Below are 288,358 nucleotides of genomic sequence, written 5' to 3' on the forward strand. Positions count from 1 at the left end.
GGGTTTTGAAGGTGAGGACAAGTTTAAATTTGATCTGATCAATCCTGGAAAGGGGGAAGAAGTACTAGAATGCAGTTCTCAAGCTGTGGATAAGGACCCCAAAGTGGGTCGCAACCCCATTTTAATGGGGTCGCCAGGGCTGGCTAAGACTTGCTGGGGTTCAGGAGCTGAAGCTGAAGCCCAAGCTCCACTGTCCAGGGCCAAAGCTGAAGCCCAGGGCCAAAGCCAAAACTCGGGGGGGGGGGCTCAGGTTATAGGCCCACTGCCTGGGCTGAATCCCTAGGGCTTTGGTGCCCCCACCCAAGGCGGTGGGACTTGGGCAGGTTCAGGGTTTGGTCCCCCTTCCAGGGGTCGTGTAGTCATATTTGTTGTCAGAAGGGGGTCACAGTGCAATGAAGTTTGAGAACCCCTGTACTAGAGCATAGAGGGAAAGCTGGAAATTACACCTCTTAACATTGTACCCAACCAGAGTGTCATAGTGTGTATATCAAGAGAGGGGGAGTAAATATGGGAGGGGGGGTGGCTGTTAGGAGGCGGGAGAAGAGGAAATGTGCAAATCATGAGACACAGCACTTTAACTTTTAAATATACATAAAATGATTTTGCCTTTCATGAACTATATTGAAAATGATTAACAGTAAAAGTAATGTTTAAATATGTTGGAACAGCTTAATCTCTCTCTGATTTTGTTGTCTTTTTTTCCTCCTCTTCCATTTTATACATACATTTTTCTTCAGTATTTTTTCTAAAATGCTTAGCTTTTCAATGTCTTTGTTTATTTTTCTTTAGTTCCCATCTTCTCTTCTCTTACTGATTATAGATTTGTTCTGTCTGTGATTCTGTTTTTCCCTTGTATTTATTTTGTTCCTCATCCTCCTCTGTCAGTGTCCTTAAGTATTTTTCCTTTAGCTCTTTTAAGATTTGTTCTCCTTTATAATTCTGTTCAGTCTTTTAGCTAATTTCGCCTCGTCCCCCTTTCAATATGCTCACCACTCTTTTCTTCTCTGTCATTCTACCTCCATTCATTTTCCCTTGCAATAAGTATAACTTGCTGGTATCTGTGTTTTCTTAACCACTTTTGCTCTTACTCAAACTTTCCTTCTACCCATCTCTCTTGCCAGCTTCCAGATTTTACCTTCCACTTTGCCCAGGTTCAGCCCCTAGTACACCTGCTTTCTCCAGCCAGCCAGGCCTGATGCCTCTACTGCTTCCTTGTGTTGTTTTCTCCTTCCTTGGGACTGTGCTGTATATGGGTCTTTCTGCAGGTCAGCTGTTCCCATGAATACAAAAGGCAGCCCTGCAGAGAGCTGTGTGGCATAGCAGAGCATGTGAAGAAGGTTGGGGTTAATCAGAAACAGCTAAGCACCAATTCCCCTGCTAAAGTTGAGGCTGAGGAAATGTCTGAAAGTCGGGCAATTAGTTGATTGGCTGTGATAGGTGAGGGCTATGCTGGAAAGCTGTTAAGGACTGTACTTTCCATGGGGAGACTGCGGGAGGCGCGTGGGACTGGAACTGAGTCAAAACGCTGTATAGGAGACAGGGCTGTATAGGACTGTCAGTCCTGTACTCCTAACCCTCCATTAGCTCACAGTCTCTCCTTCAGGATTATTAGGCACTCTGCACATATGATGCGTGAACTCGGTGGGTAGAAACAAGAGACAAAATTACAAATTCAAATGAGTTCCCTCTGCCTGGCAAACTATGCAGCTATGTTTTATCTCCCCAGTGGCTGTTACCCATGTATGCATTCGGGAGACAACAGTACTAGCAGGCTGTAGCTCCTGAAGGAATAGGGCAGTGGGACAAAAGTGATGATGGTAAAGAAAGTACTCTAATCTCTAAGAGAGAAGATACATCCCATTTTTCCTTGGCCATAGACATTGCTAGTAACCTTGGGTGCAGCTCGTGTGATAGTATATCAGCAGATTACGTTTTTTGTGCCAATCACAATTATAGGCACCTTGACCTACTTTAACACTCCAGCTAGGGGGAAGAGCAGTTTGGCACTGTCAGCCATTGCTGTGATTTAACCTTGTAATGGCTCACTTCTCGTGATACCGCTTTTGAAGTCAGCTTTAAAACAAACTAGATATTTCTAGCTATATGCACTTACTTATTTTTAAAAATATTCTTTGCTAATAGATATTTGACTCCCTCAATCTGTATTTTTTCTTTCATTGTAGGGTTCAAGTCTGTTTTAACACCAGCAAGCATCACTGACTTCAATGGGATTCTTGTCTGGGTAAGGATGCAAGATCAAGCTCTTCATGGATGTTTCACTTTTATCTAGTGAAACAGCCTGCATTGTTGCTCTTGATATTAGATTTGACTACAACTGTGCATTTTTTAGTTCATATTTTACCTGTTGGTTGATTGCACACTGACAAAAAACCTACATATTCCGACAATGACAACTTGCCCCGAATCAGGGTGGTATACAAATACGTTTGTTTTTTTTAATTTGAAGAATGTGTTTATTCTGTTTAGGATAGCTAATGTAGCTATATACAGGACTGGAGATACAATAAATTCGTCTGTACATTTATGTAGAAACAGAAAATGTAAAAGCCAAACAGTGACACTTGGTGGCCAGTTATGTAATTTACAGCCTCCTCTTCCCCCACCCCCACCAGAATATATTTGAAAAGGTTTAAAGACTAGATGAAAAATTATCTATTTCCCAGCCTTGCTATCACATTTGGTAACTTGGTTGATGTTAATTACAATGCTATGCACTTCTCTGGCATTTTTCCAAAAACTGAAAGCCACACTACATATATAATTAAGTAAGCCTCACAACATCATGTGAGGTAGATGTCATGGATGCACATGCTAGAGATTAACGAGTTGATTTACCTAAATTCAAGTAGTGAATCATTGGTAGAGTTGTGAATAGGTTAAGAATCCTGATTCCCAATACCTGCTTTAACCACTAGACAACATTGTCCCTCCTGGTCTTCCATATGTTCTCTGAATTTGCCCTGGCAGATAAAATCCAACTTCCCTTTGAACCAAACTCTGCCTAAATTGGAAGCTTTGATATTGTCATCATTAAAAAGGCAATGTCTTGTTTTGGCCCCAAATTTGACCTACTTTGAAGTTCTTATAATCAGATGAAGACTGTTTTGCATAGCTGAATTCTTTCTGTCTTTATTTCTACAAACTTATTCCACCACTGAAGACAAATATGTAATTATTCTAGTGTGAAGGCATGTCATTTGACTGGGGCCAGGAACTAATTTCCAGTCTTTTACCAGACATCCTACAGGGATCTCTTTCTTAGCTGTTTGGTGTGGCAGCAAGGGATCCCAGAATCTGCAGTCCGTTTGTACTCAGCATTGCCTTGTGTGTGTGTTGGGTAGCATGAGGAGTGGTCTTGTGATTAGGACTCTGCTTACTTGACTAAGACCAGACTCAGTGAGAGAAGCACCAAACACATCCACAGCAGCTGCAGGAGTTGCATATGTTGTCTGCCACTTGTTGAGTATCACTGTTCTAAACAGCAGCTGGAGAGTGGTTCATTTTATTTTTGCTTTCAAGCCATAGCTTGGCACTTTTTTGCTATAATATAGCAGTTCCCAAACTCTGGGCTGCTGGAGGTTCATGAAACATTTGGTGGTGATCTGAAGATAGCAGTTGGTCATGTGGTACTGGGTCTCCTACTTGCTTCCAGCTGAGAAAACAGATGGGAAAGATGAAATACAAATCAAGAGAAGATGGCCTAGATATCTTCACTTATGTGAACCCCACCTCCCCTCAACATAGTATAGTACCATCTTTAATGTATGTAGCTACACAACACCCCTGTGAGGTAGGGAAGTACAGTTAATACCATTTTACAGATGGGGGAATGAGATAAGACTAAGTGACTTGCCTGAGACAACAAAGGAAGTCTATGGCAGAGCAGGGAATTGAACACAGGTCTCTCAAGTCCTGGGCTAGTAGGCAAACCTGGAGACCATCCTTTCCCTCCCATTAACAACATCACAAACTTCTTTTTTTCAAAAAGAACACAACACATATTGCATTAAAGACAAGAATAAATGCATGAAATTCTTTCCCAATATTTCTCTCCCTCAGGTAAGCACCCAAGGGTGTATGTGATTTTGAATGGGAGTAGAGGTAATTTGTGAAATTGGAATAGAAGGGATGGTAGATAAAGTTACCATTACCTTACATGGGCATTCCTTGCAGATTGGGAAGGATAAATGTAGCAGACGAAACAGTTATCCCTTGCCCTCCTCCCTGTCTAACTCCCACAGGCCACTCAGGAAGGGGCTTCTACAATGTTGGGGAAAGGAAGAGATAATGCCACAGAGCCAAAATTCCCCCCATCCCTCTAGACCCCTAAGACAGATGTGCCAAATTTGTGTTCCCTCCACGGAGAGAGGTAAAGGGGAACAATCTGTCTCACACATAGGAACCTTACTAAATAAAAGGCTGCTTCCACCCAGAATGTTCCGACTACATCTTTGTGCTTGTACCTTTTTGGCCTGTGGGAGGTACAGCAGCAAAATAAATTATTAACTTTTTCAGGAAATGATCAACATGGATCAGCTGAATGAAGCACGGCCTGATCCAAACAAGTGTTAAGAGATCCATCTGGGAGCACTGCAGTAACTTTACAATTATAAAATATTTACACCTGTACCATATTTCAACATGCTATTTCCCCTTCCCCCCTTCACCCCCCCAACCCCCGGCCTTCTGACTGTAGCCTTCCCTTCTGTTCCTTCCCCTCTTTTGGTCTGCTTGTTCCCCTCAAATGGCTTGTCAATGCTCATATCTACGCTTTTCTATTTCTGGCTTTTTATTTACTTTCTTGTTGATATCTCTGCTTCTATTTTGGTGCTCATTCCTTCCGTATCTTTTTTTCTGTGTCTGAGGTCACGAATGAAAAAGAATTTGATAGTTTCAGCCTTGTCCCTAGCTGATGTTAGTTGACTTCACAGAACTGCTTACATAACGTAGGACTACAGTCACTATTTTTAATCTTTCCTATGCACTAAAATTTGATCATTTGCGTCAGTGACAAAAACCCCATCCTCTGGGCACCAGCCTGATCTGTGCAAGTGCTGGTAAATTATTCTGCATGACACACAATGGTCTTTTAGTGAGATTCAAAGGGGGCATAGAGACAAACAAACAAATCTAAGTTCCCAATTTCAAATCGAGACATGTTTATGTACTGGCAACAACATTCAGCACTTTGTCCCTGATCCTGCAAAAGTTTATGCACATTGTTAACTTTATGCACTGTGTAGAACCAATTTCCATTTAAATCAATGGGACTACTCAGTGCATAAAGTTAAGTCCAAGAGGGTTGATTCCAGTCTTTGGTGGAACAGAATAGATTCCAGAGCAACACACATTTCATAAAAATGGTTTTTACTTTGGCTCTAGAAAGTTTGGAGATATTCCTATTGTTGTATACCACCTTCCTACTTACTGGAAAAGAATAACTCTAAAAGGACAGACACTTCCTTTCAGGAAATGAAGTTTTGCAATGTTACCTTTTAACAAACTCATAGCTCATACTAGATTGGGACATAGAAGATGGCATCATTTACATAATGAATACATAAAATTGGCATATTTCTGCCAATTTGGGTTCAAGATTTCATCACTCTTGCACACCAATGTCTTCATCTTTTATTCTTTTTAAATATTGTGTCATGAGTTTCCTCAAGCATTTTGACCATATTTTTATCAATGCTTGAAGGTTCCCTTGATATAGCCTATTCCAGGGAGTGAAATAGCTAACTTACCAGCTGCAAGAGAGGTCGCTGTGGGGATCTATTCTAGTTATTTATTCAAATCTATTGTATCAATATTTCTAACAAAAAATGTTTGTGGAAATGTATTATTTTCATGGCAAAGGCTCCAGTTGCTTAGATTTTACCAGCAGGCTGGTATGTTGCAAATTAAATGGATACTTTTCTTGCTTGCAACATCCACTTCCACTGACAGCTGGTACGTCATGTTTTGCTCTTGCATGAAAACCAGGTTAATAGCTGCCCTAATAGCTAAGATTTTGCTTTCAAGCAAAATACTGTAAGGCCTGCCTGTGTACATAGCAGTCAGCACTCTCCACTCTCATTTCCCAGAATGGAACTAGGTCACATCTTGGACACATGAGAGGCTCTTTAATACAAAACTCCATCTCCAACATAAAACCTGTTGGTTGCCATTGCGCTGACCTCGACCCAAAGAATTACCAGGACAAGTTATTCCACATTATTACACTTTTTGACCCTAGTTTTGTTACCTAGGATCTTATTTAAAAACCCTGATGTAGAAAAGTAGGAACTAAGGTCTTGATATTGCCTGTGAGTGACTTTACTCATGTGAGCAGTCCTGTTTGTTTCAAGTGCCTTGGTTTACTCAAGTGAGTAAAATAACTCAGGCACATAGGTTTCTGTAGGCTCAAACCATAAGGTAAAAAACAAGAAGTCCATCACTGTTATCACTAGTTTCTTTTGTTTGTATCTTGGTGGTGCTTAGAGGCCCTAATCAAGCATCATCAGGACCTTTTTGTGCTGGCTGCTGTACAAACCTGTAATGAAAAAGGTAGACTGTGCCCTAAAGAGCTCACCATCTAGATTTGTGCCAAGACACACCAGGTTAACAAAATAAATAGGAGGGCTGGGAAACTGGAGGATGAAGCAATAATAAAACAAGCATGTTTTTGCATAATGTCCCCGCTTGCTACCCACCTAGTGGTTATCAGCTGGCAGTCATGTTTTAACTGTTGATTTGGTTTTAATATACATACCACTTTACAGGGTTTTCCTGTCCCTAATCTATGTATTCAGAGTACATTCTGTAGTAATGAGAATGAAGGTTTGCTTGCCTCTAACTATACCCTAGTGGAAGGATGGTATTTTATTCTAAACCGGCAGCTAAGCAATGAAGTGAAAATGTAAGAGGGAAAATTGAAACCAGGAATTCCATTCTAATATTATCAATTCCAAGTGTCTGCTGGGATCAAAAAAGGGGGAAAAGCAAATCTTTCTGCCCAAAGAAATAATGAGGAATTTATCATTCCTGTTCCTAAGCCTGTGAGGTGTTAGCTATGGCATTAGCAGTTACAAACCACTCACTCAGCCCTTGCAACTTTCAATTAATGTCGCTCGCAGAAAAGTCTGTTTTTTCTCACATACTCTCTTTTAAGATTTTTATTTTATTTTATTTTACATTTTGTTTGTTTAACGAGAGGCAGCCTTTCTTCTTTACGTTCAAATTAGTTCAGATCCAGCTCAGGTTACTGGCAATCAAATGTGACCACAGTTTGTGACCCAACTAAAATGGCTTTGATCGTTTTTGTCCAGTTCCCATGTGGATAGGCATCCACATCTCAGAAACACGATCACAACCAGTAACAACTGACAGCCTTGCTGCCAATCTTAGCACAGAGCCCACTGCTTGAGCAGACATTTGAGGGGCTGGGAGCATGAACTACGGGTGATGGGTGAACTGGGAGCATGATTCCTACGGGTGAACTGGGAGCATGATTCCTACGGGTGATGGTATCTTTATGTCAGAGTTGAGGCATATTGGGAGAGGAGCAGGGGGGAAGCTTGCATAGCCATTGTCTGTGCAGTGTCTGTTCCATAGATAAACAGACTTCAGCCTCCACAGCTGTCAGTCTGGCACCTTTCAAAAATAATTAACTCACATTATATATCTTATACACACAGCTATGAATAACAAACTATAGATATATACATTATACACAGACTGACACAGGTATGTGTAGATGTGCACAGCCACACACAGGTATGTAATTTGTCATCATTATATTTATAATGTTCAAAGTGGAGGGCATTCCTAGAGATTAATAACTAACAAGGAGTGCTGCGTATTGCACTAATCCCATCTGGTCATAGGGAAGTGCTTTGTTTGCCACATCAAAACTGTTGTAAGGAATGTCACTCACAAGAACAATTCAAAATACCATTTTTTGCTGTGAGTGCCATTATACTGTTACATTGCTGACATTTTTCCCCATAAGTGTCAGGGGGGCTACTCAAGGGCTGAAAAATCAAGCATGTGTTTAAATGCTTTGCTGGATTAACGCCAGAGGGCTCAGCACTATGCAGGATTGAGCCCTTAATAGAGCTTCTTATTAATTTTTCTGCTTTGCTCATTAAATTGTAAAAGAACCTTACAGGAATTAAAATGTACTCTTAGACTAGCTAGACCTTTTCCTGAGGGGCATGTACAAGAAAAAGGGACAAATCCCCTATGAAGATTACAGGTCTATCAGTTAAAATTCTTCGGGGTAATTATTTCTTCTGCTGTAGACCAAAAAAACCCAAATCACATGATTAATTGGACTGTGTGCTGCACAATCCATTTAAATAGTTATGCAATATTAAGCTATCACAAGTGTCTGGCAAGTATTAAGCCTGTTTCACCGCAGTACTCTAGCTAATCTCATATCTACACACTAGATAGGCTACTACTGTATCATATGATCATAATACTAGTGCATGACCTTGATCAAGTTAATATTTGAAGATAGTAATGCAATATTGCAGTTACATTTGTGTATCTTTTTAATCATGTTAAAAAAAACCGTTAAAATTCTAGGGGACCCTTGGGGGATTGAAAAAAGAGCTAAGTTGCTTTATTTGAAAAGAGGTTTCTTTCCTTAGTGGAATTTAGACAACCTAACACAACCTTGACATTAGGCAACCCAGTTAATAATTTACTAAGCTGAAGCCTGCCTTAATGAATTGTGTGTGATGACCCCACATCATAACACTTCTCTGTCAGCTGGCAGAAGAGAGAAGACGACTGACTAGCTATTAAAGCCCTTCACACAACTATAAAAGTAGGAATGCTAAGCCATACTTTATGCAGACCTTCGGAACCAAGGTAAGAAGAGTGCATAAGAATGATTATTGTGGTCTTTTATAGTAGAGTAAATGTTCCAGGTAAAAAAGATCCGTAGCATTTTAACTATCGGAAACCCAAACTTAAATCTGTTTTTGAAAAGGGGGAACTTTGGAACCAACCACCTCCTCCTTCCTTGCAGGATGTCGAATACTTTAATTTGCTTGTGGCCAGGTGTAATATGTACTGTGAAATAGTGATTGTGTCCAATTGCTGAAACTTATGGTTCTGTTTGCAGCACAGTACAATCAGCTTTTGCAGTGTATTATTTATGTGCATCCCTAGCTGCTGGTTTAAAAGCACTGTACTTTAAACACAGCCACAGCTCATGTATCACAGGGGTTTAACCCTGAGATAATGTGGTACCATAAATTTGAGCAAGTTTAAACTTCAGAGGTCTAATGTTAATTCTGAATAATGTCAGATGCTCCTAACAAAAAGCACTAATAACAGTTAACACTTTTCATCTACACAGTGCTTGTCAAACTTTAATTAATGCCTTTAAACACCCCTGTGAGTTGAACAAGTATTGCATGCTTCAAATTAAATAAAAATTGCATATGTGAAACTCAGAGGTTAAGTGACCTTCCCGAGAGCACTGAGGCAGAGAAAGGATTAGCTTTTTGGGCTCCCCATTCAATGCTCTAACAACTAGTTCACACAATTCCTGTGTGCACTCTTCTTAACCATATGCAAGGCACAATAACAGCTAAACGCTATGGGTCAGATTTTCAGAAATAGTTCAGCACACACAGTTAAGGCTAGTTTTTTTCCCCAAAGAGCTCTGCTTGCATTTAGACCCCAAAATATGAGGCCAGATTGTAAAATAGCTCAGCTCTCTCGAAAATCTGACCCTAAGTGTCCTATTGGGAGCTGCTGGGGACTGAACACCTTTGAAAATCTGGTCCTTATTTAGGTGCTTAAATGGGAGCAGAATTCGTTTGAAAATCTGGCCTTTAAGGACATGACATTGGTCTCTGAGAAAAGTATATAAACATAAGGATCTGATTTCAGAAAGGGAGACCTTCCAAACAATTTTTGAAAAGGAACAACTAAACCAACCCATATACACCTGTAGCAAATGTAAGATTTGACATCAAGCACTATATATCAACATCCAGTACAATTTTTGTATTTTTAATATAATAGTCTTCAAAGGCTGTCACAAGCACATGTAGCATAAAGAAGGAGTTCTAGCTCTTCTCCAGTTGGGAAAAGTTTTACTTAGATAGTGAGACTATCATCTCTTTTTCCCATTAAAAGGGATATGGTCTGATTAAGAATCATGGCCCAAATTTTCTCACTTAGGTTTGTAAAGTTCAGCACTTAAGTCTGTAGGTAGGTACCTAAACAGCTGTGGTCTGATTTGCAGTAATGCTGAGCACTCGCAATTCCCAGTGAAGTCAAGGTGAATTGTAGAACAACACTGAAAAATCAGACCATGCTTTTTAGGACCTGAATGCACATTCTGATGCCAAACTTTAGGCACATAGATTTGAAATTTTTGGCTGATATTTTTAAAGAATCAGATTTCATGTCCAGGCTGTAAATAACACTTGAAGTTAATAAAACTAACATTTTAACCCTCTAATTTATTGTCACACTGGTTATCTTGTTTCTGGTCAGATTATAGTCAATTTCGCTTTTAAATTCTACCATAAACTTGAAATACTTGGGCTGCAAACACTGCAGTGTAGGACAATATTTTAATTTAGTTAAAATTAATCTCTGATATGAAACTATGCTACCACCAAGAGGTGCTAAGAGTGGCACATCTTATTCTCTCTTCAGCAATAAGGATAAATTCTGCTCTCGGATCTTGACTCTAATAATCTCCTCTTTTACCATCCCCCTTTACCCCGCCCCACTAACACAATGGAACTTCTGGAGTTATAAGGTGGGCAGAATATTTGAGTTACCACCTTTGAGTTACTATGTAGTCTTGAGAATAGAATGCTTTCAGCCCTAACCAGGTGGGGTAACATGAAACATGAGAGCACTTTAGAACTTGGTTTCCATGTGTGACAGTTTGATACATTTAACTAGTGACAAGTCTAAGCCTTGAATATCTACAACCAAGGCAAATCCACAACTTCCTTTGCAAGCTTGTTCTCTTGCCAGACTATTCTTATAAAATGATTCCTAACCAACCTAAATTTTCCCATTTGCAGCTGGAAAATATAGATAGGAACCACGATAGTGTGCAAACTCACTTTACATAGCATCTGGACTAAGTAGGCTATCATTATGTGGTCTAAAATATCTGTTTTAAAATGCAGATACCTGTAATAAAGAGAACATTTTAAACAGGACACAAATAACTGAGAACACTTCAAGCCATTTAAAAATAATGGTGCTGACTATGGGATGTGATTAACTCTTTCAGAAATATTTTTCATCATGTGATGAGTCTAATTCTGATCTCATACCAGCATTATATCTATTGACATCAGTGGGGTTATTCCTGATTTATGACAGCATAAACGAGATCAGAATCAGGCCCAATGTATTAAATAAATGCACATATCAGATACATTTTCCCCACAGAATAATAAACTCTAAGAAAATAGTTTACTGTAAGACAGATCCTCAGCTGGTACAAACTGTCAAAGCTCTACTGATGCCCACATGGAGCTCTCCTATTCACACCAACTGAGGCTCTGTCACTGTATATTTGCCACTAATGGTCACTAAACAATTTACTGCTCTGCATCTTGTTCTACTGTGGTAGTTCTTCACAGAAGGCCATACAAAATATCCTGGGCCTGATTCTGATCTCAGATACACCAGTATAAATTAGGGAGTAACCCCTGTGAAGTTAATGAAGTTACACCAGAGTCAGAGGAGGATCAGGCCCTGTGTTTTGGCAATTTCTGGGAGAAGACTTAGCATTCATCTGCAACCCATATGAGAGGCCTTGGATTGTCTTGTTCCGCCTCTAATGTTTACCCCCAAATGGGTGGCTGACTCTGGTTTCCTGGTAATTTTCAGCAATGAAAAGACAATCATTACCAGTTTTTCACATGTTAAAAATAAATTAATCTTAGATTAAGAATATAATTATCATTTCCCCCTGATTTTTTTTTAAATTAAACTTTCTAGTGGGATAGAAATAATTAAATAGAATAAACATTTCAAGACCAAATGGGCCAGCAGCAATATGGGGTTAGCAAATAGAAGAATTAACCTGCAAGGTTTGGGCATTAACTGTTAATGGGTATATTACGATTCAGTTTGTAGATTAGTTTGATAAACCTGGGGGACTGCAGTAACAAGGACATGCGCATCTCAGTGACAGACTATTTCCCTTGCGGCATTCCAACTCTTTTCCCTTTGCTGGGATCTATTTTAGATGTTGGATTTAGTTCAAGTTAAACAGATGGCAGCTGTGTTTCTTTTTTTAAACCAATGGTTTAAATTACAAATGGGAGACTCAGGTCAGAGATAAGGATGCCTCTTATCTCCACTCACTTTTTATGGGAGTAGTCTGGCCCCATTATCCACAGCCCTTTGCACTGCTGAAACCTACCCAATTCTGGGATCACATTTCCATTTTGAAGAGAGATCACTACAGCAATCCAACCAGCTTCTAGAAGATGCTTCTCTTTAACCTGCTAAAACACTTAGACTAGAATTAAACCTCCAAGCGCAGAGCTCTAGTTACAGTACAATAATGTATTATCTTTATGGTGCCCCAGGCACTTCCACCAGCACAGCAGCTTGCAGACTCCACCTTAGCCCATGGCTGGCATAATCGACCCCTTAGTGAGTGGTTTCAAATATCACCCTGCATAAAGCCAGCCCAGATCCTGCAAACACATATGAGGTGCTTTTCTCACGTGAGCAGAGCCACTTCAGTGGGACAACTCACCTGAGTAAGGCTATCCATGCCCGTCAGTGTTTCCAGGAGCAGAGTCCAAACATCTCACAGGACCACTGAGGTGAGCAATAATAATCAACGTAAATTGACGTTTTTAAAATGACTTTTCACCTGGTTGCAGTTAATACCTCTACGATAAGGAAGCTATTTGATATTCTTGTATTGAATACTAATATTGAACCTTGCCTCTGCATCAAACATATTTTGCATCATTCACGGGGGCATAGTGGATTTTTGTGACGTTAATGAAAAAGAGCACATCTTGAATACTAAATACTGACTAAAGTCATCTTTCCATGCACTGCACACAAGTGACTTATCAAGACTGTCCCTGGTTTCCTTTGGGCTACAAAAGCAGCAGAAAATTATCTATTGATTAAAAAGGGTTCATTCTTAACTATGACAATGAAAGGTAACAAAAGAGGAAGAGGAGCCACCGGAAGGGTGAGATGAGTTAAGTTACTGATTTCCTTTCCCAGTGATGACAGTTTAATTTCTATATTAATGGGTAGTGCACTGGGCACAGATTCCTCCGTTTGGAAAGGGTGTGCTTTTAGTTGCCCTTGCATAAAGGCGGCGTACCTGAATGCTGCTCACATACTACACCATACCTGGGATATGTTCCTCCTTCCACTGAAGTCAACTGGAGTTTTGCTGACATTGACTTCAATGGGAGCAAGAACAGGCCTACGCCTGTCTATTTTTCAAAAAGGAATTTTGTTTCCCATTGGGGCAGATCAGTGAGCAGCCCATTGCTCAATGACAACAAAAATAGTTCTTCCTCCTTTCTCACAGTGATAGATATCCCCTTTGGTTTCTAAGATCCATTCTAGAAACCCCAGTCCATTTTTATATAAATAGAACTAGACTGAACATTGGAAGTTTGTAGAAATATCACTGCGAAAGGAACTGTGAAACGGCAGCAATCAGCCTCTTTTCTTACCTAGAATGTATTGTCTGAGGATGATCACAAGATCACAACGCTTAGAGGTAGATAAGTCTTATTAGATCACAGACTCCACTATTTTGAAAGGGAAGTATATAGTCTTACAATATCTCATGTAGACATATACGAGAAAATTTATATAGGAAAAAGTGCTTTTATACCCATGTATTAAATAGATTATTTTTTTTAAAAACCCATCTTTTGACTATAAGTGGTACTTTTCAGTCTGTCCCTGTCAGTATCTAGTCATCTTGTGTAAATAATTACGCCATGTACAACTCTGGCAGTACAGAACCCCAGTGTGACAAGATAAAATTCATTACCTGCTTGGCAATCAGGCTGAGACCTTTTTTTCCCACCTGCCTTAGGGATATGGGATGTATAATTGTAATTAATTGTAATGGGAACGAAGTGTCTAAATCTCTTACCCGGCTTTGGAACTCACCACTTTATCACTCAAAAATTACAAAATCTATCCCTCCTGGAGCACTTGTGGTACCTTGGAGAAAGCTTAGGCTCAAATAAAGTGGTTAGTCTCTGAGGTGCCACAAGTCCTCCTTTTCTTTTCGCGGATACAGACGAACACGGCTACTACTCTGAAACCTATCCCTCCTGGCTGACCCAAACACTTCTCTTTGTAGCCACTGAATAGGAGATTTCTCTTGTTTCACTCTCTAGAAAGCCCCCAGCCTTCTTTCCCAGAATGTAGGTGCAAACGTTTCTGTGGAGGATCAGAAATGCACCCTTTGGGGATGGATTCTGACATCTTTACACCAGTATAAACCTGGAGACGTTCCACTGGCAGCTTCAGAACCTGGCCCTCAGTCTTTGACTCTGCCAGGAAAAAGTCAAAGCCGTTGTAGCTGTGGTCAGAGTGGTCCTCCTCTGGGTAATTTTGTACAATCTGAAGAATTCCAAAAGGCAGGGCAGGGCAGGGAAGCAATGAAAGCTCTTCAGATGTACTTTTAGTTTATTTAAAATGTGCTAATTTCTATGGACCTAGTCCCCAAGTCAAAAGAAAAAGACAATCTAGGGGGTTGAATAAGCCACTCTAATAAGGATTACTAAAAGCCTACACATACCCACTTTCACCCACCTCCCCAAAGGGCATGGCTGGCCTTTTCTAAGATGCATATCCATGGAAAGATATTAGATTTTGTTTCTACTGCAGGAAAGCTGTTTTTATAGCTAATGGAGATTATTACAATATACGGCTAAATCTTGCAAGCCCTCCGCATTCTGAGTAACCAGTAATTTCAATTAGGACTTTTATCTCAGTAAAGCTACTGCCATTCTAGTCTGGCCTTTTCTTTTGATGTGAAATTTGTCATACTGGATGAAATACACAATGAAACAAAATAAGATCTTAATCTTGCAATTGTCCCAGTGTGGGTAGGTGCCTGAACCGTATGGAGCCGCTTTGAAATCAAGAGGCCTGTATAGGTGCAGGGATGTGCCTGTGAAGAACAACTTGCAGGCTCAGGACCAAGAAAGTTAACACATTAATCTTATTGTGGCGAGATCAGATTGCAGGAGTTAGAGAATTTTCCATCTCACTTCATTCAATAGGTAAATATCACAAGAAGATAAATAACTGCTTGCTTGGTAGCACTATATTTAAATTCCTTTGCTTTATTTGCATATTCTTGGGGTGTCATAATGAGGGGATCATTATCAGATTGTCATCTGACTTTCTGATTTTTAAAAAAATGTGATTCCCATGATGACTTGAGTACAGTGGCTAGTATTTTCAGTGTCTAAACATGATATTACACTTAATGGCAGCTCCTACTAGAAAAAAGCTTATCACTTGATGAGTTTATGCACCCATTTGTGCAATGACTCAACTCAGGAATCAGGACTAATATTGCATGACAACACAGTAATATCAACGTCGACCATTTTCTCAATGGCATAAACTCTGTTTTTCACAGGTTTGCTAATTTAAGTCAGCAGAAGATGAGTCATCTGGGAAAAGACTATAAACATTTGTCCCAGAGGAATCCTATCGTAAGTTCATTATTTTAAAACATATTTCAATATAAAATACCAAAGCAGTTTATACTTGTTGAGGTTCCAGAGGTCAGGTGAGCTTTTCAGAATTTCCATCAGTTACGGTCTGGGAATGCTGGGTTTCCCTTGACTCCATAGCTCAGTTACATAATTATAAACACATTTACTCTCTGTTTTTGTATGAGACAAAGCTTAAAAAAGTGAGTGCCCTATTACTTTTCAAACTGAAGGCTGATACATAATCCAATTAGGTAAAATATGCAACATGTGTAAACAAAGGCTATGGTCTCTGGGGCAGATCCTCAGCTGTCATCGTTCCATCAATGGAGCTGTGACAATTTACGTCAGCTGAGGATCTGCCCCTTTATGTCTAACTTTGATGAGATAAGAACTTACAAATATCCCCCATGAACCACGTTGGGAGCTGGGATATGTTAATGTGCTGTGCCACGTGTTTTTTAAGTCACATTGAGTTAAAATCTGTTTACCATGAGGTCATTTTTTCAGGGCTGCTGCAGTTGTTTGTCGTTCCATTTCCCCTACCTTAGGCTTCTGTGTTGTCAGTATCTCAGCAGCTAAGCAGGGTGCAACCTGGTCAGTGCTTCGATAGGAGATCTTTAAGGGAAACCCAGATTGCTCCATGAAGTGGGGATGGATTTTCATCAGGTGATAGTCTTCCTTCTAGATACTGCTGAACTAGCATCATTCCAGAACGTTAAGGTGGTCTATACTTCTGGAGAGGTCTGCTCTGATGAGAGGTGAAACTGAGAGCCTCACCACTTAAAACACCCATAGTAATTTTTTCAAGAGAACAGTTGTTCCCAGTGACTTGGACAAATTCCAGTGGGGTAATCAACATTCTATCTTAAATTATTTTGTCACTTAAATGACTGTGGTACATGAGACTTCGTTATGTTGCTGTGTGCGGTTATCCCTCTCCAGAGGTGGCTGCATTTCAGTGGTGGGTGCAGCAATTCATATCTCACACAAAGCATGTACAAGAAAGATGCTGTGCACATTTACAACAGCATGACTACAGAAGGAAGAGAATTTTGTCAATAGTTTTGTTATTTTATTTTTTTTAAATGTATTCTTCTTAGTTACAGATCTTTGTCATGCAAAGAAAAGAGTTAATTTAGATGGTGCTGATTTCAAACATATTAACTCAATGAACTGATAATTTTAGACTGTACTGTGGCATGAATACCTGGATTCATGCTCAGTTGTTTTGCAGATATACATGTTGGGCCTGGCTCTTTTTTCTTGGAAGAGATAAATTAATAAAAATTAACCCTATGCCTGATTTTTAGGTATGCATACACCCTAATCAGTTCATTCCAATATATTTAGGGCATTGCTGAGGAAGATGGAGGAGAATAATAGTGGCAGTGGAGGGCCAAAGAAATATTTGGACTACTGAGGCAGAATTTAGGGCTTTGAGTTGGCGATAATGATGAGCTACCAGGAAAGAGGCATGATCTGCTGGTCTGATCACATGACTGGAGGCCAGGAACCCCTGATTTCTAATTCTACCTCTGACACTGATCCCATCTCTGGCAGTGGACAAGTCACTTAACTTCTGCGTGCCTCATTTTCCCCATCTGTTGTGTGGAGATGATTCCTCACATGGCTTCTTGTGTAGTGAATGTTTATGAAGCTGTTTGAAGATGAAATGTGCTATTAATAATTATTAATAAACTGAATATGTCAATGAAAATATGCATCTACTAGAAATGTTTGATTTTTTTTCTCCTTTAGGAAGCTCTCAGACATTGGCAACCTCCTTATCACAGTGATTTAAGCTGCCCAATCTGCCTCCATACAGCTACTTTCCCAGTAGAAACCAATTGTGGACATATGTTTTGTGGTAAGTTTTCCAGATTAGCATGCACAGTGCTTGTGTAAATGAGTATGTACACCACAAACATTACTGAAATCTCAGGATGTGTGTGTACTTGTGGGCCCAAGCGTGAGCCCACTGAATCCATGGCAGTTCTGCCACTGGGAGTAGGATCATGCCCATCTTTGTTAATTTGAAATCACTAGAAAAATCAGCAATAACATTTGCCCACTGCCTTTACATGTATGAGGCGGTGAAAAGGTTTGAAATACCCATAAAGTCTTGAGGCAATAAACAGGCAACAGATACCTCTGTAGCCAGTCTTATATTGATCAGTTCCAGTGGAGTCCATGGGATGCACAAAAGGGTAGTAAATACAGATTGTAATATTTATGCAAAAACAAAGAGTACAAATACCGCATTCCTATAATGTTAAGGTTATGACTTTAAACATGAAGAAGCTAAGAAATGTAAAGATCAACTGATAATGTTAATTTATAATGTCACATACATTGCACATATGGGGTCCAATTTTGATCTCAGATCCATCTATACAGCTCCCATGGAAGTCAGCTTGAATTACACCCATATATCTAAGAGAACAATTGGTCTCTCTATGGGTATACTTTTAAAATCCACAAATCTCAATGGGATTGTTCTGGTCACATTTACACTGGTATAAAATTGGAGTAAGAGAGATCAGAATCCGGCCTAATATGTGCCATGAGGCGAGTTAAGATTACTAGGAGAGCCTTAACTTCTGGATGTCTTGACTTAGGAGTGTGTAAAATGGTAACCTTAATGTTACATAACTACAAGCTTTTATATTTTCCTATTTTTTTTTAAAGTAGAGGGGGAAAAAAGTTTAAATACCAGGGTAATTCCTCGGTGCTTAACTGAATTTTTATGCTGATGTAAAAATTGACATCAAAGGAGTGATGCTGGTATAAACTGGAACCATCTATGAACTGATTTCATGATGTACTTCCACTTTTGCACAGGCAAAAAACATTGTGCAACTATTCTGCTCTGGCTGTGTAAAAGGGTCTTAAAGCAGATGCAAAGTACATTTAAATTACAAGATTTAAGCTCCTTTGACAGAACCAGAACAGTATAGAGAGACTTTAGTGTAAATGAGAATAAAAGCATCAGACACTAATGCTTTGGCAGGGGTTTGGGGGGAGGAAGGACACACCATAAGCATATGCTGAAGAGACTTGTGGGACCATCTTCTCCTAGGACATCATCACATCCACTACTATGTGCTTAGGAAAGAAAACAGATCTCAGCAGTAGATGTGGGTAGGTGCATGGAAATGTGCTGGAAGATTTATTTTCTATTTGGTTATGGAACGTATCATTGTTCTATAGATCACCCTGCACAGCTTGTTCAAGAACACTACCTCCATCTTCACAATAAAAAGCACAGTGCAAAAAAATAATTTATAAAAATCAGGGAGCACTTCCTAGGAACCAGCCACTATACAAGAGTCTGCATGGGAATACTTCAGGAGTCTCCTTTTGTGGGTTGGGCTGGTGTACATGCATTGCTTTATAAAACGCACATGCACACAGAAAAAGATCTTGAATTTAATCCAAGCCAGAATAAATGTGAAGAAAATATATGGCCCCAAACCATGTTTCAAATAGTATCAGACAAGCTGCATTATACAGATTTTTCAAACGAGGAGAAAGACATAGCAATGAAGAATAATATTATCGTCTTTTCCTCTTCCCCAGACTTATTTCCCTTTCTTTCCTTAGACTTTGTTTTCCTCCAACTGTATAATCGTTTATTCTTCAAAACCATGATCCCACCCCAGTGTCATGCACATATTGTAAAATACCTGTATTTCTATAGAATCGGCCCCTGCACAATGTCTGCTTTTCATGTCTTAAATGAATACAACTTTAGGGTGGGACTATCAAAAAAGTGCATCATAGGCCTAAATCTGCCCTGACTGAAGTCAATGGTGAAATGCCTCGTGGTTTCCATCAGAACAGGATTAGGTCAATGCTGAGCACCTTTGATGAATCCCACTCTTACACAAAGTTTTATTTTTTTTTAAATATGGCCATCCCCTAGTTTTTCAAGCAGATTAACTGGAGATTTACAGAAAAGTCTGAATTTATTAGTATTGGTAATTCATACAGTTCGTCCCCAAGTTTTCATTTTGAACCATATGTTCAGGAAGTCAGGAGGAAACCTGATCTTGAACCAATATTTTTTTTTCTAATTACCAATAACCACAGAGTATTTCAATGAAGCCCCATGAACTCCCTCAAAAACAAGTGTAGCAAACTTGATTAAAACAGGATTTGCTCTAATTTATGAAAACACACGGACACACAAATACCTGAACTTCAGAGGGGTCTTTCCCTTCCTGAGATCCTTTACAAAGGGTTCAACAGGTAACATTTTTAATTGCCATGGGTTGCTTTTTTAAAAGCCATTGGAAAGCTAAGGTTTGATCATGCATTGAGATCCGATTGTCTTCAGGGGGGCTTGGCATGAGTAAAGCCATCTGCCCACCTAGATCCTAGTGCAGGGTAAGGGCCAAAGCAGCTTCTGCATCCAACATGAAGTTTTTTCTATCTGAGCTTTGCACACATGAAAGCTTGGAGCTGGGTGCCAGGCTGCCTATATATGTACAACATGGGGATTTAGCTATAGATGCTGTCCATTTTCAAAACTGAGCGTTTGCACAGGCCAACAAGAAATAAGGGCTGTAAGAAAACAAACTGCACTCAAACAAAAACAAATGTTAAACATTGCAGCCATTGTTTCAGAAATTGGGGTGAGGCTCCCTTACAAAAAACAAACAAACAAACCCCTAACTTTTGGGCCAAATTTAATATCCCTAATAGCATTTCTGTTATATAACATCCCTAATAGCTATAGACTTGATTTCATATGCACCACTTAAAACATTATTTCTCAGATAGCCACCCTTCTGAAGCATGATCCTAAAAAAGAAAGTATGATTACTGATTTTTCCTAAATTATGGGCTCCCAAAGACTTGATATTATAGGGTTGCTCATGAGTGCCCACCGGCTGGTACAGGTTATTTTTAAGAATAAAGAGAATGAAAGTGCAGTTCAGCTCTATAAAATGAGAATCAAAAATGGCATTTTGGGGTTCCACAGTTATTTTCACTGCTGTTCATATCAAATCTGATCAGTTTACAAGTTAAAAGATTTTTTTCTTACGGTCAGGCTGGCAAGCAGAGCCTGGGATCTGAAAGTCAAGCTGGGCTCTTTCTGGGTTTCGGGCTGTTATATCAAATACTGCCCTCGGCAGCGCTTGTGCAATTGCTCTATCATCAAACTGTGGCCTGAGTTATACCTGTGCAACCCTTTGTCTTCAGTGAAGTTGTGTAGGTGAAACTGAGGATATAGTATAAGGACAGAAGAGTTGCCTCGATGGGCATGCAATTGGAACTTACCCATTCTGTTGACGAAGAGGACAGAGACGAATCCAGCAGTTCCACAGAGATGACAGCAATAAAGAGTAGTAAAAAAAATTTTAGTCACTAAGAGGCAGTTTCTCATCCCCTTATTCACGGTGATGAGCACCTTATTCCAAACGTGGCCCTGTGGAGGTCAATGGGGCTCCTTTTGGAGTCAGGTCCTATTCTACTTCAGAGTCTCACCTGAAAGAAGCAGATATGTCTCTGAATACACAGAAGGAGCAGTGCCATTTCTACACCATCACTTTTCAGAGTGGCGTCTAGGCAGATATAATGGGAGGAAAAGGGGCTATTAACTTAGATGGCCTCCCTGTAAATCTGCTTTACCTAAATATTCTCCAGATCATGCGTCTTAATATAACAATTTTGCTTTTTGTAGGTTCCTGTCTAATTACATACTGGAAACATGGCTCCTGGTTAGGAGCAATAAACTGTCCTCTCTGCAGACAAAAAGTAAGAGTAATTTCTATTCGATACATCTGCTTTTTGACAGTTAGTGAATTAAGAGCAGAGATATCAAGGGTAATATTTGTACAGCCTCTTATTTTCTAGCATCTCAAAACCCATTTAGGCTGGAATAGCACTACAGTCATTTGCCTCTGTCATCTGAAGCCTGTCCGATCAGAGTACGCTGTAAAATATGAAATGTGCCTGCCTCCCACCCCCACATAGTTGTTGAATCTCTGGCATAAATATTTCATAAACCCAAGACAGAACTTCTTATCCTCATCTGACCCTTGCCAGAGGCTGCACATTAAATTGAGAGAACATACCCTCCTTTCAGAAGGAGAGGATTTGCATGTAGGAAATGGAGCCACTGACATGAAACTTGGAGCCAGGCAAAGGTCATTGTGACAGAAATATTGACAGGCATAATAAATTGCAGAAGAGTATTTTTCTTACTGCTCCAAGACCCGCATTGCTTTGCATTCAGCTGTATAGTTCTAACGCTCATTTTTGTTTTCCCTGGGAAGGTGATTCTTCTGTATAATGCCTCTGGTGAAAACCAACAAGATAACCCAAGCAAGTGCATTGTACGTGACATCAGAGATTACAACAAGCGTTTCTCGGGACAACCTCGACCTGTAAGTGCGGATATTTCTACATATGCTTAATTAGCCCCATACCAAGCTGCAGTGGGTTGAAAGAGACTGAGCAATGTGAAAAGAGACTGAGCAAACTAATTTGTCAGTATAGGAGTTCCATCTTTGGGTTTTCACACTGTTTGTAGCTTTGTAAGGAAGTAGTGCCAGTTACAGCAAGGCTCAACGTTCCCATTAGCCAGGTGCCCCGCGGCAGGTGCTTTTGACCAGCGTGCTTAGGTCCCTGCTCAGTCATTCTGGAAGGGAGGGGAAAACAAGTGGGGAGATTAGGCAAGGGAGAAGAAACTGAACTAGAGATGTGCCAGACTGGAATATGTGGCTCAACTTTGAACCCCAAGATCTTAGCTTGCCTATAGGGGTTCATTTCTAAGTCAGATCTAAACCAGAAAGGAGTTATCATCTTTCTGTTTGGATGTGGCCAAACTCTCAGGGGTGAAGCCAGCATGGCTGTTCACATCGCCTAGGGTGTAAACTATCCACTGAGCCCAAAATCCCAGCAGGTCTGGAGGCTCAATGCGCAATGGGACAGCTGGATAAGATGAAGGCTAGATGTACATGTATTCCATAAGTCATGCTCATTTCTTGCTAGACAACATATGTTGCCTGCCCTAGGCAGCTCTTCCTTTCCTCCTGGTGGAGGGCCTGCTAAGGGCTACAGATCCTACTTTAGCCTCTGGGCTGGAGGTTATTTCTTCAGGTTAATAGTTTTCCTTACTTTGTTAAACCATTCCAATGACCAAGGGAAAATCCAGATATTATATTTCCTCTTGTATATTTATTCCAGGCATGGATCAGTACATAGTTTATCAATTTAATATATTAAAAGGGCAACAGAGTGGAGCAGGAGCTAGCGGTTGCCTGTACCGTATGGAAAAACTGGTTATCTTAAAGGGTCACTGGGTATCTTGGTATCATAGTACCTGCTATTGCCAGTAGGGTCTCAGTCCTATGGTCCCTCTTTATATTTACCTCCCCATGCCTGGAGTTTTGCCTGAGAAAAGACTGCTGGATTGGGCTGCCAGAACCAGATTTTCAAAACAGCATACAGTCACATGTTGAAGCACTTAGCACCCACATTTTCAAAAGAGATCAGCAGTCAATACAGCAGTTATGGTTGGATTTTCAAAGGGCACAATACCACACATAATGCATTGTTTTGAAAGTCTAGTCTTTTATTTTGGTATCTGAGTGGGAGCTGAGCTCTTTTGAGAAGATCTGTCTCTGAATCCTGGAAAATAAGTGAATAATGTAGCTGGACTTGGACATTAGAGGTAAATCTTGCAATTAAGAAATTTTAGACTAAAAACATTGATTAGAAGCTTATCTGGTAACCAAAAAAGCTCCATGTAGAGAAAATAATATCACTTCATAACCTAATGCAACTGAATATTTAGTTTGCAGATTACCTTTATGACATGCCGCTACTCCTAAATCTTGCCTTAAGAGGAATCTTCACCCTGGGCGGTCTCGTTTGGATCTTCTTCCTAAGAATTGTTGTTTGCTCCTTTGGGACCATCATGTGCTTAACTTCCCGATTTGACGTGATGCATGAACCTCTTTGTGGAATCCTTGCAGCAGCTGATGACCTAGTTGTCATTTTCCTCCTTTTAATTTGCATGTTTAACATTTGCCAGCAAATGGAATCAGAAGGTATAAATATGGCAAGTTCTACAACTCAGAGCATGCTGTCGGAATCCTGATAAACTCAAACTTCTACTTCTTTGTGAGTGTTCATCATACTGCGTCAGGCTTCTCCATGACTCTGGGGGCAGCATGGGATGGATTGATTTTTGAAGAACATTCTAATGTTGACCTATAGTGGAGTAAGACTCAGTACACTTGCCATGGCCAAGTGATAAATTTGTGCAAATGCTCACAAGGCTGTTTTTAATACAGCTACGTATTTACTAGGTTCCTGCAAGGTGAAGCAGCCTTTTATGTGACTTCCCTTAACATACAAGACCTGAAATGACAGAGTCCAGGAGCTATGTGTAACCCACACACCTCCTGGGTGTGGTGTTCTGTCCTATGTAGTGGCACCAAGACCACTTAGAGAGAGATTAATGAGTTTGCTCTACAGCCTTAGCTAAGAGGCATATGGCTTTTAGCTCATACACTAGTGGCTCATGCACTAAGCTCCAGAGGTCCCAGGTTCGAGCGAGCCCACTGACGACTGGGGTCTGTTGGCATTACATATGCACAAAGCCTAAAATTGCACAGCCGGTCACTTTATACCTAAACATTTTTTAGGAAACCACTTTACATCTAAGGAGTTACATCTCAGTTCTGATTTACCAAATTTTATCTTGAGAACAAGATAGTCTTATTACTATAGAACTTGCTAAGATACCACGAGTGTAGCACGGGGAATAAAATGTCAACTACGTGGTTACTCTAAGAGGTTGTCTGTAGGTGTTTTGTGCCACCAGAGTTTATTACAATGAGCTCATCCATCAGATTACGAACTTTCCCAGGTACCTGTTTAATTGTAATCTTGATGTTAAAACAGACAATGTGAATAAGTTCATAATATTAGCTTGAGTCAAAATACAAAATGAAATAAAAGTACTCTGAGGAGAGTGAAATAAAAAGGGATTGGAAGGCTTATGCAAGGAATCTGAATAAATCTTTATCCAACTCTCAAATATATGACCACAAGGTACAATTTTTAGCCGCTTCCTTAAGCTCTGTGCACCTGAGTTTTAACAAAGTCAGCATTGTTACTCGTTTCCTGTGAACTTTGTATGCTCCCTGGAGTTTCCTTGTAAATCCCTGTACTAGTTCAGCAAAAACTATCAAGGCCAAATTGATGATGATATAAATAGTAGGAAGCCCATGACAGACTTGTTGGGGGGTTTTTTTGTGCAAGTAGTTAAAATGATTGGGATACTGCAAGAAAACACTGCATTCTGTCCATATATAATCTGTGATATGTATTGAAAGTAACAAACTACACTTCACATGTTACTTGTAGATAAATGTATATATAAAAATAAATATATGAATATTTATTGTTTACAATATACTGGTCTCGAACAGTCATGTTTGTGGGATTTTTTTGGGTGACATATTTTCAATTGACATAACTTTTAACATCCTCTTGAAGTTCATGCTATGATATACCAATATTGAACCCCACTTTTCCCCGTTATTTACTGTGTTATGTTCCCCCACTTTATACCCTTCAACTCTCATTGTTTTTAATTATGAACTCAGAAAGCATATATAGAGAAATCTTTCCTCAGACTAGGTACTATATGGAGGGCAGCAATTGCTTTTCCATGAGCGCCAAGGCAGGAAATATATTGTGTCTTTTCTTTAAAAAAAAGTGGCCAGATGTTTTTGAGTACGGATTACGAACATTAATTTTTGTAAAGAAACTGGGTTTTATTTTTAAAAGTACCCTGAGTATAATTTTGTCATCACGTAACTCCTGTTTGCACTTAGCGTGGAGTTACGGTGTATGCTATCACTAAAGAATGGAATTTCTGTTAAGCCAAGGGCATAAAGTTGTACTCTTGTTATTGCGGTTGTATAGTAAGGGCTCAGTGTGAGAGTGGCCAAACAATAAGCTGTGAGTTTAGGCGTTGAAAATGTTGTCACTGGTGATCTAGAATAGGGTCACAATTAGTTTGCATGGTCTGTTGTGTGCTTTTTAAGGCTGCTAAGATACCTCTCTCTATAACTCCACCTTTGTTCCCCTTTCATGGTGAATGCTGTCTCCTTTGCTTTTTAAACAGGGTTAAAGCCCTAACTTGCTGGGCACTGGTGTTCAAATAATAACAAATACACTAATCACGGATAAGTAACAGGAGGTTTCTCCTGTGAGACTCTTAGTGAAGCCATTGGGGGTGCTCAGATTCTTGCAGGATTGGGCCCTCATATCTCACAAGGGAGCCCTGTTTATCTTTGGTTTGCAATACACAGCATGGGAAGTTTTTTGTGCAGGCATAAATGCAGGACTGGGGGAAGCTGACCTGTGCCTCTCCTGCACTTACGCTATATTGGAGCTCCACGCTCAACACTCTCAGTTTCATGCCTCCTGTGTCATCTGACACAGGCCCTGTCTGTGATGTGGGGATGGACACAGATTCACCTGGACAGCTTCACTGGTGGCTATATGAGAAGCAGCCAGCAGGACGTTTTATTAGCATCCATGAGTCACAGAAAGGCACCTGCATTATATCTCACAGCCAAGTGTCTGACGTGGCAAGGAGGGGGAAATCACCCAAATAAAAACGAAGGCCAATCACACTTTTTCCCCTGAAATTACTTTTGAAATTTGTGGTGTGTCAGAGAAAAAAACACAAATTCCAGGTCACAAGCATGTTTCCAAAATATCAGCACCCAGGCAGAAATGCTATCATCAAATTTTACCCCCCAGACAGTAGGAGTTGACCATGAAAATTCAATGTCAATCTTAACTGTACCAGGTGAGTGGTACTAAAATGAAACGGAGCAGTAGGCCTGCATTGCTAGTCATCTTATGAAACAGTACAGCAGAATCCATGTTAAAAATGCATGCATTTCTATCCTAGCCATTAGCGGTTTGCCTTAGTGAGTTAATTAATTGACGCCTTCTGCTTTTCCAGCTCACGATCATTACCTGATTGTTGGCACTGGCAGCATGTCTGTTTTTTTAACTGGAGTCCATGATCAACTAGAGCAGTGGTTCTCAACCAGGGGCCCAGGGGACCCTGGCGGGCCATGGGCAGGTTTCAGGGGGTCCGCCAAGCATAGCTGCTATTGGACTCGCTAGGGCCCAGGGCAGAAAGTCAAAGCCTCGCCATGCAGGATTGCAGCCCAGGGCCCCAGGCCCCATCACCCGGGGCTGAAGCCAAAGATTGAACAACTTAGCTTCGCAGTACCCCTTGTAGTGTGGGGCCCTGAACAATTGCCCTGCTTGTACCCTTCAATGCTGGCTCTGGCTTTTATATGCAGAAAAACAGTTGTGGCCCAGCTGGGCCATGGAGTTTTTATAGCATGTTAGCGGGGCCTCAGAAAGAAAAAAGTTGAGAACCCCAATCTATAGTTCAAAGGCGAGCAGTGGCTTGAAAGATTACTCAGTGCAGCAGCATGCAGTGAAAGTACTAGATTTTTAAATTAAAATTAGAAAGAACATTTTTGTTTTAAATTGAATGACACACTGAGACAAAATTCGTATGAATTTTTAATTGTAAACCTCTGGGAAATCTGCGCTCCCTGTAGATCCCAGACTATATGACTGTTGGTTATATGCCTTGCATGATGGCTTTATACTCTCTCTGATGTTCAACAAGTTTCAAAAACACTTCATACTTCTTGTCATAAAATCTGTGTAAAAAAAATTAAACAAATTTAAAGTTCCGAGGCAATTTAAACACCCCACAATAGGCATGTTTACTCTAGCCAGGGAAGCACCAGAAGTGGTTTTGACTCAGTTATAAATGACAATTTTATTGGCAGTAGAGTGCTGTGTTTTGCCAGAGCTGACTTTTTACCCAGACAAGTGATTTCAAGTTATAATTATACCTTTTGCTTACCCTAAACCTAGCTTTGATTTTCAGCCACCCTCTCCTATGCAGAATTCTCTGCTGGTGTAAAAGAAGGCAAGTCCATTGACTTTAATGGCATATTGCCCATTTACACCCACCAACAGAGAGAACTTAACCCCAAGGGCCTAATCCTTTTCAAATATGACTAATGCCTCCCCTACATTTAGTCAAATCCTCCCTGCTCTTTGTGCTGTCTCATGCTAAGAGATACTGGTAACTCCTTGTTCCCCAGCTGCCAATGAAGGTGAGAGAAAGCAAGATTTTCACCCTACAAGCCTGGAGAAAATGAAAGCAGTGGCTGCATCACATACAATAATTTATAATTTCCCTCTAACTGAAAAATGTTTTGCTCTCTCTGACTGTTCTTAAAATCTTGATCTGTGCTGCATTTTACCACAAACCTTTTCCGTTTCCCCTCAGCAACAGAGGGACATACACTTATTTCACTTGCTAAGCTGTATGAAAAATCAAACTTTGGATAGTACATGGACCCGAGTAGCTCCAAAGTGGGACAGTCTATTAATTTATTTGTAGATGTTCTAATTGGCCAGCAGGTGGTGCTCACACACTTCTACTGCACATTCATCGACTGCTCTACAGAATCTGCTGTCCAGTTTAAGGCTACTGCTACCACGGTTCAGATTTAACCAGAACACAGTTTTAAGGGTTAGGCATTTTTACTCAATGGAATAGGTCAGAGCCTTCATGCTATGGTGAGGGATGCCTTAGAAATACATAGCTGGAATGGAGCTATTCCGGTATAACATATACAGCACCATAATGCAGGTCCTTAACTAATTCAGCATCTCCAAAATGTGAGTGTCCTTGTCTTTCACCTCAAGACGGTTGTAGTATATGGAGATTATAATGCTAGTTTGTTAATCATGGGTAAAATTTTCAAGGAGCCTACATCAGTTCTGAAAATGGGGCCTAGACTCCTGAATCATTTAGGCACTTTTGAAAATTTTACCCCACGCCTTTTTACGCTTCGTTTGTGACATTTCCCTGCTAACATACAATGTAAATAGGGACACAGATGTTACTGCACTCAAACAGGGCTAGAAGCAGACAGGCATTTACTTTGGTTGAAGTGATTGCTTCACTCTCATAAATGGATACTTAAAAATCAAGATTACCTTTTATCCCTGTGGTTTGGTAGCACGATTTTCCCGATTTTTCCCATTCTCTCCATGGCCTCCTGTTAAAAGATAAATACAAGCTGGAAATGCCTCCTTTAATTTAAAATACTTTTTGACAAGAACAAAGTTTTTCAAAAAACCTATCAGAACATTATTAATGTATTTTGTTTCAGGTTAACAGAACAGATGTCTTAAAATATGTTCAATCCCATTATAAAGTAGTCATGCGAACAAAGTACAGTACTATAGACTCTTCAATGAGGCAAAAATCGGTTCTTTTTTCTTACTAAGAGTCTGGGGAAGAGCGGACTATCTTCTATTATTTATGGTAACTGGAGGAAATGATACACACATCCCTGGGGAGCTGATTTCTCTAATAAAGTGGTATTTTAGAAGAGATCTCTTAATCCCTTTTCCGAAGTATCAATTCCCTGAAGCGAGGCAGGCCAAAGTGTGCTCCAGAAGCCAAATGTAACTCGTGAAGTTCTGCAATGTAGCTCACGGCTGCCCTCATCTTCTCATACTGAGCGGCAGCAGGCAGAGCTCCATCCTGATCTGGGTGAGGTCAAAGCAAAGCCAGGTTTGGAGACTCCTGAGTTCCTGAAAAGGGATCCTTGTGCGCAGTCATACTGCAGTCAATAGGACTCCCTGCAGGTGTCAGGGTATGCATGGAAGAATCCAGTCAGTATTTTAAAAAAATATGGGTTGCTCCTCTGGAAATGATCCAAGCTTTACCGATAAATATTTATGTAGACGGGTTTTAGTTTTAAGCTGTTATTCACCTAGTTATGGAGCTTTTCTGGTTTATTGGAGAGAACACCCACCCATCCACAGAAACCATCGTGAATTAACAGGGTTTTTTAAACTTTGTACTGAGCTGCATCACTGCCTGTCACCTTCCTTTACTGTGTGTTGTTTGTTTGGGCCTAGACCCTACATGAGCACCCTTTCGTGTGACCCTATTTTAAATGGGACTCAGCACTGGCGCCAGGATCATGCTTGCAGATCCCAACACAGGATAGAGCTTTAGACTGTAAGCACTTTGCAGCAGGCATGGGTTTTCCCACCTCTGTAAAGAGCCCACGCACACTTTGAGGCAACATGGGCTCATTCCAGCTCTCACTGAAGTCAGGGGGAGTCTTTCCATCGAGTTCACTATGAGCTGGATTGGGCCCTGTGTGAGAAAGTAACTCATACTAATGTGCAAATCTCAGACAGATTGGGATAAACACCCTAAAGTTACAATCCTTCTCCAAAGTTTGAGGTCTCCCTTTTTCCTCAGAATTGAGTTTCCCTCTTCCCTTCCCATGACTTCCCCTATTTTTAAATATGCCAGTTTCAGCCTGAGGAGCGCTGGAAGCTTCTCCAAAGGGGCTGGAACAATTTGTATAGGGGGGGTGCTGAGAGCCATTGAATTAAACTGTAAACCCGGCATATAATGGAAACCACTTCAAGCCAGGGGGTGCGGGAGCACCACCAGTTCCAGCACCTATGGGCATCTCTGCTGCTTTCTGAGCATAAGTAGCTTTAAATGGAGCGTGTGGCTGTATGATCCCTTTGGGCTTGGGTGGGGAGGGTACGATTATAATGGGAGTCAGAGAGCAGGATGGAGTCCTTATTGAAGAAACCTGAAAACAGGCTCTGGCTGCAGTTTAGTTTTCTGAACTGATTCACCCACCCTGACAATACATTTCTTATGTTTTGAAAAACACAAAGGAAGCTGGCACCCAAGCTATCTTTTGAGTCTATCGGGCAAATACTTTTGTATTTTTAAATACATCAGAGTCACATTAACCAATATTTAGGTCTGTTAGAGATTTATATATAGCGTGAACTGATCATGGTCATTGTGACAACATAGCAAAGAGAGTTAAAAATGGGTCAGCAATTTTCAAATAACAATTTACCCATTTTAGGGTGCTCAAAATATCCCAAGTGATTACTTACTATAATTTCTTTTTCTCTCTCTCTTTTTGTATTTCAATGATTTTTTTGTTTAAAGTCAGCTTGGCCATTGTTAATTTGACAAAAAACTTTACTCCCAGAAGAGATGTAATTCAGCAATTTTGGAAAAAAAGAAAAAAAGAAAAAAAAACACTGAAAATATGAATTTATAATGAAAACAGAAACAAAGGAAGATTAGAATTGCCCTACTGAATTAATTAAATGGTCAATCTAGTCCAGTATCCTGTCTCCAACACAGCCTTAAATATAGTAAATTCATAGTACTGCTGTTCAGAAATAGTTTATTTGAGGTTTACATCCAAATCCATAATGCCAGTCACCAAGAATTGTGCGTTCTTAATTTGAATGATGATATAACTTCTTTGTTTGCCAGTCTAGACTGTACAATGAATACAGTGATTTAAACACAATGAATTCTCTCTTAAAACAAAATATTTTGTAAAATTGCTTTTTAATCATTTCTTTCTTTCCATAAAAGCTACACTATAAATAAACCATGAAAGTTCACATTTGATCATTATTTCTAAAGGCTGGGCAAGAGGCAAGTGAAGGGTTTTTGCAGAAAAAAATAGAGGCACTGTGGTGCATAAATAAAAGAATGCATTCATGATTACTAACCTTTTGTTATAGTGTCAAAGCTGAGACAGATACAAGCCAGTAAACACCCTGCTTACCAATGAGAAATGTAGCAGAATGGGAATACCCACTTCTGTATGTGGATAGGAGATAAACAGGGCTAGTGAACACAATTCTCTAAACTCCAGTAATGTTTCACAGGAGGACACGGAACTACAGTTCTCACAGAGAACTGTTATTCCAAAAACAGGTAGTTTTAGGCACTGACTAGACAGCTGCCACCTAGGGCCCAACATTTCAGAGGGGGCACCCATGACCCTGGGAGAAGTTCCACTTCAAGAAGAAGTCATCTAGCTCAAAGATCCCAAACTCTGGGAGCTCATCCTCAGAGTACAGGATGCACAAGGAGGCTGCTGGGTAGGAAGACAAGTTTCCCTGTCCTGATGAGGGGAAGGGGAAAACAAGTTCCCCTTGGGGGAGGGATAGCTCAGTGGTTTGAGCATTGGCCTGCTAAACACAGGGTTGTGAGTTCAATCCTTGAGGGGGCCATTTAGGGATCTGGGGCAAAAATTGGGGATTGGTCCTGCTTTGAGCAGGGGGTTGGACTAGATGGTCTCCTGAGGTCCCTTCCAACCCTGATATTCTATGATCTACAGTGTTGTGTTGAATAATACCAGTAATGCCCATTTGTATTCAGCGGTCTAAAAGTGTATCTAGCAATACTATTTCTAGAGCAAACTCATTCTGTAGTGACTAATGATTGAGCTGAATTTCTTCTCTAAGCATGGTCCATCAGCAGAGTTATACATTTAGGACTACATACTGCCCTCAATACACAGCAGATCACCCCATAATGTCAATGTGAGGTTTGCTGGGTGCATGAAACCAGCCTTCTTCCAAATTATCCATCACTGAAGTATCTAAATGATAAACCATTTGTAGAAGTGATTTACACAAACAAGGGCATATATTATTCAAACTGCTTATTTTGAACCTGGCCAAGGACTTGAAAACCTACAGGTGGAGCAGAATTGTCCATTGGTCCCATAACACCAATTTCCAGAGAAAACACTATTTTAATATAATAGATAAAACATGAAGCAAATTCCAACCTCTGCCCATTTAAAAATGGAAGGAAAGCGAAAAAAAAAATCTTTTCAAATCTAAGATGTAATAGGATGTAACTCAGCAAGGCTCTATACACGCTGGGTAACATTTTGAAAAACACCTAAGTGAGTGAGGAGCCTAAGTCTAAATTTTCAAAGCTGACTTAGGTTACATCTAGACTGCGATAAAAGACCTACTGGTTTGGACCAGCTAACTCAGGTCAGCCACGGGACTTTTGCTGGAGTGTAGACATACCCTTAGGCACTATGGGCTAGATCCACAGAGGGATTTAACTGCCACTTTAAATGCCTAAGTCCAAAATTTAAAATGCTTGCTCAGCTGCTGCCTCACCTGGTAGGCACCTAAATTCCCATGGCGTCTAACTTTTCACTAGTAAAGTCCCCTACGTTTCTGCTACTGGGCATGCACAAGGCCACCTAAGTCCTGATGCTGCCAACCTTCTCAAAGTCTAAGCACCAGCAGGATCCACAAAGGTGGATTTCCCCTGCCTCTCTTGCCTGCTGGACCAGATCTGTTAGGTGTTCTCAGGGTTGACCTAAGAGTATACCTATCAGATCAGACTCCACATAAAGCAAGAGTGGTGGGTCGGCCCCCTTACACCCTACAGTCCAGTGTTTAGAGCACTCAGCCAGGATGTGGGGATACATCAGAGCAGGGACTGGAACATGGGTCTCCCAGGGGAGTGCCCTAATTGTTGAGCCGGAGAGTCATACGAACACAGCCACAATGGGTCTCCAACAGTGGCCTGTACCAGAGCTTCAGGGAGAGTCTACAGAACAGAGCAGTTTGAGGTACCCACCCCTGTCTTCTGGCAATTGGAGGTTTAGGGTCACCTCGAGAATGGGGTTGCATCTGTGACTATGTCGGCATCTGTGACTATGTTGGCTAACAGCCATTGGTGGACCTATCCTCCATGAACTTATCTAGCTCTTTTTTTAACTCAGTTATAATTTTGGCCTTCACAGCATGCCACAGCAATGAGTTCCACAGGTTGCCTGTGCATTGTGTGAATAAATACTTCCTGTTGTTTGTAATAAACCTGCACCATAGTCTCTGCACACACTCCCTGAAGAAACATTTATTGAGGGGAAAGAGTAATTTTGTAATGCTGATGGTTAGGAACTACTTTAAAATTGTCCTTGTAAGAATTCTAAGCAACCTGCTTTTGTTTAGGGATCAGTTTGTTTGACAGATTAGTGATCCAGACTGTATTATCTGTGCTTATAGGACTCAAATAAACTTATTTATGTAACACTTCCTTATCCGAGCATTGCTTCCTGGTGGCATATGACTACATAAAGAAAGTATGTGATGGACTGTCCACTATATCAGCGCTAGTCTCCTTTTTTCTCAAAGTTGTTTGGGTTATAGGGGCAGATCTTGCAGAGTATATAAAGCCTAAAGTCCAGAACTCAATTCCCTGTGGCATTTGGATTGTAGCAAGCCAAGTTTCAAATCATGTTGTGTATAAATATTAGAGCTACACCAAAATTTCAAACTTAAGACCAAAGTGTGAAATTTGGCTTTTTATTGGTTTAGTGGAAAGCTGGAAATTTTCACACAGTCCCCTTGTTCTATTGTGTGTTTGTAACCCTAAGACCTCAGGAATCTTTGGTTGTGAACGTGTGTGCTTGCAAGTAAGAGTCAGAGGAGGCAATGGGTAGATAGGGGAATAGATCTAAAGGATGGGTAGTTAAGTGGTTAAGGAACTAGCCTTCAGAGACTTTTCATGTCTCTGCTCTGCCACAGATTTCCTGTGTGAACTTGGGCAAGTCACTTAGCCTCTTTGTGCCTTGGTTCCCCAACCCCCAATGTGGACAATAGCACTTCCTTACCTCAGAGGGATATTGGGAGGAGAAATGCATTGAAAACTGTGAGACAAGGTGGGTGAGGTAATATCTCTTATTGGACCAACTTCTGTTGGTGAGAAAGACAAGCTTTCGAGCTGCACACAGCTCTTCTTCAGGTCTGGGAAAGGTATTCAGGGTGTCATAGCTAAATACGAGGTCGAACAGATACTTTGGTACAAGTAGTTAGCATATATTCTAAGGGACCATTCAAAGTGAAGTCCGGGACCGACACAGCTACAACAACGCTGCATACATCAATTAAAGATTGTGACACACTGTGGTGATGGGGGCCATATAATAGGTTAGATAGAGGAGTAAAAGATTTTCTCAGCTGTTAGGAAAGAAGGAAACATGAGCCAAAAAGTATTATACCATTAAAAAAACCAACCAAGTTTGCTTGGGAAGGGTGATATTAGGAGTTAAGTGGGGCCTGGTTCATAGACCTCATATGGGCCTGCCATACCAAGGAAGGATGGTTTTGTGCTTAAGACACTGGACTGGGATACATGAGAACTGCCATGGACTGCTTGTGTGACCTTCGGTATGTAATTTAATCTTTCTGTGCCTTAGTTGCCCATCTGTAAAATAGACAGCCGGGGCACAGAACCTTTTCTTTCCCCCTAACCCTCGTTTGTCTTGTCTAGGGCAGTGGCTCTCAACCTTTCCAGACGACTGTACCCCTTTCAGGAGTCTGATTTGTCTTGCGTACCCCCAAGTTTTACCTCACTTAAAAACTACTTGCTTACAAATCAGACATCAAAGTGTAACAACACGCTCTTACTGAAAAATTGCTGACTTTCTCATTTTTACCTTATAATTATAAAATAAATCAACTGGAATATAAACAGTGTACTTACATTTCCTTGTGTAGTATTCAGAGCAGTATAAGCAAGCCATTATCTGTATAGAATTTTAGTTTGTACTGACTTCACTGGTGCTTTTTATGTAGCCTGTTGTAAAACTAGCCAAATATCTAGATCAGTTGATGTACCCCTTGGAAGCCTTCTGCATACCTCCAGGGGTATGTGTACCCCTGATTGAGAATCACTAGTCTAGTGTATGTCTACACTGCAATTAAAAACCTGCGGTTGGCCCTTGCCAGCTGACTCGGGCTAAGGGGCTTTAGTTGTGGTGCAGATATTTGGGCTTGGGCTGGAGCCCAAGCTCTAGTAACCTGCAGGGTGGGAGGGTCCCAGAGCTCAGGCTGCAACCCAAGATGGAATGTCTACACTGCAACTAAATGGCCCCATATCCATAGATACCAATTCCATGGGTGCTCCAGGGCACCCATCGGTAGCCCCCTTATCAGCTTCCTCCCACCCCCCGGTAGCTCCCGCCCACCAGCAGGCCCGCGGATCAGTATCTCCCGCCTGCCGCAATCAGCTGTTTTGTGGCATGCAGGAGGCTGGGAGGGAGGAGTGAGGACATGGCACGCTAGGGGGAGAGGGGCAGAACTGGGTAGGAAGAGGTGGAGTGGGGGTGGAGCAGGGGCGGGAAGAGGTGGGGGGTGGGGCCTTGGGGAAAGGAGTGGAATGGGGGTGGGGCCTGGGGCAGAGCTGGGGGTTGAGCACCCCTCAGCATATTGGAAAGTCGGCGCCTGGGCCCATATCCTGAGCAACCACAAGCCTGAGTCAGCTGGCATGGGCCAGCCGTGGATTTTTAATTGTGGTGTAGACGTACACTTAGCCTGTAAACTCTTCAGGGCAGGGACTGTCTCTCCCTATGTGTTTGTACCAGGCCTGGCCCAATGAGGCCTCGATCTTAGCTGGAGCCTCAAAGCATTACAATAATACAAATAAATATTACACTATACGTGGGTGAATTTCACCCTAAACAAGAAGAGGCAAGAACAGATGTACAAATGGTACCGGGTAGCAGCAAAGGCAAATGCAGAAATGGCCATCGTACTAATCAACTCCTCTTCCTAAGCACTTCGCTACCCCCTGACTCAATGACTAGCACCAATGCGACCTACCCACCGTTGCGCAGCCTCCCAAGGAACCTGCTCTTTCCCCAGACGGGGCGAGTAGATGGACAAAGCCAGAAGAGGAGCAGCCATGGCAGTGCAGCTGTCTGATTTCGTGCAGGCTCTGATGTTAATCACTTATTCAGGAGGTCAAATTTAGAATGGGATTGAGGGTCGACACTCATTGTCACATCATCTATCAGCTGGGAAATACGTTAGGGTCTAAGTACTGGCCACACTGTTACTAATTTTAGGTTGTTTTCTTGTTGATTCAACTCTGTGCATTTCTGTGACCCCTTAAGTTGCCTGTGACTAAGAAATCATTAAGCAGCTGGCTTTGTGGGAGCTTTATAGCTGGCACCTCACCATGCCCACAGCAGGTCAGATGCCAGTTTGACCGTTTAGGGGTGGTTTCAGTTTACACAGGCAGTGGGAGCAGCCCAACAGTCAAGCTCTTGTTTCAGTTTCAAGGATTGTTGGCATTGGGTGCAGTGACTCAGTTGTCTGTGAGCAGTGCATCAGCAGTCCTTACCCCTACGCTAGGGTTCAGCAGTCCTTGCCCTGGCATGAGTGTGTATAGCTATCCATATACACATGCGTATGGAGTAATTGTGTCACCCACCGCTGAAATGTAGCTGCTTCTGGGGTGGAACAAAGCAGCTATGTAACAGCACACAACAGCACTACCGGAATATTTTAGGGGAGAAAGTGAAGAATACTGTATTTAACCAAAACCGCAGAGGAATATATGCGAACGTGTCCCAGACTTGAATGTCTTGTGTTGTTTGGCAATATAGTCGAATGGCAAGGGCACCAGCCTCGAAGTCAAGCAACCAAGTGCTAGTCCAGGCTCTGCCACTAACCAGTTGTGTGACCTTGGTCAATTCACTTAATCTCTGGGCTTCTCTCACCCAAAAAAGGTAGGCCCTGTGGAGCAGGTGTGTCGGATTGGGACCTCTGGATTCTAGACTAACATTTTGTATATATAGGAGGAACGAAGCTAAGGAGAGAGCAGCAGGCATCTTCTGGGGAAGACAGAATATGGGGTGGGAGAAAGAGATTAAGAAATTGGCACCACCTCACGTGGCTATGGATTTGATACAGTATTTTGCCACTGCAGGGAAGGTGCAGGATGCAGGTTTATTCAATTGATTTCTTGTCATGTTCATGCTGCGCATACAGCTTTCCTCACCTTTAGTTCAAACTTTTATTTGCCACCTGGCAACTGTAGTTTTTAATTTTATTTTTGCATCTGTATGTGCTTTATGAGCAGGACAGGGTTTGGTCAATTCATTCCATATGTTCGTTTACTCTTATAACATTTTTTGGCTCTAGCCAATCTATAGACATGCCTCCCTTAACTCAATCCCCACACAGTGTCTTCCAACCACGGTCCTGGGGTATCCAGCTGGGATTTAGTCACGAGAACAATTTCTGAAGCCACTTTGCTTCACCATTATTGCATTAAGAAAACTGTCACATTCTCAATAGTTCCTAGTTCTCTGTGTAAATGCAACCAATTATTCATTCACATCTTTCCAACACCAGCTCAGTGGACTTGACTTTACCTCCTCCCATTTCAAGTACATTCTTCACTATACTCCAGCGGCTACATGGAGGTTAATGTGTGAAATCCCAGTTGTAAGTTTTGATTTGTGATTTTTTCTTTTCTAGTTACAGTTGCTTGAGAAATGCCAGAAAGCACGTGAGAGTATCCAAGGAACAAGATCACCATCTATACAGACTGGGTTGTATTAAGGGAAGTAAGCTGGATAGTTGCTCATATAAAAACTAGAGGCTTTTAAAATGTCTTCTGTTATTATAAATAAGGATAAGAGTGAGAGGTCAAAACTGAGAGAGTAGGCCTGCATGAAAGTATCAACAGATCTCTGTGTGGCAATCCTACCGACATCTTTGTAAATGAAAAAAGTCAAAGCTCACTTAATATCAACTTTAGCTAGCATAGCGTCATCAGGTGAAGTGCGCTGCTTTTTGAGGGTGCTAGAGGTAGAACCCCGAAGAGTTATAGTCTGGAAAATCAGTTAGTTTGGAACTTAGACCTGGGATGCAGGACTATCTTATCCTTGTGAAGCGCAGCAGAAGGAAGTCAACCACCCAGGTCTGTAGCTCACTCAATTTTCTTGCTGATGTTATAATCACGATAAAGACAGTTCTTTGGGGATAGAAGGAGTACTCCCCCACTTCTGTAAACACTGAATTCTGGTTCCCAGATGGAGCCTATTCTCAAAATGAGGAACATACACAAGTAAGATATTTTAGAAACCTTTTGACTGCTGAATGACTGATGAAGCTTCAGCTGGCAGATGGAAGGGTGATACTGCTGCCCAAATGCACTCTGATGGAGGCAACAGAGAATCCTGTCCTTTTAAAGGTAAGTACAGAGACCAGAACATTGTGATTCATGTTGACCAAGGTGACAAATAAGTAGCCAGAGAGCACACTGACCTCTTCCACACAGAGTAACACTGCCTCTTTGACACCATGCAAAACTGCTACAGCATGTCCTTTGGAGAAAGGCTGCTCTATGCCTCGTGACCAAATAAGCCAGTGAATGGAGCCCTTGTGCCTGTTCACAAACTAGGGTCAAATAGATTTTGATTTTTGACAAGTTTATTCATTATTTGTAATTATCCAAATATCTAATACAACTATATTCAGCATACGCCTGTTTCACAGACTATCTTGCTTTGACTGTTAGTGTTATTAGTTAGACTGCATTGGGCCCAAAATGTGCTAGGTTCTTTCCAAACACAGAAAAAAAAAGAGCATACCATCTAACCTTACATTTAAGCTCATGGGTAGCCCCATTGACATAAGCACAAACTTAAATGCTTTGCTAACTTGGGGACTCATCCCGCAAGTGCAAGGGAGAGACTGTCTTCTCCAGCCCATCTCATCTGAGTGTCGTTACAACCCTCCCTGCTGGCATGCCACTCCCTCCCTTGACATAAATAGGTAGCTCACTCAGTAATTAAACCAATAACTGAAGGCGAGATTGGGACTTAATGATCCGCCTGCAGTAGGGGGCAGAATACTGATGTGCTGCCTCTGAAGCAGTCTGGGAGGGAGACTGTGCCTTGCAGTTGCAATCTCCCTTCTGGTCTCCCTGCTGCTACAGGGAAGGAGTAGACACTACACTAGGTCTGTACCGGGCACCGTGTTTGCTGTGATGCACTAGCACAGCTGTGTTGCTGGAGGGTTAGGTTGAAGCAAAGGCTGGGTGTGTGCACCACCCACTTGCCCAGGAAGGGACCATAGTGGCTTCGTGGAGCCTGTTCTCCCTCCTGTGTTGCTATGTAAAGTGGGCAGATGGAGCAGAGGTGTCGGGGGCATCCCCTTATGTCCCTGCACCAGCTACGTCACAATTTGTTAGTTTCTTGTAGACTTACTGGAAGATCTGGGTCTTCAGGAGGGAGGACATTGTCATAGCCAAGTGGACCACCGCAGGAAGGAGATTCCACTGCAGTGGGGGAGTCTGGGAAAAAAGCACATAATGCTTAAGGGAGATGCAGCCACAAAGCACCTCAAAGCTGGTGGTGCAAAGGGGAGCAAGTATGACACAGTCAGAGTTATGTAGAGCCTCTTCTGACCTCCTTCTCAGGCTTTTCTACTAAGGAAGCAGGTGCTCCTCAGTGGGATACACCCTTATTCCTACTGTTAATTCTCTTGCCACCTCCTTCCTCTCACTGACAAGGGCTCCTCGGAATCTGGAAGGCTGCAGGTTTGTGATGTGCCTTTGGGCTGTGACAAGGCTGTTGTCTCTCTGTTTCTGCATGTCACTGATCTGCTTCCCTTTCATCTTTGCTCACCCTGATTGTCTATTGGACAAGTTCCCCCTTGCTCACAGGGCAGCCCGCCATGCTGACCCGTTTATGTTATTTACATGGGGAAAGGCTCGGCTTGTATTCAGAAATGCAGCACGAGGAGCTTTGCAGGTGCTGCTGGGGTAAGGAGAATACATCATGCACATTCCAAAGATTGTCGAACTGAATCCAGCCATTCTGAAATGAGAATAAAATTTAAGGAAACTCCTTATGGTCTACTGCTCTTTCAAGATGTGAACGTGTCCAGTTCTGCTCCCCTGACTATTATAAATGCTGGCTTGTATCTCTTAGAGAGAGCCTGCCAAAGGGAAATATAGCTCTCTCTGTTATTAAAACCTCTGTGTAGCTTACAGTGTCTTTTTGTATTTCAATAGTCTTTCATGCTGCAGAAAAAGAATGTGGCAAGTCAACTTTTTGGATCATATTTGGAAGAAGCTAGCCATCCTTCTCAAAAAATGTCAAAACCTCCCATGCCCTTTACCTTAGCTGTCAATCAGGCTTGACATTTTCTTATATATGAAACAAAACTGATGACTATTAATCTCCACCTGTCCTAGAGCCACAAAAGAGTCTTTGATTTTGGTAATATTACATAACCTGTCTTACTAGCAAACTTAAACGTGCCGCATGGTTTTGCCCGTCAGAATTTTAAAAGGTATGAGGTATCTCCTTCCTAACGAGACCTTTAAGGGTATGTCTATATTGCAATAAAACAGCTGACCGTAGTGTGGGCCTGGGTCAGCTGACTAAGACTCACAGGGCTCGGGTTGCAGAGCTATAAAACTGCAGTGTAGATATTTGGGCTCAGGCTGAAGTGTGGCTGTGGGAGCCTCCCCCTGCTTGTAGGGTCTCAGACCCAGGCTCCAGCCTGAGCCCAAATGTTTACACTGAAATTTTATAACCCCTCCAGCCTGAGCACCATGAGTCTGAGTCAGTCTAGCCGGGCCAGCCGTGGGTGTAGATATGCCTTGAGAGCGCATTAGTTTTAATTTGGTAAAGAGAGAAAGAGCAGATTTTGTAACGGACTGTGTCCAAAACAATACACAGTTCTGTCTGAAAACATACACGTCAGAATTAAAAGTGCAGTTAGCGTGTAAGTGAGTCATCAAGTGGTTGCAGGATTTGGCTGGTTTGCGGCTGAGATCTAATATAGCACCATCCTGGCTCAGGGGTTATCTTTAAAGTTTAAACCCTGCAGAAGGAAGATCAGTAGGCAGGACCCTTCAATTCGGGCTGGGTTTGTATTTTTTGAAGTTGTTCCCTTAACGCTGGGCAGAGGTGAACCATTTCCTATCTCTCCCCAACCCCCAGATCTGTCCATAGAGGTAATTTCCTTCACTGAAAATCCAGGCTACTCTCCTTTCCTCTTTTTATAGGGTCCTTTACTGTCCCAGCCACTTCCTGTTTTGCTAAGGGCACATAATTAGCCTGGTCTCCATGCTGGCAGCTAGAGTATTACTTATGGGCTGAAGCCTATTCCATTCTTTCAATCTAGTAAAAAGAAAAGGAGTACTTGTGGCACCTTAGAGACTAACCAATTTATTTGAGCATAAACTTTCGTGAGCTACAGCTCACTTCATCGGATGAATCTAGTAAGGCATTTTAACCCTGTTCTGTCAAATCACAAGTCAGGCATATAAAACTCTTCATAGAGCAGTTCTAGTGAACTAAGGATGGGAGTAGGTGACACCAACTCCTGAGTTCTAATCCTGCCTGTGCTAGTTACACCCTTTGTGGCCCTGGATAAATCATTTCAGCTGTCTGTGCCTCGGTTTCCCCTTGTGTAAAAGGGGAATTAAAACACTCACCTCACTTTGGTATTAAGGGAATTAATTCCTTGTAGGGAGATTTGATGCTCAGTGAGAGTCAGCACAAATACAGCATCAGGCACAAAGCTAGAGCGACTGAAGAAAAAACAGATCCTGCCTTAAACTTCAACTGATTCTAAGAGGGGAATTATACTGCAGCTGAGTATGTTGTTCCTGGTCTGTGGATAAACAGTGTAATTCAGGCCCCAATCCTGCAAAGACTTGCACACGTACTTAACCATATATGTTAATGGACCATTGAAACCAAAAGAACTGCTCATGGGAGTAAAGATAAACATATGTGTAGATGATAGCAGGATCATAGTTCTCCTCTGTATGGAATTCACCTTTAGAAATGATTGAAAATGAACATCATCATCTTGCTGAGATATAAGCAGAGATTGGTGTAAAAATCCATATTGCTTACAGCAGTCCAAAGCGAGTGTTACTCAAAATGAGTCTAACAGGTGCCAAAGGTATGTCAATGCTTAGCACTTCAAGTACTAACATATTTACAGTTTTCAATCTCCTCCTTAATGCTTATTTGTCATTTCAGGATTAATACTTTTTTTATAAGACTAGTCAATTGAACAAATACTGCACTGGCTCTAAATCCCAGATTTGTTTCGATTTCCCATTAGCAGCTATTTTGTACTGTAGAAATTGTTTAATGCAGTGAATCTAAAAAAATAGCTAGCTTTAATTCAAAGATATTTCTGAGGCTCTGCCAAGATTGGAATGCGGGAGGGAAATTTACACAGCCCTCTTTGAGGAAAGCTTTCCTGCTTGATAATTTTTCCAAAAATATGTTCCTCTTATTCTAACTTTGTTCTTTTTTCTTGGTCTTTGCGTTATTTTGAGCAGATTTATATAAAAATTTGGTTAGATTAATAATTATTGCAACTAAGCTGTTCAATCTTTTCCCTTGTATGTCAAAAACATGGTAGAACCGCCCCTTCTTCCCCCTCCAGACACACACACACCCTACAACTGGAACTACTAGGGGCATGTGAACGTGAAAATTGTCAGTCGTTTCTTTTTACAGGAGTAGAAGGAATGCAGGCCCTTCGACAGTCTAGTAATTTAATTTAAACACAAATACAACCCAGACATGCAAGAGGAAGGATACAGTGAGAACAAGGCATTCTGGTCATCCAGCTGTACGTTTTATGGTTCTTTCATCTAGTTGCTGGGATGTCATAAAACAGCTTCAGATACGAACCCAAAAGGCTCAGTGCTTCTAGGTATAACTGCTGCAGCAGTGCTGGTTGTTCTGACTGTGCCAAATACTGGACCCATTGTAGTCAGTGGGAGGTTCTGATCTGATTTTCAGAGGTCACTTCTCAATGATGTCCAATGGAATTCTGAGTGCTCAGCACTTTGGAAAAATGAGGCCTCTTATTTTAGTGCCTAAATGTGGCTTTAGGTGCCTAATCTTAGGTACCCAAGTTTGAAAATCTTGGCTTAGGCATGGCCTTTGGAGTTCTGGGGAATGGCCAGTGCAGCCATCAGCTGGACACTCTGCTTTAAAGCTAAGGTTTGATGTCTCTATACTCTCCCCTAATCAACAGGGACACTGCATATTGTGCAAATATTTCACTATTACACTGTAGTCCATTTCACTGTAAATACATTCTGAAGTGTTTAAAAATGTTGTAAATATAAACATTAAAATATGCACAAACATCTGAGCCATGCTTGCACTGTTGATGTATGTGAGCCATCTTTCAGAGCTGCTTATAATGGAATCAAAATCAGCATGCACAGTAGATTGTATACAGTTTTAAAATTTGCTTGTTTTCACATGTTGGAAAACTGAGACTGTTGATTTTCCAAATATGCATAACCAGACTGCCTGTGAGTTCAGCTTATTGCCCCTGACTTCACCAGACAAATGTAATAAATAATACCGTACAATTACATAGCCCCTTTCATTTAATTGCCTTTAATTGTTAGATCTGTTTTACAAATGAGTTGGGTGAGGAATAGAGCAGTTGAATGACTACTCAAAGCCACGAAGAGAGTCAGTAGTAGAGCCGGGAACAGATCCCGAGAGCTCTAATGCCCCAAGTCCCCCAGGTAGCATATATCTTCTCAATGGCAAAATCCTGCCCTGTTTTTCTGGAGTAAATTCAGAATAACCTCATGGCTCGCAGTGGATTTATGCTGGATGTATAGAAGTGCCTTGCCTACACTTATGAGAGTGAGTAGCGTACAAGCACTACACACGTAGCTACACGCCACAGTGAAAGGCAAGCTGTGTTCACACTTGTCGCTGCAGTGTGTGGCTTCATGTGGCAGTGAAAGGCTCCAGTAGCGGAGAAAGCAGGGAGCTGCAGAAGCCTTTCCCGCTGCCTCCCTGTTGCCAGAGCTTTTCCCTGGTGCTATGTCTGTAGAGAGCCAAATAGGGTATATACTTCAGGGGTTCAGGCAGGTAGGGCACTCTACTCTGCTTGCCTAAGGCGTGCCTGCCTGTCTACACGGATATTTATATGTCTGTACTCAGCATGCTGCCGTAAGTGTACACATACTTTACAACAATTGGGAGTAGAACCTGGTCCAGTATGTATGCACTATCTCCTATTACTATTCTGCTATTCTCTATTAGTCAGAGGAACACAGGCAAATATACCCCTATGTATCCTATTCCAGTGAAAGCTACCAATCCTTTGAACCACTACATTACAGGAGAGATTTTGGTTTTTTGTTCCTTAAAGCCGAAGTGCAAATCTGATCTCAGGGACATCCATGCAGCCTGACTGAGCAGAGGGCCCTTTCCATTTCGGGTGTTCATTTTTGTTCATATTTGATGAGAAGTTACAGTGAGAATGGAGACATTTATAAGCAAAATAAAACTTTGCTTTCTTACTGCTAAGGCCTCAGTAGAAATCAACTACACAGTTACAAAATATATGCAATTGTCTCTCCCATACCTGAAGTCCTACTGCATTGTACTTATGTAATCTCATTACAAAAATAAGTATATTCCTTAACAACTTTTTCTGCTTGTTGAAACTATAATCAAAACGATGGCAAATATCACAGGTTTAGAAGAAACTGAAAAAATACTATTATGAATTTGGATAGGGAAAAACTAGGCAGAAATGTTCAAATGCAGCCACATAAAATGTGCAGGTGAAATATGCACCTTGGAATTAACCACAAGGGGAGGACTAGAGTCATGCTGCATAATTAAGGGGAGATTGCTTTTAGCAGTGAGCTCTAAGACACAATCACTCTCTAACAGCAGCATGGCTTAGTGGAGAGGGCACCAGCTTAGGATTCATGAGTTTAGGGTTCTAGTCTCACTCCTAGCCTGCTGGGTGGCCTTTGACAAATAACTGCACCACTCTGTACCTCAGTTTCCCCATCTGAAAAATGGGGATCATGAGGTTGACCTCCATTGTAAAGCACACCAAAATCTACCGAAGAAAAGCGCTACCTAATAATAATATTATTATTATTATTATTAATGGAGCTGAATGCTGGACCTTTTGCTCTGTATGCTTTCAAATGGGATACTTTTTCTGACCGTAGGCAGTCGCACTTTTGCTTCTCCAATTTTTATAGCCCGTGGCCACAAGTAGTTAATTGGATTTGCAAATTATGCCTTTGGGTTTCTCCATATAGATTTTCCACATGCATGTACCCAGTTAGACCTTTAGGTGCCTGGTGAAAATCTGACAACTTTGAGGTGGGTGGACAGTAAGGAAAGGAAAATATAAATAGGCAGAAATTGTCTTACCTGTCAACAGCCATACAGGTCTGGATTGTGTCAGCCCCTACCTACGGCACAGTGGAGTAAGGCCCTTCACTCTTACTCGGACCTGCTGCAATTACAACTCCAGCTCCATGGGGGATATAGAAGCTGCTAGCCTGATATTCCCCTCTGCAAGTAGGGTGGGTAGGGAGGGGATGGAGAGGACCAGGGAGTGGAAGGAGCCCTAGCCACACCCACAGTTACTGACCAAAGCAGCTGGCCGAGTGCTGCTGCCTGGAACAGGGTGAAGTAACTTCCTCCTCCCTTAGAGTAAGTGGGTAGGAATTGTGACTCCTTCTCTGCTCTGGAAAAATGCAGCTCTGTGCTGCCCCATATACAGAGCACTGCGTAAAGTTACAATTTAGCCCATGAGGAGCAGTTCTATCAACAAACGTGAAACTTCCCTCCTTCTCCTGCTCCCTCACTCCATTCGGTTTTATGTTCTCCTTTTTCAAGGTGGCTGATGCTGCCTCAGCTGCTCAGAGGAATAATGGGTGCATAAAGTAGAGGTCTCTCACAGACCGGTCTCTCTGCTACTCATGGAGCTACTTGATGGCACGGCTGCGACTGAGTCACACACAAACAGAATCCTTTCCATCATCATAAAAACAACAAATAAATAATAGCTACAGCCTGTAAACACAACTCTCAAATTAAAGGGAGGTTGTGAGTGGTACATTGTATAATCCACTCAAATTAACATCAACCAAGCTAAAGAGTATCAGATGTTCTTCTGGCCTTAGAAGTTCTGAGACATAAACTGTGCATGCAGGAGAAAGAAGTCAAATGACTCATGACAAAGTTTGTTTTAACATAAATTACTTTTCCTGGCTCCTTGCTTTAGCAGACTGGCCCTTTTTGGAGCTCTCACAGCCACCCCAGGCAGTTGGTCTTGCTAGCCAATGTCCTACATTTTGCTTACAAAATGTTGGCCTCTACAAGCTTGCATTCATTAGATTAAGGACAGCCAATTTATTTTAGCATTGTGATCAACGCAAACATAAATCGCTCCTCTTCTCTGTAATGAATCCAGCGTCCAGGCGCCCTGACAGTACCCAGGCAGCAGCACTGTGGTGTGAATGCTTCATAATAACAATGTCACATCTAAAAAGAAGTCTATATGAGCATTGACCAAAGTGCTACAGCCCAGGGACTAGACCTGGCCTGTTAACATGGGGCCTGTACAATGAAGGGGCCACAAACGGAACCTTCATCTCCCTCTCTGTTGAGCTAGAGTACCTGGGGAAGGACAAGAGATAGGGAGAGAACAGATACTGTTTTGGGTTATGGTTCGAGATCTTCCAGGACCCAGACAGCAAGAAACACCAATGATCCTGATTCAACCATGAAGACTCACGGATTCCAACAAAGTCCAAAGCCTGCTAAAGAACAGCAGCACTGCACCCACAGGATAAGGAGTAGAGGACCTGGTGAATCATTATAATTGTACGTCAGCCCCTTCCTTCCCATCATGCACACAGATCTCCATAGTTTTCTGACACCCTGTGATGCATGAATAGAGAGGAGTGGATACACAAGGGCGAACTGTGGAAAAAAGAGGCTGATACAGACAGGATGAAACATAATGAATTCCCCCAAGCCTGTGTATTCTGTGAATTCCCCCAGAGAGTGTATTACAGGCCAAGAGGCCGTTCCTGTCAGACTCCATTGAGGCTGTCAAATTCTCCCCATTTGCTAACCAGGGTAGTAAACAGCTTCATCAAGCCTGAAAGCCTAAACCAGCACCAGAGCAGAGCCCCAAACACTGAGAGGAACTATCATCCTATTTTGCATATTCAGGATGCCTTCTCGAACAGCATGGATCTACTCTACCTGCACCCACCAACCAACAACCCACCTGCATTCCCCGAGTTCAGTACATTCACTCACCAAGAAGCTCTGTACACCCTAAAGGAGTTCTGACCCAAGACATGTGACTCCAAACCTTGCCCTATCTGGCTGGTGAAAGAGAGTCATAAGCAACTGGTGCCAGTCCTGAATGAAACAGCCAAAGCCTCATTCAGAGAGGGAATCTTCTTTTATTACTTCAACACATAGGGGTCTCACCAGCCATGAAGAAACTCATGGTAGATACATCAGGTTTAGCCAAACTACCACAAAGTATCAAACCTCTTAATCCTGAGCAAGCTCACACAATAGATAGCCAAAGGTCAACTACAAACTCATCTAACTGAAGTGAACATTCAAGACCTGGCACAATTTGGATTCAGGCCAGGACACAGAACTGAAACAGCTTTAATGGCACTGATCTGTGATTTCATCCTGTTAATGCAAGGAGGGCAGACATCCATTTACATTCTTCTGGACCTCTCTGCAGCATTCAACACTGTTGATCATAAGATACTGTTGTCTCACCTAAGAGAGATGGCAAGGCTCCATGATAATGTGCTAGGATGTTTTGACTCTTTTCTGAATAGCTGCACCTAATAAGTAATGATGGGAAACTGCACCTGCATCACAAAATCTCTCACTTAGGGAGTCCCACAGGGATCAATTCTCTCTCCAGTCCTTTTCAACATCGACATGCAGCCGCGAGGTGAACTGATCAGAAGACATGGACTCAAGTGCCAGCACTATGCAGATGATATGCAGCTCTACCTAACCTCCACCACATATTACCACACCTCTGTCACCAACACGGTCCAATGCTTAGACCAGGTCAGCTCAAGAACAACTGGCTGAAGCTGAAGTTGAACTTGAGCAAGACGGAGGAGACGCTGATGGGCAAAGAAAAGCATTTTGAAACTTTGCAGCTGCATGGCAGCCTCCTTTGGCTGGAGGCACACACCCACAAGTGGCCAAGTTGCCGCACAGTTTAGGAATACTCTTGGGTTCCCCACTGACACTAAGTGCTCATGTAGCAGCATCTACAAGGAATGCTTTCTGTCATCTTCAGTTGTGCAGGAGACTTTATCCCACCCTGATGGTTGATGAGCTGGACTCAGTTAATCTCACCTCTGTCACTTCTCAGTTCTCAGCAATGTGATACACATGGGCATAAAGCCTTCAGTACTTAGGAAACGCCAGCTAACACAAAATGCTGCAGCGGGTCACCTCAGTAGCATAGGCTACCATGAGCACATCAGACCTGCCCTCCATTCTGTATACTGGTTTCCAATAGAATATCAAATCAAGTTCAGTGTCTCAGTCCTTATTTTCAAGGTGCTCCATGGCCCAGATACCTAGAGGACAGCCTAAAGCTCTAGGATGAAGATCTTGGTGGATAATTCTGTTCCTCTGGCACAATGAAACTTTCTGCAATAAGGGTAAAGCTTTTGTGGGAGACAGAACTTTGTCAGGAGCTGGTCTCAAACTGTGGAATGAACTCCTCCAAGAACGAAGAACCATCACAAACCTCACCTCTTTGACCTTGCCTTATCTAACAATAGGGTTGCCAACCATCCAGGATTGTCCTGGAGTCTCCAGGAATTAAAGGTTGACCTTTAATTAAAGATTATTGCATGCGATGAAACCTCCAGGAATATATCCAACCAAAATTGGCAACCCCATCTAACAAATACATAGCATCATAAAAACACCAACAACAACAAAAAGCAAAGCAAGACACTTCCCAGCACACAATTCTCCCTCTGCTGACAAGATGATAGAACAGATGTTAGTCACAGTGGTTAATGCACTACTGGGAAGCACTCAGGTATTGATGATGATGAGTGCAGTATGAGAACCTATATAGATCAGCCCAGGAAGAGAAGAAAAGAGGAAGAGAAGGATCAAAGGGAGGGAGACAGAAAGGATAAATGAGACAGAAGAAAGGTGAGAGGAGGGTGATAGACTTAATGACAGAAGAAAATTAAAAAGCAAAAGTATATTAGAGAAATAGCCAGATGACACGGGGAAGATATTAGTGTCTGGAGTGGCGTTTCATGAAAAAGAAAAAGGGGACATTCTGGACAGCCTCTGTCATCCCTTTCTTCTTCTGTCTCATGCCTCTTGTATGCTCTTTCCACCTCCTCTCTGTCTCTCTTCAGAGGGAAATAGGATATGACCCTCCCCCACCCCCAGGAAGCAAATCCAAAAAGCCAAAATTCTGACAATGTTTTGCCTCTTGTGGGAAAAGTCTTGGCTGCTCCAAAACCTCTGCCTCCAAGGACACACAGACAAAAAAAGGAAGCAGAGAACATGAACGCTAACTGAGAAGAGCTAGCTTAGCCTCCTCTTGTTCAGCGCAGTACAAGAAATACCCCCTAGGTGGGACTATTGCAAAATTAAACAGACTGTGTTACTGCCATTACCAGCACATAATGAGTAATGGGCTGCTTCTACATACAAAGCTTTTATACAAAATATTAAAAAAGTGAGAACAGCTCATCCCCCAAAGACCCCATTTATTACAAGAGCTTCAAACAACTTAGCATCTATAAGGCAATTATTCATCTCTTTCACCTAAGCTATGAACCAGCTCCCAAACCAGAGGCGAACACACAACTAATTTATCAGCTGTAAGATGTTCAAACACAGCTTCCCTCCAGTCCAAAGATACAGGGTTCAATGTCTAATCTATGCAAAATGAATAGAGATAACACAGTATTTCATGCCAACATAAAGGAAGTAACTTGTCAGGGAAAACAAGTCCTGAAAGGTTAAATAAGAGCAAAGTGAGTTAAATGAGTTGGCTGGACACAGCAGCCACATGTTATAAATATCCTAGGTGCTTAGCTATGCACTGGGGAGGGGGTAGAAAGGTGGCCTGGGCAGGACAGAGGAAATGGGCATCATCCCCCAACCCCACACACATCCCAGTCCGACAGAAATCCCCCAGAGGAGACAATATGGCTCAGAACTGTTTCATCTTTTCTGACCCGTGGGGGTCAATTGGCAACAGTCTCTGGTAGTGAAGCTCCAATGGACCCCCACTGCTAGGCAGATGGGGATTCACCACCCCGCTGCCTATTTGGTGGCGCGGAGGAGCGGATACCCTCCCCATATCCTAGATGGGATGATGTGGAATGGAGGCCACATATCACCTCACAGGATTGCTCAGCATCTCGCAGATGGGTCAGTATGTATTATATATTGAAGGCTAATAACTGCAATAAATGCAGCCCATAAGAGGATTACACATTATTAATTTCATACCATTCTCAACTGAAAACAGTGCTGGTGAAAGGTGCCAGGACAACTTGCATTCTCTATCTATCCACAAATCAGGAACTGCACAAGTTAAGGGCAGTCCAAGCTTCTCTACCAATAGTCTCCCAGTGTGTCTCAATCCTGATCTAGAGGAACAACCCCAGGAATAAGGTAGTAGCCAAGTCTCGATGCCCACTGTGTCACTGGCCTTTCTGCTGAGTCTCCCCACAACAGTACCAGTTACTGTAGTGCCAATCATCATAAGGTTACCTGTCCATGTGAAAATGAATTGAAACCATCAGCCAGTTTCACACAGGCTCTCTTTATCCGCCACTGCCCTGCTTCTGAAGCCAAACCATGCATCACAACGCCAGCTCATTACATAGGTAACAACTCATGCAAGAGCAGTAAGGGAGCCAAGGACTTGGAATTTTGCGCTCCTGGAATTTTGGGTGATGACGACATAGCTGTGTCTGACAATTAGATACCAAGGAGGTGAAATACAAGAGGTAGATCAACAGGTAGGAGAGAAGGAGAAATGCATTTGAAGTCTGAGGATGAAGAAAATCAATATGCAAAATAAAATCAACTTTTTTTAAATGGTGATAAAAGTGTTAACGATTTTGGACTCTCCCTCTGTTATTTATAAAAGGTAACAAAGAAGTCTCCATTCATATTTAGCCATGCAAGGGAATCTAAAAAATGCCCAGGCACCATGGTGAATGGAGCTGTGTTAATTAGCCAGATATGGCAGAATTATCCTTGTTCCCATAAAATTAAATTCTATAGTTACCTTCGGGACAAAAGCCAAAAGACGTACATGCGAGGTAGCAATACTTCTTAAGATCTAGGGTGATGAAAGCATGTCCTGGTGTTTCAAACCACTGGTGTCAAATCCCCAGACTAAGTAATCAGAATGTCCTTTGAGAAATGCATTTTAAAACCCCCAGGCATTTCAGACAGCTAGCACTGTGACTTCACATGCCTGTGCTTCCTCACAGAACAGTCTGATCCTCTGTACTGACACAGCAAGAGTTCAAATCCCAGATGGAAAATTAATCTCACAATGTGGCCTGATTGAGTTTCAGTTCTCTAGTGCATAGCTTGAAGGTTGTTCTGCTTGGCTATGGAAGAGGCGAGGGCAGGGAGACTTAATTTGTCTGACATCCTGTACATCATTAAGCAAGGCACACGCTGAAAAGGACACCACTGGCTATTACAGCTATAAAGAATCTATAGTTCTCCCACATATTCATCTTTCCCTAAAAATGTTATCATTACACTTTTTTCCTACATAGCCCAAAGAGTCGGTCCAAGGACCACATGACTTCAGTGGGGTTGCACCTGTGTATCTGTGTGTAGAATTAGGTCCCAAAGTAGGAGGGAGATAGATAGTTCTTAAAATGTATAGCTATCTCAAAGCTATAAAGGCACATTTACAGTTTCCTTACAAATATATCAAGAGAAAACACTGCCATGGGTTATAATAAGCATAAGGTAGCCCTATTATTGCACAATTTATTGTAAAAGCTGGTATTGAATCTTAACCTGCTTACAAAAAATCGATTTACTCCAGCATGGGATCTTCCTGACTGATTTAATATACTTTTCCGCATGTATCCATTTTTTTACCAGTTGGCTGTATATGTCCCATTTGAACTCTACACTGGACAGTCAGACCTTTGGTTTGTCATGAAAAGACCCAGCAGTGGAGACTAAACTCTTCTAACCAGTGTATTTCCTCCTGCTTCCCACCTCTCAGACTTGCTGACAGATGACATAAATAATCTCACTTGGTTGATCCAACACAAATTGTATTCTATGCCAAGGTGTCAGCTGATAGGAGGTTTCTAAAAGTTATTAGGTGGAAAATCACAGTTTCTTACTATAGATCACCAGGATCACAAACATAGATATCAAACCTACTGACAACAGAGTTGTTACATGTTTACCAAAGGTTCCTTCTGAGAGTATCTATCTATGAAAGGGCCTGCTCAAAAGGCCACTAAAGGTAATGGGAATCTTTCCATTGCCTGCAATGAGCTTTGGATAAGGTCCATGAAGAGAATATTAAAGTTCTCAAAATACTGTGGGCCAAATCTTGAGTGAGTGTAAAATGGCAGAGCTCAATTGAAGTCAATTGATTTATACCAGCTAAGGATTTGGCCCTCTCTAACTGGCCACATCTTCTACATGAAGACACAATAAAAGAGTAGGTTTCTTGGATCATTTTAGTGTTCCTGAAGGAATTAACTGCCTTTTCAATTCGCTCTCATAAATGTAAGTGATAAGTAATAAAATCTTTATCACTGCTCTCAGACAGATAATAAACAGATAAGTCAAGCTGATTTCCCAACAAACGGTAACACATATCCTTTCACTGACATCTAAATAGAACATAATGTTTCATTTCATTTTATGAGTGTGGTATTTTATTAATCATTTACTTTGAAGAACATAGTATGGCCATATTTTTAAGTATGGCTAAGACAGTGGCCTCCAGCTGTGAGAATTCTGGGCCAGACACCCAGACATTGTATATCGGCATGACTCCATGGCAGTCAATGGTGTTACACCAATTTATACCATCTGAGGATCTGGCTTTCTTTGTCTATTACATAACTACAGAGAAATTACAAATTTGAATCCCAATCTCATGCTGGATGACATTTAAAACAGAGTGCACTTAATTTCTGGATAGCAACAATAATAAAGAAATGCTATACCTTTGTATCCTATCACCTATCATATCCCACCACAGCTTGTTGAATGGGTATTATTGTGAGCCAACAGCAGAAGCCATAATAATCCTCATCACTTCAAGATGTATCATCTACAAGTGAATTAGGGGCCAGATCTTCAGCTGAGCCCTGATCCAGCAAAGCACTAATTTAGCATGTGGGTAGTCCCACTGTCTTTAATGGGACTTTTGCACACTTAAAGTTAAGCATGTGCTTAAGTGTTTGGATAGATCAAGGCTCTGATGTAAACTGGTGTCACTCTAATGAAATCAATAGAGCTATGGTGATTTACACTCGTTGGAAATCTAGCCCTGTATTGCAGTCCAGGATCATCTGTCACTTTAATAGTTAGGAACAATCTCTGACATTCTCTAAAACAAGTTTTTACCTGTAACAATTTCTAGTGATATGAAATTACTACAAATCTTCTAACGTGACAATGAATGAAACATGACTGTTCAACATGTACTGATCTGATAATACATCAAACAGATGACAGCATATAACATGAGACACAGCATGGCTGGAAATATTTAAGAGTGGTGGGGTTCTTAGATAGTTTTCTTTCAATATTCAGCTCTAAAGTAAAGATGTGTAGGCCAGATGATGATGCCAAGCCTAGCAAACGATGAGTGCTCTGCTTGTTATATAATGATTGTGGGGACTCTGAGGGGATTTTTGTATCAGTGAATTTCCGCAGCATGGCAACGTGAAAATATTAAAGTGAGCAAAGCAAGCTCTCATCAAGCAAGAAGGTGTCAACCGGTATCACATATCAATAAACAGTAATAGCGTAGGAGGCTACTGATCTTCGGGCTTTCATGAAAACATGCCGGTTATTGTTGACTGCCACATCCCAAGTGTTTGGATCTTTAAATGGTGGGGGTGATGGTTCCCCTGGATTAAACTACCATCAGGGGATGCGATTCAACCATATGTAAACATACATGTCACTTAAAATAAAAAGAGAACGCTTCTGCAGACCTAGTGCGGTTTTAAAAAAGTGAATTCAATGCTCATGAAAAGTACCGGGCTGACGGAAAACTCAATCCCTCTATTAAGTGGTACAGCAAGCTCCCCACACCTGTGTGCCTCAGTCTTAATCTAGAGTGATCATCTTTAGGGGGGAGAGAGTAGTTGTGTCTCCATTCAGTCCTCGTCCTCCCTGCTGAGAGTGCTGATGGGGTGCCAATATATTCAATGTGAACCAACATCAGTCCACAAGGAACTGGACGGAGGCCATCAAATCTTTGCCTTTTAATTTTTCTCCCTCATCTTTATTTCTCTAAAGAAATTTGGTACGTACAAAGGCTGGAGCCATGGCCAGTCTTTTGGTGGTTTCATACACGCCAAAGGGAACACATACTACAGCTAACTTCTTTATGCGCAATGGATTTTCGCATAGGCAGAGATTCATTTTCATTTCAGAAATGGGGACTAAGAAACTGGTAACAGGATACAAACCCTTTCATCACTAAGTCATTGCTTTGGATCCGGTCCTGGCAAACGGTTACTACCATTTGTTACCATCTGATACTTTATTAGCCTAGGCTAAGAACCGATTCCTGCAGGACTCCACTGGAAACACACACCTCAATGACAAATTCCCCACGTGCAGTTACTTTTTGAGATCTAGCAGTTAGCCAGTTTTTAATCTATTTAATGTGTGCCATGTTAATTTTATACAATTCTAGCTTTTGAATCAAAATCTTGTGTGGTACCAAGTGGGTGGAAGAGTCCTCATCATAAACTATCCATGACTCTACATACTATCTTTGTTGGCAGTCAAAGCAGAGAGGTTAAAAATTGAATGCGTTATGGAAATTCAAGTGTTTTCTCCTCTAACACGGTACACCCAGTGAAGGGTACATAATTTGCATACTGAAACTTGAACTAATTTTTCCTATACGATATCGGTCCTGTGGATAAATGGATGACTTCCACTTGTGGGGAGGCATCTTTCACAAGAACTAAATTTACGTAAGTAATACAAATCAGAAGCAGACCCTTTAAGAAAAAGCAATCACCTGCCCCTGTCCAGGAACCACATCAGATGATCTTCACTGAACTGTGAACTCAAATTTCAAGCATAAGAATTTATCGCAAATCCTTTGGAGTTGTTGAAGAACAAAACCACAAGATCAGACCACCCAAGCCCATTTCCTCCTGTACTTCTTAGTGTCTCAGAATAGCCACCTGAGCCTTCTTTTGCCTATCAAAAATGCTTTGATTAAAGGAGTAGAGAATAAAAAACATCCCGACACCACAGGAAGACCCTTAGTAAAAGGTACATTAATAGGGTAAAAGCAAGCCAAAAAATGATTAATTTGCTTCTCTGTTTCCATACTCTGTTTACACAAGTTGATTAGAGCACTTAATTACTAATTTACCCTGCTTAAAAACAAGAGTGCTTTTCATTTTTAATGAGATGAGGAAAGGAGACTTGCCTGACAACAAGGAGAAGTAATTTTATTTCCTCTGATGATTTTGTCTACCCAGTTATTAACGTTTCTAAAGGAAAGAATGATTGCTCCCCAATTTTCCTCTGGTTTCTCTCATTAAAGACATAGTCGCAGATACAGATTTCTTCTCACATCAGTCCTTCACCTAACTGGCAATGGTTGGAAGAGAAATATAGGATCAGATCTTCAGCTGGTGTAAATCAGTGTAGCTATACTGAAAAAAACCAGAGCTATGCCAAATTATACCAGCTGAAGATCTGGTCCAAAAACTCAAACAACATGATCTGTAGCTATGGTCCTTTCTGGGTGAACCAGTATGAACCTCCCAAGTCCAGGTAATAATCACTGGTACTCTTACAATACATGTTACATGATTCCACTATATTTAGAAGATCCAAGCAGTGCATAAATAAAAGAATTTAAAGTTCTTGTAACTGGGAGTTGTAAACTAATCATTTCAAACATGTCATCATCATTTCAAACCCTAGCATGAAGCACATCCCTTTAATACTTATGGACTTTACTCACATGTCCATCATTTTTAAAGGAATGTCAGGATGCCCTATGTCCATATGGCTAATGGTGCTGCTTCAGGGGATGTTCAACTGACGTCAACAGGTAGTTCAGCTGCTCAATTACACTGGCTGTTTAAATGAGGCAACCAATCCATCTTAGTTAATTACACAGTGCCAGTCACTACAGTATCTAGTTGTCTTTCTCCTTAGCTCTCATAGGCAATAGAGGGGGGGAAATTCCCAATGATTTCAGACATTATTTTCATACCTGGAAAATCTCACATACATCCTAGTTAAAAATGAAATCTATTCACTTTTCATGTGTTGTTAATGGGTTGGGGTTTTTTTGGTTCCTTTCATACAAATCAAAGATTTCTGCCCATATCTGTCTCATAATTGAACTGCAGACATCACAGTCATTTCCATGGCAACACACAGATGTCAAATACTAAACTATGATCTCACTACTGGATCAAACAGAATGTGAGGTTGAGAAGTGGGGGGCAAATGATCTCTGTCAGGCACACACAAAAAATGGATTGCAGATGTAAGCATAACTATGAGGGGAAATGAGCAGGGGACTTTCTCCCTCAAATTTGAGTGTGCGGTGGAGGAGAGGTGAAGGGGGGAGGGAAGTGCAGGCCATTTCCAGATCCGAAAGTGCTGCTGTGGGGCAGCAGGCTCAATGCTTCCTCTTCTGTGGGGACGCCCAGTAGCTGATAAGTAGAGATGAGAGCTCGGAGCACCATCTACTGGACAGAGGCAACATCAGACTCAGTCTGCAGGAGGAGCTAGAAGCAAGAGTCCAGATTCACTCTAGTAGCCCAACTCAGAGGAAGCGGGAAGCACATTCCCCTCCCCACAGACTTGGAGCAGGTTCAGGACACCCAATGTCCTCTTTCCAAAGTGGGGAGCAATGTACTACTGGGAGGGGGGACACTTAACTTATTGGGGGAGTCTGGCTCCAAGGGGTTGAGGACACAGAGGAAGTGGGGCACACAGAATACTGGGTGGAGGAGAGACGGAGATACAAAGCAAGAGAGAAATACAGGGAGAGAGAGAGAGACACACACACGGTCATACACCCACATGTGTAGATGCACATGTAACCCACTGGTCAAACTTGCTGTGATATTTATATCTTATTATTTCTTTGCAGTCACTCTCACTATGTGCTAGATGCTTTCCAAGCACTCCTGAGAGTTACAATGGTATAAATGTTCAACATGGGTCTGTGGAGATCAAGCCCAAACCAAACCTTTATCGCCCCCTCAATATTTATGTCAAAATGACTCCACTGGTTACAGAAAATTACTGGTCAAACACATTGCATTGCTCTGTATAAAGTTTCTTTTCTTTAATCTTTTCCTCATGGAGAAGATCCCACTTTAATTTGCCAGGTCCAAACGAAAACTGGTAATTAAGTTTCCTAAAGGTAATTTTATTAATTGCTTTAATGTGCAATTAAGGAATGATCAGTGGGATTTCTGGTTTTTACAGGTCAATAATCCTGTTCCTGACTGTATGTGCTATGTCTGAATGAGTAGGCTATCCTGAAGAAATAACTGGACAATTGCCCAATCAAACAGCCCCCACACCCACTTCCAATTTTTACTTACATACAACTGAAGCTGAGTAACAATATATTTGAAACTTTGACATATATTTATTGAACACTTTTACCTAGGAGGAGTTGTTGATGTAAACTGGAAACGATCATAGAAACGATCACAAAGAAATGTGCATAGACAGTGAACCAGGATCCTGGTGCTCAATAGATAAAGACTCTAAATTGACCCATCTTGGTCAGCAATGCTAAGGCTACTTCCTTCACTGGCATCTACATTTCAAAAATCCTTCACATCATGCAATTTTATATGGCAACGAACCGCCACAGATTGTCTCCCGTATGTCAGTGCTGAGCCAGGTGGGCTGTTTTATAGCTTATAGCTACAGAAACATTAAAGAGACACAACTAACCAGCTAAAAGAAAACAGTGTATGGCCGGGGCAAATTAAAAGACAAAACTAAATAGCAAAAAGGAAAACAGAAGGTTTTTTCCCTCAGGAGATTCTGGAGACTAAATAATCAAGGATGAAATGGGAGATTATTCTGATCACCCTGAGCATTCTTTTATTGGGTAGACCAATTGTTTTAATTCCTCTTTACCACATAGGAGAAAAAACGCAGAGGGGACACATGAAGAGGAAAATAAGGAACTCAACTTTCTTTGATGGAACAACATATGGTGACCAGGCACCAGAGATGGATGTTATAAATCTTTTCTTGGTAGAATTATCTAAAGATGAAATTGTAGTTTTGAATAAAGGCTTGGGCTTTTAAACCCGCACTGGAATCTGGCAAATTAGATTGTAACATAGACTGTTACAAATTTTGCAGTAACCTTCATTTCAAACATTTCTTTGCAAGATGTGCAGGATACTGAGAACTCAGTTGTTAGTACAGATGTGGTCAATAAAGATAATGAATAAAAGGGGAATATGATACTTTAAAAGAAATCCCCTTTAATCCATGAGTCACTAATGCATGCCTTTTGACTTTCTCTTGACTGAAAGATAAGGATTTGGATACTTTATTTGGAATATTCTATCAAGAGCAAAAATCTGAAAGATTTAGAAGTTGGAATCTGACTGCTTCGGGAAAAAACTATGTATTATACTCCTTAAAGAGCAATTAGAGTATTGTTATATAAGAGAGAAGAAAGTAAGGCGATAAATTGATGCTTAGTGCCTTGTGAGAAGAAACATGCTTAGGGTTACAGTATGACTTCTTCAGGTAAGAAACCATTATTGTTGCAGTAAATATAAACAATGGGTCTGATCAAAACCCCAGGAAGGTCAACTGAGAGATTCCCATTCATTTAAACAGGCTTGTGGGTAAAATATATTGATATACAGATAATTCATCACCCAATACTACGAGTGGTGTTCATTAGAGACCTTTCTAAATCAGTGGTCACCAACCCGTCGATTGCAATTGACGGGTCAATTCCGAAGCCTCGGCTGGTCAATCGCGATCTCCGGAGCTAAAAGCTGCCTGCCTGCCATGGCCCCATGCTGTTCCCGGAAATGGCTGGCTGCTTGCACGTCTCTGCAGCCCCTGGGGGAAAGAAGAGGGGGGGTGAGGCGGCTTTGCATGCTGCCCTCTCCCCAAGTACTGTCCCCGTAGCTCACATTGGCTGGGAACGGGTCAATGGGTGCTGTGGGGGCGGCGCTTGCAGGCATGGGCAGCGCATGTAGCCCTGAGCCCGCTGTGCTGCCGACCAGGAGCCACCTGTGGTAAGTACCTCCCAGCCAGAGCCTGCACCTTGTACCCCCCACTGCACCCAAACCCCCAGCCCAAAGCTGAAGATTTTTACAACCATGTTGTTCATTCTATTTATCCATTCACATTCCTATGCATGTATCTTATTTTCATGGTCGGACATGTCCAGTATTTTTAATTAGAATTTAACATTGAGTATAAACATTATATTTTGTAAGAAAAAAGGCAGAGAAATAGGCAAAAAAAGCCACCCAAACAATAAAACCAGTAAGTACACAGCTTTCATCTAATCCTGAAAACTGCACCCACCCTGCCAGTTTAATCCACAAAGCTTGCAGCTCATATGGAATTGCAATTTTTGTCATCTTCTCAAAAGCTAAGGTCCTCCAAATTAGCTTAAATATGCAATAAATACATAACCTTTTAGACGATAATTTTAAATTGTGTTCCTTAGATTGCATTGTAGTCCGAGGTGTGAGACACCTGTCCAATGCGGGCTCTTTTGATCAGTCAAGAATAGTATTAGGAATACTAAGAGTAGTCATAGTAGTAACTTCAGCCTCGTGCATGGAGGCAATGAGTTGTTTGTGTAACACTGCTAATACCTCCAGTAAGCTCCTGCCACTGACAAAACCACCTTGAATCTGCTGATTCAGTGTTTAACTTTGTTCTCTGATCTCTGCTAGTCATCAGTGTACTACAACCCTACCCCTGTGGCTATTTAAGGCTCACCATGTGTCTGGAGATGGCAACTTTCAGCGGAATCCCAGCCCTCCCCTTTAAACGCATCTGAAGGACCTGCGCCAGAGCTCCCTCCCAGACCCTGCACCCCCTCCTGTGCCCCAATCCCCTGCACCAGACTTTTCCCCAGAGCCCACACCCTCACTTTCTCCTGCACCCCAACACTCTGCACCAGCCTGGAGCCACCTCCTGCACCCAAAATCCCTCCCAGGGCTTGCATCCCTCACTCCTGTACCCCAACCCCCTGCCCCAGGCTCAGCCAATGCACACCCCACAGTTGAGAATGTTACATCGATTTGTGACAATCCCTGAAAGATTTTGGATCTATAAACCACAAATGACACTAATAAAAAGTAAAAATGATGAAATGTCCAGTGGATTCTATAGATTAGGTGCAGTGTGACCATATGATGCCTGCACCCAAACTCCCTCCCAGAGCTTGCACCTCTCACTCCTGCACCCCAACCCCCTGCCTCAGGCTCAGCCCAGAGCCCCCTCCAACACTCCAAACCCCTCGGCCCCAGCCCAGAGCCTGCACCCCGTCCCACACCCCAATCCCCTGCCCTAGCGCGGTGAAAATGAGTGAGGGTGGGGAGAGTGAATGATGGAGGGAGGGAGGAATGGAGTGAGCAGGGCAGGGCCTTGGGGAAGGGGCGGGGTACTGGGTTGATCTTAAATTCAAGAAGTGATCTTGTGAGTAAAAAGGCTGGAGACCACAGTTCTAAATGATATCACTACTGTACTTCTTTGTTCCCCCTCCCCTGGATCAAGGATCTCTCCAAGGCTGCGAGGTCTGTCTCTGCAGCACCATCCTCATGGAACGTAAAGAAGGTATGCCACATGACTGGGGATCTACACAGAGCAAGTTGTGGGCAAGAGAGGATGGCAAAGAGTCAAGTTCCAATGCCTCTCCCAGTCATGAATACAAATAGGCAAAGTTCAACTGTAATTACTATTGCTTATTACTATTATTTTATTTTAACTTTCTGCATTGCAATTCACACCTTGGTTGGCAGAGCACTACAGATCGAGGCCAAGATTTTCAAAAGTGACTAGTGATTTTGGATGGCCCAGTTTGAGAGTGACTAACTGGAGAGGCCTAATCTTCAGAGGATTGTGAGCACCCAACCTCAGAAAGTCAGACCACTTTAAGGTACCTAATGGTGGGCATTCAGAAACCAAGGCACCCAAAAATCACTTTTAAAAATGTTGCCACACTTACTGGGACAAATCCAATCAAAACTCCCACTTAAATGAATGGGCGTTCTGACTAGGTAAGGGTTGAGTAAATATCAAGCAAAGGCCTTATAACATGTTCCCTTATTGTTATACTGGACAAACAAAGAGCTCTGAACGATGCTACACTATATCACTAATAGAGTACAGTCAATAATAACATCTCCTATTGGCAAACATTATAATGAAGCTAACCATAATTTATGGGAGCAGCGCTAAGAATGGTATTGGTTGGGAAGAGTTCCGCAAGACAGTGTGCTAGAGAAAGGAGATCAATATAATGAAAATGAGATTACAACACTGGATATAAGCTTTGCATGACGGCTTTAACAAAGAGTATGGGCTTTACATGGCTTCTTATTTCTAATTGTAGTACAGTCAGTAGATGGATTCCTTGTTAAAAATTACTTTTAATTATTTCAATTGTCTACGGTGCTGTGTAACTGGTACCACTGTATGTTGCCGGTAGCCTATTTTAACCAGTGGTGTGTTCTGAAAATGTATTCAGTGGAAACACTTATGGTGTGATTTTTCCAAAGCTGCAGGAATATAACTGTGTGCTGTGACAAGATTCAAGCGCATGACCTGCTCCCCAGTGAACAGGAAGCTCAGATACCATGGTAATGAGCACGATATAAATACCTAGAGAGACAGATCAGTTTCCCCCTCTCCCATGAACAGAGGCAATAAAGAATGGCTATGGTGTTGATCCAAAGCTCATTAACGTCAATGGAAACAGTGCCATTGACTTGAACAGGCTCTGAATCAGACCCTATATGAGTGGCTGCTTGGAGGGAGGCTGCCTTTGGGAAGGTCAGGCCCCACAGCCAGGGGTCATAAGACTGGGCTGAACTTCAGACCAGGGAGGTTTCCCTTCATTCTTTTTTCTGTTATGGTTACTTATTTTGATTTCTTATACTAAACTTTTTTATTTGAAGAGGGGTAAAAAGCATTGCTGAATGTGGTTGTCTTTGTTTTTTCTGCTAAATCCTGCCACCCGTTTATATGGGCCAAATCTGTGCATAGTTACTGTGATTATTCATTCAAATCACTTGTTTTTATACTCAGAATGCCAGATATGCGTCTAATTGGCCACTGGTGTGTGAAATTGCCACGTTGCACATGCAAATGCATTAACAGCACATGTAAATTAGCAACATAATTGTGCCTAAGCCGTTTTGAACATCATACCTTTAAAGTTTAAATGAGAGCCATGCATCTTTGACTTTATAAGCTAATTCTTTTTTGCATGTGTATTTTGATCATGACGAGGTCTCCAGCCAAAAAGCATAGTTTCCAACTGATTGCTGGCCATGTGCCATCATGCAATGTCTTTATCAAAGGATCAAATGTATTATTTTGAATGTTATGCGGCAGTGAGCCACTGACTGATTCAGGAATGCAACAGCTGACTCAGATAGGCTGTCAAAATATATTGCACCAAATACTACAATATGGCACCTTCAGAAACATTTCTGAACATTTGAGGTTAATGGGAAATGTAGGTGTTCAGCACATCAGAAAAATCAGATCATTTTTATTTAGGTGTCTAAGAATGGATTAAGGTACCAAATATTTAGGTAGTCAACAATTTTAATCTCAAATTCTACAGACACTGATGGGGACAGCCCAAAAGTGCTGGTGCCTTGCCTCAAAATGTACTGTTTGAATAGTACTACCTAGGTATTAGCTTGTATACAGTGCTTTTCATCAGTAGATCTCAAAGTGCTTTACAAAGAAGGCCAGTATCAGCATGTTATATTAAATGGGGAAACAGAGGCACAGAGAGGTTAAGTGACTTGTCCAAGGTCATCCATCAGGGACTAGTGGTTTCCTAATTTAAAAGTATGTACTTAAACTTCTAGAATGAGGTCCCACTGAATGACATCATCACAATCTTTTCCTTCAAGGAAGCAAATATAATAGTTCTGTGATGTAATTGGCTGAAAGGGTCCGGTTGCAGTTTACATGAGAAAACTTTTTGAAGGAATATGCTGCATTGTAGCGTGAGACAGGGTATTTAGTCTGACTTTCTTGGATGGATTATACTTTTGAAACATTTTGGGTATGCCAGAGTGAGGAGAGATATTTAAAATAAAAAACACATAAGAGAAAAGGCAGCTGAGTCTGAGCAACTTCACAGCGTACGATTTTACTAACATTCACAAAACCAAACATAGTACTGTGAGTTTTGAAATATTAATTTACCAAGTATCAGTGTGGACAACAACTTAAACTTTAAACTAAGCACCCATGTATTTGAGGCCAGGCGGTAATCTTCAGAAGATTAATGGAATAGCAAGAATTAAATATGAAGCCCTGTCACAAGAAGCTTTTACTGAAATCAGTTGCATTTTTCAGAATGATTGAGTTCTAGCTGTAAGCACCACAATGATACAATACAGATACACTACATAACAAGATACTTAATTTGCTGCAATGGGATTCACTATACAGAGAGAAGTCTCATGAAAGGAAACTGCTATTCCCAGGTAATGCATATAATTCAGCAGAACCTTCACTCTTCCATTTCACATTTGGAAAAATTTGAAACACCGCGCCAAAGGCTCAACTAGTGTAAATCTGCGTATTGACTTCAATGGAACGATGGCAATTTATACCAGCTGAGGATCTGCCCCACTATTCCAAGGGACTGCTAGCTCAGTTTCAGTTCAAAATTTCATGTAACAATTTCTGTGCTTGCTTTAAAAAATGCAGGCCAAGGCTGTCCTGGTAAGAGAGTACGTGCACATGCATTCTAATATACAGTCTAGTGCCTATGTGTGCAACTGCAACATGAAAGCAGGCAACCCCTATTTAAATGTTTGTGACTATGTCACTCTCCAACAGCCGATCTACAAAAGATCCAAGTTCTAATACTACATCTACTACAGTGAATGAAGTTAAGGAGCTAGAGTCTGCATTTTTTGGAGCAGACATTCCTAAATTCCACCCTTAATGGAGACCCTAGAGTCACTGTGGTGGATGACGGCAATACCTACGTGGGCACGGAAGTTTTACAGTGTCGCCCATGTTTAAGATTCCCCAGTGCCAGGAAGCGGAAGCGGGGCTAACCATGAACGTGATAACTTGGGATGAAAGAGCGGATGTACTAGCAGTGGTCACAATCTTAGGGTCTGAGCCTGCATTGAACTCCATGTGGAGCTATATGCACCTAGAGCTCATTGCAGGATCAGGGCCTTACTGAACACCTTCCTTGTTCATCTGCCAAACTGCCTGGGTGAACTCTATAAGCAGTGTCTTGTGCTTGCCTCACCTCCTCACAGCGAAAAGACAAATTTCTCCAATACACAAGAGAAACACAGGTACAGCAATGGTAGGGCATGCTTCAATGGGAGGGGGGGGCGCGAGGAACCAGTAAATACATTTGAGATTGGAATCCTCCTTGCTGAGCAGAACCTACATTTTAATTCCACCTTAATTATTACCTGTGTGTGATGCCAGATATAAAAGTGCACATGAAAAGTGGAAACAGCAGGACTCGGGTTTCTCCATTAGTACATACCTGTACTGAAGCAAAATCTCCAGAAGCACAAGCTCCAAGAATAGCAGCACCAACTAAAACAGACTCCACCTCTTTGGACAGGACAATGGGCTTGCCTACACAAGAAAGTGACACCTCTGTTAGGGAGAATGAAATGGTGCAGCGCTAAAGACAGAACAAATAATTAAAGTGGGGGCGGGGGGAAGAGGTTTATTCTATTAGCCAACTACACAAACCCCATACATGGCTAAGCCATGGCACTTCTACAGTACCTATCCCAGGCTCTAGGCAAAATACAGAATTTATATAAAAATTTCAGTAAAATAGTAACACACACAGTATAGAGGACATCAGAACAAAAACCCAGACCTCTTCCCAATTGCAAGCATCTTTAAAACCAGCCATCCACACCCTCTTTATCAGTCCCCTGCTTAAAAGGTGACCTGTAGGGGGAAAATGAGATTGTGTCATATTTTTGCTTCTTTACTATGTGTTTAATAAAACAATGCTTGAGTTCTTTCCCTCCTCTCTCACAAATATGTCAGATCTCCTCTTCCCTCTTTTGTTTTCCTGGAAGACCCTAAGTGATAAACTGGGAGTTTTCCCATTCTTCAGTGAAGAGACTGAGTCCTAACAGAGAGTTTTTCTTCCAACAGGTTTCAGAGTAACAACCGTGTTAGTCTGTAGTCACAAAAAGAAAAGGAGTACTTGTGGCACCTTAGAGACTAACCAATTTATTTGAGCATAAGCTTTCGTGAGCTACAGCTCACTGCATCCGATGAAGTAAGCTGTAGCTCACAAAAGCTTATGCTCAAATAAATTGGTTAGTCTCTAAGGTGCCACAAGTACTCCTTTTCTTTCTTCCAACAGTTTGTAAGACATGTGAGTTGAACAGGCGATTTAACCCCCCCACATAATAAAATATAAAAACAAACAGCACCTTCCATCTACCTTCCTGGCACCTGTGATATCAGATACCTACTAGTTCTCTACCCTCTGCAGTCTTTTCCAGGGAAAACTAGGTAGAAAAGAGCTGAGTTTTCAGTGTTAAAAACAAGTAGAAAAAAAGTGAAAGAACAAACAAAATAAGAACCTTTCAACCTTCCTCACACCTCATAAAAAAGACAATCACCAGGTACAAATCCATGTCTTTTCCTAGCTGGAGGCTCTCTTAGTAACAGTCATTACCATTAGGCTAAACAATTATTTATTAGTCCTGCAGTACTTGGCATAGTTGTGAATTCCCTGATTATTATCGAGTTAGTTGCTTTCTGTGGCTGGATTTACATATTAAAGGCCCATACCGCAAACAATACTGGGAGAAGTGCTTCCTGCTGTGAACAGTTGCATTTAAGTCAATACAATTACTCCTGATAAGCACTACTCCTGATACTAAAATGCAGAGTTGGGTTCTAATTGCAAGGTGTTAAAGTAATCTAGGCTCTTGAACCCATTAGGTAACCTGTTACTCCTATGTAGGCCTTCCCTTGTAAGGGTGGCACAAAACTACTTATTTGCTCCTATGCCTTCTCCAATCTCTCCAGATAGCCTCTCTGTACCCCAGCAATCCTTCACTGCTGGAATGGCCTCTTTGGGCCACAGGCAGCCAGTGTTACTCAGAACATCCCTCAAGCTTCTATAAATTGTACCTAGAGGGGATCAGCCCACCATAGGTGGACGTAGGATTGGTAAGGTGATCCTATTTCCCAAAGGGAAAACGGGACACCACGTGGGGCTAGCCCTGGTCCCCCCCTTCACCACCACCCCCTGCGCAGGGCTGGCCTGAGCCACTTACCCGAGCCCTGCCCCCCCTCACCATGCACGGCTGGGGATCGCTGCTTGCCCACGCCCTACCTGCCCCCCCGCGCGAGTCTGGGGCTGATGTTGCTGCTTGCCCGAGCCCTGCCTGCCTCCCCATGGGAGGCTGGGTCTGGCATCGCTCCAGCCCTGCCTGAGCCCTGCCTTCCCCCACTACGCAGGGCTAGCATCACTGCCCTCCGACCCCCCACACGTTCCTCCACACCTGACTTTTTTTGACAAAAGCTGATAACTGATCAAGTTGGCAAGAGCAAACAGGACAAATGCCCACTTTTGTCAAAAAGTCAGGGCAGCCAGAATAAGGCTTAAAAAAGGGACTGTTCTAGCCAAAACGGGACGTACGATCACTCGAAGAATTGGTCACTTTATATTCCCCCTCCTGAGCTGCACCCACAGCTCAGAATCTGGGCCTGGACCTTTGAATACTTCCAGATACACTAGAAAGAAATGTTACTCCTAGTATTGGGGTTTGTAGAGCTTTGAAGCACTGGGCAACTTTCAGTGCGCTTTAAGACTTTACCGCATACTTTCTTAAAGTGCCCTCAGAATGAACATATTCATCTTACCAGCTGAACAACAAGAGTTTGACACTTTTTAAGCCGTCTATGAAATTATCAATTGGCAGTCTACAGGGCTGAGTAATGGCACTTGTCTCTAACAGTAACATATTCAGATTTTTTTTTTTCCTGAAAGAAAGGGGGATTGATCCAGGAATGTTAGTTATTTTATCTGATAGGCTCTAATGAGTTCAACAGAAGCAAGAGCATTTCAGTCAGATGAACTTTGACATCCCTTGTTAGTCACACATTTTACAAACGGGGGTATTCCAAGAGTGGAAAAAGGCCTTTTTGTCCTTAATTGTACTTAGCCATTAGTTATGGTCAAAGGACTCCAGTTTAAATTTTAACAAGAATACCTATTAATAGATCTTTTATTTCAGATATCAGAAAGCAGCTTTCTATTCAAAGTCTAGTTGCAGCAAAATTGACCTTTTTCTTTTGAATTAGATAAGGGAAGGTGTGGACTTGATAAAATCTTGTTTGACAAATAGAAAGCCAATGTGGCAATACCGTATATATCTAGACTAGGTCAACGACCATTGTGTCATCTGGTTCTCTGTTTCTGCTTTCATTTAATATAATTACATGATGCAGATTTTCATCTCTCTTCCTGCATCAAGGTAGGATGTCTGGTTTGATGTCAGAGTGATGCAAATCTATACACCAAATACCTCAAATCCGAGCTTTAAACTGGATCCAAAACATCTTGACCTTTCTTAATTTGAAATATGCCCTAAAATACACACAGTTCACAGATTTTCTGAAGTCTTTTCACTAAATGACCTTATTTTCCACATTTTTAAAGAAAACATATTGAACTAACTTACAGATGTTCAAAGACACCCAACCTATAAAGATGGAATGGGGATTACAAATAGACTACAAGCGTGGACTCTGCTCCTGCAAATATATCTACATATACAGGCCCTTACATCAATGTGAAACCATACCAATGTCAATGACACTCTGTGCAGGAGGCAAGCTCTGCAGGATTGGGTCCTAAATTATTTTAATAACTTGAGATACTGAAGGATTTCTGATTATGCGGGCTTTGTATAATCAAGAAAATGTTCAACGTAAGCAACAGAGGCCAGGGGAAAGTCCTATAGAATTCAAATGGGATGAACCCAACAGGGGTTTTTATAGAAACTGAAAAGGTTTTATCTAAAACTTATTCTAAAAACTTACAGGGGTAGATTTTCAGCTGAGGATCTGGTCCATTTAATTTAACAGAAGAATAATTTCTATAGAACACGTAAACCAATTTATAGAATTTTATAATAAACAAAATCCCTGCTATACAATTCTATAGGCTGGTTTAAAAAAAAATCTACAGAAAGGTTATACTTCTCCATATTCTATAACATTGTCCTATAAGGATTTCAGAGAACAAGGTCTATGAATGGGAAATCACATAGACAGTTTCTCTATGTTCTCTGTTTGCTAATAATATGGATAAGGGACCTTTGTTTACACCATGTCTTTGTGTTATTCCAGTGTCTTTAAATTTCAGGAAACCCAGTCTTTCAGGAAGTAACATTTCATTACACAGGTTTTGGCCAACCAGCAAAATAGAGTTCCATATAAAGGGCATATTTATTTTTCTAAACACCACGTTTTTAGCTACCTAAAATAATAAAATTAGTTTACTGTCTTCTTTTTCCCTGCTTCCTCTGTCTAACTTACCAGTAATGTCAGCATGCATCTCCACAAAGAGGGGGTTCTTGCTCAACCCTCCACACAGAAACAGAGTGCTTATGTGATGCCCGGCAGACTGCATAGTTTCCAAAATATGTCTTGTTCCCAACTTGAAAGACAGAAAAGGTCTGATGAACATGGAAAACTTACTCAGAAAGAAACCAGCACTAAGTGACGGCAAGGGTTAGGCCTACAAGAGAAGGGACTTGGTTTATCATCAGGTCAGTAAGGTGCATTGTATGATCCATAGTGACCTGAAACATGAAAATTCATACTGCAAGCATTAGGGATGAGGAACTAGAAATGAAAGGAACATATGAGGCCAGCAGGCTGGAAACAGCACCTTGGGAGTTGGCTGTAGGAGGAGCAGGGCCTGATAGCTGTCTGTATGTATGCACAGCTGGAGAGAGTAGGGGCTGGACATGTAAAGGGCAAGGAAAGTGGTCCGAAGCTGGCACAGAACCAGGCTGCAAAGGATCAGGAGAAAGCAAGGGGAGACACTGAGGAGTGGCTGTTTGTGACCAACAGAGCAAGTGACAGGAGAAAGCAACTAAGTAGCAGCAAGGGCGCACAGGAGACACAAACAATGTCAGATGCAGCCCACCAGAGTTAAGACATCCCCACCATCCCCTCCCATTTGCTTAGCCCTCCTGCCTCTGACAAAGCCTCGCAGCACAGATGAGCCTTGCAGCATGACCTGAAGGTCAATAAAGTTGGGATCTGTCAAACTAAGCGGAAAGCACGTCAAGGAACCATCACTTAAAATGTTTGGCCTTCAGCACCTTCCCTTTTAAACCAGGGGGCTGTTATCTCAAATGCCAGCTTGAGTTTTGGGCTGCTTCTGAAAACTGAGACCAACTGAGTAACACCAGATTTGGGATGTTTACTGTGAAACTCTGGCACAACTTTGGATAAGGCTTGAAATGTAGTTTGGTTAAAGGCAAAGTAGTTATGATGAACTGAAACGGCCACAAGGCCAGCTGATTAAATCGGTCACTTCCTATTGACACAGAGGGCTAACTTTCCAAATCATACAGTTAAGATTTTAAATGACAGAAAAATAAAACTACTCTAAAAAGAGTGGTTTCAGAGTAACAGCCGTATTAGTCTGTATTCACAAAAAGAAAAGGAGTACTTGTGGCACCTTAGAGACTAACCAATTTATTTGAGCATAAGCTTTCGTGAGCTACAGCTCACTTCATCGGATGCATACTGTGGAAAGTGTAGAAGATCTTTTTATACACACAAAGCATGAAAAAATACCTCCCGCCACCCCACTCTCCTGCTGGTAATAGCTTATCTAAAGTGATCACTCTCCTTACAATGTGTATGATAATCAAGGTGGGCCATTTCCAGCACAAATCCAGGGTTTAACAAGAACATCTGGGGGGGGGGGGTAGGAAAAAACAAGGGGAAATAGGTTACCTTGCATAATGACTTAGCCACTCCCAGTCTCTATTCAAGCCTAAGTTAATTGTATCCAATTTGCAAATGAATTCCAATGCAACAGTCTCTTGCTGGAGTCTGGTTTTGAAGTTTTTTTGTTGTAATATCGCAACTTTCATGTCTGTAATCGCGTGTCCAGAGAGATTGAAGTGTTCTCCGACTGGTTTATGAATGTTATAATTCTTGACATCTTGATAGAGCTGTCAAGCATTCTTATAACTACAATACCCACCTGCAGAAGTGAAGAAACAGATTGATAGAGACAGAAGAGTTCCCAGAAGTCACCTACTACAGGACAGGCCTAACAAAGAAAATAACAGAACACCGCTAGCCGTCAACCTCAGCCCCCAACTAAAACCCCTCCAACGTATTATTAAGGATCTACAACCTATCCTGAAGGATGACCCAACACTCTCACAAATCTTGGGAGACAGGCCAGTCCTTGTCTACAGACAGCCCCTCAACCTGAAGCAAATACTCACCAGCAACCACATACCACACAACAGAACCATTAACCCAGGAACCTATCCTTGCAACAAAGCCCATTGCCAACTGTGCCCACATATCTATTCAGGGGACACCATCACAGGGCCTAATAACATCAGCCACACTATCAGAGGCTCATTCACCTGCACCTCCACCAATGTGATATATGCCGTCATGTGCCAGCAATGCCCCTCTGCCATGTACATTGGTCAAACTGGACAGTCTCTATGTAAAAGAATAAATGGACACAAGAATTATAACATTCATAAACCAGTCGGAGAACACTTCAATCTCTCCGGTCACGCGATTACAGACATGCAAGTTGCGATATTACAACAAAAAAACTTCAAATCCAGACTCCAGCGAGAGACTGTTGAATTGGAATTCATTTGCAAATCGGATACAATTAACTTAGGCTTGAATAGAGACTGGGAGTGGCTAAGTCATTATGCAAGGTAACCTATTTCCCCTTGTTTTTTCCTACTCCCCCCGCCTGACGTTCTTGTTAAACCCTGGATTTGTGCTGGAAATGGCCCACCTTGATTATCATACGCATTGTAAGGAGAGTGGTCACTTTAGATAAGCTATTACCAGCAGGAGAGTGAGGTGGGGGGAGGTATTTTTTCATGCTTTGTGTGTATAAAAAGATCTTCTACACTTTCCACAGTATGCATCCGATGAAGTGAGCTGTAGCTCACGAAAGCTTATGCTCAAATAAATTGGTTAGTCTCTAAGGTGCCACAAGTACTCCTTTTTTTTTTTCTAAAAAGAGTCTCTCCCCTAAGTACTGGCTTTGATGACGACAGTTATATTTCTGATTATGTTCACAATAGTCTCACTGTTGTACTGAATTTTGCCACATGAGCAGCCAGAGGACAGATACTCTCTTTCACAGCTGCTGATATTCAAATTTATTAGCAAATTCCCCCAACACACACACACACACACCAAATACTTTTAAAAAGAACATGCTGTGAAAATTATTTTGTGTTGACCTGCCTGGAAAATTTTATTCAGCGACATTTACATTAAAACTAGACATTCCACTCAGGGAGGTAAGGGTGGGGAGGGGTGGGAAGGACTAATGTAATCTTAAATTAGAGAATATGCAAATTGAGGGGCTTGAAATGCAAATTTTATTTTTTTAAAAAAATCTCCCATTGTAAAGAAAACTAGAGATTAACATTCTGTGGGTATGACTTGGATTTTGACAAGGTTTGCACATTTGCTAACGTTGGGTTTAATGTCTGATGTTGCTCCGATTGAAGTCAATGAGTGGAACAGGACTCTGGCTCTAGGAAACAGGACATTTTTCCTTGTAAGGTTACATAATAAACATAAAGCTAAAATTGGGGGGAGGGGAATTTTGAAAACTAATTTTGTATTTAATAAAGATAATCAGGAAGGGCAGGGATACATTTCCCTCAATCCATTTATTATGATTGCCTACTGTTTCAATAAAAAGAAAAGGAGTACTTGTGGCACCTTAGAGACTAACCAATTTATTTGAGCATAAGCTTTCGTGAGCTACAGCTCACTTCATCGGATGCAGTGAGCTGTAGCTCACGAAAGCTTATGCTCAAATAAATTGGTTAGTCTCTAAGGTGCCACAAGTACTCCTTTTCTTTTTGCGAATACAGACCAACACGGCTGTTACTCTGAATACTGTTTCAATGGAATTTCAAAAGCAAGTGTGCAGTAATTTACCATGAAAAGAAATTTAGTGCATACCTTATCTTGGTATTCTGTATCACGGACAAAAAAAATCATTATAAAAAGATGCCTATTATAAAAAGATGCTGAACTTAATGTTAAAATGCAGTATATGAAACAAAGCAATCAGACAATAGGTGGCTTTCCCAGGATGTCCAACAGAGAATGCATTCACCTCATTAGCGTGAAACAACAACAGGGCACGTGTTTGGTACTGAAATGTTTTTGTTTTCAGCCTCTTTCACGGAGCAATATCAGGAAAACACACACATTCTTGTATTTAAATCATAGGATTGTATTAAAGCACCAAGTATACCACTATTATGTTCGGCTGAAAGGGGTCAAAAATCAGCACTAATGAATTCCAGGCTCAGATTAAATGATCGGGATTTGCTGAAGGAGTGTTAACACATCAGATATGTCATTCACAGTAAATTTCCCACAACTGCCCATGCTGCTATCCCAGACGGTGTGGTGTGACACTGGGATATCGGTCCATGTTATCCATAAACCCTTGTCCCCATTAGAAAACAATGACCAGTGTTAACCCCCAGGATGGCAATGGCAGAAAAACATGGCCATATTATCTCATAACAGCTGGAAAGATAATTAATTTAATCACTGTACGAGTCCCAGTCTTATGCACAGTGCACCTGCAGGGATGTATGTTTACACTTACGCAGTATAGTTTTGTAATGAAATAGGCAGGAATCAGTAAAGAGTTTAGGTGTGAAGACACTACAGTAATAGGCACCAGTACAAAAGACAGACACACATATAGATACACACACATATAGATACACACACATATAGATAGGTGAACCACAGGGAGTATATATCTATAAATACAGGTTGACTGACCCACTCTTGCAAAGATTTTTTTGTTACTGTTTAATCAAACAAGTTACTTGGGAAAAGTGGGACTAAACTCTAAATTTAGTCCAGTAAAATCACACCCACATACCCACACCCACACCTGCACCATATACATACATTAATGGACATCTGGGGCTGCTTGTTTAATGTGGAGGTATGGTGGTCTCTCCATCTACTTTAACATAAACTGGGGTGAGGGTTGAGAGGGGAAATAAATCATCCACATGGGTCAACATCATGCCTTCCAACGGAAAAAAGGCAGGAGGAGTGAAATGCCAGGAGAATAAGCCTGCAGAATAACTGTCTTCACACTACAGGGGTGAGGAGGGAGAGGTTTGTAGCCGCACAGGGCCCTGTCCCTACACAAGCTTCTTTTCCCACCCTAGCAGCACCACACCGTACAACCAACACCATCAGCACTGCCCCATGTTGCACAGTCTCTGACATGCACCTGGGGAAAGGATTTCCTCCACGACCCTGCAGGTTTGGTGGGGATAATATGGCATATGGCAACGACTCACACCCAGGCACATCTTCCGAACTGCACAGAGCTCCACCTTGCAGGTTTATGAAGAGTGTATCTCTAGGTTTGGGAGAGATTAAGGGCAAGTCTGCACTTCAAACGCTGCAGCTCGCCACTACAGCACTTCACTGAAGACGCTACTATACTGACAAGAGAGCTTCTACCACAAGAGGAGACAGTTATGCCGATGGGGGAAGCCCTCCTGTTTACATAGCACCGTCTACATCAGAGATTAGGTTGGTATAACTGCATTGCTCAGGGGCAGGATTCCTCTCTCCCGTCCCTTCAACCATGTAGTTATACTGATATAAATTTATAGTGTAGACCTTGCCTATGTCTCTCTCCTCCTTATAGACTTGCCATCTCCTTTTGGACTGTATTTATGCATCTTTCACCTCAGACAGAAGAGGAGGAGGCTCAATATTGGGCATACCCAGCATTCCTGCCTTGTCAGAACAATTTCAGGAAAACTCTTCTAGGGCATTTTCCTCCCTGCAAAGAGCGCCCCTCAGGGTATTTTTTCCATGGGAGGGGGCAATCCTCTCCATACATGTGATGTTTATCTTGCTCCTTTATGAACTCATTCGGTGAGTTCATTTGTAATTAGAAATCTATTTTACAGGAGGGCATGATCAATCTGCAATGTGACACAGAGTGCAACTCCTTTAAGTAAGTCTTTCATGCTTTTATAAAAAGCAGACTCTTTAAAATGGCTTACAGCAATGGCTTGAATTGTGGCCAAGTAGATAAGAGCGAGTTCATCAAGGCCCTGATACAATGTCAATCCAACAACCTGCATGGAACACAAAAAAAAAAAAAAAGTTCAAATCTAGCAGAGCTGGAATTTCATCATTTTCTGTGAAACACAAGGCATGTTTTCTTGTTGCTACATGTTTAAATGCAAATTCTAATCCTGTGAGCTGTACACATACTGTTATGTTAAACATATTTCTCCCGGTCTGGGTAAGAACCACAGAAACTTTGATTTTGCCCTTGGAAAGAAACAGTGAATAAAATATCATTTTGTATGGGATTTACGTGTTATGTTTTCACCAATACAGTTTTCCTAGGAGACCTGCATATTCCTTGGGAGTATTTAGTCTAGTACTATGAAACGAAACACAGTAAAAAAAAAATTCCCACATGCCCTTGCACTGAAAGACAATTAATAATTAGGGTTAGATTATGATTTCATTTACTCTGGCATAAATCCAAATTTCTTCTATGGAAGTCAGTGTAGTTACTCTGGACTTATATCAGAACAAGTGAGATCCTAATTTTGTCCCTAAATGTGGCAGAAAAGATGCACTATCATTGCTAGCATTTGCATAAGAGACTTAAACCAGGGGAATAAAGACTCTCCCGTAGAACATATTTCTTGTGGAAGGATCAAAATATTCATGGGTCACTCCCACAGCAAAAAATAATCAGGTGCACCTAAGAGCAGAATTTAGCCTTAATAGTTTTACTCAATTTGTGGTATAATTACAGCTCATAGCGATGCCCTTTAGAGGTATGACTTCTGAAAAACAATGTGAGTATTAGTGCCAATTGAAATGAAGTGCATATCTATATTCCTGGCACCAGTACTGAGGTGGGAACTTATTTTGTATATAACTTCACTTGCAATAAAGAAGTGTCTTAAAGTTTTTCACAGCTTTTGAAATAGGTAAATCCTTTTACGATAACAATATATTTCAGCATGTTGCTGCCTTCTCAGAACAGATGATTCAAGGTGAAATTCCTGTGTCATTAATCAGGATCAACAAATGCCATCCTTTTCAGTTCAATAGTTGAAAAAGAAAAAAGTTTTGAAACCACTAGAAAAGAACACTCAAATATTTAACCATCGCCACATTTCTCTGGTTATAAGACTTTTCACTGATATGACTGATATGACATTTAGAGATGGGCCTTACTCAACTTCCCCAGATCTTCATATCCCTGAATTTCAGGCAAGTTCGAACAGACATCCAAATTTCTGTGTCCTATTTCTAATTATTAGCTCCATCTTGCTGCGCAAGAATTTACACATCTATCCATTTGTCACCCGAATGCTCTCCAATCTCTCCCCCCAGTATACTGTATGAACCCTCCCATTTTAGTAGCAGTAATTATGGGTGAACTCCCTCCCCAAATGTTTGACGTTTCAGTTGCACGGATGCTGAGGACTGAGATGATCTGTTGGGGTTATTTGCCTTCTTTCAGGGACCATTTCAAGGTGTGTTATTACACAAACTGCCTGGAACACAAATCAGAACTATACATCATTATGATTCAAGAGATAACAGACCTTAAAGTTATAGGTAAATTATACCTTTATTCACCTGTTCAGTCATGGTTTTGTACAATAACATCCTGACATGGATCCAGCTAGCGTGCCTCCATCAGGTTCAGCTAGCAGAAGCATCCGAATGTGTGGATGTTTATGTGAGCCTCGTGAGTACACATGTGCTGAAAATCTCATCAGGAGAGGTTCTCTCATGAGCTTCCTAATTCTGCTGCTTCAGATTCTAGATTGAAATAGTGTGAAAACTGCTCTTCTCACAGTATTTCAGCCCTTCCAGAAGAAACATTTCACAACCTCAAATCAGGATCAAATTCAGCTCAGTTTTGGAAAATGAATAAAGATTCAGGAGCTATCTTGCTTATGTATTTATTTTTAAATCAGCACTTGCATGTCCATGGCTAATAATTACACAGGAGTTTTCCAGCTTCTGTTGAAAGTGGCCAATAAGCAACTGAAATAGTGTAACGCGCTATTTAGCAAAATGATTGAAAATTGGAAAATCATTCCTTGAAATATTTTATATCATTCTTAGTCTCTGAATACACCCTACCAGTTTTCGATTGAGACTCACCAATTCCACAAGGGGAATGCAAGATTAAGCAGACTGGTGAGTGCACAAAAACAATGAGTGGCGCTATTCAGTTCTCCAAAATATGATTGCCAGTAAAGATACCGGATGGAAGACATACCTCTTAGTATTTTCAGCAAGTAAATGAGGCACTAGTGATATTAGAAGTATCCTGATTGGTGGTGTACTGCAAAAACACTTACTAATTTCAACAACAACAACAAATATCAGCAAGAAATCCAAATCCTGTGGGATCGTCTGAACGACTAGGGAGGAGTATGTTTAAAATAAAAATGCTCCTTCCAATTTTTTATTAATTTTATCCCTTTGTTCTGTATTGACCTTTTTGCAAAGACAGGCTGTTTCTTACCATGCCCTTCAGTGTCAGATCTGCTAAGGGAGATCGGTTACCATGGAAATCTGGCCAAACGTGTAAATCAACAGTGAGGAAACCCACAGGCAAAGATTTCTTAATCAGATCCAGGTGACTGTTCAAATATGTATATATATTTTGAGCACTAGAAGAAAAACAAGTTGGGAAAGAACAGGGGAGGGAGGTTATTCAGTGAATGTAAAACATTTGCACTTCTAATGTCAAATACAAGAAAACCATCAAAAGGGGTCCAAAAGCCAAACTTAAAGTAAAAGAGAGAGAATCATTTCCTTGCCAGGCATATGGCAATGGAGAGTGGGGGTGGGGGTAATTAAAGCCCACTATCAGCCAGAAGAAGGTCTGAGTTCCTACACTGGGCAGGGAGGTGGGCAGACAGTGAAAGCTGAATGACCTTCAGAAGCAGTAACAGCTGCACTCCTTGTGCAATGCCTCCTGCTGGTCCGTCCTGAAACTGCAGCTGACTGGCATTATGGCGGCTTGTCCGCAACACTGAGAGGCGGGAAAGCAATGGCGCAATGACGACCGAGAGAAATAAAAGCAGAGAGGGAGTGAAGAAATAAAAAAGACTCCCAAAGAGGAATGAAAATAAAATCCCTTTACAAATGTTAGTAATTTCTGTTGTTAATCAAGAGTTCCTCGTATTAAAGTTTTCAATTTTTGAGACCAATATTCAAATATACAGTATAATTAAAACTAAGCAGTAAGGGGAGAATGGGGACAGCGAGATGATGATATGCAGGGGAGGAGCTGACTAAGGTCCCTAAATTTAGTTTTCTCTAAGTTCTTATAATGCACCCATCTCCACATTATCCACGTGCCTTTTTCCTGAGCCAGCCATGGTTGTGGGATTAATGATGAACTCTTCTGTGTTCTGGCTTGCAATGGCCTTCGTGACATTCCAGTTAAAACATGTTGCAATTATGGTGAGAATCCTTCTTTAAAAAACTCTTGTATCATCATAAACAGATTTATAATTTTATTTTTGGTCTCAACTCCTAAGAAATCAGAGTAGGGCATTTAATTTCAGGCATCTTGATCAATAATACCATCTAGCCTTAATTACAATTGATTAGCCATTGTCTCACTTACTGTAGGTCCAAAACAGTGATATTCATTTAGCCTCTACATGTATATTCAATCGTGCACTAATGAGATCCCTAAGGGAATTTGGCACATGCTTTACCACACTGACTTCTGACCTCCTAGCAGCTGTATATTTATACTTTACATTCAACTATTCAGCAGCATGTTTTTTCAATTATACCTTTCCATGTGTGTGCTATCAGAGAATATCATTCAAAACGAAGTACACTTGGAAGACATTAAAATAACTAATTCACATCATTATTCACATTCTTTTAAATGTGCTTTCTATGCCTTCCTGGAACTGAATTATGATAATTTTGAAAGTTACGATTCTTTTTTTCATATAGTGGCCTTATTTTCTGCCTCCCTAAAGATCATATTATAAACAGTACCTGCTAATAACCAGTCACTGCATTTCCAGTAGAAGCCCGGCTTTTATGGGGTGAGAAGGAAAAAGGAAGAGGGCAACTTCATTAAACATGAGGCCTATCCTACTACCCAGCTTCCATCTGGCCCTCTTGTTACTTGGATTCCCAGGGGGAGAAGCTAGTCCAGAGCACAAACCCTGTGTAGCAGAGGTTGACATTTAACCATGCCTTCTCAAGCAAGCACATATCCCTAGCACTACATGTCTCCATCCTCCTTTTCTTATAGATCTAGGCCCTACAACTCTAGGTCTGGTTAGAATGAATGGCAGAGCTCCCTCAAACACCTCCCAGTGCTACTTGTCAACCAAGCCCATTGGACAGTGTTGGGCGACTAATTTTCTGAGCCAATCCAATTTCTATTTAAGACAAGGGAAAGACATCCATTAACTTCAGCAGCAGTTGGATCGGGCATCATGTCCTGGGACCTAGGGCTTTACAAAGCCAAAGGTTATGGCTGTCATCTAGCCAGCTGTTCTTTGACCATTTCAAAATTATACAGGAGTTACGCAAATAATAATAATAGTTTATATTTGTAATGTGGGCCAGATTTCAGAAATCAATGGGAATTAGGCGCCTAGTGGGATTTTCAGAAGTGTCTATCTGCATTTTTAGGCCCCTAAATACCTCTGAAAATCTGGCCCTAAGATCCACAGATGGAAAGAACTGCCAATTATTATTATTATACATTGCTTGAAAGATCCCAAAGCACTTTACAGATATACATCACTACTGAAAAGCAGTCATCTCTATGGTGGGGGAAGAGGAGTCAAAACAGCGCACTGCTCACTAATGGAAGACAGGGAAATTCTGTCCAAAGACACCAGGGCAAAACACTGCTCTTACAAAAATCTGCCATAGGATCTTTGATGTCAAGCAGAGAGGGTCTTGTTTTTCAAGGTCTCACCACAGAGGGACCCAAACAATGTAAACTACATGGAACTTCGTATGTCCTCCATGGAAAAATGACGGGGTGACCCAACCCCAGTCAGGGTTAGAACCTGTGATTCTAGGAAGATAGGGTATTTCAGCTCTGATGCTTAGACCACAAAGTCATCTTGAGTCCACACTCTAGCCAGCATAGGTGGAGTTTTACTATCTCAATAATGTCTATATGATATTATCATACAAAACAGACCTGATTCTTCATGGCCTTGCACCCTGTATAGTCATTTACACCTATGTGAAGTGGGTTTAAAATGCCACTAGACATGTGAGTGGAGAATTCTGATGTGTTGGCATTTTATACTAACTTTACTTGCTCTGGACCAGCATAATGACAACACAAGGTGAAGAATGAGGCCCAGTATATCAGAATAGTCCCCCTAAAATACTTAAAGGAGATCTGTAGGCAAATAACTCCCCATCCCCTCCTCATCAACAACCCCCAAAACCAAAACAAAACCCTACGTTAATATTAAGAATTTGACTTAATTTGAGAAAAGACAGGAACTTCAGACCAAAACTCTGCACTAAATAATCCCCTTCCATTTGGCTGGTTCAGCTGATATAGTGCTCTGTGACGACGCCTCAGAATAGCGGGTGAAGTTTTAGGCCACATGTGCTGTAATAGCTAGGTACAAGGTGATGCCTGAAGGGTGGAATTTCAAACTGAACTGCAAAGTTCCTGGCTTCTGTCAGTTTAAGTTAGTCCCTTAATGCTACCCTTTTTCGGGGAAATGGGGAGGAAGGTGAAGTTATAAGTGGCTTGTTTACTAAATTTATAGCTATGAAAACATATCATTAGAATGGCAGTGTCTGGAAAGCATTATAAAAATACCATTGGTATATTAACCATATAAAATATTATGACCCTCTTTATCAACACTCTCCTGCACAGTTTTACTAACTGCATGAGCCTCAAATAAGAATTAAAGATACAACACGGTATCACACAGGACGGTTATATCATCTTACATTCAGTAGTCAAGGATTTTGCACTGTGTAAACTGTGTTTTCTCATTCAAGAAACTCTAGAATCTCAGACGCCTCCTGCAGACACGCTGCACGCATGCAAAACATGGCTGGTACTGGGGTGATCCATCTCTTAGTTTTAACTATCCCTTTATTCTGGGTTTGCATTCCTCTCTACACCACTGTCCCAGTCTTTTTTTCATATACTAGCTATTCTTTCATAAAGCAGATTTCTCCTAATAGTGCAACGTAAGCTAAACCTCACCATCTCTGAGGTTTGAGACATGGCAAGCCCTAGGCACCCAGGTCTGCAGCATGGACAATATACTGTGCTACCAAGAGACATATTGGGATGGATACAAAGAAGACTTTGATGTGCAAAGCAGGCCAGCCATACCATTTGGGTAAGTATTTGAACCTAAGGGTGAATATTTTAGGTTTTTAAAGCTTTGAACCCTGAATTATCATTACAGAAGCCTTTGCAAATACTTCCAATCAGTTCAGACTCAGGGGACTGAGTTCACAGCCAGCTTGGCTGATCCCCACATCCTGAAATGGGAACGTTGCAGTATAGGGATGAAGGTACAATGTCATGTCAAAATGATCTTTGCAAGGTCGATGTTTTGATAAAGAAATAAGAGTGGTGACCTGGCTGCCGCTTTTGCTTGTAACTCTGGAAAGGCAACATGGCCTCGGACTACATGATCTATCTGAAAAAGATTAAAAAGAAAAACAACCAGCTTAAAATAAATTAAATTTTAAAATTAATTCCTGGTAAAATACATTGAAACTTTGTCATTCTACATTGACAAAAGAGCTTCCAGCTTACTCATGAAGTACTAAAACCTGGTCCTACTGAAACCAATAGCAAAACTCTCATTGATTTCAGTGGGATCAGGATTTGGCTTAAAAAGTTTAACAATGACATACCAAAAATGAGCAGAATGATGAGCTTATATCTTCTCAAATAATTGATTGCCCGTTAGCTTGAAGTAGCCAACACATTTGTAATGGCGAGTGTGGAGACTCCACAAGTGTTTATTCAAGTACAAGGACATTTGTTTTTCACCATGAAAATCCATTAACTCAAGGTTAAAAAAGACTTACCCTACACAGAGTTGACATGTGAATTGGACCCTCTAGGGAAAGGTGTCTAGCGTTATAACACAAACCAATGCCTTGTTTAGGACTGTGTGGAATTTCAAGATGGCAATTTAGCAGCTTTTGTAGCCAGTCCATAATGCCTGTCAATGGCATCCGTAAAGGTAATGAGGCAAAACTATGGCTACCCAGAGTAATGCATATATAGGTGAGTGATTTGGCAAGACCTGCTGGCAGCAAGTCAGGACAGGTGTTTAATTTTGATTAGTATTCATTAGTTTGGGTGCTGGGTGTTAACAGTATAATAACATTTATTTTAACTATGCACACACATCTGTATACAGGAAAAGAACTTCATACATCTTGATTCCCTCTGGACTTTGTGTAGGAGATGAAAGAAAGCCATTTATAAAAATATAAATGGTGTTAGAAACAAAGCTGTGGGCTGGACTGAGATTGGCTGATTGAAATCTTAACATCAGAACAAGTCAACTCAGGGCTGACCCTGGTCATTATGAACTGTGCAAGTTTGCCCAGAATATGTTTGATGGGATCTAAATAAATAAAATGTGATTATGTGCTTTGTGTGTGTGTGTGTAGGTGTATGAACACATTTTACTTACAAAAAATCTCTATTAATGCAATGATAAGGTTTGCATATTTAAAAGCTCAGAAATTAAGAAATGCCGAAGTTAAGGCTGGTTGTGTAAACTTACCCGTGCTCCCTTGTGGATATGCAAAATTATGTGATTGCATCTTATTTCTCGGTTAATGCAACAGAACATAATACAATATTTTCCCCTGTTTTTTCCCTATTTATTCTGAAAATGCAGTTCAAAGGCTTAGAAATTCCTTTTTAAAAACATATTTTTTCACCAGGACAAGCAGAGTCTCCAGGCCTATTTACAAACTTTGGCAGGTTTTATGGTAGCCTCATATAGAAAAGTGTTATTAGAACTTTTTAAAGGGAATGGGATCTTTATTTCACTTTGGCTTAACTCTCAATGGGTTCAAGTGACTCTGTTCAAACTTTGCAAAAAAAAAATTTCTTCTTCATCCAGAGATCAACTACTAAAAACATAATCCCAAAATATGATTTTTCCCTCAGAAAGTGAGAAGTGTGTGAAAGCAGGATGTTATGATGGCTACTGCTTTGCATAATTATAATGGACACAACCAAGCATCCACCCTTGTGTTTATTTTACATATATACTTCCTCTCCCTATATATACACAAAACACATGGACATATAATTTGAAAAAGACCACATGAAATATTTGATGAATATCTTGATAAAGATACATGTTCCCCAATATACCAAAGGTTACTGCTAATGTTTGCTATAGGCCCTACCTAAAATATCTGTTTCCAAAGTCCTCCAAGGACCCAATCCTCTGAAGTAGCAAGTGCCTACTAGGAGCTGAGAAAACTTGGAACTTTGCAAGATCAAGCCTTTTATCTATTAACAAATTAAACTGATACGTATTGTGACAGACCCAGACCAGTGGGGTACAGGAGTCTGGTAGAAGACACATATATTGGCCACTGGATAAATAGTTTTCTGTTCCCTGAGTGACCAGCGCAGGGGCTCTGCTAGAACCAATTAAGACAGGTAGGCTAATTAAGACACCTGGAGCCAATTAAGAACATACTAGAATCAATAATGGCAGGCAGACTTATCAGGACACCTGGTTTAAAAAGGACCTCCCCTCAGTTAGTGGGGGTGTATGCAAGGAACGAGAAGGCATGCTGCGGGAGGACTGAAGAGTACAAGCTTGATCAGGCTTCAGGAGGAATATCCTGTGGTGATGATAAAGAAGGTACTGGGGGGAGGTCATGGGGGAGAAGCCCTGGAAGTTGTAGCTCTAGCTGTCATGCAGCTGTTACAGGAGATGTAGACAGCTGTTATCCACTGGGCTGGAACCCAGTGTAGAGGATGGGTCTGGGTCCCCCCCATTCCCCCAAGTCCTGATTCAACACAGGAGGAGTTGACCTGGTCTGTGAGCAACACCAGAAGGGAAGGTCTAATTTGGAAAGGGATCTGGCTTGTCCCCAACCCATATGGGACAGCAGAGACAGTGCAGCTTGTTCTCCATTTCTCCTATGCTAGCCAGCGATGAGGTTAGCTGAGTCTAGGGCAAGTTTGAGTCTCTAGCACAAGAGTCTCAAACATGTGGCCCATGGGGTTATTTTCTGTGACCTGCCAGCTCCTTGTGGCCCTCCCGCCCCCCCTCAGCATTTACCTAGAGTGTCTCTGGCCCGGTGCACACAGGGGGCAGGGCAGAGCCTGCCCACCCTGTCCCCGTGCCGCTCTGGGAAGTGGCCGGGACCTGGGGGAGGAGGGGCATAGGGGGTCTGTGTGTTGCCCTGGCCATGCCTCCAGGTACCTCCCCCGAAGCTCCTATTGGCTGCGGTTCTCTCTTCACAGCCAATGAGAGCTGCGGGGGTGGTGCCTGGAGGCATGGCCAGGGCAACACACAGACCTCTGTGGCTCCCCCCCCCCAAGGTTCCGGCTGCTTCCTGGAGCAGTGTGGGGGGAGGCAGGGCAGGCAGGTAAGTAGCCTGCCCTGCCCCTGGTGTGCGCTGGACCAGAGCCAGCCCCCTCCTGCACCCAAACCCCCTCCTGCACCTGGACCCTCTGCCCTGAGCCCCCTGCTGCACCCTGAACCCCTCCTGCAGCCCCTGGGGGCAGAGTTGGGGTGGGGATTTTGGGGAAGGGGTTGGAATTGGGGCAGGGAAGGGGTGGAGTGGGGGTGGGGCCAGGGCAGCGGGGGAGAGGTCAGTGATGCGGCCCTTGGGCCAATGTACTAGTCCTCATGTGGCCCTTGTGGTCATTTGAGTTTAAGACCCCTGCTCTAGCAGAATCAGCCAAACTGAGGGCTGCCATGAACCTCTGAGGTGAGCAAATCCGCCATAAAGTGCAGGACCCAACAAGGTAGAGGAGGAACTTTATCACACTATGTATCTGTATATCTAGCCATACTCCTTGCACTCAAGGGAGAGATTTATATGACAATATAGCAGGGACGGGCAAACTGTGGCTTGTGAGCGGCATGTGGCTCTTTTACAGTTAAAGCACATCTCTTTAAGTCCTCCATGCCCTCCCCATTCTCTTCCTATCAGACTGTTTGGGGGAGCTTGGGGCTTCTGCCCTGCAGTGGGGTGGTGGGGCTAGGAGCTTCTTAACAGACTTTAGTTACCATTCCCAAGCAGCCAAGCATGTAGTGTTGTTTGCAGCACATTTGCTTCTATGATATTACAGTGTTTGGGACCCGCCTCTCAGGTGGTGTAAATTGGAAGAGGTCTGAGTTCAGTGGTGCTATGCTGATTGACACCAGCTGAGGAACTGTCACTATATTTTAGTAAGAAGCTATTTGTGCCTTTGCAGACTCACCAGTTTTCCTGTAGCACTTTGGCCTCCCTCGTTCAACCAGAATCCAGGCACCATGGCTGAGTAATGGGGACCCCAAACACCAGGCACAAAAATGGGAGCATCGCTTATCTGAAAAGACAACAGTAAATCTAGTTATTCTAGTTGCCTTCTGTTTGACACAGTATTTCAAGGGCTAACATTTAACAGCAATTAGGAGCTGATTCTGGAAACGCTCATGGAAGTCCTCTGAAATAGTGGTTAAAGCACAAAGGGACATAAGAATCTTTAGTGCACCTGGCACATAAATATCTTGCGACACCGGCTACAACAGTGCCATGCAAACACCTGTTATCACTTTCAGGCGATACTGTTAACAAGAAGCAGGCAGCATTATCTCCTGCAAATGTGAACACACTTGTTTGTCTGAGTGATTGGCTGAAGTAGAACTGAGTGGACTTTGTTTTATTTTTGAATGCAGTTTTTTTTACATAATTCTACATTTGTAAGTTCAACTTTCATGATAAAGAGATTGCACTACAAAACTTTTTTAGGTTATTGAAAAATACCATTACTTGTTTTTTTACAGTGCAAATATAATGTGAACACTGTGCACTTTGTATTCTGTGTTGCAACTGAAATCAATATATTTGAAAATGTAGAAAATATCTATTTAAATGAATGGTATTCCATTATTTAACAGTGCAATTAATTTTTTTAATCATGCAATTAATCACGATTAATTTTTTATTCGCTTGACAGCGCCCTAGTTTCAATGAACTTTTTAATTGGATGATGTTCCCTGTGCCAGATGGTGGTCAAACACTAATCGCTGATTAAACCCACTCTAAATTTTAGTCACCTATCTCACTGGCCCGTCCTAGCATGCGCATCCTGTAAATTTTCACAGTTGAGATTCAACGTGGAACTTCATGGTCCATAGGGAATGACCCTCCACTACTTACATGGTTCATACACACAATAAATAAAAGTCACAGTCCTGCTCCCAGTAAATGCAATGCAGAATTCCCATTGAATTCAATGGGAGTGGGCTCAAAACTTTAGTAGAAGAAGATTTTGGTAAAGTTTAGGCAGCGCCCACTAGAGTAAGCTTATTGGCATGTGCACATCACACGTTTAATAAATATACCAGCAGAAAGGTTTCTGCACAAACAATAGTCTGCTCACGCTGTCATCTTAAATTACAGATGATTCTCAAGAGTAACATGAAATTAAGTAAGAAAAACAAAGAAGAGAAATTGGCTTCCCAAATATTTCTCAGCAATCCCCAACCCTGATTTCTCTGGGGAATAACACAACTGTGCGTGAGAGAATCTTACTCAAGTGTACCCACACTATCTGCCTCGATGTTTTTAAATACTTTTGTTAAAGATCTTTTGTGCTGAATGACCTTTTTGCACAACTAACTGCAGCCACATCTCATTAAAAAAAGCATGAAGAATGACTGCCCTGCCCCTGAATTCAACAAGCCATGCAGGACATCAAGCAGATGTGTCCACCAAAAAGATTGCGAAGGGTGTATGTTTTTTTAAATTTTTTTAAATACTGCAACAGGCTTAAATTGCAGAAAGGGTGGTTTAGGCTGGACATTAGGAAAAACTTCCTATCAGTGTAGTTAAGCACTGGAGTCCTGACCCACAGTTCTCTACTCTAACTCAAGACATCACAGCATCTCTAAAGAGGAGAAGGACCATGCAGAGCAGACTGGACTTGGATTTTTAAAGTCTCATCCAAAATAGTCTCAACACACCAAACTTTGTGGTAGTCAATTTACCTATCTTGAAAGGATGAAGAACCTGCAATTCTAGAAAGGCTAGCTAATCTAAGTCAGAGGCTCAGACCACTGAGCTATACTCTCCCACACATTATGGATAAGAGTGACTGCACAGACTAAGTATGCTAAATTACAAGGCCCTCTGAAAATGAGACGTTTACAGACTTACAGGAAGGTTGGAACATTGTTTTTGCTCCATTGTTCTTTCTTTTCCATATTTCCTAAAGTACTACCCCAGTATTCCGAAAACTGTCCCATATTCTGTCAGCAGTGACTAGAAGAAGCAGATTGATTAAAAGACTGAACTGCCCTTGGAGCTGGTACTGCTGGGAAGCAGGGGATTCTGAGTGGCAGCAGCCAGGCTCTGTATTTTGGAAAATACCCACAGGAATTTGCCAGGACAGGATGTTTCTGTGCTGGCTCATATCTAGTTGCACTGAGACTTTCCTATCATCTTCCTACCAAAATACCATCTGTATACATTCCAGCAAACTTTCAACACATGTATGGCACAAAATGAGACAGTAACATATCTATGCATTAGTGAATAAAGCCAATGGGGCTTGACTCTTATTTCTTCTGCAGGGTAGGATGATCAGACAGCAAGTGTGAAAAATGGGGATGTGGGCAGGGTGGTAATAGGAGCCTATATAAGAAAAAGACCCCAAAATCAGGACTGTCCCTATGAAATCGGGACATCTGGTCGCCCTACTACAGGGAGAAGCTTTCTCCTTCCTCTCCCTTTTAATTACTCTGGGACAAGGAATGTTGTGTTATCATACAGAGGATTATCTGCCCTGTTCCCGGCATCATTAGATTTCTCTCTCTCTCCAGCTGCTTCCCCCACCTCAAACAACTTCATACACTTGCAGCTTTGGCAGGGTAGGCAGCTAAGGAGCATAACTGAAGATAGTGGTCTCTGTGAAAAAGGTGAGCTGAGAGGATTCCTCTCTCACTAGAACAGATTCAGAAAGTCTTTGAAGAGCAGTGGCATGAATCATCTTCCACACCTGTATGTAGAATATAAATAAAATAGCTTGGCATTTCCCTTCCCTGAATTAGATTTGGAGGATGTGTGACGCCTGCAGCTGCCATCTGTATTTTCATAATAAAAAGCCTAAACTCTGTCTCGATTTACGTCATATGCAATCCCACTGGAGTAAATGGGCCTACACAGTGGAAAGGGTGCAAAATTTGCTGCAGCTCCACCATATTTACAGTTTTTTATATTCAAATAGAGAATTTCCCCCTGCACTAATGTCATATCCTTTCCAAATTAACCTGTGTATTGACTTTCAACACACCCATGTGCTGGCATGGATAGATCATTACTAGTGCCATTACTTGTCTTGCTGAAGCTTGGGAAAATCATAGCCTTCACAGGGCAGAAACAGAAATTTTGGATTTATGAATAGGTGATTTTTATTTCTAATGTGAATAGGAGAGGTCACCATTCTGGTCTTGAAAGCTGAAATGGGTATGAGGAGGGAGACCCAGATTTTCTGCTTCATATCTAACCAAAATTGTTACTCTGTATAATAAGACTTAGCATTCAGATAGTGTTTTTTTGTCTTTAAGGCACTTTACAAACATTATTTGATTTATTACTTATAACACTGTCACCACCTCCTTTGGCCAGTTTTACCTCCCTGATGAGATAGGTTAATATAATTAATTAACCTCATTTTGGTAACCAAAGCATGAAACTGACACACATGGAAGTTAAATGACTTGCCCACAGTTACAGAGAGAATCCCTGTCAGAGCCACGATTAACACCCATGTGGTTCCTGGCTCCCAGGCCACTGCATGATATTTACTGCCACAAGTACTTGGGGGCGGGGGTGAGACACATTTGGACCTATTCACATGGTGAATTCTAATATGAGGAAGCACAGCCCAAATCTATACTCATTTAAGTGGATTAAACATATTTAGAGAAAATATTGCCCTCTCTCCGTGATGGTTACTTACAGACATTCTCTGCTGCTTTTAGAGAACAATTTCTGCCACATAGTATTTTAGTTGGGATAGCAGATTTTTTTTTATGGAGGAAGCTGCTGCCTTTTCCATGTCTTCCCAAAAAGCACATGCCCACCCATTTATCAAAAATGTTTTGGAACATTTAAAATAGCTCCTAGATTTTGATCTGGACAAACTGAAGAAATAGTCTGAAATACATAGGATGATATTCAATAAGGACAAATGCAAAGTACCCCCACTTAGGAAGGAACACTCAGTTGCATACCTACAAAATGGGAAATGTTTCAGAGTAACAGCTGTGTTAGTCTGTATTCGCAAAAAGAAAAGGAGTACTTGTGGCACCTTAGAGACTAACCAATTTATTTGAGCATAAGCTTTCATGAGCTACAGCTCACTTCATCGGATGCATACTGTGGAAAGTACAGAAGATCTTTTTATACACACAAACCATGAAAAAATGGGTGTTTACCACTACAAAAGATTTTCTCTCCCCCCACCCCACTCTCCTGCTGGTAATAGCTTATCTAGTGATCACTCTCCTTGCAATGTGTATGATAATCAAGGTGGGCCATTTCCAGCACAAATCCAGGGTTTAACAAGAACGTCTGGGGGGGGCGGGGGGGGTAGGAAAAAACAAGGGGAAATAGGTTACCTTGCATAATGACTTAGCCACTCCCAGTCTCTATTGAAGCCTAAGTTAATTGTATCCAATTTGCAAATGAATTCCAATTCAACAGTCTCTCGCTGGAGTCTGGTTTTGAAGTTTTTCTGTTGTAATATCGCAACTTTCATGCCTGTGATCGCGTGACCAGAGAGATTGAAGTGTTCTCCGACTGGTTTATGAATGTTATAATTCTTGACATCTGATTTGTGTCCATTTATTCTTTTACGTAGAGACTGTCCAGTTTGAGCAATGTACATGGCAGAGGGGCATTGCTGGCACATGATGGCATATCACATTGGTGGATGTGCAGGTGAACGAGCCTCTGATAGTGTGGCTGATGTTATTAGGCCCTGTGATGGTGTCCCCTGAATATGGGAAATGACTGCCTAGGAAGGAGTACTGTAGAAAGGGATCAGTGGGGTGGGGTGGGGGGGGGAGGTTGGTCATAGTGGATCACAAGCTAAATATGAGTCAACAATATAACACTGTTACAAAAAACATCACCACCATTCTGGGAGTGTTGTAAGCAAGACATAAGAAGTAATTCTTCTGTTCTACTCCGCGCTGATTAGGCCTCAACTGGAGTATTGTGTCCAGTTCTAGGCGCCACATTTCAGGAAAGATTTGGAGAAAGTCCAGAGAAGAGCAACATAAATGATTAAAGGTCTAGAAAACATGATCTATGTGGGAAGACTTAAAAAATTGCATTTGTTTAGTCTGGACAAGAGAAGACAGAGGAAACATGATAACAATTTTCAAGTACATAAAAGGTTGTTACAAGGAGGAGTGAGAAAAATTGTTTCTCTTAACCTCTGAGGATAGGACATGAAGCAATGGGCTTAAATTGCAGCAAGGACAGTTTAGGCTGGACATGAGGAAAAACTTCCTGTCGGCATGGTTACGTACTGGAATAAATTGCCTAGGGATGTTGGGGAATCTCCGTCATTGAATATTTTTAAGAGCAGGTTAGACAAACACCTGTCAGGGATTGTCTAGATAATACTTAGTCCTTCCATGAGTGCACAGGACTGGACTAGATGACCTCTAGTCCTACACTTCTATGATTCTATATTTCTACTCTTCAGGTGAAAGAGAAGTTCTGCATTTTCTAGCAGAGAGGATAAAGAAAAAGAGTTTTGTCTGGGAAGGTTTAACCTCAGTTTGTACTCTATACAAGCTTATACTAATATGTAAGATATGTAAACATTATAGAGAAATCAGAAACAACTGAAATGATGAATTCAGTTTAACAGTATTCAGCTGTGGTACAACTGCCAGAAGGCACTTTTTGTTATGAATAGATCATTTGGATGAGATACAGACCTGATTTCAACCCTGACGTGCACTAGGAAAATCAATGTCAAACTATCTGGGATCAGAAGGCGTGAGGAGCACATCTGGCAATGCACAAAAATATAAAAAGGCTATAAAATATATGATGCTATGTAGAATTATGCTATGGTACCAAAGGACCAGTTTAAACAGCACTGGCATGAGATTTATAAAAAACATGGCTTAAAAAAATTCCAAAACTCAATTGCAAAAGTATATGTGGAAGAAACAAATTACTCACAATTATCGTTAAAAGCTAACTTGAAATAAATGTAAGTGAATCAGTGGCGTCATTGTCTTTAATCCAAATTAAGATCATGTAAGTTTTCAACACTGACATTTGGTCCAGACAATGAATGGAGCAGAACACAGACCTCTAGAGCATAGAATCATTTTAGCCTATACCCCATCCATAAAATGAAATCACAAGGTAAACTCAATCTATATTGCTTAACTGGTATTGTTTTGCCAGAACAGCCATAATTGACCAGGCATGCACAGATGTTTCCTCCTCAGTTTTATGTAAATGTCTCTGTAATTAGAGACATGATAAAATAAAACAGGTGAGAGCCGTTTTATAGAAGCATGAATTCCCGCAGAACTTTCCTTTTTAGTTGACTCCATGTGTTGATGGTATAACCTTACATGAATTCATTCCATGACTCTATCTGAGAAGTTGGCTATTGGCTGAGAAGTAAATCTTTGTATTAATAAGGTACACTGCAGTATGTGTATCCTTTTCCATTTTCACCACTCCATCCGAACGGGGCCTCTGTGACAAGCTGGCAGAGTTACAGTATCAGGGTCGGATTCTCCTCTCGTTCACAATAGTTTTACAATGGTGTAATGTCATTGATTTCCGTGGAACTACTCTTGATTTACATCAGTGTACATGACAGCAGAACTGAGCCCGCAATATACTGTCAGAGCATTTGGCGACATGAACACTTGTTAATGAGGAGCTAGGTCATAAAGCCTGTTTGAAATTTTTTCATCTATCAGCTTTTACAGATGGTGGTACAGAATAATAGCTGCTGTTGTTAGGGTAAGGTACATAAGGAACAAGATCCAAGATATTTAGTGAGAGTGGACAGAAAAAACAGTGCTGTATCAATCACCAAGTAATATATGCTGTCTATACTTCTGGTCTTTGATCTTTGACAAGTCAGCTACATGCATTACCTAGTGTGTTGTCTTCTAACTTTCAAATCTATGCCTTACTATAGGTTGAGAATATTAATATTCATTCAACCCAAGGCTTTAATACTGATGGGTATGATCTTATTTTAGTAATCATTCTATTGTTTTGCTGCTCCTAGCCAAGTGAACACACCTCCATGACAGAGAATGAAGATCATTTTAAAAAAAAAAGTGTGAGAGAGAATTCAGAGGGAACACAGAACCTTTCATCTCTAGGTCTCTGGTTTGAATCCCACTCATGTTATTAGCTACTGAATATTACAATTTGGTGACTTTTCAATGGCCTGTATTAATTTTGGTGGACTCAGTCTAGTTCCCAGATGTCCACTCTGCAGTTGCCAAAGAGAGGCCAACAGCTAAATGGGCACAAAAACTGAACTACCTTTCAATCCTAGAGGCAATTCCCCAAGGCCAAGTTAAAGAAAACTAAACTAACCTTGTAAAAATTTTTTACATCACATCAATAATTTCTACAATAAAATGTAATGGAATTCAAGTTGCAGCCTGATGCAAAAGATTAAAAAAAAATCAATTAACATATGGCAGCTCAGACATGTACTCGAAAGAAAGGGAAAACGTTCACTGCAATCTTTGTTACAGGTGTGTATATTTTCAATATTGCAAATCCTGTGATGTGTACAGCACTTATATTTTTGTTTGATTATATTCTCCATAAAGCATAGGCTCTGTGGCAATCGTTGGTTTGTTACATAGCTGTACAGTTTTTGTGATGTGAAATCACACACCATTCTATGGCGATCCACAGCAACTGAGCTGCATTGTAATGATACTGGAACCAAGCCTGCAAACATTTGTGCTTGTGAGTAACTATAAACGAGTAGCCCCACTCAGGTCAAGGAAGTCAATGGGAACTGCTTGAATTAGGAAAGAGTAAAAATAGAGTAAGGACCTCAGGATTTGGCCTAAAGACATTTGTATGAAAACAGGAACTTTGACTGTTCCTCTGATGCTGTTATTATTCCCCAAATCCTCTGAGACAACAAAACTTGTTGCTATGGCAATTATAAGAATTGGGGATAGACTGGCCTCCTGACACTTGGATCAGGAGTAAGATGGGAATCTAAAGATTCTCCATATCTGAGGCTTGGATCTAGTGTTCCAATTCAGACTCTCCTCTAATTATAAACTCACAGAGAGAGAACTGTCAGGCACAAGTAGATGAGCTCTTAAAGGTTCCTGTTTGTAAATATCCTGAATGCCAGCACTTACAGGAACAGAAACAAAAAATAAATGACATGTATGCAGAACTATTTCTAATTTTCTAAGTTTGCCATGAAGCATTAACTGCTCTTCCAGCAATAATCCTAAACAGAGTGTATGATTAATGCCTAAGAAAGTAACAACATTCTTGATTGTCTCAGCTCTGCATGTGTTTCAGGTGAGTTATTATGAAATGGCATAATGTGCTGTACAGTTTGGCCTTATATCTAACGAGTTAATTCAAAGAAAAGTTAATCAAAATTATTAAACATTTCCACTATGTTCATTAAAAACAAAATAAGGAAAGGTATTTTAACACTGATTATATGATCATGATTAAAATATTAACAAAGCATAAGATTTACCTAATGGAAGGTATGTCTATCTTTACTTCGACTGTATTTTTAAGTGGGGGAAGGGATGCAGAGGAAAATCAGTCTAGGCCAATATTTTCAAACTTGGGAGCCAGAGTTTCAGCTGGCGTGTACATAAACTGATTGAAACCTGCCATGGATCTGGGCAGACTGCAGATCTACACACTTAAGTGATTGGTCTGATTTTCAGAGATGCCAAGAACCCCTAGTTACCATTAACATCCAGGGTCAGCATTTCAGAACCCCAACCCAGCTACTCTGGAGCCCAAATATGGATTAAGGTGCCTAACTTTAGGAACCTGAGTCTGAAAATGTTGTCCCTACTGTTTGAGACTCTATAATTAGAAGTGCCACTGATTGTCTGTACAGCTGAAAAAGGCACCTTTTCAAGTCAGGAACAGACAGTGCCTGGACATAGAAAAAGGGTGGAATTTGTCTGCCTTGAATGCTTCTGTTCTTACATTCCTGAATGTAGAGGAGCAAGAGAATACTGGAGGACATGACTCCTGCAGTAGGAGTTTTGCCTAAATGAAGAGTGCAGCACCAGCCATTTAATCTAGGCTTTCAAAAATTAGGAAATTGTGAATCTACCAAAAGGATCCCTGAGTACACAGCTCCATGGTGTACAACCACAGCCACCCTGGGAACATTTCATTTAGCTGCAACCACAGTAAATATTTACTACATTAAATATGTAATCAAGGACTTAATAAGCCAGGTTTTGGGTTTTTTTTTTTTTAAAGGGAACCTAGCTGTTGACATTTTAAAAACAGCTCAACTACATCTTCATGCTGAACATTTTGAATACAGAAAAATAAAAGGATAAAGTTGAGCGGTAAAGCGCCCCCTTTATTTAATTTAAATTTAACTATATGATTCAATGCAAGATATATCAGGCCTGGTATTCCCCTGTACCAATAGAGGGCAATGTGGGAGGTGACAGGCAGTGTTTGTGCAGCCATCCAGCCAGGAGTTCTGCCAGGGAAAGACAGCTTTCAGTTGCAGTCAGGGGAGCTCATCTTGCAGAGGCTGCTTTGGGGATATAGTACATCACTGTATTCCTTGGTGACTTGGCCATGCCTCTCTTAGGCCAGCTCTGCCGACTTTTCAGACTACATTGGCCAACTCCAGTTTCTCCAGCAGAGTATGAGGCGTGGGTGCCCGGTGCCGCACAATATCACTCCTGGAGAGAGATTTTCTGTCACCTGAGATGGACAGCCCTGCATTATACTGGTGACCAGCGTGTCTCAAGAGTGAATTACTTGCTAATGATCTACCCATTATTTAAAAACTACACACAGTAATTTAAACAAGTCAGTGTTATTTAACAGAGTAATATATATAAATACTTTAATTGTATTTGCTTATTTTTCATTGTTACTCTGTAATAATAGCTTCCTGACTATTGCATTTTCCAACCTACATGTGAGAGACTTGTCAGATATTTAAAATATTACAACCAACTAACTTTTGCCTGGTTCCATTATGCCTGTTTCCTACACTTCTACTCTGGCCTCTTTTCAATGTTGCCTGAATGTTAAATCCATCTTGCGCATGGGTGTGGGCAGGAATACACCAGGTACACCATGGCATACAATTATTTTCTTTTTATTCCCAAAGGCCAAGGCTTCTTATGGCAATTGGCCAAAAAAAGAAAAAAGTTTTAATCTGTTAAATTGTTTTTTGAGTTAAAAAAATAGTAAATTCCTAATGGATTCAGAAGCTTTTTGCTAAGCACTTAAGCACCCGCAGTAGGGCATTGATTTATTTTATCGTTTTATTTAATGAAATGTCTGGATACAAATTAACCTTTTTTTTTATCATATTTACTGTGTCGCCTGCCTTGAAATGGGAACTACGAGTGCTTTGATAAATGGACTGAAAGGTTGTCTGGTTACATGATAGCTTCTAAGAGCCTAGTGGTGTCCTCAGCTGAAATGCTATTTCGTACCATTCTAAAGCAATACTGCTTAGTGACTCACAAGAGAACTCCCACCCCTGCCACCCATTGCAATAGCTCAGTGGGGATATTGGGCCTCAACAGAACTACACACCAATTTGTATCACCCCATTATTTTTACTCCTTTTCCACTGTCACAAAAATACTGTTCTTTATGAAGATTGTAACCCTTAGACAGACACTAATGTGTCCTGAAGTTAAAGTATAATCTTAAAAACGGCACATTTCATGGCTATGATCAGTTAAATTCCCGGGAGATCGTCATAAACATGGACGAATTCCTCTTAACATTTCCAACCAACTAAAAAAGGCAAAAAATTCAAACCTGAAAATCAGGTAGGGAATCTGAGTATCAGGAAAAAAGAATGAAACTTACTATAATACTGACTTAAATTCAAATGCAGAACAACGGCAGTGTCTCAAAAGAACATTGGGGTATGTACTTTTAACTCTAAACTTTTTACCTCAGATTGTAACTCCTAGAACCACACACAGGTTATGTCTACATTGGAAAAAAATAGGTATGTTCTTCATTCAGGTTAAAATAGCCATAACAACATGGTACCACGGCTTTTAAGTTGTTTGCAGCTCAAGTTAAAAGCTATATGGCATCCTGAGGTTGTATTTGAGCTGCTAACCCAAATTAAAAGCCATGATACTGTATCTTCACTGCTATTTTAAACAGAATTAACTAATGTAGTTTAGCTAAAGTGAGTTAAGATCACACTTTTTGTGTGCGCAATGTAGACACAACCAAAGAGCAGACTATCAGCAGCACCATACCCCTTCTAGACCTCACAGAAGCCTTTCTGTTGGTCTAGGGATAAGGGAGGAGTAGAGGCTGAATGGCTGGGCTTCAGTGTGTGTGTCTTGTACACATTGGGAAATCTGTGTGGCTGGAGTGAGGAACAAAGAAGTAAGCAGAACCCTAAGTTATCTCATCATTTCCACAGACCCCTCTCCATCTAGGGTTCTGGTGCAGCCCCAAATGGGAACAGTCCTGGTCAGCATGGCTGCAATGGAGATGTATTGCCTAAAAGCTGGGGTGCGATGCCAGGGGCCAGAGCCAACACAGAGCCTCCATAGGTTCGTCTACCCAGCAAGTGGCAGCCTGCAGCTGCAAGAGTCAGAGCCCAGGTTGGCAGACTTGGGCTCACACTACAGCTGCGTAGACATTGCAGCTCAGGCTGGAGCTCGGCCTTTGAAGCCTAGGGGGCAGGATGGGCTTCAGAGCCCAAGCTCCAGCCTGAGCTGCAATGTCTATATCATTATTTCTAGTGCCACAGAGCAAGCCCTGTAAGCCCAAGTCTGTCAACGCAGGCTCTGAGCCTTGTTGGGCTATCCTGTTCCATATCCCTTCCTGAAGGTTATGCCATAGAAGCTGGCCTTCTGCTACCAAATGTCTTTATAGTTCCTCTAGTTAGGGCCAACACCTGAGGTCCTTACTCAGACAAATCGTCAGATCAGATAGACGCTCAAAGAGTGTTGAAACTCCTGCATGAACTGGAGTTTAGCTGCTGGATAAAGTGCCCTGAACATTTAGCTCCCAGAAGGAAAAAGAAATGCAAAAAGTTACAACAGTAAAATAAACACTTCCCTTGTCTCAACACTGTGACTCATGTGATTCTTTATAATGGCCTAATCCTGTGAGGGGCTGAGCACCCATAACTCTAACTGAAATCAATGGGAAACATATGAAGAAAATCTCTCAAAATTGGGGCTGGTTTATTTTCTTCAGCCTGCATGAACGTCCCAGTACAGTGGAGTACAGTTAAAAAGATTTATTTTCCCTTTTTACCAGTAGGAAAGGCGTCAGTGGTTTGAGCTGGAACTCCCTCTATCTGTAATGGGGAATGTCACTAGTACCAGCAATATCTCACCTACTGGTAACAGGAAACTTCAACTGCACTCCCTAGGTGTTACTGGAAGTCGATTTACAGTACATAGGATGTGCCATCTCACACTGTTTTAAACATGCTGTTATTTGAAAAATTAAATGGGCAAAATACTGAGTGCTTTATTCAGTGTTTACTTGCTCCTTACTTACTGATACAAACTCCTAGTGACTGCATAAACACAGAGAGGACCTCAGGATTATAACCCACAGTTATAAACAATGAGCTCAGAGTAAACTCTGATTCTCAGGCACACGGAGAGAAGGGCAGCAGCTAATGCGTCACTGTACTTTGCTCACACAACTATTGTACATTCTCCCTAATTAATTCTGTCCCAACTGGTGCTTCCCCCACCCCCGACTCGTAGTTGTAGAGGGAAGAAGAAACTCAGATAAACAACTGTTGCTTCATCAAGGGCTGCGTGAGACAGGATGAAGAACAAAAGTCCTTTGTGGTAAACCTGCTGCCCATGTGTCAATGGAGTTTTCCTGAATTTAGTGGTTTGCTGCTGTTTATAGAAATTAAAAATGTATCATTTGTATAGTACTGTGGCCCGGACAGTCCTTAATATTTTGCACTTACTGCATATAGTACCTTGCATTCCAGGATCTCAAACCACTTCGCAGACAATTAATTCAACTTCCCAGCATTCCTGAGACACGAGTATTGCCGGGGGGCTGGAACAATTTGTGTAGTGGGGGTGCTGAGAGCCACTGAACCAAACTGTAAACCCTGGATATGATGGAAACCACTTCAAGCCAGGGGGTGCAGTGGCAGCACCCCCAGCATCTCTAATTCCAGCACCTATGAGTATCGCTATACCTATTAGTGCTCAAATTGGAAATTATTTACTTGTATTACTGTAGTAAAGGCTGTCTTGAAATCCTCTTCAAATGCCTTCTCTTCACAACTCCAGAACCCTAACTGACTCCTCCCAAGCCTCTTATCTCCCCCTTTTCTGTTAGGAAAACAGGATTAGAGGGGCATTGATGCATTAAAGAAGATGCACTAATCTTACTGCTATGTATTCTCCTGCTTTTTGCTTTTTTCCATTTCTTTATTGTCATCACTCTTTCACCCCATATCCTACACTGCGATTCTTTCTTTATCTCCATACCATTTTCAGTTATTCATCTACTCTTGTTCTCTTTCTGTCTTATTCCATTCCCCCCCACCCTCTCTGCCGTATCTCTTTCCATTCTCCTCTCCCCCTACCAATGTGCCTCCCCTCAGTGTTGTGGCTGTCCTCTTCTTAATCTCCTTGGTCCTCGTCTTCACCAGGATGCTATGATTGCATACCCTGAGGGTGCAATCTGAGCTTTTGTTTCCATTTTCCAAGTGGGCAAATGGAGGTGCAGAAGAAGGATAAGTGATTTGACAAGATCATAGAGCAAGTTGGTGACATGGCCATAAACAAAACCCAGGAGTTCTGTCTGAAAGTTCTATATTGTAGCCACTATATCGTGCCACTTAGTTGAAAACATTGCAATTTTAAAGAGTTTAAATCCCACCAAACATTGTTATTTAATTGAAAATCAAAAAAAAATAATTTAAAAAGAATCCATTAGACTGTCTTGAGTCAAGAAGCCACCTTAGCAAAGTATGTTTCAGCTGCACACTAGCCACTCCATTACAGTTTAATTCAGGGTCAAAGGAGTTAATATTAGGGTCAGCATAACCTCTTCTCTTCTCTCCACCAGGAAGCCTAGCACATGGAAAAAAGTGAACTGTTTAATAATCTCCTGCCCAGTCACATGAACAGAGAAGGCCAGCAATGTGAAAGGACAGTCAAACACACACAAATCTGCTCGTGATCTGAAGGAAATCCTGTACCTAGTTTTATTAGGGGCAGATCATTCGGTTAAGAAGCTGGGGTTTTATCTACACCCTGGGTCTCAGGCTAATAGATTTTTCTAAAATCAGGAGAAGAATAACAAAACTGGATACTTTGAGTTTAGATGAAATTTTGTAGCTGTCAAATCTGATATATTTTTGAACTATTAAAAAGGAAACAAAGGAAAATCACCTTAAAACATTGAAAAGGAAGCTAAAATTCTGGCTTGTATCTACTAAAGAAAGGAATTTCATAGTGAATGGTTAGATCTTCAGTATATCGAGTTACAATGGGATACACTCATTAATTATGTGCTTTGGTGAACCTAGACAGGAGAAGTTTGATGTTTAAAGTGTGAATGTTCATTCTTTCGCTTTGGATTTAGGCCAGACCTAATGTTATTTTTATGTAATTTCTATATGGGATAATACAGTGATGCTGCAAGAAAATGCCAACAGAAACAGATTCTCAAAGCTCAAACACCCTTACAACACAGCCCAGCACAGAGCAGCAATCTGATTTACATTCTCCTCTCATCTCCTCCCTTCTCAAACACCTCCCCTCCACCGTTTGCTCCAAACCTAAGGAAATCATAGTTACAAAATGATGTCTCAAGGTGCTATCCTCTAGACTCTCAGTGGTCTCACCTTGGGAGGATAAGAAGTGGAGTCTCTTTGTAAAGCAAGAGATGGGATATGGAGTGAGGGAGGAGTCTTGCAGGGGAAAACCCTAAGAACAGCTAGCTGGGTAGGAAGCTCAGCCTAAAGCATATGTTTGTAGACCTGAAGTTAAAAAAGAAAGAAAACGCTCAGGAAAGAAATGAGTTTTGGACACAGAGTCAGAACTTGTCTGTATTTCATTGTGTGAGAAATTTAACACATGTGGTGTTCAATACAATTTGCCCTTAATGTGGACACGTATTGTCATGTTTAAACACATGCTTGCTGGTCACAGTTAACGGTGGGGCGTGGGGCGGAAGGCACATTTGTCATTTACATTTTATATAACCCTGGAGGGAATGGTAGGTAGAATTTGTAAATCTAAAGAGACAAACATTTAAAAAGTCACTAAATTCTTCTCTGCCTCAGTTTCCCACCTACAAAATTGGAATAAATCTCACCTCTCTTACATAGAAGAGCTATGAGGCTTAATTCATTCATCACTATAAAGTTCCTTGAGATACCTCAGATAGATGGTATTACAAAAGTACATAGTATTATATATCAAACATCCCAATATACAGCTTTATGTCACACAAGGGTAGCTTTCAGTCAATCAGAGAATGAAAACTACTGCGTTGATGGAATCTTCAAAGCAAAGCATTTTCACTGATATCAATGACACAGCTGCAGATTATTAGTCTTAGTCCAGTTTTAGAGAGGATTATTTTCCAAAGCATTTTCTCTGTCCATAGCTGTACCATGACACTCGCTTTGAATTCTAATGGCCCGTTCACAAAAGGGAAGCGGAGTTGACAGCAGAGTTTTCTGGAAATGTTATTAGGCATTATCTACTTATATACAATACAGTTATTATACTGCTTTCAATTGTATTCTCATGCATAGGTGGAGTTCTGGCCAAGCGTTGGGGAGTAAAACCTGGATTTCAGTGACAAATGAGCTAAATAGGACCTTTCCATTCTCTCAATCAAAGATGTACCTGAGTTGAATTATGCCTGGCCATGAGCAAAGGAACCTTGCTCCTAACAAAAACTTTAACAACTAATTTACGCAGAGAGCCTTCCTTTCATCTCTGCCAGGCTGTAGGAAAGGCTGGGAGGCAAGTTGAAGTAAACATTACACAGGCTCGGCACTGCTGGCTCTAAAGTAAACTCTTCGACTTCCTATTTACATTTCAGGATCTTAAGCTTTGCGGTTTTCTAGCTCTGCAAGTAAGTGCTTGGGGTTTGGGAGGCAGCCTGCATATGATCTCCAAACATCACCCATATCTTACTAGCCTTTATTAATAAAATAAAGTGAGGTAAAAAAACACAACCATCTTTTTATACAACCTTCTAGTGAAAATATTTCACTTCTCACAAAAAATATCAGACAAATTAATGCCAACAATGGGGAAGTGGAGAGGGATCCTCTTGCCAAGAGAGAGGGGGAAAAAGTTTCATGAAAGAAAATAAATAAGAGAAATATTTGAGGAGTTGTGCTCGCTCTCTCTTTCTCTCTTTTTAAAGTATGTAGAAATGTAACCCCTGTAAGACCACGTGCTGACAGGAATAGTACCATGGCATCCAAATACGCTGTGACCTTTTCTAGCTGCAGCGCCTGAGTCATGGGTACAGAAAGGATGGGCAGCCTCTAACAGGGTGGTAAAATAAATATGGTTTTCATTTCACACAGCCCTCCCTGAATGTAAAATGTCTTCATTAGCTGGGAAGTCAGCATTGTGACGGCTGCCCAGTGCAATATATAAAGCAGCAGAACTGAACTGAACGAGGACAGATTAAGGGAGAAGTTCCTGTCCTACTGATTTATTTCCCTCACTCAAAAGACACTAGCTTTATGATTCATATTCAGAGGAGAGGCCTTTTAGCAGAGAAGAATATTAAAAAGCAGGGAGGGCGGAGGTTTATTGGGTGGATGCTCTCAGTTTCACAGCTCCTTTCAAAACTTTTCCAAGCTGCTTCAGTTTCAATAGTTTTGCTTTTGTTTTTAATTTTTACTGCATTCTCCCGTCCCCTCCTCTCTCCATCTCAGCACCTCTCCTCTGGTTAGAAGGACAAATTGTTGCCTTCGCTAAATGCAGGACCCCAGCCAGCTGGCACCCAGATTCACTGCCCAAAGCTTCAGGCCCTGTCCCCTCAGAGACTGCACATTTCATCGCAGTGATATGCATGCAGCAGAGACTGAAGAGTGAAAGGTTGAAATCTGGCGCGCAGTCCACAGATCCACTTGCCAGAAAGGAATTGCCTAGTGCCACCCGGCTAGATTAATTAGAGCTGGCAAGTTGAGCGCAATGCTTTTTGATTCCTGCAAGTTTTCCTCTTGGAGACAGTTTCAAGCAGCTGAGGAGTCCCTCTGTAGTAACTATTCAAATGTCTGCTGCTTTAACAACGTGGCATGTTCTGAAGAGGAGGCTCTCGTATGAGAGCCAAAATATACTGAATCCACTTGCTGGTCTGGCTCCCACCGAGATTACAGAGATCAGGCTACAAGAACACTTTGAGCCAGCGTGTCTCTGCAGTCTCCACCCCAGGATGTACTGCAAAGGACACGTACTGTGCATGCTCTGGGGCTGGAAATGTGCTTTAGACTCTATTTGTGTGAACAAAGCTGGCAGCTTGAGTGGATATTGTGGAGCAAAGAAGCTCTATTGTGTTTCACAGTCGTCATGAGTATCAGATGAACAAATTTAGAATAAGCTAATCAGACTGAAGTTCCTTTAACAGAAGACAAAGAATAGCCCTGCTTGGTAAAAATAAGCATAGGAAATTACTTTAAAATAGTCCATAGTAAATGATGGGACAGCTTTGGATATCTCCCACTTTATTATGTACATAGCTGCTCAGTGACATCTCAAGAGAAATTGACTCTCAGATCCCTGATGGAAGATGGTCTCATAAGATAGAAAAGAGAATTCCCTAAGGGATAAATTATTGCAGATTATTCAGGACTAAAGTTGCCATATTATTGAAGTCAGATGTACACTGCACACACATACTACCCCTGCAAAATTGGTTCTTTCGGGTGTGCACAAGTCAGGTGACTCAGTACCTAACTACCCCCATGTGTGCGCACCATTTACTCACATTTACTTGTCCAAGCTGGTGGAGTCAAAACTGACATAGAAGTAACAGAGGGGCAAAAAGAGAGAAAAATCAATCTGATCCAGAAAGGAAACTTCTTGACTGCCACAAATCAGAAGCATTGTCTCCAGAGAAGCCAACACAAGTTGGACAGGAAGTTACAAAAACATCATGGGGGTCAAGTCACCTAAGGTAGGGAAATTAAAGAAAACCTGAATAGGAAAGGACACCATACCTTGTGCATTTGGGATTCAACCTGCCAGAAAATTCAGATCTCCCCTAACCCATATTAAGAAGAATTAGAGGCCAGAAAATGCCTCCCACTAAAAATGTCTCTGGAAACTCTCTTTGGCTGTGAATCCACAAAGATGTGCATAGTGGAATGGCTGTTTTGGGAAGTAGGGAAGGCAGAACACTGCTCTCTGGCCAAACTTAGCACGAAACAAAAGGCACAAATCGCCTATACATATTTTATGAGCAGGGCTGTTTTATGTAAATATCTCAAGACCTTCATTTAGTATGAATACATGGCGTACATTCTGTATTCATGGGACTTCTGGCCACATGCGAACACTGTTAAAAATGACAGTGAATAGTTTTGAAGATTTCAAGTTTGTAGCATTTTTTCTCTGAACAGCTTTTGAATACATTTGTCTGACTCTACACAGCACAACCAGTTCTATGTCAGTAATGAGATACTTTCCTCTGTAAATTATATTGAAAATAGGTGCCATTATTATTTATATAGCAGTGGTGACAGATGCCCCAACCAGGACTGGGGTCCCTTTGTGTTAGCACTGGAGAAACAGACATGAAGGTGTGTGCCTCTCTATCCCAAACAGCTTACCATCTAAGAAACATATTACTTCAAGGAGCAGGTTGTTTACTTATTTATGTTTTATTTAAATGAATTTGGGGCTCATGAAAAATGATAGCTGGACAGCTCTGGAGACTGCATGACTCTCATCCACTGGACAGAGGCAGCAGCGGTTCAAGCCTCCTCTCACAGCCCTGCTGTGAAGAACATGGGAAATATATTTATTTATTTTTATGACTATGTGTACCTCTGTTTATTTGTCTACCATTGCACTGATGGCCACCAAGGATCAAAGAGTTAATTCGGTCCTCGTTTTACATGTCTACTGGAAGGCAGCCAATGGCTTTAGATAACCCCAGTAACCAGTACTTAGGGGGACAATACAGGTGTCAATCCCTACCAAGGCTACCCCTGACAATGTTGGGGCTTCAGGGGGAATGACTGCAACAAAGGACTTTTGGAACTGTTCAAAAGCTGAGCCCCAGATGACAAAGGGGAAGAGGCAGTGTCTGGAGGGAAGCCAACAATACTCCATTCCCACGTATGTGTAGTCTGTTGTTGTTTTAAACCTTTTCTTTCTGATTGCTATGTTCCTACATATAAATAAATAGTACTTTGATTTGAAGAAGCTGTCCTGAGACGTTGCAGTTGCTGAAGGGAAGTCTCTTGTGGGTGTCAAAACCTGTCAGGCCTGCTAAGAAAACATGATTGGAGAACAGGGGAGCTGTAGCCTGGGGACCTGGTCTGAAAGTGGGTGAATTGTGGGAATCCACCCTGAGAGAAGTGCAGGGACTCTGTCACTTGAAAGGGGTGGGGAGCCAATCAGGAGCCATGAGGCTGTTGCCTATCAGACCTTTTGGGGCAGGACTTTCTGTGGTCTATGTCTACAGCGGGTCATGGGTAGTGAGGTGCACGGTGGTTATAGCTGCCGCTGGGTGGCAACATGGAAGTGTCTCTACCTAGCAATTCTGAGTTGAACCCCTTACTGGTAGCCACAGAGACAGATTAAAAGTACAGCTAATCCTGTAACCGTGACACCTGGCAATGAGTGGCAACCCTGACACGAAGAAACCACCTCTGAAGATAAAAGGATAACTCATTTGCCATACCAACTGAGAATGGGCTTCTGCTTAGATTTACTTTCAGAGTAGGCAGCTGAGGGTTGTGTGATATGAATAATTGTCCAGACTGGCCAAATACTTCTTTTACAAAGGCCACGGACCAGACTTTAAATGATAGTGACTTTTGGTGACTACTAACCTAGAACTGGATTTGAACCAATCCACTAATTAGTTATGAAACTCTTTGGCCCATTGCTTGACCCATCCAAGTCTCTCAGTGGAAACAGTCTTACAAAGTGGCCTGGAAGTTTGAATGCTCAAGAAAGGCAGTAGTTAATTCCAAAAATATAACCTCATTTGAAGAAAAAAAAAAGGGGGGGGGGGGTATTTTACCACAAATGAAACTATTATATCCATCAGAAAAATTATGTTCAACATTTGTAACTTTTAAAATATCAAAGGGATGATTAGCAAAGTCTTTTGTTCAAATTCTTTTGATTCCTTGAGGTAATGAAAACAGGGTCATGGAGCTTCTCGGTAAGTTTAAAGTAAATGCCCTTCGCAAGCAATATCTAATTCTCTGATTCATGGAACATTCAGCCTAGGTAATGGCAATACTATATCCATACACATATACCACCAAAAGCACTCATACCAGTGCCAAAAGAAAAAATAATAATCCAGCAGATGATTTTGAACAGTTTCCTGTAAGAGCCCTGAAAGGAATCCACTGCCCAACTGCCACACTTTAACCCTGCTTTCTGTTTTCTGAATTCTTCCTGACCGTTGGCTCTTTCGTTCGCCAGAACCACAACAAAGGACGGTGTTGAGTTTCCACACAGACCATTTTCTCTCTCTCTCTTCTCTGATCATCTCACAAAGGTATTATTGTTGCTGGCTTACTTGGGCTCCATGCACCTGAGGCAGATCAAAGCCACTCTATAATGCCAGCCTGACCACACAGGTCTCTCTCCCACTGCATTAAATTAAACCTGATGATTAATCTCTATTGCCCTGCGGGTCCCTCGGTACAAAGAGAGAGAGAGAGAAAAAAAAAACATATTTCTAACCAAACATGAGTATAATAAACTTCCATATTATTGCCCTAATTAAAAAAAGGTACAGCTAATTTCAACCAACTGCAGCTGAATATACGTTTCATTAAAAATACACAGAATTGCCCCATGTGCTCTATATTCACTTGGTACCGTATAAGCAGATAGAGATAAAGGACACTTAAACCAAAGGCCTTCCATAGATTTGATCCAGAACAGCTTAGAATGTGCTTGTTGTCTGTTGATTGGAAATTGTGGTGCCTTTAACGTTGAAAAAAACAAAACACAAAAAACAAACAAACAAAAAAACCCCACATCAAAACCCTAAAACCAAAACAAACACCTGGGAGAAGGGGGGAAATAAATACTCAGTAAATGCTGAGTTCTTACATTTAAATGAAAACCAGCTTAAGTTTCTCCAAGAACCACAGAAAATGCCTATCCCCACGTTGGGTCTCAAGCCACTATCAATATCAATTGGGGCTTGTCTATACTAGAAAATTCTGCCCTTTAACTATACTGCTATGGTTAAAATGGCAAACTCGCTCCCCTGATTCCACCCCCAGTGTGGATGCAGTTATACCAGTATACAAGTTTGCGAAGCAAAATAAGCTTTATTTTGGCACCTGCATATCAGTATAACTGCATCTCCCAAGGCTTATAACTATATCAGTAAAAAAAAAAACCCCACACCCTTAACCAACACAGTCATCCCAGTATAGCTTTCTAGGTGTAGACCAGGGTTAAGGATGGTGGGATTTTAGCCCTAAAATCCTGATTTAACACGGAATTTAAACGTGCTTAAGTACATAATTAAATCCCATTGACTTCAAGTATTTGCTAAATGCCTTGGCTTAATAGGGACAAGATTACTGGCATGCTTAAAATTAAGCACATACTTAAGTCCTTTGCTGAACTGGGGCATAACTAACAAGGTCACTGCCTTATTAACATGCTGCTATCGTGCCCTATTCCATGAATACACAGCATAAGGACAAGATATAGGCACCTCTATTAAGTGTAGTAAAGACATTATTTAACAGTAGCTCCCTCTTTTCACAATATGAAATGCCTTTCCTTGACAGCAAAACCTCTACCCACTCCCACCCCAAGTTATAATCAGTCTAAATTTAAGATCATAATGAGTTTTAAATAAAAAATATGGCAGAAAAAGGTACTTATCTAAATGGAATAGCTTTCAGACTCATACATTTTAATTAGGTATAAATTTCCAAAGCAGACACTAAATTTTAATTGTAACCTAAGGAAAAGCTTTTTCGTTAATTCGCTGGGAAAAATTAACAAAGCAAAAATTGCTTATCGGGGTTTTTTGGAAGTCATCATACATATCATAATTCTATATAGATCACTGCAGCTCTCAGAAGGAGATGGATTTATATTGATTGAGTGAGGAGGTGGGGGAGAAGGGCTGCTAGAGAACACACACTACTTCTCTGAAGACGCTACTTCGGAACACATTAGTGACATGCTTGTCATGGATAACTCAAACTCAGAGTCTTCAGCTCCGATTTCACGCTGCTGTCTTTAAGCTTCTGCAGCATTGTGTTAGACTTTGCTTTTGCACTTCATGTCAGGGTTTTTTCCCCAGTATTGATTTCCACTACTATGAAAGCTCCTGGTTGCTAGCAAATGCATAATACGTAATTAAAATCTGAAATTAAAGATAAAAACCACAACAGCATAACAAAAAAGGGGTATGTGTGTGTGACGGGAAAATAAAGTGTAATTTCTTTTCAGAGACATTAGCTACTATACAAAGCTATAACGGTGACTGTGTAGACAACCTACCCCCATGTGACAGGAAGATGTTCCACAGATCACAGCAAGCCGGGATGTAACTGGCTGATTTTCACAGGGCAGGTTATGTCCTTTCACATCTGCTCCAATCACTCCTATTAAAAAAAATCTTATCTTAAAAAACAACCCAACCTTCCATAAAATAGAGTTTTTTAGTATTTGAATGTTTGCATAGGATCCCACACTGCATATAGGTCAGACCAGTTTCACAATTAGAAAGGGCTATTCCTGTCTGGTGACTGTGGATACTGTTTTATTGACAAGATAAGGATGTTCCAAACGCATGGGGCATTACACAGATCAATTACTCTCCTCTATACCCATTATTATTATTTTATTTATATTCCAGCAGAGCCAGGAGGCCTCAACAGTAATCATGGCCCCATTGTACCAGGCATCATATAAATGTGTAGAAAAAGACAACCCCTGTACTGAAGAGTTTACTGTTTCAATAGCCTAAATAGAGAAAAGATGAAAAAATAAAAGAAAAATATCAGCATCATCCCTGTTTTACAGACGAAGAACTGAAATGCAAAGAGACTAAGGTCATACAGGAAGTTTGTGGAAAAGCTGGGAATTTAACCCTAATCTCCTGAATCACAGGCAAGTGCCTTAATGTTTTCTTGCTTTGTCCCACAACTATGGCATCTACTGTCCGACCGTCATGCAGGGTATTTGGGTGTGTACCTCCCAATAGCACTGATCAGAGCCTAGGCACATTTGAAAATCCTACTCGGTACCAATCTGCATCTTCAGGCACCTAAATACCTTTAAAAACCTGACCCTAAATCCCTGTGTACATATAGTGTAAATGCAGAATCCCATTTGAACCAAGAAATATACACGTGGCAGATGACGCCGAGATTATGTCTGTGGTATTCTGTACACATATGGGATTCATTTATTCGTACGGATAAACAGAATCCTCAAAGTGTTGGTGCTACCTATCATGCTTTATTATTTACCGGCCCAGACAGTGACATGCCACACTACACGTTAAGGATTTTGTGTAGTTTAGTCTAACAGGTAGTTTCCTGAAGTAAGAAGTACTATAGTTAGAACTATTAGAGGGCATTCAAAAGACTATCCATCCACTACAGCATACAAATCTAGTCAGGTGTGACTTGTCAGTGCAACAGGTAGAAATTTATTTGTATGTCTCCCATCATGTTACTAAGTCTCATGGTTCAATAACTGTTAAACATTAAGAAAATGTGTATCACTTCAGCAGAAATCTTGGCCCTATTGACGTCAGAAGGAATTTTCCCATCGATTTCAGTGGGGCCAGAACATTACTGTTAGTGTTTATGCCAAATTTACCGTCAGTGAGGTCTTGAAAAGTCCTACTTGTGATTGACTGAAGTGAGATAACATTAATTATAGCATATTATAATTATAATGAATAAAAACATTAACTATATTAACATAAACTGGAGTCTCCAGGAATTAAATATTAATCTTTAATTAAGTATTACGTCATATAATGAAATCTCCAAGAATACATCCAACCAAAATTGGCAACCCTAATTATAACACAGAATTATAATGAAGATCAAGCCATTTAATTCAGTTCCTAGGACAATTTAAGTGCTGTTATGAATAGTTTTTATGTTTATTTTAGTCAGAATCTGTAGTATACTAGGACAGCCTCATGGGAGACACAATTTCTTTTGTGAAGGTCCCCAAAGGACAGACTTAAAACTGCAAACTTTAGTACCATACAAAACAATATGACACTCAGTATCAAATGGCAGGAAACACTTAGCAGTCATAATTTCAGTTCTTTTTCCACAGTAACAAAGTATTTAAGATATTGTACAATGAGAGATCTGCAATGCTGGAGCCTGTTTTAATGGAGCAGGTAGTTTATTCCAGCTTTTTGAGGTCACAGCCTCAAGAGCCAGACCTCCCATACTCAGTTTTAACTCTAGGCACTTTAAAATTAATAGACTAGGTCGAATGAAGGGCATATATCTATTCAGCTTCCAGTTTTCAGCTTTTTAGTAACAGATTTCAGATGCACTAGCTTGGAAGCTACTCAAGACCTCTGTAGCAGTAAATATCAAATAACTCTTCATCTCCTTCCTACCCCACTCTCAGACTTCAAAGCTGTCATAGATTCCAGGGCTCCAAACATCCAAAAATATTTTATACCTAGCCAAATGCAGAAATGGATGGTGTGTCAAAATTTACTAGCTACGAAAACTAAATGTCCACCATGTCACCAGGGTTCAGTCTGCATGCTGAGAAAGGGCTGTTTTTACCATTCTATCTTTGTGGACTATTTTTGATACACTCGGTAAGAATGTATTTCAGTGGAACAATTATGACATCCAATGGAAATTAATGTACAACTGGTTAATCTAAAGCAGTGGTTCTCAAACTTTTGTACTGGTGACCCCTTTCACATAGCAAGCCTCTGAGTATGACCACTCCCCCCTTATGAATTAAAAACTCTTTAAAATATATTTAACACCATCATAAATGCTGGAGGCAAAGCAGGGTTTGGGATAGAGGCTGGCAGCTCGCGACCCCCTGAGGGGTCCCAATTCCCAGTTTGAGAACCACTGATCTAGAGCATGCAGATGTTCTAGGGCATAGCCTCTATACACTCTGTACCTCTCAACAAGTCAGTGAATGACAAAAACAGGGGGGAAATGCCTCAAACGTGTGACATCACATTTTTAATACATGGCAACTTTTCATTAACTAGAGCAGTTAACTATTCTGAGTATTTCTTGGTTTAAATTTACCATATCGCAGATGTTTTCTCTCTTTTCCCTGCATTTTCTTTCCTCTGTATATTTTTCTTCAGTATTTTTCTACTTTTAAAATAACAGCTGCGTATTTTAATCTGACACCATCCTTTTTTCCCTCATTTTCATCAGAATTTATTTTCAGTGGAAACCTTCAATTTCCCCCTTGTTTTCTTATTTCCTCTCCTCTCCTTCCACCACCATTTTTCCTTAGGCTTTTATTTCCTGAACTTTATGATTAAAGAAGATGGAAAGAAGGGGTGGAAGGGAGGCAGGAGTTCTCACACCACCATGGAAAAAGGCGAGATCACCCTCTACTCTGGTTACCCTCTTCTCAAGTGCACTCTTATGCTCTCCCTCTCTTCCCTGTTCTCCCCTCTGCACGCTCTCTCTCTTCAATCCAAATCTTTCTTATTTCATCTTCTTCTCTACCAGCCCCCTTTTTGGCAACCCATCCCAGAGCAGATTTACAGCTCACAAGATTCTCTCCTCCTACAACCTCCTTTCAGCTCTCCTAGATTGGCACTCAATTTGTCCTAGGGTTGCAGTGACTCTCCCTGCTACTGCCATGCATCAGCCTCCCTCTACCATAGAGATACACCCCTTTTCCAAGACATCGCCTTTGTAACAGTGCTGCCTGTACAGCACCAACCAGGGAAAACATACAGAGAGATCCATGTGACTGGTTCTCCAGCATAAGCAGTCAAATGTCACCCACTAGATTTCCCTGTTCCTGCTCAATGTGCAAAGCCACAGCAGGGAATCTGTGACAGGTAGAGTTCCTTTGTGGGAATATGGAGGCATTGTGGAAAATGGTGCCTGAACCGAAAATTTTAAGATATGAAACGTTATTTCCCATCCACATTTATTCACTGATATGCCATGTGGCTGGCAGTGTCTATAACAAGAGCTGTTCATTCCTCTTTATATGAATTAGCACTATGTCATCAGGCCAGCTTTCAGTATAATTTTCCCCCACACATAATCAATATCTTGTTGATTTCAAAGGATCACTTAATACTGAAAAGGCTGGGCCTTTAGTGCCGTTTTGTTAAGATTCAAACTTCAAACTATAAAGAGGTTGTGTGCAGCAAATTATTCTCTATGTTTAAATAATGCATTAGTTTAACATATACAATATGAAGTATGAAGAGATGAAGAAGAGAAGGAGAAAGTCACTGGCTAAACGTTCATGATTTAAGCCTTACAAAGGCCTTCGGTGATACATGTTTACAGCATAAGATCAAAGTGTATATTTTATGTCCTAAAAGAAAGGATATTTTGTTACACAAATCTATATTTTATTTAGTGAATGGTATACATTTTAATAAACCTAAGCAAATGGAATGTAAAAAAAAATGAGATTACAGGCCTGACTTTGAAAAGTGGTCTCTAATTTTGCTGGCACAATTTTGCTTATATTTAGGGTGAAATTTTTGATCCACCCTAACCTGGGCCTCAGTTTTCAAAAGCACAAAATTGCAAGGGCAAGTAACCATTCTGCACACAGTTTTGTGCACCCTTAATACATCTCACTTAGCCACTAAGACACTGATTTCCACAACCTTTGGACATTTAAGTGGCTTAAACTGTAGGTGCTAACGATTGTGGGGACAGAAAAATCACCTACATTTATTGCACTGACAACTTGAGCTTGCAAAAATGCCATCCACTTTCTGAAAATCTGACTCTTATTTGTTTTGTAGCATTGTATATGAAAACTGCAAGGGTAGAAGCATGTGTGTTTCCATGAAAATTAGGTCTGTTGGTGTGTTTTGAAGTGTTGAAATTTGTGTACCAAATATTCATCTACCTCCACAAAAATAAGTTGTGGAAATATTTCTCACAGTTCAATATGCATTTGTTTATAAGATAGTTCTTAGCAATGTGATTCAATGTGAGATTATACATTATCATGTATATTCTACAACATGAGTACATTAAGTCCTTCTACTGAAAAATATGCTGATTTTCCCTGACTTGTTTTAAAACACCCACCCACCCACACAGTGAGACCAACTGGTTTCCTAGCCAGAGTACAAATGCTCTGATTAAATGATTAAATATGTTCAATACAAACTATAATAATATGTACAGTATATGGATAATCTAGGAGAAACAACAAATTGAAAATCATAAGAAATGCTAAAATAGTACCTTCTGTTTACAAAATATTAATCTGGTACTTTTTAGTTTTGACCAGTGTGTTTAATAAACTATCAGGAAATGAGAGAAGTCCACAAACTAGAGAGGCAGTGTGGTTCACTGCATGGGGCACCAGACTAGGATTAGGTTTAGGACACCTAGATTCTGTTCCTAGCTCTGCCACTGATTTGCTGTGTGATCTTGGACAAGATGCTTCACCTCTCTGTGCCTCTGTTTCCCCAACCAACACTTTGTGCGTTTGTGTGTAGTTAGAATGCAAGTTCTTTGGAAGACTTTCTCTCTATGGGTCTTCACAGCACCTGGCATGTGGAGCCCCAATCTCCGTTAGATCTCTAGATGCTATGCTAGTACAAATAAATAACAACAAATTCTCTCCTAAGGTTCAATCTACGGTAGTTCACTGATTTACAAGAATTCCCAGCATTTCTGACACCAGTGGGACAGCTAGGATCGGATCTACCTTCAGAATTTATTTACTGAATGACACAAAAGAATAACCAAGGGTTAACAGCATGCCAAGTTTAACAAGGAAAGAAGAAAACAGCTGAAAAGATTTCTAGTGCTCCCAGCATTTGGTCTGCCATCTCCACATCTCTGCAATAAACCTACACACAGGGATATCTCCATGCTTTAATACAGAAACAGGCTGACTTTAAAAACAGAATCTTGCTGGATTAATAATAAAACACATTAAAACAAACACATTGTACGTGTGTGAGAGAGACTTTCAAACCCTGAAGTTAGCTGTGGTTAGAATCCTGAAAACCGGGTGCCTAATTAAAAAAAACAACAATCTAAATTCATACCAAGATCTTAAGGGCCAGATTTACAAAGGTGTTTTACACACTAAAGATGCAGATAGACACCTACAGGAATATACAAAATTGCCTGTACAGATTAGGCACCTCTCTCTCATTGAAAGACAATGGGAGCTAGGCATTCTCTTAGGTACTCATCCTATTATGTGCCTATCTGCATCTTTAGGTGTCTAAATACTTTTGTAAATAACAATATCTGGCTCTTACATAGCACTTCTCAGTAGTTCCCAAAGGGCTTCACAATCTTTAATGTGTTTATCCTTGCAATACCCCTGTAAGTTATTAATATCCCCATTTTACAGATGGGGAACAGAGGCAGAGAGAGGTTAAATGAAATGCCCATGATTGCACAGGAAGTTTATGGTGGAGCAGGGAACTCAACCTGCATTTCCCAACTCCTAAGCTAGTGCCTAACCATCCTTCTGGCCCTATGTCAAAGAGGTTTAATTTTCAGAGGTGATAATGAACACCTCTGAGAACAGGTCTCCATGAACACCTCAGACATATCCTGTGTGACCTGCAGATGCAATGCTTGGCAGGAGAGTCCTCCACAAAATGATGCCTTCAAACTGATATTAATTTACAGCATGATGGTTAACAGGAAATTTAGTATTGTAGAGCTTTGGACGCTATCATTCTGGGAAAGTGTCAGTCCTGTGTCCCAGCCAGGACAAGAGATCAGTTTTGACTCCCCATCACCCGAGACCGGGGAAACATACCATTATGCTTTTGAATGGCTCAAAAAAGGAAATTCAGGTAACAGGAAATTTCCCCACCCGACTATCCAGCTCCAAGCTGATCATAACTGATTAAAATTAAAAGGATTAACCACTGGCTACCTGATTGGTCTCAAAATGTAACTCAAAACAGAGAATCATCGTTGAGTGGGTGTGTTTCTAGAGGGGTCCCAAATGGATTGGTTCTTGGCCCTATGCTACTTTAACATTTTTATCGATGATGTGGAAGAAAATGTAGTCATCACTGATACATTTTGCAGATGACAAAATCATTGGGGGAGTGGTAAATAATGAAAAGGACAAGTCACTGATTCAGAGTGATCTTGATCGCTTGGCCAGCTGGGCACAAGCAAATAAGATTTGTTTTAATACAGCTAAAAGTAAATGTCCACATCTAGGAACAAAGAATATAGGCCATACTTACAAGATGGGGGACTCTATCCTGGGAACTAGTGACTCTGAAAGGGATTCAGGGGTCATGGCGGATAATCAGTTGAACATGAGCTCCCAGTGTGATGCTGTGGCCAAAAGGACTAATGAGAGCCTTGGATGCATAAACAGGGGAACCTGAAGTAGGAATAGACAGGTTACTTTACCTCTCTATTTGGCAGTGATGTAAGAGCTGCTGGAATATTGTGTCCAGTTCTGGTATTCGCAGTTCATGAAGGATGTTGTTAAATTGGAGAGGGTTCAGAGAACAGCCACAAGAATAATTAAGATTGGAAAACATGCTTAATAGAGATAGACTCAAGGAATTCAATCTTTTTGAAAAACTTAACAAAGAGAAAGTTAAGGGATCACTTGATCACAGCCTATAAGGGCTTGTCTACGCAGACCAGCAATGCAGGGCTGTGATTTCTAAAGGGCACCGACATGTTGCATACTAACTGGCCTGTGTGCAAACTAAAAGTTCTCTAGTACAAATTAATGTAAAACAGTTTGAAAGAACATTTTTCCTGGGTTACAAGGATCCAAGATTAAGTACCCAGTTCGCAGGCGTGGAGCTAATCATGGGGGAGCTTACAATAGCTCCTCTCCCACACCCATCAAACTCTATTTTCATCCTGGTCCCTGCATCTACCTCCCACTGGGGCTGCACAGACTGCAGGAATTAGTCCATCCCTAGGGCTGCAGTAGCTCAAGCAGGGAAATAGAGAAAAGGATCAGGACCAGGTGGCTTTGTTTTAGTAAAAACAAGAAAGGAAAACCAGTTTCTCTAGGGTAGTGTCAGGATTGAGAGCCTCCAGCTGCACCTGCCCAGCCACCAGGCAGCCAATGAGAGTAGCTGGGCCACAGCAGAACCACCTGATTGGATAAGACAGAGAGGAAGCTTGCTCTTAAGCCAGGCAGCTGCACAGGCTTGGTGGCTACTCAATGCACACAGCTGTGGACGCTCTGCCTCCCTGTGCTTGCCTCACTCCAAGCCCTGCTCCAGCCTTGACCCTACCCTGTATCCAGCCTCATTCCAGTTTAGATCATGCCCCACACCCTGCATTATTCTAGTCCTGTTCCAATCCTGCCCCTACTTGTAACCAGCCCTGCTCCTGCCTTTCCATTTTCTAGGTAATCTGGTTCTGACTCTTGGCTCCAATTTCTGGATCTGACTCTGTTTTGAATCTTGGCTCTGACCTCCTGCTTTGACCACTAGACCTGATGCCTACTCCAACTACTAGGCATGACTGCCTATGACCAGTCTCTTGACAGGCAGGAGTCACTGAGAGGCTCTTTCTCCAAGCTCCACCACTCACCCACTTCACAAAGCGGATGGCAGTATCTCCAGACAGATGGGCCTCCATTCAACTCTATGAAAAAGCACCAAATTGTAGCTGTCGGCCAAGAACAATGCTCTTTGGGCTGCACAGTTCAGTTTTTCCTCAGCAGTTAACCCACTGGGACATCAAGGAAGCATTGGGCATGCTCATGCCTCCCCTGACATAGTCCACCAGACTCAATTGCTTTACTGGCAGTTGGACATAAGAAGTATAAAAACTGCTTCACAGAGGCATTTTTGTAAACGCTGGTAAATTCAAAGTTTGAAGAGCAAAACTGTCCTTTCAGAATGACAAGGTGGAGCAAGACACAGAGATCCTTTGTTTTCCCTACATGCTTGAAGCTCCCACTATAAACTCTATGTACGTAGGGAAGCACAGAAACTTGAAATCTTGTGCCATACGGTTCTCAGAGAACAATTTTTGCCCTAACGTCAGACGTTGCTGTCTTCCTTTTTCCTAATTCCAAAGGTCACAAATCTTTTTCAACAACCAGATGATGCTGGAGCTCTAAGTCTAAAAACTATTAGTGATAAAAAGCAGCTGGAAGGAAAATGATAAATAAAGCATAGTGGGCAAATTCATCCCTTGAGTAGTTCTGCTGAAGTCTGCGTGAGGGACGACCTATTGTTGGACAGGTAGGTAGTACACAGCAAATGGCATATGGATGACATTCATTAAAGGTGAAATGGAAAACTTTCAAAAGCAAAATAAAATACGCCTTTCCCCAAATCAGTACAAAAAAGTATGTGGGCTTCAAAATTTCAAATGCATTTCATTTTTAAAGATGTCTGAAAATAATTTCTACCAATACTTTCACTAAACTGCAAGCCCAGAATTAAGCATCCTGAACTTTCCTTGCAAGAGCTGAGTGGAGCTTTGTGAAGCTTGGTGGTTTCATTTCACAAGGGAGTATGCCAGCCTATTCCCTTTTCTTTCTGATGAGTTTCACATCAAAACCATGCAAAACTGAAGAGATTTAAACACCTCTGATGTGTAAACAGCAATCATTCCAGATTTGCTCTAAAGGTTTATAAGCCTTCTGGCAAATCTGGGCTAGATTTTTAAGTTTGTTTTCAAACTCAAAGCTAAAGACCAGTGAAAACCAAAATTCTAGATTCTAGATCTAGACTGAATCTAGATTTCATGTACTCTCAAAGTTCAGGAGTGCTCAACTGAAAGTCGATTATATGGGTAACGAATGACTGACACCAGATTAGATTTTTAATAGCTAGATTCCATTTTTGTAGGTACAAACTGTGGATGCTATTGCACCGTTATTTGGCAATGTAGGTAACACACACCTTACTTGTCGATAAAGTCTGTAGCATATCCACTGTAGGAGGAGATCTTTTGTGCTCATTTACTATCTTAATGGCCTGTGTTGATTTTAATTTCCCTTATCTATCTATGCTATTTATAAGGCACTTGCCATCACCCAACCTTACTGGTTTTATTTTATTTGGTTCATTTGCTTCCTCCCATCTCCATCTTATTCTCTGCTCTTCTGTAATTCATGGAGTTATATTTTTTGTTTGTTGGTGTCTCTTGACACCTCCTCTGTTGCACCCATTCCCTCTGGCACCTTGTGTGGAACATCAAAACAAAATATGAGATCTATTTAGATTTACTTTAAGAGGGGGGGAAAAGACAGAAAAGTACCTGATCCCATCAAAAGCAGTTATCAGAGACAGATAAAAATCAAACATTAAAAACGTAGCCCATCAAACGTTCAAAAGTTGTTACCCACAATCAGTGGAAAAATAAGCAAATGTAGAAAGTACCACAATGCAGCAATAGTGAAAACTGGTGCTTTTTTGGCTAACTTTATTCCAACTAGAACTGGTCAAAATTTTTCTGACAGAATACTTGTCTGTTGGAAAATGCTGATTCAACTAAATTTAATTTTTTTGAGAGAACATCTTGATTTCATCAAAATTTTCAACAGGAAAATATAGATTTGTTTTGATAAGGTCAAATGGTTTTGTTTCAACATATTATAAACTAAAAATACAATAAAAATTAGAATTGAAACAATATTTCAACCTGATCAAAACATTAATTTTGATGACATTAAAACAAAATATTTTTTGTTTTTCAAAAAAAGTCAAGATTTTAAACTCTTCGTCCTGACTTCTGAAAAAACCCAACATTGAAATCTTGGAATTTCCCACAGGATGGAAATTCCAGTTTTCAAACCATTCTAATTTTAACCTTTTGTCTGCTATTTTAAATCAATTACGCCCATATCCTAATATAGCAAGCAGTTTTAGTGCTACGTCCCACATTGGGTTAGTATAAAGGAAATGTACAAAGGTCTCTATTACATTATTTAAACAGAGGGAGATTACCCCTACCAATGGGGAGATATGGGGCTGAACCATTTTTAAGTCAACCTAAACGCAGCCAATGAAGTACGATAATGCACATCCAACAGCTCTATGGAGTCTCAAAGTAAAAGCTTTTTTAAAATGTACCCATAAAACCTTGAACCTTTTAACTATTTTAGCACCAAAACAGTTTGTTCCTCATTTATGCTTTATACAGGATATCTATTAACAGACCCAGCTTCCTTTGTTTTTAGGCTACTGTTTTTATCCTAAACTCTGTTAGTTTCATTGATACCTAATCCTCACAAGTTCCCCCTGCCCCTGCCTCCTTTCATCTGTCCCTTGTGTCCTATTGACACCTAAACAAGTCAACTGCCTGGGGCAGACTCTGTCTGCTTTGTTATTTGTCTGTACAGGGCGTAGCACAAGGGGGCCTCATCCCTGCATGGTAGTCAGAGGTGGTACGGTATGAACCATACTCACAATAATTCTAGTCTCAATTTCTCAGCATTTACAGATGAAGGAGATAGCCGTTTGTTTGCCAGAAGCTGGGAATGGGCTACAGGGGATGGATCACTTGATGACAAGGTGACCAGATGTCCCGGTTTTATAGCGACAGTCCTGATTTTGGGGCCTTTTTCTTATATAGGCTCCTATTACTCCCACCCCCGTCCCAATTTTTCACACTTGCTGTCTGGTCACCCTACTTGATGACTACCTGTTCTGTTCATTCCCTCTGGAGCACCTGGCATTGGCCACCCTCGGAAGACAGGATATTGGGCTAGATGGACCTTTGGTCTGACCCAGTATGGCCTCTTCCCCATTACTTCCCATTCACCCGCAGTGGAATGTGGTGGATATAACAGCTCTGTAAAGCCTGCTACCTCTCACTACCTGTGAGCAATGGTACAGGTAGTTGAAGCAAGGTAGTCAGTGGGGCCATTTTGCTGCAGGGAACAATCTGGATCCAAATGACATTGAACAAATTATTTAAGTCTCTTTTCCTCAGGATACTGGTCTATGAAATGGACATTATAATACTACATAGAGCTGAGTGAATACTATATAGTAATACTATCACAGAGCTGAGTGAACTATTTGTAGTTAAATGTTTTTCCTCAGAAATTTTACAACTTTTGAGTTTAAATATTTTTTGTTAAATTAGGGAAATATTAGCAAAATTTTTTGAAAAATTTCTATTTTCATAGATTTTAAGGCCAGAAGGAACCCTTATGGTCATCTAGTCTGAACTCCTGCATAGCACAGGCCTGAGAGATTCCTGCATCAGGCCCATGATTTTTGGCTGAGCACTTTACTTTGTACTTGGCATGTTTTTTTCCTAATGTGTTGAGAAATGGGAAGCTCAGTGGGAGTGCCAGACTCTCAGCCCCTGAGAATTAGGTCCTTTGTGTCTCAAATTGAGAATCTGAAAATGGAGGCAACAAAAATTAGTGGACATTTTTGAAAATTTAAAATTGATTTTAGTGATGTTTACACACACTCGTTTTTGTAAGTAATTTATGAAGTTTTTTTTAAGTGTGCTATTTGATAAGAATAGGTCTTTCAGCATAAGGCAACATGCTGCTTGGTTACCTGTGTTTGTAGAAAATGGGGCTCTGGGAGAAGGGTATTTCACATAAATATTTAATTTCAATAATATCCCTGTTTCCGAGAACAGTAAATATGTAAGAATACCTAGTCCTCCAGCATGTGCATCAATGAGAGATGCTGCTACTGCAGTTCCTTCAGCAAGACCGAGGTCTTTTGCAGCCTCTGGCGTTAGGCCATTTCCAACAGAAGCTCCAGGAGACAGGACTTGGTTTCCTGAGCAGACACAAATAAAACCAAACACCCATCAGTTTGATAAACAGAAAAGCAAACATGCATTTTCCTGAAAAAGCGCCTTTTCCCACCGCTGTTTAATGTAGTATCCATCAAAAAAGTGCATTAAAAACTCCATTTACTTACCAAATACCAATTGCACTGTATGTATATTAAACACACAACTGTGCTGTATCATGCTGCTCATAAGAGTTTAAAAACTGATAACTAGTCAATGCCCAGTATAGCGATGTAAAACAGCTTTTATTATAACCCATAAAAATTCCATTTAACATGGTGTGATCTTTTTACTAGGTACGTAAACAAACACCCAGGCTCACACTTTACTTTGTAGTCGCTGACTATATAGCTGCAGAAATAAAGGTATTTTAGAAATTAGATATCTTGGGGCAGATTCACTTGTTCTGTTGCAAACAAGTGAAAACTGCACCTCCTGCACCAGCTTGGCCCAGAGGTGTTTTCATCTCCACTCTCCTTCAGGAGTTCCATCAGACAAGTGGTGCCTTTAATGTGCATTAGCGCCTCTGTAGGAGCTAGCAGAAGCTGTTCAGGGGAACCATTAAATCAGTGAAACCCTGCCACTCTACCTACATTTCCTCCCTGGCTAAGACCACCCACTTCTGCAGTGGAGGGTACATTGAACCACCACAAACTACCCTCCCTGACCCGTCGAGCATTCTGCAACAGGGCCTTTCTGCCACGTTCTGTGCCACCCCACTGGAGGGAATCTGAGCTTTTTTCCCCAAACGGAAAGATTATTTTAACAACTAATCAACTATGATAAAGATAGGGATAGGCCCAAGCTATGAAGATGGGATCCAGGTCCAGACACTTTGGAGTTCAGGTGGTTTGGTTCAGGCCCATCTCCATATAAAAGGTTTTTCCCTGGAGTGGCGCTAGAGTATAGCTAGATACAAAGCAGTAAGACAGGACTGACAGCTCCTGGAATCCACACCTCTTTATTCATCCACAGGTTAGATGGATGAGGCACACAAAGTCACAGTGGGAGCTTCCACACACTTCCTTGCCAATGCCTTGGCTCTAACTCAGAAACTCCAAATTCATTCAATAGGGCTTATCTTTAAAACTTGCTTAGTTCAACAAATCTTTGGGGCAGAGTTGGCACAATTTCTGTTTAAAGTAAAAGATTGTTCTATTTTCACAGTGGGTTTTCATGAGAATGCATTATATTTCCAATTGATTCGGATGTGGTAAACTCCACTTGCTGCACAGTACATATTAGTGAACATGAATAGCCTATGATAAGAATGGTCAAGAACACAATATTGTTAATGATGATAACCTTAATGACAGAAGCTGTAGTCATTTGCTGTTGGATGAAAAGAAAGTGATGAAATTCACAAGCGGAGAATCATAGAAATGTCAGGCTAGACCATTCCTAACAGGTGAATGTCTAAACTGTTCTCAAAGACCTCCAATGATGGGGATTCCACAATCTCTCTTGGAAGACTATTTACTATGCATAGAGTTGGAAAGTTTTTCCTAATACCCAACCTAAATCTCCCTTGCTGCAGATTAAAACCATTACTTCTTGTCCTACAAATTCCAAAGACGTGGAGAACAACTGACCACAATCCTCTTTATAACAACTCTTAACGTATCTGAAGACTGTTATAAGGTCCCCGCATAGTCTTCTTTCCTCAAGACTAAAACTGTTTTTTTTAAATTTTTCCTCATAGGTCAGGTTTTCTAACCCTTTTATCATCCCTGTTGCACTTCTCTGGACTCTCTCAAATTTGTCCATATGTTTCCTAAAATGTGGCCTCCAGAACTGGGAACTGGTGCCAGGTAGAGTGGGACAATTATCTCGTATGTCATACATACAAGAGCCTGTTAATACACCCCAGTGTGATTAGTGTTTTTCACAATTGCATCGCATTATTGACTCATGTTCACTTTGTGGTGGGCCTTCAAATCTTAGTATATAGCAGTCATGAAAGACATCTGGCTTTGCTGCTGCTGCCTTTTTTTTTAAAAAACACGGTATCCAATTGCCTTATCAGAAATCACCTACAAATCAAATGTGTAATGTATTTTGAGATTAAACAGGCTTCCCTTGCCCCCAAACACATAGCTTCTGGGTGTTAAATCATCAGCCAGGCTGTGAAACACTCAGCGACATAGGTGCCCATGCTCTCCCCTTCAAAGTTTCATGCTTGAGTTAGTCTGCAGATCATATTGTGAATTTAAAATCCAAGTATATGGATCACCAAAAGGTTTCCAACTAACTCATTCAACTCATGATACTAGTAACCAAAAGTGACCATTTCCACCTCTTGGTGGCTTATATGAAATGAATTGCTGGTCTCCTCCAATTCCTAGAGGACAAGTGCCAATATTTTATTGCTTATAAGCTCAGAAAAATCATGCTCAACTTTCCAAGTATATCACGTGTTCACCTCTTTTAATAAGGTTAGACAGCAAGATGTTTCTATTTCAGAACAGTGTCATTAAAAAAATAAAGACATCGGAGAGCAAGACCAGAGCTACCTTGCAGCTAGGAGGAGGTTCAAGGAAGTTCATGCAGCTACAACCACAGCTTTTGCTTCAGAATCAGCTACACCTCCTTAATCTGCACAGCTAGCTCATTTTGTACATCCAGCCTTGGATGAAATTATTTTGATGGAAAATCTTTCACCACTCACTCCCACAGCAGATTTGTTTTTTCCAGTCTGAATGGTCAAGTATTGTAACATGTAATTATTAAGTGATTAGAGTCCATTCTAAAGACCAGGGCTACTATTAGACAATATCTTTTCTTACCAGTTATTCAATTACTGTATCTACAACTAATGAGCTTTTAGGGAACAATTTTAGAGATACAGATAATCCTCTTTCCTGATGTAAGCAGTAGAAAATGATCATGTGGATTTCTTTGAAACAGAAAGCTCATTAGAAGGGTCTACATTATGGTCTTCCCCTTTGGAATGGAGTGTGTGGAGGTGGGTTTGTTGTGAATTTCAGATACAGTCATTTTGTGTTTTAGAAAAAAGGCGCTAAACACACAGCATGCCCAGGTGGTTTTAGAAGTCAGAGTAAGCAAGAATAATTCTTCCCTAACTGAAGCCACTTTCTGACAGCATCAGAGATCTGCTCATATCACTCCCACATTGCCAGTTCTGCTGGAGTCTGATTTTAGGCATAGCCCGTGGCATGACCTAGGAAGAACAAGTGAAAGACCAACTTGAGAAGCAATCCCACTCTAAAATGCTGAGCAAGTGGATCCAGCAGTGCAGCTCCCACTGTCTCCCACTCTTGGGGGGAAGGGCAATAAGAAGCCATTCAGAAACACATGCCAAACACACGTTGGGGAATGAAGAGAACAGAGTGCTCTGGGGCTACAGGAATAAGATGAATGGAGACCCCTTTCCTCCTGCCAGCTAGGAGAGAGGTACGGGAGGCAACAATTTCCTTCCTCTCCATCAGCCACGAGAGGAGAGAGAGTCTTCTTCTCCTCATCAAGCAGTTAGGAGAAGAGAAAAATTCCTCTCTTCCACCCAGCAGCAAGAAGACAGAGGCAAGGATGAGATGAAAGAGGCTGGAGAGAAAATGTTCCTCCAGAACAGCAAGAAGGATGATGGGCCAAGAAAGAAAGCATCCCCCTGGTCATCCAGCAGCTGGGTGACAGACAGTGAGTGTGGTAATGAGGGAATGTTGCATTTTCCCCTCCACCTCAACCCCTAGGCCTTAGAGATCAGTGAAGCATAGTGAGCTACACCCACAGAGCCCTGTCTACATAGTGTGTCTGGGTGCAAGCGAAACAGGCTCCCTGTGGCCATGACTTTATCCCTCAAAGTGGAATTTACTCTCCCACCCATGCACCTGCAAGTGGGTGTGGAATGGGCAGAGCCTTGACTCTACCCCCAATATGCAGGGAGGTGAGATGGAATGGTGACCCATGTGCTCACAATAACTGAGAAGTTAGAAAAATCAGCTCAGCATCTATGTACATAGAATTTGGAATGGCAAGGATCCATAACTGTGAAGTAAAACACACAAGGAATAAGAGCACAATGGTCACAGTTAAGTAAACATTTACCAACAAATACCACCCAGTCACCATGCTTATCTCCCATTCTAAGCACAAGGTGTAAGGAGGTATCTCAAACACAACCAGTGTGGGGTAACCCCTGAAAATACTGATTTTTTTAAAGGTGGTAACTGTGTAAGGCACAGACAATAGGTGTGGGCTTTCCATTGAAATAAAGACACTAGCCACAAGGAGGAATGATGTTGACTCCTACAATACAGCAAGGTACACACTGGCTTAGGAAGCGAAGAAGTATCACCGCAAGAGTAAAAGTGCTAAACAACCACATATTTCTAATCCAACAACAGGTAAAACCTTTCAGCGAGGCAAAGGAAACAAATTGTCAGAGTGGAAGAGAGGGAGATGAGAACTCTGCAAACAGAGGTAGGCAGTGAGAGTACTGTGTCCTCTTTGAGTCTTTCCAAAGAGACTGCATACAGTCTTTGGTTTAAAGTAATCACTTCTGCAAATCATCTGCCTCTTGTAAAATTAAGCCTAACACAACAGACCCATAATTATTTGAAGGCAAAGAACTTTCTCTTTAACATTCATACAACTGTTCCACAAAGACACACAGAGCCCTTCTCAGTGCACTGCCTTGATTCACATTTTTATTTTGAACAAGATAGCTCATTTTTAGCAGGGTTTTTTTCCTCCTGTAGAGCAGCAAGTTTACAAAAGGAAAAAGCCGTTTGAAGCCTTTCCTCCTCTTTTATCCTTCCTTGAAGACTAACTCTGGAATTTGCTACGATCTAGTTTTGTTTAAAGAATTTATGTGGTACCAATGACCCACCACCTTTTTAGGCAGTTGCCACAGCAACTACTTATTTACCAGACGCAATACATGAAGCAGACAATACGTCTTCAGTCCACTTTAGTAAGCAAAATGTACATTGCGGAATCTTACTAATATTTAACAGAAACAGACTTTTTAGTGCTTACCAGTCTTTTGAAAAATAACAAAAGGAAAGCACAGCAGGGGACCTCAGCTAACTCAGCTCTTACACATTCACTCATTTAAGAGCAGCTTTTAACCTGCAGAACTCAGTTGTATTTTGTGTTTAATTGTATTTGGCTGCATAACTGTGAAAAAAAATACAAGCATAAAAAACCGAAAGGAGAAGTTTCCTTTCTCTATTAACTTTACACCTGAAGACTTAGAGAGCTACATTTCATCTGGTGTTAACTCCACTGACTTCGGAGATGAATCTGGCCAAAGGACTGTTCTGCCTCAACTTTGGACCCCAGTAGACTGGAATTTCCAAATGATGTTCATTGAAAAACAATCAGTAAAATGTAGTGATCTTTCCTTGAAATAATAATACATATCTCTTACCTAGCACTTTTCGTCAGTAGATCTCAAAGCACTTCACGCTCTTTAATGTATTTATTCTTACAACAACACTGTGAGGTAGGGAAGTGTTCTTATCCCCATTTTTATTTATTTTTACAGTGGGGAACTCAGGCAAAGAGACACTAAATGACTTGGGCAAGGTCACACAGGAAGACGGTGATGGAGCTGAGAATTGAACCTAGGTCTCCTAAGTGCTAGGCAGGAGCCCAAATGACTGATCAATCAGGCAAGTTACATGTTAAATAAAAGGGTGCACAAGCACAGTGTCAAAGGACATAGGACCTTCATAAAGAACGCTATCTTCTATTCACATAGATCCTACTACACTTAAACTATGGGCTTACTCCTGGCCCATGTTTGGTAGAGTATTACTCAGATTGCAGGCTCTTTGGGGCAAGGATTATCTTTTTTGTTCTGTGTTTGTACCAAAGGGGCACTCAGACAGCTAGGTAAACATCTGAATAAATAGTCTCAACTTTTTTGCAATACCCACCCACATTTACCTAATGCACAGTACGTACACCAGACTTCACCCTATTAATCCAGACGTAGAAAAGGTATATATATTAAGGTGACTGTTTAAGAATTGTTAAATGCAGCGGATGAGGACAAAAGGGAATAGGATGCAGTGGACTGGAGAAATGGATAATGCCAGAAAATACCACCTAATTTTCATGCTTATTTAGAAGCGAAGGGTCCATTAGTTAGCCTATGCCGACATTTAAAATTAATGTCTTTTACCATAAATGTTCTTAATGAGTGGACATCTATCTAGAGCTGGTTAGGAATTTTCCCTTCCAATTTTTTAAAATGGAAAATGCAGTTTCTGCAAAATTTAAGTTTTCTTTGGGAAGGTTCTAATTTTCAACTGTCCAGCAGGAAAACTGTCAATTCAGCATGAATCTGCGTCTGCCTGAGCTGCCCCGGTACCTTATGGAAGTTGTAGTTTGGGATGTCTCATGCCTCCATTCTCCCCTATGGGCCAGGTCTCTGGCTGGACTACATCTCAGCTCAGCTACTACAGTAATGGGAGCCATATAACTGCTAAAGGCCGACAAACATAGGGGTGGTGAGGTAGTCACGGGCATTGGCAAAGTCAGATGACCTACAGGGACACCAGACATTGATCCATTAAACTGAAAAATAAAGTAGGTCTACAGTTCGTGAGACTGAAAGACAGCTAATTTACATGTATGCCGCCTACATTCCTGGCAAAAGAAGAAGAGAAAAAACTAAAGTACTGCCTGTTATTTATTTATTAGGCATGCACAGGATCTATCCAAACCCTGAGGGAAACAACGGAGCTTTGGTTAACTGGATTTGGGTTAAATAGTGCAGCATAACCATCTTTTTATGGATGGAGCATTACTTAGACGTATGTGAGTTAGCCATGTGTAGATGGTTTAGTAAGTAAGTGTAGCCCATTCAGACATGAATTCAGCTTCCTGTCCCCATCCTTTCACCTGCAAATAACGAAGATACATTTTCACAGCATTTTAACAGAGTTTCCTGGCATCTTATAGTACATTATCATCATCAATGTTCTCTCTGAATATTATGGGTCAACAAATGGCATCAATACATTTGACTGGTGTTTGTTGAAATCATACGTTATGTGACTTTGTTGGATATTGGGTAGTGCAAGTCTCTATTTGGGGTGCATTTATAATTTATCACATATTAATTATGGATTATTACTAAAACGATTGCTTTCTGTTATTGCTTTTTTATTAATAATGCAGGTGAGAGCAGCTCTCCTTTGAAGTATTATTTAATTACACTTTTTTCAAATCCAAAAGAAATAAACTTAATCAGCTATTGAAAGAACCTTTTGAAGCCTTCACCTAAGCTTCTGATGTCTGCACAACCTCATTTCCCACAAAAAGACTTCCAATTATTTTATGTATTTATGTGGCTCACAAAATGAGGAGAACTTAAAGAGGCTAGGACTTTTCAGCTTGGAAAAGAGGAGACTAAGGGGGGATATGATAGAGGTATATAAAATCATGAGTGGTGTGGAGGAAGTGAATAAGGAAAAGTTATTTACTTGTTCCCATAATATAAGAACTAGGGGCCACCAAATGAAATTAATGGGTAGCAGATTTAAAACAAATAAAAGGAAGTTCTTCTTCATTCAGCGCACAGTCAACCTGTGGAACTCCTTGCCTGAGGAGGTTGTGAAGGCTAGGACTATAATTAAGGTTTAAAAGAGAACTGGATAAATTCATGGAGGTTAAGTCCATTAATGGCTATTAGCCAGAATGGGTAACGAATGGTTACCCTATCCTATCCCTAGCCTCTGTTTGTCAGAGGGTGGGGATGGATGGCAAGAGAGAGATCACTTGATTATTACCTATTAGGTTCACTCCCTCTGGGGCACCTGGCATTGGCCACTGTTGGTAGACAGGATACTGGGCTGGATGGACCTTTGGTCTGACCCAGTATGGACATTCTTATGTTCTTATGTGAACAACTGATAACAGATAAGCTGACTGTTACATCCACATGGAGTCCCACTGAATTCATAAGGGCTCTGCCAGGGAGCAGCAATTGCAGGACTGGGTCTGATTTCTGACATGACAATGAAAGGAGAACAAAACCACGGAAAGGGGTTGAGGCAGGAAGATAAGGTGACCAGCTGTCCTGATTGTATAGGGACAGTCCAGACATTTGGGGCTTTGGCTTATTTAGGGTCCTATTACGCCCCCCCCATCCCGATTTTTCACACCTGCTGTCTGGTCAGCCTACAGGAAGGAGTAAGGTTGCAGCAAGAGATAAATGCCACCACTCAGTTATCTTTTTTCCTCAAAGAGGCATATTTCTCCAGAAACACTTTCCCCACTATTCTCTCACACTCTATTCCTTCCTTATATTGTTTAAAAGTTAAAATGCTACTGTGGTAATTGCCGTAGGCAAGGTTTTGCTAAGAGTGTTGATTTAAACTTTCACTGTCTACTAAATATGAAAATGAGAAGTATAGGAAGCTCCTGAATTTCATTTTTAACAGGAAGAGAAAGTTTAAGTTGGCATAATATGAACTAAAACACAACTTACAGTTACAGCATGAAGAAAGAAAGAAAGAAAGAAAGAAAGAAAGAAAGAAAGAAAGAAAGAAAGAAAGAAAGAAAGAATGTAATCATACCTGTCAGATATAGAAGGAACAAATACCCCCCCAAAAATAAAAAATGAAGACTACATCTATAGACAAACATTAGTTCCAAGAGAGTAGTTTAAATCCAGCCTGCTTTCTTATGAATTAAGTTGTTTGCTTGATCTACAGGGGAAAGTCTATTCAGCCTAGTTCCTGTTCATGACACCAAACAGTTAAGCAGAGCCTCCCTACTTTCAGCTGATGCAGGTTCATGAGAGCGTGACAGTAAGTTAAATCTTCCCTCTCCACTTCCAGTGTCTTTACCAGCATGACAGAGCCTACCAGGAGACAATCCCTCTGAAGAATTCTCTCTCAAACTTGTTCCTGCTGACTCACAGATTATAAAGCAGTGCCTGAGGTTTTCAGGGACGAGTCACCATAGAGTACCTCTTTGTATGGTGCCAACTTCATCCCCTTTCTAGTTGTTACAGCTCTGGGATGGACTGAAATTGCAGGAAGCCAAAGAAACGTTGGCATTTTTGGAGCACTACTCACTTGTAAATTCTGTGGATTTTGACAGTATAGAACTCTTGAGTATCCTGTGATTCAGGCCTTCAAAATGTTTTTGAAATTGCAGTTTATTGTAACTTATTTGTGCGGGGGAAGGGGGAGGGAACATGTAAATAGGATCACCTACTTTGAGAAAACTTTGTTTTTTACTCACTATTCTTTATCATGTGCAAAGCTCAGAATTTAAGGTTCTTGTGATTTTTTGGTTCTGTGATCAGATAGCAGAATCCAGTGGATTGGGATCAGAGATGCCTGGAATGAAGGAACGTGCTTCTCTTCCATTCACCTTCAAGGAAGCCCCTCAATGTGTTCTGTGGTGTTGGGCCTCCATAGCCTTAGAAAAGATGGGAAAGGGGCCGGGCCGGTGGAATGGCAACTCCCTGGAGCACCAGTTATTACTAGTTCAATTCACCCAACCTAGAATGGAAACTCCATCTCCAGAGGAAAAGAAGGTCAGGTTACCTGACAGCAGAGGAACCTGGGAAAACTCAATTCCTGAACAATAGCTCCTATGGAATGGGAGGCTCAGAGTGGTGATGTGGTCAGGAAGCAGTATGAAGACAAATATCAGAGGGGTAGCCGTGTTAGTCTGTATCCACAAAAATAACAAGAAGTCCGGTGGCACCTTAAAGACTAACAGATTTATTTGGGCATAACCTTTCGTGGGTTAAAAAACAATTCTTTAGATGCATGGCATGAAAATTACAGATGCAGGCATTATTATACTGACTCATGAAGAGAAGGGAGTTACCTTACAAGTGGAGAACCGGTGTTGACAGGGCCAATTCAGTCAGGCTGGATGTGGTCCACTTTCAATAATTGATGAGATGTCAATACCAAGAGAGGGAAAATTGTTTTTGTAGTGAGCCAGCCATTCCCAGTCCCTATTCAAGCCCAAATTAATGGTGTTAAATTTGCAAATGAATTGTAGCTCTGCAGTTTCTCTGCAGGGTCTGAGGAGAGAATCCATATAGCCAGATAATCCTGCTCTAAGACTGCCAATGCCTGAGATGATGGGGCATCCAGGGTTTGCAGGTTTATGGATCTTGGGTAGCAGATAGAATACCCCTGGACTCGGTTCTAGGAATGTGTCTGTGTAGATTCCTGTGCTATAGCAGGGAGTTTCTTGAGCAGATGGTGTAGTTCCTTGAGCAGATGGTGTAGACCCTACGCTACCAGCACTCCTAGCTATCTTTGAGACACCACCGACTTCCTGAGGAAACTACAATGCATTGGTGATCTTCCTGAAAACACCATCCTGACCACCATGGACGTAGAAGCTCTTTACACCAATATTCCACACGAAGATGGACCACAAGCTGTCAGGAACAGTATCTCTGATGAGGCCATGGCACACCTGGTGGCTGAGCTTTGTGGCTTTGTCCTCACCCACAACCATTTCAGTTTTGGGGATAATTTATACCTTCAAGTCAGCGGCACTGCTATGGGTCCCCGCATGGCCCCACAGTATGCCAACATTTTTATGTCTGACTTAGAACAACACTTCCTCAGCTCTCGTCCCCTAGAGCCCCTCCTCTACTTGCACTACATTGATAACATCTTCATCATATGGACCCATGGGAAGGAGGCCCTTGAAGAATTTCACCTGAATTTCACCAATTTCCACCTCACCATCAACCTCAGCCTGGACCAGTCCACACAAGAGATCCACTTCTTGGACACTACAGTGCAAATAAGTGATGGTCACATAAACATCACCCTATACCGGAAACCTACTGACCACTATACTTACCTCCACGCCTCCAGCTTCCATCCAGGACACATCACACGATCCATTGTCTACAGCCAAGCCCTAAGATACAACCGAATTTGCTCCAATCCCTCAGACAGAGACAAACACCTACAAGATCTTTATCAAGCATTCTTAAAACTACAATACCCACCTGGGGAAGTGAGGAAACAGACTGACAGAGTGAGACAGGTACCCAGAAGTCACTTACTACAGGAGAGGCCCAACAAAGAAAATAAAAGAACACCACTGACCATCAGTTCAGCCCCCAGCTAAAACCTCTCCAGCACATCATCAGTGGTCTACAACCTATCCTGGAAAATGATCCCTCATTCTCACAGATTTTGGGAGGCAGGCCAGTCCTCGCTTACAGAGAGCCCCCCACCCTGAAGCAAATACTCAGCAGCAACTACACACCACACCACAGAAACACTAACCCAGGAACCAATCCCTGTAACAAACCCCGTTGTCTACTTTGACCCATATCTACTCTAGCAACACCATCAGAGGACCCAACCACATCAGCCACACCATCAGGGGCTCATTCACCTCCACATCTACTAATGTGATATATGCCAGCAATGCCCCTCTGCCATGTAAACGGCCCAAACCGGACAGTTTCTACATAAAAGAATAAATGGACACAAATCAGACATCAGAAATGGTAACATACAAAAGCCAGTAGGAGAACACTTCAATCTCCCTGGACATTCTATAATAGATTTAAAAGTAGCCATACTTCAACAAAAAAACTTCAAAAACAGACTTCAAAGAGAAACTGCAGAGCTACAATTCATTTGCAAATTTAACACCATTAATTTGGGCTTGAATAGGGACTGGGAGTGGCTGGCTCACTACAAAAGCAATTTTCCCTCTCTTGGTATTGACACCTCCTCCTCAATTATTGGGGGTGGACCACATCCAGCCTGACGGAACTGGCCCTGTCAACACCAGTTCTCCACTTGTAAGGTAACTCCCTTCTCTTCATGAGTCAGTATAATAATGCCTGCATCTGTAAGTTTTACTCCATGCATCTGAAGAAGTCAGTTTTTTACCCACGAACACTTATGCCCAAATAAATCTGTTAGTCTTTAAGGTGCCACCGGACTCCTTGTTGTTTTTATGAAGAGGCTCTGTATAGTGGCCCTGTCCTCGACTGAATCTGGGGTGGGGGGAATTTTCTTCCCTTTTTGAGAATGGGAGGCATAAGAACAGAACTTCTCCTCCACCAGGTATAAGAATGAAGAGGAAACTCCATGAATGTGAACTGATAGTGTCCTTGCCCTTGTGTAAAAAAAAACAATGCAAGGAAGAATGCAGCTCTCCATCTTTATTCAGCAGTACGGGTCTCTTCCCTATTTATGGTTCTTTTGTTAAGGTACCATTGCTGGTAGTGTGTCAGCTGTGTATTCCTTCCTATATGTCCACAAGCAAACTGAAAATCCAAAGGGTCCCCTTTTCAAACAAAGGCATGTAAGCTGCACCCAACAAAATACAGGTAATAGCGAACAAACAATTATATGTCTGGTCATGCAATTACCCATTTGGCATACATAAATGAATATTGCTTCTCCTTTTTCTGACACCAGTGTCCCATTCTAATGTAAGTGTCATCCCTCTGTCAAGTGGCAGCTGATGGCTCGGTTGGCTTCCCAGTGGAGGAAAGATCAGTGATGCAGAGTCTGGCTATCCTCAGTGTAACTTGCTTTGTTTACACATATACAACAGTCCTGAAATGAGGTGCTCAACCAACAAGCAGGGCAAAACCTTCTTTCAGGAATCTCAGCCCAACACCAATGCCCAGTTTCCAGGAGCAACTCTGCCTCAAGAATTAACTCTAATCAGAGACTATGGAAGAGAACAAGTTCTCCTGACACTCCCTCTGCATAACCCAAACAAAAACAGCAGCATTTCTTTCCAAGAGACAAACTTGGTTGCAAGAATTTAGAACAAGAATTTAGAAGAATACGTGTAACAGCACCACCTGGAGATGCGTGCAATAACCATATTTCTGCATATGGAAGTAGGTGCTTGAAAAGCAATGACACATTTATCCACCTACCATTTTCACGCTCAAATAACCAGTAGAAAATCTCTGTTACTCACTTGAATGCGTGAAGGCGCACAACTTAGGATTTGTCTACATGGCGCCGGTATAGCACAGTCAAGGGGTGTAAAATACTCTAATGCACTGCACTGTAACTGCCCCACATAGACCCTGCTTGTGTGCGCTAAGAAGGTACATTAATGCAAATTGGGTACCTTTTAGAGCGCACCAGGATGGGACAGTTAGCATGTAAGCAAGCTTTACAAATCAAACCCCTCTGGTGCCCTTTGCCACATGGTGTAGATAAGCCCTTAGGCACCTGTGGTTGAAAATTTAGCTCCAAGCTTTTTTAACTTGTACACAGTGAGAAAACAGCTTCAGTCACTGAGGGTGCGAGCTCTCTTGTGTATGCCCAAAGCTGTATTTATTCTCAGTCTAAGAGCAAGTGCTGCAAATGAAATAACTTTGGATGGCATGACTTTTAGAAAAACACCTACCCTGCTTTGCTCTTCTGTGGATCCTTCTATTCAAGGATCCCAAAGGCAGTGTGCCAAAGCAGTGAGCCAAAGTGTCCAAGGCTATGCATCAAAGCACTGAGGTTAAAAAACTCCAAAGCTCTGAAGTTGAGTGCCAAAATGCCAAGGAAGGGCTGCAGTGTGCCAGGCTTTGCACTGAAACACAGAGGCATAGTTTCACACTGATGAGCCCAAGCACCGCAGCACTTAAAAAATAGGCAGGGAGCACCGGGGGAAAAAAAAAAAAAAAGCTTTCGCGTCAACTCAAAAACCATCTGAGAATCAGCTGGACATGGTTAAAAATGACAGAAAGTGACCGTGGAGACAGGCTGATGCAGTGCTGAAATCGTGGAGGACTGGGCATTCCTCTGCTGACCACAGTCACAAAGGAATTGGGTGGAGCATTTGGAGGATGGGATTTATATACAGGAAAGCATAATGGTCAGTAGGGATCCTGGCTCACACTATACCCTGCAGGGTCAAAAATCTAAGAGATGAATGAATTCTCCCACTCTCAGTCTAGGCTGGTGAAACCCAGGATGATCCCTTCGAAGAAGTATTACTATTGTATTTACAGATGAGGAAACAGAGGCCGAGATAAGTTAAGTAACCTGCCCAAGGGAAGCTTGGAGTAATGTCAAGGATAAAACTAAAATCTCCAGGTTTCCCAGTCCTATGTTTTAACCACAAGACCCCATTCCTTTCCTAATATCCTACGTAGATGATGACATTGGTGTTATGCAACAATCATCTTTATAAACATGTTAATTTCAGGACTTAAAGTCTATGGATACTATCTGTGATAAATAGGTTACATACAAAAGATGCTGGTCTTTATTTCATGGACCCAGTTACCTGACATGGGTCCAGATTACAAAGGATTAATATCTCTCTTACGTTTCATGGTTCAGTATCCCTTGATTCCAGGAGCTACTGTTAAGTATCCCTCTCTAAGCATTCTTTTCCCCCAGTGGTCTAGTTTATCTGGGAGAAGTCAGCTCTCTTGGAAAATCTGGTTTTCAGTGAAGTCCTGCTCTTCATGCTATTCTATAGCTGGGCTGAAAAGCGGACGAGTGACTTGCGCAAGGTCCAGATTTTCAGAGGTATTTAAGCACCTAGCAGGATTTTCTAAAGCACCTGACCAGGTTAGGCACCTCACACTGAAATCAATAAGACTTAGGACCCTAACCAGCTTACATGCTTTTGAAAATCCCACTAAGTGCTTATGTGCATCTTTAGGTACCTAAACACCTTTGAATATCTGACCACAGGTTTCTATTTACAGCTGGTTCTTAAAATATTGGGAAATAGGATTGTATAATCTTTCAGCAGACAGAAGGACTATGTTTCAGAGTGTTAAGTTTGGTTTGAAGATAAATATAGTAAAATCAGCGTGTAGCTCTATCACAGATGAAGAGACAAACTTCTATTTATAAAGTATCATTACAATATGTCAACATCAAAACACAAGTTACTACACCAACAGACATAACTATTCTACAATATCGACAATATTTTCTTCTCTGAGACAAATGCACCATCCTCTGGGGGGTAAGAGGTGGATGGGAAAGGTTAGGCATAAATTATTACGATACAATACAAAATTATTTGGTCCCTTAAGTAGCCCCTGAAGTAGGAGATGGTGGTGAAAATTTATCAAGCTTCCCTGTCCTCCCACCCCCCACCAATAGATTGTACAATTCAATACCTAAATTTTCATGTACTACAGTCCTTTTAATAGAATTGCTAATGTCTTTCTAGGTTTTATAATGTCACAAAAAGATGCTCATCATGCAATCTCACCACAGCAGATAAGTGCTAGTGCCTTTGGGGGGTTTTGATGCAAGCTGTCTTCTACTGTTCGTTTACAGTGGGCACATTAATGGGGTCAATAAAGTTTGCAGCAACTCTATGTACGAATCTACACCTTCAACAATGTGATCAGTAAATTCTAGACATGCAGAAGTGATCACAGGAGCCTATTGTGTGGATTCCCTGCAAAGTCAAACTGCTCTAGGTAATGTAAAAGGTCAGAAAGCTGGTACTTTCACAGCAGAAACCACCACTTGATGTGGGAAAGATTCACAGGAGATCCTAAAGCCCAGCAGTGAAGGGTCTCTTTTCAACAAGGTCGCATGTCAAGCTAGAAGGAAACTAAAAGGAGCGTATTACATGAAACCACCAGCAACACTGTGGATACATTAAATATCTTGCCCTTTAAAAATACATTTTATAATATGCGCTAGTTCAGAACATACAGTAATTTCCACAAATTCTTTTCAATGTCCTGAAAGTTAAGGGCACTTGAAAAAAACTTTTATATTCCAGTCATAACTATCCAGCTATAGTTTCCTCTCATTGGATGTAATATTGTTCTCATCAGAGATTAGAAAAACATGTTGTGTTTGCCTATTCTACATTCAGTAGCAACAATTCGCTTCTGTAAACAATAAAAGAAGGCTCCGCTAATTTTCCTCTGTTTTTTGTTTTGTTTGACAACAAAATGACTATTACCGTTTAGTGCTGATAAGATTTTAAGCAAATCGCATTAAAGGTGTTTAAGTAAAATGCCAGTCTCTCTCTTTCCGTGGGATTGGGGTGGCATTAAACTACAGTAAGTTCACATAAGAATTTAGGATAAACAAACCTTGAATAGAGGTCTGGAGTTCTGGCTACATTTTGCGCTAGAGCAAATGGGAAATTCTATTAGGGGAATTTGATTTATTTAAGAAGAACTTGACAGTGTCCCATTTCTCGTCTCCTCCTTATTGCTTTCTAGGTTGGTTTTACGATCTCCAGAGCTCCTGGGTTTGCACTGATACCTTGACCTACTGCCTGTTCCCCTACTTGGGTCAAGCATAACTTTTACTGTATGCATATAAGTAAGGCCCTACTTAACTTGCGATACCGCGGAAATGTCAGATTCCGCCATATTAGGCTTCCGCTGCAATTTTGACTGTGAGAACCCCTGCTCTCAGCCCCAGGTTGCCATCACACAAAAGTAACAATGGACTTTACTACCGCAAATGATAAGGTCCATTATTAGTTCCCCACAATTTTCCATGCCTTGTCCGCAACTCAGCTGCAAGTTTTTGACCATCACCCTGCAATTCAAAGAGGGCCTTACATACGGGAGAGAGAAGGTGGGTGAGGTAATATCTTTTATTGGGCCAAGGCCTATGGGTTGACGAGACTCTTCTACCAACAGAACTTGGTCCAATAAAAGATATTACCTCACCCACCTGTATCTCATACCCTAGGACCAACACGACTACAACAACACTGCAAACTATATGCATGCAGGATCTTTGGCAAACACCTGCTCAGGAATTTATTCCGTTTGTTGAAGTCGATGGGAGCTGAGGACGTTCAGCACCTTGCAGCAGGATTGTGTCCTGCAGAAATAGCATAAATGCAGACAGAATTAAAGGGCACATAGGGCCTGATCGTGTTCACATTGCACTCAATGGCAGAACTTCCATTTACTTCTACGGGACCAAGTCTATATACAGTAGATTCTATTTCCCTACTTAAAATCAATACGGGCACCAACAAAGTAACCAAGAGTCTTGCACACTACAAGATAGTGCTATTATTGGGGGTTCGCAGTCCTACAGTCCAGCTGAAGTTTGCGGCAGGGAGGCAAAGTGTCAACTGAGGGGTAGCTAGATCCAGGCAGTGCTGAAGGCCTTAAATAACTGAAATAAAGAAAGGGACAGCTGAGGTCATCCCAACTGCTTTATCCAACCTTCTCCCCAGCCAAACAATGCAATCAGCCTGTGTGCTCAGCCTGCACACCCTCTGAGAAAAAATAGCTCATGAACTGTGATGCCATTCCAGAGAATTGAAGTTTCTGGCTCAGTAACCCAATTCCTGGAAGTACGTTGTCCAGGAGCAGCACTTCTGGGAATGACAGTAATAAAAATGGGAAGGCCAGGAAAGAATTTCTCCCCAGAGCATATCACATGGACCTTAGAATGGCTGTTTCTGAAGCACTGAGCTGAAACCATCCATTAAGATCTAATGGGCATAGCCCACAAGATCAATTTCCTTCAGTTGCAGAGGAGCAGTCATTGGTGGACTTCCTCTCCTTCCTCCATGTTTCTGTTAACACAGAGGGCTCCTTACTCCCTCTTCCTTCTTTCATGCATCCACACAGGGACAGCCAGTATATAACCCTGAGACCTTAACACAGGGCTAAATTCAATAAGCTCAACAGTTTTGGGGTTCTTTTTGTTTAAAAGCTCATTTAGATAAAACTTGTAGGAGTGGCCATAGCTTCCCGATCACTTCGGCAAGGATCTGATACCATTACTCATACTGAATAACATTTTATTCCTCGGATAGCCCCACTAAAAGGAAGGTAACTGCATAAGGAGCAAAATACTATGCATTGTGAGCAAAGGTGTCAGAATTTGGCTCTAAGTAACTCTTACACTCGCACCCGATATGTGGCGTGTATGAGCATTTTATCCGTATGTGCTGCTTTTATGGGAAGCGTTGAGGTTCCATCACACAATTTCTTTTAAATACTCTGGGCCAGGTTCTGTCTCTCCCTCCTAGGGAGTAGCACACTACTCCAGCAGTAGTCCTACTGAAGTCAATGGAACCACTTACAGAGCACTGTGTTCCTCTGTTTGAATGAGAAAAACAGATTCCAATTTCCTCTGTAGTTCATCCGTGAACGCCCGGTTTCAAAGCAAAGAGAAATGTAAACATTATTATATTTGAAATTTAAGATTTTAGCCCTTCTAAGTTCTGATACTTGTGTTGCTCATTTTTATGTGGTTTCCATCATTACAACCATGCCCTTTTTATTGAAGGTTACTTTATCATTTGAAACATGCATGTTTAGTTACTTAAAATGGTAAATTGCTTTGCACTGTCCTTGAAATGCACCATATAAATATTGTATTCGATCCTTAGCTTACACTTCATAAATAATTTATTTAAAAAATATTCTTCCATGAGACCATCAGCTGCTGAGGTGTTCAGTTTTTCTGGTCAAACATTTATTTACAGCATGTGTTCTTTTAGCTTAGTAACGATCTGCTAAAAGCTACATCTGGTCGGAGTTATAGGAATTGTATTTATGCTAAAAATCTCAAAATACTAAATGCTCAAATCTGTTAACAGGGTTTATACCATAGTATAAATGTTTTAATGAGCAGTGGAGATGTTGAAAGCTATACAGGGGAGGCTTTCATAGAGGCCTGAATGTTACTTAAAGCATCCATTTGTGACTACTGGAAAGATTTACAGATTGCATTGCTGCTATCAAGTCATTCCTAAATTATTTCTATTTCATGTTACTACACTGCAACTGTTGTAGAAACTTGTTCAAAGTGCCAGACATTTAAAAAAAATCTAGAGGAAATTTCAGATGATTAACTTTGATGAATGGACATATTTTAATTCGTGTACCATAATATTCTTGTTAATGACATGTCTGCTTAGGACATCCATTAAAAGTCCATTAACTTAACAGAGAAAGTCTAATAAAGTTACCCTGTAAATTTTCTGGTAAATTAACATTATGGATTTTTAATGAATATTTGCTGTAGATATTGTTACAAGGCTAACATTCTAATTAAACTTAGGCCCTGAGCAAGTAAAACAGCCCCATGAAGACACTACAAAGCAGAGAAAGGTCTTTCTCAAAAGCTTTCATAAGCATGGTTGGTGCTGGTCACAAAATATGGTAACAATAGCTTAAGCCATTATCATTATCTTCACTGGCACAGTGGCTGGTGCCCCAGTGTCAGAAGCTTACTGAACAAATTCAAGAGCTAAGGTTCCCATATTCTTCTGTGCCTGCTATAGAAATAGCTCAATTTTAGGATGGACATTTTGAAACCATTTGGCCCTGATTTTCAGGAGTGCGGCCACAACTCCAGGTGAAGTTGATGGGAGAGGTCAGTAGGTATCATCTTTGAAAAAATCAAGACCTGCCACTATGTCTCTCAAGATCGGAATAGTTTAGTGGAAATTAGTGAACGTTTGAACATTTTGACCTACATGATTTTGTTAAAGCCACAAGGAAAGTTGGTATTAGTCCTGGAATTTTCAGGAGTGAGCAATTCCTGTGCTCATGCTTCTCCTCATCTCAAGTACATCAAGTACATCAGCAAATGATATCAAACCATCAAACAATGCTGACTGGCCAATGTGATGATGTCATGCTTTTCAGAATAGCTTTCCCAAAGTGATTCTTCCAGCAACATTAATAATTCTGTATCACAAGACATCCACCACTACATTTCATGACATCCACAGGTAGAGAGTGTATTTGGGAGATATACCAGCGGGCACCCAATCTTATAGTTTTTTGCCCATTCATCTCTAATTTCAGTAAGGCCTGATACTTTTCTGCTGACAAAACAAATAAACAATAATACAGGATATGGATTTAATTTTTAAAATAACTTCATTTACCAATTTTTTCATACTTATCTGCCACCAAATCTTCTAAACCAATCACCTTCCAGAAGCTATCATCCCAGCCCTTGTCTGGGGAATATGTCCACTTGCACACCAATGGACAGAGAGACCTAATGAGAAAAGACATAAATCCAGAGTCAGGACACTTATTACACTAGCTCATGAAACTTAGGATGTTTGCAGGGGACGACACGGTAGCGGATTAGCTACAGGGAACATTGGGCCAAAACTTTCAAAAGTGACTATTGATTTTGGGGGCCTAATTTAAGACACCTTAAAAAGGACCTATTTTTAAAGGTGTTTCCCCACTAATAGGAACTCTACACACGACTACCCCTCTCCTCCGCATACACCAGCCAAGTGAACAGGCCATGCACACCAGGCACATTCCAAAAGGTCAGTGCAGCCTGAACACCATATATGCATAGCAGGGAGTTTAGAGAAGTTCCCAGTGAACGGAATGGGACTTGTACCAGGACTGAATTTGGCCCATAAAGTTTTGTGGCCTGGTGTGTAAAAGTAAAACAGAGTCAAACTGGTAGTGCTTCTGTAGAGTGTATTCAAGTTTCAGTGCCACTGGCTCTGTATTTCATCAGAACTTGATGACAGTTCAGTGACATACTTAAATAACATAAGCTGTGATGCAACCCAGTGCAATGGGAAGTTACTGTTTCAATTAACATGGATGACAAAACTGTTTGAGCCCCACTGTGTTGATAGTGTCATAAGGACACAGAATAAAGGCACAGGGCAGAATTAACTATCTACTATAAAATGGATTTTTCCCCTCCCCAAACTTTCCTTAGAGCAAAGAAAAAACAAATAACTAAGAGTGACAAGATACCATGCAACAAACAGACCATTGTCTTACTGAAGATCAAGGCATCCTCGGAGATAATTTTTAATTGTGCTCTGTAAAGTCAGTTAACCAAAAGGCGTTAATAATTTTAATCGCTACTGAAAAAGTCAACTACCTGTAGACTTGGAGGAGCCATTGTGGTCTATATGCAAGCTGGCTGTGTCTCGGTGAACTGTTACATGCTTGCTGTGATTGGTTTCAAGAGATGCGTACTTGGGTATTACATTTCTTTTAGATCTTATTTTATGAATTATGTATTACTTGTGTTTTAGCTTACATTTACTTCTGTTGAAAGATTACTATTATTCAGATGTTATGATTTAAAGAAATGTTAAAAATACAAGTGCTTCTTTGCTATTCTATACAACTTTTTTTATGGCATTGTGTGCTATATCTCCTTGCGAATAACAAAAATGTTATAAATGTTATATATGTCTTCTCTCCCTGACCCCTTCCTCCCAAAAACTTCCTATAGGCCTAACAAGGGGAATTAAACTAAAAGTTCATTACACACACACCCCAAACAGAAGGTCCCTAGCCCTAAAAGCTTAAAATCTAAGTCTAAACCAAGAAACAGCTATATAGTAGCATCAATATATTTTACATTCATTCATCTCAAGTATTCTTGTCAGCAAGTTAAAGAAGTATGGGCTGGATGAATGCACTATAAGGTGATAGAAAGTTGGCTAGATTGTCGGGCTCAACGGGTAGTGATCAATGGCTCCATGTCTAGTTGGCAGCCGGTGTCAAGTGGAGTGCCCCAGGGGTCGGTCCTGGGGCCGGTTTTGTTCAATATCTTCATAAATGATCTGGAGGATGGTGTGGATTGCATTCTCAGCAAATTTGTGGATGATACTAAACTAGGAGGAGTGGTAGATACACTGGAGGGCAGGGATAGGATACAGAGGGATCTAGACAAATTGGAGGATTGGGCCAAAAGAAATCTGATGAGGTTCAATAAGGATAAGTGCAGGGTCCTGCACGTAGGACAGAAGAACCCAATGCACAGCTACAGACTAGGGACCGAATGGCTAGGCAGCAGTTCTGCGGAAAAGGACCTAGGGGTGACAGTGGACGAGAAGCTGGATATGAGTCAGCAGTGTGCCCTTGTTGCCAAGAAGGCCAATGGCATTTTGGGATGTATAAGTAGGGGCATAGCCAGCAGATCGAGGGATGTGATCGTCCCCCTCTATTTGACATTGGTGAGGCATCATCTGGAGTACTGTGTCCAGTTTTGGGCCCCACACTACAAGAAGATAAATAAGATAAACAAGAAGATAAGTGGATAAATTGGAGAGAGTCCAGCGAAGGGCAACAAAAATGATTAGAGGTCTGGAACACATGACTTATGAGGAGAGGCTGAGGGAACTGGGATTGTTTAGTCTGCAGAAGAGAAGAATGAGGGGGGATTTGATAGCTGCTTTCAACTACCTGAGAGGTGGTTCCAGAGAGGATGGTTCTAGACTATTCTCAGTGGTAGAAGAGGACAGGACAAGGAGTAATGGTCTCAAGTTGCAGTGGGGGAGGTTTAGGTTGGAGATTAGAAAAAACTTTTTCACTAGGAGGGTGGTGAAACACTGGAATGCGTTACCTAGGGAGGTGGTAGAATCTCCTTCCTTAGAAGTTTTTAAGGTCAGGCTTGACAAAGCCCTGGCTGGGATGATTTAATTGGGGATTGGTCCTGCTTTGAGCAGGGGGTTGGACTAGATGACCTCCTGAGGTCCCTTCCAACCCTGATATTCTATGATTCTATGATCCTGAAGTATCCCACTGTTGCAAACCTCAATAGATACAAATAGCACCAATAAAATGCACTTGAGTCTGGGTTGGAGGACAGCAAACAATTGCTTACACATCATACCTTGCACAACAGTGCATGAGTGGTTGGTGGGAGGATTTTAGCTTAGGGCACCAAGTCAAACATTTACTCTTATGAAAACTGCCATGGGATCTTTACTGTCCATGCAGAGTATAGAGAATCTCTTACTTCACAGTTTTGTCCACAAAAAGACCCCCCTCCCTCCATAGTAAGCTATATGGGATTTAGTCTATCTGACCTGATCCTACCATGCTTAGTTCCTAAAATAAGTGTCGCCATTTCAAACCTCAGAGTTGGACTTAACCATAATCTCTGGCTATTTAATAGGACCCTGCATTGTACTAGACCCAAATGCAATGGAACGGAGAGTTCTTCTCTCCTCAAAAACATTCATGGAAACAAATACTGAGGCTACTTTGTATTCAGTCCCAAATACAAATCAAATTCCAGTTTTCCAGATGCTGCTATAATATAAATGATTAAGACAAAAAAGAACTTGAAAAGTTCCTTTCCGCTTCTGCTGCAAAACTACATGGTGTTCAGTCCTGGTACGGTTTCTGATGCAGAGGGCCAAAGTACATTTGAAGAGGACCATGTTACATTTTATTCCATTTCTTTAGCGTTCCCATATGTTTTTATAAGTGGATGACTCTTGATGCTTATTTACAAAACTGATCTTTAAAAAAAAGATACATCATCCTAATTATAGTGACATTTCCCATATATGGTTTCTATTCTATTTTTATACAGTAGTTTGCAACAAACAAATGACATGATGCGTATTAGTCATTTGGAGAAATTGAAATGGGAATGACTAGTTACATGCTCATAAACATGGAGAGACACAGATCACTTTGGGATTAAAGTTCTCAAGCTTCCCACAAACTACCTGGAGCACAAGCTAGTTCAAACAGGGTTCTGCCTGTACACCTGAGTTTCGAATCTGCCCTGTTCTACAGTTAAAGAATGGATTGATCATTTATCATTCTCTCTGACCTGAAAACAAACATACCCCAAAATAGGAAGTATGTGACATGTAACTACAGCTATGACACTGCTGGTATAAGAAACTCCAGTTTCCAGGTGCTTAAAAGACGGACATTAAAGTTTAATTAGGATCCTTGACAGAAATTGTATAAATAAAAAAATTCTCAGCAGAGGAGCATAGTGAAAAAAGCCAAACATTTTCCCCAAATTAACCTGCTCCTTTCAATTATAAACAAATAAGCAAAAGACTTTCATCATTCTGGAAGATTTTACATAAAAAGTAAACAAATAATTATAGATACTACAGGGCTTTCCAAAATATGGTAATTACCAAATCATAGCAAACTATAATCATAAATAACTATTTATTTAACTAGTTCTCTGTGCTATGAATTATTATGACACTTCTTTATTTAGGTGCTAGCTTGACAAATGCTTTGAGATCTATATGCTGCTGCTAATGTATTGGGGCCACTGCCTATCATGCTGACCAATATTGTTTCATTGTTGACTTGTATTCCTTCATCTGTGTCTGTCTGTATCCATCTATTGTTTTTAGTATTGTATTTAGATTGTAAGCTCTTTCGGGCAGGGACTGTCATTTTGTTCTAAGTTTGTACAGCACCTAGCACAATGTGGTCCTGGTCCATAACGGGCTCATAGGCAGAACAATAATACAAATGCATAAATAATAATATGGGTGAGAGGGCTATATAGGAGCTAAGTAATAAGGCTGCGAACTCTCTAGGAGCCCAATGCAGCTCCCACTGAGTCTCTGTATTTAATGGGAGTTTGTAAGGTGCTAGCTTTTCCCAAGCTGGTGAAGCACCCACTGCCACATGCAGTCTCTCTTTTCAGGCAGTTTTATTTTCCAAACATAAGCAGAAGCCACAGAAGAGTTCCTCAGACCACCCTGTGCTATAGTGTCCATGAGATTTTTCCCCTTTGCCTTTCATTTACCCATATTTCAGGGTCAATGGCAGGATTCTTTTGTGCTCTTTTAACAGAGCACTGCCTCCCAGAGGCCCTTTCCCCAGTAGGTTTCCACTGCCTCCTCTCCCAGGGGATTCTGGCAGCCACTTCAGAGTCCAGCTGCTCCAGTTCCCTGAGCATCCCCCTTCCTAAGGCCATGTCTACAGTACCACTTATGTCAGCAAAACTTATGTCGCTCAGGGGTGTGAAAAAACACACCCCAATCCCCTCCCGAGTGACATAAGTTTAGCCGGCATAAGTTGTGGTATGCACAGTGCTATGTCAGCGGGAGAGCTTCTCCTGCTGACATAGCTACCACCACTCATGGAGGTGGTGTCTAACAGGTCAAGTCTGGCCCACTATGGACAATGATCGAGGGCTTGATCCCACAGGTCATCCATGTGTGGCGTTCTTGAGCTTGAGGACTTGCAGGATCAGGCCTCTACTGTACTTCACATTCATCCCCAGCTCTAGATGAAATGTTAACATTTTGGATTGGAGAGAAAACTAGCATGCACGGAAAATTATCTGTCAGCTTTAAATCCTGGCCCCCATGAAGTCAGTGCAAGTTTTGCCACTGATTTTAACTGGATAAGGATCTCATTCAATGGTCCTAACTGGTCAGAAATAAACTTAAAATGTATCCAAAAACGTAGGCATCAATTTCAGAGTAAGTATATCACAACTGACAAGGCTGATGTATGTTCAATATGCTCCCAAGGTCACAGTGGACATTTTAATTAAAAAATACTGATAATTCTTTGTCAACTCTAACAATTTATATAAGGATGGCCCTTTGGATTCACTGAAGCCTGGGTTCTATGCTGACATACAGAGCCAGACCCTAAGCTGATATAAATGGGCATACCTCCACTGAAGTAACTGTAGCTACACTCATTTACACCTGCTGAGGATTTCATCCACAGTTCAATTGCTAGACTAGTTAGGGCAGGCTGCAGTTTGGTACCAAATAGGTAGCGTGCAGTTGCACAAAGTAGCTTTCTGTGGTTTGTAGGCCAGAGTCTTTTAAAGCCACAAATCATCAAGAACAAAGAAAGCTGTGTGAGTTTCTGAAAGCAAAGAGAAAACCGGTGACAGTGAAGCATGACTGACAACATCAAAAAATGTTTTCCCATAAATTTTGCAAACTTGAAAATTAAATAGTTTCATTCAAATTAAAATCCAGAGCTTAGGCTCTGCTCAGCTGAACTTCTCCATGGTCCAACACCTGTAAAAGTTACGAGTATCCCCCCAAATTATGCGACCCATAGTCTTAGTGCTTTCTACAGAAACAAGAACGTTACTGCTCTGATGCAGTCTTAAAACTGATCGTGGTTTTTACAGAAATGTCCCAGACAGAACATTGAGATACAGCACACGTATCCCCTCCAGCAATACTTTGTATCCAAAAGTAGTGAGCGTTGGTGTGGTGGAAGCCTGAAGAGCAGCACAGGTTATCACAGGGCAATAAGAGAACACACAATTACATGCTTCCCTTTATGGCTATGGCTGTACATGTTAATTCATGACCTTTTTGAAATGGAACCATATTATCAGTGCTATGCATACTGACTTTGTTTATACTTGACACAACAATGTCTTTGCCTACACTACATATTATCCTCTTTGTGGGGAGTGGGTAAAGGCGGTAAGTTTATACTGAGGTGACATTTCTCAGTCAGAAGGAGAGAAAATCTGGCACCTCATCATTTAGCCTTGAAACAGTATCATACTGCTATAAAATTTATGAGATGCTGCCCATGCGGGATGTTTGGTGAAGAGAATCAAAGAAAGGAGTGGTGGGTTAAGTTCACAGCAGTGTAAGAAGAGCTGCACCTGTTGTCACTCTGTTGTTACTCTAGATCTCCCAGGCAGATTAGTTTTAAACCACAGGACCACACAAGCCTGGGTCCAATACATTTCACATGAGGCTATCTGCATTTTACTCATTTCACCTATTCAACAGCTCTTTAATTGCATTTATACAAACTGTAAATACCATCAGCTCCATCCACTAAATTGTAAAAAAAAAATCTAATATTTAAAATATGTTATCAGGGGGTTTGTTTTTTTAAAATTACCTTTGACCAAAAAAAAATAAATAAAAAAAAAAATAAAAAAAGAAACCCCTGCCTGTCAGAACTCATTGTTTTAGCACAAATGTGACTTTAACCTGAAATGTGTTTTTTTTCCCCTTTTGATATACACTAAATATATCAAACAAAAAAGACAGGTAGGGAAGACTGTTTGGGACAAATAGCAGACACATTTCAATTGCACTCTGGGGCCCCTGTTCAAATCTTTGTAGCTCTAAGGATTTAAACCTAGCCAATGAAAGGCAACACAGAAATTATTGTAATCAGTATTGGCAAGCCACTAGTTTCATGAATTCTCCTCATCATCAGTTTTTATTTGCCAGCCCTGTGTAACCTTTATATTTGCAGGAACAAAAAAATCACCCTAAGGTTTAGATTTTTTTAAAAGTTAACTGTGTAATAGCAAAGCAACGTCAAAGTTTGCTCCCCTATTATAAGAATCCTTAGAAACTCTGGATGGCAAAAATGTAAGTATACTGTGGATTTCCTTCCATTTGCATATGGTGATTAACAGCTCTATTTCTGTTTACATTGAGGTCAATGTGAGTTTTGTGACAGACATCAGCTGCAGTAGGATTCGGCCACAAGACTCAAACTATTTCAAATGAACAGCTCTGGATTAAAGATGTGAGAATCTGGCGAAAGCTGCCAGTCCAGCTAGCTCACTAATATGCACAGTTTGTGAGCTATAGTTCAGATAAATAAAATGTAATGAAGATTAATTAAATTTAAAATCAGACAATACAAGGCAACAATCTCTTACCCTTTCAGACAAATATGTCTTTTTCTTTCTCCATGTTCTGTTTTTCTCTGTGATATGTTGGCAAATCAAAAACATGATGAAGTGCTGCATTTGACAGAGATTTCGCAACCCTTCAGGCAACTATATTTTAAATATAGCTATAGCTATTCCTACCTCTGTGCCTCCAACTTCCATCCAGGACACACCACACGATCCATTGTCTACAGCCAAGCTCTACGATACAACTGCATTTGCTCCAACCCCTCAGACAGAGACAAACACCAACAGGATCTCTATCAAGCATTCTTAAAACTACAATACCCACCTGCTGAAGTGAAAAAACAGATTGACAGAGCCAGAAGAGTACCCAGAAGTCACCTACTACAGGACAGGCCCAACAAAGAAAATAACAGAACACCACTAGCCGTCACCTTCAGCCCCCAACTAAAACCTCTCCAGCGCATCATCAAGGATCTACAACCTATCCTGAAAAATGATCCCTCACTCTCACAGATCTTGGGAGATAGACCAGTCCTCGTTTACAGACAGCCCCAAAATACTCACCAGCAACCACACACCACACAACAAAAACACTAACCCAGGAACCTATCCATGCAACAAAGCCCGATGCCAACTCTGTCCAAATATTTATTCAAGTGACACCATCATAGGACCTATTCACTTTAGCCACGCCATCAGAGGCTCGTTCACCTGCACATCTACCAATGTGATATATGCCATCATGTGCCAGCAATGCCCCTCTGCCATGTACATTGGTCAAACTGGACAGTCTCTACGCAAAAGAATAAAGGGACACAAATCTGACATCAGGAATCATAACATTCAAAAACCGGTAGGAGAACACTTCAACCCCTGTGGCCACTCAGTAAAAGATTTAAGGGTGGCAATTTTGCTACAGAAAAGCTTCAAAAACAGACTCCAATGAGAAACTATTGAGCTTGAATTAATATGCAAATTAGATACCATTAACTTGGGTTTGAATAGAGACTGAGAGTGACTGGGTCATTACACATACTGAATCTATTTCCTTAAGTTAAGTATCCTCACACCTTCTTGTCAACTGTCTAAATGAGCCAGCTAGATCATCACTACAAAAGTTTTTTTCTCCTGCTGCTAATAGCTCATCTTAGCTAATTAAAAAGAAAAGAAGGACTTGTGGCACCTTAGAGATTAACAAATTTATTTGAGCATAAGCTTTCGTGAGTTACAGCTCACTTCATACTCTCACAGTTTGTATGGTAACTTCCAACTTATCTGTATGTGTGTATGTATATATATATATCTTACTATATGTTCCATTCTATGCATCCGATGAAGTGAGCTGTAGCTCACGAAAGCTTATGCTCTAATAAATTTGTTAGTCTCTAAGGTGCCACAAGTACTCCTGTTCTTTTTGCGGATACAGACTAACATGGCTTCTACTCTGAAATCTATATTTTAAATGTTGGTTTGAGTTTCTACCATGCTTCTTTTTTCTCTACTTCTCTCTAATCTTGCTGATTCAGTAGACTTGGCAGGCCCTGAGAGATCACTTCACACTCAACAAAACTAAATCTTGATGGGAATTGTGAACTTTTGTTTCACCAGCTGTGTTCGCCCCACATCTGGAAAAGTCTGAAATCCCCCATTGAATTGGTGGCATGGCTTTTATTTAAAAATGTAAAACAGCTTTTCCCCCTCATCCCCATTAGAGTGCATTCAAGTTCATAAAGAGTTAAAGCCTATTGGAGGCATAGCAACTACGGAACAATTCTTGAGGGGTTTACTTCACCACAACTCTGGTTTTGACTAACAGAGGCACTCCATTAGTGTTTCCAAATGTCAGTTATCAAAGAAGTCAATGCCTGGGCCCATATTCATTAAGGGCCGAGTCCAATTTCCACTGGAATAAATGTGGACTTTTTCTGTTGACTTCAATGGACACTGAATCAAGCCCTGTGGCTGTTCAGGAAGGTACACATTTCAACTCTCTGCACCACACAGCCCTGACATGTAACAGGAATCAGAAAATGAAACTTGTTTTAATGACCTAGAAATAGAACCTTTTAGTTACAAGATTCAAACAGTACGTTAGTTCTGTGAAGAGGGAAAAAATAACTAACTCTAAACTGGGTGGCACTATTTACTTTTGATACTGCAGCTCTTGGGGAGTTTGTTTCTCTTTTATTTATTTATTTTTTAAACTGACAATTTGCTAAGCAAATGTGCTGTTTACTTAAAAGGAAAGGATTTTATTGTCTGAATAAGTTCCATCTGCAATTTTCTACACCCACACATATAATTAATCTTCTCTGATTGCAGCCACTCCCTGGCAAAGATCCATGTTATATTTAACACTGGACACCACTTCAAAAACGGAAAGAGAACAACAGGATTGTTTTCAAAGACTACATAACAAGATAAGGTTTAGAAAGCAACACAATCCTTTGATCTTTGGTACCTTTCTAGTAGCCATCACCCCAAAGTTGGAAGTGACCTTTAATTACCATCACACCTGCCATACAACTCTATTAAAAATATAATTTAGAAGCAACATACAATTTCCAGAAACCCATTTACTAAATATCTCAATAGCATATTTATTATACCTTGTGCTTCAGGGTACAAGATGATCTCTAACTATTAGAGATCAGGATGATACTTCAGCATGGCGGGGCAGATTATCTCACATTTGCATACTGTGGGGGGTTCTTATACCTCCCTCTGAAGCATCTGGTGCTGGCCACTTTCAGGGACAGGATGCTAGACTAGATGGACCATGGGTATGGCAAATCCTATGTTTCTACCTTAGAAATTAGATAAGATTTTATGTTAAAGCAAGGAGGGCCCTGAGCCCGCTATTGGATTTGCACGGATGTACCCTGACTTCAATAAGACTTCATGCAAGAGAACTTCAATGAGACTCCAAGGGCTGTAATGGTCCCACCCACATCAATCCAATTGCAGGCTTGGGATTGGGGTGGGGGGTGTCTCGATATTTGTAATCTTCTATACACCTCACAGTACACATCTAACTTACAGTATTGTGGGAGAAGGGGTGCATCTTTGATAGATGATATATAAGGAGGAATGGCACTGTTGCTGGTTAAAAGCTGTCAAAATCTGTCTTTTTAAAAAATAAAAAGTTGAACAGGGCAAATGTCAAACTACTCATACATCAAGAAAATAAGCCACACTTTCATTGAGCCAAGAAGCTGTTTCCTTTGTCAGTTATAGCGATGTCTAATAAAATGTGTTTCTCTATAGGGATAAGCTTTCAAAAAACCAAAAACAAAACAGACAATTCTTCAGAGTTTTCCTAGAAAAAATTATGTCAACAGTCCTGAAGGGAAACACCCATCTCAAGTGCCAGATAACAAGTCAAATTAACCCCTTGTGGATCTTCACTGATTTCAGTGCCATTATACCCATGATGCATTTGGCTAAACACATTTAGTCAGAACAGAAAATACAAAATAAAATAATAATATTTAATAATAATCTTTATACACCTCCACAGCATGTCATGAAGAAACGGGAAGCAGACATTAGTCTGACTGCTTGTTACTTACTATCGATATTGCAGTACTTTATTATAGACAACCAGACAAGATTGCAGCCCCATTGTTCTAGGCACTGTCCAAACACATAATAAAAGTAGTCCCTGCAATGAAGAATTTACAGACGAGACAGAAAAAGCAGACAAAGCATGGAAGACAGGAAATACTATTGTCATTGAAAAGATGGGGAAACCGAGACACAGAGAACTTAAGAAACTTGCCCGAAATCAAAGAGGAGGCCATCAGCAGGGTCCTGAACCGAACCTGGAGCTCCTGAGTCCCAGTCCACTGCCTTAACCACAAGATCATTCTCATGAGTTTATAAATCCAATGATAGCACCATGATGCTGAACATATTAAAAATGTCTATGTAGGCAGATCAGGTTTCAACTTTGAAAGTTTTAAAAAAGTTAGTGAAACCTTTGAAAGGTCAAATATAATACTAAGCATTTATACATAAAATTACAGCACTTTTCCACTGTAGATTTTAAAAATGCCTTCCTAGGGTAGTTAAGTACTATCATTTTACAAAAGGGGAACCGGAAGCATAGAGAGGTTAAGGATCTTGCCTAACATTACCCAGCAAACCAATGAAACAGCTGGGAACAAAGTCCAGGTAGCAAGATTTCCATTCCAGTATCCTGTACACTGGACACTATCTTTCAGACTGCAGCTTCAGCAGCACTTCAGCTCAATTAATTCAGAAAAATGCACTCTTTCAAGCTCAATATTTCATCTGTACCAGACTGGGCTAAAAAGCCCAATATGCATTTTAATGAAAAGGTTCATTTAAAAAATATATTCCACTTGTCATCATCTTTAGCCAGCTAAAACTATTAAACAATTAAAGCTGAAATGTAGCCTCAGTCTACTATAAAACTTCAATAAAGCTTAATTACTGGGCCAAATCCATCGCTCCTGTAACTACATTCATTTAAACGGAGGTCCCCCAAGGATGCATTTGGCTCTTCATTTGGGGTCATTGCTTAACTTGATTTTGTCATTTATAACTCAGTGAAGACAGTCTATTGTGTAAAGCTGTACACCAGAGCAACAGCAGCAATGTTCCCTCCTCATAGCAAATGCTGAGAGGGGTCACTATAAGAAGCCGGGCAAATCTTTGGTTAGAAGACCACAGACCTGAGCAAAATTACCTGGGTTTACATTTCATTACACACTTAGTCCATGTTTGTTAAAAGAGTCACAGAGGATTGAAAGCCTGTTGAGAGAAACTAAGGCAAGTTTTGAGCAAAATCCTCCTCTCCTCATGAATTTATGTTGGTCAATCAGCTACTGTCATATGACAGCATGCAGTTTATCCAATACATTGATGCCAGCATGTCACTTCAAACATCGACCCAAGTACAGCATAGAATGACCTGTGGATGTTTGACTGCTGGTCCACGCATGGTCAGATGTATCCTTCCAACAGTTAGATATGCTGTAATGAAGCTTTCACTGTTCCAAGAAGATCTGACACAGCCTACTGGGAGGTGGGGGAAGGTGAGAGGGAACCACAATGACTTGAGCACAGCCAGTAGAGTGGCCGCGGCCAGTAGCTCCTTAAAACCTTTCACCCTCCACATAGAAGGGGACCGGAGTAAGTACCATCACCTTTGCACAGGCACAATTTCTTAACAGAGCCTTGGAGTCATTTTTAGACCCCCCCTCACAGTCGTGGCAGGGGTGACTTTCTAATGGACCACTGTGGGTGTGCTCTTGGTGCCAGTGGTGTCTCCCCACCAGTGTCAGTGCTTGCTCTGACAGACACACTGCATGCCGAGGAGCAAGATTCCCCTCCACGTGAGCCATGCTACTTCTCACCATGTGGTTCTCGCTTGAAGAGAAAAACAATTAAACCTTTATCTGATTGGGCTTGACATGGTTCTTCCATGGCCAACGCACCACTGGAGAACAAGTCTGTGCTGCCTCATCTGCCAGCGTTACAGCCATACAGAACTGCAGGTATTTTCTTACTCCCCGGAGCCATGACCTGAAGGCTACTATGTGGTGGCCAATATTTTAGATGTTGATCCTTTTAGAGCACTCTTAATAAAAAAAAAAAAGCGATTGGTTCATTTGCATTGTTGAATTTGATAAACAAATATATAACCTTATTTTGAAAGAGAGTTTTGCTCAATATACATTAAAACCAAAAAAGGGAGCAGCCCTCAGCACTTAATAAACAAGAAAACTGACATTCTTCAGGATGTTGCAACACGCACAAGCTTGGCCGAGACATTGAAATAAACAGACATAGGCGGTAGGTTTCCTCATCTGATTGCCTTGAGGTAATACATACTAAGAGCTCGTAAGTTAAATGTTGACTGTAGCATTAGGTAAAGACATCGCAACCCCAACTCCATTACCACCATTCTAGAAGAAAGAAAAATTACTTATCTATTAATTAGAGTTCTCTGAATCCATTCTCCACATAAGTACATAACAAGTGCTACCAAGACTGAGGGAATCTAAGGTCACAATATTCAAAGAAGAACAGTGCATATGTTCCAGAACAGTGAATTTATTCAGGCCCTGACTCAGCAAGGTAGTTGAGTACATACCTAACTTTAAGCACATGGAGAAATCCCATTCAAGTCAATGGGACTACTCACGTGCTTAGCCTTAGACATATGCTCAGTTGCCTTGCTGAATCAGAGCCTAGCTATCATGTAGTGGTAGCCAAACAAAGCCTGAATTTATCCCGAACAGAAGCAGAGAAATTGCCATCAGCAGTGCATACATTTTAGAGAAAACAAGAGAACAGAAAGTTTTAATAGCTCTATATATATTGTTGCAGATTGGCCCAATCCTGCATTCTTTATGCATGCTAAAACATCAGAAAAGAAGGCTCAGTCCTTACTCAGGCAAAACATATGTCTCTTGTGAAGTCAGTGGAGTTTTATTTGAGTTAGGATGACACGGTTTGGCCAACAAGAGCTGTCAAAGGTGTGTATCAAAGGTTCCTGGAACATGAAGTGAGGGAGGTATTTTGTCTCTTCCTTTTGGAAACAACTAATTCAGTTGATGAATGTTCTTAAAAATCATAAGTGCTCCTAAAACCCTCAAGATGCACTTGATAAGAACATCAAATGTTATACTCATCCTTAGCAATTTTAAACAGCACTTTGGAATTTGAATGTAAGACGGGAGGGAAAAAACAGTTTAAAAGTTCCAAGAAAAAAAATCTGTGCATAACTTTTTTCATTTTCAAGAAGTTGCATTGAATTGCTTTAGCTTCTCCTCCCTTTTGTTATCTCAAAGAATGCCTAGTCTAAGAATCTGAAAATGCAGGCCTTTGTCAGATTTCAGCCCTGGGAATCTGTTGCCTGTTTTAAAATTCTGATGTAAACATCTGAGGCTGTATAAACCAGTTTCCGGAACTACAGACTTGAAAAAACTTGCTTACATCAGAAAAAAATTCTTCCAAGGACCACTTGCATTAATGTGCTGAAGGCTTGTGTGAAAATCTCCTTTTGTACACTAAGCATGGCTCACTATCTCCATTACCTCCCATTAGCAATGATCCTGTGGGCCACTGAGAAGTACTGAATTTGGGGTAAAATCTGCCTCTGTTCAGAGGGCCAGCATAAGCCTATGTACCCTTTAAGTCCCTCTTAAGCCCTCTTTTGAGGAATTAAAATGAGCTTGATGCACCTGGTTCTGGACTGAATTTTACACTTTATGAAATATGAGTACATGAACAAACAATAAATTAAAAGAAATATCAAGGCCCCAGTCTCATAGAAATCACATAATGTATTGTGTTCAACATGTGTAGGTTAGTTTAATGTATAAATAATCCATAACAGATAGGTCAATGCTGTATAGTGTATTTTGTAATACTAGTATAGTCTAGTTTATAGCCCCTTGGTATTACATTTATGCTAAGAAGAGAGGAGAGACCACACCTTTTGGGTGAATTATAAAGTGTGTGGATTAGTAAGGTCCTACTATACTATTTATAAAGTCATTATGTAAAACAATAGTATGCCCCTACTTGGGTTGCTGGATTCATTTCTCACCACTCAATCAAAATATAAATGAAACAAAACACAGCAGCAAAAGAAGGGGTACAGAAATGAGTGACAAAAGCCATTAGAGACACAGAGAGACTTCCATATGATTCCATCACAGGAGAGATAATAAGAGCTGTACAAAACAATGAAAGGTATCAAGAAGGCAAAATCAGGTGCTCAAGTTTACCTTCTCTCATAATACAGGAGCAGGGGTACATTCAATGGAGCTCAAAGGCAATACATTTAGAATTGAGAAAAGGAAATAATCAATTTGTGGACCTCTCTGCCACAAAGTATCATTGAGGCGATGACCTTAGCAGAAACCAAAGAAGGATTAGAACATGTGAACATCCCCACTCTAATGAGGCTATGTCTACATTACCACTTTTGTCAGAATAACTTATGTCGCTCAGGAGTGTGAAAAAGCCCCACCGCTCTGAGCGACATAAGTTACACCGACAGAAGCGCCGGAGTGGACAGTGCTATGTCGGCAGCAGACGCTCTCCCGTCAACATAGCTATTGCCGTTTGTTGGCGATGGTTTAATTATATTGACGGGAGAGCTCTCTCCCTTCGTCACAGAGAGGCTACCCGAGCGATCTCACAGCCACATAGCTGCATCGGTACAGCTGTGCCTCTGTAAGCTCGCTAGTGTAGACATGGCCTAAAGAGGCTATAGAATTCAAACAGCTACAAACCAACCCTTAGCTGACTGGGGTTAGAAAGAAACATCTGCTACGAGAAGGTTAATTCACCATTGTACATAATAGGGTTTTTATGCCTTCCTCTGGAGCAACCAGTACTGCTGCTGTCAGGGAAAAGATACTGGATTGGTGGGCCACTGGCTGCTCTGCTTTAATAATCCCATGCATCTACCCATGGGTTCTCTGAAGAGTGGACATGTGGAAGACACATTGTGGAATTACTTGTGTGTTTGGAGCTTGGTTAATGAGCAACATAATTACCAGGGTTTTTAATTCTAATGTTGAAAACAATTTAGGGACCATGGGGAGTGAGCATACACTGTGCTCTCTGGCCTAAGCCTCCCAGGTGAGTTAAGTAATGCCTGGACTTGTCTCACACTAAATGCTGTCAGAGGCATGGTTGAACCGGAAGGGTGGAGTTCACCATTATTCTAACCTCTGGTGAACTCTTTAATGCAGCTCTAATAACATCACTTAAGGCTTTTTCTTTCCACTTCTTGAAACCTTAATTAAAATCAAGTCGTGAAAGAGCAAAGGAATGTGGCACTAACACTGATTTTAAATACCCTTTTCTCCTATTTAGCAAAGGAAAAGAAGAGCCTTTAAATAAAAAATGTACAACATGAGAATTTCCACATATGCATTTCCAGTGAAGTGAGGGCATTTAAAAATACCACAAATACTGTGTATTTTTAAAATCAGAGAAATTCAGAACTTGGTTCAAGTTTGCCTTTAATCGTGCAAGGTACTATGTAAGGGCTCCGTCTTACAAACACGTACGCACATGAGTAACTTCAACTGAGTAGTAGTCCCTTGACGTCAATAGACTCATTTATGTAAGGAATAGTGCGAGTAAGCAATTGCAGGGTTGGGCCTAGTCTTGCTAACCTAGGTCTTGCTCACCCCAATAATCGAAGTCGAAGCCGATACTTCAATGTTTTACATACTTAAGCCATTTTCTTGAGTCTAATGTGAAAAGGGAGACTAGCATATAAAGAAAGTTAGCAAAACGATGTTCTAATATGGCTCTGGAGATTAATGGCCCATGCCCACTGCAGCAAAATGGAGACAGAAATCCTACAATCCTACTTTTATTGAATGAGTTTTCATTTCCTGACTTACCGTGGGTAGTGGGAGGGCAAGGAGGAGGGGCAGGCAGAAGGTTCATAACACTACAGTGATCAGAAGTAGGCAACTCTGGGTTACAATAACTAAAAATAAATAAATAAATGAAAAGCCAAACCTAAAGCCAAAAATCAGAACTATGCAGTACAAACATTCAAATTAACATCAAGCTGACTGAGTCCCTGTTAAAAAGAAATACTGTGTAGTTGGATTATTTTTATTTACCTTCTTATCTTTAAGGCTTTAGGGTTCACACGGGCAGGGGTGACACACCCACCCCTACCCCGCCCATGCACACACAGGCAGGGGTGAGACACACAGACTCCCGTACACCTCTCTCACATCGTAGGGACAGGGTTTGACCAACCGACCTGACCCAACCCTCCCTGCCTGGTACTCTCCACCCTCCATGCCTAGCTGGCCCCCGCATCTTCCCGAGGCAAGAAGTATGTGTGGGGGGCAACACAGGGTCACATGCCCCCCCGCCCCGCCCCAGATTTCTGCAAGGGTTCACAACAGAATGTGGCCAGCAGCAGCCTTGAGGGAGGGAAGGGATGGGAGCTGCTTCCAGCCACAGGGGACGAGAGGGGCAAGGAAGAAAGGCCTGGCTGTGTCTTTGCAGAGCTCATCTCTTCTCCCCCTCCCGCCCCCCACCCCGTATGTGGCTGGAAGCAGCTTCTCCCTTCCTGCCCGCACAGTATCAAAAGCCAGCTAACACCTCCAGGCTGCTGCTGGCCACCGACATAACCCAGCTGCTTCCAGATAGAGTGCGGGCAGGAAGGGGTTAAGCCCTAAGGATGCATTGTGCACCAGGGCCCAGGGAACCTGACTGCAGGGGTTTCAGCGAACCCATCCAGAGATACAAACTCAGAGACAAAATAAAGGCTGTAAACCAGCAAAGCACTTATGCGCATGCTTTAATTTTAACAGCGAGGCGGCTCAGCAGGAGAGGATACCTGGGGGCAGGAGCGGGAACAGGCTGGAAATCGCTTCCCCCACACCTCTAGAGCTTACCTGAAGGGCGGAGAGCCTTCCCTGTGCCAGCCCTGTGTGGGGCTTTGGCACACGCAGGGCTCGGCTCCTCCTGAACAGCGCCCCGGGCTTCCAGGGGCGCCAGCCCAGCCAGAGGCAGTGGGGGAAATAAGGAAGGAGCCTGCCGGCCAGGCTGTTGGTGATCTGAGTGCTCTGCTCAGGGGCTTGTTCTCCGCACAGTGCCAGGAGTGGGATTTGCCCTGCCGGGGGGATATGCAGGAGCAGCGGGACTGGGGAGGGTGAAGGGGCAAAGCAGTGAAAGACCAGCGAGAGGGGGAGCACATAAAAGGCCGATGGATGGGCAGCAGAGGTGACACATAATCGTCCGCCGCCTGGTGCCTGCCCACACTCACCAGCTACTGCAGCTCACAGCCGGCGCCGGCAGGAAACAGGGTAGGGGATGGGACCCTGCTGGCCGAGAGCCGGCACACAGCAGGGTCTGCACTGACGGACCAGCCTGGGGAGTGACCGGCCCCGTGCACTGCATGTTCGCCCTATCACCAGCCTTGCACACCCACCCCCATTGTTGGCCACCAGGCCTCCACCCCACTCTCCGCTGGTGGCTCAGCAGGACCTGCCAGTACTGATGTGGGAAAGACACAAAATATGGGACAATTTGCCTGTTTTTAAGAAAAAGTCAGGACACCTGCAGGAGGGATTAAATATGGAACTGTCCCTTTAAAAATGGGACATCTGGTCACCCTAAATTTGGTTGAACAATTTGCAGCCTACAGGTTGTTTGCAAACTTTTCCACTTTAACTACTCACTATTTATTATTTGTATCGTGTAAGTGGCTACCTAAGTCACCTGGTACCATTTCTGCTGTGACTGGATGACAAACTTAAAGAAGAAAAAACGAATAATGTACATAGCAAAGCACAGTGAATACTTTTGTTTCCATGCAGGTAAACATAAAATGAGCAACAGATCCCCACACATTCAAACAACCAAAAGGCTGTTTTCACCAATGAACTTAGATACAAAATAAAGGCTGCAAACCAGCAATGCACTTGTGCACATGCTTTAACTTTAAGCATGTGCTTCAATGCTTTGTTGGATAAGGTTTGAAAGAGAGGCATGAACATACTCAAACTGAACAGCAAGTCTAAACTAGGTTGACTGCCTTGTTTTTACATCAATTCTGGATGCTAGTGAGCACACTTTTATCTCAGTTTGTTGCCCATAAGACTGTTACCCACATCACAAACATACCAAGTAATTTGGTATAACTGTGTTCTTTGCTCAGGAAAGTCCCAAGAATGAAAGTCAAGGTGCTGCTGGCCAGGTTTGAGGTAGATGGGGCAGAATAACAAACTGATGTTGTTACCCCGCGCGTTGGACTGGATCCCCCTGCCCCCATGAGAAAACCCACAGAAGGGGACTAAACCCTTTACAGATCCCTTTGCTGAGTTCCTCCCACATAAGTCTGCCTAGTTCTTGCTTCCGCCTCCTCTTGGAGCACAGCTCCATTGACCATAGTTTGCATGGTCTCAGGAAGGGGCCAGGGTGCGATGCCACAGAGTTGCCTGACCCTCCCACTTTTCCATACGAGAGACCCAAGTATGGTCGAGATCCTCGGCATGTGGATTTAGGAGTGCAATCTGGCCCTGTGAATGGCTCTAACCTGGTCCACAACTACCTTATTTCATGAGCACCTAATTTACCCTAAAAACTAAAAAGGAAGAACTTCATCAAGGAATGGGGTCACATTATCTGACATCAAAATGTTGAACTTGTAAAAAGACTGGGGAAAAGGCACCAAAATGGAAATAATAAGACTGGGGGAGGTGGGTGGAGTTAAAAATAATAAAATCTCCCAAGAGCACATCATATATTCATAGTTCTTGAATCATTAAAGTTCTGCATGACAGCTGCCACCAGCACTGGAATGGCAAACTACCTCATTTTTAAGCAGGAGTCAAAGTGGTTAAGCCCTAGGACAAATAACTTGAAAATCAGGCATAAGTCTGATCTCAGAAAGTTTAAAGGAATGCAGACTGCAAGCAGCTGTTTGTTTTTTCTGCTACCTTTCCAAGGTTCATGTCTGGAGTGAGGATAAACAGTTCTGAAAAAAAAAGTTATGTGGAGTTCAGACTTTAAGAAAATAAAACATCAGACTAGCATTTCTTACAGAGATATTTAAAAAAAAACCCTAAATTATTCAACTGTGTAAAATTTTTAGGTATGGCACTGAGGAACTGAGAGATGGATGGCTTAAGGCTTCGACATATTAAATACTTTCTGAATTAGTTTGCATTTTCAAAAGGTTGGCCCACTGAGGTTTCCTTGAGCAATATTCCTCCAAGAAGGATTTCAGATGTATTTAATAATGCGAAATTACACTACTGACAAGATAAAGAGCTGAAGATGATGCCTTACAGACCTGCTTACAGTAGTTTCTATCAATTTTGTGAATATTATATTCATAGGTTAATTTGTGTTGTGTCTACCTATGCTTTCACTTCTCCCTCTCTCTCTCGCCTCACCCCTCAACAATTCAGTATGAGTTAAACCAAATAAGCAAACTACTTCAGGTAGGAGAACAACAGGAAATTAACATCACTTGATAATGTTCTTCAAAGTTTGCTTTTTCATATGAAGAGCTTTACTTTGATCCACATTTACGGGGAAAAACCTTGAATAAAGAAAACATTTTAAAGAGGTATGAAGAGATCAGCTTTGCAAACCCTTACTTACTGTTGTCAGTGAGACTCTTGCATTGATTAAAGGTTGGCAGTATTGGGGCCTATGCTATTACAGATGGCTCAGAAATAACACTGCACTTCAAGACTCTCTGTGAATTTCTAGGCCTGGATAGATCAACTGTCCCAGCATTCAAAAGAAAGAGTTCCCTGTCGAACTTAGTGTGGAAAGCACCGCAAGAACAGTGGCCTGAACTAAGTGGATTCTTATCTAGAGAGGTTTACAGTTGTACCCAAATCTGCTGTTATCAGTTCAGTATGTAAAGTGGAGAATGATAAAGAACACCACTGTGCCTTTAAGGCCCAGTCCTGTGCTGAGGATATGGTGTATAAACACACCCCAGTAAGACCCCAGAAAGGCATCATATTTTAAAGAGGGCATAGCAGCTACTCCATTCTGCACCCTGCCAGTGCTGCTCTGTCCTGTGTGTGTGCTTACAGGGATGTCAGGTGGAAGGGTGGTCACTAGCATGCCCATGCCCCCATCACACCCTTCCTTGCCCACTGTGGAGAGGCTAGTACTGGCAGAATGAGGCCAGTGCTGACAGAATCCCTACCCTGGTACAATCCTTGTGTTGAGGACAGTGCAAAGACCACAATATGCCCAATCTCTCCAGGGGGACTCCTGCCACCTTACAAAGACAGGAAATGCTCACACCAAGTTTTTCGTTAAAGTAAGATCATATCACAGTGTTGCTTTCCCAAGAATCACTCACTAAATTAATTAAATACTAGCAACCAGAGACAAATCAACTTCAAAAAGCCAGAGTTCAAGTTCAGGTTTATATAAAGGAACACAAAGTTTGGAATCTCAACCAATTACTTGTTCCTGCAAGAGTGGGATGGAAGTCACATGAGAACAGGCTCCCTCTCATGAGATTTCTGCTACTTCCTCACCCTTCTCATCACTTTTCATGTGGCATTACAGTAGTACTTCTTACAGACCCAGCCTCAACCTGTAAAAGCAGAAAGTACACTGTGAAAGTGAAAATATGATGAGAAAAAAAAGTTCTCAATTTTTTCAAACCTCTAAAGAAGTTCAGATCAGCTCTGGTTAAAGTTTTGAGAGAAGGCTGGAGTTAGTTCTTGCTTCATCTGAATATGTTCACCCATTCCTTCTATAAAACCTATTTCCTGATGATAAGTATGTGTGACTTTGTACAGTGACTGGGCTATGGTCAAAGCTGAAGTCAGAGCTGGAGTCACAGACCAGATGCCAGAGCCCAGGGTCAGAGCTGAAGTTAGAGATCAGGAATTGGAGCCAAGGGTCAGAACAGGCTGGGGCCAAGACAGGCTGGGAACAAGCAGGCATAGGAGTTATCACAGCCACTGAACTGCTGCTGGCCTTAAGAGCGGATCAGCTGACTCCTTCCACCAATCAGGCAGCCTTCCACAGGCCAGCTGTGCTTGCTAGGTTGCCCAGAGACTAGCTCTGCTGCAGGCCCTCCTCTCTGACACCTTTACACCATGCAGAAGCGCCCCAAAAGCCCCATCTTGGGGAGGGCTCCTCACAGGCAACGCGTACACGGCTGTAAGGCTGCCTCCCCCGGACACCATCACAGACAGGGACATAGCGGGCATGGCAGAGATAAGAGGGGTATGTCAGGGGCAGAGCCACAGCATGCAGCACCACAGAGATTCCAAGCAACTCTGCAGCCTGTAGGCAGTCTGGGGTCTCGTGCCCTCCCCTTCAGGGGCAAAGGGTGGCTTTAAAGCCTCAGAGACACATCACGGAAACTCACCCCTTATCTTTAACAGGAAACTAAAACCCACGGTGATAAGCTGAGCCTTTGAACATCTCGCACCCAGCAGAATGTAGTTCCTTGGGTAGACAGTGCATGTGACACTAATGAACACAACTTTTATTCTTTCCTGCCTTGTCCTCCTGCCTTCACCATTCCTTCGGGGCTGACTTAAGAGAAGCAGATGGACCTTACGGTTAAAACGTAATTGCATGCAGCAGATAATAAAAATAAACACTCTCGGAACTTCTTTGATTCCACAAGCGCAAATAAACTTCACCTGCTAGAAAATGAATTACAGCCTTTCATCTAACGAGCAGCTTAATGGGATGGCATAGGAATAAAGGAGGAAAAAAGCCAATCCTCAATGACTTCACAGAACACATTATATACTTATATAATGCTGGTCTCACTATCTAGGAGCATCAATTTGCAACATACAGTAAAAGCATACAGAATCATAATGTAAGTAGAGGCTACAGTCAGGCACTTACATCAAATCAATAACCATATTTTACTTAGACTTCAGGTGGCAGATGGTCTATCACAATCAAAAAATGACAGAACATATAAGTTGAAATGTCTATGTTCGTTAGATGCATTCTTGAAAGCATTGTGCCCTTGATCTATGATGACTTTTACAGGCAGGTGACAGGTCAACCATAAAAATATGTTATTTTAAAGGTCACAGCACTGGCAAAACTGCTATCACGATTGTGGGCAAGGAGGAATCTGCCTTTGAAGTTTGAGCTGTTAAGATACTTACTCGTTAAGAGGCTCCTGTATGGACAACGTGAATGCAAAAATAAATAAGCAAAAAAGTAATGCGACTTTAAAGGAATAGCATAAGTTAACCCCTACGTTCTCAATGTAGTCAAAGGTATGATCAGAATTTCCAGTGAAAGTTACTAAAATTAACAGATTTGGACAGCTAGCCACTGAAAATAACACAAAGCATTTTTTCTCCTGCATCCTATGTGACAGGGTCGGGCCAGATGGCTATAGGAGAGTAATAGAAGGCAGATATATTAGCCCCAGGCTAAGTAGGTCCCTTTTCCCTGGGTAAGATAACAGGGAAGGTTCCAGAACAATCAGAAACCTTCTCGAGACAATTAAGACAGGCTGATTAGAACACCTGCAGCCAATCGAGAAGCTGCTAGAATCAAGTAAGGCAGGCTAATCAGGGCACCTGGGTTTTAAGAAGGAGCTCACTTCAGTTTGTGGTGTGCGTGTGAGGAGCTGGGAGCAAGAGGCGCTAGGAGCTGAGAGTGAGAACGCAGACTGTTGGAGGACTGTTCAAGTTGCAGTGGGGGAGGTTTAGATTGGATATTAGGAAAAACTTTTTCACTAAGAGGGTGGTGAAACACTGGAATGCGTTACCTAGGGAGGTGGTAGAATCTCCTTCCTTAGAGGTTTTTAAGGTCAGGCTTGACAAAGCCCTGGCTGGGATGATTTAACTGGGAATTGGTCCTGCTTTGAGCAGGGGGTTGGACTAGATGACCTTCTGGGGTCCCTTCCAACCCTGATATTCTATGATTCTATGAGGACTGAGGTGTACAAGCATTATCAGACACCAGGAGGAAGGTCCTATGTGAGGCTAAAGAAGGTGTTGGGAGGAGGCCATGGGGAAGTAGCCCAGGGAGTTGTAGCTGTCACACAGCTGTTCCAGGAGGCACTCTAGACAGCTGCATTCCACAGAGCCCTGGGCTGGAACCCGGAGTAGAGGGCGGGCCCGGGTTCCCCCCAAATCCTCCCAACTCCTGGTCAGATACAGGAGGAGTCGACTGTGAATTCAGAAAAACGGCCAAGCTGAGGGCTGCCATGAAGCTCCAAGGTGAGCAAATCCGCCAATAAGCACAAGACCCACCAAGGTAGAGCAGGAACTTTGTCACACATAGGACAAGACTATTATTACAACCACGCCATGTTACAATAAAAAAAAAAAAGGATGGAAAATTTGTAGTGAAAGCATCCGTTTGGGAGTCAGGAGGACTAGGCCAGAATCCAGGCTCTGACACAGCTTTGCTTCATGAAGTAGGACAAGCCACATAGGCTGGGATTTTCAAAAATACCTACCCGAGCTAGGTATCCAATTCCCACTGGAAGTCAATGAGACTTAGATGCCCAACTCCTTTAGGCACTTTTGAAAATCTTACCCTTAAAACACTGTGCCTTGGTTTACCCACAAGTACTCCTTTCCTTTTTGTAAAATCAGGGTAATTCCTCTGTACTCAGACAGATATTTTAAGGCCTCATTCACTGAGACTTCCTCATATGCAAGGTACTATATAGAAGGGCACAGTTTAAAAACAACAACAACAAAAGGAATCTCCCACTTTTCGATTTATTTGGAACTTGTGGCCATGTGGTAATTAATGTAAGCATGCTGTAATCCTTTAAGCATTGTGTCCAAGCACACACACATGAATATTTTTATTTAGATCGATTGATCGATAGATAGATATTCATACACACACACAAATTGCATACTTTACAGTATCTTTTTGTTTTATTGATGGGAACTCTTTTGGCATGTGGATTATCATACTTAGAAACCTGTGTTTAGGAGTTTACTGAGTATTTGCATTATATACATATACATACAATAAACGTACTATTATTGCTGAAAAGGCCCTAAGAGAAATATAAACAAAGTTGCTTTCTATTCTATTTTAAATCTAGACAAGAACAGCTGCCATAACACCAGTTACTTGTGCTCTTGTTGAATGGAGAGGAGACCTCATAAATGGAGATGGGCTTGTGCAGATTACCCACCCACAGTATTTTACACATACAGGAGTTCAGAGAAGATGCCATGGAAATGTGATGACCAAGGGCTTTGTACAGTGCCTAGGACAGCGAGCATGTGAGCCCCGATGGAGTTCAGGTGATACTGCAATAGAAATCAGTAACAGATATAATAGCTATGCGATCTCCGCACCCTGCCCCATGTCCTAAAGGAGCCATGGTGCCGGGGAGAGCGCTGCGAAAACACAATTCCTTGACTGGGTTGGGTTGCCATTCCCTGCCAGTTCCCAGGATCTGTGGGGTTTGGCAACCACCCACCCCTTCAAGTTCCTTAATAGAACCCCAATCCCACTCCCACTGGTTAGAAACTCAGTAAAGTGAATATCAGAGTTTCCTGATCACCCTTCTGCAGATACTAAGAGAAAGGGGTTATTATCTGAACCTTAATAGAGAAGCTAGTAATTAAGATTTTCATATATATGAATATATATTGCTCCAGCACATGATAAACAAGGAAAGGGTTGTTTAAATACAGGCTCCTTTTCCTTGAAGGAAAACTATCTTCTACTCACCCGAAATAAATGCAAATGACAATTATGGGAAAACGAAAGGTATAGAATAATTTTCTGTGGTGCAGTAATTTGTTTCTTCAGATCTTTCCTATGATGTAGGAGGTTGCATTTCGAACATGAAGGAATACAATGATTAACAAGAAGTGAATACATGAATTCTGATAGAAAGTGCTTAGGAACTTCTTACCCATCATTATAAAGAAAGAACGAACCACTATCACACTGGGCGAGATCAGAGCTTAACAGCCAACAGAACACACATTCAATCCCTGAGATCATTTTCCTGAAATAGAAAACTACATATGTTTCTCAAATTTCACATCAAGCCACTGCACAGCCCAAACTGCAGTGAACAGCCGAGCCAAGCCTGCCTTCGGCCTTGTGGGAGTAAGCACCAGAAAACAAGATGATTCTTTCACATCACCACATTCCTCATTTGCTATCTAAACTTACAAACACCCCTGTTGAACAGAATTTGTAGCAGGGTTGCTTATCAAGCAGTCTTTACTTTGTCAAATTAAGACACATTGCCTCGGATTAGTGAGACTCCTTGAGTTCAAAATGACTTCATGCTTGGCTCAGAGTTCAATGTCTCTGTGGCAAGCTGCCAGTTAATACATCTACTACAGCTCCTGCCCCCACTCCTTTTCTATACTGACCTAGCTGACTTTTTCCTAAAGGCAAACAAGCACAATACAAAATTAAGGACCTGGCTCTGTCCCTGTTAATTAAGAGCCCAAACACCTTTTTAAAAAAATCTTTATAGAAGTAACCATTTACATAAGGTGTGAATGTAAACCCTTGAACCATATTGAAGGAGTGTATTTAAGGTGTTAAAAACTTGGAATGCAATTTCATTCCACTGTACAGCTATAGCTAGACATTACTAAGGCCCTACTAAGAGGAAAGATCTGAAGATCATTTGGAAAACACATCGGTTTATCTTGCTAATGTTTTGTAAAGGACATTTGTACAATAACAATAGCTAGCATTTTCTATTTGCCTGTATGCTTCCTAGCAAACATTCGCAATACATGATAACAATTTTTATAACCAAGACACAAAACAAAACTCCGGCAAACTACTTAGTAACTGAAGACCCATAGGACACAATCTTTTAAAGAGACATGTCAACTTGAAATCTAGTCAATTTCTAAAAATGAGTTAAGTCATGTCCTGTACTGCACCTGTCCTTGAGGCCCCTGCCTATGTTTGTGTGTATACAATATTTTCCTATTTTAAAGCATGTTTCTCTCCCCTCTTGCTGTGCATACAAAAAGAAGTGGAAAGTAACTGCCTATAAAAGCAGAAAACAGTGAAACTGGTTATATACAAATTGGTATCAAATGCACAAAGTAAACAAGCTGAATAACTAGTATTAACTATTCCTCTTTCATTTCTTTCAGTTATAGACATCTTAGATGCTAGTTGTAATAGTAATAGGTGCAAACTTTCAGACACAGTATGATTTTTAAGTTGACAGTTTCCCTTTAAAGTTTTGGTTCTTTCTTCAAACAGCCATAATACTGGCATAGAAAGAAACAGGAATAAAATGAACTTAAAATAAACTTTTTAAAAGATGGCGGGGGAAGTGTGGAACATGGAGAGAGAGACAAAACCTCTTTGCAGGGAGGTCTCAATTCTGCTCCCCCTGAAACCAATGACAAAAATCTCAAATGATGTTGAAGGTAACTGGATTGTGACCATAAAACAGACATTTACTGCTAGGGTAGTAAGTGCCTTGAAATACAAAAGGTCGATACCTTTAGAACTAACACTACTCAAGTAACTGGAGTCTTGTTACTTTATGTCTAATTTTCTTATTTTAAAATAGAATTTTCTGGTCCAGTTTGCCAGTAAAACAGATTTTGGTTAATACTAATGAGACATTGTGGTGATTATTTTGACCAATCAGGAGAGGGGACTACATTATTTCAGAAATACAAAAGAAGCAAAGAATTACAGGGATGCATCCAATTCACTAACTCATCCAAAACTACTGCGAAAGACTTCTTGAATATGGACAGGCCAAGGACAGAATGGACATGAAGACTGAGCTCCCCTCCCAATACTACTACTAATAAAAAATAATAATAGCTAGGTATTATACATGCTTTTCGTCAACAGATCACAATGCTCTTTAAAAAGGAGGTCAATGTCATTATCCTGGTTACACATATGGGAAAACTGAGGCACAGAGAAGGGAAGTATCTTGCCCGAACTCACCCAGCAGCCTAGTAGCAGAGCTGGGAGTAAAAACAGAGATCTCCCGAGTCCCAGTCTATCCACCAGTCCACACTGCTTCCACTAGGCCACACAACAGATGCACAATTCCAGTAGGTCACACTACAAGCACAGTTATATAATGGACACAATTATCTCACACACTGCCACAAAAAAAAACAAATTAAAAAATGGAGGGCTCATGAAAAGAAAAAGAAATGCCAGCTTCCCCACAAAACAGGAGTCATCAAAATCCCTCTCCTCAATAATGAGGGCACTCCCACTCTTTCAGGCATGATACTTTTCTACCTTAGGTCCTTACCATATGAAACATGTCACTGTTTCCACACTGGTGAACGGAGCAACTGAGCTAGTCTCAGATGACCACGTTCTGAATTCACTAAAAGCATGGAGAACTGGGACAATCACGAAAGGGAGTGCGTCTCTCTCTTGGCTTAGAAAAGGTTCAGTCAGAGGGCAGTACACGGTCAGCTCTGGCACAGGAAGTTCACAGACACTTTGTCCGTCCTGCTTAAGAAATTAAAATATCATCCCTTGTTCCCTAAGATAAATTCCCCTTTTCCCCAAATGGTCTGTGTTTGAAGTCTTAGGTTTTATTTTATAACCAGAACCCCAAACCCCAGCACAATGCAGGATATTGCCTCTGCCACATGGGCCACAATGCTAATTAGTGCAGCCTTGTAAAAGATGCCCAGGCTCTTTTCTTTTCAGAGAGAAGCCTGATTTTTAGACCAGGCATCTTTTGAAGTTGGCACAGAATGTAAACAAGGAGAAGCCAAACACCGGAATCCCAGCCAAGGAGCATTCATTAGTCATCATGGGAGTGCTGGGAAGGAGGGGGAGAGCAGTTGACCACAAGTCTCTGAACTGATCCAGTTACTGCATCTTATTAAACCCCTTAAAAAGGCACACAGTCCTCTCAGAGAATCATTTCACTTTCACCTGTTCCTTCTAATAAATTCTCTAACAAGCACCAGTTTCCCTCCACAAACACTCTCTCAAGTTTTCAGCACTGAACTATCTACCTACCTACATGTGGTACTCAGTATTGCCCCCCACTAACTTGCCTGGAACGGATTTATATCCTCACAACATCTCTGTGAGGCAGGGAAGTGCAATTATTCCCATTTTACAGGGGAGGAACTGAGGCGCAGAGACTAAGTGACTTGCCCAAGGTCACATGACAAGACTGTGGCAGAGCAGGGGCTTGAACCCAGCTCTTAAAAGTCACTGACTAGTACCATAACCACTGAATCATCCACTCTCCTTTTTACTAATAGCTTCCATTGTTCCAAATAAATGAGGGGACAGATGCTGCATTCTGTTACACTGGTGCACATCAGAATTAACTCCAGTGAATCCAAAGGAGTTATTTTGGAGTTAATGCTGTGTAACAGAGCAGAATCTGACCCTAATGTTGTGCAAATGTTATAAAAAGGCCAGATCCTCAGCTGGTGTAAACTGGCAACTATTCCAATTTACACCAGATGAGGAACTGAACTCAGGTGTTCAATAGCATGATCATAAGAAAAAGAAAATCTCTCTCCTTTCAGTCTGGTCTGTTTACAGGAATTTCTGTTTTTTTTAATATATTATATACATAGTAAATCTAATATTAGTTAACCATGTCTCACCAATGTTTCTTAAAGACCATAAACATCTGCCTTTGGGTCTGTGTAATGTAGACAAAGCCCATAAATGTATGAATCAGCTTCTTATAGAAATTATTTTATTTGGGCCAGGTTTGGACACTGAGATCCCTGTAAGGAAGCCATCCGCAGATAATCTCTCATACCCCACACAGAAGGAGAAGTATCAACTGCCTGCATGGCAACATCTTCTCTTCCAGAGACTCCAAGGGGCCAGAAGATAGAGAGTAATTAAGCAGGGTATCTCTACAGGACTTTTTTTTTCCTTTTTTTTTAAAAGGCTGATCAAATTTCATGTAAATCATTTTCTTTGAGTGAACCATGCAGACTTTCAAATGGGATCTGAACCTTAGGTCTGTTCATCCCATTCTAGACTTCTCAAGTTCTTATTTTTATTTTCCCAGGATTTCTACCTTCCTATGTACAGTAGGTAACAGTATTCTTTCTTTTACAAGCACACCCAGTGCCATGTTCAACATACTCCACCTCTGTTATGGATCAATTGACATTCTTAACTATGATTCCAAATCCTGTTCCACAGTTTTAATTTTTTTTAATGGTTCATCTTAATCCAAATAAACCCACTGGAGCCTCTACCTTTCCAATGAGTGAACTGCTTGTAATTAGAGATGTCCCCGAAGCAAAATCCTAGATCAGAACACTCCTGATGTGAAAATTTGGATGTGGATCTGACTTTGCAGCCCAGCCCCATTCTTGTTTGTTTTGCAGTCCTTAACGAGATTTCAGAAGCATGCAGAAGAGGGGTGTATTTCTGACAAGAGTTCTCCATCCATAATACAGTCACCTGTAGCTGGACCAATTGTGCCTGGAAGATTATTTTTAAGCTACCTTTACTCAAAACACCATATAAAGAAAAAAGTTAGAGGTAATAGGTGGAGGAGGGTGGTGAGTCACACTCACCATGAGTAAAAGTGCTGAGCCTTTGAAGAGCATTACTAACACATCTGAGAAAAACAACTCTCTCCTCCTCTCCTCTTCTCCCTCTCCCCCCCCCCCCCCCCATAGCTTTGTTGAAACAAGCCAGGTGAAAATCTAAATGTCAAGACTGGTGCCCATCCTTTCTATATTAAAAAAGTATCCATACAATTTTTTAAGGTAGAACCCAGCTGGGCAAACACATCAATCCTAAGAAAAGCAGTACTGCATATCATTTAGAACAAAGGCCTTATTTTTCATTGTTCCTAAGTAGGAATCTTAGAAATGAATACATTTTTGTATAAGGAAGATCTCAGACAATAATCCTCTGTGAACAGCTGGAGTTTACTAGAAACCTCTAAAAATACAGCAATTTTGAACTAGTTCTATGCAGCTACTGGATGCATGGTGTCTATCATCAAGACAACTAGTGACAAAAGGTAGTTGTTCGAATCTCAGAATATGTTTGAGCTGCCTGCCTTCAGGTATGAAGCATATAAGGACATTTCTGTGGATTTTATGTAGATCCATAGTACAACTCGTAGATATGCAGTGAGGGGGTTCAAGCCATTAAGGATACTCAAAGGCCAAAGATATACAAATTTAAGCTTACAAACACAATAAGAACTGTTTAAGTACACAGTTCCCTGATCCTGCAAAGATTTATACATGTGATTAACTCTTACCGAGTAGTCCCATGGAAGCCAAAGGGGCTACTCACAGTATGTAACGTACTTGTGAAAGTCTTTGAAGAATCAGGGCCTCAGACCTGTACAAATGCTCCTGCTTCCTGATCAATGGGGTGCATAGAAATGGAAACATTTTGCAACAAAAATCCCTTCAGGATCACAGTTACTCTACCAAGGTATCCATCAGCAAAAACTTACAAGATTCCTTCTTTATTGCGACTGAGTTCTGCCACTTTTACTCACGCTGACTAGTACTGTGCCTCACTCTTAGTAGTCCCACTGAGAAAGGGTGCAAGAATCTGGCCCTTGATTTGTTCACACTTGCACAGCACTTTGAACATATGAAGTACACAGTCTATTTGGAGTATACACCAGTATTCTACAGTATCTTTCATAACAATTGGTGAGATTCTGTGCTGGGCCTTTAAGAGGCCCAGCCCAGAATTCACAACCCAGCAGAAGATGGGGCCAAGATGGCATTAAGCCACCTCTGTGCCCTCCCAAGTCTGTAGCAGAACCGAGTATAACTCAGACAACCCTGGAGCTCCAGCTAACTTATGGCAGCCTGTCGCCAGCTGATTAGGGACAGCATCATTGCTGAGAAACTCCCTAGCATTACCTCTGACATAACATTCCCACTCAAGCCCTGTCCCTAGTATGCCTTTTATGACCAGGTTTATAAATGGAACCTTGATGACAACCTGATGTTGTCCTCTTTAATTCTTGCACCTGGAGAATTCTCTTATCTGGAGCTGGGGGGTTTAGACTCCTTTTCTGCCTCATCCAGCCTCTTTACCTTGTGCACAAGGGCTGGAGAGGAGGCTGCAAATTTCACGCACTAAGCTTTCAATAGCATTACTATAGTGCTTGGACCATTGTAGTAGAACATTGTGGTTTATTTATAAGATCTCTCTACCCTTGCATTATTGTTATTTGTATTGCAGTCATGTCTAGGGGGCCCAGTAAGCGATTGGAAGCCCATTGTGCTAGACACTGATCACAGAAAGACTGTCCCAGCTACAAAGAACTCTCAATTTCTTATCCAACAAAAGACAACAGCCAGATGTAACAAAGAGATGGGAGAGCACCAGGTAACAGTAAGAGGACTATGGTTAGTGTAGTAAGCAGTGATCACAGCAAACCACCAGCCTACCTACAGTCTAGTGTTTTGTGGAAAATCACAGCAGAGGTGAGTTTTAAGGAGTGATTTGAAGGAAGACACAATAAGAGGCTTTCACACATAAGGGCAGCTTTGTCATCTTGTTATCCTGGTTTCCATCAGTCCTCCTCACTACTGCAGCAGCAGTTATTACCAAACACTTGGATCCATCAGGTATTACAAGCAGGATGGCTGCAGACACAGTGTAACCTTTACAATTTAATCGGATCATTTGTTTCCCCAAGAGACTTAAGGATTAGTCAGCATGACAGTGAAGTTTTCCTTTTAAGTCTGGTGGAAGACTGTGCTGTTCTTTCCAATCTGCTCTCCCAAGCTGCAGAAGGCTGGAGGTTAAGCGATCGCATTACAAAAAAGAAAGAAAAAAACGGGGGGCGCTGTGACAGAAATATTTTCTTTAAAAACTTTCTGCCAACACTATCTGAGAAGAAGGTGAGTGGCCCAACTCTTGTATCCCCTAAACTAGCGACATGACTGTCATTAAGAGATATGACCGCTGGCTCAACATACTAAATGTCGGTGACTTGATCCTCCTACTTTCAAAACTGTGAGTCTGTATCCTAGTGGGGTCAGGTTAAGATTGAATTACAGCACAAGCAGCTAGTTTCTGGGTCTGAATGTGCCAGACAGGGAGGACTGTTGCTCCTCAGAGGAAGAGAACATTTAAAAAAAAAAAAAAAAAAAAGAGGATCTCTTTTAGACAGAGTGTGGCTGCCAACACTGAAAGCGGGAGGGAGTAACTTGATGCATCACTGCTATGGATTTCTCTCCTCTAACAAGGTAAAAAATAGCTTTTTTAACACACTCCCATTTGAAACCATCTCCCTCCTTTAACAATGATCTGGAAATGCTGTGTTTCAAGAATTTCCCTGTGTTAGAGTTATACACAATGTTCAGATAATACACGGAGTGCACGCTCTTTAGCTTCCCAAGTCTTTACCACACTAAGAACATTTCACGTTTTATTCATGTATTATTTTGAAGTATTAACCATCTGGCCCCGTGGCCGCGTTGTAGAGCCCAGTGTGTCTGGAGAAAAGGGGGGTTGATTCCTACTCCGCTGCCTTACTCACCAGCTTCTCAGGGGGTAAAGTACTACAGAGAGTACTCATAGCCCAATAAAAAATAGCTCAAATCTATCCTCTCCAGCTTGCTAGATGGAATCACTGGAAGACTGCAAGGACTTCTAGCCAGATAAGGGGGTGGCAACAGGCACATATCCTCTGTGCACCCAGGAGCTCTAGGAGGAAGCCCGTCTCACAGTGCTGTCTATGGGGTGGTGGGTCCTGCCCTATGCCACACTCACTGACAGGGACGACCTTAGGGAGGGGCAGGAATGGTCACATGCCCCTCCCCAGATGCCTGGGGGGGGGAACATTCCAGAGGGGGGTGGGGAGTTACAGCTGTGCTCAGGTATGTGCCTCAGGTCAGGAGGAGAGTGCCTTGCCTGAGCTCTGCGGCTGCTTGCCCTGCCCTGGTGAGCTTCTTTCTTGCATCGAGGGGGCAAAATGGGAGGGCTCAGGGGAGGGAAGAAGGGAGGGAGCAGATAGGTAGGTGGGGCTGCTGGCGACACTGAGAATGATCGTGGGGGATCATGGGAGGATGGGGGGGCAGCATAGGCCAGGACTCTGCGGGGAGTGGCAGCAGCAAGGAAACAGCCATGCGGCCTGGATGGATGGGCAACTGGTATTTTTTAAAGACTGAAACAAAGGGAAGCACCGAGTACCTCTCTGGCTTGTAGGAAAAGAGTGGGGTATTGTCTGTGTATGTAGTGGTGGCAGCCCAGGGGTGAATGCTCGCTCACTCACTCCATTGCCCTCCCAGAATCCCAGTCAGAATTAAAACGCCCTGGATTTCCTCCATCACATGATGAATCCCTTAGGATTAATTATGGTAGGACCCCAATTCCCAGGGAATTTTCTGTTCATGACATCCTGCCTGCAGACAAGTGAATTTCACCTTGCTAAAGCCCCTACTATTGGGGTTGACAAGAGCAGCTCAAGGCCATAGGCCAGCTGAGTTCTCTGGGCTGGGGTGTAACTGCTTGAGCTCTCTGGTTGGATGCTCAAGTGGTTTGAACTGGGACTTTCTAACATGCCCAGTGCCCCTTCCTTGTTTCCTTGCCCCTCTTCTGAATGGGCAGGTCTAAACTGGGAAAATAGGTGGTGTTTAAAAACGTGTTTGCTAACATGCTTGAACTATCACATTTTTCAACACAACCTATTTCCGAGTCTAGACAGGGTGGGCCAATGTCATATCCCCACATTCCATTCTTCCCTCAGGTATAGGCTTTAAAGAGGGAAATTGCTCTATTGCAGGGGTTTTCAAACTGGGGGTCGGGACCCCTGAGGGGGTCGCGAGGTTATTACACGGGGGGGCCGCGAGATGTCAGCCTCCACCCCAAACGCTGCTTTGCCTCCAGCATTTATAATGGTGTTAAATATATTTAAAAGTGTTTTTAATTTATAAGGGGGGGTCGTACTCAGAGGCTTGGTATGTGAAAGGGGTCACCAGGACAAAAGTTTGAGAACCACTGCTCTATTGTATAGTAAGCAGGGCTGTGGGTATGTTTTCCAGCAATGTGTCTTTTGGTTTTCATTATTCCCCCTCTCTTGGAGCCTTGAGACAGAAGCAGTTACTGACTCTCGGGTCCTCTGAGAGCCACAAAACCCTCTCCTGGTTTCGCTGGGCCTGTGATTTGTAGCGAATGCAGGAAGAGCTGTACAGCATGCTTAGCTGATGGCCTCTTTTCACGCGATACCCTTAGCAGCACATTCCGAGGTGGCACCTCTTTTCATACGTAAAGTCTTTTGACTGAGGAAGTTTGGACAGGTCAGGTGGTGGGTTTGCATTAGCACTCAGGTTTCTGTAAGTCTACAGCGTGTGCCCTATTCCCAGGGTAGCATTGTGGTAGTCTTGCTAGGTAACAAGAGAGCCACTTCCAGCTCACATTGGAAATACAGAAAGTAGCACTGATGGCAACGGTTTCACTGCAAAGAGTTTCCAGAGAAAGGATAAGGACAAAGTGTCATTAGCTGCTCTCTCCCACAGATGCAAAGTACACAACAGGTATGCAGCGATCCTGAGCGTCACCTTACTGTACCCATCCCTGCATGGCTAAATGTTACATGGATCCATACTTCAATATTATTTCTATTACAATACGTGGATACCTAATAGGGGTTTATAAAGTTACAAGCTGTGAAAATACTGTATACACAGAGTGGGGTATTAGAAGGTATGCTGTATTGTATACATTGGTGGGTTGGAAGGTATGGCATACCGTGTAGAGTGGGGTATTGGAAAGTATGCTATACTGTGTTGCAGAGATGGGCAAACTACGGCCACATCCGGCCCGCGGGACCCGGGGGGGGGGGGGGGGGGGGGGGGAAAGGGGGCTGTTAGGGGCAGGGGGTCCCGGGAGGGGGCATTCAGGGGACAAGGAGCAGGGGGGTTGGATGGGTCAGGGGTTCTGAGGAGGGGCAGTTTGGACCCTTAGGATTCAAGCTCTTGACACTAGAACAGGTCTGACATGCTGTGGGGCGGCTGAGAGGGATACTTCAGACTACCAGCTCTTTGGGGCAGGGACAGTCTTTTTGTTGTGTGTTTGTGTAGCAAAATGGGGTCCTAGTCAATGACTGGAGCTCATGGGAGCTACCACATTACAAGTAACAACGATACTAAGTACATTCTTACAAGAAATAACACTCTTTGCCAGGGGTTGGTTGGTTCGTTTGGTTTGTTTTAAAACAAACCCAGTACTAGTCCACTCATGGAAGCGAGATTCTTGACAACTGGTGGCTGTTCTTAAGTAAATGGATAGACAGAAAGTCTAACCTGAACGCAAAAGGGTTGGGGGCAAGGGAGACCTGTCCTATACTCCTGGGGAGGCTCAGGGTACATCGATGCTGCAAAAAAAAAAAAAAAAAAAAGACCGGGGGCAGTAAGTCTCAGAGCCTGGATCAACTGACTCGGGTTCGCACTATGGAGATAAAAATGTTCTGGCTTGGGCTGGAACCTGGGCTCAGACTCTTCCCCCAAACCGGGTTTCAGAGCCCAGAGTACAGCCTGAGTCAGAACATTTACACTGGTATTTTTGGCCCTATAGCACGAGCCCGAGTCAGTTAACCCAGGCTCCGAGACTCACTGTTGTGGGTCTTCTTTTGCAGTCTAGACATACCCTTAAACTATGCCGGGCCTGATTCTCCTCTTACACTAGTTTTACACAGTTATAACTCCACTGGAGATATTCTTGACTTATACCACCCTGAAAGTAGAATCACGCCTTATGTATTTTTTAAATAGCTGGTACTGGTATCTTACTAAACTTTTAAAAGTATTTGTACATCTGCAGTGTAATTCTCTCATATTCCAGTCTCTTTAATCAGGATTTTAAATAATTTTCTCAAGGCAACACTATTAATCGCTCCCTAGGATACACCTAACACACACTGATATTTGACGTTAAAGTAATAAAATATGTGCTTTGCTGGGATGTTTTGAGGGAGTGATTTTATACCCATTGTTCATTTTTAACAAGATATATTAGATCTCACACAGACTGAAAAAAAATGTTTTGTTTGGGGGTTTTGGGGTCAAAAACTGCAGCATTTTCATTTGTCAGTGAAAACAAATTTCAGTAGACTACAACTAGAAATAGGTAACGCAATCCTACTTATGTTCCAAAAATGGAGCACAAGATCAATTAACTGATGGTTGTAGCAACATACTGTATCTGAGAATTACAGCGCTCACAGGAACAATTGTGTTCAGGAATGTACACTGGAAGTAGGAGATAGGTTCAAGATGTTTTTGAATAGGCTAAATCACATACAGATGTACATACAGCATATCCAGTCAATATGATTTAAGGCAGAAACATGCACAGGAAAAATAGAAGAAAAACAAATCATGCAGTTGTAATTAACATACCTGGCAGTGACACCTGTTGCTTTCCATGATAAGAAATCTGGAAGATCAAAGAAGTAGCCTGCCTTTTCCCAGCAAGACTCTCTCAAGTTCTGAAAAAATTTAAAAAGAGATAGACGTGAATTGCAATCATGGTCTGCCTTTATTTTTAAAAACAAATTCTAAGTCAGCTGCCAGTTACCTAAAAAAAAAACCAATATTTTTTCCTATTGTAAAACTCTGATAATGCTGTTCTTCAACCTGTGACTACTCCACTGACTTTAAAATGATTTTCTGGCTACAGTACTGGGTCTTTCCACTTGCTGGAGGGTGCTAATGAAAATGCAGTTTTCCCAAATTTGGGTTTACAGAGGCATCCTTTTCAAAATGACAGTGTGAAGCCTTCACCTGCTAAAATTAACTGCAATTTCCACTTTGGAGCTCCACTATATCAGTCTCCTTTTAAGTTCAAAATGCAAGAAGAAAATAAAATAAATCAAGTGCAATAACCAAGGCAAGTTCTAGCAGAAGTGTGGTCCCTGCTCACCCAGGACTGTAGCATGGCATTGCCAAATTACTAAAGACCTCTCCACCAGGATCGATAGTCTACAGAGAGCCCCAAACTGTAGTCTGTGGAGCACTAGTGGACCACAGATCACTTGCTGGTGATCTGCAGAGAGGCTGCTGTTCTCTGTGTTACCAGCTTCTAAATTTAAGAAGATGACTTCTAAAATTAACAAAATATTTTCTCAATATTACTTTTCCATGTAAGCAATCGTACTTGCCATCAAGATGTCAAACGATAAAGAATGGGAGAGGATGTGGTCTGGACAATTGTGAGTGGGAAGGGATTTTCCCAAGAGTTGTTCTCTATTAAGATGTGGTATATTACTATGAAAAAAGTGCAAGAATCACTGGCCTACAATACATAATGGCCCTGACAAGCGGCCACTTATCAATCTATCAAATTCTAAGTAACACAGTAACAAAACCATTACCAGGTTTCAGAGTAGCAGCCGTGTTAGTCTGTATCTGCAAAAAGAAAAGGAGTACTTGTGGCACCTTAGAGATCAACAAATTTAATTTGAGCATAAGCTTTCGTGAGCTACATCCGATGAAGTGAGCTGTAGCTCACGAACGCTTATGCTCAAATAAAATTGGTTAGTCTCTAAGGTGCCACAAGTCCTCCTTTTCTTTTTGCAAAACCATTACCATAACTTACTGCTGCCAAACCTAAGTGTTCAAAAATCATGAGTCAGGCCTTCAAAAATCGTGAGTTGGCTTTAAACAACAAAATCCCACAAGTTTTTTTTTAAAAAAATTAAATTGTGGGTCTTTTTGTTTGCTTCTTTCTTTTTGAGCCTTTTTGTCTAAAAACAGGAGGACTTGAAAATTACTTTTTTTTTTAAATGACAGCTGAGATTCTCATGTAATTACATGACTCCAGGAACTGGGACTGTATGTAAAACATTAATTATTAGGAGACTCACAATAAAATCATGAGAGCGGTAGAAAGTGATAATGCTGAAGAAATAGTCATATGCAGGTAGACTTAGAGGCTTAGGGTGCTGCAGGATGGCCAGAGGTGCTTTGACAGAGCTTCATGGAGATGTTTCAATAACCGTACCTTCACTATGCTTAACTTTTAGGAGTCCCATGCACCTTCAAAAATGTAGTAAAGCATAAATACCAATAGTAATAAATATAATTACCATTTTATTATTTGTATTACAGTAGCTTCCAGCTTCCCCAAACAGGATCGGGACCCAACTGTACTAGGCATGTACAAATATAGTAAAAGATAGTCCCTGTTCCAGAGAGCTTATACTCTAAATAAATATAAAAAGTACTTCCAATTTAACTAACTGTGTGTTCAGCACAGTACAGTACTATAAACTTTTGACTCTGTTTGTTATGTGATTGCAAATTTTAAGTCCCAAAAAGTTATTGGGTGGAGTCTGTAAGGCCAATAGTTTAGGAAAATGTCATTTCAGAAACTAAGATGTAGCCAGGTAAACAATGAAAACAAGACCATCATTTTGGTTCTGGATCATCCAAAGAATCCATCTCCATGTTCTCGGAGGTTTCAACTCTTTAGAAGTCACAGAAAGTACTGTACTCCTATTGAGGCCTGAAAACAAAAGCTTCAATCACTGCCTTTACTTATAAAAAGCACTAGTGTTGGATGCCTATTTCAGACCACTTTCCACCCGGACATGTATGGCTGCTAGTCATTAACTGTGCATTTGCCTCCACGGCAATTTGGCCCTTTATATTTTAATTCAAAAGGCTAGTCAGCCTGGCTGTTTTGACAGTATAAACCCTGAGCTACTGGTAAAAGTAGGATTTCTATCTGGTAATCTTGGGTTTATGAAAACAGACACCAGGCTAGGATTAATCATGTAACTCGAACAAACCCAGCTATTCAGCAAAGATAGTCAGTGAACCATGATTTCATTATTTCATGAATCTCCAAAAAGTTACAAGTTAGCAACCCTATGGTATGGTGTTTCATGAGTGTCCAAATGATTCATCCTTTGTCATGCTGATGCTATATCATTACTAGCTAGCACAGACAAAAATCAAATCATGCCCCGATGCATTTTTTAAATGAGTATAAACATCTCCATATTCTCTACACTTGTTGAAATTCACTATTTGATTTTCACTCCCAGTCAAGGAATCCACCACCACATTAAAAGCAGCATGGAAAAGTCCCAAGCACATTCTCAATGCCATATTCATATCCTGCGACTCATCCTCTAAACTCACGTTTAAAGAAAATAAATTCAGTCTCTGTGTTTTCCTGGGGCCTCTCTAAAGTCTCCTCCACTCATTTTACCTTTCTTCATGCCAAAACCATAAACTACAGTTAATCCTCTTTCTGAGACTGTCACCGAGGAGCCTATAGACACCATTCCTGAAACAGCTTGCGGGGACACATTTGAACAATATGAAGTTAGCTCCTCCCTCGAGTGTTTACCTTGCCGCCTCTGAAGCATTCTTAACACTCTGTGGGAAGCAGAGTGAGAGAGAGATTGGGAAAACAGATCAAACCTAGCTCTTTGGTACAGCAATAGCGCACTGCCGCTGTGTCTACACACCAGCTTCCATCTTTGAAACAAGAGTCCCATGTCTCTTTCTTTAAAAAACAGTTTTTCAAATGGAAAATGATGGACTGATATCCATGGCAATAAAGACTAGAGTCTACTATTTATCCACAGAACAAATGCAGTAGTCAAAGCTTCCTCACACTGCCTTGCCAGCGTGCTTCAGCCTTGACTTGGAGGGTTTGCTTGTCAAGGTGTGTGGATAGTTCTGAATTGAGTTAATTTGTCCCTGGTGAATGTTTGCTTTTTAATGCTGACGAGTATGTTATGTTTAAGTATCAAGTGAACATCAGGGGACCTAGAGCTCTTGCACAGGGGCATCGTTTTTACTATTACTTAAGCATAAAATCAATAAAATAGGCTACCAAATACTGGATGGCACTGACTCTGAGCCATTACCAATATGGCTAGCATTTGAAACAGTGATCTAATGGTGAAAGGCTTTGTATCTCGTATCCCATTACCACCCACCTGTGTCATTAGAACTCCAATGGCCCCGGGACTGATTAGAGGTGGGCCAGAAGCAAAAATCCCAGGTTCAAACCAGGATATCGATCTAAATTCCTTGGCAGCCCACCATCTCTCAAAGTGGGCTGTATCAAAGGCCCAATAACGCTTCCTCAGCTCTCATCCCCTAATGCCCCTACTCTACTTGTGCTACACTGATGACATCTTCATCATATGGACCCATGGAAAAGAAGCCCTTGAGGAATTCCACCATGATTTCAACAATTTTCATCCCACCATCAACCTCAGCCTGGACCAGTCCACACAAGAGATCCACTTCTTGGACACTACAGTGCAAATAAACGATGGTCACATAAACATCACCCTATACCAGAAACCTACTGACCGCTATTCCTACCTATATGCCTCCAGCTTTCATCCAGACCCCACCACACGATCCATTGTCTACAGCCAAGCTCTACGATACAACTGCATTTGCTCCAACCCCTCAGACAGAGACAAACACCGACAAGATCTCTATCAAGCATTCTTACAACTGCAATACCCACCTACGGAAGTGAAGAAACAGATTGACAGAGCCAGAAGAGTACCCAGAAGTCACTTACTACAGGACAGGCCCAACAAAGAAAATAACAGAACTCCACTAGCCGTCACCTTCAGCCCCCAACTAAAATCTCTCCAATGCATCATCAAGGATCTACAACCTATCCTGAAGAAGGACGACCCATCACTCTCACAGATCTTGAGAGACAGGCCAGTCCTCGCTTACAGACAGCCCCCAAACCTGAAGCAAATACTCACCAGCAACCACACACCACACAACAGAACCACTAACCCAGGAACCTATCCTTGCAACAAAGCCCAATGCCAACTGTGTCCACATATCTATTCAGGGGACACCATCACAGGGCCTAATCACATCAGCCACACTATCAGAGGTTCGTTCACCTGCACATTTACCAATGTGATATATGCCATCATGTGCCAGCAATGCCCCTCTGCCATGTATATTGGTCAAACTCTCTCTACGTAAAAGAATAAATGGACACAAATCAGAAGTCAAGAATTATAACATTCAAAAACCAGTCGGAGAACACTTCAATCTCTCTGGTCACGCGATTACACACCTAAAAGTTGCAATTCTTCAACAAAAAACTTCAAAAACAGACTCCAATGAAAGACTGCTGAATTGGAATTCATTTGCAAACTGGATACTATTAACTTAGGCTTGAATAAAGACTGGGAGTGGATGGGTCATTACACAGAGTAAAACTATTTCCCCATGTTTATTCCCCCCTCCACCCTCCACTGTTCCTCAGACATTCTTGCCCACCTTGATTATCACCACAAAAGGTTCTCCCCACCCCCCGCTCTCCTGCTGGTAATAGCTCACCTTAAGTGATCACTCTCTTTACAGTGCGTACGGTAACACCCATTGTTTCCTGTTCTCTATGTATATAAATCTCCCCACTGTATTTTCCACTGAATGCATCCGATGAAGTGAGCTGTAGCTCACGAAAGCTTATGCTCAAATAAATTTGTTCGTCTAAGGTGCCACAAGTCCTCCTTTTCTTTTTGCGGATACAGACTAACAAGGCTGCTACTCTGAAAGGTTTGAATGGTTCACTGCTGTGTGTTCCCTTCTCCATTTAGCTAGTTATTGCAAGCCAAGGGTGAACAGAGGGAATAATAGGTCAAAAAGGAAGAACTGAACAGTAACATATAGTGAGCTCCTTGGGCAATCAGCCAGAAAAAGTAAAAGAAGAATGATTCAACCATCAGCCTTTGGTCATTAATTGCAAAGGAATTATACCCTGGCAGTTTGCTCTATGAGGTGATTCTTGTTAAAGGGAAGATCTTCTTTGCCTGTATTCCCCATACAATAAATGAGGTGTGAAAGAGACAACTTAGACTAGATGCGTTTCATTTGGACATAATTACAAAAGAAACACCTCCTCCCAATCCACCCCTGCTCTGAACCAGAATGTGCTACAGCACCACTGATTAAATGGGGTGAATATTTTTTAGAAATAATCGAAATGAAATGTTATTAATCTAACGAAAAACATAACAACCGTCCTTTTGGTTTTTGGCACAATCCACAGCAAAATATTCCATCCAGAAATTAATGAATATGGAATTTTCTTCTGCTACCTCTGAAAAGAATAAATGCATAACACAAAAATTCTGGAGCCGGCCAAACACTGCAAACAAGTTTCACTCCAACTTTTACATTAATTTGTTTTGTTCACTTCCACAAACATTTATTCTGTTGAGTTTTGCTGACATAAATATTTGCAGCAAGCGAAATTCAAAGTTGCAAACATAAGTATTCATAGAAACCAAATTTTAAATTTGCATGCATGCATATCCATCCCAGAAGAACTTGTGCACTCATCCAATCAGGGAACAGAAACAATACCATGCAATTTAGCTGACGAAGCACAACTAACCGACACAGCTTGAATAGTGAAACCTCACAGAGTAGTAAAAAAGAAAAAGAAGTACCTGTTGCACCTTAGAGACTAACCAATTTATTTGAGCATAAGCTTTCGTGAGCTACAGCTCACTTCATAGGATGCATTCAGTGGAAAGTATAAAAGATCTTTTTATACACACAAAGCATGAAAAAATGGGTGTTTACCACTATAAAAGGTTTTCTCTCCCCCCACCCCACTCTTCTGTTGGTAATAGTTTATCTAAAGAGATCACTCTCCTTACAATGTGTATGATAATCAAGGTGGGTCATTTCCAGCACAAATCCAGGGTTTAACAAGAACATCTGGCGGGGGAGGGGGCTAGGAAAAAACAAGGGGAAATAGGTTACCTTGCATAATGACTTAGCCACTCCCAGTCTCTATTCAAGCCTAAGTTAATTGTATCCAATTTGCAAATGAATTCCAATTCAACAGTCCCTCACTGTAGTCTGGTTTTGAAGTTTTTCTGTTGTAATATCGCAACTTTCATGTCTGTAATCGCGTGACCAGAGAGATTGAAGTGTTCTCTGACTGGTTTATGAATATTATAATTCTTGACATCTGATTTGTGTCCATTTATTCTTTTACGTAGAGACTGTCCAGTTTGACCAATGTACATGGCAGAGGGGCATTGCTGGCACATGATGGCATACATCACATTGGTGGATGTGCAGGTGAACGAGCCTCTGATAGTGTGGCTTATGTTATTAGGCCCTGTGATGGTGTCCCCTGAATAGCTATGTGAGCACAGTTGGCAACGGACTTTGTTGCAAGGATAGGTTCCTGGGTTAGTGGTTCTGTTGTGTGGTATGTGGTTGCTGGTGAGTATTTACTTCAGGTTGGGGGGCTGTCTGTAGGCAAGGACTGGCCTGTCTCCCAAGATTTGTGAGAGTGTTGGATCATCCTTCAGGATAGGTTGTAGATCATTAGTAATGCGTTGGAGGGGTTTTAGTTGGGGGCTGAAGGTGACTGCTAGTGGCGTTCTGTTATTTTCTTTGTTAGGCCTGTCCTGTAGTAGGTGACTTCTGGGAACTCTTCTGGCTCTATCAATCTGTTTCTTCACTTCTGCAGGTGGGTATTGCATCAATATAGCGCAAGTAGAGTAGGGGCGTTAGGGGACGAGAGCTGAGGTAGCATTGTTCTAAGTCAGCCATAAAAATGTTGCCATACTATGGGGCCATGCGGGTACCCATAGCAGTGCCGCTGATTTGAAGGTATACATTGTCCCCAAATGTAAAACAGTTATGGGTAAGGACAAGGTCACAAAGTTCAGCCACCAGGTTAGCTGTGACATTATCGGGGATAGTGTTCTTGACAGTTTGTAGTCCATCTTTGTGTGGAATGTTGGTGTAGAGGGCTTCTACATCCATAGTGGCCAGGATGGTGTTTTCAGGAAGATCACCGATGGAGTGTAGTTTCCTCAGGAAGTCAGTGGTGTCTCAAAGGTAGCTGGGAGTGCTGGTAGCATAGGGCCTGAGGAGGGAGTCTACATAGCCAGACAATCCTACTGTCAGGGTGCCAATGCCTGAGATGATGGGGCACCCAGGATTTCCAGGTTTATGGATCTTGGGTAGTAGATAGAATATCCCAGGTTGGGGTTCCAGGGGTGTGTCTGTGCGGATTTGATCTTGTGCTTTTTCAGGGAGTTTCTTGAGCAAATTCTGTAGTTTCTTTTGGTAACTCTCAGTGGGATCAGAGGGTAATGGCTTGTAGAAAGTGGTGTTGGAGAGGTGCCGAGCAGCCTCTTGTTCATATTCCGACCTATTCATGCTGACAACAGCACCTCCTTTGTCAGCCTTTTTGATTATGATGTCAGAGTTGTTTCTGAGGCTGTGGATGGCATTGTGTTCTGTACGGCTGAGGTTATGGGGCAAGTGATGCTGCTTTTCCACAATTTTAGCCCGTGTACGTTGGCGGAAGCACTCTATGTAGAAGTCCAATCTGCTGTCTCGACCTTCAGGAGGAGTCCACCTAGAATCCTTCTTTTTGTAGTGTTGGTAGGGAGGTCTCTGTGGATTAGTATGTTGTTCAGAGGTGTGTTGGAAATATTCCTTGAGTCGGAGACGTCAAAAATAGGATTCTAGGTCACCACAGAACTGTATCATGTTCGTGGGGGTGGAGGGGCAGAAGGAGAGGTTGTTTGTGACCACTGCAGAGTTAAATAATGCAAGAACATTTGTCAAATACTTTTGAATAACGAGTAAATCTGAGGAAAGAGTCTGTTTTCAGACTGTCTGTAAGAAGAAGAAGAGGCTGATTTTAACCTTTAATGTGAATTAGGAATATAATCCAGGAATATTTATAGTACTTCCAATGAGATTTACATTTAGCGTTATCTCACTGACCTAATCAGAAGTTGTTTTGTCTTGTTTATCCATCATCTAAAAAAGCATTCTTGTATATTTCTGAAAGAAAATTACTCCTCTTTCTTCCCATTACTGTCTCATCCCTAATGCTCACAGCAAGCAAATTTCAAAGTCAAATGTGCAATTATTTATGGAAACCACATTTTAAAAATCACATGGCAACCCTAGAGATTGAACTCTTGTTTACAACAGAACAGGTGCTGCATAGGCAAGAGACAAGTGAAGTGCCCCACAATCCCCTACAAATTTGTTTACACCATGTTCTACCAAGGCCACTCTATGGGTTTGGAGTAGTTCAGTCTGATTGCCCATTCATTCCGTGGCCAGGCAGCTGAGACTCAAACAAAGGTTTCATTTCATCCCTTATGTGGTCTTGGTTTTGTGACATGGACACCTGCTTGCTGGGAACTTGGTCAAGACCCCCCACAAATAATTCCACACAGACTACCAGCCATCAGATGGTGAAGTCATTCAGTTGCTACTAAAATAGACTGCATTTGAACCTGCGATCTAGAAGTGAGAGGTCCTATACTGCATTACCAGACTCACCCAGAGCCTCAGTGATTCAACTTCTTGTTAATTCTTTTTCTTGTTTCCCCCTTTTTCTTTGTTCCAAGTGAAAGCATGGACTACAGTAGGAGGGAGAGCATGGGCTATGAAGATCTCTGAATATGAAAATGGAAGTTTGAGAGGAAAACAAAACCCACAAAATAAAAGAAAGCAAAAGAAGAGAGAGTAAAAAGGAGATGAACCAATTACGATTTGGAAGGAAGAATACAAGATAACCCTAGAAACAGCAACCCTAAACGTAATAGGAAACCAGCAAGAAGTAAGGATCATCAACTACTTCCCAAACTATGAAGTCATCTCATTCCTCTGGGTGAATGAGGTCATCTTCCACTTCTCCTCTTCTGAGTCAGAGACTGGATGTAGAAAAGTTCCATTAGATCATCTTATCCCACCCCCCACCACCAACCAATGCAGGATAAATTTACTAAGGTATATTCTTGAGTGGTGCTTTTTCTTGTTTAGTTTTAAATTACTCAAGGGATGGGACTTCCGCCCCTTCCTTTGGGAGATATCATAACCACCTGAAAGCTAGTAATATTCAAAATTACTTGCTTTGAACTCTTCCTATCCAGGGACGTTATTTTTTTTTAATTCTACAATTAGGAGGGTGCAGGCCAAGCAACAATAAAGAAGTTTGCCACAGATTCCTCTGGAGTCTGCAGACAGGATCTGCTTGTATGGTTTCCTAAGGTAGCAGATGGTCAGATTAACATAACAGAAAGGAAAAGGTGAATAATTTGGATTCTTTTTATAATATACACAAGGAATCTGCAGTTCATATGCAGTAAGAAGATGATGGCCCACAACATCAAGCTTTTAATCCAACTCTACTCAAACAGTATCTCATGTAAACCAATCTCCTAATTTATCATCTAAACAAAATAACTATGCTGACAATTGTGTCCAACTAATTATTCTTTCTGGTACTGGCAAATATTTCTCGCCCAGTGGTAGAGCAAAAGCTTTGGAATGCAGAGTGTCATGTGTTATATCAGAGCTGAATTAGCATCTCCACATGGAACTAGGGAAAAATCAATCTTGAATGTCAATCAATTCAGCGAATCTTTGTAGTTCTTCCAATACTTCATATTTTTGAGCAGCGGATATACAGTACCTTTCTCTATATCTTCTTAGAGCTTCCTTTTATACTGCCATAATATACAAGATGTACTTTGCCATTGAGTTTATGCTCCTCTGATTCATTCTTGAGCCAAAGGAGGTCTGACAGAATTGTAAATGGCATAAGAGGTCTGATAAAATGGAAAAATAGTATAGGAGGACAGAATACTATACTGGCTTTAGAGCCCTAATCCTAAACAGACAACTCTTTGGGAAATACATACTATTATAAAGACATCACCTCTTGCACTGCTAAGTACCAGTGCTTTTGCAGCCTCAGAAAATGTTCCAGTTAAAGCCAAGATTGGTATGTTGCCCAGAGGATGGTGGTATAGCATTCCAGTACACTACCAAACATCACAGACTTGTACAGGCATGGAAGATGTACATGCTAGGACCAGTGAGTTAGTGTTTTGCTACAGGAATCAGTATTTAGGGCACAGACATTAACAAATGTAACAAAAGAAATGTTGATCTGAACCCGTGATATAACAAAGCAGCCTTCCAAGGTATTCATTGTCTTAGTGCTCTTGAGAGAAAACTTTTGATATATTAACCTTCTTTTTGGAGTTAAAGGATGAATACAAAATAATTTCACTGATTCACCGCACCTTTTAAATACTCTTGCTGTCCTGGATACGAATGGGACAGCCTGCATCTCAACCACAGAAAAGTTTGCTTTCCTTTGATGTGTTCGGTATTCCCATTCCCAAGCATTCAAAAATCATGAGTCAGGCTCACACAATCATGAGAATGGTTATAAAAATCATGAGGTTTGGTTTTTGTTGGTTTTTTTTATTATTATTTTTTGTTTTTAAAGAAAAATAACTTTTGGCTTCTTTTATTCGTCTTCAGAAGCTGGAGTGTTTAGGTGTCAGGATTTCAAGATTTTACTCCACAACCATAACGGCTAGAAACTTACTTTATTTTTAAAAATGAAAGATGACATTCTCATGAATCACAAATTCAGGATTTGGCACTTTATGAAAAGCAATAACTATTGGGAGAGTTGGCAACGCTGTTAATGTTCCTAAATACTATCTTAATAGCATGTGAGGGGTGGGGTGGGGCCCATGGGACAACATTAATAGAAAAAACAGAATATATGCCATTGCAGTATTTTTCAAAGACAACTATTTATACCTAGGCCAGCCAGAATAGATCATTTCCCTTAATCTCACTTAAACCACAAAATAGAATATGTTTTACTTTTTGATTCTGGAGAGTTGTCCAAGTCTGACCCTATTCCAGGACAAAAAGAAATTAGGGGTGACATGGGAATGCGCTGGCATCAGTAACAGAAAACACAACCAAAATGCAACCTGCAATGGAGCATGAGCTACAGAAATTAGAAGTCGTAAAGAAAATGTTTCCTTATGCTGAAAGTGCAGCCAATGGAAACTTTTCACCAATGACTAACCTTATGGATCGCCAGTATGTGTTCTTTGCAATGCTATGCCAATATTGCAAGAAAATTTCTGCAGTGCAACAAGAGATTTGGTGCAAAGAGTAGCAAATCCTTGTCCCACTCACGTGGATGTGAACTTTGCCATTCACACAATGGGAATAGAGATTTGGTCCCTCTATTAGGCTCATATTATACTTGACCTGTTCCAGGATATAAGGTGTCCCTCGAATGCAGCACCCAAGTAAACGCCAGGCAGATTTGCGGACCCTCTGCTCTGAGGAGCACAGGGACTGCTCCTTCCCATCCTTCTGGGGATGCACAACATGCACCACAAAGGGCAGAGATGGACAAGGAGAAGGAGGCAGGCACATCTCTGCCTCCTTATGCACTTCCCAGTGGCCACCACGTGGGGGAATAATTAGCAGCATCTCATAAAGAGATGTAGCAACATGTGAGCAGCATTTGAATGTCCTGCCATTCAAGTAGGCATTCATTCTGCAGAATCCCCAGGGCTGCATGGCTTCACATGGCCCTTATTATTAGGTGGACTGGATGGAACTTCCCAGCCCTTTGTGAATAATGAACAGAGTTCCACCTTACAAAGATATCCATCTTCTAATACATCAGCTGAAGGAGCCCTGCAGTTGTAAAGAACTTCAGAGATTTGTTCATCTTGCCACCACATGAAGAGAAAGTCCTGTGTTACCGCACTCCAGTGAAGATCATCCACAAGATTTTAGCATCTAATTTTTTCAATAGGGGTCTGACAAAGTCATGTGCTAATTATATTCTGTTCCTTCATTGTTAGTGACTGGGTTGTGCCCCAGATGATGTTACACAGAGACAGCATCATCTGCACTGATGTACAGCACCTTGTTTATCCAGCAAATATTCTGAAGACATACACTTGCTGAGAGAAGACACTGAGGGAGGACAAAGAATGAGCAGCTAAGCACAGGCCATAAACAGCAGACGTTAGCACTGTCACAAGGAAACCCAAAGTGGAGAATAAGCCCAGAGAAGGAACAGCAGCGGCCTGAAGTAGAGATGTTTTTTGGTGCTTGAATCAAGAGGACAGTTGATATATTTTATCATTTTAAAGTAAAAAAAAATCCCTATAAATCCCATTTTACAGAACTAGCCCAAGAACATAGGCTGGACTGCAGGAAAGACTTAGAAAAAAGTAAGTACAGTACTGTGCTTTCATGTTACTCTTGTCTTTATTTATTTATTTCCCTCTTCCCACTCCTATTTTCTCTCTCTCTCTAACAACAACTTAATTCCATTATTTCGAAAGCATCTGAGATAACCAGAGCTGGAGATGGGACACTAAATGGAGTGGGCTGGTCTTCCTTTTCTCTCAGTGCTTGGCTGACTGGTTCTCACTCACATGGTCAGGGTTTGATTGCCATATGTGGGGTTGGGAAGGAATATTCCTCTAGGTCAGATTGGCAGTGACCTTGGAGTTTTTTTGCCTGCCTCTACAGAGTGGGACACGGGTTTCTTGCCAGGATCATCTGGGTATAGCTCACTTAATCAATTCCCTGCCATTGCACGGCCCTCGGGCACTGGTGTGCCTTGGTCCCTCTTGTTCTCCACTAGTGGCACACAATAATTTTGTCTCCTAAGGGCTGTAATACTTTGGTCTACTTCTGGCTGTTGGGTTTAGTGTGCAGGGGGCTGGGTGGTGCTGGTGGCCTGTGATATACAGAAGGTCAGACTAAATAATCTGGTAGTCTCTTCTGGCCTTAAACTCTATGACTGTGACTCACTTCTTTATTCATTCTCTCTAACAACAACTTCATTCTCACCTCTCTGTTATTGATCCTTTCTATGACGTCTCCCCCCACCGCCACCACATTGCTCTTGTCCACAGTAGCTCCTGTCTGGTCCCATTTCACCTGTAGGGCTGCTCCTCCTTGCTGCCCTTCGTAATGGTGCTCCAGGAGGATTCAGGCTTTTGGAGTGGGGAGGGGGAATTTCTCTACTTTTTGGAAGTGACTGTTCCTCTTCCTCAGGGATCTTGGAGGACTCCTCCATGGCAGGGCAGTGCTGAGTGGCTCCTTTCTTCCTGCGGCAATCTTCTACTAACAGCTCCTTTGTTCACCAGCTGCTGGACCAGGGTGCCCATCTCGTCCTCCACCACTCTTCCTGAAGACTCAGATGCCAGCTGCTTCTCTGAGATTCTCACTGCTCCTCCCTCTGGCCTTCTCCTCTGAGGGTCCAGCAGGGTGTGCTGCTTCTCCTTGCAGCTTCCTCAGCCAGCAACTGTTAAATTCAAGGACCCTCCTCTCTGCCCTTTCAGTGAGCTCTGCCAGTCTGCTATTCCCCTGAGCACTTTCTAGCAACAGCCTATTGTGCAGTTGCTGGAGGTACTGTCTGTCTTTTTTAATTGCATGGCGGCTCCATTTGGGTTACATATACCAAGTGTCAGGGTGTATGTAGCAGGGCAGCTGCCCCACTCTAGTAGGCAGGGGTTAAAAGCAGCCCTGGAGAGGGCTGTGGTTGGGAAAAGCAGTGAGAGCAGTTGAGTGAGTAGCTGACCTCAGCTGTGGCCAGCTCAATCAGAGCACAGTTGGCCCTGATAAGAGGGCTGTGGGCCAGGAGCTGAAGGAGTCTCACTCTAGTCCTGGAGTAGGAAGGGCTAGCTGCCTGAGAGCAAGGTAACTGAAGTAGAACAGTACTGGGGAAGGGCAAGAGGAGCTGGGGAGCTCCAGCCTGGTAAAACCCCAGGCTGCAGGCCTCGTGGAAGGCCTACAAAGCTACTGGGGCTACAGAGGTGCAACCTGGGAATAGGCAGAGGCAGCTGGACCTAACCCCTTGCCAATGATGAGTGGTCATTACAGACTGCAGTTTGCCCCAGTGAGCGGGGGCTAGATGATGACTGGCAGTAGCCACTGACGCAAGATGGGCTTAGAGGGTTGGGGGTTCTCCTGGGGAGGGGAGACCCAGAGTGTGAGGGTATTTCTGGGGCAGAACCCAGAGGTAAAGGGGCACTGGGGTCCAGGAAGGACATGGGGCCTGAGGCAGGCAAGACACAGGTCAGCAGAGGGCACTCTGGAGCTGGAGTTGAGCTAGGTCCAAAGACGACCAACAGGAGGCACCGCACCAGTCAGTCGTCACTTTGCTGCAGTGTAGCACACACAGCTAAACACCTAGTATGTGCCTGGAGGGGAGGAGTATCCATAGTCCGATAGAGACAGATCATGGGTCCCTGCCAGGATTGGTAGAAATCTTAAAGTGCTGAGAAATGGCTACACAACAGGGGAACAGACAGTCAAGATAATTTTAAGGCAATCAACGCAGCTACTTAACAGGCCTATGCCTGAAGCTGCTCTTGAGGCAGAACCATTTACCGGAGCAAGTGGTAACTTGTAAGGAAAGATTATTTCAGACTTCATGGAAGAAAAATAAGCAGCAATGGGGATTTAAAGAAGAAAAATAAACTACTTACAGCTGCAAGATACTTTAAAGAAATCTTGTTAGTAGTGTATTTGGTGCCAGTTAGTACTCATGAAAGTTGGATACTAAAGGCACTGATCACAGCCATGCACACAAAGGGGGGCAGACTCTGTGTAAACTTCCTCACACAGTTCTGCCAATACATCTCACTCCTACAGTGCCACACCCAGAACAATCCCTTCTGGTCCTCTTCTTAGCAAGGCTTAGGACCATCTTTTTAAAAAGAGACTCTAATTTTGTGCTCATAAAGTTCCCGGCTAGGCTACTGACCTTCTGTGTGTCCTGTGTGAATTTCTTACAGCACAGTTGTACTCTGAAAAGTGTTGCTAAAAAAATGCACGCTGGGGATTCCAAGGCAGGCTGGCCCTCATACGATATTTTCTGAGTTAGGAAGAAAACAAATGCTTTTTCCTAACTGCTAGTCTTGCAGACTCACCCTAGGATCTGAAAGCCAAGCTTTGTTCTTTTTGGCTTGTGCATCAGTCCCAGTAAAAAACAAAAGCAAAACAAACAAAAAAAACCCTGCAATCAGAACTTAATTCTGTTCATGATGCATAAGCTCCATTAGAATCTAACTCTGCCATACCTGTGTCCGTTCTGCAGTGCTAACTGAAGTAAAAAAAATAAACCCTTATCTTTAATCAGAAAAGTCGATATGACTTTGAAACATGCAGAGAGAAGGTTAAGTCAAGTCCAATAGAGTCAGAAAACTACCTGTAAAATCTGCATTTTACTTTCTTTGTGCCACACTTTACTCATCTATAAAATATTAATTCTTACCTCACTCTGAAGAATATTGTGAGGCTCAATTGATGTTTGTAAAGCACTTGAAGATATTTCAATCAATGGCACCATATACGGTTATGTGCAAATTATTATTATTCTAGTTTAGTGGTTTTGCAAAGTTAGGATATAATTCAATCCAATGCAACAGACCTGCACAAAGGCTGTACCGCACTCTTATAAGGACTACAGTGGGTCTTCAGTGGTGCAGAGGATTGCTACTGGCCCACTGAACAGGGGTGAATTTCACTTTTACTGAGGGCTAGAATGAGCCTTTGTTTTTAGCCCCAAACATGCAGCAGTATGTAGCTGTACCACTGCAAACAGCCCTGTGACAGAATTGTGATTCAGTTACAATTTCTTCCATGCTCCCACATTGTGTGTATGCGTGCACACATATGTGTATGTGTTAATTTGCATCACCCTTTTACTACATGCAAAATAGTCCTCAGCGGCTGGTGTGCTGGGCTGCTTCAAGACTTTCCTAAAGAATAATGCAAATATCAAACTATAAAATGACCAGCTATATGTTACTCATGGCTCAGAAATGGGAAGTATTTAATAGGTGGATATTCATGTTTCACCTCAGCATCCACAAACATTAATTATCTTCTATTAACATTAATCTGTCAGTATCTGCTTCTGCCAGTTAGCTCCCTTGACCTTCCCCAGTCTGCACCTTGTTACTATATGATGTTTCATGTTTTTAAAGAGAAGAAACATCAGCTGTTCGAAGCTGACAGAACATAATTTACATTTGGCCTTCATTAAGACTACAGTAAGCATCATTGAGACCAAATGTAAAAAGCCAGATTGGTGAAGGTTATGAAAAATTCAGGTGGGAAGCATTTTTTCTTTTATCTGACAGTTATTATTAAGAAGCCATATGTCAACCTACAACACATAAAATTTAAGCATAAGAGACAGCATTAGAATTCTGCATTATGAATAGAGTGTCTTCCTCCTACAGATGGGCTACTTACTACAGATGGGACTGAACTGGTTAGGGGCTTTTTTGGAGGCCTGAAAGCGTGTTAAGGATTTTGACTGAGTTCTGTACTCGTGACCAAAGCCGTCTTGAATCATTTCACTCCTGAAATGATTTCATTTCACATCCTTGTGGCTAGGCAGTTCCATTTTGAGACAATGCTGATTGCAGATCCCTCTCAGAAATATCACAGACACCACTTGAGAGTAAATACAACCATGGCATCTGGAGTAGGCAGGGTACCCAAGTAATTAAAGCCTCATCTATTTCCAATCCCTATTAATCCGTAAGCCAACTACATACGCCTGTCTTCCTTTTACAAAATGGATAGCCAAAACATCTTACCCCAAAACAGCATAACAGAGCCATATGACAGGTTCTAAACTGAAAATATCGAATTACCTCACACAAACAAAAATTTAGAAGCAGTCCATGAAAAAAGGGAAGCTCTTAAGGTGGGATTTTCAAAAGCACTCGAAGTTTGCCTCCCTCAGTTCCCACCACACTCAATGATGAAACACTCATTGCCTTCAGCAGGAGCAGTGTTCGGCCAACACTGAGTGTTGTTGTTTTTTTTAAATCTCATTCTTAAAATGTTAACAGTGTCAAAGACTTCAACCATCAGCCAGAAATCTGTCACAATCTAAAACATACTCACTTCTTTCATCCACAGCAATTTAGGTGGCTGCATTTCTACAGACATCACTCCCCCAACATAGCTCAAAACACTGTGTTGAGTTCCATTGATTCTGTCCACTTGACTGGCTGCACGATGGTCCATCCACAGAATGATGTTTCTTTTACATTCTCCTTACCAAAAATAAAAACAAAGACAGACAAATATTTTCGTCTTGGTTAAATCCTTCCTTAATATTATACGTTCCCAGGTGCCAAGCCACTTGGCAATATCACTTAAGAGCATAGAATTTGAGTACCGCTCTCTGAAATAATACCAGGTGATATTCATTTAGGATGAATTCTTGGCTCCACTGAAGCCAATTTTCAGACATGCTGAGAAACCACAACCCAAATTGAAGTAAATGGGAGTAACAGGTGCTCAGGACCTCTGGAAAATCAGCCTGTAATAATAGGACCTTTCACCCCAAGAACCAAAATCACATGACAAAGTGTATTATTTTATTTATTTACATATAAAAATATACAAAGATGCCTACATTCCCTAACATTATTAAAATCCCAGCAACACTAAAGTAGTCATTTCACAAGAACTCATGTTTAGAATTCAAAATGACCCTGACAAATTAGAGAATTGGTCAGAAAGCAACAAGATAAAATTCAATAAAGACACAAGTGCAAAGTACTTCACTTAGGAAGGGAAACTCAAACGCATAACTACAAAATGGTGAATAGCAGGCAGGTATTCGTATTGCTGAAAAGGATCTGGGAGGTATAGTGGATCACAAATGAAATATGAGTCAACAACATGATGCAGCCGCGAAAAAGGCTAATCGCATTCTGGGTTTTATTAGTAGGAGTGTCATATGTGAGCCACGGGGGATAACTGTCCCACTGTACTCTGCACAGGTCAGTCGTCAGATGGAGTACTCGGTCTCATTCTGGATGCCACATGTTAGGAAAGTTGTGGACAAATCAGAGAGAGTCCAGAAAAGAGAAAAAACATGATAAAAGGTTTAGAAAACCTGACCTATGAGGAAAGGTTACAAAAACTGAGCATGTTAGTCTTGAGAAAAGAAAAGCTGATAGTAGTCTTCAAATCTGTCGAGAGAGGTTATAAAGAGGACTGTGATAATTGTTCTCCATATCCATTGAAGGTAGGACAAGTAGTACTGAGCTTAATCTGCAGCATGGGAGATTTAGGTTAGATGTTAAGAAAATCTTTCTAACTATAAGGATAGTTAAGGATTGCAATAGGCTTCCAACTGAGATTGCAGAATCCCAGTCGTTAGAGATTTATAAGAACAGGTTAGACAAACACTTGTCAGGGATGGTTCAAGTATACTCTTTCCTGCCTCAGTGCTGGGGGCTGGGCTAGATGACCTCTCAAGATCCCTTCCAGCCCTACATTTCTATGATTCTATAACTCAGCTAGACACTGACAAAGACTCTTTCCCAATGCTTCATTATTGGGAGAAGGCTACTCAAAAAAAATATGAGAGATAATTTGCTGAAATGCATTCACTTTGGAGATGGATAGTAACACCTGTGGCAAGACTACAAACACTTTAGAACAAGAAGTGAAGAATACCTTATCTAAATCAACCTACTGAGGGCACGTTAGATGAGCAAAAGGTAATAATCCAACACTCCCAGCTTCTATCAGTTGCTGATACCATTATATGTTCAGGTGCGTGGCCACTGATCTGTACTTGATCCCCAAAGTGCAGTCTAAGGAGAGCCACAAATGTGATGCACATTAATATTCCTGACATAAATTCAAATGAACGTTAAAACTGTGAGACTGGCTGAAAAATGCCCTGGAGCCCCACAGGCAGGTACAAACATTAGAGAATTCCATGAATTATATACTTTTTATTTGAGGACAAAATTCTGTGCAGTCACAAAACCTATTTTGCTTTTGCCCCCCTCCTGGAAACTCAAAGTGAATAACAAGTGGGAATCAAATTTGAGTTAGGGATGGTGTGACGCAGTGGGACTCTTCTTAATGTTTCCTCTGAATAGTGTGGGGGTGCCTCAGTTTCCCCTAGGCAGTTCTTAAGTATCTAGGTGGTGGGGTAAGGGTGTATGATCATTGCAGAGCCCTAGAGGGCCCGTGTGTGCAGGAGTCTGGACACAGAGAATGGCCGACACCCTGTTTCCTGGCAACTGATGGCCTGGGTCCTTCCCTTTTGCGAGGTGAGAGCTAAAGGGTTGGAGAACAAAGGAATCAGGTGACCACCTGGCCCGGGAAAGGAACAAAGCCCAGAGGAGGAGGGGCTGGAGGGAGTTTCAGTTGGGGGCTGGCTGGGACATGGAGTGAAGTGCAGACGGGGTTGTCTGGCTCACTGCCCCCCAGAATGGACCCAGCTGAGGGGTCCCGTTCTCTGCACCTGCAAGCTCTGTTTTAGACCATGTTCCTGTCGTCTAATAAACCTTCTGTTTTACTGGCTGGCTGAGAGTCACGTCTGACTGCGAAGTTGGGATGCAGGACCCTCTGGCTTCCCCAGGAGCCCTGCCTGAGCGGACTCGCTGGGGGGAAGCACACGGAGGGGCAGAGGATGCTGAATGCTCCGAGGTCAGACCCAGGAAGGTGGAAGCTGTGTGTCCTGAAGACAGGCTGCTCACAGAAAGGCGACTACCCCAGAGTCCTGACTGGCTTCATGGGGAGCAGTTCCAGAGCATCGCCCAGGGACTCCGTGACAGATGGCCAAAAAAGAGCTGAGATACAGGCTGGAACAGCCACAAATGATCTGGGACACACGCACAACTAGGCTAAAATTTAGCAGCAGAGATTTTAGGGCAAAGGAGCTATTTTGACAAAGGTAAAAGGGGTGACTAATAGGTCTTAGAGTAGAAAGGGACTATTGTGGCTGTGACTATACTTATTGATTGATGTACACATCAAATCTTAATTAAGAATTCACGAACTACCTTCATTACCCAGATCTGCTTGTGCTGATTCTTCTGAAACAATTTATTCAGAAATGAGTGGAAAATTAAAATTCTAAAAAGGAGGGTGCTGACCGTTAGCTGTGGTGGCATAGGGGCTCAACATACTACTTCGCTAATCTAACAGGCACTTTACTCCTAAAACGTTTGACATTGAATTAGCCAGAAATAGTATCTCCGCCTCACAAGTGCGGAAGATGCCCAGGCAAAGCCTTCTGCTTCCTACACCACCGTGGCGGGCCCCGACAGTAACTCCTAACCTAAACAGCTAAAATGTGTTAGTAGTACATACTCGGTTCTCCTTGAAAGCCGTCATTTACGTGTATTTAAAAATCAGTGGTTAGTTCAGTTGCAGGGGGGAGGGGAGGGGAACTTGTTTAGAACAAAGAAGTTGTTTAGAACCTAGCTTTCTCTTAGGAATAAATCGTATATCAGAGGAGAGCTGTGTGAATGCTATATCAGGATGCCTGGTATTGATCCAAACCCTAAGGGTATGTTTAAACAGCAACTAGACTCCCGTGGCTGGCCCGTGCTAGCCAACTTGGGCTCGGGCTTCGGGGCTGTTTCATTGCTCTGTAGGCTTCTGGGCTGGCTCCTGAGCTCTAGGGGACGCTGCAGCGAGGGAAGGAACCGGAGCCCTGGCACTAGCCAGAGCCAAGAAGTCTACACTGCAATGAAAGAGCCCCGCAGCCCGAACCCTGCGAGCCCAAGTCAGCTGGCACAGGCCAGCTGTGAGTTCTTCTTTGCTGTCTAGGCATACCCAAAGTGGTTCTGATCTCAGTTTGTATCTGGCATTACAACTGAAATCTAGAGAGAACTAATGTTCTTAAGAGATCTGTGTAACTCAAGGGGCTTCTCATGTAGATCCACGTCTACAGGATTCGGCCCTTAAACAGGACATTATGGCAAAATCCTGGCTCCACTAAAGGCAGTAGCAAAACACCTATGCCAAACTTGGTTTCTGTGATGGGAGTCTTACCTTCATAATTAACTGCCAAGGGCTGAAACTGCTTATCCACAACAACAAGTGAACACGTAGCATCAAAACCGAGCCCTCGAATCCAGGCAACATCTACTCCTTGGATGATTTTCTGTGAACATACACAAGAAGTTCTTAGATACAAAGATGCCCAGATGCACGCACATGCTAATGCTTTACAGACAAGAGGTTATAAACTGGAATTATAAACAATGATGAGTCAAGCTCAAAAGCTTCTGAGATTCAGTTTGCTTAAGCACCTAAAAATCTGGATGCTAAACCAAAATGTATACAAATTATGCAAGCCTCTTTGGTCTGAAAAACTGGGACTCAGTCTCATGAAAACCTCTCTTGCAGGCTCTCAGTCCAGGTTCGTACAGTCCTGATTGGAAGCAGGACGCACAGGGATGCACAAAAAGGGAAAACAGTGGGAAACACATTACGTTAATTTTATCTTCTTTCTGAAAGGTTTGGGTTGCACTGGGTGTGCGGCTCAGGCACAGGGTTGGGGGTTAGTATTTCATCTAAACTAGGGCCTCTGAAGCTCTGATTCTCTGCACCACTTCTGGGTCAAAACATGTCAGGGAGTTTTTGTTTTTAACCTCACTTAGCATCTTATCGCAATTAAATATCCTAGTAGAAGGCTGCCTGTAAAATTGGTCTTAAGTGTATACTAGGACTAATATCACTGCTCTGCACATCGCCTTCGCAAGGCTACCCAGCAGAGATAGGCCTCAGTTAAAACCCTGGAACTCACTGATCCCAGACCTTATGGAAGCTCTGAACTTTGTGGCTTGCTTGTGGTATTGCAAAGAGAGAGAGGAAAAAAAGGTACCCACAAGGACTAAATTGCAAGTGAGGTTGCTAAGCCTCCTAGGAGGTAATTATGGGTATGTCTACATAGAAATTAAACACCTTCGGCTGGCCCAGCTCAGCTGACTTGGGCTCACAAGGCTTGGGCTGTGAAGCTGTAAGACTGCTGTGTGGACACTGGGGCTCAGGCTCTGGGACGACGCAAGCGGGGAGGATCTCAGACCCCAGGCTCTAAGCCTAGCCTGAACATCCACACAGCAATTTTACAAGCCCACAGCCCTAGCCCGGGTCAAGGATCCTGACCTGGATCAGCTGTGGGTGTTGAAATGCTGTGTAGACATACCCAAAGTGATACATGGCTACTGCTTGGTGACAATAACCCCCCTTCCCCGCCCCCCACTGTTTAGTTAGCACTGTATTGAGAAATATTTTCTTCAGAGCTGTTTGGTAGTAAGGAATCACACCCACTCCCCTTTAAATGGGAACTGCAAGGTCTTTAGTACTACGAGAAGATATTTTAGGGGTAAAAGGATGCCCGAGGGCAACAGCAAAGCAATTTATAAAGACAGAGAAAATTAAACAGGCAGAGTAAAAGGGCTGCTTTGCTTATCCAGCTAGTCACTCTTCCCTCTCCCCCTCCATCTTATTGATATCAGGGCACTTGCTGCAGAGCCAGGCTCATTAATGTTTGAAAAGGCTGATCAATAACAAGAGAATGGTGAACTGTCCATCTGCAAATTACCAGGCATCTTATGAATATTTAAAGAGCCAACCTCGGAACACAGAGAAGCCTAAGATTGTGGCATTTTTAAGAAGGACAAAAGTGCCTTTTTACATTCACTGCCAATCAAGGTCACCGTACACTTTTACTAAGGGGATGTATAAATTAAGATTCCTGCCCAATAGATACAAGAGAGAGAGGGAGAGGTGATCCCTTATATATTCAGCATAGTAGGGTTTATTCAGTTTCACAATATGTAAACCAATGACCCGTATGCCAGTATTTTTGTCCCTGTATTTCTTCACATTTGTATTATAGTCGTGCCCAGAGCCCTCAGTCAGGATCAGGAGCTCACTGTACTAAGCACCTTCCCTGCCCAAAAGAGCTTACAGTGTCTCACCTCTCCCTCAACAGCTGAATAATGAGCCCCCTTTTTGGCCCCAGTGCAGTCCAGTTGCTCACCATCAAGTCAGTTGTACATGCCAGTAGGTTTTGAGCATCCTTGACTCCCAAAAGGGAGGATGGTCTTGTGTATAAGGGAGAGACAAGGGGGGGTGAGGTAATATCTTTTATTGGACCAGCTTCTGTTGGTGAAAGACACAAGCTTTCAAGCTCCACAGGACCTGAAGAAGGGCTCTGTGAAGCCTGGAAGTTTGTCTTTCACCAACAGAGTCCGATAAAAGATCTTACCACGTCAACCTTGTCTCTCTCATATCCTGGGACCAACACGGTTACAACAACACTGCAAACAATTGTGGATAAGGCTCAGACCAATGAATCAGGAAACCTGGGACCAAATCCTATGCTCACTGAAGTCAGTGATGAAGCTCCCACTGATCTTAATACCCTGGCTTCTATTTCCAGTTGTTTCACAGATTCAACTGTGACCTTGGACAAGTCACGCGACCTCTCTGGTCCTCCAGTTCCCCACCTATAAAATGAGGATAGTGTCTGAGAAGCTATCATCATCTGTATCTAGAAAGTACTTTGGTGCAAAAAAAAAATTTATGATCAATCAACTGTACTGTATAAATTAAGATTCTGCATAATATACTGCACAACGGAATGGGAGGTGGAAGGCACTGACTGCTAGCCTGCGTCCCATTATAGGAGTTAAGTACTACCTGAAGCATACATTCCTTCCATTTTTTTAGTCCCCTACATATACCTTTGTGACTGTGCAACAAGCAGCCCAGATGTCATCCGAGGATTGCTCATAGTGGTCTGGTTTGGGTTCCCAAATTTGGATTGACTGATCCGCATGTGCCACTATTGTCCCAAATTGGTCTACCAAAGCCGCACGAACACTTGCTGTTCCAACATCAATCCCAACATAGTAATTTACTGGATCCTGCTTCTCACTCTGCATTTTAAATAAGCCTGTAAAAGCACAACAAGTAAAAAGAAATCTGGTTTGAAACACATTAGCATTTTACCGATAAATAATTATGGTGATGATGTTGATAGTAATGACGAAAAGTTGTACCACATAAAACAAAGTGCAGATCCTATGCAGCCATTTTGACTGTTTGGTAGCAGAGCAGAACAATTTTTGCAAGTCTTCACTATAATTTTTAAATTAATTGCTTCTTCAGTCCTCCTACGGCTTGTGTTCTTTTTCTGCAAACATTCCTGTACTTGAGCTTTAGTGACATAAATGTTTCTGGAAAGCAAACATCAAATTTGCAAACAAGATTATGCATGATAGAAACGTGACCATTCATCCAATCAGGTGAGCATTTATATCTCAGTCAAGCTGAGAGAATTGCAAATTATAGTTGAAACTAATAGTTTGAAGGTTCAGATAAGCACCTAAAAGTCCAGCTGCCTTTATGAATAATAAATCACACCAGAGAAACCTGCACAATTAGACTAAAACTTTCATTTTGCAGAAATCAAAAACTACTAGTCAATCATAGTCTCTGGGCACATGTGAAGTCACTATAAAATACCAAAGAATTACACACACATCCCAAAAAGAAAATCAGCTCAAAAAACTCTCTCCAGATGTCAAACAAAACAGTTCACACAAGTTACCAGCCATATTTTAACAATCATGATTTTGTTGTTTGTTCATTTTTTTACATTTTCCCCACAACGACATGTCTTGCCTGCGATTCCAGCTCATATTCATCCAGCTCCACCCCCTTTTACAAATGCCTCACCATTATTTATTAATTTTGATTATTAGACTGATAAAAAACGCTCCTACTCAACAGCTCCAGTTACCCTGCTGTCACTTAAGTGGGGGGCAGGGATAGCTCAGTGGTTTAAGCATTGGCCTGCTAAACCCAGGGTTGTGAGTTCAATTCTTGAGGGGACCATTTAGGGATCTGGGGCAAAAATTGGGGATTGGTCCTGCTTTGAAAAGGGGATTGGACTAGATGACCTCCTGAGGTCCCTTCCAACCCTGATATTCTAGGATTCTAAGTACACCGCCAGTTTTATAAACATAGACAGACAGACCCCTTTAAAACAATCCAGCCAGAAAGTACCAGCTCAATCCACCCGATCCTTCACCATTATACCCCTACTCTCCCCAAATGCCCACAGAAACAGATCAACCTTGCAACATACCCAGAAAGTCAATGTGTGGGGAAAGCAACCTTAAAAAGTCATGGTTCCCTCCTGGAGGTCACTCTACCAGAAGCTTCATCTCTTGCCACATCAAGAGGATTCCAGTTTGACCACCTCTGCTAACTCAGATGGGGCAGTATGGCACAAAGAGAGAGGCAACCTGCAGGTCCCAGGCATTTAGGGCTATATCAGTTAAAATCAACATCTTAAAATCTATCCAGAAGCAAAGTGGAACACAGCATAGATGACTGGTTTTATTTGCTCTCAATAAAATTCTCTGCTTACCAAGGGCCTGGAGTCAATGGAAGTAGAATCAGATGCTAAGCCCTGATTCTGCAAAGACCTGCACACGTGCTCAACTTTAAGCACGTGAGTAGCCCCCATGGACTCAGCAGGACTACTCAAATGTTTAAAATTAAGTGTAGGTATAACTCTTTGGAGGAATAGGACTTCAGTGGCCAGGTGCCTTCTGAACCAGTTCCAAAAAAACAGTGATATACTGAAAACAGTGAGAGCCCTCTCCTTTAAGACCACAACAGCCTACTGGATGTTTATGACATTCCAGGATGCAATCCAGACCACTGAGAGGTTGTATCACCCCTGTCCTGCAAGCTTGGGTGTTCTCAACACTTTGCTGCTGTAGCTCCCACCTGGGCTGCTCACAAACAGCCTGCCTGCATCCAAGTAACACCCTGAATGTCTGTTATAGCAGCAGCCACAAATCTGTCAAACTCTGGCTTCCATCAGCCTTGGTTATCATTTGCAGGGTGACCCCAACACACTCCCAGTCTCAAATTTTCCCCCAAAAATGTGTGTTCTGCCCACAGTCCAGATATATTAGGTCCATTGCCCCTTTAAGGGGCTCAATGTACAACCATCTACTACATCTAAATTGAGTTATTCAAACAATTCACAACACCGGACTAGTTTTAATTAAAGAATAAAACAAGTTTATTTAACTACAAAGAGACAGATTTTAAGTGAGTACAAGTATAACACATTAAAATCAGAAATGGTTACAAGAGAAATAAAGATAAAGTGGTTTCTAAACTTAAACTAGACTTGGTTCAAGGTGAAGTTCTTACCACAAAAACTTGGGGTGTTTTTGCCTCTTACTTTTATAGTTCAGTCACCCTTTGAAATGCATTTTCCTGAGTGTTACCCTTGGATAAAATTCCTTCCCTCAAAGGATGGAGACATGGGGTCTTGTCATGGAGGAGGCTTCATGCTGTTGTTTGCTAAAATGCAAATTTGCCTAGTCTCCCTCTTGCTGTTTCAAAGGCCTTGTTTATTACATATATGTAAACTGAGTTTAAACATAAATTCCCTTCTTTAACACCTGCTTGACCAGTCCTGCCTAATCAGGGCTATGTGGGTTTGAACATGTGCTTCCAACATTATTCCAGGGGATTTCATAACTTTACACATGATGTTGCTACATACATTTCACCATGATATTACTGACCAGCAAATTACTAGTTTTCAAATGATACCTCACAAGACATAGTTTGCACAAAGATTATTACAGTGGTGTACAGGGTGTGGATACAGAGGTGTATTTGGTTACAAAGTTCAAATAAAGAATACTACAGTTTAGAATTTTTTACAAGTTCTTCTATGCTTTTTTTTCCTGAAACCACAACTTTTCTTCTAAAATTAAATATCTTTAAAGCTATGATTATCTGTCCAGGATGGTCTATCACCAAGAATGAGTTTCAACACAGTACTGTTGTGCTTGAAAAAGCACCTGTTTATGTTGTGTGGCTGGTGAGGTCAGCATCATACTGAATTAGCAGCAAGATATGATGTAGTCACCATTATTACTGATCACTTCAGTTGTGGGAGCCCCCTACCGAGATCATAAGGGACATATGAAATTTAAAAAAAAATTGCCCGTGCCCCAAAGAGCTCACAATCTCAGCATTTGGCAAGGCAACTGCCAAACGAGGAGGAAAGGGTCACAAAGAAGTGACTGAATTAGGAACAACAAGTAGAAGTAGATAGTTTTGAGTCTTTTCTAGGTATCAGAGCAGAGGCAACTTTGAAGGAGATGTTAAAAGAAGAGCAATGTTGCGGCTGTACATATCTGTCCCATCTTATTCAACACTCCAGAAACTGGTTAGGCAGGGATTGACAACAGGTTGTAGTGTTGGTGCCAAGTTGCAAGTTTCCTCTCAATTTCAGATAGTTTATATTTAGGTAGGAGTTTACCAACAAATCTCACCACCACTTCTTCTCTGACCTGCTTTTGTGACCTTCTAAGTAGGAGTTACATCATGGGATACCTCTACAATAACCCAAGAGTTTTGGATCTGCCATTACTAGCAACTTAAGAACATTCAACATTGCCCAATCAGGAATTTCTTGATTAGAAACTCCCGGGGTGAGGGAGTGCGGGGGGAAGGTCACAGGATCATGAGTCCAGTGAGAGGGTACTAGTGAGATGTTCAAAAGCCCAGATGTGGGTGGGATGGACAGCCAATAAGTAGGGCCCTACCAAATTCACGGCCATGAAAAACACATCATGGACTGTGAAATCTGGTCTCCCGATGTGAAAAATGGTCTTTTGTGTGCTTTTACCTTATACGATACAGATTTCACGGGGGAAACCAGTGTTTCTCAAATTTGGGGTCCTGACCCCAAAGGGAGTTGCAGGGGGGTCGTAAGGTTATTTTAAGGAGGTTGCCGTATTTCCACCCTTACTTCTGCACTGCCTTCGGAGCTGGGCGGCCGGAGAGTGGTGGTTGCTGGCCGGGCACCCAGCTCTGAAGACAGCACCCCGCCAGCAGCAGTGCAGAAGTAAGAGTGACAATACCATACCATGCCATCCTTACTTCTGCGCTGCTGCTGGTGGCAGCTCTGCCTTCAGAGCTGGGATCCCGGCCAGCAGCCGCCGCTCTCCAGATGCCCAGCTCTGAAGGCAGAGCGGCCGCCAGCAACAGCACAGAAGTAAGGGTAGCAGTACCGCAAACCTCCCTACAATAACTTTGCAACCCCCCACAACTCCTTTTTGGGTCAGTACCCTCAATTTGGGTCAGGATCCCCTACAATTACAACACTGTGAAATTTCAGATTTAAATAGCTGAAATCATGAAATTTATTTTTCAAATCCCATGACTGTGAAATTGACCAAAATGGACCATGAATTTGGTAGGGTCCTACTAATAAGTGTGCTTGTTTTCTAAGAAAACTCACTAAGACATGAAATAAGTGACTGGGGACTATCTGCCCCACTATCTGCTACCTGCGGCTGGTTTTTGAGTTCCACTGGGCAGGAGGAGCACAGGCTCTACTGAACAGTGGTCTTATTACGCAAGATCAGTTGTTCAGGTAAAGACTGGTAAAAGGTAATAATGGTAACTATATGCCTTTAGTCTGCTCTAACAACAGTCTGATACTTAAGAGTACTGGTAAGAAACTTGACATTATTTCCTGGCCCTAGCCACATGACCTGGTCAGGGTGACACAGATTAATATCTCTGTCAGATTACAGAGGTCACATTCACTGACTCCAGTAATTATTACTACATCTATCCCAGTTTGGGGATGCCCATTACAACAATCTGCATCCTGCTCTGCAACTTATTTTTTGACTGTTGATTGGATTGCTAGGCATCATCTGAAAAAGATAATGTTCCCATTGTAATTTCACACTGGCTTTCCTAAAACAAAGTTTAGAAAGTTGGCTGCAAATGTTGATAACTACTTGTTAGAAATATCACTAACTATACTGTTCTTGATATTATCTCATGCATTTCCCTCTGTTTCTCTTTATTTTGGCACTGCCTCTGACTGCTGACTCATTTTAAAAAAAGAAAGAACCATGAGAAAAGTAACTAACTGGATTTCATTTTTAAAATAGAAAAATGGTGTTTAAGGTCTTTCACAGAATATGGAAATCAAAAAGAATACTTTACAGAGAGAGAGAGAGAGAGAGAGAGTACTACTTCTAATTTTTTATTCCTCTTCCATATATGGCAGCCTTGATTTTAGATCCTTAATGTTTTTTCGCTACACAGAGGGCAACTTTAACAGATGTTAGAGAATTAAACTATATAGTACATCGCTACTCAGCACTTAAAATTATGGCTTTGCAATGGATTCTCACCACAAGCATTTGAAAACTAGAACCCAGTCAACCCATATAATGTTTACTTTCCTTTTTCCCTTACTAAGCAACCAAGGCAATGTGCGTGCATGTGGCCATGTGAACAACAGATTATTTATGTACCTATCCTGTATATATTACAGTCTATGAACAAACACTATTTGACTTCTGCAATTTGATTGACAGTCACCAAGAGTAAGTCAATTAGCAAACTCCTGAAAGACAAATTCCTCATCTCTTTTTACTAGTCTCTCTCTGAGTAATGACTCTTGATTAAACTTTTAGAAGCAGTAACTTAATATTTTACAATAAAAATAAACTAACATAAACATTAACCTTTTTTTCAAACCTATCACTTGCAACAAGGTCATTCTGAGCCACTGAGCTTGTTCAAAGGACGTCTCTGCAACATGATCTAGTGCACCTACAGGTCATCTGGATCCACAAGAAAGCACTGTTATCTCTTCATCACAAATGTCACTGACTGGGCTCTCTGGTGAACAGCCCAAATCCCTGCAAAACTAAAACCTGAACAGAGAGGTTGGTAGAAAGGACTTGGCCCACGTGTTTGATCATAAATTTAAAGAGAGAGCATGTGTTCAATTTTGTTTACAAAATAATCCCTTGGTCACAGAAAGGATTCTGAACTAGGACTCATAACACTAGATCCAAGTAAGTTAAGAGCCAGAGGTGGATCCCAATCCAAACTTCATGGCTTGGAACCTGAAACGGAAGTTCTCTATGTAATTTATGCAACAAATACTTTCTTCCCTCTTTTCTATTAATCAGGTTGCTATTGTAGAATTGTTGCAGTTAATATGATTCTGAGCAGGGTGGACTGATTTAAACCAAAGCAATTTATTTCACCTATTTTGATCATGATTTAAATTGGCAAGCAGTAAACCTTGCCTCGATTTTACTCATGTTTTGCATTTGTACTTTTTAGTTGTTTGGCTAAAGAAAGGTTGATTGTCATTGGTTGGTAACCATTAACACATGCTGATTTGCAACAAAATATAGCCTTTACACTAAATTTGATAAAAGGAGGACTTGTGGCACCTTAGAGACTAACAAATTTATTTGAGCATAAGCTTTCATGAGCTACAGCTCACTTCATCGGATGCATCCACGATATGCATCCGATGAAGTGAGCTGTAGCTCACGAAAGCTCATGCTCAAATAAATTGGTTAGTCTCTAAGGTGCCACAAGTCCTACTTTTCTTTTTGCGAATACAGACTAACACGGCTGCTACTCAGAAACCTGTCACTAAATTTGATGTTTCTTTTTGCTACCCAGGAATATATAATGTATCTATATATGTTTATTTATTCAATTATATAGCTTAATTTACTTTATTCAGATTTTTTATTTTTACATTTTGTATTACATTAGAAAATGGTAAATGATGCATTTCTTATTTATTAGATTATTAATTTTTTACTTGTGATTTGTGTCAAGCTCTATTTGGATGGAAATTCAAATCAATTAAAATGCACAAAAACAGAATTTTACATTTGTTTTTGATCAGTTAAATAAAAATACCTTAAATGTGCTCAATACATAGGGGAAAAAAGTTTATCAAAATATTTTGTATTTAAAACTAACTGATTTATTAAACAAGGGAAATATTAGTTATAGCTAGTTAATTGAACTGATTGTTTCTGGACATCATGTCCTTCAAGATTTTCAAACTTGTCCTCTCATAGCTAGTTTTTATTCATTGATTGGAAGAGGAACACAAGCTTTCCTGCTTTTTCAACTGCCAAGTGGTTTCTTATTTTTGAATAAACTAGTTATTGAACTGAACTATTTGAACAAACCGAAATGAAGAAAATATTCTCTCTCCATCTGCAGAAGAGGCTACTGCTGTCCAAAGCTGGTTTAGCTCTTCAGCAAGCTCTGGTTCAAGGCCTTTAGCCAGTGACTTCCACCAGTTCAGTGGTTTGACTTTCTTTAAAAGGTGGCAGCAAACATGTGCGGCTTATTACTGTTTTGTATTTAATTTAAATGACAACTCTATTATAAGTAGTTTAGATCTGAACATGGTTGTCAATTTAAAATTTAATTTGAAGAAGGTTTATTTTTAACAAATAAATCTGTATTTAATTTAATTTTTTTTAAAAACCTCATGTAAAATAAAAGTCCAATTTTCGTATTAAAAAAAATCAATTTTTATCCACCCTGATTCTGAGGAAAACAGGGTAAGTGGGAGCAGAATACAGCAGAAAAAACACTGATACAGTCAATAAGGTCTTTGCCTCAGGAATAATGTTAATAATAAGAAGCAAAATAAAATAAAGGAAGCTGAAAAGGAAACAAAACTCCTCATCTTGGTGTTCAACCCACTGCTACGAATCCTGGTGGTGGAGCCTAGCTTTCCGCCACAGGCCATTCGACTCACTGTTTCTCACAAACCCAATTTGCAGTTCTTTGCCTGAGCACATGTGCAAGGAGGGAGAAGCTGACCTGTGATTAACCCCTGGTTCACTCTGAGCAGAGGATGCCTCTGCCCCTTGTGGCACAAGAACATAGAGATATTTAGCCCGCATCCTGCAATGGGCTCCAAGTAAGTAGCTTTCTGCTGCTGTGTGGAACAGCCTCAACTTCAATGGAGCTCTGCCCACGCAGCATTCAAGCCTTTGATTTTTTAATGTTATTATTTGGACTTTGCAAACAGAAAAATAGGAACACCAGATATGACGGGAAAAGGAGCTACCAAACTCAAACAGGCCATTGAGCCAACATCCTTTCAGAGTAATAAGGCACCAATCACCTCCTCCTTCATGAGTTGCAGGAGGGACAGGACAGCTTTTGAAACAAGTACTTATGATCAAAGGGCTGCAGCATATGATAAATATTTATAAGTGCTATTAAATAATAGTCTGTATAAATATTACACAAAATGTGCATGCTGAAAACCACAGACTTCCCAGTTTATCCTTAAACAAATGTGCTCGTTTTCCCACATAGGCAGTAAAAAAAAAAAAAAACTAACTGCCCTCTGCAAAAACATTTCATTCAAGAAAAAGAAAATCCTGAACATGGTTTGTTTAAATTTAAAAGGAATGACTGAGAAACCAGACAAATATTTCATTACAATTAAGTATTGAGCTCTGTTTGTCTTACCTTACTTTATGGTTATCAAACTGCCTTGAGTTAAAGCTATAGTACCAGGAGACACTACACCCACACACGCAGCAGACTGGTGCTCAGCAGAAATATTTATCAGCTGTAAGTACAGATTTTGTGGTATCGTACACTTAAACTCAGGGAATTATAAAGGATTGACACTTTTTTTTTTAAACTTTGATCTTTGGAACTTTGCAGGCTGCCCGGGCCAACAGATCATGTGTAAATAGCATGGTTTTGGTAGTGCAGCTGTTCTTTTTCTAGGGATTATAGGGGGAAAGATTAGCAAATTAGGCTTCATAATCTTAATATGAACATTTCTAAACAGTACGTTAAACAAAAGTTGCATGCCAATGTCACAGTCTTTATGAAAGGGAGATAAAATGGAAGGGGTATCTTTGACAACACTGTGCCTAGTAGAAAGTTCAACACTATCTTGGCCTTTTAATGATACAAAAAGCAAACAACAAAACAATTTATGGCGGCAGTGTAATCAAGATCTCTTCTTAAAGGCAAAGTACTCCAGTCCTCTTGCCAGGACAGCATAAAAGTCACCTATGGGGTAGGGAAAGGGTAAACCACAGGACACTAGTGTTGTTTTCTCACCATGTGACCCTCCAATGCTCTGAATGCCCATGGGACAGCACTATCACCCTATCAACAATGGCTTACTTCCCACTTAGGCAGTGCCAAAAGAAAGATTACATGCACAATAGCTCTGTGGTTCTGGAGTTTGTATGCATGCTAACAATAAAAACAACTGGAACAGATAACATACTTACTCTAAGGTTGCTCTTTATCACTGTATTGTTAATTTTTTAAAATCAAATCTTCCTCCTTGACCCAACTTTTTTCTTTCATTAATAAATACTTATCCATGTGAAAAGCTCCATTGGCATGCCATGAACTTTACAAGGACAGGGAAACTGAGGCACAAAGAGGGAGCGTGATTTGCTCAAGACCTGTGGCACAGTTGCGTATAACATAACATAAGAATGGCCCTACTGGGTCAGACCAAAAGTCCATCTATCCCAGTATCCTGTCTTCTGACAGTGGCCAGTTCCAGATGCCCCAGAGGGAATGAACAGAACAGGTAATCAAGTGATCCATCCCCTGTTGGTCATTCCCAGCTCCTGGTAAACAGAGGCTAGGACACCATTCCTGCCCATCCTGGCTAATAACCATTGATGGACACATCCTCCATGAATTTATCTAGTTCTTTTTTGAACCCTGTTATGGTCTTGGCCTTCACAACATTCTCTGGCAAGGAGTTCCACAGGTTGACTGTGCGCTGTGTAAAGAAATACTTCCTTTTATTTGTTTTAAACCTGCTGCCCATTAATTTCATTTGGTGACCCCCCTAGTTCTTGTGTTATGAGAAATAGTAAACAATACTTCCTTATCTACTTCCTCTACACTGGTCATGATTTTATAGACCTCAATCATATCTCCCCTTAGTTGTCTCTTTTCTAAGCTGAAAAGTCCCAGTCTTACTAATCTCTCCTCATATGGAAGCAGTTCCATACCCCTGATCATTTTTGTTGCCCTTTTCTGAACCTTTTCCAATTCCAATACATCTTTTTTGAGATGGTGCGACCACATCTACACACAGTATTCAAGATGTGGGCGTACCGTGGATTTATATAGACGCAACATGATATTTTATGTCCTATTATCTATTCCTTTATTAATTATTTCCAGCATTCTGTTCGCTTTTTTGACTGCCACTGTACATTGACTGGATGTTTTCAGAAAACTATCCACAATGACTCCAAGATCTTTTTCTTGAGTGGTAACAGCTAATTTAGACCCCATTGTTTTATATGTATAGTTGGGATTATGCTTTCCAATGTGCATTACTTTGTATTTATCAACATTAAATTTCATCTGCCATTTTGTTGCCCAGTTTTGAGAGATCCTTTTTGCAGCTCTTCGCAGTCTGCCTGGGTCTTAACTGGGTATAGGACCCAGGCCTCCGAACTCTCAGTCTCATAGTCTATCCACTAGACTGTGCTGCGTCAACATTTCTAATCTGACCATCAGGCATTAAAATATTTTCCTTCAATAAACTACACTGCAGGTCTGAAACCTAGTATGATCAGCCTCAACTTCTTATCCCATCCTTTCCTCCACACAAATAACCCTCCAAACTCCTCCTAACTGCTGATCTCCCAGGGCCTGCCCACCATGTTTTCCTTCTCTAACTCCCCAAGATGTCGTTGAGGATAGAACTGCAACACATTCTTTTTATTCTTTCATGTCTATATTTTTTAATTTTTTAAGTACTTATAGACCAAACCTCTGGTCTCACCTACGCTGGTGTAAGTCTGGGGCACTACTGATTTATACCAGAGTAAGTAAATGCAAAATTTGGCCCACAGAACCATTCTGAAATAGACAACATCCAGGTAAGTCACTGAAACAACAGAAAAGCAACATAGTTGCAAATAATGAAAATGCACAAGAATTCCCAACACTGATCAAAGCTGACATTAAAAAAAAAACACCACAATTAAGAAAATTATCAGAACAAGAGGGATCCTGTAATTGACTTTTTTCAAACTCCATTGGCTACAGAGAAATCTCACTCAAGAAGCTGAGAGATGTCGGCATGACAGATGTCAACAAAAATCAGACTCTGCCAAATGAACAATAAAGCTGCTAATATCTAAATAATTAAACCAATCTGTAGTGAAACAGAACGCTGATGCTCTCCTCCTTAGAGCTCTCCTCTTGAGTTTGTATGCAAAGAAAAGGCCCTTGATCAAATTATTAGAACAAGAGAGTCCTGGCCCATCACTAAGGCGCTAGGCATTTCCACAGTACAAATAATAATAATGATGACAGGTGCAAATTTTGCCCTTCTTTTCTGTGCAGGGCTCAATCAGGAGCACACTCTGATCTCTACTAATCGATTTGCTACTTGCAACAATTCAATGATCAGTTCAGATGAACAAATCTCAGCCTATAAGGTGTCTCAAAACAGTTCACCTCAAAGATCTGCAATTCGTTGGTCATGAGCTGTGACTGGGCAGGTGGCAGTATTTCTGCTGCCTGACTGAAGACTTTTTATAAACAAGGGAACAATAAATAATGACTATTAGACAGCTGGCAGGCAGGAGAACAGCAACAGTGCCACCCACCAACCTCAACAGGTGGAAAACTTGATGGGGCCGTTGGTGATGGGGCCACTGGTAAGGGTAGGAGAACACACACTCCCCCCCTCGAGTCTCCAGCCACTCATTGACCATTCTGATGATGAAGGGAACTGAATGGTCCCTCACTCTCCCCTTTCATTAATTTAAACCCTAGCCTGGGTCAAGTGGAGTCTTCTTTTGTTCCATTTAAGCAGCCCCCTTTCCCGTACTGGTAGCTTCGGGACTGTGTTTGCAGATGCTGAAGGTCTAACCGATTGCCTGTTTTGGAGTCAGGAAGGAATCTTTTCATCCTGTAGGGGGCAAATTGGCATAGGCCTGGTAGGTTTGTTCACCTTCCTCACAGCATTCTGGAGGCAAAGTTGAGTTAACTAGGAATGGGATTTAGTAATTAATGGGAGTACTTGGTAAGGATATTAGTTCAGCACAACTTGTGCCGGTTTCCAGCACAGTTTAGTTCCCAGAACTAAAAGACCAGGAATTTTGTTGATCTGCGATGGGGGAGACATTGTGGCTTTTGCAGGCCAAGGTCCCCCACTTTTGTACCTTCTGTGGTAGGGGTGGGGTAGCACTCAAAAAAGTGAGCTGAGCCTTGGGGGTACCTAAGGAGGGTCCACCCCAAGTTATAGGTTGTATGGTAGGGGCCCTGTAACACCACAATTGGAACTACTTAGAATGCCTGATATGTGAGAGTCTGGGTGACAGGGTAGGTAACGCCCCTCCTCGTGTTCCATTTAATAAAGTTGTGGCCTGCTGCTTAAAATCCACCCCCTGTGTTTGTTCTCCTTGGCCACTGTGTCCAGATCAATGAGAGGAGTCAGGTGGGCAAGATGACTCTTTGTAGTGGCTGCCTGGCTAACCAGTCAGCTATCATGTACAGCAGCCACAGCTCTGGTGGCTGGCCCAAGAAAGGAGCTACTGCTCTGTCCCATATGCTCCCAGTGGAGAAGTGGTGTGCCCGTGAGAAATCGCAAGAAAGAAGAGCTTGTGGGTGGAGTAGGAACTACAGAGCTGGCTAAGGATAGCTCTGGGAAAAGACAGGGATTTGCAACCTTTGATCCCTGGGCAGCACCAGTGCTTTGAGACTAAAAGATGAAGACCAGAGAGAGGACACTTAAATTTTTGGGCTATGAATGTGTATTGTATTGATCTGGCCTTGTTTGCTCCATGTTTCCTGGTCCCTTCTCCATCACACTCTGCCTGCTCCCCATCTCCATCTCCATCCCCATCCCCCTCTCCCATGCAAGAAATAACACACTGGGCCTTGCCCTACCCCACTGGCTGCTGTGTAAAGTGCATCTCTTTACCTGTTCTTTAACCTTAAAAACAGCAGGAAGCTGCTATCTAAGGAGCTGCGGACAGGGGCCAGCAGGACGAGAGAAGGCAAAGAACACTCCATGCCAGGACCCAGCCTTTGCTTAGGGAAGCTGTTGCAGCGTGGCTGGCAATCAAACCAGTGCGCTTAGAACCAAGATCGGAGATGCTGGTTTGACTGTTATTGTGTCAAAGAAGAAATGTTACAATCTGAATGTTCCATGAGACTTGTGTGACCAGCCAACAGGAGACAAGAAACCCTAAGTAACGCATCGATCCACGTGGGGCAGCCTACTGCTAATAAGTACCAGTACTGAGAAGGGCCTTTCTTTGCGATCATTGTAACCTACTCTATGCAGGAGGAGGGATAAAACAATGTCAATGAGGCAGTTACAAGATAGCCAGATTGCTGAATTTTAATACGTGTTCATTGTTTTTATTCCCTTCTCTGTTATAATAGGAGTGAAAAAGAAGAAGAATCATAGGCTAAATTCATTCTTAGCATAACTCTGGTGGAAATAACTTAGTTACATCAGGGATGAATTTGCCCTATAAGTTTAATTACATCAGCAAATCATTATAAAATGATTTGCTCTGAGTTCACAATTCTATAAAATGCTAAAATATCAAAATTAGCATATTGGCTGAAATCCATTGTATTTCCCAGCAAGCTTCCACCACTTAAACAACATCTGAATGAATTGTCTATAATAACCCATGGCAGATACTGGAAAGCCTGGGCCAGTAATAGATGTAACACTTAAATCAATTTTTAAAGACATGCTGTAAACCGTTTCTGTTAAGACACTTTCAGCCCAGGAGCAAGTATATTTCTGTAGTCAAATCCAAAATTTACTATACAGTACTCATTCAGTCTTGCATAGTAATTGGAAAGAGTGACAGCCTTAAGTAATTTGTCATATTAAGATTAAACATTTATTTGGGTTGTCAGACAATCTGCAATTCTAAACACTCTGGCCCTGAAGTTCCTGTCACAACTACTTAGGAAGAAGCAAGGTTGCACATTAGGCTAATTTAAGAGAAACACGTACTCAGAACATAAATCAAATAACAGGACACACTGTACATACGTAATGTGTCAGCATACCTCTCTCTGTATGCTAGAATCCCTAACAGTGATGGACGAACCGCAAATGCTTATCTGAACTGAATAAGGTTTTTTCCTTGTCTTCCCCCACTATTCTATAAAGCCTGAGATTTCCCTCCTTAGTAATCCTCTAGCTTTCTGTGTGAAAAATCCCGCGAACACAAGTACAGCACCCAAAAGATATCAGCCACTTGCCCCTTTACAAGTTGCGTGCTCTGTGGCTTCCCATAGAGCAAAGAACACCTCAGACAGGAAAGCCCAAAGCTTGTAAGTTTGTGCACCGCAGAGATTTTCAGGGACCTGCATGCAGCCTTCTCTTTCTCGGTGAGGAGCTGCGGGAGATGTGGGTCAGACCACTAGAGGTCTGCTTCCTCTTTCAAAGTCCTCAGGGAGGGAGACAGAACTGTTTGTGATCACCCTGGGCTCTCTCCCCACTTCAGCAGATGAAACCTGAGAGAAAACTTCTGGTACCACAAAGCCCAGAACAATCGTCAAGGGAGCTGGAGACAAAAGAATGAAAACACTGACTCCCCCCTCGTAATGCTTAACCCTACAGAAAAAGACCCCTAAAGATCAAAGACATAAACCTTACCCCAAGCAGAGTTTGGATTCTGAAAAAGGAGAAGTGCCAGAAACTCCAAGAGGGACTGCACTATTGCTATTAATTTCACACGGAAGGGCCTGCTTCTCTCTGCATTTACACCTGGCTAACTTATGCGGCTCCCGGCTGAGCTTGCTGGCTTCTGAGAATCCTTTAAATTATTTGGCACCTATCTCTCCCAAACAATGCATTGGAGCCTAGGTGCCTAACTTGGGGCTGAGAATTCCACTAGGCAACTGTGCATTGCAATGCTTAAATACTCAGTAGTATATTACCCTAAGATAGATAGAGGGCTCAAGTTGTAAAATGAGGATCCATAGTATAATCATTCTCTTCTTGTTCCATAAAGTTTCGGGGTGCTCAGAAATAGGTCAGAATCAGAACTTCAGCTCTAACACAGAGAAAACATGGGTCCAACAGTAGTAGGTTTGCGAGGAAGGAGCTGTTAAGAAGGATGAGGAAGCAAAGAGATTATAGAGAAGTCACAAGGAGAGGAATGGATGAGGAACTGTCACTCATTTGGGGAAAGGATAGTTATTTGTCCAAAATGATCATAATTTTCTAAAAGATCATCTCTTCAAAAACATTCTGGCATTTCTCCTCTCACCTGGTTGTAGCACAGGACAGAACACAGACAAGGACTGCAAAAGCAACTGAGGCTCCATATCCAAAGTCATGGTGTAGCTGTAGTTCCCTCTCCTTTGACCCTGTCAACAAATTTCTGCTCCAATTCTTAGATCCCCAAATAGTGGCAGCTGTCCTATAGAGGGGTACCCCCCCCAGGCTGTGGAAAAAGAGAAGGGCCATGTCCCAACACTCCAGAGTGTGTTCATGTAGGAGAGGAAACTAGTAAGTTCTAGAAAAACCCTTTTTAAAAATTATGTTTTAATACTATATTTTCCTAAATTAGAAGGATTGGTCTTACAGGACAGGGTGTGCAGGAGGATGGAAAATTGAAGTATGATGGAACAACTAACCTCCTTTAGGAGTCTGGGAGAAATTTTGTGTCCTAGCCCTTTCTAAGTTCTTCAGCAGGGTGTCTCTCTCATCCCACTCCCTTATATTTTCTTTCTCCTAAACTGTTTCTGGCCACTGACTTCTCAGGTTAATTTTATTAAATAGCCTTCAGCTCCTACGCCTATAACCAGGTGTCTCAGACTGTTTCCACTTTTCAGAAGAAAGAGAAAATCCCACTACATCCAATATGCAAGCAGCATATCGTTGGGAGCTTCCCCAAAGATCAGGATGATCCACTAAGCAAAACCTCAAAGTGCGTATCTCTTGTGCATGTCTGCTGAAAACTCGCTGCCGCCATTTACACACCAGGAACAAGTTGAGGGTAACTCAGTATGAAGCACGACTCTAATATTGGATTTGGTTAATAAAAATAATTATGAAGGTTAAAGACATGCTGAGCCAAATCCTGGAAGGTGTGAAGCACCTCCTGAGGGGTTCCAAGCACTCTTGATTGTGACTAAAATCAATCAATGGGAGTTGAGGGCAGTCAATAAATCTCAGAATCAGACCCACTGTCAATTAGCTTACGCCCAATAAGGAGGCTGTGTTTTAAGAAAATGTCAAGAAAAACAATTTTTGGGGAACTGACAACCTGAATCATCTTGTACCATCTCACTAGGTACCTGGACATCAGGATGCTGAAGCTGGCTAAGAACAAACCAGTTTAATTTTACTCTCTAACCTGAGTAACATACATGCAAGAAATAAACAGATCACACACACGATTCCAAAAATCTTTTCACTTTGAACAATTTCCAGTGGTTATTCACACAGACAAGCAACCTTCCCGCTACCCTTGCTAGTATTTGAACTTTATACCTTTTAAAACTGAAACATCTTACATGAGGAACAGACAATTTTCTAAATAAAACCTGCTTACAGTCCATGGAATCATTCACTAAAACAGAGACTGTCACACTGGGGTCCGAGGACACTACGTGGTGCCCGATATGACCATGAAGGGTTTGCTAAAAGAGTGCAGAGTAGATACACAGACCAGGTAGAAAACATTATCAGAGTTTGCAGAGTAATTGGATTTTCTATCTAATCATCACAACATTAACATTTTGACTTTCTTGAAAACAAAAAATTATCACCACATTTTTAAAGGGAAGCCTCCAAAAGTAGCAAAGGGGCCCTCAGCTTGGGAGAGCTGAAGAATCACTGCTCTGAACTAAGAGCAGAGCAACAGTAAAAGGCCTACCGTACATTGTTGCCTAAAGAAAACCCTGAGTTGTATGCATTAGTGATCTATGACTTTGCTACACAGCTAATTACTGTTTGGATTGGAGAACAGTGGTCACTTACGTGTCCAAACTGAAATATTATATTAGCTAGCAGTGGGTATGCAGACAGCAGTTTAAAGAAACCACAATTTTCCTCACAGGGCAATTTCCTGACTGCTAGCAGTTGCCGGAAAGCCTCATGTTCCTCTCTTGGCTGGAGCACATTTGTAATGCATTTTCTGATTGGTTAATTGAACCTAAGCCACAACTGGTTGAAATTCTCCCCTCTGCTTTCTTTGAATCTGCTTGAGCACTCAGCAAGATCTGTACTGACTGGTACAGCTGTATGTTTTTCATTCTGGACCTGGTTATAGTACTTCATTTTGAACTCTTTTACAAAGATCTGCTGACTGTTGGTTATAGCTGTCAAGCTGCACTGCTTTGTAAAACAGAAGTGTGTGTTATACCTTGTCAAGAATTCAAATTTTTTGCCTCCATAGGAGACTTATTTCTCTTTTATTCAAAAAAAATCAAAGAGGAGAAATAGGTTTTAAAGTACTACTGATAAAATTATAATGCAACCCAAATTCTGCCAGCCACTATAATCCTGTAACCTTGTGAGACTGCAGAAATCCAGGGGGATTTATGGGCGTAGCTTGGACAGTATTTCCCATCTGTAGTGAACACAGAAGCCACACAGCAACCCAAAGAAAGAGCAACACAAGGAAACAATATACAAGCCTAGTTCTGAACCAGGGAACAGGCATTGAAATGGGCATTGTCAGCATTGGGCCAAAAATGTATAACAGTAGCCAAAATCAACAAACCATGACTGTGAGCTGTGGTTTGGTGCTCGTATTTAGGGCTACCACCTTTGAGACTTTTGCCCTGAGGGTCAAAAGTTGCAGTCCAATGTCATGAGAGGTCAATCCCAAGTACATGTAAGAGTTGTTTAAATGACCCTAAGAGATGGGAATAGGATAGTACTATCCAAATGGGGAGAGTTTCCTGAAAAAAGGAACAAAGGGCAGCTGTAGCCATAGTACATGTATTCTAAACTGCGGATAGGGTTAGACTGTGCCAGGTCTCTGCACAAGTAATGGGCTCAAGAGTGTTTGAAAAGTTTATGGAGGAGATGATATGATGAGACTAACTACAATGGGTGATCTGTGACTGCTGCTAATAGCAAATATCTCCAACAGCCAGCGATGAAACACTAGATGGGGAGGGCTCTGAGTTACTACAGAGAATTCTTTCCGACGTGTCTGGTTGGTGGGTCTTGCCCACATGCTCAGGGTCTAACTGATCACTATATTTAGAGTCAGGAGGGAATTTTCCCCTGGGGTCAGATTCTCAGAGACCCTGGGCCAGGGGGTGGGGGGGGGTGTTCGCTTTCCTCTGCAGCATGGCATACATGCAGGTAGCGTAAATAGTGGATTCTCTATCATTTGAAGTCTTTAGATCAAGATTTGAGGACTTCAGTTACTCAGCCAGAGATTATGGGTCTGTTACTGGAGTGGGTGGGTGAAGTTCTGTGACCTGCAACATGCAGGAGGTTAGACTAGATGATCATGATGGTTCCTTTTGGCCTTAAAGTCTATGAGTCTAAGGCGATGTGTACACTACAGCCAGGATCGACGCTCTGAGATCGATCCACCGGCGGTCAATTTAGCCGGTCTTGTGAAGACTCGCCATATCAACAGCAGATTGCTCTCCAGTCGACCCCTGTACTCTATCCCCAACGAGAAGAGAAAGGTAAGTCGATGGGAGAGTTTCTCCTGTCGACCGCCCATGGTGTAGACCCCGCAGTAACTCAACCTAAGGTACGTCAACTCCAGTTACGTTATTCACATAGCTGGAGTTGCGCAGCGTAGGTCGACTTGTCATGTAGACATAGCCTAAGTCTGGTGCTTGGGAGTGCCTGGAGAGTAAGGGTATGTCTACGCTGCAATTAAAAACCCATAGCTGGCCCATGCCTGCTGATTCAGGCTAAGGGGCAGTTTAATTGTGGTATAGATATTTGGGCTCAGGCTGGAGCCTCGGTTTGAGGCCTCTGCGAGGGTCCCAGAACTCAGGCTGCATGTTCACACTGCAATTAAACAGCACCTTAGCCCGAGCCCTGTCAGCCCAAGTCAGCTGGCATGGGCTAGCCGCAGGTGTCTAACTGAGGTGTAGAAATACCCCTAAGAGGCTCCTGGGAGCCCTGGTTTACTTGTCCCTGTTACTATCTGAATATTCTTTGGAAAGAAGTCTTGTAATAGGAAGCATTCTTACAAAATTCCTAGAATTTTCTCATTTTCGCAGAGACACAAATACTGCAAGAATTACCCTGCTCATGGAAAGATGAGTGTTATCATGTGGTTAGAGCCCATAGTGGTCAGGAGCTGTGCGTTCTATTCCCAGCCTTGCCACTGAATCACTTTGTGACCTTTGCTAATCATTTAATGTTCGAACTGGGCAGGAATTTTCCATTAGAATGATTTTCTGTCAGAAAATCAGTTTCCACAAAATCATAATTTTCAATGGGAAAGTTTGCCCCAAAAATTCAATTTTTTATTGGAAAAATCTAAATGAATTATTGCATTTTGGATCATTTTGACTCAAACTGAAATATTTAGTTCTGTTGAACTGGCCCAAAACATTTTGTTTTGATAAAGTTAAATAAAATGTCGAACTGTAGTTCCTTATCAGCACATTGCCCTATGGGAATTGTAGTTTTTATCCCCATTGTTGCCTACAGGCTGTGCTCTCTAGAGGACATTATCTCCAATAATGCAATGCAGATTTCCCTCTGATCAAGTTCTATATGCTGCTCATGGGAGATGTAGTCCAGCCATGGCATCTACCCCATAGGGGACAGGCTTCTAAAATGAGGCAATGTGCCACAATGGGAAAATTCAGTTTAATACTAAATTGATTTGAAACAAATCAGGTCAGTCTGACAAACAAAAACTAAACATTTTGATTTTGGTAATGTCAAAATATTTTGTTTCAATCAAAAATCTTGAAAAAAAACATTTCAACATTTCTATATCTCAATTTTTTGGAATTTCCATTCCATGAATGAGAACAAATGTGGGAACTGTCCACAGGAAGGGAATTTTTAATTTCATTCAGCCCTATTTAATGTTGTAAGGTAAGTGAGACTGGAGAGAGGTGGTTTCAGGAGGGACTGAGTTTAGGGTTGCCAACTTTCTAATCCCACAAAACTGAACACCCTAGCCCTGCCCCATCCCCGAGGCCCCACTCCCATGCTCACTACATTCCCCCTCCCTCCGTGACTCGCTCTCCCCCATCCTCACTTTCACTGGGCTGGGCAGGGGTGCAGGAGTGGATGAGGGCTCTAACTGGGGGTGCAGGCTCCAGGGTGGGGCCAGAAATGACGGATTCAGGATGAGGGAGTGGACTCCAGGTTGGGGCAGGGAGTTGGGGTGTAGGAGGGAGTGAGGGCTCTGGCTGGGAATGCGGGCTCTGGAGTGGGGCTGGGGATAAGGGGTTTGGGGTGCAGGAGGGGGCTCCAGGCTGGGGGGGTGGGACCGAGGGATTCGGAGTGTGGGAGGGGGCTGTGGGTTGAGGCAGGAGCTTGGGGTACAGGAGGGGGTATGGGCTCTGGGCAGGGGCTAGGGATGAGGGGTTCAGGGTGTGGGAGGGGGCTCTGGGTTAGGGCAGGGGGTTGGGGTGCAGGAGCGGTGAGGGCTCTCTATGGGCGGTAAGGACTCTGGGGTGGGGCCAGGGATGAGGGGTTTGGCATGCAAGAGGGGGCTCTGGGTTTGGGATGGGGGGGCTCAGGGCTGGGGCAGGGGGTTGGGTCTCGGGCTTGGGGCACGGGCTGACCTCAGGTGGCTCCTGGTCAATGGCACAGTGGGGCTAAGGCAGGCTCCCTACCTGTCCTGGCTTTGCGATGCGCCCCGGAAGCAGTCAGGAAAGTCCATCTCCTAGGTGAGGGGGCCAGGAGGCTCTGCGCGCTGCTCTCATCCGCAGACATCGCCCCCCCGGCCAATGGAAATGTAGAGCCGGTGCTCAGGGTGGGGGCAGCATGCGGAGCCCCGTGGCCCCCCACGTAGCTCTCCGGACCTGCTGGCCACTTTCAGGGCACAGTGCAGTGCCAGGACAGGTAGGGCCTAGCCTGCCTTAGCCCCACAGCACTGACAACCGGACTTTTAACAGCTGTGCTGACCAGAGCCACCAGGGTCCCTTTTCGACCGGGCGTTCCTGTCGAAAACTGGACTCCTGGCAACCCTAACTGAGTTTGATGTGCCACCAGGGTCCCAAGAGTAAAGCTGAGGTCATGCCGCTAACATACACACACACACAAGGTCAGGCTGCTCACACACACACACACCATTAGCATGGAATACTGTCTTCTTAGTGTCGTTAATAAAGATCTCTTTCCTCCAACTCTGACTACTGAATCACTCATTGCTAATGAAACAAAGACTTAGACTAATATTTTCAAGAGCCGCCACTGATTCTCGGTCTCTCCATTTGTTGGGTGCCCAATTTCAGACATCCAGTTATCTCTAGTTGAGCACCCAAAAAAATGGAGGCACCCAGAATTGCGACCACTTTTGAAAGTTTGGCTGCTAGCCAGTATATAAAATAGAGATAACAATATCTTCACCTCTGGAGTGCAATATTGCCAACATCAAGCATTCAACCTCAAGAGTCGAGCCTAAAAATGTCATGAGATTGGCTAATAAATCATGTGATTTTTATAAAACAAATTCTGGGTTTATTTGTCTTCTTATTTCCATGCCTTTAGGGTATATTTGAGTCACATTTTCAAGCTTTTCTCCAAAATCAGGAGGGCTAAAAACATACTATTTTAAAATGAAAGCTGAGGTTCTCCATAGTTATATAACTCCAGGTTCTGCAGCTTTAAGTAAAACACCAAATATTGTGAGGCTCACAATAAAATCACAAGAGGTGACAACACTGAGGGTATTATGAGGCTTAAGGAATTACTGTTTTAAACATACCTTGAGATCCGAGGTTGGGAGGTGTTATATCAGTGCAGAATATTATTATATTTTTGTTTCATGTCAAATCCAGCAAGCGCAGTTGCATGTGCACTGAACCTTCTAGAATCTCAAAACGTAAATATATAGTCATAAAATATACTGTAGATATTTGCCTCTTTGTTATGTAAGGTACCATCTAGTATATTGCAAGGAATGCAAGACAACTGAATTTTCCTTTGTTTTATTTCAAATGTTACCACCTGGTTTAACTCAGGAAAACTTCAGTAACAAGAAGATCTGTTTTACCTTTTGCTTTTCAAAATCTTCCCAACGTCCATGGATTATGGATAGGCACTTCCAAGCATATGTGCAATGTACCTTAGGTGGCACATGACCAGGATTCATCACCAAATTTGGTCTGCTGGTTAGATCATTAGCTTTCCCAGCCTGGGCCAGGTACTGACGAGGAGTGCGACATGAACGCTGATCCATGCCCCTACGGATAGGCACTCTTAAAATACATCACTTTTCCTTTTAATTACATGGTAACTAGTGGAAGCTCTTCTTTCTAATGTAGAAGAAAAGTTCTGTTTTCTTTGTTTCCTTATTAAAAAAATACTATTGTAAGCAGTAGGGTCAGATCCTTAGATGGTGTAAATCAGCCTTGCTGTGATCTGGTCCACAGTCTTTTTAACCAGTGCTGTAGAACAATTTAGTGTTTTTCAATGGCAGTTGACATCTTTGAAATATTCTTTTTTACAGAACTAGACTAGATGTGACATTTGCTGGAGAAGAAACTCTTTGCATAAATCTGTCTAAAAAGACTCACTTAATCATATTACTTCACTAGCAGTGGTAACCTTTGGAGGCCAAAGTCCAGACAGGTTGAGAAATGGAACATGAGTACATAAAGGTGACAGTTCCATTAACTGCAATCAAAGAGGGAGGTCAGAAGTAGGATAGAGATAAATGATTTATTCTAGAAGGAAAAGCGGGAATGAAAACTCTGCAGTGTGCTTGAGAAAAAGTTGGGGTTTAAGGGTCCAATCCTGGTCTTACTGAAATCAGTACTAAAACTCCCATTGACTATATGCAAGATCATGCCCATAGTTCTGCTGTTCCTTGTCAGTGGACTGTCATTGCAGGAGTACATATGTGCATACATGTATGTGTTTTTATGTATCAGTAATAAAATCATATGCAGAATGGCTGAGCAAATTTCCCACAGAAGCTCTGATGGAAAGACTGACTTTGGACCTGACTTAGGAGTCAATGGGAGTTCCATAAGAGGGAGTACTTTCAGGATCTGAGCCTTTATCAGAAACGAATAACTGGAAAAGAATGTCAACACTTAGGCAAAGATGAAGGAAGTACACCTTCTAGCTATCTAGCCATTCAAGTCCACAATTCTCAAATACACACACTAGGCAAGATCATCCAGTCTGACCAGACTGTGCTCAGTACAAGACCAGAGGATAGGTGGGGGATGTGCAAGGAGGCTTTAAGACACTTTTATGGCCCTGTAGCAGGCTTCACTCTGGGGCCAGAGTCCTCCAGGATCTCTCAGATAGCTAGGGGGACTAGGGAAGGGTAGGAGGACGTGGGCCCTCCTTCTTCACTGGGTCCCGGCCCAGGACCAAGGGGAGAGAGGCAAGGAGTGGCTCAGACCCCTCTGGCTGATACTCCAGATCAGCCTCTCCGGGCCTCTTCCTACCTTCCCTGTTTCCCTTCATCTTGGAGATGTGGCCCCACCCTTCTTCTACAGTCTCAGTAATTTGGAGCCCCAGCAGGTTGGGCGGGAGGGAGAAGGTAGCTTCCAAGCTCACTCCCAGAGTCCAGTTGTTCCCCCTAGTAAAAGAAGAGGGAAAAGGGACAAGATCAGTACCCCACTCTCCCAGATGAGTCTTACTCAGTCCTGGTCTTCCCCCTCTAGATTGCTCTGCTTCAGCAACTACCACCTGCCTGCCTTCTTTCAGCCAGTCTCTCCCTTACTCTTTCCCCCACCTGACTGCCAGAGCTCCCCTTTTAAGCAGATCCTCCATAAAGAACATGCCTGGCAGCTGCAGAGCCTTCTTGGCCCAATACCATTCCACCACTCCTTTTATCTTAGTGAGGGGTCTGTAAACCGCACCATAGGCCCCCAGGTCCTAGAACTAATCTCCATTTGTCAGGACCCCAACACAGATTAAAGCAGTTTGAGAGCTGTTCTGACAAGCGGACTCCCAAGGCACACAGACTACCACCTGAGCATGCTCATTTCCCTCAGCCACACCCCTGCACCAGGGGCTAAGGATGGTGAAGGCAGTTCCACTAACACAACTCTACACTAACCACATATTCCTCAATAGAGGTGGAGTCTTCAAGGGGCTGGTGAAACTGGCTATAGAATTGCTTTGCACCACTGGAAGTAGGTAGAGTGGTGCTAAGGATCTGGCCCATTGTCTCAAGAGTCTTTTCAGATCTAGCAGGGAAGTGAATAATCCAAGGTCAGTATATATTGAAAATAAATGTCTTGTATGCTCTATGTAATTTTTGCTGATTGGTTTTGTGTACATAATTATCTACAACCTTGCTTTGTCTTCTTATGTACATGTACAACTGACATAAAACCTATGCAATTACAAAAAGAAGGAAAGCAGATAAGAAAATTGTTTTACTGATAAGTTATGCCTGTAAAAAGACTAGGTCCTTGATCATGAAGAATTTCAATTACTTAGCTATTGATTGGGATAACAATCAGGCAAAAATTAAAGAGAAGAAAGGATTTATAAAGGGTCATGGAGAATTGCTTACTTAGGCAGTTTGTGAAACAACCTGCAGAGTCTGGGGTTATTATGGACCTAATCTTAGGAGGTGGGCTAGTCCTAGCATCAGACACCTCCTGTATCATTAGGCTTGAACTATTCATACAAACAGGCAAAAAAGGTGGAAGTAATAACTGATGGCTTTAATAAAGACAACTAAGGGAATTTTGAGTGGAATTGTAAACTATGAGGAATGCACCACCAGGGAAAAAAGGCATTTCCTATAGGGATTTTTCAGAGATGTATTAAACTTGCTCTCAGATACTAAAGGTACAAAGAAGGGAAACCCCAAAGCTTTATGCAGCTTTAACTGTATCTGTGGAAATAATGATTAAGTACCTACACTTGTGATACACCTGCTCAGTTTTCTCAGGATACAAGTTTGAATACAAAGACCACAAGCTGATCTAAACAGGGGACTGATCCAACAAATTTCTAGATCCTCCAAAATATTGAGATCTTGCACATGATCTGCCCCTGCCTGTCTACTTGGATGGACACTTGATTTCATCTTATTCCACATCCTCAAATAGGGTTGCCAATTCTGGTTGGACCTATTCCTGGAGATTTCATCACATGACAGAATATTTAACTGAATAATAATCTTTGATTCCTGGAGACTCCAGGACAATCCTGAAGGGTTGGCAACCCTACCTCATGAGAGGCTGCTTAATAAGTGGCCAGCTGGCACATTAATTAGCGATGCATGGGCCTGATGACACCCTCTGTATTCAGGCCTCCTCTGACCATGGAGCCCAGAACCTAAGAATTCTAGGGCACATATTTTTTATTGTGCTGAAGTCACAGTACAAAGACTATAAGAATCAGTGGCCCTGATAGCAAACAGGCTGGCTTATTTTCTGCCACACTATAAAAACCAATGAAAAACAACCACCACTGTTGCTTCATCCTCAAGCTCACAGCCTTTACTCTGAGTGCTCAAAATTGCTAGAAATTTTTCCTCCACTGGCTCCCCTCTTGGAAACCTGCCACATCTTCATGCACTGTGGAAAGGGAAGAAGAGGTCACAGTGCAGGACCAGAGAAGGAGCCCACTGACAGCAATGTACTAGAAGTAATGCCTTGTTTGACTGTCACCCCATGCATGGTCACCTAACCAACTGTATTCACCTTTTGCTGCACAGAGGTGAAATGGCCCATCATCTCTTGCTGAGTAAACAGGGCCTACTGAAGGTCCTCCAGTGCCCAGTAAGGTCTCCAGTGCCCAGGGCCTACTGAAGGTCCTCCAGTGCCCAGCATACCCAAAAGAAAACTGAGCTCATGTGGGTCCCCACCTGCTCCTGCTCAATGGAAAGATCTAGCATCTGCTGTCCACCTAGTGCCATCAGCACCTTGGTGTCTCAGCTTGTCTCTCAGTGCTAGATGAATCATGGGTTGGTGGATCTACAGATTCCCATGCAACTTCTGGATGTCAAACCAGTGTGCATAAGTCTCTTGCCATTTCATTCCCAAGTCACCTGGTTGGTGTAAATTATAAATTTACACTTGACTCTGATTTCACAATTTTGCAAGCTGTTGAGCTGGAAATTGATTTCACAAACCAAGCTGTGAAAATCTATTGAGCTCTTTACATTTCACAATACGCTAAAAACCACAAAAGATGGTAAATACTTTCATCCAACATTTTGCAAGGACTATACCACAAATTGTGTCCAGCTCATGCCAGTACTTTCACTGGGGGACATGGATCAGCGTTCCCCTCAGTACCTGGCCTGGGCCAGGGAAGCTAATGATCCAAACAGTGGACCAAATTCGGTGGTGAATCCTGGTCACGTGCCACCTGAGGCACATTGTGCATATGCGAAGAAGGAGTATATTCTTTTTGTTTTGATCTACCATGCAATGTACTAACAAACTGTCAGTAATGAAAAAGTATCCAAAGATCTTGTCATCTCCCTCAAACACATCCTCTACGAATGATATATATGGACCAGATTTCTCCATTTCCTAATTTTTTTGGAGGAAGTTTCCTACCTCACAGCTATGCTACACATTTTTCCCAAAACTGGCCCATTGTTTGATTTCAAAATCTGATCAACATGAAAAGAGGTTGAAGATGGCTTTAACCCATTTCAAGCAGTGTTTTAACTGGTTCAATGACTGTGGGACCTTTTCCCCCCTTAAGGCAGATCATGCCTTTCCTGCGATGCCTTTTTGTATTCAGGCACTTGTGAACAGAGTCTCAAGTCAGAGTTTCAACAACATCTGTTAGCTTGCAAAACAGAAAAAATTCTTCCAGTGATTAGGTGGTTAACTGAAATATACAGCATCCTTGCAAACAATAAACTGCTATTCTGCTAAATTGATTGCAAGATGTATAACAAAAGGCTTCAGCCAGCACTATAATTTTGTGTAATCTTAAATACAACTGGGGCTCATTCAGACATTGAAGAAAAAAAAAAAAGATTGTAAGGTCATTTAGCCACCTGCAAAACCTGGACAACTAAACTAAAGAGCACTGGAGACACAGGGATAATATCACCATATATGTAGTTAGTGCCCATAGCAGTTACATTTTCATGCTCTGTATTCAATCCAAAACAAATTGTCTGTTTATAATTAAAATACAGTCCTGCTTCCAAGAGTCCTGCCTCCAGGGGACTAGTTGTAAACCACAGGCCAGATACATTTGTGGTGTAACATCACTGAAGCTGATGGAGTTACACCAATGCAGAATTTGGCCTTGTGTCTTATCTACACTGACGCAATTCAAATTTTAAGGGACAATTGTGGGGTTTCCTCCTAAGTTTAGGCCAAGTTTTCTCCAAAACATGTTAAGGAAAAGGCTATAAGAGAAAGAATCAGAGGCTCTGTTTTTTATTTTGCTTTATTGTTGCATTTAAGAATATTCAGATATTACAAAATTTCATTGGATCTGTTTCATATGTATTAAATTTTACAACCTGTTGCTATTTCTCTCTTATTTAGAAATACATTATAGGTAAGAGGTCACAGCAAAATACTACAATCCCAAGGACATTAAATACTACAATTACAGAAAGCCTAGGAGGAAGCAATTTGTGCTTAATCTGAGATGAATTTAACAAAACCTATTTTCCAGCTTGACTGTATAGCTTAGGAGCCTGGAGGCAAATATGGGATGTTAATGCTAGGGCATTTTAAAAGCAGTTTTAAATGCTATAAGCTCAATTCTGATCTCACTTATGTTGATGAAATTTCATTGGATTTACACTGTTGTATAAGAGATAGGAATCAGAATGTATATATGGGAAAGGGACTAAGAACACAGGGCTAGATCCTCTGGTCTTTATGCAAGACCAGGGGAAAGGAGGACACACTTGCAGTTGTAAGTTATCATAACACTCACCTAATCCTAGGGCTCGGCTGGTCTCTGGTGTAAATAAGAGCAACCTTATGGTTATTCTAACATTCAGACGCCTTCTTGGCCCAATACCATTCCACCACTCCTTTGCAGCCTATGGCTGCAAGGGCCTGATCCAGAAACCAGGGATTGTAATGGAATTGGAAGGAACCCCCTGGCTACGCCTGCTTTCACCAGAGAATGTTCCCTGACCTCGGCACTGGGAAGAGGTGGTTGCACACCATGGTACTTATACACCAGCAGAGGATTCAGTGAGCTGATTCTGCTAGCTTTACAGTTGCCAGAGCAGTACAAAGCAGCTGAAGTGGGGTCCAGGATGTGGCATCCTGGAAAGGGTGGTGGGGAGAATATTAAGGAGAAGAAGTTAAATGGTGAATGTTACATCTGCTCAAGCTCATTGCTGAGCTTCATTATAAGAACTGTAATGCTGAGTGGATCTTTTTTAGCTTCTTGACTTTGTGTTAACATCGGGAACATTTATTGATCAGGACAATTATGGTAATCGAGCACAAACTGACCAACCTATATACAATTTATTCTTTCCCACTCGCATTCTTGCTTTGAGTTGACAAGCAAACAGTCTTTTTACAAATCAATGCAGAGCAAATGCTATTGACTATTTAAAATATTTTTAGTTATGAAAAATAAACTACATCATCTGTGCAAAAGTTAAAGGCATTTTGACATACAAGGCAACACAGATTCAGAGCTTCCTCCAGCATCAGGCACAAGCAGCAGAAGAAAAATGCTTTAAGCATTCTTCAGAATCACATTTCAGAAGCTAATCTTTGGATCATACAGCTTTTCTTTCTGAAGCAATGATAAAACCATACTGGCTTTACTCAGCCTCTTAATAAAATGATCAGTCTGAAAAAATGAAAGTGAAATAAATTGTGCAGATCAAAATTTCATAAATACAGCAAACATTTTTCTTGGTGTTTTTGTTTTAAGCAAAGCCAGGAAGTGTGGTAATGAAGCAGGGGAAAATGTTGAGGAAGGAAATAAATTGCAGCTATTCTTATTTTAAGGATATTTTAAATCTGATTAATTTCAAAAGTAGGGAGAATGGCAAGGCTGGTTAGGCAACTCCATCATTGCTGTTTATACGAATAAGTGTTTAAGCATTTTCATTGCTTACAGTGCTTGTCGGGCATCAAAATAACATGGGAATTATTCGACCTACAAATATCCTTCCCCATCAATAGATAAATAATATGGAGTACAAAATATATTAGTGTATATAAGAGTTCAGGATCAGAAATAGAAAATAATGGCCCTATAATTTGCAAAAATGTCCAACAGTGGAACATAATGCACAAAGTCACAGGCTCACAGCATTCTTTATTTTCCACTAGAGCTTCCTTTTGTAAGCCAAGGGAAAATGGATTTCTTTAAAAACTCCAGTTAACATAGGATATAAATTATTATTTATCACTTGTTTTGCAGTAGTAAGTGGCATCCCCAATCATTGACCAGGACCCCATTGTGGTAGGTGCCGTACACATCCAGAACAAAGATGATCGCTGACCCTAAAGAGCTATCAGTCTATGTTGCTTAATAAATGAAAGGAAAGAACTAACTTCTACTCTCACAACTGCCACTGATCAGCACGTCCTTCACTGTTCTCATCTCTAGTTTTAAAGGGGATGATGTTCCCTTCCACACATCACCTCGTCTGTTGCTTTTCCCCGGTTTACCATCTCTCAGCAGCAGCAAGGGGGTTGGGGTTTTTCCTAAGCAGCCACAGCCAGCAACTTTGGGACTCAAATGAACTCCACTGTCCTTTCTATCAGCTTCAGCAGCTCTTCAAAGGATGCAGCAAAGAATTATGTGGAATATCGGAGATCCAAATGCAGACTACAGACATCAGTAAATTTGATATATAAAGGAAGGGAGAAAACATCACCTTAGAAACCTGAAGTAGCAAAGGAAGGATTGAAAACACCACCACAACTGTCATATTCAGCAATAGTTTAAAAGCCCAAAACAACAATAATGGTGCGTTGCTTAGCAATGCAATGGAGTGCTAATCTATTTTAGGTCATGTAATCTTGTTGGACTGTATCTGGAAATCCAGAACATGATCTATTACATACCTGGATTGTGTTGAAGTGATTTATTGACCCAAGAAAGAAAGAGTGAGGTAAAGCAATAGAGGAGAGAGTTTCTCTCTCCCCCCATCAAACCAAGATGTCTGTTTCCCTCTTAGTCTGATGTATAACCTGGTACTATAATATTCCTGTTCCCATAAATCCTTCAAGAAACCCCCACTGATGTATTTAATATGTATTTGGGGGGTTCTGAAAAGACATTTTCATTGAACTACATGAGTTTCATAAAATACAACCTCAACCTCTTCCAGCAGGTATTAGAGTCTATCTAACTGGATGAGGCCATGGCTGGGGATTGCTCAGTTTCTCCTCTCCTGTGTAGCTTATCATTTGGCTCTTAAATCAACTGTGGGATAACAATTTTGACTAACGCTATTTCCCCCAAACAATGAACATCCAAGAAGCATTTGGTTAACACTAAGCTTCACAGAAAGACCACCTTACACTTCACTGAGAAGGAGCTGTTACCCTAGTTTTGGTATAATATGTGGATGAAGGGAAAGAGCTCCATCCAAAATCCTCCTTTACAGACCTGCTGGCATTATTTTGTATGTATTACTTCTTGTAAAAAACATTTACCAAATCACCAGGCAGAACTTGTGCCAGTAAGTTTCAAGCAAGCATAACAACCAGATCTGATTGGAATATTTTACATTTTGAAATTTGAACAAAATTTCAAATTTCAGAATTTTGAAATCCAGAAAAAATGTTCCCCCCTTAAAGGGCTTAACCCAGGGCATCCGGAGCTAAAGTTTTAGCCTCTGCACCTTGGGCTAAACAACTAAGTCTCATAAGTGGCAGCTGTAGCAAATTTATAATCACTTTGGATTAGGCAGAGTGGGGGAAGCATAACACACACTGAACAGCAGGTTATATATAGATATTTGTCTAGAACAAGTACCACAGACTACAAGAAAAAAACAACACCACAAATATAAAAAATGTCAAGTATTTTCCTTCACACAACAAGGTTACTTTATCTTAGAGGAATTTCTCTTGGACATTGCCCGATGGATGTGTTATTGCTATAGAACTGATCCTCGACCCTGGGAAAAATAGAAGTCTTGCTAATGGCTGGAGGTCGCCATTATGAGATTGCTTTCTCTGTCATCATGCTCCTGCTTATTGAGAGAACCCATTCAGAGGCAGCAAGTGAAGGATCTTGGTGGTACTTTTAATCTTTTAATGACAGCCTTTCCAGGGAAATCCATGTATCAGTTGTGGCACAAAGTGTTATTTTCAGTTGGAGGTTGTTGTCATATTTATTCTGTAATGACCTTGCAACAACAACAAATAGCCTTGTGACCATGAGGCCTCCATTACTGTAATTCCCCCCAGCAGGACTTCCAGTACGCCATCTCAGTCACTTGCTGCTTATGTAGAATGCAGAAAAGCGCATTTGCTCCTCGGCTTGAGCAACCACTTTCACATATGCCCACCCTGTGTTCTTCAGCCTGGGTGAGAGGAAAGTGGCAGATTGGCCATTCTGACCAGATGGCTCTTGGTTTTTAAGGTCCTTAACTGTGTAGACCCTGGCCTTGTACCAGGGGTGAAAGTAAGTCAAGTGACTTACCGGTACGCTGGGGCCCTCTCTGGCCCCTGGGTGGAAGGGGCGGTGCTGAGGGGGTCAGAGCCAGCCCCAGCCCACCCTGTAAGGTAAGTGCTCCCCTCTTCTTCTCCTCCTCCTCCTCCCCCACTGGGGTAGCAGCAGCAGCCCGGGGCTCCAGGGGCTATTTAAAGAGTGTGGGGCTCCCCTGCTTCTACCGCCCCGTCCTTTAAATAGACATTGGAGCCCCATAGCCGCTGCCCCAGGGCTCCAGCAGCTTTGGAGGCAATTTAAAAGGCCTGGGGCTCCAGCCACTGCAAAAGGCCCCCTAGGCCTGCCCCAGCATGGTGCACCAGCTCTTGCCGGTATGCCGTACTGGGGCGTACTGGCTTCCTTTCACCTCTGCCTTGTACATATGGGCATCTCCTCTTTGACACCTCCTGCCGAATGAGGATCCCACCTACTCTAACTCAGACAGGAAGATGGTTGTGTATAGCAAGTCTTTCACTGAACCAGAGCCAAGTTTTGGAGCAAAGCTGGGCCAGTTTATGGCCTTCGGTGAAAACCATGTTTGTTCTGGGGCAAAAAAAATTGGGGATTGGTCCTGCTTTGAGCAGGGGTTTGGACTAGATGACCTCCTGAGGTCCCTTCCAACCGTGATATTCTATGATTCTATGATTCATGAATTTGACATGAAAAGCAAGAAGATCTTGGCTGACTTTTGCTTTGAGTCTCCAAACCAGGCACGAAACCTAGGGAAGCGAAGCCCAGGAGGGCCTGAACTCCAGGTGAGACAAGACTAAGAAGAAAAAAGTTCATACAATCCCCCCAAAATCAAAACTACCACATTTCGCTCAGCACTGAATTATTTATGAACTAGTTCGTTAATGTTTGTAGAATGCATTGCATATGTAAATTTCTACATAGATGGTAAATTGCTGTAAAAATGCTAAGAATTATTAGTTTCCCCGCAGTCCCAAATGGAATGAACTTTCGTTCAGAAACCATTTAAATCCATAACAGCTCATTACAACAGTTCTATAACCAGGCTGTCCCACACTGCTTGGTGTTTTGCAGAAATTTGATCATATCACTATTAAACTGCTGGTTAGCTGATGGACCCCAGTCAGACCCAGACTGCATCATTGCATTTCTCCACAGAAACCTTTGCTCTGGATCATGCTTGTTTTAATTCCTTCACAGATCACATTCTGTTTAATGGTAATTTGATTTTGCATTGCAAGACCCAGCTGTACATTAGGAGGTCGCAACCTTCCCATTTATCACTTAAAGTAACTATTTTTTCCCCAAGTTCCATCAGGTTAAAAGAGTTAGCAATTTTTCTCCTTGAAGTGTCCCTTCAGCATGACCGAGATGTATAACAGATCAGTGTAGCTATGAATGCATTACAACATTAGTCATCAATTAGTTTTAAACCACCACTACAATATATCATTTATCTAGCCGGCTGTAGCACTATTGTGAACATTTAATTTTTTAAGGCATCTTGATTTTTAACCTGGCTGCTGCATCCCTCTTTTGTCTCCTATACAGACATCTCCTTAAGGAACAATAAAAATTAGATTTGTTTGACCTGCACTCAGGGTTCGTTTAAGCAAGATGGATTTTAATTGCACAGCTTGGTCTACCAGACAGCTTTTATGTAATATTCCAGACATTTACGCACTGTCTTTTGCCTTTCTGTAAGCAGATGTGCGCGCCCACCTTTGCCTGTAAAGCAGCTCTTACCATTCATTTCACATCTCTCCGGTAATCCGCTGGGAAATTGCTTACTCTGAGATACCATTGACATCTAATTAAGGGCTCAAGTCATTGCCATATTTCCTAATAACATCTTCTTTCCTCTTCAGTGTTCAACTTTTACTGTAAGGGTAACTCTCAAAGGACGTTGCTACACACTGAACCCCCCATGTTATCATGATACAATATTTAATGCTCATCTCTGTTTTGTTTGCTGTTGGGAATGCATATGATACGGAGATTTATTTCTTTAGCGGTTTGCCCACTCTGCCACCCCACCACTGCACGTTATACACGCAATGTCTTTGTAACATTCTCAGGACACGTTACTGCATTTATGATTTGAAGGGACCTAGGGTGCAAGAGGTAGTGGGGAAAACTGGCATGTGAGCTGCCTCTCCATTTGGTCCAGCTGTTGGGGTGGAGGACTCTAATGGAGAGTCTTCTCTCCATTCTGATTCTATTCTTGATGGGGGTTGGGAGAGGATGATCTGGGGATGACATCCTCCCCTTCCCTTTTCTTCCAGCTTCCGAAGGGTAAGATTTCTCTGGCCTGTAAATTGCCAAATCAGCACAGAGCTGCAAGACTCCTAAGTAGTTTCTTGTGCCTATGTTTGGTTCTGATCTACTCTCTGCTTGATTCCCATTCACATAATTCCCATTAGCATTGGATGCCTAATGAAAGAACAAGTCTGTGAGTGAGAAGAGTCTCTCCTATTCATGCCAATGGATTTAAATGCATAAATTCTTGGCATGCTGGTGGGAGAATGTACCCTTAAAATCCTCAGGAGAGCAGAAATATAAAAGTAAGAGATTTGTTATGCTGCAGTGTCACTGATCCAACATGTCAGATGTGTGGGTGCTCTAGGGTGCACATTACTCTAAACAACATGTAAATAGGGACAAATCCGGCTCTTTTCTCCCCAGCCTTGGAAGACTCACAACAGCAGAACCAGTGTGGTTCCACGACAGAAGACAAGGACTGGATGGGTGAGACCATTTCCATAGAGGATCCTTGTGCAGTGGATGGGGATGGGGATACTAGAAAGTGAGGAGAGGGGCAGGGGACAGTGCTGAGGGAGCCACCGGTCTTTCCTACATGCAGGGGACATGCTAGAAGCTGGAAAACCTGCCATGGAGTAGCCGCTTGTCTACTTCCCCTCACACAGCATATCTCCCTAGTACCCACTCCAGTCAGTCAGGCTGGGCACTGGGGAATGAGGTCGGCCCATAGTGATAGGTAACCACAAAACATTTACATTAAAATAATATTAAAGGACTGGGTTTGGAATATAGATATTGACGAATTAAAGCAGACTAATGATCCATCTCTGTCTCAAGACTGTTTCTCTGACAATAGCTTATGCAAGCTACTTCGACAAAAGCATGGAACTCCTTTATTACATTTAATTGTTCAATATTTTATGATGGTGCAAAACTTCTTTCTGATCTCAGCTGGTTTTTGGTTTATGCACTTAAATCCTAAATGGGGGAGACTGATAGGTCCTGTAACTTTCTTTACATTAAACTGTAACCTTAACTTGCTATTCTTGTTAATTTAAATATTAGATAGTGGACCAAGCTGCAGAGTTTGGATGCCAATCTGAACTCTTCCAAAGTTTGAGAGCTGTATCATCTAGGGTTTTGATTCAGGCCCATGTCTAACAGATATCTCTTTTTACATCATAAGGTGTTTGACATAATAATATCCTGTCTATTCTACCACCCAGAGATGGAAATTTCTTCAAGGTGCTCAATGGTCTGAGCCCAGGATATCTAAAAGATCATTGAACACTGCAAGATGAAGACTGTGGTCAACAATTCCACTTCTGAGACATACCACAGGCTAAAGCTCATCTGTGCAAGAGATTTCTCAAGGGGTTGTCAGAGACTGTGAAACAATCTCCCACAGGAATGAAGGTCCGTTGCAAACCTCCCCAGGAACGTCCCCATTGGTGCTGCTAGTCCATCAATAACTACACAGCAAGGTCATGTAACAATACTGTTCTCTTATCTCCTCTGACAAAAGCCATGACATTCAGAGACCATTCATTTAGAACATTAAGCAAAAGCAAATTAAAGATGGGCCTAAGCTACAAAATTTGGATCCAGAATTCTAACGCCCTAATGCCAGATGAGTTCAGATCTAGGGTTCTGGATTGGCTCATTATAGAGAAACAGGCTGTAATGCTTAACACTTGAGGAGTCAGGTTTGCTGGAAAGAAGGCACAATGCTCATATTAAATGTACAAACATCCAGCTCACACTGAGTTTGCTCAGGCTTCTGGCAACATCTAACACACACTGCACAAGCTCAGAGGCTTAACACATTTGTTAGTATAAGTTACTCCTAAATCATAGAATCATAGAATGTCAGGGTTGGAAGGAACCTCAAGAGGTCATCTAGTCCAACCCCCTGCTCAAAGCAGGACCAATCCCCAACTAACTAACCAATCCCCAACTAACTAAACTAGCATTATGTCCTTTCATTTGCACAGTTACTCCCACACTTGCAACATGAGACCACTTCTTACAAGGGCCAGCTGAGGAATTTGGATTCAGATCTGAGTTGGGATTCCAAAAGCCCCTAGTTCGGGGGTGTTTGGATCCAGGGGGGTTGGCTCAGGAACATCTACGAAGCCAAGGGAAAATTAAATGCACATCAGCCCTGCTGCGCATTTGTTCCTTTAATAACATTTTCTGCATGTTTGCAGAGCAGCAGCATGAACTGATGCAGTTGCTCCCAATGAGATTTACAGAATGTATACACTGAGCAATGTTGAGGTAAACCACTGAGGAAAGGCCAAGTACATCAATTAATCCTGTCCCCTTCATAGGCTGTATTTACACAAACTGAAGGTTTGGAATATTGGTGAACTTTTCGCTTTGTGAACAGGATTAGGAAGCATCCGCGTGCAAGGGAGTGAATACAAGAGGAGTTGTTACAGTGTGTGTCACACACATGCGGCTGCCTGTCACATGTTCCCTGATATAGGACTTTGTTGCAGTGGATTTGTTGTACCTCACCTTTTTCCCCATCCTCACCAGATACTACTTTAAACAGACAGGAAAATATAGCATTGACACTTTTTCATATTGGACTTTTTCAGTAGAAATTGTATCAGTTGTATATTGGTTTGTTTAAATTATTCAGGTCAAGTCCATCCGAATAAAAAGTGCTGCTCTGACATCCCTAGAGACGAAGCCCTCTCTTTATTCCCAGAACAAGGCCAGCTCAGGCAGTGACCATTAGCGCTTCCCACACACTGCCTGTTCCTCATCCCGGACCTACTTGGAGGGACCACTGCAAGGAATGAGAAGATACTTCAATCCCCAGGCTGACTCATTCTTTGTGGCCTCTGTGGAGGCTTCCATACAGGGAACAGTTAGTGCCAGTTGGGATGGTGGTAGGAAGGGGGCTTGTTGAAATGCTGCTGAACGTTTTACAGACTGCATATCTGAAGCAATCCACGAAGCTGAGAAATATGTAAATCACTGTCTTCCAGGTGAGTCAAAGTTGAACTATTTCCTCCTCATTCCCTCCTCCTCCCACAGATGCACCAAACTTTGGGTAAAATGCAAGGCCTGTCTGACTGGTTTCTTGTGATGTCTAAAACACAGAACATGGTGAGCACCAGCAGAGGGCCCACAAACTATTTAAAGAGATACTGCCTGCCTTCTAAGATCTAAGCCAGTGGTTCTCAAACTTATTTGATCGGGTCCCCCTTCTTTGTCTGTAGTCATTTAACACGCCTCGCCCCAAGTACACATCCCACCCTCCAGCTCCGAAGGCAGCACATGCCAGCTGCAGCACAGACGTAAGGGTGGCAATATGAAAAGTGGTATTCATCAATATCACTTTTCACAGCAGACGTAGGCTTTGTCTTCATGAACACTGGTGTCGGTAAAACTTTTGTCGGTCAGGGTGTGAAAAAACAAACCCCTGACTGACACAAGCTTCGGTGACAAAAGTGCTGGTACGGACAGGGCTCTGTCGGTGAGAGGCTCTCCTGCCGACATAGGTAATGCCGCCCGTTGGGGGTGGTTTAATTATGCAGTCAGGAGAACTCTTTCCTGCTGGCAAAGTGATGGCACGGGAGACCTTACAGTGGCAGAGCTGTGCCGCTGTAAGGTCCATAGCGCAGACACTGCCTTAGAAGTAAGGGTGCGGCAGCGCAGAAGTAAGGGAGGCAAAGTGAAAAGCGACATTTGTCACTATCACTTTTGACAGCCGACTTAGCACCCCATTGCCACTCTTACTTCTGCACTGCTGCTGTCACCCCAGGGCTGAGAGCCAGAGCCCCGCCGCCTCGAGGTGGGGGATTGCAGGGAGCGGGGGAAGTACAGCCCAAGCCCAGGCTGCCTCCCCAGGAGGGATTGAGGGAGGAAGGGAAGGGACAGCCCGAGCCTGGATGGCAGGGCTCCGGCTAGGCCATTTATTCCCGCCTGCTGGGTGTGCATGGTCCTTCTGCATGAGCCCCAGCTACCCGTGGCTGACAGCCAGAACTTTTCAATTAAAAAAAAAAAAAAAGCACACAGCTCACACCTCCCTTGACACATTCCCGTGCCCGCCTTGGGAGGCCCGCCCCATAGTTTGAGAATGCGGATCTAAAAAATTAAGATGGACATAGGTCACTATTTTCAAGCTTTTCTCTGCAACCATGAGACTAGAAACTTATTTTTTTAAAAAATGAGGGCTAAGATTCTCATGTAATCACAAGACTCCAGGAGCAGAGGCTTTAGGAAGAACACCAAAGGCTCAGGGACAAAATCATGAGTGTTAACAGCATTGTGTTCACTCCTCCTTCCAAATTTCCAGGTACTCCTCCCTGTCCCACCAAACCCCTCTCCCTCAAAACATCCGTCTCCTTTCCTCCCTGAAACCTGTCTCTCTCCCCAGTTTCCAGCCACAAGGGCACTCTCTGGGTCTGCATCCCTCCTTAGCGCCCCTGTCCACCCTGCCTCAAGCCTGTGCCCTGTTGGGTCCCTTCCCATCTCATGTCCCCCATAATGCCCTCCCCTACCATGTTTCCACCCTGCTCCGCCCACACACCTGACTCTTTTATGGTGGGGGAAGAAGGCGGCGGCGATGGTGCCACAGTGGGCACTGGGCAGGGAGCCAAAGTTCAGTCTCTCCTCTGGCCCATTAGGTCTGCTCAGCCCCCGTGCTCTGTACTCAGGCAGGCAGCCCGTAGTTGCTCCAGAACGGGGGCCAGAGCGGCCCCTAGAGGCAGGGGACTGCCACTGTAGCTGCCCCTTCCCTGGCCCTGGTCAGTGGGTGAGGTGGGGATAGAGTGTGAGCGGAGCCTGAGCCCTCCTCCTCCATCCCCTGCTGCCTTTCTTCTGCCCCTCCAAGAGTGGGGCAGGGGATGAAAGTGGAGGGAGGAAAAACACAGTGTTGTCCTCCTCAAGCTGAAAGTTGAGAGGTGGGGGGGAAAGATGGCTCCCTCCCATTCTTCCTAAAATTACACCAATGGGGTCAAAAGGAGCTTTTTTTGGCCATTTTTGTGAGGCATAGACCAATAAAAGGCCAGGGCTGGTGCTGCTGGGTGGCGACAGGTACGAAGGAGGTGTTTGTGATCTCTCCTGTGTCTCCCCGCAAGGCTGCCTCTGTGCTCTCCCCCTCACAAGAGTATGTTTACACCTCTGGATTAGAAGGGGCTGATGGGTACACTCTCTTCCTGCCCACTTGGTCCATGAATGTTCTGGGAGCCAGCACTTTCAGGTGGCAAACTGGCCTTTTGCCTTTGTCTTCCCCTGAGGGCTGAGTCTGATGCTGTCTCTGTACTGCTGAGCGGAGCCCCATAGAGGAGGTGGGGAGAGGAAGGGGGGCAGAACTTGAGAGTGCTGCAGGAACATATCACAACTCTCCTGAGCCTGGCTTGCTTCTCCTGCACTCTGGCCACGGGAGAAGTCTGTCCATGACCCTACTGAAGCCATCCCGGTAGCCCATAGCCACCTTGGGGGTCAGAACTACACACCCTTGAAAGTCCTCTTGAAACAGGTTTGAGTGGAATCACCATGGGGTAGGGGTATTGGACATTTTTCATAGCACGGACCATAGCATGGATTCTCTCCTGGCCCACCTCCCCTTCTAATTCTAATAGCAAAACAGCCCTATGGCAACTACAGCAAATTTGCTGACAGGAAAAGTAACATTAGGAAAATATTTAATGTATATTTAGCTTTCTTTTAATGCAATTTAGCAGGGGGAGAACCAGCACCAGCTCCCAGTAAATAAACACTGGTCCACAGACCACAGTAGGGAAACCTCTGCCATAGGTATAAAAACCCAAGAAGTGCAACTGCCCTAAAAAGAGCTTTGTGGGAAAGCCCTCACAGAGGGCAGCCATATGCTCTGTTTGGAACATGGCACTAGGAAACCTGGGTTCTAGTTCCAGGTGTGCTGCCATCTTGCTGTTTAAGAGTGGGCAGATTCTTAAACTTCTCTCTGCTTCAGCTTCTCCATTTGTAAAGTGGCATAATAGATGCTCCAATAATAAACCACTTTTGAGTTCTTCTGATGAAAGATGCTTTTATTATTATTTAATATTTGTTTGTCTTAGGGGCCAGGATAAGCTGGGAGCTTTCCAAATATTCAGGAAAGGACAATTCCTGAGCTCACAATCTAAAGACAGGTAGAAAAATAGACAAAGGGTAGGGAACAATAGACAATTTACCTAAGAATGAACCAGGCATAGGGGCTAGGTGGGAGAAGGCCTGGAGGAGATTGTGAAGGAAGCTGACAAATGAGGGAATCTGGCTGGGAAAAATGGAGGCACGGAGAGGGTAGGGAGGCAATATGAAGTATTATTAGGATTAATAAATTCTCAGTTTGGGAGGTGATGAAGCCTGAGTTCTGTTGCCAAAGAGTGAAACAGCAACAGACAGTTATTGGATCCTGTTACTTACAGAACTCTAAGAGAAACACAGATGGGGCACATGAGAGGAATTTACCATTGCAGCTAAATCAAGGCATCTCCCTAGAAATAATGCAGGCTCAGTGCATTATCTATAGATCTCAACTGCTTCTAAAAGCAGTGTTCAGAGCCAAGTACCAACTTCAGGCAAAAGAATAAGTGAGAGAGTTATCGTTGTTCTGTGAACGCATTTAATGGTAGCGTATTAGCCAAGATGCTCTACCAGTCCTTCCTTTAAAAATAAAATCAAGTAAATAAGACAAATTCGATCCCAGTATAACTGTGCTTCATTCCTTTATCTTCAGTGGAGTGGCACTCATTTACCTCTTTTTGAATTTAGCTCATTAAGTCCATTCTAGTTCTACTGGCTTCCAGTCAGGGTTTGCATAGATTAAGTTCTCCTGCTGAAATAAAAAGCCCTAGATAATCTGTGTCTAACTGATCGCTTTGATCTATGGACCCCCTTTATCTGCAGAGGGCAGTTGAGGGTTCATGAAACACTCAGACCTCCATGGAGACAGCAATATTGACAAGAGTCAGTATAGAGATAGGTCACCTTGGGAAGTCTCAGTCCACTGTCCCCATCTCCCCCGACTACATGTTCTGGCAGCTATTATCTAAAGCTGAGTGTACCATTTGTTATGCTATAAGAAGAACATGCTGATTTGAGCACACAAAGAATGGAACCCAAGAGGTCTGTGAGTATGGGTCTTTCACACTCATTAAAGTAATATAATAATCACCTTTCATGACGGAGACATATGATATATGCCTCGAGCTATAAAATTCTTAAGAGCATCATGAGCTGCAGATTATTAGAAGAACAAATAGACCCAACCATGCAAGAAAGAAAAGAAAACCAGCTGGTTTAAATATTCAGATTGACAAAAATCTGGCCAACTGCCAAATATATCCTTCCCACCCAGAAACCATTTGGATTTTATGGGAGCATAAACAGTCCTTAAACTTCTCTATCATTAACTGATTATCCTATTTGGTGTCTAGAACCTAGAATGTCAGCATCTGAATTTGAACTTGATACGGCTCTGATCATTAACAAGAAACTACACCCTTTGTTTTTCAGCACACTCCAAAAAGTTCACACGGGGAGAAGCATTTCTTGCCATATGGAAACTATCAGTTGTATGTTTTTATTTTACAGTAAGAGTCACTTGGAATCTTCTATTGGTGACTGTCATACTACAGAAAAGGGGGATCATTTTGCTTTGTCCAATCTCAGAGGCTGCAAATCAGTTTCCATCTAGTTTCAAGGTAGTTTAACAATCCCAACAAATAATTTTGCTGTTATAGCAGATTGGTAGCAATTTGATACATGCGAACATGCATTGCCACAGGGTAGTATTTCTTAACTCAGCCTGCATCTCCAGCAGACAAAGGATTTCAGGGCTGATTTTACAGAAAGGGGGCTGTGATATCAAAGAAGGACACATGAGCAGAAGGTGCTCTATTACCAATATTCTATTAAAGGTCAGTGAGAGTCCTTACATTAGTGCTATAATGTGATCAGAAACTTAATTGAAAGTATTCAAAGAGGTTAGTAATAAAGAGGTGAAGGCAACATGAATTTATTACAGATCACTGAAGGACTTTGGCTAGAAAGAGAAGAAAATAAATATATATCTATTAGAGAGAGAGAGAGAGATCATTCATTAAAACATATTGCTGGGTTAAGTGTGAATTTTCCAAGCAAGATTGGGGACAGAGAATTGTAATTGCTTCCAATTCATATTATAACAAATCAAGCATATTCATTTCACTTCCTTTGACATCCATACTCAGTACTTATTCAAAGTTCCATTGACTTAGCTGGAAGGAGGGTTCTTTGAGTAATGGCATCAGGAATTAGAACTAAATCATAGAAAAAAGAAAGGGAGGGTGAACCCGCACAAAAAGCAGATTGCGGGGAACTATCAAGATTCTCACACACAGTAACATCTCAGAAGACTCATGCTTGCTTTTTTTCAGGGCCGGATAGTAATGAAAGCTGGTAAAAAAAAATAATCAAAAATTTAAATGAAGAAAAAATCATGAAGATTCTTGCAAACAGATTGGATACCGCAACACTATTTATTTTTTATTACTATTATCATTCTGCCACATCTCAAAGTTAGAGTAGCCTGAATACCCATAAAACACTGAATATTTCTGTTAACCGGATGATTTGCAACAATGGCGAGAAACAATGGCCAAATATTGCAAAAAACTAAACATCTGAATAGAAATTGCAGTTGCTTCAAACATATTCACAGCCTCTTCTATTAGTTTACAGTGAATATTTATAAGAATTAATATTTGTTCACAAGAATGTTGCAAATACTCATCCAACTCTAGTTGTATAAGTATATATTTCAGCAATGCTTATATGGTCATTCTGATTGTTCATTGTAGGTTTGGGAATTATCCAATCAGTAATCAGGAAACAATACCCTGTGACTTAAGACAAACTGTGATCTATGAAGAACAAATAACAGTCATGGAGAATAATTTGCAAGCAACCCTTAGGCTGAAATGTTTGCTAAACCATTCACTGATTAGTTTTGAATAGCAAACAAATCTAAGTCTGTTTGTAGATAATTTGCATTAAGAAACAGGGACTAAATTCACTGAATAAATTGTTCATTGTAAATAGTTCTCCAGTTCTCCTAACAAGTTAAATAACTGCTTGCCAAAAAAAAAAAGGTCTACCCAAAGAAAGGTTTTTAAAAGCATAGGAACTATAATCCTCTAGTGATAGTCAACCAATGTCCACTGGATTTCAAGTCTCTGATTGTATAAATCAGATTAAGTGTACCATAAATACTTTTGTAGCATCTATGGTAGGTTCTACTAGGGTCAACTGCATAAATCATAAAAAGAAAAGGAGTTCTTGTGGCACCTTAGAGACTAACAAATTTATTAGAGCATAAGCTTTTGTGAGCTACAGCTCACTTCATCGGATGCATACAGTGGAAAATATGTTAAGAACAAGTCTTGTATAATTCTGTTTAACAAACCACTTGAAATGGAATGGTCACAGCAAGAGGACAGTCAAAATGGGGGAAATTGAGGTACAGAGATTAGTAGTGCAGAGTTAAATTCATCCCTGGCAGAACTCCCCAATGAAGTTACTCCAGGGATGATTTTGGCTATTGTTTTTGGTTTCTGAAGGGACGCGAGGAACGGTAGGGTTACATCACGGGAGATAAATAAAAAGGTCAAAAGTAGTCTAATCCTAAAATAACCTGAGTTCAGAAATAATAAAATAAAACAACAATATGTGAATTTATATAACATTTTACATCTTCAAAGTGCTAAATAAACATTAACTAATTAAGCAACAAGTCAAAGTAATTAGAAGTGCAGGCTTAAGGCTGCTGCTGTGAATAGGGGTTAACTGGTTGAGTGTATGATCTTTAGACAATGTAAGCGTAAAAACAAACAAACAAACAAACAAACAAACAAACAAACATCTACAAACATGAAAGAAGAGATGCAGAGTACATTATGTAGAGCACATTAAAGCTGCTAGCAATAAATTTGTATCTGTCAGTGGAAGGCAAAGATAAAACTCCAGAAATCTCCAAGAGGATTAGGGAAAACAGTAAACAATGGACAGTGAAACACAGACAAAGCTGGGAATGTAACTATAAAGTGTTCAAGGAAATCCCTTGGTGTTAAAGCTTTAACAATGACATTTAAAAGTTGGGCCCCATCCTGCTCCCATAGGAATTCTGTCATTGATGTAAATGAGAGCAGGATCAGGATCTAACATTTAAATGTCACAGCAAGACCACTGCCTCAACGGGGCTTGAAGCTTCTCAGCAAGACAGACCAATTGTGATCTCATTAGAAATATATAGACAACTAGGTAATACCAACTCTTGTGAGAGCAAGCGAATCAGTTTGACGCTAGAAAGTGTGTTCTGATAAATATCCTCGCTAAGAAGCAAGCCTTGGTATAGGGAATGGAGCAAGCACTGGCAAGTGTTATACAGAGATAAATGGCACAGAAAGAGGGGTGAAATTCCCATTGATTTCAGGTTTCAGAGTAACAGCCGTGTTAGTCTGTATTCGCAAAAAGAAAAGGAGTACTTGTGGCACCTTAGAGACTAACCAATTTATTAGAGCATAAGCTTTCGTGAGCTACAGCTCACTTCATCAGATGCATATCGTGGAAACTGCAGCAGACTTTATATATACACAGAGAATATGAAACAATACCTCCTCCCACCCCACTGTCCTGCTGGTAATAGCTTATCTAAAGTGATCATCAGGTGGGCCATTTCCAGCACAAATCCAGGTTTTCTCACCCTCCACCCCCCCACACAAATTCACTCTCCTGCTGGTGATAGCCCATCCAAAGTGACAACTCTTTACACAATGTGCATGACAATCAAGTTGGGCTATTTCCTGCACAAATCCAGGTTTTCTCACATCCCCCCACCCCCATACACACACCATTGATTTCAGTAGCAGCAGGACCTGGCCAAGATGTTAGGAAAAGGGAAAGGTGACTGAACTATTTTGTGGGAAGCAAATCCAAGGTACTTGCACAAGAGAACAGGTCAAGCTAGTTTTACTGGCAGATCTCCAGCAGCCCATTTCACATTCTGTACCAGCTCCTACTCTACTGACTGCTCCTGTCAACACTACAGTACTGGGGTTCTCATGTTACAGCTTTACAGTATGAGGGCCTTAAAAGGATATAGCATATGTCCAAAAATGCTGTTGCTAAGATCATCTTCCTTACTCCTTGTTCTGGACGTGACAGCCCTCCTGCTTTGTCCTTTTGCTGGTTCTCACATTCTGAATCAAATTCAAGCTCCCCATCCTGACTTCCAACAAGGCTCTGTGAAACCTGCCCCCAGCCTACACATCCAATTACCAACCCTCAATAATCCTTCCGGACTCTGCTTACCACCAACTCACAGCTTCACCAGGGCTCTTTCCTTTGTGCCCTTTTCCCACTCGTAGGCCTGTACCTTTTCCCACCAGAAATGCCCTCATCGGTGGCACTTTTCCTCCTACAAATCCCTCTTCAGAACATGCTTCTCCCACAAGGCAGAAGTTGTGGTGAATCCCCTGATCCTGAACTTCTTTTTAGAGTAACTTCGACACTTTTTTTTGTAAATAACCTGAGCAGCACTTCAGCCTTTGTCACTGATTGTCTTCATTGAAAACGATGTTGCTTTGAAACAGCTGAGTGTTTCCAAGGTAATTCGTTTTATGCATTCTTTCTTCACCTAATAACCATAACTAGATAAAAAGGCAAATGTACCAAATCAAATGACCAAGTCAACCTATTACTTAAGAGACGGCATATCCTACTGTGAGCCTGATTCTCCCTCTAAACCAGACTTCCAGATATCTTTTTACTGGATTACCCAATGGTTTGCGTTGGTTGGTCAATAAGAATTTTTCCAAGAGGAAATGACAGTGTGATATATGTGCAGTGTATCAATCCCAGCATACCAAAGACTTTCAAGTGTCTTCTTGTCCTAACGTAGCACAAAAAATAATAGTTTCTAAAGCCAAGTATTACTCAACAATAAACCAATAATGTGAGACATATTTGTAATACAACACTAAACAGAGCATAAAAATCTGTTCACTGGGGCCTGATCCAAAGCCTTCTGAAGTCAGCAAAAAGATTCCTAATGGCTTCAATCAGCTTTGGATCAGGCCCTTGGTGAACTCAGCTATTAGCTCACACTGAAGCTGTGATTGAAATAACTTTGGGGTTTATTTAGTCTCCTCTTTGTGCAAACTTGTGTAATTAACAGCAATGGAAATTATGCATGTGCATGGAAGAATAGACTGAGCCCTGGTCTACACTAGGACTTTAGGTCGAATTTAGCAGCATTAAATCGATGTAAAGCTGCACCCGTCCACACGATGAAGCCCTTTATTTCGACTTAAAGGGCTCTTAAAATCGATTTCCTTACTCCACCCCTGACAAGTGACTGCTAGCCATCCTCATCTCTTGCCTGCCTGGCAGAAGATGGTACAGTATGACTGCTAGCAATCCGTATCGCCTGCCTGCTCACCATAAGACGGTTCAATAGGACTGACTGCAGGACTAAAGAGAATGACCTGGTCAAGTCACTCCAAATTTAGTCCCTCCGCCCATGTCTGCCCAGGCGCTCCCAGCCGACGTGGCCAGGAGCACCTCGGACACGACAAGGACGGCTACTAGTCGTACTGCACCGTCTGCTGCCAGAAGGCAATGGGTTGCTGCTACTGTGTAGCAATGCCGTACCGCATCTGCCAGCACCCAGGAGACATACGGTGACGGTTACCTGAGCGGGCTCCATGCTTGCCGTGGTATGGCGTCTGCACAGGTAACTCAGGAAAAAAGGCGCGAAACGATTGTCTGCCCTTGCTTTCACGGAGGTAGGGAGGGAAGGGCGGCCTGACGATATGTACCCAGAGCCACCCGCGACAATGTTTTAGCCCCATCAGGCATTGGGATCTCAACCCAGAATTCCAATGGGCAGCGGAGACTGCGGGAACTGTGGGATAGCTACCCACAGTGCAACACTCCAGAAGTCGACTCTAGCCTCGGTACTGTGGAAGCGCTCCGCCGAGTTAATGCACTTAATGCACTTAGAGCATTTTCTGTGGGGACACACACACTCGAATATATAAAACCGATTTCTAAAAAACCGACTTCTATAAATTCGACCTTATTCCATAGTGTAGACATACCCTGAGCCATAAAGCAGAGAATTCACTTTTATTCAAGTGCAGAAGAATAAAATAGTTTGGCTGACTAAAACAAAGTACCATCAGTTAGGAAGGGTAAAAGCCTGTAGAGTTGTACACTGTTCACTAATAGACTCATAGGGGATGTCTACACTGTAATTAAATACCTGTGGCTGGCCAGTATCAGCTGACTCAGGCTTATGGGGCTTGAGCTATGAGATCATTTAATTGTGATGTAGACATTGAGGCTCAGGCTGGAGCCAGGGCTCTGGGACCTCACGCCATAAGGCCCATTCCACCAACGGGGAGTTATCCAGAGTGCAGTAGTGCTCCAGCCACACCCGCTTTTTCTAGCCACACCCCCACAGTGTGAACTGATAGGGGGATGGTGGAGAGCCAACACAGTTGTAGAAATACGCAAGGGGTCTGATGCACCAAGTTTTCAGGTCGTTTTTGCCACCAGAGGGCTGCAGAGGATCTACCTCCCACTCCCCTCCTGGGGGTGTCAAAACTCATTTATACATAGTCATTAAATTCTGAAGTCCCCCAACCACTACATATGTTGAAATTGCTCAGACACTGTGTCAAGGTTCCTTCCCCACTCTAGGGTACAGATGTGGGGACCTGCATAAAAACCTCCTAAACTTACTTTTACCAGCTTAGGTTAAAACTTCCCCAAGGTACAAACTATTTTACCTTTTGCCCTTGGACTTTCGCTGCCACCACCAAACGTCTAACCGGTATTATTATTATTAGGAAAGAGTCCGTTTGGAAACGTCTTTCCCCCCAAAATCCTCCCAAATCTTACACCCCCTTTCCTGGGGAAGGTTTGATAAAAATAGTCACCAATTTGCATAGATGACCACAGACCCAAACCCTTGGATCTTAAGAACAATGAAAAAGCATTCAGTTTCTTAAAAGAAGAATTTTCATAGAAGAAAAAGTAAAAAGAATCACCTCTGTAAAATCAGGATGGTAAATACCTTACAGGGTAATTAGATTCAAAACATAGAGAATCCCTCTAGGCAAAACCTTAAGTTACAAAAAGACACAAAACCAGGAATATCCATTCCATTCAGCTTATTTTCTCAGCCATTCAAAGAAACCAGAATCTAACGCATCTCTAGCTAGATTACTTACTAAGTTCTAAGACGCCATTCCTGTTCTGTCCCCGGCAAAAGCAACACACAGACAGACCTAGACCCTTTGTTTCTGCCCCCCTCCAGCTTTGAAAGTATCTTGTCTCCTCATTATGACACACTGGACTATAGCTAGAGGCTGAACAGGGCCGGCTCCAAGCACCAGCTTTCCAAGCAGGTGCTTGGGGCGGCATTCAGAATGGGGCAGCAGTCCGTGTGCTGAGGCTGTAATTCGGCGGCGGCTTTTGGGCTCTTCCGGGTGCAGTGGCAATTCGGTGCTGGCGGCAATTCAGCAGCGACTGCTTTGGGTGGCAAAATTGGTAGAGCCGCCCCTGGGGCTGAAGGAAATCATTTAAAACTCTGTCACCTCAACCATCAGACAGGCACATCAAGGCTATAGTGCTATCAAGTAGTTCTGGAGACTCAGTACACCAAGAAACTAGAAGGGTTGAGTGTCACCACAACACCAAAAGACACACTAAGTGAGTGGTGTTGTTCTCTGATGGACAGACCACAAGGCTGGAATCCAGAAACTCCTGAGCTCTACTGTTTACTCTTCCACTGACTCACATTTTAGCCTTGGAGAAGTCATTGAGGGCTTGGATCCTGCATCCACTGAAGTCAGTGACAAAGCTCCCCTTGACTTCAGTGAGGCAGGATCACTCTGCGGCCATCTTATTTTTCAGGGATGATGCACAGATTAATATTTGAACAGTGTTTTGAAGATTTAAAGCACTATGGTTATCATCCTACAGCCCTTACTCATGCTAGGTAATTTTTCTCATGGGACTCGTGCCACTGGCTCTATCGTCATTATTATTCATAACACAACCAGTATTATTCATAATATATCCAGTTTTCTGACACATATTCTTATGACTTCAAAATTGGGACAATGTTGTCAACACATTTTACATACTGAATACAAAGGCAATAGGTTTAACCAAAGAGGTGCCGTAACAAATGTATGGGAAATATTTTTCTCATAGATGCACACTTACATCAAATGCTTTGCAGGTATTAGTCATATTTAGCATTTGACTCCCCACCGTTACGCTCAGCTCAAATCATCCACTGTTCTAAGTGCATTATCACAGGTAAGAAAATAATTGAGGTTCTGTCAGACACAGTTGCTTTTTTAAAATAATATTTCACTGCTTCATCGAGTTGTTTCCAACTGAGGAAGCATAATCATACCTTTCTATCTGGGGGTGACAGACTGAGAATGACACGTTAAGACCAATGATTGCCACTATTTCCCACGTCATACGTCAGTTCTGTTCTGTCCTAAACAAGCACCCAGCACTTTCAATTAGAAAATGTGTGGCAAAGACTTCTGTGAAAACAACGTTTTATGAGCAATGGCAAATAAAAACTTTCAGCTGCTCTGTAGTTGTTCGAATGTTTATATGTGTCTGCAACACCTCGGCCATCCTCAATCCCTTTTTGTAAATGCAGCGGAACCCCTTGCAGCAAGCCTTTTACTCCACAAGACAGCTTCACAATAGGCTAAATCCTGGCCATAGCAGCATCTGCAGCAAGGAGTGCTCAGCAGCTCTTTAGTGCTGCTGGACTTTGCAGCCAGAAATACCTCCCTGAATCCTGAAAGGGAAGCGCCCCTGAAGCAGACATAGAGTACCTATGTTGCTGCCCAGTGCCACCACATCCTCAAGGGAGGAGTCTATGACTCTGACCAGCCTGACTTCCTATATATTGCAGCGCCTCTCCTCCAACTTCCCAATGGTTGGGTGGGAAGGGTTCGTCCCTTGCTGATTGATAAGTGGGGAAAGACTGAATGGGCCAAACACCCCAATAAAGATGTCCTTGGTTTATGTTTCCAAAACTCAAATTCAGTGTCACAACTTGGATGCAACCCCCATCACCCTTCTCCCCCTGCTTCCATTCTCAAAGGAGTTGTGCTGAGGCAAAGGCTGAAATTAGCACCAACAATAAAGGGAGAGAAGGTTGAGCACCATCTAGAGTGGTTTGGGATGATGTCAGTTGTAAATTTCCAGCCGTCAGCCATTTCCACATGCCCCACGCACACAGCAGGTGCAGATGCCTTCCAACCCCCGAGACGTGATTATCCCCAGGATTAGACACCTTGTTTATTCAGCTCTATGGGGCTTACCTCACCTGCATGACTGTTTAAGTGTGGGTCAGGACTGGCCTTATAAGTAGGGGGTCATTGAAACACTAAGGTTATGTCTGCACTACCGCGGTAAGTCGACCTATGCTACACAACTCCAATTATGTGAATAACGTAGCTGGAGTTGACGCACCTTAGGTTGAGTTACCATGGGGTCTACATCACGGGGGGCCAACAGGAGAAAATCTCCCTTAGACTTACCTTACTCTTCTCGTCAGGGGTAGAGTACGGGGTTGACTGGAGAGTGATCTGCAGTCGATTTGGCGGGTCTTTACTAGACCCGCTAAATCGACCGCTGGTGGATGGATCTCAGCACGTCGATCCCCGTGGTAGTATAGACCTGCTGTAAGGGTATGTCTACACTGCCAATTGGTGAGTGCGATTGCAGGTCACTAGACATACCAGAGCTAGCTTTAAACTAGCTAGCTCGAGGTACTGAAGTAGTGAAGCCACTTCAGCCCAAGTTATTAGCCAGGGTTCCAGGTGGGTTTGTACATCCTGTGCTGCCACTAAGAGAATTATACTTTATGTCTCTATCAGAAAGTTCTCCTGTGTATCACAGTCTGAGTGCAGTCCTGAACTGCTTACTGCCTTGCTCACAACCTTTCAAATACGTTTTTACTTGTTGATCTTTGCACTAACATTTTCTGTCCTACAGACAGGAAGAAAAACACTGCCTCCCTTTGTAAGTCTGCTGCTGCGAGCCAAGTGCTTTCTGCATTCTCGCGAGGTGTGGGGGCGGTGAACTCCCTGTTGGTAACAGATGTCAATGGAGTTGAAGCCAGCAAGGAGGAGACAATTTTCAAAGGCTGCCTGTGAGCAGTTGGTTGACCTGCTGTTGGGAGAATTCAGAAACTGGCCAGCTCTGGGTCAGCTGAGAGAACAGCACACTAGAAAGCTTGGGATAGGATTTTCCAAAGAACATAGGAGAATTAGGTGCCCAGATGCCATGGACATTCAATGGAAGTTGGGTGACTAATTCCTTTAAGATCCTCTGAAAATCCCAGCCTTGGATGTTACATATCTAATTAAACTATTTGGAGTGCACACGTCAAGTTTGTAACAGAAATCAAAATAGCTTTCGAGTCTTCTGTGCTTCCAATACTGTACAGCCAAATCTTGACATCCTTATGCAGCTGCTACACTGGCTTTCTCAATCCTTACTCAAGCAAACTTGTAATGGGAATTTACCCAAGTAATAAATGAATGAGGATCTCAATATTTGGCCCATCAAAACTTTCATATGAAAATTTCAAAGGTCACCACAAACATTCAGTGAACCGAGAAGGGGGATAGTGCAGTGGTTAGATTGCTGGCCTGGGATTCAGGAGACCTGGAGTCAATTCTCTGCTCTACCATAGGCTTCCTGTGTGACCCTTGAGCAAGTCACTTAGTCTCTTTGTGACTCAGTTCTCCCTTTGTACTGAGTTCTCCCTTTCTCTCTCCCTTCCCTTTGGGAAGAATAGCACTTCCCCTACCTCACAGGGGAGTTGTGAGGTTAAATGCATTAAAGATTGTGAGGTGCTCAGATAATCCATGCTGGAGCATCCTTGACATTGATTTTAAAATACTATCAAAAGGACATTTCACTGTCTCCTAAATTCTAAAAGACTTTCCCATGAGGCACACCTATCCTACTCCATTTCCCAGTATAAATAAATAGAGCTTTTATTTGCATACTTACACCTGACTCCTCTTCCTGAGCACTTTGGCAGTTCCTGAAGGAAGGTAGGTGGGTTAGGCTAATTCAGTCTCTGTCCAGTTCTAATTAGAGACCCCCAAATCCACATTTTATAATTTTGCCATAATCCTCTTGTCTGCTTCAATTATCTTTGGATTAGGCCCTATCACCAGAATTTTTGACAGCCTATTATTTAACAAAGCATGTTATTGCACAATAAGATGTTGGGCATCAAATTCATGTGATAATACACTGTATGTCCTGTGCCCTGTTTTGGTGAGGAATACAACTTGTTATTACTGTTATGCGATACAGAGGGACACCATGTCCTCTTGATCAATTATAGCATGCAAATAGAGTGTAGGAGATTTGGTTTTCGCATAAAGTAGTATGCCAGCCTTGTCCATGCTGGAAAGCATACCAAATATTATTATTGTTTTACGGTAGCACCTAGGAGCCCCAGTCGTGGGCCAAGACTCTATTATGCTAGATACTGAACACACACAACAAACATCTTCAAAACTGCCCAGCATATGTGCCTTACCGTACTGTTGCACTCATTTGAATGGAGCTTCCATAGTAATCTGGTTGTTGGAGCACTGGAATAGGAAACAGTAATAGGATTATATCAGAGACTATAAGCAGTTATATTGACTTCCTGGTATCAGTCTAGTTCCTGGTCAGCTGGTGTCCATATCACACAAGCCAACAACACAACTGGCATTAATTACATCTTTGTCTGCAGCCTCTGCAGAGAGGCTGAGGATTGAATGGCCACTGACTGAGCCACCTCCTCACCCCTAAAGCTGGCCACTCTGGAATTGCTTGAAGGCACTTTGGTGAGATCGTGCACATTTGGGTTTTAGGCCATGGTTCCCCTGTCCTGTGGCTAAGCCGAGGGCCTCTGTTTCCTGGGCTGCCAATCTGGCTTCATTCACCAGCACTGAATTCACTAAAAATGTGGAAAGAAAGAAACAGGAAAAAACGGTATGTGGTTTCCATGGCCACTTGACTGTTTATTCTGTTTCTGACCAATATGACAAATTTAAACCCTCGCCAATTTGCCATCCAAACAAGCAGCAAATGTCAGGTCTGAAATAATAACTGTTGTTAGTGAGTGTTCATTTTGGATACATCACCGTGAAAGATGTTGCCTTTAAGCCCAGTCAAGTGGCACGGTTTCATTAGCCGGCAGAACACAAAATTTAAACACCCAAGTTTGAAAATGTTGGCAATAGTTCAGACCTGGGTTGCTTTTACTTCTATTCAATATTTCCCAATTACATTGAACTTTTGTCATTTGTGTTCCTGTATTGTCACCGGCTTTTTAAGACTGATGGCCATTAACACCCGTTTGATTAACAACTGAGTTGTTTCTCCTGAGGGACAAATAGATAGTAAAAATATGATATAGAAGAACCCCTATTCTACAAACTCACTGGGAATTGAGGAGTTCATAAAATCCAGAAGTTATTAAAACTAAACATCTCAACATGGCTGTAGGTACAGTGAATAAGTTGCATTATCTGCAGGACAGATTAATGCAGGGGCTTTAGGAGCTGTAGCCTGAGGCCTTGGATTTTGAGGGCCCTCAGAAAATATATATCATTTATTGGATTCTTCTTCTGGCCAGATCTATCCACTGAGGACCTTCCCTGCGTTGCCCCCAGCTGTTCCTTCACCTCTCCTGGGAAGCGGCAGCCAATCAGAGATGCTAGCCTATTCTCATAGGAGGGGAGGGAGGAGGAGAAAGTAGCTCAGGGTGGCTCCACTCCATCTTCCCTCCTCCCCTCCCGTAAGCAGGGATGGCGCCTCCACTCACCCCTCCCTTCCTTTGCCTGGAAAGGGGGTGAAGACCCGCAGGAGCTGCCCCCTCTCCCTGCCTGGAAGGGGGAGGGAGGACCCTGCCCCCATTGCAGCCCCTGCCCTGGCCCTGGGAGAGGGGTTGAAGAACCCTAATAGGAGCAGAGGAGAGGCTGGGGGTGGCATAGCTGATGAGGGGCTGGAAACTGGATGAGCTGGGCAGATGGGGGGGGCCTCTAGAGGGCAGAAGTGTTGGGACCTGGGGGGCTGAATTGATGGGGGCTAGTAAGATGCACTTCAGTTCATTTTCCTTCTGTTTACCATCATGCCCTGTATTTAATTTAGAAACTTTTCATTTACCTTAACACACTGGAGCTAGGCTGCGTTGATATATTTTGATTTACAATAGTACACTTTTAATCACGTGCTTAATCAGATACTTGTGCAGCATAAATGAATCAGTAATTGATGTGCTTTCGATAGTTATCTTGATTGCACACTGAGCAAGGCTTTTCCAGGGACAAAGAAAAAAGATGGTGCGAGCACATGTGAAAATTTCAGGCAATAAGAAAAGGGTAATTAGACGTCTGTTCATTTCTCATGTGTTTAACTTCTAATTTTAATTTCATAGTTTCAATTGAATTAATATTAACAACATGCTGTTTTAATAGCATTACTGTGTATAATTATAATTAATTGTTTGCTGGAATATTGTCTACCAGAACGCTTAACCTTTCATTTTGAGATTAATAAATAAAATCCAGCATACCGCTCCTGAAAGGGTCTGATCCATGGCTGGTGGCAGGCTCACTAGAGAGCAAACACCTGAAGAACCCTTTGACCTTAGAAAGAGAGTGTGTGCCTCTTGGCCCACTGAGATTTGGACATTGCCTTAACTGGCCCACCAATAATGTAACTGAATACTACGGTTAGGGGTAATTAGCGGGGCTTAAATTCAGCCAGAGCTATCTGGAGTGGAGCTCCAGTAAATATTTTCAAACCCATGGGAGCCCCAGCACCTCACACGGGGCTGAAAACCCGAGCCCCAGCACACCCTATGGGGCAGAAGCCCCAAGCCCCGATGCCCCTCCCCCAATGGGGCTGAAGCCCTGAGACCCCCCCTGCCCTGCAGCTGAAGCTTGGATCCCTGAATCTGGGCGTTGAGGTGAATGGGGGGCTCTGGGAAATCATCTCTGAGACTTTAAGCCCTAGTAAGTAGGTAATCAAAGTCATAACATCTGTGTTTCCATGTAAGACAGGCAGCATCAAGGTTACTTGCAGCAAGTATTTGGGGGAGAGATTGCATTAGTCATATCTATTAATGCTCTGAGTCATAGGGCCAGGGTAGAAATAGAGGCCATGTGAATGACTCTTCTATCAGTTGTTTCTGGATCATATTCCTGCTCAATTCCTGCATTAACTTACAATATATTCAAGAGTAACAGGTAGAAGTACTAGCATCCTTGCCATCCTGTTCTCCTGTGTGTCTCAGTGGCCATCTGATCTATATTCTCCAGCCAAAAACCCTGCAACTAACCTTCCGCTTTGTTTTCCTAGCCTCTTATGTACTCTCCCTGTGTAGCCTATATTTCAGCTATTAGAGCCCACTTTCAATTACCCTAGGAGGTGCAGTACCTATATTGAGCCTGTAGCGGGGCAGTCACCCTGCTCCGGTTTGGAAAGGGTTAAAAACAGCCCTGGGAAAGGGCTGCCCAAGGGAGCCAATTACGAGCGGGCTTGAGGCAGCCAATCAGGGCCTGGCTAGGCCAGTATAAGAAGGGCTGGGGGGCAGGGGGGAAGGAAGTCAGTTTTGCTCCAGCAGTGGAGCAAGAAGGCCCTAGCTGCCTAGTAGAGAAAGGGGTACCTTGGACAGAGCAGTACTAGGAAAGAGTAGGCTGAGCTGGGGAGCTCTGGCCTGGTGACCTCCCAGGCTGAGGCCTTGCTAAAGGCCAGGGGAGGTACTAGGCCTGCAGAGAGGCAGCCAGGGCAAGAAAAGGCAGCAGGTCCAAACCCCTTGCCAGTGATGAGTGGCCATTTCAGGCTACAGTTTGCCCCTGAGAGAGAAGGGGCTAGATGATGATTGGCAGCAGCCACTGAGGTAAGGTGGGTATAGGTGATTGGGGTTCCCCTGGGAGGGGAGACCCAGAGTGTGGGGGCAATGCTGTGGGGCAGCACCCTGAGAGAAGGGGCACCAGGGTCCTGGAAGGACATGGGGCCAGAGGTGGTGGAGACAACAGGCCAGGTAATAGTGGGCAAGAAACTGGCCAGAGCAGGGCGCTCCTGAGCTGGATCTGCTAATTCCTGGACTGACCAGCAAGAGGTGCCATGCTGGTGAGCCCCACCTTGCTACAGAGTGTCTTATATTATTTCCCTTTTCTGAGCAAATCCATCTCTTCTGACATACATGCAGACTTTATGAGTCTCTGGATTAAAAACTTGCATTTAGGATCAAATCCCTCTACTTCACTCTCACGCATACTAGGAAGTCTGGGCTGCTTTACTACAGTTTTCCTTGCTGCTATTTTATTTCTATAGCACCCGAAGTATAACAGATGCTTTAGAAAAATTGCAAGCAGTCTTATTTGCTATCCTTTGTGGCTAACCACCCTCTGTGAACCACCAGTTCTTCCAGGGTTAACTGAATAATGACAAGATTCTTAACATTTGGTTTGAAAGCTCCACAATCTCTGAGTCATTGTAGTAGATTTGAGCTTAACCCTAAAGCCTTGTCATGCCGTGGCTTATTCTTAAAGCTCCTTGGAGGCAGGAAAAAATCAACAATAAACCCATAAGGTTTAAGACTGTAACAGCAGGTAAGCTGGTTTATCACAATTTAAAATATCAGTTGTGTCCTTTCCACTAAATCATAAAGCTGTAAGGTACTGCTGTAGGTAAAGCACATGCCTGCTGGTATATGCCTGAAGAGGTTCTAGGAATTAATTCTGCTCTAAAGAACAATTCCAGTTATTCATGTGACTCAGCGCTAAAACTGGGATCTTCCTGCAGTCACATGATGACATGCTGATTCAGAGTGCTTAAGCAGTAGGGGACACGAGACACCTTGTCAAAAGAAAAGCCCCTATTCAGGGACACACTCTACTAGCTGCTCAAAGGGAAAGTTACACTGTGTTATTTGTACTTGTCCAGCTAGGTCAAAGGATCGAGTCGCTAACAGATCTCACTTTTATTTTATTTTCATTCCTCCTTGTTTGGGGTAAAAGGAGGACAAATATTTTCAACCATTAATTTTTCTTTTTAGAATAATTACATATTTCTTCAGCTTCTCAGTATTAGCCCCCCAGTGACACAGACAGGAGCTCAGGACTGAATGCTTTGCAAAGGTTGGAGAACATTATCTAGGTCACTTTATAGTCAAGTTTTATTTATAAATTGTTTACAAAGGGCTAATAAATGGTTAATATTTGTTATAAGCATGTTACAGACATGAGCAGTACGTGTTATAGATCTTTATAAGAAACCTTTTTGACCTGTTGGATTTTATAACAAATCTACAAGAACTGACTAACCCTATCTTAAAGCACTTATTTATTAACCCTTTACCAAATATTACAAATGGCACCTTAATACATGTGACCACCATCTGTAATATACAGATGGAGATACTGAGGCATGGAGAGTTTAAGAAACTTGCCTAAGTTCACACAACTAGTCAGTGGCAGAGCAAAGAATGAGAATCCAGCACTCCTGACTCCTATCCCAATTCTCAGTCCATTAGCACACAGTTGCCCTATATACACACAGTGATATATTCTTGTCTTCCTTCAGATAACTATTTAATAGATGCCATTTAAGGTTCTTAACTTTTCCTATTCCACCAGCCTTTAGGAAAAAACAAACCACTTTTAGTGTTCTACACAGAAACATTTTCAGAACACTGAGCCAGCATCATCCACCTAGTCTATTGAGGCATCTCTCCAGGCATATTCACTGTAGTATTTGTGTGTATAAAAAGATCTTCTGTACTTTCCACAGTATGCATCCGATGAAGTGAGCTGTAGCTCATGAAAGCTTATGCTCAAATAAATTGGTTAGTCTCTAAGGTGCCACAAGTACTCCTTTTCTTTTTGCGAATACAGACTAACACGGCTGTTACTCTGAAACCTGTAGTATTTGAGTTTCAGAGTGAGTGACCAGTCTCATGTTGAGAATTATTACTTCAGTTCAGGCTGATGTTAGAAATAACAATGCCTTATTAAAATACCAAAGTATTGTTTCCTGTACTTAAAATTTCCCCTCCCATTCCCTCACCCCCAGTGGATTTTCTCTTCCAGGCCAGATTATTTTCCATCTGCTTGGTGGTTCATTTCCCCCAAAACAAATGGCAGGTTCGAACAAGAGAGGAAACAACATTTTTAACCCCTTCGCTGTCTGCCAGCATAATCAGAGGGGCATCTACCCAGGGACAAAATAAAATAAAATAAATACAATAAATAATGCTGTCAATTTGCCCAGCCCTTGCGAAGTACCAATGCATGGCAGTGAATAGGGCTCCTACTTAGATGTTTTGCATTTGTGTGTCTTTAAACTATGAGAACAAGACTGTTCAGAAGAAGAGCGAAAGAAAAACGCATCGAAGAAGGCATCTCTGAGCATTCTCCCCACCAGCCCTGAAACTCTGGTACACTTCTTAATTACTTTTCAGAGTCAAGCAGCTCCATGTACAGCCCCTCACTAGTCCCTCCAGCCCTTATTGGTCCAGGTATATTATTCGTATGAAAACCAGCACTCAATTTTCATTATTATTTTTATTCTTTACATGGAGAAATAATGTGAAACATCAGGCACTCTGAAACATAAAAGCCACAAGGTATCTGAGGGTTAAAAAACAGAGGAAAACTCTAGCCTGGGAAAACTAGGGGCTTTCCATTCCCGCTGCAATGTAATGACAGATTTAAACTTCAGAGTGAAAAAGTCCTTGAAAGGAATTAGATTTCGAGCTTCCTGAGTCATATGAGCTTTATTTTTCAAGGCTATTGATAAATCTATCCCTCCAAAAAACTATGGAAATGGATTCTGTTGTCTTAATTGAAAGGAAAGAGGTTTAAAGAATATCCACTCTAAGGTCTCTCTTAAGAAGGAAAGTCCCTGGAGGCAAAACAATAATTGGTTTTGACCTTCCGCAGTTAAGGAGGCGTTGGTAAAGACTGGACTTAAACACAGCCTGACAACTGTGAGTTCCAATCAAATTCAGAAAGAGACGGAAATTGGATAAGCAAATTCCTTTTTGTTCATGACCCCGGTCCTACTTTCTTTTCCCCCTACAGCATGACACATCAGAACCTTTCCTGTGTACCGTAAATCACTCGCAAGACAGCCCTAGCCTTTGAATAGCTGTCTTATATTACATTCATATCTTCCAGACAAGCAGCATTAGGAGTGCCTCTGTCTGCTTTGGAACAGCTACAACATTAAAAAGAGCACAAACAGACCAGCGACGGTAGTGAAGGAAGAAGCGTGATTTCAGTGTGGCATAAGTTCTCCTTTCTTGGAATTTGGAAGAACCCTTCACATTAGCAGGAGTAACTGCTTGTCCACAGAATGAAATTCAGTTTGATTTTTGAATGCAGAAACTAGCAAGTGTCCCTGTGTGTCAGATGCTGCAAAAAGATCAAATGTTTATCTTCTTTAAATATGCTCTTGTTAATGACATTCTACCCCTTCCATTCTTGTGGGTAACGTAACATTTCCTACATTGTGTTCCTTATGACATGAATGTCCTGAACCAGTGTCCATGGAAACTCCTGATGGCAGCTGGAGGGTACCTACATGCTTCCCACAGCTTGTGTCTGTCAGGACTCACCCATCGTCATTGCTCAGCAGTATCATGCTGGCCCATGGCCACTCTGTTTGCCAGCCCGCGCTCAAAGACCTCTCATTACTTGTACAAATGAAATCCCCACCTTTCCCTTTAACTGGTTTAGGTTTATCAAAAATCCTGAAACTAAGTTGTTGCCAGAACATTTTTACAGTTAATAATCCTACAAGCAAAATCCAGGAGAGCAAAGGTTTTGCTCACATTACTAGGGCCACCATAGTGAATATGGGGATGTCCTGAAACTATCAAAAGGGGGGAGAGGGAAAGAATCGCGCACACAGCGTGTACCAAGTGAAAAAAGCACTAGCTAATGGTAAATTTTTCCACCTTAAATGAAAAATCAATTTCAAATGGTCACCACTGAAATCCAACTCATATAATTTGCACTTATGACTCACAAGGTTGGAGATCCAAAAGCAATACAGCACAGTCTGGAGACATTTCTAGTTTCAAACCTTTGGAAACACAAATTGGTTATTTTAGGGTCTCATGAGAAACAGAGTTTAAAAAGTGGGAAAACGGAAGGTAAGTGTGGTATCCATGTAGTATGTCAAGATTTATGTGGTTTCTCTTTCTCCTGGTGGTGGACTGAAAGCTGGAAAGTAGCTAATAGAGGTAAAGCTGCACCTTTACTTGAGATGAAACTGACCCAGAACATCAGCTCCAAACTCCCTTCCCCTCCCACAGAATTTGGGGAAGTTGGACTCTGGGTCTGAACATCACAAATCAAGCTACTCATGAGCTATAGGGATACCAAACCTGAGCACCTGTTCAGATGAGGCCTCAGAAATAAGTGTTTTTAAATCAGAACTCTTGTGGATAAATTCAAATGGCTGGCAAGTACTGTATATCACTAAACTGACCCTTTTACAACCTGTGGAATGATGCCAAACTTCACCTCATTGTTCCTGGGGTGATAACATGATTGCAGACAGTGCCAGAGCAGGAGGGCACATGTCTTCTTTGTTTTCTTTATCCTCCCGCCCCCTCAGGTGCATAGGGCATCCATCAGTTTCCACCATTTATTTCATATGCTGGTCTGTTCATCAACATGACACTCAGAAGCCTGAATCTAGCTTCTTTATTGTTCTGTGTAATGATTCTCTAGTTTGCCTTCTTTTTCTCTTTCCAAGTGGTGGCCATATTATTACTTGCTGTAGAAGTCATGTAGGGGCCAGCCATAAAGCACATGCTAAATATGTGCATTCCCATCGTACCATTTTTGATGCTTTAGATTGATTTCCTCTACTTAGAATTTCTGGAGTGGCAAGAAACACTTTCCAATAGCCTCTGAAGATTTTCCACAGGCATTGACTTTGGAATGAATTGTTCTTCTCAATTCAGTTATAGATTTCCATGACTGCTCTATAAAGGAGGATGGACTTGATGCCAGTGTTAAAAATTCATATTTTTGTCAGTGACAATTTTGTGTCACCCAAATGTAACCGCTTGAAAAAAAACCACACAGACACACATTCTGTCCCGCTTTCTGAGACACCTCTGCTAAGTTTCCCACATCCCCCGCTCCCCCCCCCCGCCACCCCAAAAGAGCTGAATAACCTCTCTTCCCCGCCCAGACAGCCATGCTGTGAGAGTGACACACCACTCATCGCACTGGCAATGTTCATGTTCACACCAACTGTGGAAGTAAACTTTGTTTCAACTTTGACATTCAGTTCCTGTACAGTGAATCATGACCGTCTATTATGCTCCTGCTAGGGATGCAAGAAACAACAGCCAGTGCAGAAGAAATGAGTGAGGCACAGGCATAGTTGAGAGGCATCTGGTGGAAAGGGGGTGCCTTATTTTGGGGCATAGCAGCAGAAGATAATTAGGGCTGAGTTCCAGCTTCTGTGTACTTGTGCAGAGGGAGGCTTGTAATTTATTTTATCATTTTAATACCACGGGCAGTTTTTAAAATAAATATGACAACTGTTGGTGTAACCACAAGTATTTGGCAGAGTGGAAATGACAAGTTTTTGCCAATTCCAGTGTTTTAATGACTCCAACAAGGGGGGTTGTACACTGTTTTGGAAGCAGGGGCACCTGAACAGGGAGGACAGGGGGCCATGCCCCTCTCCACTTTTTACCAGCCATAAGGATGAGCAACAGGGGGAAGGGTCTTTGTGGGGGAAGAGGTAGTATGGGAGTGGGGCCTCGGGGGAAGGGGCGGGGCGAGGGTGTGGGTCCAGGGTTCAGGTGCCAAGAGGGAGGGGGAGGTGGCCCTGTTAGAAAGCTTACGCTGCCCCTGGTTGGAAGGTGATGAATAAAACTATCAGGGATATCACAGGCATAGAACAAAGTGTTTCTCACTGTTTCCTAAACTCCCTCCCACCCATCCTATTGTAGGGAAGATTCTTCATTCGTTTAGCTATGGCTCCCAGGAAAAAACAATGCCTGTCAATGGAAACTTGCACTCCTCCCCTCTAACTCTGTGCTTTCTCCACAGATCATAGAATCATAGAATATCAGGGTTGGAAGGGACCTCAGGAGGTCATCTAGTCCAACCCCCTGATATGGGAAGGTATAGCAATGCAGAAGTTCCGTGCCTGACAAAACAATGAAATAACCAAAATACATTCCTATCAACTGTATGGACCCCTTCCGATCAACTTTCTGAGCAGGAAACCTCTCTGATGGACAAGCCAGCACAGTGGAACAATTCCTTCCACATGTGGCCCAGCTCCAACAGATTTACCCCATGCTCCAAATCTCAATTTACTAGCAGCTCTCTGAGGCTGACTTTTATAACTGTTGCTGGTGGGAAAATTAATCATAACGTTATAATTGTTTCTATTTAATTAATTACCAGTCACCTCGGTTTTTGTTTTGCCAATAGCCAGGCTGCCCAAGGAGCCAGTAGCCTGTGTGAGTGGAGCCAAACATGCTTATAACCAAAGATCTTCACAGTTTAACACTAGTTTTCAGAGTGTAGATGCAGTCTAAGTGAAACCTCTCTGAGCAAAAAGCAGCAAGTGCATTTCAGCAATTATCATTTAAATACATGATAATTGTATAGGAAGGGAACTTACAAGGATGAGTGCTTCCACCCCATGGGGTTGAAAGATGCTCCTATAAAAGTTTTACCTAATCACAATAGAATATAAAAGTCACACCTTGAAAGGCACATCCGATAATAATGGATCTCACATTATGGGCCAAACTGAGCCCTGTAGTGTAAGAGCTGCAGCTCCACAGAAGTCACAAGGACAAATCCTCAGCTTGTGTGAATTGCCATAGCTCTTGACTGCAAGGGACCTGTGCCATATTGCACCATAGATCTGGCCCAAAGTGCCCAATTTAGCCATAAGGTTCCATTGACAAGCACTGAATGAATTTCATGTGTACAAAACATTTGTAAGTGAAAATTTGTGAACATGTTACTGAATGTGTATGTGTATTTGCTGCTTGGAAAATATCCAGGTTAACCTATTTAATGTAGTTAAGAAACATGTCCCCTTTCTCCCACTTTGCATAACAGAATGATTTATTTAGAGCTTCCTGAGCTTATCTGAGGCAAATAGTAATTCAGAGTTTGGTTTTAGAATAATTGTTGATGGTGTTATAAGAAAGAACATTATTTCATTGATCTGCTCTTTCCATTTCTTTATTCCTCGCAGCGTGGCATGGTTCCAGAACCCCACTTCCTTGATGGATGTCAGCTCCACGTTAGAGCGGTCTGCTGGACCATGGGAGGAGGAGATTATACCTATTTGTCACTCACTCTTGAAAAAACCCTCCCCACAGGCAATCTTTCCCATCAGCCCCTCAAGTTCCACCAACCCATTGCAATATGCAGAAGTGTGTTTGTTTTATGGTGACTAGGAAGCCACAGAAAAGCACCCAGTGAGTGACTGCTAGGCAGGCCTCTCTCCTCTGGACTGGAACAGCATTCCACAGGTGAAGCGCCTGACCAGCTAGCTTGGTGACGACCAGGGCTCAGTACCCACAGAGCAGTAGAGGCAGAATCTGAGCCCTTAAGAACATTAGAACAGCCATACTGGATCAGACCAAAAGTCCATCTAGCCCAGTATCCTGTCTTCTGACAGTGGCCAATGCCAGGTGCCCCAGAGGGAACGAACAGAACAGGTAATCATCAAGTGATCCACCCCCTGTAGCCAATTCCCAGCTTCTGGCAGAGGGTAGGGACACCATTCTTGCCCATGTTAGCTAATACTCATTGATGGACCTATCCTCCATGAAATTATCTAGTTCTTTTTTTAACCCTGTTATACTCTTGGCCTTCATAACATCCCCTGGTAAGGAGTTCCACATGTTGACCATGCAGTATGTGAAGTAGTATTTCCTTTTGTTTGTTTTAAACATGCTGCCTATTAATTTCATTTGGTGACCCCAAGTTCTTGTGTTATGAGAAGGAGTAAATAACACTTCCTTATTTACAGGTTTCAAAGTAGCAGCCATGTTAGTCTGTATCTGCAAAAAGAACAGGAGTACTTGTGGCACCTTAGAGACTAACAGATGTATTTCAGCATAAGCTTTCTCCACACCAGTCATGATTGTATAGACCTCTATCATATCCACCCTTAGTCATCTCTTTTCCAAGCTGAAAAGTCCCAGTCTTATTAATCTCACCTCATATGGAAGCCATTCCATACTGTAATAATTTTTGTTGTCCTTTTCTGAACCTTTTCCAATTCCAATACTTCTTTTTTGAGATGGGGCAACCACATCTGCATGCACTATTCAAGATATGGGTGTACCATGGAGTTATATAGAGGCAATAGGATATTTTCTGTCTTGTTATCTATCCCTTTCTTAATGATTCCCAAGATTTTGTTTGCTTTTTTGACTGCCGCTGCACATTAAGTGGACGTTTTCAGAGAACTATCCACAATGACTCCCAAGATCACTTTCTTGAGTGGGAACAGCTAATTTAGACCTTATCATTTTATATGTATAGTTGGGATTATGTTTTCCAACGTGCATTACTTTGCATTTATCAACATTGAATTTCATCTGCCATTTTGTTGCCCAGTCACCCAGCCCTTGTTTTTTTCAGCATGGATTTTTTTTTTTTTTTGCAAGCAGACAGTGTATGAAGTAGCCTCGCAATTTTGTTATCTTCTAAACCCTACAGAGGGTCCTGAACTTACAACAGTGCAGCTACATGTTAATAAATAAATAAATAAATGCATACATACATTTCAGAAGGAGTCATTCTACAGAGAACAGTTGTCTTAATTAAGTCATCATCTGGTAGGACATGGGCAATGGTGATACCCATGGTAGAACAAGAAACAGCTGTGACAAGTATAAGAAAACTACTGTGATATCTCTGGTATCATTGCATGGTAACCACTGGCAGATGGTGACTTTCTACTGGTGACCAGTGAACAGAGTCACAAAAGGCTTATTAATCAGATAGACAATATAATACCCATTGCTGCACATATTACGTTACAAGTGCTACACAATACCCACTTATTTGCTACCTAATGCTGGTTATTACAACGTTGCCTAATTACATATTACATGATAGCTTGGCATTCTCCCAGGCACACTGAAATGATACAGGATGTAAAGAAACAAGTTAATTACATATTTACCTCAGAGACCAGAATGACTCTCTGGTACATAATACAATCCCAGACATGTTTCTTGGAAGGAACATGTGGGGGCTGGGGAAAGCGAAGAGTTTGACCAACGCCTGTATCATAAAGGAATGAGCGGTGGAGAGTTTAAAATACAATAGGAAAGGCAGTAAACAAATGGAAGAGGCAAATGAAACAGGTGAGACCAGAAGTAGGTTATGAACAGACACCCTCTATGTGACACAGGGCTAGTCTACACCAGAAGAGCTGCTTTGCGGCAGCTGTGCTTCCGTAGCACGTCTGGTGAAGACACTCCATGCCAACAGGAGAGCTCTCCCGTCAGCATAATGAATGTCGCTACCCCAACTCCATGGCATTCTTCACACGGGCACTTCGTTTGGTGTAACTTACGTTGCTCAGGGTGGGAGGTGGCTTATTCGCACCCCTGAGTGTTGTAAGTTATACCGAAGTAAGTGGTAGCGTTGACCTGGCCCCAGTTCCAATTGTCCCTTCCTTATAGTTACACTCACAGCTAGCCTTGGGGAATACAGTGGGAGATGCAAAAGGTAACTTCTACCGACTGACGCGCTAGTGCAGACATGGCCTAACTCAGAGTGTCACTGCTAAATACAAAGTGGTACAGATTGTTTAGCAGAAGTAGCTAACACATTTCGAGGGCCCATTCAAGGTGTCGTGGCCCATTAATACCCCTCCAGTCACAGGGAGAAAAGGAAGGGAGAGGAAAGCAGCTAGGGGCGTTGTTAGTGGGTTACAGATTGTTGTAATAAGCCATAAATCCAGGGTCTCTATTCAGTCCATGATCGTTAGTATCTAGCAAAGTTATGAATTTAAGCTCCCAGGCTCGTCTTTTGAAAGCGTTGGACGGGTTTCCTTTGAGGATGAGGACGGAGAGGTCAGATATAGAGTGATCGCTTTGTGAGAAGTGTTCACCCACACATAATGTGGTGCTTTTGAATTTTATAATTTTCCTGTGAGAGTTCATTCAAGAGATTTGGCTGGTTTCACCCACATAGTTGCTATTGGGGTAATTTAGTGCTGGATGAGGTACACCACACATTGTGACAGGCATGCATAGGAACCATGGATCTTGAAAGGTGTTCTCTCTCTCTGTCTCTCTGTGCGTGTGTATGAGTGTGAGAGAGAGAGAAGTGTTGATCATTATAGCAGTAGAGATATGGCTGCAGGTTTTGCACCTGTTGTGCTGGCAGGGTCTGGTGCCGCTTTGAGTTGGTGTGTCGTGGTCATGGGCTGTGGAAGCACGGGCTCAGGGAGACTAGCCCCAGTCTGGCCCACCCCTTCCACCTGAGGCCATGCCCCTCCCGCCCCCTCCCTCTACTGAATTCCAGAGGCTTCCCACCCCTACGGCCACCTGAGCACCTCCAGCCCTGCTGCGCATCCCCCCCCCAGCCCCGGAGCACTGGCCGGGCGGGCAGCATGAGCCCCCCCCCCCCCCCCGCCCCAAAGCACCAGGCGGGTGGCAGGCAGCCCCCCACCCCCGAGCCCTGAAGCACCAGGCAGGCAGCCTCCCCAGCAGGGCAGCCCCAGAGCTCTGGGTGGCCCCAGCCACCCCAAGTCCCAGCCACCCTCTAGCCCCACCTGCACCCCCAGCAGGCTTCCCAGAAATGGAGCAGCCTGCCTGGGCTGGGGCCAAGTGGCAGCAAGCAGGAGGCGGGGTCTCAGGGTAGAGCAAGGGCGGGGTCACACAGGGCTGTTTGAGGAGGCACAGCCTTCCCCAGCCTATTATATGTGCCGCCCAAGCTCTGTGGGGAGCTTGCTTCTGATGATGAGATTGAAGAGGGTGGGGAGTTATTTGAAGACCAGACAAGGGGATTTAGGAAAGATTTCTTTCAGGATAGCATCCCCATTGAGTATGGGTTGTAGTAGTTTGATGACACGCGGCATGGGTTCTAGGGTAAGGTGGTAGGTAACAACTAGAGGTGTGTGGTCAGAACGGGTTTTATTTTTGTATGGAAGCAGGTTCTCTTGGGGTATCTAATGGGCCTGTTCCATGATGCAATCTACTTCTCTGGTGGAGTGTTCTTGTTTGGTGAAGGCGGTTTTGAGTGTGTTAAGGTATATATCCTGGGGTAACATCTAATGCCAAATCCTGCAAAGATATAGGCACCTGCTTAACTTTACATAGGTGAGTACTTTCATGGGAGTTTAAGATAAGCAGGGTGAATAAATCTTTGCAAGATCAGAATCTGGAATGCCACACTTGAACCAGAGACAGAGTGAAATCCTGATTCCTTTAAAGAAATGGCAGAACTTCCATTGACTTCAAACAGGGCAAGGATTTCACCCTCAATACTATAAAACTCCTTATTCTGCCATTACCAATCCCTTGAGTTGTCCAATTTGCAATTCATTCCCTTTAAAACTCTTTGAGATACCTTACAAGAGTACCAAAAGCTACATTTCTCTTCTCCCTTGAATTGGATCATAAAATGTTATGAATGGGAGGTTCAGAGCCTTGTCAGGGTGTATTTAAGAAAGTTTTTCTGAACATGTATGAACAATGCACATAATATCTATGAAGAGATAATCAACTCTAAAGGGAAGAAAAAAAATAACTGATGTCAGATTGTCTTGACTGACTGTCAAGATGGTTAGTGTGACACAAGAACTTGAAACATGAACATAAAATGAAAACACTTTGGAAGTGGCAAAAGTTCTGGATGGCAGATTAACAACATACGACTTCAGTAAAGGATTTTAAAGACTAACCTGTTGGAAATTAATTTTATATAAAGCACTGCAAGCTAAGTCTTCAAAGTGTTTGAACGGGGTCTTCAGATCTCTCAGGTTATATGCAGTTCGGTGAGTTTCCTCATCTAACATCCCTTGCATCATTTAAAAAGAATTAGCCCTTGAGCAGTGTGTAACTCACAGGGTTGGTTGGTTTTTTAAAAGGAATTTCACACAAACATTGTAACAGTTTCACATCCCCCAAATTTTGCTTTACTTACCTTTTCAACCAAACAGCTATTTTTGTAGAGAAAGTTTCCATTTTGAACTAGAAATGGGCCTTTGCTTAAAAATGGTTAATATTTTACCAAAAACTAGGCCCATTATTGCTTTTTTAAATTGAAGAACTAAGCAGTTTCACACTGAAACAAACCTGCCCTGCTCCACTTACTCATGTTCGCACAGACTCTCTCCTGTTACCTACATTTTCCCTGCATATTGGTCTGCAGCCCTAGGAAAGCATTAGACCTGCATCAAGAGGGATAACACTGCTCTAATGCAGTGTCTCTACAGCTTAGTTGTTCTTTGGACCATTGAATTAGATTCACATCTTGTTATTCTGTGGACTCCCATCCCATCCCACCCCATCGAAACATCTCAATGCTCTAACACTGGGTTCTCAAAAGTCTTCAGTCTTGGACCACCATGAAAGGCTGGTGGACCAGGAACCACTGCTTGTCTATAGAAGCTTCAGGTCCTTGTCTAGGTATGGTATTGTGCCTTTAAAGCAGGCACAGCATCATATACTGCTCTCGATATGACACCACTTCCCATCCTGTGTCATGGAGACAATGGACAATAAAGGAGACAGAGATGAATCTGGAGTGCAGTGAGAATCTAGTACCTGCCATCCGGTTGCTTTATTCAGTCCTGGGCTACCGTTGCATATGGCTCTAGGGGCACTGTACTCTTTCTGTTCTACTGATCTTAAATGAGTCCTTTCTTTTCGTTTTGCATTTTGGCTTCCTTTTGACTTTGATTCTTCTAAACATCCCACCCACTAAGCTTCAGCTAAAATTGAAAGATTAGATAGTCGTAAAGCAATCAGTAAAAGAGAACAACAAATTTTACTGGGGGGCGGGGGGGTCTCATTTAAACTGGACAAATTAAAGATGAGTTAGTATTGGCAAAGGCCTCTCTTGATCTGTTAATGTCAAAGAAGACAAAATTATCCATGTTCTTTGTGAAACAGCAGTTGTTTCAGTGGGGAAGAAAGCCAAGCCAGCTGTTAGTATTTTACATTGAGCTAGCTAACACACTAACAACAATACTAGGAGTTAGGGATTTGGCTGAGCTGCCAAGTCACCAAATATTATTAATACTGTTTTAAAGAGTTTGACAAAACAGCAATAATCTCATTGCTTCATAGGAGTAAAATATTTCATTTCAACTCATCTTCGTCTACTGTGTTTTAACAGATGTAGTGGCACAGGCAACATAACTCTTCAGTTGGAAAGCAGACCTTCTCTGAGGCAATTAACTTTTAACATGGATCTGATGATCCTGGTCAGTGTTTAAGATTTAGTGGAGGAGAATCTGGCCATGTTTAGTTTGGATGCCATATCTCCCTCACTGATGAAGGAAGAGCCAGAAGATTTCAACAACTTTTTAAGGGGCCTCAATTTAAGCTACTTAAACGAATGTTTTTGCTCACAAGACCTGTAGCATCCCCAGACCCATGAACAGAGATGATGATACCGTTTCTTGCTCTTCTTTCAGACAGGATGAAAGGCAGCTTAGTAGTTAGATCAGGGGAACATATCAGATTCCTGACTTGGACACCGATCTGACCATGTGCTCTTGGTCAAGACGCTTGACGTCACTTGTATCTCATTTTCCCCATCTATACTTGCTTTCCTCACATAAAGATTAATTGATGGACAGCCTTTTGAAATTTGCAGATGAAAGCAACATATAAGTACAAAGGACTGCATTCTGCTCTCATTTGTACCTGTGCAAGTGAACCCACTGAAGTAAAAGGGGCTGTGTTTGTGCAATTACCACCAAGCTTCTCAAAAAACAAAAGCTGCTATACGTGTTGAACTCTGGTTCTGTGATGTGGACATGTGTCAGAGACAGACTTGGACCACAGAGGATCTTGATGAATTAGCCAAGATCACTGAACTCCCTTCACTAGTGAACTAAAAGACTTTTTTTTAAAAAAAATCCTGGCCTTCAGAAGCATTTATTTCCCCTGTTGTTTCAAGATATTTAACCTACTATATCAATCAGATTCAGACTCACAGTTAACTTTAATGCTCTTATATTTTGAAGGATAAAGTTCTGTGTTGAATTAGTCTGTATTTTAAGTGTTGTCTTTTCTTGTTGCACATCTGATACAACGAAGTGACTTTATTCCTGTGGCATTGAGAAACAGAAACTAATAATTTTTGTATGCCAAATTGTGCTTTTGGCAGAGTGCTTTAAAAAAAAAACTTGCTCAAAACTGCTGATGCAGCAATGGATTTTACGCACTTAAAAATCTCACAGTTTGGAAAAGCAAGAAAATTCTTGTAAGTAGCAGATTCTCTACACCTTCCCTCAACCTTAACTCCAGGAAAAGGATGAGATTTTATCTAATACATTACTTTGGAGGATGGGGGGAAGGGTCAGAACCTCAGCAGATGTAAATGAGGACAATTCAAGCGACTTCAATGGGTAATAGCAGTCAGTACACCTGGAGATTCATAACCTCTTACTAAAAACACAGATACAAATTGGCCATACAAAGCCTGCTTCTAATGAGTTGGGCAAAGCTTCCAGTGGGAACAGCATCGAGCCCTGATAGCTGACCCATAGTAGTTACAAGTCTCTTCTTGCCTGAGCCACACAGAATTTGACAGCTGCAATTACAGAAAAGATTGCTAGAAGAATCAACCCAGAGAACATTTGCATGGTGATGTCTCCCTTTAGGCCAAGTTGCTTCTGGAACATTTAGAGGTTGGATTAATGTAAATATATTCCCTGCCCTCCCCTACTAGCTGGGAGAGGTGTTTATGAAATGTCCTGCCGTTCCCACATTGGAACTGTGCTCACCCAGTTCATGAAGAACTCCACTTTCCAAGAGAGGATTGTTAGGGGAAGGAGAACCCAAGACAGAAATGAATCTACATTTGCAGGGCTGGCTAGGGAATTCAAATGAGAATGTGGTGAGGTAAATGCAATAGGTAAAACCTGTTCCAGAGATATGGTAATAATGAAGTAGGCTTCTTTCTTTCTTCTTCTGTGGAAGGCAAAGTGTTTGGGGCTGAGAATCACACAGTTATCACCACAATATGAAATTAACAGTTTTTACTCCACCAGCATTGGTGGTGAAATAATCATATTCCACCAATAGTTGTCAAAGGGGAATCATAACTGAGTAGGGGTGTTTCCAGGGGGTTGTGCAGGGGTCAGCTCTAGCCCCATTCCTACTTAATACTTTTTATCAATGATCTGGACATAAATATAAAAATCACTGCTGATACAATTTGCAGATTGTACAAAGATTGGCAGAGTGGTGAATAACGATAAGGAAAAGAATCAGGCAGAAGGATCTGGATGTCTTGGTGAGAGGGGTCCACTCAAACAAAAGGTTTGTTTAATACCTCTATCTTTGGCACTGGTGTGACCACTGCTGGAATACTGTGTTCAGTTCTGGTGCCCACAATTCAAGAAGGATGTTGATAAATTGGAGAAGGTTCAGAGAAGAGCCACAAGAGAATGATTAAAGGATTAGAAAAAAGTCTTAGAGATTGAGCTCTTTTGAATCTCTCTATCTGTTTAGAGTAGCAGCCATGTTAGTCTGTATTTGCAAAAAGAAAAGGAGTACTTGTGGCACCTTAGAGACTAACCAATTTATTTGAGCATAAACTTTCGTCATCGAAGTGGGCTGTAGCTCACTAAAGCTTATGCTCAAATAAATGTGTTAGTCTCTAAGGTGCCACAAGTACTCCTTTTCTATCTGTTTAGCTTAACAAAGAGAAAATTAAGAGGGTGACCTGATTACAGTCTATAAGTACCTACATGGGGAACAAATATTTAATAGCAGGCTCTTCAGGCTAGCAGAGAAATGTATAAAACACAACTGAATGGCTGAAAGTTGAAGCTAGATAAATTCAGGCTGGAAATAATTACTCTCACTATGCCTTAACCATTGGAATGATTTACCAACCATTGCGGTGTATTCGCCATCATGAACAATTTTTAAATCAAGACTGGATGCTTTTCTAAAAGATCTGCTCTAGAAATTATTTTGGGGAAGTTCTACGGCCTGTGTTATAAAGAAGCTCAGACTGGATGATCACTATGGTCCCTCTGGCCTTGGAATCTATTAATACCATACTTCAAATGCAAACTTATGTATCTAACAACAAGCAATGCAGGCCATACCTACTAAATGGCCTACCTGTATCCTGGAAAGCAGTGACTCTGAATAGGGGTCATAGTGGACAAGCAACTCAACATGAACTCCCAGTGTGATGCTGTGGCAAAAAGGGCTAATGCGATCCTTGGATATATACATAGACTCCAAGGCCAGAATGGACCATTGTGATAGTCTAGTGTGTCCTCCTGTATAACACAAATATTAAAGTGCTCTTTAATCTAGCTGGGAAAGGTATAATAAAAGCCAATGGCTGGAAGCTGAAGCCAGACAGAATCAAATGAGAAATAAGGCACCATTTTTTTTAAACAGTGATGGTGATTAACCACTGGAGCAAACTTCCAAGGGAAGTGATGGATTCTCCAGTGCTTACTGTCTTCACATCAAAGGCTGTGCTTTGACCAAATCATTCTCGTCTTAATCCCTCCACCATTTCCCCTGCTTCACCTCATTACGTTCATAGCTTCTCATCCTCACCTTTTATGCCTTTTGCCACTTTAGTCCTTCCTACTGGAATTTTTTCTGATTGGGTCAAGCTCCACCTCTTCTGTTCTGCCTACAATACCAGTCTTGTCCACCAGTTTCTCCCACAGTTCCATCCCTATCTTCTTCCATGTTGCCCCTTATTGTGGGGCTCCTCCCCTCCCTCAAAGGGCTACTACTAAGAAGAAAATCTTCAAGCCTCAGAAAGAGATGGAGGGCCAGTAAGCTGCAGCCCCAGTCAGAGAAGAAAGGGTCTGGGAGCATAGAAATACCTTAGTGTCAATGAGACAGAGAAAATTGAAGGTAGTGTCTGCTAAACAGCCAATAAATCTGTATACAGTAGAACTTCAGAGTTACGAATACCTCGGGAATTGAGGTTGTTCATAACTCTGAATTTTTCGTAACTCTGAACAGAACATTATGGTTGTTCTTTCAAAAATTTACAACTGAACGCTGACTTAATACAGTGTTTAAACTTTACTATGCAGAAGAAAAATGCGGCTTAACATCCCAATTTAAATGAAACAAGAACAAAAACAGTTTCCTTACCTTGTAAAATCTTTTTTTACACTTTCCCTTTTTTTAGTAGTTTACGTTTCACACAGTACTGTACTGTATTTGCTCTTTTTTGTCTCTGCTACCTGATTGCGTACTTGCAGTTCCAAAAGAGGTGTATGGTTCATCAGTCAGTTCATAACACTGGTGTTCGTAACTTTGAGGTTCTACTGTATCAGTCTTCCTCAGCATGAAAGAGCCCAGACATTTTTATATCTAGTGTCCCCCTACCCTGGCAAGTATAATACTTTTTCTTGTTCAAAAAGAGGGACAGAATAGGATATAAAAGATCCCAAAATTCACTCGACCAGTTGACTCCCTGTAAAGTTCTCCTTCCCTAAAAGATTCAGCATTCCAATGATTTTTTCAAGTAGGTCTCCTCTTTGGAAAAATTAGATAACCCAATCAATGAAGAGAAACAATACCATGTGATTTAGGCAACCATTCAGAAGTGAGTGTGCACGGCTGTCCACATGGTTATTCAGTGGGCTGTTATGGATAGCAGAAACCTGCGGCTAGTTCAGAAACAAAGAAAAAATGGACTACGTTTGTCAAATGAATTGTTCATTGCAAATGGTTTGCCCATTCCAACACTGCGAGAAGGCTGCTGGATGTGACTGCTTCAGAATTACTCCTGTGCAGTCCTCCTCTTTCTGCCACAGGTACTGGCCCTGGACTGCTGTAGGATTCCACAGCTTCCTGTTGTGATTTACAAACAGATCTAAGAAACACTAATGACCGTGTCTCTCACCGCTAATTACCACTTAATTGGATGCTAATGGACCTCATCTGCAGGTGCAAGGCTTACTGTAAAAGCCTTGGCAATTTAAAAGGAACCATTTTATTTATGAAACCGTCACTTAATGTTAAACCATTGTGGATCAGAGGCACCAATAATGGAGAAAACACTCATTTTTCCAATTACAAGGAAGAGTTCACAACAACATCACCTGCAGCATCAGGCTACTTAGGTCTGGTCTACAATTAAAATTTACTGATATAAACTATGTGGGTATGGAATGTATGGGGATAGCTATACTGGGATATGGCATCTTTATACCTGTAGGATTGTATCTACTCTAGAGGGGCTGTACCACTTGAACTATAGTGGGCTAGTTAAAGTGGTACGATTTTTATGTGTAGACAAGCCCTTAAAGAGGTATGGCTGGATGTCAGCTTGCACCCATACTGGTAATAGGAAATATCCTGATACGGAGAGCTAAATCTACCCTTGGGTCTACAGTTATTCAAGTATAAAAAGAACCAAATCCTTCTGTGGGTCCATTAATGAAGTCAAAACCATCTTTGCAATAGCTGTCTCTCCCTCATTTGCTGCATGCCACCCAACACACCAGTTTTTGCTAGTTACAAGGAACGTGAAGCCACATGATTCCACGGATGGCTACTTACTGTGATACAGAGGCACTGGAGATTGATCAGCTTCCCCAGCAGCTAATAATTTTCTTCAAGATCTGAACCTGCATTCTACCAGTATCAAACTTGATGTTCTATTTCTTCCCACATTAAAGCAACTGCTCAAAGGGAAGGAAAGGGCTGGGGACATGAGCCAAAAAATCCATTTCCAAATAGTGACATATTTAACAGAAATCATAAATGTAGGGCTGGAAAGGACCTCAAGAGGTCACTTAGTCCATCTCCCCATGCTGAGGCATGATAAAGAACACCAAGTTGCAGAGTGCAATAATCATGGCCCTACCAAATTCATGGCCCATTTTTGTAAATTTCATGGTCATTGCATTTTTAACATCTTGAATTTCAGTTTCAGATATTTAAATCTTAAATTTCACAGTGTGATAACAAAGTATGAATATGTGTTTAAAAACAGCAAAATATAAACCTGTAAAGCCCAGGACTACACTCCGCCCCCCACCCGTACCATGCCACCCTTACTTCTGTGCTGCAGCAGGTGGCGTTGCTACCTTCAGACTGGGCGCCTGCATGGCAGCTGCCGCTCTCGGGCCGCCCAGTTCTGAAGGGAGCAGAAGTAAGAGTGGCAATACTGCGACTCTCCTACAATAGCCATGCGACCCCCTTTTGGGTTGGGACCCCCGGTTTGAGATATGCTGCTATACGTTAGAAGTACACACACACAAAAACTAGATTTCCCGGGGCAGACCAGATTTCACGGTCTGTGATGTGTTTTTCATGGGCGTGAATTTGGCAGGGCCCTAGCAATAATACTCTACCCAAACCCTCTACAAACAATGCTAAACACAGTATTCTTTTTTTTTTTAATCTAGGGCCCTGACTCTGCAAGTCCTCTGCATGTGGACCTCCCGTGGAAGGAATCTGGAATTCCATGCAAAGCAGATTTAAGGATCAGGCATTAAGCAGGCAGTAGAAGGAGACACAGACAGCACTACAATCACCTATAACCTTCCTCAGGCCACAAATGGTTGAAATATTGTCTGTGTGCCCTTATTCCAACATTGCATTTCCCTCTTGCTCACCATTGGGAATACTATTGTTGCCACAGACATCTGGTTTACTGGAATTTAACAGGAACCTGGCAGCCCTAGAGGACAAACCCAGCCAGTTCTAACTCAGCCTTTCGTAAACCACCTCAGGAGACAAAATTTGAAAGTTAGGGTGAAAATCTGGGCTCTGAGAGCAGATCTGTGAAGCAAGGGAGATCCCACAGGTTGTCCAGATATAACTAGACCAAGTCTGCAAATCATACCGGATATGGCCACACTGGGACCAGTTATTATTGCCTTCAGCTTATTTTTCTCTGTGTGAGTGTGTGTGTGTGTGGGGGGGGGGGTGTTTTTTTGTTTTTTAAAGAAGGGTCTGTTAAAAGTGTAGAGATGGTTCTAGTGGAAGATGCAAGATAAACCCAGTCTTCAGTGGATGGAAAAGATGTCAGTAAAGGCTACAGCTTTCCCCTCCTAATTGGTTGGCTTAAGAGAGTGATAAAGCAATACAGAGCCATTCATTCGAAAGTTCAAATTCAACCACATTGGTATCCATCTAAGCCATTATTAGAACTGGTCAGAAAATGGAATTTCTGTCCCGTGGGAAATTTCAACACTGAATTTTTTTTGACCCCAACGGGAATGAAAAGTCAAAAAACTCTCAGTATGAAGCTGGATATGAGTCAACAGTGTGCCCTTGTTGCCAATAAGGCCAATGGCATTTTGGGATGTATAAGTAGGGGTATAGCCAGCAGATCGAGGGACGTGATCGTTCCCCTCTATTCGACATTGGTGAGGCCTCATCTGGAGTACTGTGTCCAGTTTTGGGCCCCACACTACAAGAAGGATGTGGATAAATTGGAGAGAGTCCAGCGAAGGGCAACAAAAATGATTAGGGGTCTGGAACACATGACTTATGAGGAGAGACTGAGGGAACTGGGATTGTTTAGTCTGCAGAAGAGAAGAATGAGGGGGGATTTGATAGCTGCTTTCAACTACCTGAGAGGTGGTTCCAAAGAGGATGGTTCTAGACTATTCTCAGTGGTAGAAGATGACAGGACAAGGAGTAATGGTCTCAAGTTGCAGTGGGGGAGGTTTAGGTTGGATATTAGGAAAAACTTTTTCACTAGGGGGGTGGTGAAACACTGGAATGTGTTACCTAGATAGAATCTCCTTCCTTAGAAGTTTTTAAGGTCAGGCTTGACAAAGCCCTGGCTGGGATGATTTAATTGGGGATTGGTCCTACTTTGAGCAGGGGGTTGGACTAGATGACCTCCTGAGGTCCCTTCCAACCCTGATATTCTATGATTCTATGAATGGAAATTCTGAAATATTTTGATTCAGAAACATTAAAGTGACCCCACTGAAATATTACTCTACACAAAACAGATGAGCCTGGATAGCTAACTTCTATGCTATATTCATGCTTGTATTTTTCAGGACTTGTGCAGCACATAAATCAAACTATGGTGAATCTGGCCCATGATATACTGGATGGAGCTCAGATGATACAGCAGACGTTGATCCAAATCTGCTCATGGGGAAAAAAAATCACTAATCAGGTTATTTTGCTTATAAATAACTGCAATATTTTGCACTTGTACATCCCTTTCTTTCTTCAAAAGTACTTTACACACTAATTCTTATAACACTTCTCCAAGTACATGAGCAAAACTATACTTATGAACCTGAGAAAGAAATGAATATAGAGATGTTAACAACATTTTCACAAGTAGCCACTTTAAGTGTCTTAGGCTAGGAATCTAAAAACCGAGGCATCTAAAATTCAGCGGCAGCTTTGTAAAATGTTGGTCTTGAAGTTACAGGATGAATCTGTGACAGAGTTGGGATTAGATCTCGGGGGGGAGATTCCCAGTCCTGGGCTCATACCACTAGACCACACCTCTTTGCTAGCAGGATATTTAACTGAAAATCCCTATCACCAACGTTGCCAGCTCTCACAAGTTTATTGCAAGTATCATGTGTGCTATTTCTCTTAAAGTCCCGTGTCCTTGAGTCACTTTGATTATGTGCAAATGTCATGGCTTGTCTACACTTAAAAGGGTTTGCCAGCATAGAGATATTGGTAGAGCTGTACTGGTGAACCTCACTAGCGAAGAAACATATAATACTTGCCAATGAATTCTTTCAGTGGTGCATCTTAAGTCAGTTGCTCAAGAGGAACCAAAGAATTCATTTGCTGGTATAACTGTATCGACACTAAAGCTTTTGGCAGCATAGCTATGTCAGTTAGGGATGTGTTGGGTCCCCCCACCCCCAACACACTCTTAAGTAAGTAAAACTGTCTAATGTACACCAGGCTTCAAGTTGTATTTATTTAGATACATTTCCAGCCCTAATCATGGAGAAAAACTGGAAAACTTGAATCATAAAGACTGATACACCAAAAGGCAAAAAGAGAGAACCCTACAATTATTTTTTCAAATCTTGTGACTTCTTTTTAAGCTTATCATGATTATTTTGGGGTTTGACACAATGTTTTAATTCTCAGGTCTGACAATATTAAAAGAGAACAGGAGGACTTGTGGCACCTTAGAGACTAACAAATTTATAGGTTTCAGAGTAACAGCCGTGTTAGTCTGTATTCGCAAAAAGAAAAGGAGTACTTGTGGCACCTTAGAGACTAACAAATTTATTTGAGCATAGTCTCTAAGGTGCCACAAGTACTCCTTTTCTTTTTGCGAATACAGACTAACTCGGCTGCTACTCTGAAACCTATGAAAAGAGAGATTCTGTATCTGCTCACGTGAAAAAGGAGAATGCTATATGCTAACAAGTTTAAAGTTAGCTTTGGAACCATTTAATAATATGTATTTCACTCTTCAACTTCGTATTTTCCTCAAATTATTTTTATACACTCCATTTTGCAATTTTAGAAACCCAGGGCCTGATTCTCCACTTCCTTATGCTTCGTCTAGTTATTTACACCAGTGCAAAATGTTGACTTGGTCACATTTCACACCCATTTTGCCTTTACTTCTCACTTTCAATGACTCTGCAAGGGGTCGACCAATGGAGATTCAAGGACATGGCTAGGTTAGAACATAGGCACAGGGAGGAAGTGGGGAGAATACATTGTTATTATCCAACTCCTATACTTCTGCATGAGCATTAGAAACCACATCAAGAACATAGGAGATCGTCTGATCAAATCAGAAGAAATGGGTAACCATAGGGTTGACAAGGAAGGAGTTTCCTGGTCATCTAAAACTCCCAAATTGATCAGAGGTATTCCCCAACCTTCTTTTCCACTGCAGAGAGTAAAACCTGCCCTAGTGATGCCAGCCAGGCTGTTTGGTTTTGTTGTGTACGTTGCTAAGTAACAAGGCTGGTTTTGCTTATTTGCCTCCCTCAGGCTGTTTCCCAACACTTTGCAATACACATTGCTCTTTTTGGTTGCACATCTGGTTTGGATTTTAGATTTCAGAACCCCACTCTGCAAACTGAGATATTAGTTTTCATATCTATTATCTAGGCAATCCTCATCAAATATGACCCACCTCAGCATCAGCCATCCAAAGGAGTTGCACCAGTGAAACATTTAACCCTCTCAAGCATTTATTACATTAATCAGGAAAGCTCTTCTTCTATTGCTGCTGAATTTTGGAAGTAGAGAATGTGTAAACCCCTATATCTAGTTTAGGGTAGGAAATTAGCAGCCCATATCACTAACTTCAAGAAATGGGTAATCTTTGTTCCAGACTTAAAGATGTTAAAACTTGATGGGAACCTGTTATGCTAGCAAAGAAAGAGCAATCTGATGTGTTAACTGACCATCTTCCCAGCAGATGTTCGGCAATTTCTTTCAAGACTGCTGGGCTTTGTTTCCATGATAAGCAACTCCTCAAAGGAAAGCAAACGAGCATCACAGTCCTGTCTCTCTGAAAATTGGTGCTGCAGGACACCAGTTTCAGAGCAGCAGCCGTGTTAGTCTGTATCCGCAAAAAGAAAAGGAGTACTTGTGGCACCTCAGAGGCTAACAAATTTATTTGAGCATAAGCTTTCGTGAGAGGAGGACACCAGGACTCCTTTTCTTTTTGCAAAAAGAAAAGGAGTACTTGTGGCACCTTAGAGACTAACCAATTTATTTGAGCATGAGCTTTCGTGAGCTACAGCTCACTTCATCGGATGCATACCGTGGAAACTGCAGCAGACTTTATATATACACAGAGAATATGAAACAATACCTCCTCCCACCCCACTGTCCTGCTGGTAATAGCTTATCTAAAGTGATCATCAGGTTGGGCCATTTCCAGCACAAATCCAGGTTTTCTCACCCTCCACCCCCCCATCCAAAGAGTTGTCACTTTGGATGGGCTATCACCAGCAGGAGAGTGAATTTGTGTGGGGGGGGGGTGGAGGGGGTGGAGGGTGAGAAAACCTGGATTTGTGCTGGAAATGGCCCAACCTGATGATCACTTTAGATAAGCTATTACCAGCAGGACAGTGGGGTGGGAGGAGGTATTGTTTCATGATCTCTGTATATATATAAAGTCTGCTGCAGTTTCCACGGTATGCATCCGATGAAGTGAGCTGTAGCTCACGAAAGCTCATGCTCAAATAAATTGGTTAGTCTCTAAGGTGCCACAAGTACTCCTTTTCTTTTTGCGAATACAGACTAACACGGCTGTTACTCTGAAACCTTCCTTTTTGCAGGACACCAGGATTCCCCAAAACATATTCTGGAGCAGGTGTGGGGCCTGAGATAAACCCTAAGATCCCTGTGCAGCGGCTAGTCAATGTTCCAGCTCAGAACACTCCTGAACTTTGTGCTAGGTCAGATCCAGAACTGAATTCTGCTGCTCAGGCCTTGTATCTGTTTCAATGGCATTGTGTTGCAAAAGTAGATCACGAAGAGTTTGTCCCGCAGCACAAACCTTTCCCATAAGCATGAGATAGCAGGTAACACACTACCATCCATCCAACAATTATCACCACTCCGCTGATACTTGTTCATCAAATGATAATTACCAGATCCTCACAGGAGACGCTTTTTAATTTCCCACTTTTGGGGGCAGACACACACACACACACTTTGGAGGGTGCAAGGAGCAAATTGTGGCAAACAACTGGCCCCAGCATAAGCTGCCAGGGAGCAACTCAAACTTACATCACTGGTGGAAGGCCTCACATGGACCTTCTACTAGTGCAGACCTGGAGGGAAAAGAGCTTCAACCTGTCCCTGGAATGCCTTCACACACCTCTAGCTCCCCTTACGCCATTGTAAGGGTGGCTAGTGCAGCACACAGTGAAGTTGCCACTGCCAGCTTTTTTACTGGTGGACAGTTCCTCAGCCCATGAAGAATTCTTCACTTCCCTTCTCCAGCTGCCTTAAGCCACTTGATGGCTCTAGAGAGTCTGCAGCTGTAGATGAAGGCCATGACTACACTAGCAAGCTTACAGCGGCACAGCTGTGTTGCTGTAAGATCGCTCGTGTAGCTGCGTTATGACGACGGGAGAGAGCTCTCCCATTGATATAATAAAACCACCTAAAAGAGCAGCAGTAGCTATGTCGGCGGGAGAGTGTCTCCTGCCCACATAGCACCATGCCCGTGAGCGCTTATGCTGGTCAAACCTAAGTCACGCAGGGGGGTGTTTTCTTCACACTCCTGGTCGACATAAGTTTTGTTGGCATGAGTGGAAGTGTAGACATGGCCTTAGTAACTTCTTAAGTCTCATTATCTTAGAGCTAGGGAAAGCCCATTCTAAACAAGTATCAAGTCAAGCTGAGCATCAGCCTATCTTCCTTACCAACCCATTAAGGTTCAGAAAAGAAGACTGGGGCAGGTCCTTGGGGCAGGAATAAGGTCTTCTCCATGCTTTATATTAGCATTGACTACATGCTCAACATTTAAACAACAATATTTTAAAGCCCAGCCCCCTACTTCCCTGCATATCCAGCTCCAGCCCCCTCTCCCAGCAACCCCTTAACCAATTCCCAACCCTCTCTCTGTGACTGCCTCACAGGGCCATCACCTACTTCTGGCTACAAATATTTTGGAGGATTCCATTGTGGGGTCCAACAATGTTGAGCAGCTGCTCTACAAGGACTGGACAGTTCACTCTTCCAGTCTTACAAAAGTGTTACAAAACGCCCTGTCCCCGTCACTACACAGTGGGGCATTGCAGCAGCTTGGCCTCAGTTTCCCCTGGTTTTCCAAACTTCACTCAGCTGTCAATGCCTTCCGGGCAGCTTCAGTTACCTAGTGCTCTAGCTAAGTCACAGTTAGTCCCACCCATTCCAGGGTAACAATGTCCACAGGCCTTACACTTTGGCCTATAAATAGTATTTCCTCTCCCATAACAGAACATACTATGCTTTTCTTCCCCTGGACTCCAGAGATCCTCTGTAGCTCTCTCACTAGGGTCTTTGAAAAGCCCTCTGCACTCCCCACCTTAGTAGTTCCAAAGGTTCACAGTAATTCCAGGCATACACTGTCCCTCTCACTGGCCTCTGGCCCTAGGCTCACTTGGGCTTCTTTCCTGGTCCTTGCCAAAAGAGACCTAATACCTGTTTTCTGTACCTATTTTCGGACAGGTCTTCCAGTGGAGAGACTCCCTGCTGTCCCTTGGGTCTCTTCCTCAAACAGGTCTTCTCTTCCTCAAACAGGCCTAGTCTTTAGGAAAGAGTGGTCAATCCAGTTAGCCTCCTCCCCAGTTCCCTTCCTTCCCATCCGCTGGATTTTCTTCCTTTTAAGTTCCACACCTTGCCCAGTGTGGTGGGGCAGGTGCTAATTGAAAGGGCTGGCGAGGCCCAGGCCTTAAAGGGGCAGTATGCCCAGTCACACAATTCTAACATGCAATTCTATGGTAACTCTGACCAGAAAGACTGGAAGTGCAGGAAATGTGAAGAGAGCTAGGTCCGTGATCAGCAAAGAGCCAGCCAGATGGAAAAGGCAGATTCAGGATCTGCCTGGTGATAGGGAGCTTAGAGACACGTATTGTTCAGAAAGATAGATGTAGGCCCGCTGTGGGGGAGCTGTGCCCTCTCTGAAGTTGTGCTAAATAGCTCCAACAGGCATTTCATTTAAGCACGTGAGTTCTAAATTCTCAACCAGTCCTTCAAACACTTTTGAGTTTCGCCCATCACTAGTTCTGTATAGACCTAAAGCAGTAGGCTAGGAATTAGCCAGCTCACAACTTCAGGTTGATCAGGTCATTTTCAAATGAAACTTTTAATGTGTCACTGATCCAATACCCAATCCAAGCTGGTTGCGATGCCCAGAAACCTGGCAGCTGGGACAGGTTTACAGTCATTATTCCGTGGGCCACAATGCACAGATCAGATTACCCTTAAACATTTCATAGCAAAACTAGGAACTTGTGTGTAATTTCATCAGTTGGACCAGAGAAAATATAGATGTGAAATTTCTCTTACCAACACAAACCCTGACAGCATTAGAAAGAATTCTACAGCCATGTGACCAGCTGTGGTGATGTTAAGTGGCACAGAACAAAATATTTCTTCACAGTGTTGAGTACTAAAGTGGGAGATCAGAAGACTGAGATTGAGGCTCTTGAGTGTTCCCCGGTACAACAGAGAAGGAAGAGGAAGTAAAACACTGGTGTCAAGAGGGGAGTCAAAAGAATAGGTAGGGGTGTTCAGTGAATGAAGCACCAGAATCAGTAAATGACTCCGCACCCATCTGTAAAATGGGTATAATCATGCTTAGCTACCTCAGAGAGGAGATGAGTGGCTTAAAGCATTTTGATGTGCCCAAATGCAAAGGCACTATTTAAAAAGTCTTACAGGCAGGGAAGGTGAACTAGGAGACCAGCAGCCTCTTGCTGTCATTGAAGGTACACACCAGAGAAGCCAGCCACTGATTTTAAACAAAAACCGTAAGGGGATGAAGAACCTTAAGGAGGAGCACATGGAGTAAAAGAACCAGAGTTTAAAAGGAATCAGAAGTAGTCTAATATATCAAACATTTAACTGTGAGGAGGGTCAATCATTGGAACAAGCTACCAAAGGAAGTGGTGGATTCTCTTTCTTGAAGACTTCAAAAACAAAACTGGATGCCTTTCTGGAAGACATGCTTTAATCAAACACAAGCTATTGGGCTCAACAGAGGAGTAACTGGGTGAAATGTTATGACCTGCATTATACAGGAGGTCAGACTGACTGCTCTGATAGATCCCCCTCCTGGCTTTAAAAATCTATGAATCTATGAACTGGCTTCTGGCAGTTTGTGGCATAGAACGTCCAGATCCCAGCTGTGATGCCCTCTCAAATTGTATTTGTAGGATTTTTCTATTTTATTAGTGCCTGAAAACCAAATTAAACCGTTACCTAACTTCAATTACTATGATTACCACCACTGGGATCATATCAAGCCCTTTGAAATGACTGTAGCAACTTTGAAGTCAAACACAACAACAGTAATCTAAGATGCCCAGTAAATGCTTTCTCCCTGTCTTGAGTTGCTCACCAAAAAATATAGGGGCCATGTAACCATTACCACAGAGTCAACTCAGAACCTGCCAGAAACTGAACCAAAACCCAAGAAGTTGGGTAAACTAGGGGAAAATTCTAATCTGGATCCAGACTTTCCAACTCAGAATCATCTCTGGTTAGAAGCACGCTGCACAATACATTGCAGGAAATAATCCTGCACTGAGAGGGAGATGCACTCGATGGACTGATTTTCAGTCTCTCTCTGGCTTCTTTGATTGTCATCTGTTTGGTGACACTAGCAGATAGAAATAGGTCTCCAGTTTTCCTTTGCAGGCAGAAGGGATTTCACAGTTCTACTGCCTTGGGTAGTATAAAGTCTAACAATGCTTCAAACCCAGGAAAAAGAGAATGGAGAACACATTTCGTTAAAGTATAAAACGTATGCCCTTGCCCCAGCTGTGCATGAAAAGATCTGAACTCTACTTCATCTATTTGTGGGTTTATTTACAAGTTAAGAAGGGCAATACTATTCAGGAGTTGGTATGTGCATCTTTGCAGGGATAGTTGCTCAATGTCAGCAGACAGCTAAATACCAGTCTTTAGCTTCCTATCCAGGCGTATGTCTTAATATTTATGTCTCTGCCAGAACTTCCATTGTCTTCACTGAGAACAGGATCAGAGCTATAGCTGGCTCTGTTCAAGTCACGTTCATGAGTCTGGAGTTGGCCTGATCCTGCTAACTGTAATTGAACATATAATTTTAATTCTTTCCAGTTGCTTTCCCTTGGATCCTGTATTCAGAGATGATGAGCATCCACATGAAGGTGTAATGGGAGTGGTAGGTGGCCATGAAAAAGGAAATCATTAAACAATTTCTGAAGCTCAACCCTATTCTCTGTCATAGCCAGATTGCCCTCTCCTATTAGGGGGAAAAATGGAACGGGGCTAAGGTGGAGGGGCTTCGGAAGCTGCAGATTTTATATATCCACAGGGATGGGAACCCTGTTCTGCAGCGAGCCAGAGCTGTATGCCACGGAGGGCTCCCCAGTCTTCTGGCCCACTTTTCTGGTAGGTCTGCTAATGCAGCTCAGTAGCAGACCTACAGGGAGACTATCCAGATCCCAGCATAATCATCTCCATGTGGAAATCCAGGTGAAGAGAAGGGAGTGACGCCTCTCTCCAAAACACATCTTGCTCCACCTTCTCCCACCCACAGCCAGTTACCCCAGAAATCTGCAGTGCTCTGGTGGAGGACCATCCACAGGGAGCTGAGTGGGTCAACGATGCAGAAACAGCAACGTGTCTCCCCTTTTTGTGCAAGGTGCTGCAGGAGAAAATCTAGGTCATTTGTATTCCAGGGGCACCCACAGGACCGAACAGAGATCAGAGCTGCTATACAAAACAGATAGTAAGAGAGAATCCCTACTCCAAAGAGCCTCATATACTGTCTAATAAAAGACTCAGAGTAAAAAACAGTCCTGGGTTTCCTCTCCCTCTCTTCTCATGGTCTCTTGGGTGCTTTGGGGAGGGAAACAAAGTCTTCAGAATATTGAGCCAAATCTTTCTTTCACTGCCAGCATGGTAAATCCAGAATAAACCAGTGGTTAGCACCGCCAGTTCCAGGTTCTCCCCACTTCTTTCCTACTGATGTGGTCAGGTCTTTCCGTCTATGCCCCTGCCCACAGTCTATCACCCGTTCCTTCTTGGAACGTTCTCAACAACCTCCCTCCACCCAAAGAGAGGCCCTGCCCAGAATGCTATCCTCCTGACAGAGTGATCTCACTGTGACCTTTCAGTTAAGCACAGCACTTCTTTGCACCTCCTGTTTACAAAGGCCCTTGGTGCAATGGGTTATTTTAAACTTCTTATTCAGGCCATGCTTAACCAGTTATTACATATTTTTGTCAGTTGCCAGTGTGCTCAGCACAAGACACAGGCGATTCAGTGAAGGGAGCAGCTTGGTTTCATGGATGAAAGACAGGTGAGGCTAGATTTAGTCAGACTGGAGGGGAGATGCGTGGGTACCAGGGAGACTGGAT

At 42.0% G+C, this 288,358-nt stretch overlaps 2 protein-coding genes and 1 long non-coding RNA gene across 9 annotated transcripts; 2 read left to right on the forward strand and 1 right to left on the reverse strand.

The window, feature by feature from the left end:
- The first annotated feature begins 8,788 nt into the window (after positions 1–8,788).
- LOC140916591 (E3 ubiquitin-protein ligase RNF170) lies at positions 8,789–25,076 on the forward strand. Its single transcript, XM_073358252.2, has 6 exons — positions 8,789–8,883; positions 15,662–15,737; positions 17,499–17,607; positions 21,430–21,503; positions 22,025–22,135; positions 23,548–25,076. The coding sequence occupies exons 1-6, from the start codon at positions 8,846–8,848 to the stop codon at positions 23,851–23,853; spliced, it is 714 nt and encodes a 237-aa protein (XP_073214353.1). The 5' UTR covers positions 8,789–8,845; the 3' UTR covers positions 23,854–25,076.
- A 2,246-nt stretch (positions 25,077–27,322) lies between these two features.
- FGGY (FGGY carbohydrate kinase domain containing) lies at positions 27,323–219,165 on the reverse strand. Of its 6 annotated transcripts, none has more exons than XM_073357532.2 (17): positions 219,047–219,165; positions 201,897–202,108; positions 199,195–199,306; positions 195,286–195,437; positions 177,901–177,989; positions 140,589–140,704; positions 120,629–120,757; positions 108,349–108,452; positions 85,614–85,721; positions 81,767–81,828; positions 77,670–77,817; positions 75,160–75,234; positions 69,386–69,506; positions 65,343–65,437; positions 39,722–39,807; positions 28,824–28,885; positions 27,349–27,466 (listed from the first exon to the last, which is right to left on the reverse strand). In XM_073357532.2, exons 2-17 carry the CDS (start codon positions 202,095–202,097, stop codon positions 27,435–27,437), a joined length of 1,692 nt encoding a protein of 563 aa, XP_073213633.2. In that variant the 5' UTR covers positions 202,098–202,108; positions 219,047–219,165; the 3' UTR covers positions 27,349–27,434. The 6 variants fall into 6 exon arrangements, 5 of the variants coding, with proteins under 5 accessions (XP_078710241.1, XP_073213634.2, XP_078710242.1 ...); XR_013636198.1 differs by lacking the exon at positions 39,722–39,807 and adding an exon at positions 59,515–59,674 and having other exon boundaries at positions 27,444–27,466; XM_078854115.1 differs by lacking the exon at positions 39,722–39,807 and having other exon boundaries at positions 27,323–27,466; positions 195,286–195,434.
- On the forward strand, positions 173,224–196,994 carry LOC140916227 (uncharacterized). 2 transcript variants are annotated; one of them, XR_012160470.2, is made up of 4 exons: positions 173,224–173,400; positions 186,915–187,296; positions 190,203–190,577; positions 195,301–196,994. It is a non-coding gene; the product is annotated as an uncharacterized LOC140916227 (long non-coding RNA). The 2 variants fall into 2 exon arrangements; XR_013636199.1 differs by lacking the exon at positions 195,301–196,994 and adding an exon at positions 191,505–193,598.
- Positions 219,166–288,358: the final 69,193 nt, after the last annotated feature.

Source organism: Lepidochelys kempii, chromosome 8 (genome assembly GCF_965140285.1).
Source record: "Lepidochelys kempii isolate rLepKem1 chromosome 8, rLepKem1.hap1, whole genome shotgun sequence".
NCBI lineage: Eukaryota > Metazoa > Chordata > Testudines > Cheloniidae > Lepidochelys > Lepidochelys kempii.

Excerpts from the sequence above, each read along its gene's own strand:
- LOC140916591 (XM_073358252.2), top strand. The coding sequence starts at position 8,846 with ATGCTAAGCCATACTTTATGCAGACCTTCGGAACCAAG. Across the intron at positions 17,608-21,429 it reads TTGTGGACATATGTTTTGTG|GTTCCTGTCTAATTACATAC; the intron begins GTAAGTTTTCCA and ends TGCTTTTTGTAG. Across the intron at positions 21,504-22,024 it reads GTCCTCTCTGCAGACAAAAA|GTGATTCTTCTGTATAATGC; the intron begins GTAAGAGTAATT and ends TTCCCTGGGAAG.
- FGGY (XM_073357532.2), bottom strand. The coding sequence starts at position 202,097 with ATGCAGAGTGAGAAGCAGGATCCAGTAAATTACTATGTTGGGATTGAT. Across the intron at positions 140,705-177,900 it reads GCAACAGGTGTCACTGCCAG|GTCTCTCTGTCCATTGGTGT; the intron begins GTATGTTAATTA and ends TTTTCTCATTAG. Across the intron at positions 120,758-140,588 it reads AGATAAGTATGAAAAAATTG|GAAACCAAGTCCTGTCTCCT; the intron begins GTAAATGAAGTT and ends GTGTCTGCTCAG.